The sequence below is a fragment of the Anastrepha obliqua genome, chromosome 3 (assembly GCF_027943255.1).
Source record: "Anastrepha obliqua isolate idAnaObli1 chromosome 3, idAnaObli1_1.0, whole genome shotgun sequence".
NCBI classification, from domain to species: domain Eukaryota; kingdom Metazoa; phylum Arthropoda; class Insecta; order Diptera; family Tephritidae; genus Anastrepha; species Anastrepha obliqua.
This window is the reverse complement of record NC_072894.1, coordinates 119560400-119842914: the sequence shown is the minus strand read 5'-3', so window position 1 is coordinate 119842914 and position 282515 is coordinate 119560400. Positions and strand designations below refer to the sequence as shown.

The 282515-nt window shown below is 35.9% G+C and overlaps 22 protein-coding genes across 39 annotated transcripts; 11 read left to right on the top strand and 11 right to left on the bottom strand.

Annotated features, from left to right (window-relative positions):
* Positions 1-9547: 9547 nt before the first annotated feature.
* Positions 9548-15535, top strand: LOC129240196 (N-acylneuraminate cytidylyltransferase A). Its single transcript, XM_054875824.1, has 5 exons — positions 9548-9810; positions 9882-10072; positions 14296-14500; positions 14580-14753; positions 15051-15535. Exons 1-5 carry the CDS (start codon positions 9746-9748, stop codon positions 15175-15177), a joined length of 762 nt encoding a protein of 253 aa, XP_054731799.1. The 5' UTR covers positions 9548-9745; the 3' UTR covers positions 15178-15535.
* LOC129240194 (disco-interacting protein 2) lies at positions 15203-33538 on the bottom strand. 6 transcript variants are annotated; one of them, XM_054875820.1, is made up of 18 exons: positions 33241-33538; positions 32922-33093; positions 32527-32601; positions 29923-30291; positions 29720-29848; positions 29443-29636; positions 29274-29367; positions 28614-29166; positions 28215-28552; positions 26776-28083; positions 25165-25325; positions 24964-25045; positions 20823-20927; positions 19009-19378; positions 18185-18845; positions 17641-18095; positions 17414-17562; positions 15203-15480 (listed from the first exon to the last, which is right to left on the bottom strand). In XM_054875820.1, the coding sequence occupies exons 2-18, from the start codon at positions 33007-33009 to the stop codon at positions 15377-15379; spliced, it is 5235 nt and encodes a 1744-aa protein (XP_054731795.1). In that variant the 5' UTR covers positions 33010-33093; positions 33241-33538; the 3' UTR covers positions 15203-15376. The 6 variants fall into 6 exon arrangements, with proteins under 6 accessions (XP_054731795.1, XP_054731793.1, XP_054731797.1 ...); XM_054875818.1 differs by having other exon boundaries at positions 33302-33538; XM_054875822.1 differs by having other exon boundaries at positions 25165-25274; positions 33302-33538.
* A 1306-nt stretch (positions 33539-34844) lies between these two features.
* LOC129241637 (uncharacterized) lies at positions 34845-35973 on the bottom strand. Its single transcript, XM_054878076.1, has 2 exons — positions 35727-35973; positions 34845-35671 (listed from the first exon to the last, which is right to left on the bottom strand). The coding sequence occupies exons 1-2, from the start codon at positions 35884-35886 to the stop codon at positions 35280-35282; spliced, it is 552 nt and encodes a 183-aa protein (XP_054734051.1). The 5' UTR covers positions 35887-35973; the 3' UTR covers positions 34845-35279.
* A 3875-nt stretch (positions 35974-39848) lies between these two features.
* Positions 39849-74137, top strand: LOC129240737 (failed axon connections). 2 transcript variants are annotated; one of them, XM_054876707.1, is made up of 5 exons: positions 39849-40646; positions 67937-68275; positions 69034-69377; positions 69500-69596; positions 72806-74137. In XM_054876707.1, exons 1-5 carry the CDS (start codon positions 40245-40247, stop codon positions 72857-72859), a joined length of 1236 nt encoding a protein of 411 aa, XP_054732682.1. In that variant the 5' UTR covers positions 39849-40244; the 3' UTR covers positions 72860-74137. The 2 variants fall into 2 exon arrangements, with proteins under 2 accessions (XP_054732682.1, XP_054732684.1); XM_054876709.1 differs by having other exon boundaries at positions 39850-40646; positions 69043-69377.
* LOC129240738 (long-chain-fatty-acid--CoA ligase 1-like) lies at positions 44237-45761 on the bottom strand. Its single transcript, XM_054876710.1, has 5 exons — positions 45718-45761; positions 45473-45642; positions 45087-45323; positions 44877-45008; positions 44237-44774 (listed from the first exon to the last, which is right to left on the bottom strand). Exons 3-5 carry the CDS (start codon positions 45222-45224, stop codon positions 44667-44669), a joined length of 378 nt encoding a protein of 125 aa, XP_054732685.1. The 5' UTR covers positions 45225-45323; positions 45473-45642; positions 45718-45761; the 3' UTR covers positions 44237-44666.
* A 9450-nt stretch (positions 74138-83587) lies between the features above and the next one.
* On the top strand, positions 83588-113344 carry LOC129241297 (uncharacterized). Its single transcript, XM_054877547.1, has 9 exons — positions 83588-83781; positions 93538-93833; positions 97102-97160; positions 99648-99771; positions 102790-102970; positions 107656-107848; positions 110084-111196; positions 112960-113094; positions 113167-113344. The coding sequence occupies exons 1-9, from the start codon at positions 83588-83590 to the stop codon at positions 113317-113319; spliced, it is 2448 nt and encodes an 815-aa protein (XP_054733522.1). The 3' UTR covers positions 113320-113344.
* Positions 113345-114434: 1090 nt separating this feature from the next.
* LOC129241826 (membrane-bound transcription factor site-1 protease) lies at positions 114435-118936 on the bottom strand. Its single transcript, XM_054878349.1, has 6 exons — positions 118727-118936; positions 118173-118673; positions 117254-118106; positions 115517-116256; positions 114759-115461; positions 114435-114679 (listed from the first exon to the last, which is right to left on the bottom strand). The coding sequence occupies exons 1-6, from the start codon at positions 118934-118936 to the stop codon at positions 114507-114509; spliced, it is 3180 nt and encodes a 1059-aa protein (XP_054734324.1). The 3' UTR covers positions 114435-114506.
* Positions 118937-119955: 1019 nt separating this feature from the next.
* LOC129240226 (huntingtin-interacting protein 1) lies at positions 119956-130672 on the top strand. Of its 2 annotated transcripts, none has more exons than XM_054875888.1 (9): positions 119956-120005; positions 120360-120417; positions 120484-120905; positions 122151-122896; positions 123680-123789; positions 127005-127550; positions 129064-129520; positions 129604-130005; positions 130078-130672. In XM_054875888.1, the coding sequence occupies exons 1-9, from the start codon at positions 119971-119973 to the stop codon at positions 130563-130565; spliced, it is 3264 nt and encodes a 1087-aa protein (XP_054731863.1). In that variant the 5' UTR covers positions 119956-119970; the 3' UTR covers positions 130566-130672. The 2 variants fall into 2 exon arrangements, with proteins under 2 accessions (XP_054731863.1, XP_054731864.1); XM_054875889.1 differs by having other exon boundaries at positions 119961-120244.
* Positions 130673-130877: 205 nt separating this feature from the next.
* LOC129240227 (kinesin light chain) lies at positions 130878-146144 on the bottom strand. 5 transcript variants are annotated; one of them, XM_054875894.1, is made up of 6 exons: positions 145976-146144; positions 141712-142338; positions 140327-140447; positions 139787-140266; positions 139152-139454; positions 130878-131048 (listed from the first exon to the last, which is right to left on the bottom strand). In XM_054875894.1, the coding sequence occupies exons 2-6, from the start codon at positions 142311-142313 to the stop codon at positions 131031-131033; spliced, it is 1524 nt and encodes a 507-aa protein (XP_054731869.1). In that variant the 5' UTR covers positions 142314-142338; positions 145976-146144; the 3' UTR covers positions 130878-131030. The 5 variants fall into 5 exon arrangements, with proteins under 5 accessions (XP_054731869.1, XP_054731866.1, XP_054731867.1 ...); XM_054875891.1 differs by having other exon boundaries at positions 145984-146144; XM_054875892.1 differs by lacking the exon at positions 145976-146144 and adding an exon at positions 145805-145932.
* A 303-nt stretch (positions 146145-146447) lies between these two features.
* Positions 146448-147347, top strand: LOC129240946 (probable small nuclear ribonucleoprotein Sm D1). Its single transcript, XM_054877025.1, has 2 exons — positions 146448-146554; positions 146931-147347. The coding sequence occupies exons 1-2, from the start codon at positions 146541-146543 to the stop codon at positions 147289-147291; spliced, it is 375 nt and encodes a 124-aa protein (XP_054733000.1). The 5' UTR covers positions 146448-146540; the 3' UTR covers positions 147292-147347.
* Positions 147337-148235, bottom strand: LOC129240947 (uncharacterized). Its single transcript, XM_054877026.1, has 3 exons — positions 148108-148235; positions 147968-148031; positions 147337-147718 (listed from the first exon to the last, which is right to left on the bottom strand). Exons 2-3 carry the CDS (start codon positions 148022-148024, stop codon positions 147452-147454), a joined length of 324 nt encoding a protein of 107 aa, XP_054733001.1. The 5' UTR covers positions 148025-148031; positions 148108-148235; the 3' UTR covers positions 147337-147451.
* Positions 148236-148330: 95 nt separating this feature from the next.
* LOC129241061 (uncharacterized) lies at positions 148331-149372 on the bottom strand. Its single transcript, XM_054877207.1, has one exon. It carries the CDS (start codon positions 149276-149278, stop codon positions 148568-148570), a length of 711 nt encoding a protein of 236 aa, XP_054733182.1. The 5' UTR covers positions 149279-149372; the 3' UTR covers positions 148331-148567.
* Positions 149373-151851: 2479 nt separating this feature from the next.
* Positions 151852-153644, top strand: LOC129240379 (uncharacterized). The gene is made up of 4 exons (XM_054876143.1): positions 151852-152531; positions 152599-152738; positions 152827-152932; positions 152990-153644. The coding sequence occupies exons 1-4, from the start codon at positions 151943-151945 to the stop codon at positions 153109-153111; spliced, it is 957 nt and encodes a 318-aa protein (XP_054732118.1). The 5' UTR covers positions 151852-151942; the 3' UTR covers positions 153112-153644.
* A 947-nt stretch (positions 153645-154591) lies between these two features.
* Positions 154592-159105, bottom strand: LOC129240378 (Y-box factor homolog). The gene is made up of 4 exons (XM_054876142.1): positions 158748-159105; positions 157622-158299; positions 156597-156706; positions 154592-155902 (listed from the first exon to the last, which is right to left on the bottom strand). Exons 1-4 carry the CDS (start codon positions 158866-158868, stop codon positions 155855-155857), a joined length of 957 nt encoding a protein of 318 aa, XP_054732117.1. The 5' UTR covers positions 158869-159105; the 3' UTR covers positions 154592-155854.
* A 7417-nt stretch (positions 159106-166522) lies between these two features.
* On the bottom strand, positions 166523-174676 carry LOC129241239 (protein ABHD18). The gene is made up of 7 exons (XM_054877466.1): positions 174455-174676; positions 173736-174003; positions 173155-173267; positions 172823-172961; positions 172669-172758; positions 166953-167659; positions 166523-166882 (listed from the first exon to the last, which is right to left on the bottom strand). The coding sequence occupies exons 1-7, from the start codon at positions 174544-174546 to the stop codon at positions 166753-166755; spliced, it is 1539 nt and encodes a 512-aa protein (XP_054733441.1). The 5' UTR covers positions 174547-174676; the 3' UTR covers positions 166523-166752.
* Positions 174677-176768: 2092 nt separating this feature from the next.
* On the top strand, positions 176769-177658 carry LOC129242987 (trypsin-4). Its single transcript, XM_054879983.1, has 3 exons — positions 176769-176898; positions 176954-177408; positions 177466-177658. The coding sequence occupies exons 1-3, from the start codon at positions 176794-176796 to the stop codon at positions 177656-177658; spliced, it is 753 nt and encodes a 250-aa protein (XP_054735958.1). The 5' UTR covers positions 176769-176793.
* A 1166-nt stretch (positions 177659-178824) lies between these two features.
* LOC129242984 (uncharacterized) lies at positions 178825-183560 on the top strand. The gene is made up of 2 exons (XM_054879980.1): positions 178825-183192; positions 183448-183560. Exons 1-2 carry the CDS (start codon positions 179171-179173, stop codon positions 183509-183511), a joined length of 4086 nt encoding a protein of 1361 aa, XP_054735955.1. The 5' UTR covers positions 178825-179170; the 3' UTR covers positions 183512-183560.
* Positions 183543-184252, top strand: LOC129242180 (anaphase-promoting complex subunit cdh1-like). The gene is made up of 2 exons (XM_054878742.1): positions 183543-183561; positions 183606-184252. The coding sequence occupies exons 1-2, from the start codon at positions 183543-183545 to the stop codon at positions 184250-184252; spliced, it is 666 nt and encodes a 221-aa protein (XP_054734717.1).
* A 4234-nt stretch (positions 184253-188486) lies between these two features.
* Positions 188487-195622, top strand: LOC129242986 (islet cell autoantigen 1). The gene is made up of 4 exons (XM_054879982.1): positions 188487-189146; positions 189223-189408; positions 189473-189718; positions 194701-195622. The coding sequence occupies exons 1-4, from the start codon at positions 188763-188765 to the stop codon at positions 195118-195120; spliced, it is 1236 nt and encodes a 411-aa protein (XP_054735957.1). The 5' UTR covers positions 188487-188762; the 3' UTR covers positions 195121-195622.
* LOC129242985 (dnaJ homolog subfamily C member 2) lies at positions 195415-197730 on the bottom strand. Its single transcript, XM_054879981.1, has 3 exons — positions 197387-197730; positions 197186-197331; positions 195415-197114 (listed from the first exon to the last, which is right to left on the bottom strand). Exons 1-3 carry the CDS (start codon positions 197632-197634, stop codon positions 195646-195648), a joined length of 1863 nt encoding a protein of 620 aa, XP_054735956.1. The 5' UTR covers positions 197635-197730; the 3' UTR covers positions 195415-195645.
* A 429-nt stretch (positions 197731-198159) lies between these two features.
* On the top strand, positions 198160-202982 carry LOC129242284 (sphingosine kinase 1). Of its 4 annotated transcripts, none has more exons than XM_054878853.1 (5): positions 198160-198533; positions 198771-198882; positions 199053-199899; positions 201760-201859; positions 201934-202982. In XM_054878853.1, exons 1-5 carry the CDS (start codon positions 198525-198527, stop codon positions 202822-202824), a joined length of 1959 nt encoding a protein of 652 aa, XP_054734828.1. In that variant the 5' UTR covers positions 198160-198524; the 3' UTR covers positions 202825-202982. The 4 variants fall into 4 exon arrangements, with proteins under 4 accessions (XP_054734828.1, XP_054734825.1, XP_054734826.1 ...); XM_054878850.1 differs by having other exon boundaries at positions 198161-198533; positions 198771-198873; positions 199030-199899; XM_054878851.1 differs by lacking the exon at positions 198771-198882 and having other exon boundaries at positions 198161-198533; positions 199030-199899.
* Positions 202983-207503: 4521 nt separating this feature from the next.
* LOC129242914 (uncharacterized) lies at positions 207504-273544 on the bottom strand. 4 transcript variants are annotated; one of them, XM_054879842.1, is made up of 8 exons: positions 273203-273544; positions 236752-237412; positions 221987-222261; positions 221378-221639; positions 214607-215127; positions 211567-212837; positions 210674-211499; positions 207504-210611 (listed from the first exon to the last, which is right to left on the bottom strand). In XM_054879842.1, the coding sequence occupies exons 2-8, from the start codon at positions 236967-236969 to the stop codon at positions 210163-210165; spliced, it is 3822 nt and encodes a 1273-aa protein (XP_054735817.1). In that variant the 5' UTR covers positions 236970-237412; positions 273203-273544; the 3' UTR covers positions 207504-210162. The 4 variants fall into 4 exon arrangements, with proteins under 4 accessions (XP_054735817.1, XP_054735818.1, XP_054735820.1 ...); XM_054879843.1 differs by having other exon boundaries at positions 273344-273544; XM_054879845.1 differs by having other exon boundaries at positions 273348-273544.
* Between the last annotated feature and the right edge of the window lie 8971 nt (positions 273545-282515).

The following is a 282515-nucleotide window of genomic DNA, read 5'->3' as shown; positions in this document are numbered from 1 at the left end:
TAAGAGTCATAGGGTAGGTAAGTCGAAACTATGATATCTTCGACACTGTTCCTACTCTTCAAGTACTTTATTTTTGCAACAACGATATCTCCGGAGCATAGCTCTTTTAACATCGTGTGTTCGATCAACCTCGGCACGATAATACATGTTCGCAGTCTCACATTCCCTTCACAATGAAGTATTTGTCCCCACGACATAGCACCTAGACCACAGATACGCTTGTGACATACCCATGGTTCTTGTATTAGTATTATGTGTGGGTTTGTTTGCAGTTTTGCATGCGTACGGCACAGGAGAGCCGTAGATGCTTTGCTATGCTGCAGATTTATCTGTGGAAATATTACTTCAGTCATGAGACTGAGTATATTTACGCTTTGTCCTCCCCCTTATCCTGGACACGGAAATGGATTCGCCCCAGATGTAGGTGAGGACGGCACCCGTACTTCGATTTAAGAACCTTGAGGGACCCAAGATCGATACCCAGTACCAGGTGTGAACCCGCCTCCGATGTGGTAGCGGATTTCTGCCTGGCGCACGAGTATACTACCCAGAGAGTCGGGTCAAGGAGTTCTGCTGAACTACAGGAAGGACCCGGAATCCAGACACTCGCTCGTACCAGCCTTTCTTTGCTACTCTCAACAAGAATGAACTTGCTGTTTTCGCAGGCTGGAATTTTTGTTATCTCTTTTTTCAGCCATTCTCGGGAAAAATCATTGGAACAGTGCACCTTTACGATGTCGTCCATCACGCTTTTACCCTCGAAAGTCGGCGCGTCTTTCAACTCACCGATAGCTTTCCAAAGATAGCTGTCAAGTTAGTCTTGTTGCCCTTTGGACAGTAGACCGTCTTGTTTGTCGGTATGTATCTCCACCATCATTGCCTTTGCTGCCATTCTCGCGAATGATTCGCCAGACGTTGACGGAAGAGTGTCATTCGACACTAGTCTTAATTCTCAAAACTTAAGCGGATTAGGGGAAATTCCAATGGCAAAATTGCCGGAAAATGGCAGTTAATATTTGTTGTGAATGAAAAATAATGAAACTTTTAAGGATACGAACAAGAAAGACTGAAAACAATCATTGCAGCGTTAAAATACTTGAACAATATGATGAGCGTAAAAGGAGTAAATATTTTATAGCATGCGTTTATTTCAATTTCAGATGGTGGGAAAGCTGGTAAATAAAATTAAAAAAAGTTGTGTTTATTATAGAGTTTGTTTAAATTTACTCAAGATTAATTTTGTCCACCATTTTTGTTCTGTTTTATCTATTCAGTACGTTTACATATGTAGTGATTAGCAACAAATCTACACAAATTAATCTACCCATTCACATATGGCAGATTAGCTGCAAAATTGAGAATTAACAGTCAAGACTGTTTTGAAAGTAATTTTTTTTGTAGAAATTTTGAATATTTTAGTGTTTTTGGTTTGTTTAATTATTGTTATCGATATGAACGATATTTAATTGCGCAATTTGCTGCTAATAAAAGACAGTTGGAGAAAATCGGTAAACGATGTTTACTCAGGACACGCTTTTTTCTGTAATATGAATGCAGAATTAATAATATCTAACAAACATTTTATTAGAATTATGTCTAAAAACCTCTTTTCTTTTCGTTTTATTTAGTTTTTAATTTTACATTTCTGCTTACCTTTGCAATGATAATAATAATTATTATTTATTATAATTATCGATAACACAGAAAACACAGGGTTGTAAAACAAACAGTATATTTATAATCGGGAGAGAAGTTTTGTGTGGGCAATTCCGCTTCTTAATTACGGATTGGGAGTTAAGCTTGAAAAAGAAGATAATCTAGTTATATGTATGTGAACCTATTAAGATTATAATGACTTTTGTTTCCATGACGTTTCATTTTCTCATTGAACAGCCACTTTGGTTTTATATTTTAAATTAGCACTGAAAAATTGGCCTTAAGTCACTCTGCTGCTTAAAAATAAGTTAAACGAAATCACATCAAATGGAAGTAGGCTTTCCTTTATGTATACTCTCAAATCACCTAACCAATATTTTCTAGTTCAGCTTATCGGGCATTACTTGAACTGTTCATAGATAATTTTAATTTTAAAATAAAGAATAAGAAAGTACGATTGAACGATGAGGCTGATACTTAACATTTGGAGATGCAATGGAGTGGATTAGAAAATCATGAACAGGAAAAAATTTGTTGTAATTACAAAATTGCTTTAATGAAATTTTGTCTCGTTTAACTAATGGACAAGGTCGTAGCATTAGATTAACATTAACAATTATAACGTAAAAAACAAACAAAGTCGCAAAAAAGAAACATTCAAAATACCAAATTACAAAAACAAAAAAAAACAGTTACTCTAGTAGTAGCACCTTGTACACATTTTCTTCTTCTTACGGAATGTTGCTCGCCTTTCATCTTCAATTTGTTATAATGTGAAGTACACACGCTCCAACTATTGGTGCAACACTCTGAACAATGAATCGGATGGCTACTTAGTATACATGTTTCAACCAGAGTCCGAAGAGCGCTCAAAATTCGCTCCTACTCTTTCAAGCTATCACCAAAAGCAATACAACTCATACAAAATATTCTCTGAGTAAATCATTGAGAGGATCTATTTTGCGTAAACTCCTCAAACACTTTTATTACTCATTTGTTTGTATACAAAGAGTGCTCGTCGTTCTGTGAGCATTCGCTTTGTTTTCATCCCCCGAGTTTTGTAAATGATGCGCTCTTTATTTGAGCTCAAGTTTATATGAATTTATCAATGATAAGTAATTTGATATTCAATATTGTCCCTTTTTGCATTGCTCAATTATAAATATGCATTTCGAGCATACCCTAACCAATTTCTGCTTTATTTAATGAAAGTAATACTTTGCGAGAATAGTGAAGTTTATTTCATTTATTTTTTTTAAATATAAATAATAAATAAAACTTATATGAAAATAAACATTTCAAAGAATTTCAAAGAAAGAAAGTAAAAGAAAATTCATTAAAGTTGAGGTTCATTGAATTTAATGAAAGTCGATTAAATATATTATTTAAGACTGATCCACGTTCGGTTCGACAAAATCTGTACTTTTGAATAAACTTTCATTAAATTTTATAAACAGCTAGAAAATCTGCCCATTTGTTATACTTTTTACACACGCGAAACACGTGCAAACGCAAACTAGCCACAAAAATGCTTTAATAAAAACTAACGGCGATAGAAATTCAAGTAGGAAAATGTGTCAATATAAAAGAGTGATAAAAAATTATGCTTTCAAAGAAAACTCACTGAGCATACAAATGATTGCTATTGTTGAAGAGAGTTTATCATTATTAAATAATCTGAGAGGAGAGAATAAGCTAGCGAACACTCAATTCGGTTGATGCTTTCAAAGAGCGCATGTTAAAAGAATGTCGAAAGAGGAATGTTAATAAATGATTTTTTCGCTGTTTCAAAAAAATGACTGATGCTCTCTTGTTTGGTTTTAAGCAGAAATGAAAAACTCAAAACAAAATGCACTGAATCGAGTTTTTATCAGCTGAATGAGGGATATTTTACTCATCAATGACAAGTATTTACGAACTCTGGTTTCAACACGACATACAATACGTTGTGCAACTTTATTAATTTATTTTGTGATATTAGCATACCCGTAAACGATACAGCCATATTCTTTTAAAATATGGATTACTAAAATACCATATTCTATATTTTTTTTTTATTTTGCTTAATTTTTTTATTATAATGTACTTTGAAAAATACAAAATTTTTGGTTTTGTCGTTTAAAGGCATAATAATAATTTTTGCACATCCAGTTCTTGATGTAATTGTCCGGTTGTCCATAAGAAAAGTACTCTGAACGCAAGTCTGTGCCAATATATTTTAAAGTTTCGCCTGCAGCTTTGCTTATTGTAATACCAAAATACATTTTTACTGGAAACTGATACCGTTTGTATTGTATAGGTATGAGTGGAATATACGTTGCTTATCCAACTACTGAACCTGTGAGCTTAAGGCATTCTAAAGCATTGCTAGGCAATTTTTGTACTAACAGTCGATAATACACAACAAAATAATTGGAATGCCATTTTTAAGTTTAAGTTTAAGGGGTGTATGTTTATGCATTACAGGTGCCATGCGTACAACCTCCGGCGATGCTATGCTTGATTTGGATCTTAAAATACAACAGGAAGCAATTAAAGCAATGTGTAGACTCCATAAATATGGTTTCTGGCACGAAGACGGAACTTCGGGACACAGAGAAATTTTTAAGTTGCTATCTGAGCAGGATCCAGTGTTTTTGGCACCTAAAGACTAGTTTCATTTGGAAAGAAATTTTTATATCAGATTTTCATTGCGTGAGCTTGCTCCATTGCTCCAGAATGCATTCAGGGAGGTTTGACGGATATTTTCTTTACCGATGGGTCCCAGAATGAAATAGGAGCCGATTTTAATAAGTATCACTATGCTATGGGGGAAATGGCATCTGTTTTCCAAACGGAAATTTTTGCCATCCTAAAAGTAGCCGAATGGATAATCGAGGGGAGATGGAGCGGCAAACAGATTGGAGTTTCAGTGATAGTCAGGCTGCACTGTACTGAATACCATGGAGAACAAGAAGCAAACCCCAAAGATTGTTCAAAAATGTAAGAAGAAGCTTAATTCTATCGCAACACAGAACAGGCTTGTACTTATATGGGTTCCAAGGCACTCCGGTGTTCAAGGAAACAAAATTGCCGATGAATTTGCCAATCGCGGATCAGCGGTTCTCCCACAAGAGCCAGAGCCAATAAACGGAATCAGTTCCGCAGGAATCGTGAATTTAATCAGCGATTATATATGCAATTTACATAAAGAGCAATGGTCCGGTCTAGAACGCTGCAGAACTGCAAAGTGTTTTGTAACAAGTCCGAACAGAAAACTGTCAAACTTTCTACTAAAACTTAGAAGGAAAGACGTTCGGTTGATGGTCGGTATTATTACAGGACACAACCAATGGGGTCAGCATATGACTACGATTGGAATCATTGAGGACCCCATGTGCCTGTCTTGCTTGAAGGAGACGGATATCACTGAGCAAGGCTACGAGTTTTGGGTTCCGATGTCGTAAGAATGAGTAATATTCGTTCTCTAAAACTGGAGGATATTTACAGATTTGGCAAAGAATCTGGAAAATTCTCACAGGACTCCGTATCTGTCTTTATTCTTTCCTATCTCTTTCTCTGATACTTTTCTCCTTTCCTCTTTGACTATCTATTTAAATTTAAATTTCAAGGGGGGTTTAACGAATTTAAAAATTGAAATTCGAATTCAATGTCGGAATATACATACATATGTTGCTTCAGAAATTAAATCTTTTATGGGGTGCACTACTTATTCAATTCTGGAATCTACGTTAACTTATCCATCTATATTTCGCTCACACTCGCTTCCAATACTAAGCAAATATTAAGGGAACTCAGAATCAACGCCATTTGAGTTCATGCCATAAAACCGATGTTTTAAGGCACGCTGTTATGATGTCGGCTCAAGTACCTTTTGCCACGACCGGTAAAGTCTGACGAACCACAAAGTTACACCATCAAAATCTTATCGCAGTTTCTCAGATCTCTCAAAGTTCAGTCGACAGCTCACATTTGGGCACGGTAACTCATAGTACACTCATCCCATACTATAAATATAGCTTTCACTCTAAACTCTGCCCACTTTTTTCTAATGCAACAAAAATTCTTCTCCTGCAAAATTACATCCAGTGGCAACTTGAATGTGGAATGTGTTGTTCTACCATCTGCTAATAAAACTGCTGCTATTCACGACGATGCTACAGCGATCTCTACACGTCCAATTCATCTAGTGTGAGCTTGAAGTCGTAGAGGCTGGGTGAATTTGATGGCGAGAGCAACATGTGACCTCAAGCCATGTGTATCACCCCCTGTGGGTCTAAAAGCCTAAGCAACCCTTAAAATGACACCACCCGCTACATTGCAGGTGCACACGTAGCAGAAATGAACTTCGGGTCCAGGGATTTCCTTGCAATCTTAAAAAAAAGAGGTTGTCTGTAAAGTCGTTTACTGACGATAGTTTAACGTGATAACGTCATAAGAAAATACTAATTGAATGGTTGCATTTTTCAAAAGAAAATTTTAATTTTATTTGTTTGATAGATATTTTGTATGGATATAGAGAATGAGTTAACATTAACATAACATAACATAACATAACATAACATAACATAACATAACATAACATAACATAACATAACATAACATAACATAATATAACATAACATAACATAACATAACATAACATAACATAACATAACATAACATAACATAACATAACATAGCATAACATAACATAACATAACATAACATAGCATAACATAACATAACATAACATAACATAACATAACATAACATAACATAAAATAACATAAAATAACATAACATAACATAACATAACATAACATAACATAACATAACATAACATAACATAACATAACATAACATAACATAACATGACATGACATAACATAACATAACATAACATAACATATCATAACATAACATAATCACGTCAAAAAATAATAATAACATTAAAACAACAGGTATTATTAACAAACTTGGTTTTATTTTAAATTCTTCAAGTAAATCAAATTAATAATAATCAATAAGAAGGCATATGCAAATACAAATACGTGAATTTATATATGTACATATGCGCATATATATACATATATACGCTCACTTAAGTAGGAGAGAGCAAGATGTCGAACGTTCCCGTTCGTTTGCTTTGTTTGCTTTGTCGTTCGTTCCGCGCTTTCGCTTGCAGTTCATTCAAGGTAACGGCAATGAGCAAGGTAACGGCAATGAGCAAGGTAACACTAATGAGCAAGGTAACACTAATGAGCAAGGTAACGACACATTTTTTCGTGCGTGCAGCCTGTTAAATCGAATTATAAGACGTTATCACGTCAAAATAATTTGGCTCTATCTGCTGCAAAATTGGACATTAGTGGTGATTATTGCCCAAAAAAATCCACCGTAAAAATTACAGAATACAACAACCATTGTGTTAACGTTAAAAAGTACTGCTGCATTCTCTACGAAGTCCAGACCTTAAATCTATTGAGCATCTGCTGGCGTACATGGAGACCAAATTACACGACATAAATAGTAAGAATAGTATTTTATTTTTTATTATTTTTAATTAATAGACACTATACAAATCCTTTTTTGCCCCCGAAAAGGAGCTGTTTTTGTTATTTTGTGTTTGAATGGTTTGCTAGCTTACAGAACTTTTGAAGACCTGAGCTCGAATTCCCATAACAAGAACAACGGCAAGCATTCAGAGAATATTTACATATTTTAGGGGAATACTTCTTCAGCCTGCTGAATGAGACCGATAGGAAAATGACACTGGGGGATTAACGATCCAGCTCGTTAATGACAGAATCAATGACCCTTTTTGATGAATATGACGAAGTTCGAATGCCCAAATGTGGATAAGGATAACAAAAAAGTCCGAGGCACCGGGGACTACTGACTAGCGTTGTTAATTAAGTTAGACGCTTATGAGCCAACATAGTGGTCATCAGTAAATGAGCCGAATATGTTTGGACAAATGCGTATCTGCCAACTGAATTTTAGGTGACATTTACTAATCTACCGGAAAGGGCCAAATACCAAGGAATCTGTCTTTTTCAATATTGCATATAAGGCTATATCGAGTATACTCTATGAATTCCAGAGCAATGTAGTGATTATACCTTATCAGTGGGACCATTCCAGACTCAGGAAAAAATATTATTATATAAAAATTAAAAACTTTTGTTTTCAAAATCTACGGCAAAAGAAAGCTTTAGTTTGACATACACTAGAAATGAATATGAAAGGTAGATATGCAATTTGACCATAAGGTATTTTGGGTCATCTACTCTTCACAATATTCTATCCCGAATCAGTTCTCTTCTGAAATTGATGATGGCATTGGGTAGAGTTGAACGTAAGCACTTTTTTTTGGCCATCACAGACTGAGGTATTTTCTTCTTATTTCTAGATGGCATTGCACTCGAGAAGCAAATGCGTTCAGAAGCGTCCGATAGAAGCCTTAGACCATATACCGAGGTTTAGCGCTAAAAAAAAAACACTTTTTTTTTTGAATTTTTTACAGAAATATGGCTTAAGATACTTTAATAAAATCAGTTGCATGTTATTGTACATCTTTTCTATAAGTTTTTGAAAAATATTAATAATAAAATATTGACAAATAAGCCCATGACAGAGTTTTTTTGAAGATATGTTTTTCGAGAGGTGCTCTGCGGTGCCAATCGGCATTCGTCGTAGAATCATCTGAAACTAAAAAAGTCGAATTTTTCAGTTAAAGTATGACGTAATGCTCCCCCCTACATTAATAAAATTTTTTTTTTTTCATTTTTGTAGTTTTGGTGGCAAAAAAACGTAAAACGAGCAGTTTTGGCGAAAAATTTCGCCATATTTGTAAGTGAAAAACAACCTTAAAAAAAAAAAATGAAAAAAAACAATGTAGGGGGGAGGTATTTTTGATTTAGAAAACGTGTGCCAAATTTGAAAAGAATCGGTTGAATAGTTTCGGAGTTGTGATTGGCACCGACTTTTAAGAAGTCGTTTCGGGAAAAACGCGTTTGAAAAAATGACTCTGAGAAATTATCGATGCTCCGCATTCGAGGTAGAGTGCCTACAAAGGCTATAACTTTGAGAGTTCTGCTCCGATTCACTTAAAATTTTGACACAACATTTTTGAAATGATTTACTAAAAGATGAGTGAAGAAAAAAAATTTCGATTTTGTGACCCTATTTATAAGTTGTTTGAAATTTTAAGATTCGAACCTCTTAGTAAAGACATTGACTTTCACCATGTCTTTTGAGTGCATCTTTCTTAATTTGTTTTCCCACCGCCTGAAAGAGCATATTAGTTTAATAGCCACAGCCTCTCTGACCAATACATCACCTACCTTGCCGGCATATACTTCCGCTTCAAATATGATTGGAAAGCGGCCCATCGGAAATTACAGTTTTGTATTGTGATTAAAGATTCTGGCGCTTATATCTTATGTCGTCCTCGAGCCATTTGTGTACCAGTGCACGGTAACTGTTGGAGTTTCCTCCCAAGGTCAAAGGAGCTACAGTTTGTTTTGTTATCCAGTTAAATTTTGAACCGTTTTTAATAATTCATAACGGCGGCGACCGCAGCCGAATGGGTTGGTACCTGACTACCATTCGGAAGTACGTAGGTTCGAATCTCGGTGCATGAAACACCAAATGATAGAAAATTTTTTCTAATAGCGGTCAACCCTCGGCAGGCAATGGCAAATCTCCGAGTGTATTTCTGTCATGAAAAAGCTCCTGATAAATTGTGGGTCCTTCAATATGTGGAACAACATCAAGACACACACCATAAATAGGAGGAGGAGTTCGGCCAAACACCCAAAAAGTGTGTAATCGCCAATTTTTTTATATACATCAGAACATACACAGATAAAAATTAAATTTCCCAACTCGCCGCAGCCTACGTACGATGCTTTCTCCCTTTGACCACAGGTTTCAAACACAAAAACACCTTCAATTGGCTTCGGACAAAATCTACATAGCGATTCGAGCGAGCAATTGCTGCCTTATTAACTATTGTGTTTAGTGCCTATTTAATTCAATAATCTAATTCAGAAGAGCACTGCACTTCATTGTAACCGCTAAATATTCAACAGGAGAAGTGAAAATGTATCTCCTACAGATTTTTGTATTTACGTATTTACAAGGACTTTCATTAAATTTAAACTGTTGGTAAGTGGAGGAGGAATTATATATTATTGAAAAAAAAAAAATACATAGGTGGTATTTTCTTCTCCTGCTAGCACTGAGAATGAAGTACACGCTTTGGTACTGGCGCGCGGTGGTTCTCAAGGCATACCAAACAAAAATCTGAAAGAACTAAACGGAACTTCCTTACTAGGACGTACAATAACAATATTGAATGGCTCAAATTTATTTGAACATATTTGGGTATCGACGGACAGTGAGCCAATTGCGAGTGAAGCTATTAAATGTGAGTTGCAAAAAAAATTATATATATATCCATGTGTATAGAAAGAAGAAATTGGTCTTGATATATAATTGAATTATAAAATGTTATATTTACAAAGTATATTTACTTATTAAACATAAGGTGACCAGATAAGAACATTAGGAAGAGAAGTTCAAAAAGCATATGTGAGATATCAAATAGATTCTGCCCTTATTTTGAAGCTACATCATGTCATTAGCACATTAGCAAATGCGAGAGAACAATTGTTGTCAGTGCTTCAAACGATTGGTTTAATTATTGATGATTTGGTCCAACATGTGCGGCGTTATTCTCGCAATAGTGTCTCCAATGTTGACCTCGAGCTCATCCAAAGTGACAAGATCACTGAGATTAATTGGTAAACCCTCGCTGTGAAATTACCCATTCGTCAAATTTCTCCTTCACAATTTCAAGCGTTGCGTCGCTTCTAAGGCATGTAGCGCCTTCCTTTTAGGGCCACAGTTCAAATATGTGGATGTTGTCCTAAAGCGTTTTTCAGTAAGAGCGCTTCAACTTTTTTTTTTGAATAAAACACAAACGGTTTGACTTTTTTAAATAATTTTTTTTTTATTATCGAGTTTGAACATATAAAGGGTGTTTTTTTTAGAGGTTAGGTTTTCAAGATGAAATAAAACGTATATAATTTAATGTTATGGCCAAGAATTTAGCTTTATTATAAAGATAAGGGTTTGCCATTATGTTTTAAAAATGATTTCGGGCAAGTGGCCGCCGCGGCTGGCTCGAATAAATTCCAGCCGAGAGGCCCAATTTTCGTCCACTTTTTGCAGCAATTGGGGCCGTATGTCAGCAATAACGCGCCGAATATTCTCTTCCAAGACGTCAATCGTCTCGGGCTTATCTGCGTAGACAAGCGACTTCACATAGCCGCACAAGAAATAGTCCAGCGCTGTTATATCGCACGATCTTGGAGGCCACGCCACAGGTCCACGGCGCGAGATAATGCGCTCACCAAAAGTTTCCTTCAATAAATCGATTGTTGCGTTGGCTGTATGGCATGTAGCGCCGTCTTGTTGGAACCAAAGGTCGTCCACATCAACATCGTCCAATTCAGGCACGAAAAAGTCATTAATCATGGCTCTATAGCACTCTCCATTGATTGATTGACTGTAACATTATGGCCGGCTTCATTTTTAAAGAAATATGGACCAATGATTCCCTCTGCCCATAGAGCACACCAAACAGTGACTTTTTGAGGATGTAACGGCGTCTCAGCAGCCGGCGGCGGCAGCAATGTGGATTATGTTCACTCCAAATGCAACAATTTTGCTTATTGACATACCCATTCAACCAAAAATGAGCTTCATCGCTGAACAAAAACCATTATTTTCTAACCGCGCGAACCGAACCATTATTTTCGTAATAAATTTGCACGATTTGCAAACGTTGTTCATGTGTAAGTCTATTCATTATGAAATGGCAAACCAAACTGAGCATAAATCAAGTGACAGCTGTCAAAAAAACCATCTACGAAAAAAGTAGTGCCAACTTGAAAACCTAACCTCTAAAAAAACACCCTTTACAATTAAGTATGAAATTCGATTTCTTTTGCATGACCACCGAGTGCACGTTTTACGAAGTCCAATCGTTGAACCCAATTTTCGACCACTCTTTTGCATAAATCGGCCGAAATTCCAGCAATTTCGCGTTCAATATTGGCTCTGAGCTCACAAATCGTCGCCGGCTTGTTACTGTAGACCAATGACTTCACATAACCTCAAAGAAAATAGTCTAGAGGCGTCAAATCACACGACCGCGGCGGCCATTCGACCGGTCCATTTCTGGAAATAATGCGCTCATCGAACTTACTCTTCAACAAATCAATTGTAGCGTGTGCTGTGTGGCTTGTGGCCCCGTCCTGTTGAAACCACATGTCGTCTAAGTCCATACCATTCAATTGCGGCCAAAAATAATCGTTTATCATGTCGCGGTATCGATTTCCATTCACAGTAACGTGGCGATCGTTCTCGTCAACGAAAAGATATGGGCCAATTACGCCGCCGGCATGTAAACCGCACCAAACAGTGATTTTTCCGGGATGCAACGGTGCCTCATGAATCACGTGTGGATTGCTTTCTGCCCAGTAACGCAAATTTTGCTTGTTGACAAAGCCATTGAGCCAAAAGTGAGCTTCATCACTGAAGATGATTTTTTGGAAAAAATCTGGATTAAAGTAGCAGCAACGGAACGATTATTTTCATAAAAAATTTGCACGATTTGCAATCGTTGCTCAAGTGTGTAGCGTTCCATGATGAAATGTATACTAATGAAGTTTACAAATGACAAGCGAAAAATAAAAAATATTGCGTCGTTCGCCCTCCCTATCGGAAAAAAGTTGAAAAACGCTTTATTTAAAAAGAAATAAGATGCGATAATAGCACCATGTCATACCACACCAAACAGTCAATCCTTGTGGATGCATTGATGCTTGGTCGAACATTTGTTGATTGTGTTCGCTTCATTAACGGGTATTTTGCTTGTTGACATAGCCGCTGAGGCAAAAGGATCCCTGTCCGAAAAGGTTATATATTTATGCATTTGAATATGTAAAACTGAGTCGGAATTTGGACAATAGTTTCAAATAATTTCGACACAGCGTGAAACGATGCATGATGAAATGACAAACCTTATTGAATGTTTTTACAGCTGAAGGTGAAAGTCGATGACACACCAATACCGGCCGTTAACAGCCCCAACATTTTGGGTGTCACCTTCGACAGTTTGCTTACCTTTTCAGCGCATACATCCGCAATTGCCAATTAGGTCTAAAATCGCAACAAGGTTCTCAAATCGCTAGCCGGCAGCACTTGGGGCAAAGACAAAGAAATGTTGCTGGCGACATTTAAAGCAATTGGCCGGCTGGTACTGAATTATGTATGCTGCGCGTCTGGTCGCCTTGCATTAGTGATTCGGAGTGAACATGCTCCAGACCTGTCAAAATACTGCTATCAGGATATCCACGCGAGGCCTCCTGATGTCCCCCCTACAACACTTTCATGCTCCCGGTCAAGGAGTACAACTCATGAGAACCGCGTAACTTTGGACCAATAGCGATTATAGTAGATTAAACTCCTACTTATCTAGAATCGATCCCGACATACTCAATATTTGTCCGGCATGTGAAGGCACTCCGCACGATTCTAACCATCTATTCACATGCTCTCTCAAACTTATTACCCTAACACGCCTCTCCCTCAAGACCTAACCTGTCGAAATGGCACGTTTTCTGGGCTTACCGTTAAGGGGTTAGGTGGGTTACAGAGGTTCAAAAAAAGGGTATTTTTACTATTTTTTTTTAATATATACAATCATATATTTTATTTAAACAATTCAGCATATCAAAGATACATATTTAAACAGTATTTTGTGAAATTTTTATTTAAAAATTCCGAAAACTCAGCCGTTGGTACCTCATCTCCCTTAACGTCTCACAAAAAAATGCTCTTGCCGTGGACAGCATAACTCATTATTGGTTCATTTAAAATCAAAAAACCAAAAATATTTCGTTAGTACATGGATAAATCTCGTTACTGGACTAAGGGGGAAAAAATAAAATTTAATTTGAATTTTTGACAGACTTTGAACAAAAAAACACATTTTTTGGTCAAATTTTCGTCATGTGTTGGCTCGAAAAAATTAGTTGTAATAAAAATAAAAAAAAAATCCTTCGTTCACTAACTTGATAATGTTATTCCAAAGATGTGTGCAAAATTTGAACAAAATCGCTTCATAACTTTTCGAGAAATCGTGTCCACCGACTTAAAAAATCGAGTTTTGAGATAAACGCGTATACCTGCGAAACGCTGCACTGACATGGCCTGATGGGCGGAACTTCTGAAGGGTCTATCTCGTAGAATTTTACTCGGATCAATTTGAAATTTTAGGAGAATATTTTAAACATATTATACTATTTAATAAGACAAAAAAAATCGATTTTTTGAAATTTTCAAACCCACCTAACCCCTTAAACGAGTTAGACAATGACGATCGGTGACTACCTCACACTGGCAGGGCCTAGTGCACTACTACAACAACAACATTGCTATTGGTTTAGCTTTTATTTTTCAATAAATTTCTATTTGAAACTATTCAATTTGTTCATTTTTAAAGATATCATCTAAATGTTGATGCATTTAAATCTAAAATAATTATATAACCTAACTAATTTACATCCTTTGACATCTTAGTTGGCGCTCTGGTGCACATAAGAGACCCGCTTTACGCTCAGGACAATACTTCTTCCTTGGAATCTGTCAAGCATTTTTTATTTGGTGTCGAAACTATCAAACGATTCGCATTATTTCAATGTACTTCAATATTTTTGAAAGAGCATTACATCAAAGAGGCGCTGAAACTGTTTGAGACAAAGGATTGCGTTTTCGCAGCAACTAAGTATTTTCAACTATGCTAAATATTTATGTATCTAACGAAAAAGAAAACAATATGATTTTTTTTTTTTTCAATTTTACAGATCGCATAAATTACGCTGGAAGCTGCAGGAGAATAAACATGTTGTGCCATTAAATTTTAATCCTGAACGCAGACCACGACGACAAGATTGGTCTGGAGAATTAATCGAAACAGGCATGTTCTACTTTTCGACAAGACATCTGATTGAGGTGGAAAATCGTTTTCAAAATGAGAAGTGAGTAGAATTGTAATACTCATCGCCCTTTAAAATGGCGAATTCCGAATATTTGTATGAATCAAAAAGCTTTGAACATTGGAGGGGCCCGTAATCTTTTTAAAAGAGCTCGTTCTGCGTTGGTTTTTAAATTGCCCCATTTACTGTAGTTCGTTGCATATATTCTTATGCACTTACTACGTATTTTCACAACCAATCGAGTTTTGATTATTTGCATTCCATACTTTGCTTATTCGTTATTGCTGTGTAAGTATTTCAAAACATTCGTTCGACATTTTTTTTTTTATTTATTCGCAGTTGCGGTGTAGTTGAAATCGACGAAGCTGACTCAATGGAGATCGATACCTATACCGATCTGAAATTGGCACAATGTCTTCTTCAATACAGCTCGGGTACCACTGGTTGCACGGACTCAGTTCCATAATTACATCAATGAAAAGACAATTCAATTTGAGTACTATAAAATATTTAAACATATTTTTATTATTAATATTATTATTATTTATAAGCTTAAAGTAATAGTGTATAATAAATAATTTCATTTTCATGTATCGTCATATATATGTACGTATTGTATGTATGTATGTATGCATGTATGTTTTATGTAACTATTGTATATGTATTTACATATTGTATGCGACGTATATAGGATCCAGCTGATCAGCCAAAAATCCATCACGCAAATGCATTCGTTGTTTTTCGCCGCGACTATTGATCGGAACAACGCCTGTGAAATACATAAAAAATATAAATTTTGGTTTGAAATAAAGGTCTTACAAAATCAGTTTTGGCCAAACAATTTATTTCGACTTCGATTTTTCTTTATGTAAAATGATATTATATATTAGTGACTGCTGTGGGTTTCTTATACCGCTCAATAGAGTCAAATAAAATATTAAATATTTATTTTTCTGCTCTAAAAGTAAAAACTATTAAAGCTAAGTAGGTGATTTTGACAAAAGGCTCCAATTAAATGTTTAAATAAATTTATTATTGAAGTGAAAAATCTTTAACGAGGGTTGTGAAAAAGATTGTCATGGAAATCGATTACCTTAGGAAGTAGTGGTTCGAGGTAGAAAGTGGGGAGAGAGTGAGATTGCAATGGGAGTAGACTTGAAAGATCGGGCGACTTGTTAGCGCACATCATCATATGGCGCCTAAATACCCTCATCATCATCCGGCAGCTTTACAGCTCGGGTGGACTTAGCTTTGTTCACAATTCGTTTCCAGTCGTAGCGGATCAAACACCCTTCGCAGCACATTTTGCTCAAATACTCTTTATAAGCCATTGACCAGCATTCACAACTGTGTGCAAGAACTGGCCGTTTTATAGACTGGTATAGAGACGTAGTTTGCAATCTCTCGTAAGAAAGTTAGATTTTAATAGTTTGGTATGAGCGAAATATGCTGTTTCCTGCCGCAATCCTACTTTGTATTGTGTCGTGTGAGCTATTGTCGTTTGGTATTGTGACTCCCAGGTACTTAAACGATAGGACGCCGTCGAAGCGGTAAGTGCCAATTATCATGTCTTCTGATATTTGGTTTTTTCTGCATTTATTGTGAGCCCATCTTTTTTCAGCATCTTTCTCGATGTTGAGAAAAAGTTCAGCTAGGTATTGTTTATTTCACGCGATTAATAGCAATGGCACCGTCACCAAATTGTGAATTCTAATCCAATTATTATACACTTATACACACAATTTTTATTATACTTGTTCATTTTAATAACACAGCCGATCATTTCAAACTGGCTCAAATTACGGCACAACTAATGGAATACCTATTTTGAAATGATATAAAAATAGTGGCCATAAAAGTCTACTATTGGACATCCATTACATCAAAGTTTGCGTATAACTGCAAATATCTTTTAAGTCAACTATGGGATTATAACGATTTAACGTTCTGGTGATTTCTGGAGCACTGTTAATCAAAATAATGATTGTTTCGCGCAAACAATTCTTGGTGTAAGAAGCGTAGTTAACCGCAGTTTGCCATCTGCTAGCGAAACTCAGAGTTAACAAGAGTCATATCTTCTATTTGGGGCTTCTTAAACGATTACTGACTCAATCGGGAACGCTTACTGAACTCTATTGGTGGCGAAGTATACTTTGAACAGCATTTAACCAGCGTGCACAAATACAGAGTGCAGCAAAAATGTGCATTAGATATTAGACTAGACTTTGAAAAGGGTATAGTGGAAGTGCAAAGACGGTTTAGGAGGAAGTTTTAGTGAGATGCATTAGGAAACAATTTGAAAGAGGCGGCACTGGTTATGATATTCACAAATAACGCGTCTTAAGAATTACTACAAATTTACCGTGAAACTTCAAGAAATTTTGTTCGGCATTTCGAAATGGGCATCAATTTAGGTATTTGTTTTCTTTAGTTTACAATTTTAATCTGTAATATAGAATTTTCTGAAGTTTCGCGTTAAATTTCCAGTGGTTCTTGCGACTCTTGTGAATATCCATGGCATCCCTAATCGCTATATATATATATAATATAATGTTTTTATAAACACGTAAAATGTGGATACATTTTTTTGGAGCACCCTGTTAGTAAAGAAAAGTGCACTTGAGAGATTTTTATGACGTTTTTTGTTCTAAAATCTTTTTAATTTTTCAATTAATATGGCCAACAAATCTATATGCAATTACCTGGATCGACAACAACAACAACGCCAACAATCAACTGATGCTCTTCTAAAACTGTGTTAGTTACTAATGGTACCAAGTCCAATGCTTCAGATTCATTCCCGTCAAGCTCAACAACAACAACTAATAAATTAGTCCATGTGAAAACGGCACTGCATTAAAAAATAAAATCACAATTCAATTTTATACATAAATGGTACACAGTAGTTGTTCATGTATGTGTTACATACCATTCAGCGATTTTCTTGTGACACCTTAGCACCGAGTTTTCTATATCGATCGGATGATAATTCATGCCACGTAGCGTAATCACCTCGTCCAAAGCACCCACTACATACACAGCATCGTGAAGTTCTTGATCGTTGATGTTTCCTATTGAGCACGGATCGCCGCTAACGCTGGGCACTTGCGGTCCAGTCGACATCGATGAGAAATTCAAATGCAACTGACTCATCGAGTTCAGAGATTCATTATCGCTGTCACGGCTGGCCACACTGGGCGTGGTCTCATCCAAAATGGAAACAGCTTGCGAACATTCAGTGCGCCGCAAAAAGCCTAAATAGCCAGTGCGTGCGTAGACTTCTGTTGTCGCGCCAGTCACTAGTTTGGCATTGAAATGATCATTATAGTCAGTTTCATCACCATAAATGGTAAAATAGCCATTAGCGTTGTGTGGTGATTGCACCTATAAACAAAACGCAATATATCGGAAATTAAAGATTTAATTTAATTTACTAGTTTTCAATTTTAGTATATTCTACTTTATTTATTTACCCAAATTTCACCCAAGTGTGAGTCGCCACAGTGCCCCTTTGTCTCTGGATTGGCAATTATTACCTTTACGCCCGGCAATAGCTTCCCTGATTCGATCAGACACAGCGAGTTTGGCGCACCACGTTCCACCAGAGCAACTCGATTATTTCGCAACGCGCGCAGATCAACATAGACTTGTGCACTCTCTGCCGAGCTGGCACCCTGCACACAGATGGCTGGATTAACACGACAGCCAAATGAAGTGGACACGCAACGCGTATTCAAGCCAAGCGCTTGGAAGAGCTTACAAAATTGCTGTGTTAATTGTACGCGCGGACGCTCTTCAGCCACCACTACACATGTGCGCACACAACGCAAATCAACGTTACGTTGCTTGAGCATCGGTATGGAATTGCTTAGTGCCTTCGTGCACAGTTCGATGACGCCATACGAACAAAAGGTATCTCGTACCCGATAATGCGACAATGTTGATAGCCACAGGCTGGGATTCGTTTCAACTTCGTATGGTGCAATGAGAATCGAGTGATGACCACTGTAGACACCAATTAAGGTCCACATGGCGAAACCGAGACCACAATATGGATCTAGACAGAGAGCAACGTGACGAGAAGGATATAATTCGCAGGCTAATTTTAGGCTTGCGCACAGACTAGAAAGGGACCTGCAGGAACAAACACATAAAACATTAGTTAAAGCGCCTATAAAAAGTTAAAGCCAAGCAAGTGGTTAGGGCTAAATGGGAGAACGTAAAAAACAGATTCAAAGTAATAGTTTTTCAAAATGTTAATAAATTAGTAAAATATTTTTTGATCCACTTAGCTTACCGATGCGTAATGTTCACACCACTCAAGCGGCCACAAGTGGAGACGCTAAAATCCAAATATGCCGTAGAGTCCAATGGTGCATTCGCAATTGACATTAATTTTCGTTTAGGATTGTCGTCAATGTCCAATATGGGTGGCCAAGTTTTCGGATCGATGGAAGCAGCAGCTTCGCGCGATTTCAATAATTTTATTATCGGTTGTATAGAAAGCACAATAACACTTTTCGAGACATCGACAATCATGCGCACAGTTGGTAGAGTCGTTATAAGATTTTGTGGATGAGGTGGTCGAATAGTGATCGGAATAGCAGCCAAATAAAGACAGCCATAGAAGGCGCATAATAGATCCAAGCCAGGTGGAAATATTAAAGCTTCATTAAAAAAAGATAAAATTTTAGTTAAATTAAAAATTATCATATGGTGGTTCAGAATTCACAAAAAAAAACATAATTTGCTTTGTAATTTAATCCTACTGCGTTCTTTTTTTCACGAATGAGGTGTAATTATAAAAAATAAAGTTTTATTGCCCAGCTTTCTAGTGGCATCTACCGGCTAGAAGGCACGTTAATACATAACTCTCGCCTGGGCCAACATCTCCAGTTAATTCGAATACAAATACAAGGTGGCGCAAAATTAATCATCCAAGTTTGTTTTTTAACAACTTTTCTATTAAATAAAAAAAAAATATTTTGAGGGATGGAAATATTTTTTTTGAACTTTACGCGCTCCATTGCTTGTTTGTTTGTATACTGCAGCTGTCTATTTCACATGTGTCAAATATGATTTACGTACGACTCTATTCGCAAAAATTATAAATCTTCCAATAGGGCGGCCGCCGTAGCCGAATGAGTTGGTGCGTGATTACCATTCGGAATTCACAGAGAGAACGTTGGTTCGAATCTCGGTGAAACACCAAAATTAAGAAAAACATTTTTCTAATAGCGGTCGCCCCTCGGCAGGTAATGGCAAACCTCCGAGTGTATTTCTGCCACGAATAAAGCTCCTCATAAAAATATCTGCCGTTCGGAGTCGGCTTGAAACTGTAGGTCCCTCCATTTGTGGAGCAACATCAAGACGCACACCACAAATAGGAGGAGGAGCTCGGCCAAACACCCAAAAAGGGTGTGCGCGCCAATTATATATATATTATATATATAAAAGGGGGACTAGTTTTGCGCCACTTTGTAGTAGAATATTGTATCAAATTGAAGGTTAAGAACTAAAAAATACATTATTTGACAATATTTAAAAAAATAATAACACGAAATGTGTATAAGTATGTGTGTATATCGGATTTGAAATTGTTTACATTTTTAATTTATAAAAAGTTTCTAATAGCAGTCGCATCCTTCTATGACAGACCACCGAGCTCGTTTAAACGATGAAAATGCTGATTTTTAATTTATTGTACCCTTGTGAGTTACTGAAGATCAAACACCCAAAAAAAAAAATAATTTATAAATAAAAAAAAAAAACAGATTTCTCAGTGAAAAAATTCTGAGGAGAGAGTAGAAAAACTCAAACTGAGTAAATACGCTTTAAATGAGATTTTTTTCATTTCTGAACACTGGTGCTTTTCTTAGCATTGCGCGTCCAAATTTAAAAACTTGAAGGTTTAAATGATACACAATCATTAAAAAATTACTATTATAATATTATATATATATTTGGTAAATATTTTTTTATAAATTTTTCCGCATTTAATTTGTTTAAAAATATACTATAATAAATGAAAATTTAGTAAACTAGCAAAATGCTTTCTAGAATTCGAGAATGTTGGACCCCAGGCCAATAACTAGTTCATATTTAACTTACCAACATGATCCCCAGGTTCAATACGTCCTCGTTCTTGTAAAAGCGCTGCTATTTTTTCGGCTCGTTTATGTAATTCTGAGCATGTCAAAGTTTTTGCGATAGCACCTTTAAGAAAGATATGTTAATTAACATTTTAATACAAAAAGATAGAATACATGTAAAAACTTTAAAAGTACGTACGAGGGGCGTCTGATCAGTTCGCGATTTAATGTACTTAAGGGGGTATTCTGGTCTAGAAATTTGAAAAAAAATCGATTTTTTTGCATATTTTCAAAGTTTAGACCTTCAAAAATATGCCCTTCAACAGATTTTGTGACGTGGCGTCTAAGCCGGCCGAGTGGAGCAAATCGCACAATGAACGCCAGATGTTACCGGAAGACTTGAGGACTCGTTCTTTCCAGATAATCTTTTGTATTCCATACAACCTTTATTTATTCTATACATATATATATATTATATATACTTTATACTTTTATAATACATATATACCTGGAAATATATCGCCGATTAATCCAGAGTGAGTAGTAAATATTATGATCTAAGTTATTATATTGGAATTGTTGCTCAAACTTCAAACGCGATTTTCTCAAAACTACTTTTTTTGAAATGGTCGTCATGATATCTCAACTTCTACTTGACCGATCGCTTTGAAGTTTGATAAGAATTTTTTATTATACATCTGTCCATTGCGCCTGCCTCGCATTTTCAAAAATTTAAGTTTGAAGTATTTTTAAAAAATTTGAAAAGCTAAAAAAAGGGGGTAAAATTTTTTTTGTTTTTTTTTTTCAAGTTGACGCCATTTTGTGAATTTTTTTTCTTTGATTTGACATAATCCGATGGCGACATCCTAACTAATGAAGAATTTTTTTAATTTGTTTATTTTAGATCACTACAAGGGTTGGAATCATGTCGAGCATGGAGCACCGTTTTTTATGTAGCCCCCACTCTGCCGGCTTGTAATTCCACGATTTTTTTTATTTATTTTTTTTATATATTACTTTTCCAATATTAATAAAAACCATAAAAAATGGATAGTAAAAATGATTTTAATTTTTATCTTAGTTTTAAAAATACCTAAAATTTAGGCGTCTAGACCAGAATACCCCCTTAATGTAAGAACAGTACGACAATGATTTTAAAACATTAAATAAATATATGTAAATATTAAAAAAAAAAGTCTTTGTTGTTAAAAAAAAAAAAATAATACAAAAAAAAAATTGCTCGGAATCACGCCTGGCCTTTTAAAAATTCCGTGTCCTTCAACAGTCGCATTATATTGAAAGAACGCCACACTGCATACACACTCGCTACGCTTCCGTACCTGAGCCAATAACCTAGCATAATATTATACTAATAAAAAATTGTAGGCATCTCAGGCAGATGATCGACTATTATATTCCCTCGCTATCCTAGAAAATAGTCGCCATGAGCTTTCGATTTTGAATTCATCCATTTTCCCCGACCGAATGAGGTTTATGTTTTATAAATACAGTTAAATTGAGTTTAAACGCTCAAATTTGCAGAGTTCCCTCGGTAATACTGATATTTTTGAAATCAACTGTTATATAGACTCTGAATATGTTGCAGAAGAGAGGAAGAGAGAGAGAGTTCAGTAACGAGACTAAGTGGACCAGATTTGCGCAAGTGATTCTGAACTTTTCCTCTTTAGCACATACATAAATGCAATTAAAATTACACAAATCAAAAAACAAAAGGTTTCATATTTGAGTTTAAAACACTCCATACCAAAATTTTCAGCATTGAATAAATATCAAAATTACTAAATTTTTTCAGACTACTTTTTATTATACTCAAGCCTAAAAATAAACTAATTTTAGGAAAAAACTGAAAACCATGTGAAACGACCACGTTCCTACGACAGTCGGTTCTAAGTTACCGGAACCACTCGGATTTACATCCAGCCAAGGGCTTTCGCTTGCATGATGCTACAACAACAACAATAATGTAAAAAGTACTTGCATCATTTGACATGGAATCGTTCAAAATCCTCAAGTGACGAAGTTCGAAAAGTCATAAAAAAAACAACTCAAAGAAAACAAAACAACTTTCAAAATTTCTTCACCTCTAAACAAAAACTTTCTACACATATTTTTACGAATCGTAAAACATTGAAATGTGCTGTTCATCTAGTGGTCGGAGAGAGTAAAAAATAACTGGAATCCTTACAGTATACACTTATAACAAAAATTACTTAAATAAAACTATAGCTATCGATCTTTATGTGATGTGGTCAAACTGATAGCTACATTCATCAAACTTTTCTCTATTGGAACAAAGAAATCCATTATTTTCTCGGTAGACGACTGTAGTGATCGATATCTCGTAAAGTATTGATCAGACAATTTAAAGTATATGCTCTCTGTCAAGGTGACATTTCACACGAAACATTTTTTTTGCTGTTTTTTATTTGTTCCGTTCAGTTGTGAGTTACAGAGTGTTGACAATGGAAGCCAACAAAGAGAAAATTCGGTACATTTTACAATTTTTCTTTGATAAAAGCGAAAATGCAATCCAGGCCGCTGAAATCGTGAATGGTGTTTATGGTGCCGATACAATACCAGCTAATTAAGTGCAATTTTGATTTCGCCGACTTCGTTCAGACATTTTTGATGTTAAAGAAAATGTCGAGAAAATTACAGATATAATCTAAGCTGACCGGCATGTTAGTAGTCGTAGCATCGCCCAGGAGCTAAAGATCGATCATAAAACAGTTTTAAAGCATTTGCGCTAAAATTTTAGACAAAAATAATGGATTTCTTTTTCCCCAAACTAATATTTTGATATCTTTCAAACCAACGCAGATTTCTGTGAATTGCTTCACGATATGAATTATTGTAAAATAAGCGTAATATATGTGGTGAATATCCGTTCTAGTGATACGCTACTATTTTCAGATATAATAACTGAAAAACTTGTTCATCATCATCGAAGCCCTTGCGTGGATACGCAAATCGTTTAAGGGGGGCCTCTACTGTAAAACTTAAAAAAAATCGATTTTTTACTTTTTGTTGAAACATACTCAGAAAGAACTCCAGAATGTTCCATGAAAATCTTAAAAAGAAATCTTGAATAGTTTTCAAGTTATAAAAGTTTTAGCAAAGCAGGTATAAACTGAGCGCACGAGCGGTTTACGGTCATATGCGCTTGATCAAGAGATAAGACGTTCCCTACTCCACCCACGAAGCCCGAAAAGCTCGTACAGAGGCTCTTCTTGAAGAGGATAATGAAATATTAAGAGCAGACGAAATGTTATATGGGGCAGGAATAGCTGATTAAGCTGTAAGTATGAAAAATTGTTTAAGCGTGTTTTTCTCGAAACCACGTTTTCAAAATTGCCCACATCACAGCTCCGTGAAAAATTAACATATCAAGCTCAAACTTTGATAGTATATTTTTAACAATATTTACTAGTTTTTAAAGCTATGGTGGGAAAAAATTTATTATTTATAACCCCTTTTTTAATAACAAAATGACAACAAAAAAATGTCGATTTTTTAAAAAACTTCAAAAATTTTACAAAAAAATTTTTTTTTTGCAAGTAATAGGCTTAACAACTAAAAATAATGATATATAATAAAAAAAATTTGGTTTTTTTCATTTCAGATTTTTTTTAAATGCGCGACAGTGTGGGCAGATTTCAAAAGGCGTTTCGGGGGAGCGGCTGTACAGCTGCCATTTTGAAATGAAAATAAATTTAAAAAATTTTTTTGTACACTCAAGACCTGTGTTTATGTAACCCTAAACTTTTTTTTACTAATTAAATTAATACAAGTATGAAAACAAAATCCATGAAAATTAGATTTTTACAGTAGAATCCCCCCTTAATGTAGTACAAAAAGTGGAGGAAAAACCTGCAATTTTATAAACTTTAGCCAAGCAAATCAAAAATCTAAAAATCTGTTTTGGGCGTAAAATGTATGTAGGTTATATGACAATGAATATCTGCATAAACTCGCATGTGAGTTCAGTTTTGGAGACTGTACTAGAAAATAAAAAAGCACATAACGCTTGGAAATTCAAAATTTCCGCTTTAAATTAGTTTACAAGTGAATCTGATTGGTAAGTATTCCGTACTTTACTTTAATAGTACATAAAAAATATTGTTTGTGACTTTTCTCACCTTTCGAGTTCAACAGCGTAAAGATGATATGGTCCGGTGAAGTATTAGCACGCCAACGTAAGACTCCAGTTATTAATTGATGCTGAAAACAAATAACTTATATCAATAACGGGACTTTCAAGTGGTACCATTATTATTATTTGTAATTTATAAATTTTAATATAATTAATTTGCAAATTGTTGACCATTGCGGCCACTTACCTTTCGTTCATTCTCCTCTGACAAGCCGATGTCCCGACCTTGTGCGATGGCTAAACGGTTGCCCTGCACTAAATTTCCAACCATCACTGAGGCTGGCCCAACAGACGTGTCTGTAATACCACATCCAGATGAGCTTATTTTTGGAGTTGTAGTTTGCACACCTTTTTGATGTTAGTACATTTTTGTTTGTTTTTATTGGATTTAAATTGCAACAATTTCATTCATTTCAACCAATTCGTTATATGATAAATAAGTCGAGTGTAGTATTATATAAAATTATTTTTATAAATGTATTGTAGATATTGTTCGTGTTAATTATAGCAATAGTAGTGGTAGTTGTGGTGGTAGTAGTAGAAGTGTAGTTGGTGGTTGGTTATGTTTTCAAGTGTGTACAATGTTGATTATGGTTGCATCAAAGTAATGGTTTCGAAAAGAGGCAGCATAATGAAGAAAAGAAAAATAATTACATTGTTTGTAATAATAAAAGCATTATTAAGAAAATTATTGGTTTTATTTAATATACACAGTAAAATTAACGAGATGACTTTGAATATGACAATGAACCGATGAGAATGCGTATTTATTTTACAACGATCCCTCTGTTAAATGGAGCAACTAAGTCATAAAATGAATGCGAAAAAATTGCAAAAGACACAAATAGGACATGATACATATACATTACATACACGTACATACATACTCAGCAATTTCTTATTTTTGTATGGTTGCAGAAGTTTCAAAAACACCAAAAACATCTAAAGTGGTATTTACATTAGTTTCAATAGCGTAATAGCGTTTACATATGCACACAAATGCGTAAAATATCTTATATATAAAGACCGAAAAATAACGCGGGAGTTGGTTGATGGTTTGAAAGAAATATGCTACAATGAAATTTAGCGAAAGATCACTCAAATCAATTTGAATCAGTACCAATTTGAAAAACAATTTCAATTCGCCATAATTTGGTGTATGCATTATGACAAATGAAAATTCCAATCCCAAACGTTAGAATGATACCAAAACTGTTATAAATTGGCGTAACCGATCAATTTTAGATTTACTGAAATATTTAATTGTATTGTATCGAACACAAAGTAAAGTAAACTTTCACCACAAACGGCATGTCTGTAATTGGCGTTGTTTAGGTGCGAATTACTTGTGCCCAAGTGAACGACGAGAAAAAATTTTTTAAAAACTATTATTATTATTTTAATATAACAACTTACTAGATCTGATACATCAGGGCTAAATAAGTATTTTAATGCCAGCTTTTTAGAGGCTGCAGATTGGATCATCAGAATTTGCATTCGCAAATCTTATTTTATCAATAGCCAATTATCGTAATATAAATTTTCGTCATTACAACGTTGCCTTAGGAGAAATTTAACACGTTAAGAAAGTATGGAGTGTATCTTTTTTTTTTTTTGTTTAAATCAAATATTTTACAGATCAATTTGGCTATAGTTAAACACTTTGGGGTCATACACATAGCAGTTGGCGGTTGTTTTAGTATGTGGTGCGGTTTGTTTGCGTAAGTGTTTTGTATGCAATATATTGTTTGTATAGTAATGTCCTTCTCCACTCCTACCCCTGCACCTAAAAACTCACCTTGATGTATTTCTCGCGGTTTTGGCAGATTAGTGACGCACGTGTGTGGACACATTAGCACATTAGCCGGGTGCAGTGAGCCCTCCAAAAAGCGTCGTCGCGCCTCGCACAGATGTATACCGCCCAATGGAGTTTTCGGCAAATGATTTGGTGGCACGAGCGCTAGACAATATATGCCCACTTGATGTATAGAATCGACGGCTTGTAGAACACGGGACATCCATTGGAAACTTTCTTCTTCGGAGCAATCTGGACGCTGTTCGGCTATTACGCAAACGCGTTCATCTCGTAATACCTTAATACTGAAGACGGCGATCCGGCCGCGATAAATAAAGCGCATGGGTTCCACAGCTAACACTGTAGCAATGATATCGTCAGCATTATGTTTGCGACCCGTTACAGTCATTAAACCATCGCGTGAACCACACACAAATACCAAACCGCCAGGGCCTAGAAAACCTAGCAGGCCCGAACGCACGTAATACTCGTCATTGATTGGTTTAAATGTGGACTCATCTTTTGTGGTATCTGGATCTTCAAGTAACGGCTGTACTTTAAATGTCGCATTGGTAAGACCATCTAAACCAAAGTACGCTGTACCCGTCGAACCACTCGTTACACAAATCTCACCAACTTGATCGGTTTTACACAACACTGGTAAACCCTCAGAACGCACCACAACCATTTGTGCAGCTGGCATAACTTGTCCGCAATCCTGCAGTGTTAGCGATGTGAGTGAATCTTCACTATCCACACGCACAACACCATGCGACAGAGCGGCCATAGATAGCACACCCCGTCCAGTAGCAGACTGACTAAAGCCGGTAGATGAGCGGCCTGGGCGTCGCAGTGACACTGTAAAAACTTCTGAGCTGCTGGCACAGGGACATATCGCGTCCGAACGCAAACCCTTCGATTGAAAAACATTTAAGAATTGATCACATGATGATAGGGACCAAGGATTGGCACCATCAGCAACGAGCAGCATACGCAAAGACGACAGCGAGATATCTTTGTGGTCCTTTGTAGCCAGTAACCCCCAATGCAAGTCACGACTTTTCACCAGACAGCATGAGGCACGATGTTTGGTGATAAGCTGCATCCACGACGAAGGACGCAACTTCATTAGTGCATAGGGAATGAACAGCACATGCATTCCATTCAAGACTGAGGTGAGCACAGCGTGCCATAGGCCGACTTCACGCTTAAAATCCAACACACAAACGATTGTTTCACCTTCAGTATAGTGGCAAGCCATGGTGAGAGCACGACAATGATTCATCATGGCCAAACGAGTGACTGTAACTCCTTAAAAGAAAAAAAGAAAATGTTAGAGAGGACATCATATAAATGGGTATATATTATTTGGATGCATGCAGAGAGTTGTGAAAGTAATATTTTATTACCTTGAAAATAAATAAAAGCTTTTTGATACATACCCATTACACTACCCTCCTTATCGGTTGTATATTCAATGTATGCCGTTGCCGTGTCCTCAATTCGTATATTACCAACATTGAAATCTTTAGGCGGTTTAGGCAGATGTTCAGTTACAAACCATTGGAGGCGTGGCCAGCCCTTCAGCTTAGCAATTTCACCGGTTGCAGACTTTGGCAAACCTTTCAGGCAGGCCTCAGATGTCAACGCGACAGTGATACCACACGAGCTAAGGAGAAAGCCCACCTGTTGTGGCGGTGTATCAGAGCTAGATAGCGGCAGCTCAATTGGTAGCGGTACAAGACCCCGAAACATGCATCCATACCAAGCGGTTATAAAACTAAAATTTGCAAAACTCAAAGTTAGTATAAAAATATTTTAAAATTAAAAAATCTTGGAACCTCAAAGGATCATTGTTGGGATAAACTAAAGCCACACGATCGCCGGGCTTTAGAGTAATCTGCTCGGGACCCTTACTAAAGATTTTAGTTGACAGTGCATACGCTATTTTCTGTGCTCGTGACAACAATTTCCCATACGTTAAAGTTGTGGTGATTTTTCCATTCGGATCGAGTACCGTCGCCATTGGCGATTTGAACGAGTTAGCACCGTAACGTTGTAGTGCCGCTTCCAGTGATCGTGGCAAACCAGCTGGTACCGCCAATTGTTCACCTTGTACTGCCGTCATAATACTGCCTTCGGGTTTTGGCGCATTTGGATCTTTGGGATTTGCTGCAATTTCGAGTTCGATATCGTTGTCTTCATAAAATTCAGGCAATGGTCGTCGTTTGGGACGTTTAAGCGTGTTCAGGAGCTGCTGAATTTTCGCTGAAACTTTCCAGCGACCATTTGTATCCGACTCGCCTAGATCGGTTTGGGAAACATTTACATAGCGCGTCACGCGATCTGCTGCGTGACGGGTATTATTGAATTGAGTGATATCCGGAGCTGCGTCTGACATATTAAACGCAATAATGAATGCCACAATTAAGTATTAATATACATACGTATATAAAATCAAAATACAATTATCATAATTATATTTGGAAGTTTTAGCTTACATGGTTTGTGCTTGTCTTTGCTATCATTAAAATCTGTATTTTCCTTCATGTAAGCTGTTGGTGGCGATTCTGTGCTGGATGTATCTGAAGTTGGCTTTAAATGGTAATTCGAATAGTTCACTATTTTTTATAGTATTAATATAATAATAAACATTTACTAAAGACTTACCAGTGGTGGCAAATTTTGTGGTGGCCGCCGTTCCGGATATTTATGTTTATTTTGTGCACCGCCCATTGATGAGTCTCGTATGGGAGGTTTTATAATTGGCTCCATTATATTGCTAACATGATCACGTGGATAATTGTACTCCTTATCGGGAGAAATTGTTTCCTCAGGAATGGATTCTTCATCAGTCGATGAATCTAAACAAAAGTTATTAAAATAAAAGTAATGCATTTTTTATTTCTATTTATGATGTATTCCCGGGCATTCTACACCCGCTCACCAATATCATCATTATTGCGGTCCGGACTTCGATTGAGCACAGAACTTCTCTTCGATGGCATTGGTAAACTAGGCTTCGGGCGAGTTTTTAGTGCTGCAAGCGCTTGTTGTACAGCTTCTTGTCGCACTTCTAAATACACATTTTCGTAAAGTATATCAGCTTTGATATTGCCTCCATACTGTACTCAATGCAAAATAACTTACCGGAATGATAACGTTTCTCATTGTGTGTAATTTTTCGCTGTGTACGTCGTTGCCTGCTATGTTGATGACTTGATTCGGATCTTTCTACATGACTACTTCCACTGAAGTTGCCACTGCCACCACCACCGCCGCCACCACTACTACCGCCACCACTCATTGAATGATGGCTGCCATCTGACTTTTTAGATGCATTGGAATGTCTTTGATGAGATGATGGAAGTGACGGGACTTCAGTTACGTAACTATATCCCTCACTTGATACTAAGGCTCCGTCTTTCACAGTCTTTAGGTTTGGCGGTTGCGGCGGTTTAATATTATAATAAGGAGGCATCTGCTTGTCGCCCTTGTCCAAATCTTTAGAGTCATTTCCTATTGAGTAAAGAAACAAATTAACAATTTTTATAAGATACATTTTGTACATTCTTTTTGTTTTTAAATCATTTATGCATTGTGTGGATAATAAGTGACCTATGCTGCTTAAATGCTTAAAATTAAATAATCGTTTTTTTAGTTTTAGCGTGACATACCACTAATGAGTTTAATGATTTAATTATTATCAATGATTTACCTCTCTTCTAAATTGGTTTATATAAAAACATTGAACATCTTAATTTATGGAGTAGGGCAAGCGTGAAGGGGTATGGGTGCGCTCGAAAACAAATTAATGTAAATTCTCTGATTGTTGTTTGAACTGATACTATGCATTACGAGCTTTTGATTTGAGCTGCAACTTTAAATATATTGCTTAGAAATGCTTCACTTTCTTCAACGGGGTATGGAGACTATTTTAAACTCTGTTAAATTTATTATATTTTTCTTCAACTGAATATCTGGTGAATCAGTACACCAATCCCATCAGAACATAATAACCGTTACCTAAAGTGGATGTTGGCGGCCGCCGTAGCCGAATGGGTTGGTGCGCGACTACCATTCGGAATTCACAGAGAGAACGTCGGTTCGAATCTCGGAGAAACACCAAAATTAAGAAAAAACATTTTTCTAATAGCGGTCGCCCCTCGGCAGGCAATGGCAAACCTCCGAGTGTATTTTTGTCATGAAAAAGCTCCTCATAAAAATATCTGCCGTTCGGAGTCGGCTTGAAACTGTAGGTTCCTCCAGTTCTGGAATAAAAAAAGGCGCACACCACAAATAGCAGGAGGAGCTCGGCCAAACACCCAAAAAACAGGGTGTACGCGCCAATTATATATCTATATATATAAATGTGAAAATCTGTCCCTATATTCGCTTAAAACTCGCGAACGGGCTCACCTATCCAAACCAAATTTTTAGGCTTTGTTTAGACTATTCAGTAGATGGTTTGTGTTTTAAAATTTTAAGAATCGGATACCAGGGTCTCGAGAAATAGGCCAAAACGTGAACCCGGGTAACCCTAGGATGTGTTTGTACAATATGGGTAGCAAATGGAAGCTGCTGATGATTCTATAGTACAGAGTATTTTTGATGCCGCTCCGTGGCTAGGGTCTCGAGATATCGCCCAAAATGTGGACCCCGATAACTTAAGGATGTGTTCGTACAATATGGGTAGCAAATGGAAGCTGCTGATGATTCTATAGTATAGAGTATTTTTAATGCCCCTCCGTAACTAGGGTCTCGAGATATAGACCAAAACGTGGACCTGGATAACCCTAGGATGTGTTTGAACCGGTACCTTACCTGTATATAGGTGACCACCACAATCAAATTTTAAAAAAGTACAGAAAAGGCTATTGTGACATCTTTAGAAAGTATGTTGAATGAAAAAAATCAACTAATTCAACTGTTTAAACATTTTACGAGTTCTATAAAGAAAACTTAATATGAAAAATTTCTTGCGATATAAAACAAACATTTTATGTATGGTGGTGCGAAGCCCACTGGGTGATGCTAGTATATTATACATATAAAGGTGATGTTATTGTATTTATTACTTTAATTCAACGAGCAATTTCAAAAGTATCAGTTTTAGACTTTATTCCACGATGAATGAATGTGCCTTGCAGGTCGGAAAGGACTTGCAGAAAGAAAAGGGAAAACAATGACATCATCACATATCTATTCCAATGGATAAATCTTATTGAATAGCTTTACTAATATACAATTACGCTGCGAATATGTAATCATCGTTTCTGAAATATCGCTACCACTTAACACAAAAAATTTACTTTCGAAGCTGCCGTGACTTCATACTATAATTTATCGGCGATTTAATATTTCATGCGTTGGTGATGCATTTTAATGTAGGTAAAATAAAACAAACTATTTGGAAACATTATATTCATTTAAGAACTATCGGATTTTGGTTGTGCAATAAAAACACTGAAAATCGTCAATAAAAGTTATAATAGTTTTTTACTTCACTCTAATCTATCAAAAACACTGTTTTTAATGAGTAAACAGTCATCAAAGTTAGATTATATAAAACAGTGTTTATGTATGTAAATAAGTCAACACATACTCGAATAGTAGAAGTGTTCAATTCATTATTAGAAATTAACAAGTGAGTCATGGGGATTAAAAGCGAAAAGAGGGGGGAAATAGTTTAAGTTCCGTTAATTACTTCAAGTCTTTAAGTTATCGTTTTTCATTATTTGGAAATAGTCTCACCTTCGCTTGTCGGTATTAAAAATGGTTGAAGCAGCTTGGCTCGCTTCTTCTCATATCCCTTCTGGGTTATGTCGCCTGAAAAAATAAGCAGCGATAAATTAAAAGCACATACAAATTTACAAAGATATATGTATAAAAATTGCATAGATATAGATGCCGGTTCTAACACCAAAGCATAAAGAATAAATCAATTGCCTTTTTAATCTCGACCATGCATACTCGTATATACATATATACACAAACAATACTTGAGGCAATATATATACAAAGGAGATTTGATTAACATGGTACGCATATCAGAAAAAGTAGACAAAAGAACTATTGACTTCATTCCTAGAGGGGCACATATGTACATAATAGATTTTCCTTCAACTAGATATATCAAGCAAACAAACCTTCAGATAATTCCAAATCCAGCTCAGCCAACTTTTCTCGCACATCAGCAGGAAGCGCTGCGAAATTTTCCATTAAATTCGCAGACATTTCTGCAATATTTTTTGCTTTATTTTACTTTGTACCTTTTTGCAGTATTGTCGTATCCCACCCTTAAAAATACAGGACCTAGTCCTGCCGAAAAAAAAATTTTCTTTTGTATTATTCACTTAAAAGCGATATTTTGAGAAAAACCACTTTGCACATAATCACAAAGGAATGTACATTTACTGACTTCAACACTATTTTTTATTATAAAAAATTAATTATATTTTTGACTACCGTAGACACAATACACAAACTCTGTAGAAATTTTTGTCAGCTTTAAATCCTAGGTACATACAATATCATTCATATCCACATAAATACTCGTAGACGGAGTAGTTGGACAGTGAGCTGCCCAACCCCGATGATTCAACTCCGACACAGAAAGCACATTCAGTAATTTTTCAAAGCAATTATCGTTCTTCGTTTATTCACACAACTCTTTATGGGTAAATGCTCTACTTTCATTTATTACTTTGTAACAGCGAACTATATTAAATTTTATATAAAAGGAATTAATCGAAGTTGCACGAACTTCGCCTTTTTGACACAAAACAAAATACCAATGTTGCCAATAATCATGTTTTGTGAAATTGATCACAGAGCTGTTATCGCTTTTTATATCGTAAAAGAAAATATCGTATACAAATAATAATTTATAATGCCATTGACTTAATGAATTTAGAGAAGTGTTTACATACAATGAAAATAAAATATAGAAACAATGGCTCGCATATGGCGAATGTGCGGTATTATCCACCCTCTACACTCCACAAAAAATCAGGAGCAGCGTTGCTCAGCTGATTTTTGTTTATCTGAAAACAAGCTTAATCTATATCTATACTAATATTATAAAGAGGAAAACTTTGTTTGTTTGTAATGAATAGGCTCAAAAACTACTGGACCGATTTTAAAAATTCTTTCACCATTCGAAAGCTACATCATCCGCGAGTAACATGGATTATATTTTATTTTGGAAATAGGGCTCGAGATATAGGTCAAAACGTGGACCCGGGTAACCTTCGGATGTGTATGTACAATATGGGTATCAAATGGAAGCTGTTGGTGAATGCTTTAGTCCAGAGTATTTTTCATGCCGCTCCGTGACTGGGGTCTCGCGATAGAGACCAAAACGTGGAGCCTAGAATGTGTTTGTACAATATGGATATCAAATCGAAGCTGTTGGGGAATGCTTTAGTTCAGAGTATTTTTCATGCCGCTCCGTGACTGGGGTCTCGAGATATAGGTCAAAACGTGGACCCGGGTAACCTTCGGATGTGTATGTACAATATGGGTATCAAATGGAAGCTGTTGGTGAATGCTTTAGTTCAGAGTATTTTTCATGCCGCTCCGTGACTAGGGTCTCGAGATAGAGATCAAACCGTGGTATTGAATAAAGAAATAAATAATATGAGAATAAAGAAATAAATAATATGAAAACCATATCTTTTCTGTTCTAAACCATATCTATTCTATTTTATTGTACCCAGCGAAGCGGGCCGGGTTTGCTAGTTTAATTTAAATTTAATTCTTAAAACAAACTCCTATATAGATTAATTACTGCTTTTAAAAGAAGTTGACTTTGACGGGAATCATGTAGCTACAAAGTCAACGTTTTTTAAAAACAGTAATTAATCTACATATATGGGAGTTTGTTTTAAGAATGATTCCCGTCTGTTTTCCCGAATCCTATATTATTTCCCGACAACTCCCCACAACTCGTGTCGCGACAACCTGTATCCCGACAGATATTTTTCCCGAATGTAATTTCCCGAAAATGCAAGTTCCGACAGTTAAAAAATAACAATAAATAATAAAAGGAGTTTTATTAATATATGTAAATCGTAGAATCAAAATGGAGTCCATTAAAAGGAAAAGGAAACAGTGCCAGAATTTTTGTATTTTTCATATTGTAAAATAATGGACCGCAAGCGATTTTGGACTTCTATCCATTTTTTTGTTTTTTTTTTGGTGAGGCAAATCGCCTTAAACTAAGTTCAGCTATCATAATTTCAACATCCGCCTATTCTTTTTGGAATTCTTATAAAGCTGAATATAAGTCTGGATGATACTTTCCCACAAGTAGATGAAAACGAGTGAAGGATGACACACTTGCGTTATTTGTCTTGTGGTGCCCATCCCATGCAGACTTATACTGGTTCCATGTCGAAACTGGATATCTGGGAAGTACAGCTCTTCTTCGTCCGCTACCAGGTCGTCCGATGAAGTAAAATTCCTTGATGTAGTCGACTATAGGAAGGAGTTCTTCTGGTATTTCATCCTCCACAAATTCCACAAAAAGTTAATGCGACATCCTCCTCGGGAACAAATGCGAGAGCCATGAGCGTGTGACTCCAAACTTTTATTTCTCCGTTGATAGGATTATTATATAGCTCCTGCAATCCTTCTGCTTGGATTTTCCGATAAAGAGACTGGCAAAAGTGATAGAAGCAACCAGAATAATCAGTTCCAGGATATATGTCTGCACAAGCATTTATGATGGCCTTCTCAAAATCTTCCATAATTTTCTGTGGTTTGCAATTTGATAATTGAGTAAGAACACTTACAGGAACATCTGCAAGCCCTGCTCGAATTATTTGTGCAGGTGGATGCTCAGGGTGAGAAGAAACAACTCGATTTAGTCGGTCAACGATAACCTCTGTTTCTCCTATGACATTATTTTTATTTACATTTAGAAAACTTTACGCAAAATGAAATAGTACCATCTTCACGATTCGGTGGATGTATGTCGTGTTTCGATTGTGCAGGTCCTCTAAGTATGATAACATCCTCACTATTCATGACCGTTACAGCTTTTGCACTGCATCCACCTTTCCGCAATCGATTACAGTCCCAATACGTTTTCCATTTCTCTCTCTCCATTTTAAATATACGAACCGTCAATAATTAATTTGTTACCGACAATTTTATCTAACGACTCTATATTTTAGAATTAAAACAAACATTTTGAAGAAATATTTTGATTCGAAATGTCAAACTACAAGTTTATAAACAAAACTGTTACCATGACAACAATAAATGATATGATATTATATAAAAATGTCGGCAATACTGCTGTTTCCGTGGCGCCGCAATTTAATGGCGGATTCTTATAGAACTCGACAAAAAAACGAAATGAACAAGTAAAATTTTTTGATATCTCGCTTAGTTTTCAGGTAATTTAATGTTAAAGTTCTCTAATTTAGCGAAAGGTTGGTGTTGCCATACACCTGAAATAAAAACGAAGTTCGTATGCAGAGATGTTCAGTAGAAGGTTCATTGTAAAACTGCAGTATTTTTTGCTCTAATTTTAAGTTGAGAAATAATTTTGAAAATAAAAACATACAACTCATTCAAACTTAAAAACAATGATATTAAGCGTATCTCAAAAAATAATAAAGTAATTAAAATTAAATTAATTAGCACAGTATTTTTGCGTAGAACTCCTTTTCACATGGGCGACCTTCGGCCGCGCTTCCATAAAATAACCCTCATCAGTCCAACTCCGGCTACGCAATCCACAGTATTTTTGCGTAGAACTCCTTTCCATATTAAAACCATTGAACCCAAAATTAAAACGTCATATGCGTGTATGTAGTAAAGAGGCACAATAAGCCCCATCCCCAACACTAACACTAAACTTAAATACTTAATTTTTGTTCATATTTTTGTTTCATTTGCAGGTATCCGGCAACACCATACTGTTGTCATTCCAATCTTCTTCTTATTCGCGTTTAAAATTGGAAAGTGACTGTATGGACAAATGCATTTGCATTTTATTTTAATAATAAAAATAATTCGAACATAAGGATAAAAATAAGTAAAAACACGCGTGTGAGTGTATATTTCGTGAATTTTAGTGAAGTGTTAAAAAATATATAGTGTAATGTGGCAAATTATAGTGAAGTTCCAAAGGGCATTTTGAGACCTTTTTTATTCAATATCTCGAAAACTAAGCGAGATATCAAAAAATTTTACTTTATCATTTCGTTTTCTTTTGTCGAGTTATATAAGAATCCGTCATCAGATTGCGGCGCCACGGAAACAGCAGAATCCCCAAAATGTCTAAACAAAGAAAAGAACCTTTGTCGGGAAATTGGATTTGGAAAAAAATTTGTCGGGGAATTAAATTCGGGAAAAAGGGTGGCTACCAGCTACTCCAGATCTGTTGCGGTTTCCGGAAATTTGAAGCCCTTTCTTTGAAGTGCTCACCTCTATAGCTCCCGTGAAAAGTCGTATTTTTGTGTGCTTCCACATTTCTCATAATACAACGTTATTAAAGAGATTGTAGAGGTCTGCAATATCCTTATGAACCCAGCTTCAGTATCTACGAACACGCGAGTTTTATGGGGGCGAGGTTAATAATGCTTTCCATTCTTGCTGTCATTTCAAGTGTGTAGATCTGGGCAAGAAAAAGGCAAAAAAAGCTAATATATAAAACTGAAGCGTCCTGCTGCTGACGAAATATAGAAAAGTTGCAATACGCCTATTATTTTTTACCCGACATTATGCACACCTGACTATGGATATTTTCTTTGCCATAATTCGGGAGTTACATATGGAGTTTGAACAATAATGGAACCATCCATCACAATTATTCTTGCGCCGCCCCAATCAGGTATTGTACAGGCGGCAACGAATGGTTGCGTTGATTCTTTCCTATGTGATCAGTTTTTGAAAAGGCGAATTTATTATAATAAATCCACCTTGGTTTTTGCTTACCTAAACAAACCACTCCCATCTTCTCTATTACGTCAGCAAATCAGCTGATTTCTTCAAATTCGGTGAAAGCCAATTAGCGGTTCGATACTGGTTTCATCTTTGCATTCTGTAAATCGTGAAATTTTAATAAAGGTGCCTGTATCTAGTAAATCATTTTGGTAAAATTGTTTGATAATAATGGTTTAATGCCGTCGCAGGGCTTTTGACTAGTTCGAAAATAATGGCGTATGCTTGTTGGTTTTCTTGGTTTTTATCACACAATACTCATATTTGCATCCAGCTTTCCAGATTTATTTACTACTGTTACACACATACTATTACTTTGTTATTGACTTTACCTAGGGCCATAACCAAGGCGAATTTATTACAGGTGACAGCAAACACATATAATTAAAACCCTACATGTATTTGTTGTTCCGTTTGGTACAAGCATCACGTCAAAATCAGTAATCAAATGTAAACATACCAATACATACAAACAAAGCATATCATTTTGACGTAAGCCATACATACGGCGAAAAATTCAGCTGGGTGAATGCTGTCACCTTAATAAATCCACCTTGGCCATAACTATTACAACAATAGTATTTTCGACTGAAGCGAATCAGTTATTCAGGTCATCTGTTTTGTTATGGGTGGGCTACTTATTTATTTCAGGGAAGTGTCCTGCTAATGTTCAAAAGAGGATATATAAGTGCTAAGGGAAAAATAGGCAAAAAGTAATTAAAAAATGAGCGTGTAGACATTAGGTTAGCTAAAACATACTGAAGTCCAACATTGCTGCTGAACTGCAACACCAGTTTTAAAATGGGGTTGTCGTGCTCTTATAATTAGTAGAAAAGTTTTACGGTACATATTTCTTTTTATTATGGTGAGACAATTTTGTGTTCGATACTTTTTCCGCTTCAAATTTTTGACAGTTGCTTTGATGCAGCGAATTAAGCAATTACATATAAAGAAAGTATTTGCCTTTGCTGATTTCAATATTTCTGGAGTTGAAATCCTCATTTGGTAGATGTTTTAACAATAGTATTAGAACAAAAAACACGTGAACACTTTTTTGCGCATTTGACTAATATCCAAACGCTTTGGTTATCTTTTAATTTATGGGTATACATACGTTTTTTGGTCTTCTTCTTGGCTATGATTGCTGTCAAAATTTTCACTAGCCCTGCCGCTCGAGAACTTTTCACCACATAGCTGTCAAAAATGTATAATCCCAAGCACTTCTCAATAAATTGGAAAAGAACCATATTATTAAATATTAAGGAGCTACATAATCCTATACTAAGAAAAAGATTTTAAAACATTGGTAAAGTTTAATATATATCAAACATTTGAAAATTGTTTTTATATTAATTTATGTTATATATATATATCAAATCCACTTTGGACAAGAAACAGGAAATGATAGAAAAGGTTTTTATTAATAACTCTCGACCCTCGGTATGCAATGACAAGGTTGCGAGTGTATTATTGTAATGAATGCTTCTCATAATAAACATCGGTTATTCGAGGGCAACATAAAATTGTGATGGTTCCATTTGCGGAACAAATCCAAAACGCTTATGGGAGGAGCTCGGCCAAAACCCAACAAAGCATATGCGCGCCATTTATATATCACACACGATGTGTAAGAGCACATAAGGAGCACGACTTCCGAGAACCGCTACTTTAGTTTTGGTGAATTTCATAATTGAGCTACGTCATTACAGAAGATAAACAAATGATTTATTCTATATTTGAGGCTTTCCCCTCACTTTTGCTAATTCTTTCTCTTCTTTTTGTTTTTTTTTTATTTTCTGTACTGACGTCACGACCCTTTGGACGGCTCAATTTTGTGTTCCATCATTTTTGTATATCATAACTTAATTACAATGTAGAAATTTAAATGGCTTATGGATTTTTAAGTTAAGCTCATTTTGTAGTTGTGAGTATTTTGGAAGTATTTTAGGGTTGCCTAAAAGTAATTTTTCTATTGGAAATGAAAAGGCACTCATTGAATTGGGTTGCATTTTATGTATCCATTTTCACTGGAAAGCTTATGGAAAAGTAGGAAAATTTTTAATACGAAGCCGTTAACCCTGTATGTACACATTATACAGTGACATTATACAGTAGACAGCGCAGTGCACAGTGTATTTATACTGGTTTGGTTCGAGTCGATCAGAGTGGTTAATTGAAGTTGTTTCTCTTTTCTCTTTCAGTTTTGTTTGTGATTTCGTCGGGGAAGGTGTGTGTGGTCGTGCCGATTTTGCATTTTGTGGCTTTAAGTGAAGTAGTACATAAGGATTTTTAGCTGTCTATATGTATACATATACTTGTTTATTCCATTGTGTGTACACTTAGTGCTGTAACGTTAGCAGTGGAAAGCCATTCCTTATCCCAGATAAAAATTGGGAATATCAAGAAGTTCTTGTAGTGAAAATTTTTTTTTTTGGAAATTTTTAAAAATTTACAAAAGAAAACTTAGTATAAACTAAAATTAAATAAATAAAAGAAAAGAAAACAAATAAATAATGGCATCCGAGGTAAGTCAAGCACCACTCATCGAAAATAAGGTTGCTGAAGAAGCGGCGGCGGCTGCGACCAAGCCAGAAACGACAGCTACAGAATCCGTAGCTGCTAAGGAGAACAACGCTGAAAGCAATGGTGCCGATGCAGCGAATGCACAGGAGAAAGGCGACGACACAAAGGCGTCGGCCGGTGAAGATACAAAAAAAGATGGAGACAATGCAACTACTGCAGCAGCAGCAAACAGTAAAGCCGAACCAGCACCAAAGTTCAATGTGCATAAAACGAACTTTGAGAAGGATATAATATATCTGTACCAATTTTCCCGCACTCCTTTGCTGCCATCGCTTTCACCATATTGTCTAAAAGTCGAAACCTGGCTACGTCTGGCAGGTCTCAAATACGAGGTAAGAAAAGATACATATATGTGTGAATACACAGAAATTTTCAAATACATACATACATATGCATATATGCACGTAGAAGTAAAAATCCTCATTAAAAAATAGAAAAACCCACATACGGTTAGATAGGCAGATACAGGATTCAGCATTCATACATATATAAATACATATTTGTATGTATGTACATACATATGGACATACATACATACATTTCATAAAGTATCGAAACTACCGCCACCGCATACACTTTGTCATATCATCATATAAAATTCAAAACTCGCTTCGCCATATTGAATTTTGTCTCACACACTGTTTCCGCTGGAAAAAGGGCAGTTGCCTTGCCCTGTTCCTTGTTGTTTCACTCCTTGCACGCTGAGCATTGGCTAGTTGCTATGAGTTGAGTCGGCGTTGAGACTGGAAGCGTACTTCCAATGTTGCTATACCCCGCAATGCATACACACACAAAGTCACTCAATGATACTCTTTTTTCCTGGTGCTGCGCGCAACGTGCGCAACGCACAAAGAGAGCGGGGTGGAACTGCATCGAACATAGTCGTGTACTAGAAAGAATTTTGCCCGTTATATTGCATTAAAGCTGTTTACCAGATACATATGCATATATATACATACATATGTACCTACATTAATATTACAAAGGAATATGAATGTGTGTTATGTTAGAAATATATGGTATGATATGTGTTTGTGTATGTGCTGTTTGCATATTTTTATGAAAATGCAGGTGTTGCAGTGCTAAAAGTTTGCTTGCAAAAAAAAACCAACGAAAAAAGTAAATAAATGTAATGCAGGCTTGAAATCAGGTGCCAACAGTTGCTCAAATTGAAATGCAAGTATATCAACAAACTTGTATGCAATTTGTACAAACATATATACTATATGTATAAATATGTATGCATGTATACTAAATATGTACAATACATACCAATGTAATTAAGGATCAGTCATAGCGCAGCAGGGGGTCACGAAGTAGTTAAATGATAGAAATAGAGTGGTTGTGCAGACACAAATCGCTCGATTGCAACAATAATGTCATAACTAAAAACACTGACTATGTAAAAAAAATTACATATTAACTTGTGTTCTATTTCCTCTTATGAGGCATTATAGTCGCAAATTGTTAAGCGGGCTTTGCGACTTTTTCTGCAGTAATAAAGTTTTTGTATATTAGTAAAAAGTCGATTATTGTGCGTTTGTGCAATAGTCGATACATCACTAGGTATGCATAGTTAAAGAGTATAAAAAGAAAAAAAAAATATACTTTTCATTCGGTGTCTTGTCTCGAAAGTTATGCTATATTTGTGGTAAATGTAGACTTGCAAGCAAATTTCCGGTTGATTTTCACCATGCAACTAGCAGTGATGTGCCAATATTACTTACAATATGTATTTTATGTATGGTATTTTTACTTTTGATAAGACATTTTTATGTATTTTAAAAGCTAAAAAGGTTAACCTTACGAAATGTGATATTGCATGCACACCCGGAAATTTGTGTGTGCCTTTAAATATCATTTTAAACAAGTTCGAGTATCAATTGTAATGAATATTAAAAAAAATATAGTTTTTAAAATACACTCTGTTTATTTTGCTGCTTTAAGGGGTTAGGTGGGTTTCAAAAGCTCAAAATAGGTACATTTTTATGAATTTTTTTTTATTTAATCAACAGAATATTTCATTCCATCAATTTAACACATAAAAGATACATATTTTATAAGTAGTTTGTGAAATTTTCATTGAAAAATTTTGAAAATTAAGGCGTGGACACGTCGTCTCCTATGACCCCTCAAAAAAAAGTTCTCTCGGCGTAGTCAGGATAACTCATGACAGATTCATCTGAAATTAAAAACAAAAAATTTTCTGTTAGTAGATGTTTCAAACTCGTGCTTGGACGGCGTTGGCGGCGTTGAAAACAAAAAACCCTTATTTTGAGTAGAATTTGCACCCTTCATGCCCTTGAAAAATTACTTGGAATAGAAAAAAAAAAATTCCTTCGTTCAAGCACGAGATAATGTTATTCCAAAGACGTGTGCAAAATTTGAACAAAATCGCTTCATAACTTTTCGAGAAATCGTGTCCACCGACTTAAAAAATCGAGTTTTGAGATAAACGTGTTTAAAAACGAAACGCTGCACTGACATGGCCTGATGGGCGGAACTTCTGAAGTGTCTATCTCGTAAAATTTTACTCGGATCAATTTGAAATTTTAGGAGAATATTTTAAACATATTCTACTATTTAATAAGACAAAAAAAATAAATCGATTTTTTGAAATTTTCAAACCCACCTAACCCCTTAAATAATCCCAATGGTATCTAAGATAATAGAGTCCCGCAGAAACGCCAAAAAAAAGTTTACGTGTTTTAAACGATCATATCTAGGCAAGCAATAGAGAACTTTAGATAAATTATCCATCATAAACAACTCCTTCGAAATCGGCTATCAGGAAGAGCGTTTCGAAATACACAAAAAAAAAACCGTTGCCGAGATTTTGTTATAAATCTAGGTTAGCCTTGAAATGTGGCTAGCAACATTGACTGTCAAATGAGAAGTAACGTGAAATTTACCCTGCAAACCAACTACCTGCTATTTACCCTGCTAACTTGTGGGTATCGTTCACCTGTGAAGTTGTGAGCTTTGTAGTAATTTTATATTCTACGCCGTGCACTTTCTACCTACTTCCAGTCTATACGTGTGATGATTTTATTCGCTCGCACTAACAGAAATTTCTCAATACTGCTGTGCTGCTCTAATTGACATTCAAGTTGTGAATGATGTGGGTAACATGTAGTGAACAAAACCTTCTGAACTCATGAATGTTGTTGTTAACATGTAGTGAACAGAATTTCATGAACTAGTGAATTTCGTTGTTAACATGTAGTGAACAGAATCTTTTGGGCCGGTGAATGTTATTGTTAACATGTAGTGAACAGAATCTTTTGGGCTGGTGAATGTTATTGTGAACATGTAGTTAACAGAATTTCATAAACTAGTGAATTTCGTTGTTAACATGTAGCTAACAGAATCTGATGAATAAGTGAATTTCGTTGTTAACATGTAGTTAACAGAATCTCTTCAACTGGGTAATTTTGTAGGTAATACTTACGGATCCTATATACAATAATCCTTCAAAATTACTGAAACAAATGGTTATTTATTGAATATTATTTATTTAATGAATCATTTTAATATTTATTTAGTGAATTTTTAGTTTCTAAATAAAATTAATACAATATATATTATATTATAATAATTTTTTTAGTATGTTCTATTTATGTACAGCTATTTATATTAATTTACTATTTACATTATAAAATTACGTTAAGTTTTAGTTATTTATTTTAATATTTACATTATAAAATTAGGTTTGGTGTTGGACAAATATTAGTTTTAGTTATTTATATACATGAATTAGTTTAGTTTTTAGAAAAGTTTACGTTTTAGTTTTAATGTACATAAATTAGTAAAATATTTACATTCTTAAATTAGGTTTTGGTGTTAGAAAAGAACATCAATTAAAGTAATTTGACATTATAAAATTAGGTTTGGTGTTAGAAATATTTTAGTTTTAGTTATTTATATACATTAATTAGTTTAGTTATAAGAAAAGTTTACGTTTTAGTTGTTATGTACATAAATTAGTAAATATTTACATTTGATTACTCTTTTCTAATAAAATTGTATTTAGTACCTGAAGAATAGTTTTGGCTAAAATGGTAATAGTTTGCTTTTATGCCGGTATTTAAAATATCTATTTTACAGAAATTTAAATTGCTGCCTAATTAAATAAATAGCAATTACATGTTTTTTCTATTTTCGCATAAAGTTTAAAATTGTTCGCATTTTACTTCTTACTCCTCTACGGGGTTTCTCGCACTGTTTTCTTCAATTGTGGCCGCCTCGCTTTGCATGTTGGTGTTGAGGTAAGCAAAAATGTATTGATGCTGCAGGTCACCAATTTGAACAGTATTAACATTTGTTATTTATGTTTCATTTACATTGGACTTTCAGCTTTCTATTTTCCTGAAATTTAACTTTGTAGACCGGTAAAGAAATTTTCTATGGAAGTTCAAAGTGTGTATACATTTTTTTGAAGCACCCGGTATATCCTTGACCTGGTATATTAATACAAAATTTGTAATTATTAACTTTAAATTATGATATTATTACCACGTCATACGTTACTAGTATAAGCAGATATGCACTGGGCTACTTACCTGTTCGAAGGATTTCAGTCCGCTCTGCTTACCCCAATTCAGCATATCGCTCCTGATGCCCTTGACGCGATTGTCGTTCGCCCACTGCTTGAGAACATCCACATCAGGCACGACGACGGCTATGATGCAGCTCTAAATGGGCGTTAAGGGTTGTATGTAAATATGGCGTGAACATGAAAAGCTAGAAATTATGTCAAAAAATGGAATTACCTTAAGGCTCTCTCCGTAAACGTACACCTGATTTACATATTGGCTCAGAGTGTAAATATTCTCAATCTTCTCCGGTACAATATATTCGCCCTGGCTTAGCTTGAAAATGTGTTTGCGACGATCGATTATGCGCATCATGCCATTTGGAAGCCACGTGCCCACATCGCCCGTGTGGTGCTAGCCTTCAGAGTCAACAGCCTCAGCAGTTTTCTCGGGAACTTTGTAATAACTGCGACGCTAAGGTAGAGAAAGAAATTATCATTCAAGTGCCTTTATAACTCGATTTAAGATTGTGAAATTGTTAATTTTCTCCAAGTTAGTTTTAGTCACAGAAATCAAGTTCGCACAGGAAGAAACCATTATTTGCTTAAATGATCAACACCTACCCGTGGAATACGTAAGAACCGCGCACGCACACCTCCCCAGTGTTTTGACTGGCGAAATACTCCATCTCCGGCACATCCACAAGCTGTAAAAGATTTGTTGACATCAACTCTCTGTATGTACAAGTATATGCAATTTGTGAAATTGAATTGCTTTTGATGCACCTCTTTTTCTGAAAATAAAAATACATTTTATTAGTTTAAATATATATAAAATTGGAAAATTTAATAAACATTGTTCAACTTACCTTTTCGCTTGGAGATTTTCACAGAATTAAAGGCGATTCATTTTTGTATTTGACATTTGCAACTTGTGTTTTGCTGTCACTTTCGCACTCACTATAGTTAAGTTTAATAAGTATGCACGAAAATTATGAGATAAATATATGTATAACCCATCGAAAATGACAAAAGAATTAAATGTGATTGTGTGGGTATTATTGGAAAAATTGAGTGAATGTGTTGGTAAAATTGGAAAAACTGGTGAACGTTGGTTTGCAGGGTATGAGCTTCGCACACATATCTATTGACATAAAAAATATAAAGAAGACTTACTTAGACTCTTTGTGAAGACGTTTCGCTTAAAATGCAATGTCTTCGGAGTATTCGAACTGAGGGACTTCACTCGCAAACGAACTGTCAGTTTTCGATCAATTTTAAAGGACACGTGCATTTTAAATTGGTGTGAAAAATTGTTACTGCCATCTTGCGCTGTGTATTCACAGCGTGAATTAAATACTACACTACTTTGCCGTGAGATACATACATACATACGAAAGTTCACACATAGTTCACGGTAATGCAATTTGTATGGATTTTGAAACCCATTTCATGTTAAACGCGAACTTAGTGCTTTGCTTTAGTATGTAGTACAGTAAATTGTTCAAACTTTTCACGGGGAATAATGTTAAAGGAAGCAGGACGTTTATGTAAAACCTACTGGAGTGCCATTGCCCACTATTCAGAGAAAATTTGTTGATAAAATAAATTTCATAGTACTCGTATATCATTTGGTTTCACGGCATCACTAGAACGATTGATTTCCATAAAGCAGTTAGAGTGCCTGTAAGACAGTTAATCACTGTCGGAAGATTTATAAATTGCATGATTAATTTTTGCCACCTTGTTTAGGTACAAGTATAACAATCTATAAGTTAGAAATACATTTTTTCTATTACTTACATATATGTAAATATTTATATGTATACTACTAGCATTTATTTTATCTTATTAACATTTTCCTGAAAACATGTGCCGCCCCAACTTCTACTCTTTGAAACTCGTTAAGTGGCTAATTAGCATATGTTTTTAAAAACCTTTTCTGTCGATCTCTTTCATTTCCTGAAAGGCGAGTATACTAATATATATAAAAATAGAGTACAAATTTTATAATTAACCAATAATGATATAAATTCATTAGCTTTTTAGAAAACATAAATTTGTATTCGTTCTCAAAAACAGCCAATACAAAATGTACCTAGTAAAGAAAAAATATTGCCTTATATAATATTTTTTTAACTCAGTATAAGGTATTTTAAAAAAATAAATAAAGTTACCGATCTAACAAACATTCTTCTTTAGAAAAAAGTTACAGTTGATTCATTGATTAATATTAATGCCAATATCAGTATATTTTTGGTTTGTTTCTTTACGACGAGTAACTTGACATAAATAGTTAAAGGATTTTTATGGTTTTTTTTTATCTCAAAATCTGTATACTATTTCTCACATGTTCTTCAAAAAAGGTTCAACTCAAAAATTTTTACCGGTAAACGTAAAAGAAAAATCTTAATTAGAAAAATCACAAGTATTTTGGCAGAAATTTACAACAATAATCGAGTTGACCACTGCTAAATATGAATAGTATAAATGAAAAAACTGGAACTTCAAAAATTGCGCGGCGGCCGCCGTAGCCGAGAGAGGTCGTTGGTTCGAATCTCGGTGAAAGCAAAATTAATAAAAACATTTTTCTATTAGCGGTCGCCCCTCGGCAGGCAATGGCAAACCTCCGAGTGTATTTCTGCCATGAAAAAGCTCCTCATAAAAATATCTGCCGTTCGGAGTCGGCTTGAAAATGTAGGTCCCTCCATTTGTGGAACAACATCAAGACGCACACCACAAATAGGAGGAGGAGCTCGGCCAAACATCTAACAGAAGTGTACGCGCCAATTATTTATTTATTTTAAACGTAATTTATACAAAATTAAAATACTACTAATAGTAGTAACAATAATAATAACAACAACAATAATTGGGGAGAAAACATAATCTATTATTTTTGCGTAAAATGTTTGCGCAAATGCTTTAAAACTGTTTTATGGACGATCTTTAGCTTCTAGGCGATGTTACGTCTACGCCGGCCAACTTCGATTATATCTGTGATTTCATCGACATTTTCTTTAACATCAAATATGCCTGAACGAAATCGTCGAAACCAAAAAAACGGCACCATAAACACCATTTACAATATCAGCGGCCTAGTTTGCATTTTCGCCTTTATCAAAGAAAACTGTAAAATATATTTAATATATCAAATTTTCTCTTTGTTGAGTTCCATTGTTAACACTCTGTAATACACCACTCATTGGAATAAACCAAAAACAACAAACGAATTTTTTACCGTGGAATGTCACCTTGTTTGATTGATACTTTACGAGACATCGATTACTACAGTCGTCTACCGAGAAAATAATGAATTTCTTTTTCCCCAAACTATTATAATTTAAATGGTACTAATAAGAGATTCAAAACCTCGGGCATGAAACACCAAATGATAGAAAAATATTTTTTTAATAGCGGTTGGTCCTTGGCAGGCAGTGGTAAACCTCCTAGCACATTTTTGCCATAAAAACACATCCGTTCGTAGCCGGAATAAAACTGTAGGCCCATCCATTTGAAAGGATTAATAAGAATAACACATGAAACGAGGGCCTTAAGCAGCCAGGTTCCTCGATGGAAAAGTACTTATTAATTTCTTTTTACACTTAAAGCATAGAACTAAGTGCGCGTTTCACGTGAAATGGCTGACGAAATCCATACAAATTGCATTACCGTGAAATATGCATGCAATTTCGAATGCATTTTACGGCAAAGTACAATAGTACTCAGTTCACATCGTGAAAGCACAGCGCAAGATGCCAGCAACATTTTTTCAGACCTATTTAAAATGCACGTCATTTAAAAGTGCTCGAAAACTAACAGGTTGCGAGTGAACTGTCTGCGTTCGAATACTTCGAAGATATGGCATTTTTAACGTCGATTATAACCGTTTAACACAGCAGGATACTCTTTGCGAATATTTAGAAAAAGTGTCATAATCCAAAAGCATGTTATAGATGTGTACATAAATTGCAGAAATGACAAGCAGTGTTTGTAGTTGTTGTTGTTGTTGTAACAGCATGAACAATCCCCATAAATGTTTCGAGAATGCTGCTGGAGTGACAGGCCTTGGTCGCATATAAATCTAGATCGTTCCGATAACCCGCAGAACAGACTAACGTGCAAACGATGACCATCAGTTCTTCTTTTGTGCTGCTTTTCTCATTAGTTGAAAATGTGTCTACATGTACTTTTATTAAGGGAGACATAGTAAATTAAAAACTTTGAAGCCATTTTTCTCGTAGAGTCATGATGTTCTTCTAGGAAACGAGAAATATCTTGTTAATTTGTTTGTCAAGTTGCATCAAGATATCTGAGAGTCGGACGGGCGGATGGTATGACTGCTTTCTGTTTTAATATATTATATTCATATTCTTAAATTCATGCTTAGCGAGAATAAATGAAATATAAGCATTAACTTTGGTAGAGATTTTATTAATGAGAGATTTTTAGAGAGAGGATGGTGCTACTCCCATTGCAAATCGGGGATCATTACTTATATTCGGCACGTATTGTTGATTATTATTACAGAAAGTAGATATGGCTGTTTGCCGATAGGAGTAAGTTGTGCACCGATTTTTGTTAAAATCTCTAAATTGTTACTCCTATCAACTCCTCATGGCAATCTGAACATTTTATTATATCTACATACATACATACATATATATATATCGGTTAATTCACACAATTCAAAATTGCCGGCGAGTGACTAACAGCATTCCCATAAGGAAAATTCACGTCAATTTTATCACACAGGGCATACATATGTATGTACATATGTTTTCTCAACTTATTTGCCATTGATGACCAATTTTGAATGCATTTAAACTTGACACGTACTACTTTCCCATCGATTCACTGAACGATGGATCTCCCTCATTCCATTCCATTAATTTAATACTTTACAACCCCTAATCTATAGCTTGACGGCGACACTCCTGTAGTGAGTCGATTTACAAAGCTTGGGCTAGGCTCTCAAAAACCAAATACAACAAAAAAAAACCTGGAGCAGCAGATTAGTTTACCATTCATTACTCATAGTTTGCTGTACAGTTGATAAATGCGAGAAAATGGTGTAAATAATACAAAAATAATTCAGTTTCTGTTGTAAGTAAAGTGGATGAATTGCCGCAAACATAAAGACATCCAAGTATATGCAAGCATTATTTATATATGTAGTACATATACATAGTATTTGCCGCAATTATTGTGCAGAGGAGAGGTGGTGCTTCCGTGTGTGTGTGTGTGTGTGAGCTCAGTGCTGCTCTGTTAATCCTTTTAGGCATTTCTTTGACATATCATCACAGTTACCGTTTGTTCTACTCCTCTCACGCATGATATGATTCAGTTGCTTAATAACCCATGCTATACTGTACGAGTTCTTTACTTACGTTGTTTTTGTTATTGTTGGTGTTGCATTGTTTTTAGGCATTTCTCTACCCGTCGCATCGGTGGGGCGTTCCAGTAGAACAGATCTACATACATATACATACACATACATAGCTATATATATATATATATTGTATATATGTATATATATGTAAGCACTTATTCACACATGGTCTGTTCATACAACTGTGTGTACGAGTATGTTTGTACGTGCATTATACACGTCCCGTACAGTGCGCGCAAAGGCGACACTGGCGGATTGGCACAACACGACTGTTTGGAAATGGAAAGTAAACAATTCTGCTTTGACTTCAATGGCAGTGATGATGGGTTTGTTGGTGTTGCCTTCGTAGTCGTTACTGTCACCGAGTGTTAATTATGATTCCCTTCTTTGTGTTGGGTTGGTTTAAGAGATAACGCGTTGTGTGCCATAGGCAGGCAGCCGTCAACAGCAAAATAGCAACATTTGTATAAGAAACACTGCATTTCTTTTTTTATTGTTATTGTATATGTAAATATGATCCATTGCCGCTATTAGTATACCGGCTGCCAATTAAGCGTGACTTCTTGTAGATAGCGTAGATATTTTTTTATAGCAGCATTCGTCGGCCGTCGTTATCAGTGCAACGCCATCCATCAGCTATTTATGTAAACTGAGAAAAGAGAATTAATAAACATCCGTCCCAAGTCATTGTATAGCAATTGCGTCTCATTAAAACGATAGGAACTTAAAAAAAGAAATGCATACGCAACCGTCAATATCTAACGCTTCGATCAAAATAGTATTAAAATTACAATGCTACCCCAAAAAAATTTATAGATAGATATACATATACATATACATATGTATGTGCATTCGATAATAAAATTTGAACGGATGTTGGTAGCTGCGTACTCAAATTTGATACAAATTTCAAATAATGCAAGAAAAGAAAATGAATACAATACACCCCGATAAATGTCACTTCGAAAGAGTGTGACTCATGCAATTTCAATTGGGAATATATGGGAATATTATACTACATGGTATTATTTAATTAAATTTTTTTTTGTGCTAGCCACCAATGGCCGGAAAAATAATAAATGACAATTAAACGATAGTCAATTCAAGCAACTCTAAGCACGTAATTAATTCGTTAACACAATTATGTTACAATACATTTTTTTTTTTCAAAAATACAGAAAGTGTGCATCATCTTTGGAATGCCCTGTTAGATGTTATTCATTATTCGAATTGTATCTACATATGTATGTATGTATGTGTGTATCTATCCATTTTAATTTGATATAATTTATGAAAAACTGAAAGTATAATAAAAAGTCTACTGAAAAAAACTGTGGCACAGGAAGGTTATAAGAAAGGTCTTCGATTCAAACGCAACAGAACATCTTCATTTACATTTGTATGAAAATGACTGGTGCTGCTGGCTGCTTTATAACGTTCGGAGCTCCAAAAAAGTCACCAGGTTAGGTCATGCTAGGTTAGAGGCATAGTTAGACATGTATGTGTGAAGAACCGGTGCTTTTAAGTATTGTGGTTGGTGAACTGCTGCGTGTTAATAATCAAGTCCCTAGGGAGCAAACATTCAAGCCTGATAGCTACTAAGCGTGTGTATAAAGTGAGGGCCATTATGTATGAATTTTAACCGTGGAAGAACAGGTCAGCTAAGGAGTAGATACTGATGTGATTCCATTTTATCATCTTTAAATGCAGCTACCTCGAAGTTACCATATGTTGAGTCTTATAGCATGGACTCCCAATAAAAATTGTCTGTTTAAGACATTCACTGAGCTATCATCCAGCCGAAGCTCTTTCCTTCATTTGGAAATATTGCGGATCAAAAGACCTGCAACTTCTTAAGCTTTTAAACAAGCACATTCATACAACCTTTTATACAACTTTTGGCATTTATATTTCGCTATTTAGAGAGCTGATTCTTTGATGCGTAATATACTTGAACGGAGAGAAGAACACTGAATTAAAGCACCTAAGTGTCGGTCTGCAGAGCACTGCCTAATAATAATAATAATTTTTCATCTGTAGTGTACTCAAAGACCGACCTAAAAGGGCACTGGGATATTCCCGAAAACTTATATACATTTCCGGTTTTCTCTGTAAAGTTTCACAACTGGGTGGTAAGCAGAGAAATCCCTTACAATCTGCCTGGAGTTGCCCTAGAAAAACCTTGAAATTATTTCAGAGTTGCAGCCAAATACTTACTCAATAGGAACTATTGTGGTACACAGACGTGTTGTTGTAACCGCAGTCAGGGGTAAATATTTTATTACCCATTTAAGAGAGATAATATCCAGCGGTTATATATTTACTTTCAATCAATGTTATTAAAAAATTGTTCTCCACTGTATGTAGTACAAATATCTTGTAAATGTTTTTTTTTTATATTTTTGGAATATTGTTGTTGCTTCTGATGATAGGAGTTATTTTAGGCATTCATATCGAAGTGATGTAACAGTGGAACCAGGAAGAGTGTTACCTCGACGAAGTTGTACCGAAGCGAAAAGGGTTTAAACGAGGGAATACATATATTTTTGCTATATCAAGGTTCTTTTTAATTAAATAGGTGTCAAAGTATATCCAAATTCATGTGGAGTATCCAGATCATAATTTTGACAGCTTTCCACGCTGGCCTCCGATTATAGCTTTTACATGGCAATAGCCAGTGATGGTCGCAATTGTCTTCTTAGGTCCAAAGGTTGGTATACGTTTTATTGGGCGCCTCCTTAAACTCGAAGAAATTACTTCCGGTAACTCAAGTTTCACCCGATCGATGACTATTGTCATCGCCTTCAGATAGAGTTGAATATACTTCAGAAAAGTCGATTTTACTGTAGATATATAAGCATGCTTTAGATTGTCAATTGTACGTCGAAATTCGATGGATATGATTTACAGCTGACTATTGTTAAGTTTTTTGTAGACAGCAAACTAATGGTTTCCTACTAAAAGCATGTACATCTCATCTACGAAGTAAATCGTAAAATATGATGGTCTCCTCTTGTAACAATCGTCACCGAGGGATCTAGGAGATTCACGAGCTCGATTATATGAAATGAATGTAGAAGTTATTTGCATCACAGAATTTGAGGGCGAAAACACTAATTGTACAAAGGATATGCCATCTGCATGTCACTTAGTAAAAAAGTACAATTAGTGCATCGACCATGAGTGACGTTAAATTAATTGAAAATTAACTGGCCTCCTCTAAGGCTCGACATCTGTGGTTGCGCTTTTAACTTTACCAAGCTATAAATAGAATTTAACATATTTCTGAAAAATCAACAGTTAAATTAATCAATTAATGTCAATGCAATATAATGAGCCGTAAATGTATGTGCTTACATACATACGTACGAAGTTTAATTTATCCCTCTAAGAGTGAAAAACAGAATTGTAACATATCTTTTCATACCATTGTAAATACATATGTATGTATATTTGTGTATTGCATTCACAGAGATATGCAATTTCGTTGATGTATGCATGCATGCACGTACATAGCTATAGTATGTCGCATTCGCGTTCGCCTTCGCTTTCGCCGGCCGGAAAAATGCAAAAGCAGCAGAGACAACAGCAAAAAGAGAAAACATTACTGGGCCGAGTACTCGTACTCTTTTGGTAAATACATAATATGTATGTACATACAATAGTGTATGCACACATGTACAACACCCCCAATTGAAAGGCGCTGTTGACTACTACTTTGTAATTTAGGGTGTGGGAGCTCATAGCAATTAACTGGATTTACAATGGTTCTCTCTTTCGCCATTTCTATTTCTCAGCAGCGGCGTTGCGGTCGGCGCTATCGCTGCTTTGGTCGCTGATGGGTGTGTGTACACTTAGCATAGTCGAAGTGAAGTTGATGCTGTAGTAAATGAGAACGGGGGGCAATGAGTCACAAACTCTCTTGTGTACGCTTATAGTGTGCAATCACACACATACAGTGAAAGATGAAGTGTAGGGCGTGCGACCGCTAGTGTGTGTGAGTATGTGAACTGTAACTGAGTAAGTACTGCGCTTGTGCAGTTTGCCACAAACTGCGATTGAGTAGCGATGGCGCGCCTCTTGGAAGGGTAGACAATAAACTGGATTGGACTGGACTGGAATGAAATGAAATACATACATACATATATACATTTGTGAATATGTGTGCTTGTGTTGAAGGAGGCACTTTGCAGCAAGTAAACGTTGGTTGGTGCCCTTTCGCCTAGCAGCACTGAAGCCAGCGCTATCTCCGCCACCGCCACTCCTGTCGCGCTACCACCCCCTCAACGTTCGGCAGCAATAAGTACTATTGATGTGTATACAAATTTACGCATAGCACATGAGTGGATGAGTATAATATAATTTATTGTGTGGGCTTGAATGTTTGACTCTGAATTCTTTCTGCAACGAAAAACTAAATGTTCTACACTATAATGCGAATTATTGCAATTTTAAGCCTTGCTGACTGACTGGATTGGCAATGCGAGCGTGCGCGCACATACAGACGTAAGACGCTCCGCTATGTCGAAGAGAAAAAAACTGCAAGAATGCAAATGCTTAATTGGCGCAATGAATTAATAAAGAAAAATTCTTGTCTGTTATGCGCTGCGCCCTCAGCGTCTCAGCCAGCAAGTCCATAAAAAGTACTTACTTCCTTACATACATATGTATGTACATATGTATATTGATGTGAGTACATGTGCGCCTATATTACATACAAATTATTAAAGTGGTGGTGTGTACAAAAAACTTGGATACTTTGAATTGTGTATCATTGGAAATTTATGGCCCCACCCTGTTAGAGCCGCACTGAATTCTGGAAAATGATAAAAACGCCAACCACACCCATACACAATGGCTGAGGGTATGTAGCCAGCAGAAGGCAGCAGGAAATATACTACAGGCAGCGAACACAAAGCAGCGCTCAGTTTACTTTCTCGCACTGTGGCACAGGAGTAGGGAATCGTTTTGCTTATTTAGAATAATCAGATTCCAGTGGCGGTTGCATGACACAGACACAGAGTTTAGTGGAAAATGCAACAGAGAGAATTCGAACTAAGCTTAATTATTGAGCGATAACTGAATTGAAATAGTCGAATTTTATTTCTCTGGTAAAATAAAAATAAAAGAGCCAAGTATCCGTTAAATTGTTAAGACATGCGTACACATTTAAAAATATCTATAAATCTACACACATACATATGTACATATATGTTTGAACATGCCAGAAGAAATAGATATGTATGAGTGTGTATAGGCGTAATGATTAAGCAGGCGGCATATGTTTAAAATCAATCGTGTAGATGCTAAAAGTTTTTGAGTTAATTTTTTTTATCGTAATTTTTGAATGCTAGGATGTACTTATTCGCGTGAATATATTTATAATTCACTTTAAGTTATATGTTTTAAGTAAATACATACATATATTAAATTGGGTTTTCAAGATCAATTTTATTGCCAAGATCGCCCGATTAAACGCCTTTGAAATATTTTTTGTAAGGGTGTCTCAAAGATGGAGTTAATAAGAATAAACTATAATATTTGCTTTCAAATTTAATATTTAGTGTGAAATCACCGAGATAGGGTCCCTGTTGTCTCGAGAGCCATCTTTACTACTATGCCTGTATGAACTCCCATTGAAATTTGAAAACCCAACTCGATATTGAAAGACCCTGTATACTATTTTTATGCCAACATGTTGAACATAACACATACATATCTACATACATACATGAAATTTGCGTACACAGTATACAAAATGCAGGTGCGAATGGCTAAACACTGCATAAAAATGCCAAGAGCAGCATCCTGTTAAGTTTTCAATTTTCTTTAATTATGTGCAAATAAAATAGTATGTACATATATAGAAAATTCGAAAATAAATATAGAAATAATAATATGTAGGTACGAATAAAAAACATTATTTTTTATATCCAGTGCGTGCTTCGGTGTAATTAAATTTAAACAGTAACGAAAAAAATTATTATCTTTTTATATAAAATGAAAACAAAAAAACAATATGTTCTACATGACGCAAAACAAAAGAAGAAGTAATGTACATGCATACATATTTGTAAATTCTGTTGTAATTTGCATTATTTTTATTTTAAGAGCGTTATCGACAACAATGTCCCATTTCTGACTTTCTTTGTTGTTCAATAATTACGTACATACTTTTATTTTAACTTTTCGTTTAAAAAAATTATGAATTTTTAATTCATCATAAATTGCAACGTATGCCTTTTTAAATTATTCATTAAATATATTAATGATTTACTTAATGATTTTACTTATATTAGTTTGAGGGAAAATAAATCCAAAATATATAAATATGAAAAATAAAATAAATATGAAAAGTCTCTTATGAGTTACATGAAAATTACATGAAAAGTCTCTTACGAGTGTAGTAAAAGATTACAGATTACTTGACAATTTCGTTTGAAGAGTTTTTCTAGGCAGTCTAGAAACTCTTCACGCTAATATCTTACAATTCGACGAATCAAACCGCTTATTTCGATACACTGTCGTTGACATCGAAGGAACGAAAGAAACAAACGCACACCGCCACATTAGTTTACTACAGGTCAGGGTACCCAAAGTGAGTAACAGCAGGTCAGCTGCGAAAAAGATTCCTTTGACATTAAAAACCTCTTCAAAGAAATGTACAATACCTATTTAGGTGTGATGGTGCAGCACAATTTCTTGACCTCAGGATTGCTGAGACAGAAAATAAAGCTGACCAACTATACTCATAAATACTTGTTGCTACAATAAGAATAGGAAACATTTGTTTTTGTACTCTAAAGAGAATAAAGAGCGATAAATTCGCAGGCAAAACTGAAAACCAAAAACTAATTTCGTGTTTGTAACTGTAAGTAGTAACTATTATTTAGACACGTACGAATACGAATATGTCTGGCAATCGTTAGTTTTTCAGTTACTTACCGACAAATCGACAAAGAAAAGTCTTTTGATAACATCAATTTAATTATTATTAAATAATTTTGGTTTATACAACAAATATAATTTTTACTATTTTATCAATTTAATTATAACTAAATTATTTTGGTTTATACAAGAATTATAAGTTTTTGATTTATAAATCGCAAAAAGTATAAAAAAGTGAACCGCAAAAATGTTTAGCAAAAACGTAACCGTTCGTGCACGGCCTTGAAAGTGTTGCAAAATCAAATAAAACAACGCGGTTTTATTTTTGACGACAAAAAAAACATTTTGTGTTTCCATAATACCGCGAACTAGGTACGAGCATACTGAACACACCGCAACAGCTGAGGCGACAGCAACAGTTGAATTCAGGTAGAAGTCTAGTATTTTATTGTTCAACTAACATACTCGTTCCTAGCTACATTATTTTCAAATATTTGCTGCATATTGCATTCAAGGAATTTACACGAAAACAAATAAAGGTATTGCCTTTGACCTCTTGTACTCACATTGACCTGCACTTGCATTTGCAGAAGACCTATTCTCGTATTGACATCTTTTGCCGTATGGATAGGAATGGAAAGTACAGCATACATGCGTATGTGCGATAATGCCATGCCAGGCGGCTTAAAGAATACCTTTGTATGTAAAAGTATTTCATATCTACTGGTGCCTACTCTGCTTATATATGTGTTTGTAAGTGTATTTACAGGGTACCTACTCTGCCTTGATATAAAAAACACTGTATTTGCTTTCAAATTTTAACACGCGGTGCTTGAATTTTATTTTTTTTTTATTTAAAAAGCACAAACTTTCAAATCTTAATACTCAACAAGCTATTCACTGAAAATTCACAACCCAGGTCACTTATAAACACAGGTTAGTTTATTTGCTTTACTGACGTCATCGGTCGAAATCGCTAAAATAAAGTAGCTGTTTTGGATGGTGTCATCTTCTGTATTCTGTTCACCGGGAGTACCAAGGCGAATCTATTAAAGGTGGTATCGGTAAACCAGCCGATTTGCTTTTCCAATGCAATAAAGTTGCTCTGTGTGAACACGGACAACACCAAAAGATAATTTTCAAAGTTGAAGCAGCAAAAGTTTCCACGTGTGAACACGGCCATAGAGAAAAATCGTAAATAACTGGAAGGTAACGATAAAGTAATAGGGTTTGAAGCTTATTTTTCCACCTGAATGGAAGATTCAAACATATTTTAGTGAGCGAACGAAGGAAAGGCAAAACAAAGTTTAACTTAAAATTTACAAATTTTTAATCTAATTACGTTTATTCAAAAATAATTGCTTTTTCTGGCATACAAGTTAAGTTAATACTTATTCGTCTGAGCCACTAGTTATTATTCTGTCTTAAAGCCAAGACTATATGATCCATTTTATTTATTTATTAAAAGTAATTTAAGTCAAACTTTTTACTATGAGCAACTTAAGCGGTGTCAGAAATAGAATATCACATTTTTAACATTTTATTTTCAAAATGGCATCCAGCAAATCGGATCGCTGTATTCGCGCATGCAAATGGTGCGGTAAAATGAAAATTGGGTTGTCAAACTACAAAATGACTGCTTATGTTGGAGCAGTGAGGGCGAGAAATTCGTTAAGATGTTTTAACAGTGAAATTTGCGCTTTCCAACTGTCATTTAAGGGGGGAAGCTGGTCTAGAATTTTGAAAAAATCGAAAAATTTTTTTTTGTCTTAAAAGGTGCTTTAGGGTCTTAGAAATAATATACCAAATGAGGGATGCCAGCAAAAATGTCTAAATGCCCAAATTTTTCATTCGACGGCAGTGCCTCGCAGGTATGATTTTACAATATATTACTTACAACTTTAAACGCGTTTTTCTCGAAATCACTTTTTTTAAACTGGCCGAAGACATAACTCGAACAAATCTTTACCGATTCTTACGAAATTTTGACAATACATTCGAAATACCTTTCTCCGGAGACGTACGTAGGATTTTTTATTTATATTACATAGTTTTTTTTTTAATCAACAATTTTATGTCGTTCTTTATAGTGAAAATTGTAATTTTTTGTTCAAACGTGCACCATTTCGCGAAAAAACAAAATATCGAAAAAATCCTACGTACGTCTCTTTCTGTTGTTATATAGAAACTAAAAAAAATTTATTTTTTTATCCAGGACAAAAATTAAGGAGTTTACGTCTTCGGCAATGGACCCACTAGAAAAAAAGGCGCCTTAGGAGAACTGCTGGACAGCGGCCATTTTGAAATTAATTCAGACGAAAAATTTTGTATTTGTACCATGAAAGCTATATTATTAAACCTATTTCACAGATTTTCGATTAATTCCTTTGTTGAGTCAAAATAAATTCATAAAATATGCCTATTTTTTGCGCTCTAGACCAGCTTCCCCCCTTAACTGAGGCTTTTTAACATAGTCTATAGAAGGTGGAGATATAGGGTAAACTCTTACTGCTCTCACTGCCACTAGTAGTAGTCGCAAGAAAAGAGCATTATTGACGTTAGTGTAGGATTTGGGAGATTTAAGGTTTGATTTTGTGGTCAGACAATCATTTTTAGTTTTTAATTACTTTATGCTGACAAGAAAATTAAATGTGATGTAATAAATCACTTGAATCGTATTCAAAAAACTACATAATATTTTATCATGTGTTAGCAGAGTGGTTTTATTGTATACAATTTTCAACTTTGCCTCCGTCACAGTGTCAAAACAGATTTTGTAATATGAGTAGCGAAGTAATTTGCAATTGGCTGCGACACAGAAATTTTCTTTACTAGTTCAAGCTTTCCTTACAGGGTACTTATAATGCATAAACACGCGTACATACATACATACGTACTTATATAGGTACATGTTAACCAAACTTAAGTGCCACATATTTTCCTTGACGTTTGTTGTTTTTCCATACATATTTCGCCAATGATGCCGTTTCCTTTGATTTTTTGTATTTTCATATTTGTGTACATATGTATGTATGGTGTGTCTGGTTTTACTATTTATCGAAAATGAAATTCAATAAAGCAACAGCTAGCGATAGCACATTCCAACGTGTATCGCAACGCGTCAGTAATCCGTAAGTAGGCAGAAGGTACGTCTAGGTGTATCGAATGTTTACCAATTAAGAATAAATAAATGCGGGTATTTTAACGCACGTACTTTACTTATTGGTATGTACATAAATCCATACTTATCTGTGCATATATGTACATAAATATAAACAAAATGTATAAATAACTACAGGGTAGTAGTGAAAAATATTCCATTCAAATAAAAATTGGCGGAACCACAGATTTAGCGTTTGACTGACATATCTCCATACATAAATGCATACTTATAGATATATGTATGTACATACACGTGCGCTCGCAACAAAAGTAACCGTCGCTTACACTACACTTCCCCTCATTCATCTACTCCCAAGCATACATACATATACATGCATTCCTTAACAGTATAAACGTGCCTTAAAAATCATCAACAGCGTTATGCGTACAATATGCTTTGTGTGTATAAGGAAACTGTAAAATTGTCTAGCCGCCAATAGCAAGACTATGTGTATATATACATATATATATATACTATGTACAGATGAGTAGGTGAGCAGGTATGTATGTATGTGTTGAAGTGCGCGCGCTTGAGTTGAATTGAAATTTGAAATCCCTATACGTTTTTATTTATTGCTAATATAAACAAATAAGGCTTTCAAAATGCGCCAATTCATTTATATAAGCCTATCCATATTTTGCATGCTACTGCATAGCTTAATATTTATGCAAATAAATACACTGTTTGCTTGTTTTTTAAGGTGCATCGATTTACAGACGTTTAAGCTCTGAGTGGAATTTAAAACGCATCGCTTGCAATATTTGTGAGCAACAACAACAACAAACAAAAAAGAAAAAAATTATAATCTGGCAAAATTTGAGCAAATGCCTACTGCATAAGTAGATAAGAAATGTTAATTACTTCAACTTTTATTGTAGTATTGCGGATAGGGAAAACTGATGATTTATGTGAAATATTAGTTGTCCTCTAATGATCAAATATCGGGATGTGGATAAACATTTTGCACTCAAATGCAGCACCTATAATGTGATTGTGATAGATATCTGATTCAATATATGGTCCGTTGTGTTCGTTTAATTTTTGGTTAGTAGTTTGGTAGCACAACCTTTTGTAAATGTTAACACTGACAAATGATTGTATGCATTAACATAGGGTAAATTACAAAAACTTTTATTTCAGAGATAAATTTTACGTTGAATGAGGTTTCTTGCAAAAAATTGTAGGGCTATGCCATTAGGCATAAACTATTATTGATAACGTTTGAAGTGATTAGCTGATATTCAGTTGAAATATCGAAATATCAAAATGTGAATTATTTACAGGCTCTTCATATTCTATTATTGTTTCAACTTCAATATGGCGAAAATATGAGGCAATTGGCATAAATAAAGATATGTTGGCAACGCTGGAAAAGGTGTGCCAAAAATGGCGTTTATTAGGAGGCACTTAATTAGTATTAGCAAAATCACATTCATACAGGGCAACATTGTTTCAACTCGTTACTTGTGATGCTCGTGCTTTGTCAAAACCATTTGTGTTCTCGTTCTTCTCAATGCTGTTAACTGTAGACTCAAAACTAGCAATTTTAAGGAACGCAGTTGCCTTGTGTGAACACGACGGAAACATCAAAAGGGAATTCGCAAAGTTGGAACAACAAAAAATTCTCTGTGTGAACGAGGTCTAATGAAACTTGCCTGATATCAGAAAAGAGAGTTGGCGCCATTGAATATATTGAGTGCTTTCACATGCAATTTTTTCGTTCAGCAAGCAGAGCCTACTCATAGCGAGAAGAGAAATGGCGAATCCCTGATGCCTATTGAATATATAAATATATATATTTTATGGGAGCAGACGCCCGTCAGTAGCATGGGATAACAAATTTGAAAAGGCTAACTGCCGGCATACATACATATACATATATATATATATAGTAGTATTAACACTTGCGGTGCCTTTAGTGTTCAGATTGAAAAGAGAGTTTTAGTTTTGAATTCCGGAAATAGAAAACATAACAAAAGAAATGTCAGATTAAAACTAAATTACTGTTAGAGTTGCTGGTCAGAGTGTCGTGCCAAACAGAGCAATTTAGCGCCGACGAATTAGCAAGTGGTTGGCACATAAATATTTGCATACTTGCTCACCAAAATAAAATTTGAACTGCTGAAGGCATACAAAACTGGGTTAACTGAGGTCAATGTTGTTTTATAGCGTTTTCTTTTCTCGTATTGATGTTGCATTTTTTCTATTCGGGCAAAATGTGCAAAATTTTATTTGTGGACTCTACAAAAAGTTAGGGTAAACGTTGTACATCTTATTTTATTTTACCTGCATATCAGTAGTTCGTCAAAATAGTTATGTGGAAACTTTTATTTTTATAAAAAAATACGATTTATGAAGAAAAATACTTATTTATTATTATTATATTCAATATATATACATATACAGAAATTGTGGAAGGATTAAATTTTTCTTGTTTTTACAAATGCGAAATATGCAAAATTTCCGGAGGCAAGATTTATTTCGAGAAAAAAATACTAAACATGACGCTGAATATTATAGGGATAAGCTGCTGCCTATTACTTTACCTTTATGATGTTCGCCTTGCTCTTTCTAACGTACACACACTTGCATACATACATTTTTGAAGAGATTGATAAACGGCTGACAGATGTAGTGTTAAGTGAAATTATCTTTAAAAGGTTATATCCATAAATCTATAGAAAATTAAATTTTAGGAAGCTAGCCGTTAGCTATAATAGAGATATCTTAAATTCACGTCCAAAGTTGAAAAAGGTCGTTCCAGACCTGGGTGTCCCACGGAGGGTTAAAGACTTGGACTGCTGCCTTCTAGCTAATTCTAAACTGGCTTGAAAATGCAAGTCGCGGATTAACTAAGTTTGGGAATATAAATGTCAGCTTACGTCTTCGATTTTCAACATCTGGAACTTAAGTTTAGATCTAATGGCTTCCAAAAATTATTGTAGTTCGTATTATTATTTAAAAATTATTTGTTAACTGAAGAAAATCGATCTACAAAACATCATATCGACAACACTTAAGGGGGTAGTATGGTTTTTTTTTTTTTTTTCATTTTTTTTTTTGTTTTTTTTTTTTAAATTATTCTATAACATCTTAAGATTATTGTGTGAAAGTTTGAAGTGCATTCGAGTAAAATTGACAAAGACACAAAGGATTAAGTATCTACCTCTCCAACCGGATTTCACGCTGCCGAAAATAGCTACCTAATCTTTAAACGCGTTTTTCTCACACTTGCCTTTTTTACGGTCGGTGTCCACTGTAGATTCATATCTACTGCACCGATTCTTTTCAAATTTGGTTTTTTTGTTTCTTTACTTTATTCACGAGGTAATGACGTCGAGTTTTTTTTTTACATTTTGTCATATTTTAAAACAACAAAGTTTTCAAGTTTTTTTTATGAAAAATCGGTGTTTTGACTTCAAAGCGCTTTAAAAAATAAAAAAAAAAAAAAAAAAAAAATTCGACGTTGTTATCTGCGAAACTTTATTAGCTGATGAAATCAATTTGGTTTTTTGATTTTAGTTGATCCAGTAATGAGTTCTGAGGGACACCGCAATAAAACTTTTTTATGAGACGTCCGCGAAGATTCGCTGCCACCAACTCATTTCTTCATAAAAATCAATGAAAATTTCACACAATATTCTTTAAATATGACTTTATAATGAAGTAATTTTAAAATTTTGAATAAATCAACTGTGTCGACAAAAAAAATTTCGAAAAATATGCTTGTTTTACACCGAATTAACCATACTACCCCCTTAACGCCGCTTTTCCAACTCACCATCCCACTTGATTATGTCGATTAAACACATTTTCGTTGTCTCAAAAGTTTGCTGAACTCTGGAACTATTTGTTGTAGCGCACTTGAAAATTTAAAGGAATAAAGTGTAAATAAATTAAAAAAGGTAAAATATAATAAATTAAGGCGACGTAAATAAACCGAAAACAGCTCCTTTTGCTCACCAACATCACCAGCACCCCTAAAAATAGCCTCCAGCCTCCAGCCTTGCAGTATTTTGGAACTAGAAAATTTGTGTTTGTGGGACAGTTAAAAAATAAAAAAATAATATTTAATGAATTTTAATCGGCTCAATTATTATTATATATACATATGTATATATATATTTTTTTTTTCAATTATTATTATATATCTATTTTTTTCAATTATTACTCGCAAGTTTGTTGCTTAGGTCTTTACGTTTGGTGAAAAACAAAAGACTTAAGCAACCAACTGGAATTCAATTTCATCTCTCTGCCAAAGAAAACCAGTTAGTTTTTCGTTCAACTTAAAACAAGAAAGTGGAAAATTGTTTTTCTTTATATTCCATGCAGTTATTTTAGTGGTTATTAAGGAGTATTGTGTGTTTTCCATTGTTGTGACTAACATTTTCCGGATGTCTATGTATGAATGAATTTTACCAAATATTGGAGGCAAGTTGGTGCACATTTTGTGCATTGTTCTCTAATAGCTTCTTCCAGTTACTTAACTGATACTAGCTATCGTGCTAATGCTGTGATCTTGGGTAGACGGAATGGAAGGATGATAGATTACCACGTTTGGCCATTCAAAGCAAAATTGTGAGGGTAGCTTCCGGTGCCACGTTGTCGGGGATTCCGCAGCAGAATTCTGCCCACTCATTTCACGTATATTCAAACAAATCGTCCCATCAGTCGTCGTTTGGAACTTATTTTCCTTTCTAAATTTTACTTGCAATTTTTCTTCATTCTTAAATTTGAATTTTTCAGAGATTTGAATTTCCCCGTGACATTTGTCTGAAATTTCTCCATTTAGTTTTTCCTGTTAGTATAATTTGCATATAATCTTATCATAGATTTTAAAAAGCTGAAAGTCTTTTTAGGTGAATTCCGAAAATATGGGATTACTATTAGTAAATTTTTAACTGTGGTATTGGTATGGATTTGCGAAGCACTGAAATCGTGAGTGGGAATAAGCTGGTGTTTTGATTTCATTTGGCAAAAAATTTCTTGTTAGTCAAGTGTAATTATCTTGAATGGGCTGCTGCGTTATCCAAAAAAAGAGTGGTTTTCATTTTTGGGCTTCATTTTTCTTGCGCTTGCCCGGCATTTTTTTAATTTTGTTCCCTTATGAGAGATTTTTTGATAAAAACGGTTTGAAACTAGTTCCCACACCTATTTAGAATAGAATAGAATAAAATTGAGGTTTGCACTTCGACCTCATGGCGGACTGGATTGGACTGAGATGTGTTAGATTTGGCGGAGATGTCTCAACTTTCTCCGCGCTATAGCGCCACATTCAATGTGAAAGTGTTGGTGTCTCTGGGGACTGGTCGCACAAACGTCAAGAGTCGGTGGTCCATATCCCAATCCTGTGCAGTTGACTGCGTATTCTGCAATGGCCTGTGAAAATTCCCGTCTGCATTCTCAGTTTACGCGGCCGCCGAAGCCGAATGGGTTGGTGCGTGACTACCATTCGTAATTCAGAGAGAACGTAGGTTCGATATCTCGGTGAAACACCAAAATTAAGAAAACGTTTTTTCTAATAGCGGTCGCGCCTCAGCAGGCAATGGCAAACCTCCGAGTGTATTTCTGCCATGAAAACGCTCCTCATAAAAATATCTGCCGTTCGGAGTCGGCTTGAAACTTTAGGCACCTTCATTTGTGGAACAACATCAAGACGCACGCCACAAATAGGAGAAGGAGCTCGGCCAAACACCCAAAAAGGTTGTACGCGCCAATTATATATATATTGTATATTAAAGTGGTGCACAAATGACTTGCTTATTACAAAGCAACAAATCACACATTGCATGTGACACTGTTTGTGATGACAAAAAGCAATGTAGGCACACAACTTGAACAGCAACGAAGAAAAACTGTCTTCAACAAGCAATACTACTTCGGCTCTATCGACAGTACACGAATTGCACGACGCTGCTTATATGCTTGCATGGCAATGGTAGAAAAACATTGTCATACAAGCTTTGCCGAAAGACATCAAGTACAATGTGTGAATTGGTGTCATATGTATGTATGTACGTAGTGTGTATTAGCAGAGAATATTTGCAGGCAAAGTGTAAGTTGTATTCAAATATTAATAAGAATTTAATTTTTATTCTACAAAACCATCATACCAAACATTAACTGCCTATTTGATTTTAAAATATCAGGAATTCATGTAAGTAAATAATCCACATTTGACACAATTCACTTGTTTGAATTGAATTGTTTTTCATTGCCTTTCAGTGTCATTGCTTTTCTTGCTATCTTGCCGAAATATGTGTGTAGTGACAATGCTGAGAGAGAAACAAGTCGTGCAAAAGCATGATTTGGTTTTCTCTCTAGCTGCTATTGCCTGTTACTGTTAGTTGAGAACAAAACACTGCATTGTTGTGTGAATTTAGCAAATGATTTGAAAGCACATATATGTCGACTTGTGCACCACTTTATTGTATATATATGTGGGGCATTCTTCGCCAACCGGACACCCCCATCTGCCCAGAACAGTTTTTATAAAAAAAATGTTTCCCTATGCCGAAATAAAAGCTTATGTCATGTACTTTAATTTGTCATGTGGCACTTTTTAAATACTAAAAAGCCATTCCTTCCAAATCTCAAACAAAAAGGAAGTGATTATTAAAAGATTTTCCAATTCTCCAGAAGAAAAAAAAGTTTTACTGTGAATTCTCCTCAAACATGATGCTCGGGGGTTTCTGGGTTCGCTGCTGAATATAAATATTGAAGGAAATTGCTGAAATTGGAATTTTTTTTTCATAATACAGGATTTTTTTCACAGTAAACCTTTTTTTTTTTCTGGAGAATTGGAAAATCTTTTAATAATCACTTCCTTTTTGTTTGAGATTTGGAAGGAATGGCTTTTTAGTATTTAAAAAGTGCCACATGACAAATTAAAGTACATGACATAAGCTTTTATTTCGGCATAGGGAAAAATTTTTTTTATAAAAACTGTTCTGGGCAGATGGGGGTGTCCGGTTGGCGAAGAATGCCCCATGTATATATATATTCTCAGTTTATTCTTAGGGAGTAACACTCCTTGAGTCTCCTAAACCCCTTTTGGTTTGAGTAAAGACTTCGCCTGGCCTAGCCTCATAATTTGGTGCCAGCTAACATCTCTGCGTCCGGTTATCGTAGTGTCTAGTTATTGGGATGATATTTGCATGGGGAAATTGTTGTGAGATTTGTAAACCGGAAAGTTTTCAGTTATTGAAGCTGTCTGCAGGAATTTTCCTGTATAGCAGAAAAACATATTTTATACAAAAATTACTGTTAAAATATCAAAGCATTTCAAGTTGCAGTCTGCTCAGAATTAAGATTGATCGAAAGAATGAAATATTCGAATAATTTTATGGGTTTTGATTATTGAAAATTTCCATAAAATATTCAACTGAGTGATTGATTAGTTAAAATTTTACATAACACAGGTCTACGTGCTGTCTTTTATTTGAGATTGATTGCCTATGTTTTATTTTCAAACCCCACTCTACTTCTCCAAATTAATTCGTGATGGGCATGTGAATTTTGTAGAACTGTGTAGTCAATTGGTCACACATCCCTATTATTCAATATATTTCAATTGCATTTTTTTATTTTTACACTCAATACTAATAAACAATTTAATTTTCATTTCTTTCATTTTTTTTTACAGAATGTTGACCATAAAATGCGTTTCCGTTCGAAGAAGGGACAATTGCCCTTCGTTGAGTTGAACGGTGAGGAAATCGCTGACTCAGCCATTATCATCAAAGAATTATCAGCTCGATATGAAAAGAATTTGGACGCCGCTCTGACAACAGAGCAACGGAATGTATCATATGCCATGATTGCTATGCTGGAGAACCATTTAATTTGGATTATATTTTACTGGCGTGCCAAGTACCCGGACAATGTATTGAAAGGCTACAAAGTAAACTTACAACACGCACTCGGCCTACGTTGGCCGAACTCTATTTTGAATTTTGTCTTTAAATTCACCTTCGGCCGAAAGGTTCGTACATACTTGCTGGTATTCCGCTTATTTTGCTTTAATATAATAAATGCAGCACCTTACACATGCACATTCAATACAAGCACACATGCATATGTACATACATACATACACCGATAGCTTCTAGAAACATTTTGAGTTGATAAAAAAACACTTTCTTGGTGCAGTTCTCTAACTTTGCATTCAATTTACATTTTATTAGTCACCAAAATTTATTCAAACATACATACATACATACATATGACTACGAGGAAAGTAAACAAAATATTATTAAAGAAATCATTATTTTAAGACTACTCATTTATTTGCCCACACTTGCACCATATTGACATATCACACGCTTCATTGCGACATTAAATCGCTTTTCGCTTTCTCATATCGTAACCACAAACAATAAAAATCAGCAAAAGCTACATATGTATGTAGGTATATGTATGTAGATGATTGTAAGTAATAAATCGTTATTTAAAAGATTTGTAATCATTTTGCAAAAAAACACAACAAAAAAAATACAACAAAAAGTATCAAATTTGCCTTATCCCACATATTTATGTGCACACAAACTTATGTAAGTACTGACTATAGAAATTTGTAGATACATATACGTATGTATGTATGTCGTATTGTAATTGCTTAATCTGTCTACCACTGCCGCCTGTGGCATTTTCTTTCATGCGCTAAAGTGCTGATTTTTATGGTTTAAACATGAAATCCACCCCTCATATATAATTTGCAATATGGTGATTTTTCATAAATAGTGGTTCCAGGGTTCAAAAAAATTGAAGGCTCATGGCATCGGCGTACACAGTCCCGAGGAGATTGAAGAGTTTGGCAAGAACGATTTGAAGGTGTTGAGCGAAATGTTAGACTGCAAGCCGTTCTTCTTCGGCGATGAGCCGACCACTTTGGATGTAGTTGTGTTTGCAATTTTGTCACAGCTGCATTATTTGTCGAAAGACATCTCGTATCCGTTACGAGATTTCATGACCGAAAAGTGTCCCAACTTGGTGGGCCATGTATCACGAATGAAGGAAAGGTGCTTCCCCGATTGGGATGAGATCTGCACAAAGTTGGATTTGAACGCTCATATTCCAAAGCCAGAGTAAGAATTATTTTTAATAATACAAAAGTTCAAGCTTTAAAATTTATATACATACTTAATTATAAAACAGCTTTATATACATTTTTTTAATATTTGACGTTTTATTTTTACTATCTAAATAGGCCTGAAACAAAGGAGGGCAAAGAGGGCGAGCCAGAAAAATCAAACGAACAGGAAAATGATTCTGACAAGAACGAGAAAGAATTGGAAAAAGACAAGGTACGTAAGATAAAAATATAAACGTTTTGTAGCCTTATTTGGAACCTCGCTCTAAAAAAACGCAGCTCTGCTTAAGACCTCTATGGTCAGTAGGTACCCAATGAATGATGATTTAAAAGTAAGAAAATTGAAAGTCATTACTCTGTTTGGCAAGTTGAAGTCACGAAACGGCTTAAGCGAAATAAAGTTTTGCGAGATAGAATGAACCTCGGTAACTAGCAAGACAGTAAACTAGAAGACATACTATGTACATGTATTATGTGATGCTGGCCCGTCCGTTTATTGCTACTGTTGCTTCATTCGTCTAACACATATTTGCAATTGTCAATAAGCTTCAGAAACATATAGCGACTCCTACTTAAATTGCATACACCTCAAACTTACACTGGTCACATTCACAGGCGCAAGTAAACTGTCGCATAACCAAAGGTTTTTAGGGCAGTGTTTTTGACCCAATACGTTTAAGTTCATAAATATATTGCTCTTGAGAGTGATCCGTATCACTAGTTTAGGAATTCATTTTAGAAGCACTTGTCTAAAACTCTCAAAACACTTCTTTTATTCTTTACTCTTTTTAATTACTCTCACAAACTACTACACCATATACTTAGTATAACATAGTTTTAACCAACGGCTTGCAGTAGTTTGTGTGACTTACTAGTATACAGAAGTGATAACCTGTGAAGAAATCATACGTGTATTGGTCGCTTTTACGAATCTCACAGCCAACAATACAGTTGTTCTCCAGAAAATAAATACTTTCATGAGCGTTAGTTCTCAATAAAGATGCATACATATGTAGCTACATTTGAATTGAACCGTTTGCTTAATTTGACTTCGTTTACTCCTCTTCTGTTAATAATGTTCCCATGAAAGTTGTGCCTACATCAAACAAAAAAATTTAGATTTATATCTAGCCAAGAACTTTTTACTCCAACACTGAATTTCCCAAAAATGTGTGAGGTATATTGATACAAAAGCAACAGTGTCACGACATTCCTGAGTACCCCGGCTTTATTTCCGGCGAAGCACTGCTATTTCAGCAGCATTCCTCAATAATTTTTGATTTTAAAATAAAAACAACAACCCCTCAGAATAACCCTGCACTCTCTCTTTTAACTTGTGGAATATAGCAGTAATTAGGTGAGATGGTACTTCAAGTAGAAAACAAAAGCAAAAATTAAATTGAATTTAGTGCCTTCTAAATAGCCAAACTCAGGCGTCATCAACTGCATATTTCATTTAATTAACCATAATTATTAATAATAATATAACTATACAAGCGGCCTCCGATTATATTTCTGCCATGAAAAAGCTCCTCATAAAAATATCTGACGTTTAGAGTCGGCTTGAAACTGTAGGTCTCTCCATTTGTGGAACAACATCAAGACGCACACCACAAATAGGAGAAGAGGAGCTCGGCCAAACACCCAAAAAGGGTGTACGCGCCAATTATATACAGCTGTTGACAGCTAATTAGAAACGACACTTATTTCAAAATAAATTTTCCATTTTCCTTTTAAACACGTATTTTCATAACTTTTTGCCAATTTTATTTAAACATATGATAAACTTAAAAACTAGTGGAAAACAATTTAATCGTAATTCTTTATTAAATATATACATTTTTTTTAAAGCATGTGAAATGCACGATTTGGATAGGGCAACTAATTAGAAACAGTAATGTATTATCAGATCAACATAAAGATTATGTGTTAGTATTTGGTTCCATAACCCTTTTGCTTCAACACTACCTCACATCGATTGCGCATTGATGTAATGAGATTCTGACAGCGCGCCACAGGTATTGCTTGCCATGCCGTTTTTACTTCGGCAAAAAGGACATCCATATTTGGGATATTTTTGGCACTCACGGCTTTTTTAACGTCACCCCAGAGATGCTCTATTGGGTTTAAGTCCGGACTGGATGATGGCCATTCCAAAACATTGATGGAATTTTCGTCGAAAAACTGTTTCGTCAACTTTGACGTGTGCTTTGGATCATTATCCTGTTGAAACTTCCATATAACAGGCAAATTCTCCTCAGCCCACGGCAACATTACATTTTTTAGTATATCGACGTATTTCTCCTTATTTAAAATTCGATAAATTCTATGGATTGGGCCAAGACCATTCCACCAGAAACATCCCCATACCATGATTGATCCTCCACAATGCTTCACTACCCATGAAACGTAGCGGGGATTGAATTCTTGGTTGATTGGCCGTCGAACATACCTTCTACCATCTGGGCCTATGCGATTTATCTTCGTTTCATCGCTCCAAACGATATATTTCCATTGATTTGGAGTCCATGACCAATGGGATCTCGCAAAGACTACTCGCCGTCTCCTTTGTATCTTGGTTAGAAGGGCTTCTTGCGTGCTGCTCTGCCATGCAGTCCAGATTCTACCAGACGCCGAGCAATTGTCCTCTTGTATATTTCGAACTTATATTGATCCTGAATTTCCCGTTGGATATCAGTGGAAGTCGTTTTTGGGTCTCTTTTGGAGATGATTGCTATCTTGCGGTAAATTTCTGCTGAAGTTTTCCGGGGCCTTTTCTTACGTGGAACATTGTGAACAGTCTGAAAAAGTTGGATATGCTTTAAGGCGTTAAAACCCATTTTTTTTTAGCATTTGACTTGCTTAGAAATTTCACTGAACGACTTTCCAGCTTTACGAAGGTCAAAAATGGAGCTGCGCAGTGCAGGTGTACATCTGCTGCTTTTTCCCATTACACATCTTGAAGACAAATATTTTAGTTGCTTTTAAACAACCAATTTAAAATATATACATACATACCAAAAAGTCGATTATATTACTTTTAAAATAACACAACTTGCCGAATATGCTTCCATTGAACAACTGTTTCTAATTACTTGTCTCAGTTTATTTGCCTTGAACTAAGTAACCCATGCACTGCGTTGGATAATATTAACGGTACTTCAATTTCACAACTACAAAACTAGGCGCATTGGGTAGTAAATAGAGTAACAAAAGCAATGCAAATGATTTTAAGAGAAAAAATAACGGTAAATTTAAACAGTTTAATATTATGCTCATCAAGCGTTTATCAAAAGGAAGCGTTTCTAATTAGCTGACAACAGCTGTATATATAATATTATATAACTATAACAAAATTTATATAAATGCACATGAAAATACTAATGCAAATACTAATTTTTACTCATTAATTAATCATTGCAGTCGAATGAGAAGGAAATAACAGAGGAGAATAAGGAGAAGGAAGATACAAAGTAAACGATAAGTTTAGGACAACTGTAAAGGACATGCATTTAAGAACAAAAATAATCACACACACAAAAGTATAATACAATAAAATTTGAAAACCTTTTTTATATATTACGATTAGCATAAAATTATAAAAGAATTATACATAAAGTATAAGAAATTGCAATTAGTTAAAAGCGAAATAACTTCTGATGATGAAGGATGATTCTAACTGCTAATTTTTGTTTATTTTGCATTTTCATTTAGTTTTAATTTTTTTACTGTATAATTATATTATTTACTTCCGAAACAAAAAAAAAAAAACTAAAACATAAAAAGCAAAAAAAAAAAAGTAAATGCAGAAACGCATTAAGCCTAAATGTAATTAAGTTTATTTTTCTATAATATATTAATTTCTGTGCAAATATAAAATATGTAATGAAAAATTATGTCGTATGAAAATTGTGTTTTGAATGTTGACTAAAACAAAAACAAAACAATTTAAAATGCTGCTACATGAGTTATAAGTTCTTATCAGAATCAAACAAATCATTGTGAAAAAGAAAAACTAAAGAATAAAAAACCAAAATACTCAAAATTTGAAATACGTCAAACATTACATGCGTTACATACATCCATAAATACAACACTGCGTATCATACATTCGAGCGAACAAAAATACATACATAAAAAGAAACTTAAAAACCCATTTGCACAACACCGCATACATTATTGCGTACATACAGGTATTCATCAAATGCACCCACATAAACGCGCATATACACATACACATACATATGCATACACGAGAATGCAAATTGTTAGCACTATTGGCTTTATTTTTGTTTTTGCTCATCGTATTTATTTCAATACGCATACATACACAAATAAGTCTAAACCCAAACATACATAATTGCAACTAAATCATTCGCATATACATATATAGACTTATATATATATAAATATATAAATATATGTAACATCAACAAGATCAAGTATAAATTGAAGAGTACACCGATAAACAACAAACAAAAACAAAAACAAAACAAATTTAAATTAAATAATAAAGAAAATGAAATAAATAATAAAAACAAAACAAAAAAAAACAAAAAAAAGAATAAGGACAAGATATTTTTCATCCACATGGCGGTAAAATATGTAATTGTAGAGTATTCAAGTATTTTTATGGATTATGTATTAAAGGTTATGTTATAAGTTTTTACCCCATTATTTCTATTGTAGCTCAGTGTTTTATATAATAAACATATATAACATAAATCTTATTTAATAAATATGCTTCATAATCAATTCCATTGCTTTTTTTCTTTTGCCATAACTTGTAATCCATACAAAGTGTGGCGGTATGGCGTACATATACACACATACATAAATATATCGTAGGTATGTATTAGCGCACATTTTCTAGATACCCAGGAAAAAATTGCTATTAAATTTATAATTCAAAATGTTAAAAAGAAAATCGGTGCTGCGCAGGTGAACAGATCAATTTCGAGTCAACAAATCAAAGTTCGTTTGCGTTTATTTGAAGAACTTTTATAACTGCTTGTCATACGGTAAGTTAGCAAATATGCACATATGTATGTATGTAAGTGCGGTTGAGTAGCAATAAGGTGGTGCGGCGGACGTGACGCGGAAGTGGTAATGTAGCAAGACGTTTGTTGCATATAAATTTTGTAAGCCTGCGTAGAAAGAAATTTGGGCAAGACTTCAATTCACCACTACGATACCTACGCTTGTATAGTAAGTATGTAAATACTTGTATGTACGTATTAGTTAGGTTTACATAGATGCACCGCAAAGGGTGTGCATAGACGATATAAATAGGCAAGAGTGTAACTGTGTAAATAAAAAAGAGGTTGTCTGTAAAGTCGGTTTACTGACGATAGTTTAACGTGACAACGTCATAAGAAAATATTGATGGAATGGTTGCAATTTTCAAAACAAAATTTTAATTTTATTTGTTTGATAGATATTTTGTATGGATATAGAGGAGGAGGTAAATGGAATTGCAATGGAATAGGTCAAGTTACATTTACACAAACGTGAAAAATGACGAAACATTTATCAAATTCATGAAAGATATGTTCAATTTCGATTGTGCATCAGACGTTAATAAGTCAACAACACTAAGAGGCACCATCATCGATTTGCCTTTTTCAAGACACTTTACACTCGAAACACTCCCTTTCATTTCCTATTTTTCCTATCATCGTTTATGCTCAACAGGGGATTGGTTCATTACCATGCACACAGGAAGAAGGCATATGCAAATACAAGTATGTAAATTTATATACCTACATATGCGCATATACATACATATATATGCTCACTCAAGTAGGACAGAGCCAGATGTCGAACGTTGCCGAACGCGGGGGCCGATTGTGCTCTTTGTCGTTCGTTCCGCGTTCTCGCTCGCAGTTCAAGCACATTAGCTTACATTTGCTTGCGTACGGAGTAGATTCGTATATTTGATATGTCCATATGACTTGTATGCATCTTTACATATAGATTTGTTCTTTTTGAAAATTGCGCGAAATTGTATATGTATATGCATGTTTATATACATATATTAGTATACAACATATCTTGTAAGGTATATGGTAAATATTATCATACATTTTTTCCGTCATATATAATACAAAAATTAATAATAATAACATTAAAACAACAGGTATTATTAACAAACTTGGTTTTATTTTAAATTCTTCAAGTAAATCAAATTAATAATAATCAATAAGAAGGCATATGCCAATACAAATACGTGAATTTATATATGTACATATGCGCATATACATACACATATACGCTCACTTAAGTAGGAGAGAGCAAGATGTCGAACGTTGCCGTTCGTTTGCTTTGTTTGCTTTGTCGTTCGTTCCGTGCTTTCGCTTGCAGTTCATTCAAGGTAACGGCAATGAGCAAGGTAACGACAAATGAGCAAGGTAACGTTGAATGAGCAAGGTAACGTTGAATGAGCAAGGTAACGACACATTTTTTCGTGCGTGCAGCCGGCTAAATCGAATTAAAAGACGTTATCACGTCCAAACCTACATATGTTTATATAGAGGGCGACCCAAGTAGTTGTAACTTTTGGCGGGACGTCTCTGAATAGGCAGGGAATAACAGGTTGGTGTACAAACTGGAAATATAATATGTATGTATAAATATATTATTCTGGGGAAAAAGAAATCGCTTATTTTTTCGGCAGATGCCTGTAGTGATCGATATTTCGAAAAGTATTGATCAAATCATTTAATATTTATGCTCTTTGTCAAGGTTCCATTTCGTACTAAAAAAACTTTTGTTGTTTTTGTTAGTTCCATTCGAAGTTGATCGGCATGTTAGTAGTCGTAGCATCGCCCAGGAGCTATATATCGACCGTAAAACAGTTGCAAACCTTTAACATAAAGCTGGATTCAAAAAGAAGGTGTTGTGTTCCATCAGGACAACGCAATGCCACACACGTCTATAGTGACTCGCCAAAAACTCCGAGAGTTGTTGCATCTACCTTATAGTCCGGTCCTGGACCAAGCGATTACCACCATTTTCTCTCATTGCAAGATTTGTTGATTGATAAGAAATTGACAGAGTTTTTCGCCAATAAGAACCAAGACTTCTATGAAAGAGTCATTATGAAGCTACCTTTAAAATGACAACAAATTATACAACAAAAAGGTGCCTATTTGACCCATTATCTGGCAATCCGAAACATCTTAAATAAAGTTTTGAATTTTACGCAAATATCATGCATTTTTTTCCGCAAACTAATATTTTATAAATTTAGAATATTTTCAATCTGTTTCAGTCTTTTTGTCTAAGAAAAACGTATTACAAAGGGAAATTTATTTGAGAAAAATTCTTAAGAACGAAGCAAAATAACAGTCAAAATTAAAAAAGCAAACGAAAGGAAAATCATGCATTAATATAAGGGGGCGTCCATAAATTACGTGAGATTTTTAAGAGGGGAGGGGGTCGAGTCAAATCTCATCTAATCTTACGTTAGAGAGAGGGGGGGTCTCGGCAAATATCACGCAATTTTTTTTCTGATTGAAACAAAAAAAAATTATACTAGTTTCGTCCATTATCCAGATTATACATGCTTAAGATTTAATCTTAAGCATAATCGTAGTATGATTAAGATCATTCACTAATTCATTCGAAAGAAAATAATTTCATTCATACTTTGACGTTATATGTACATTACTAATGTCAAACCACCATATTTGTTTTATCCCAAAAAAGCTCAATTTAATCTGAATTTACGGTACAGTGTAGCCCGTCGTTTGTTTTCGCGCCACTATCAGCCGAACGCGTGACTCGATGAACAAGAGCGTACGAGCTGAGTGGCAGCGACACACGGGCAGGTTCCAACCTTCTCTGTTTATTCTCGACTCAGTTCATGCTCTTACTACTGCCACGACGATGTGATAAAATTGTGGAATACTGCAAAGCAAAAATTCCCGAAGAAAGAAGAGTTAATACATCGCATTAAACATGAGATTGAACGGCTTCTCAGGGAATCCACTGAGAGAAAAGTTCGGTCTACTTTAGTTAGGTTAAATATATATTTTTTTAAGAAAATACTTTTTTTTATATAAAGTTTATTGCTACAATTAACAGCATAAAAAAACTGAAACAGTGAAATTCTTGATAAAATATGCTAAAATCATAACTACAAAATATTAGCGCTGTCATTTCCTTCACTGTTTTCACATAATTCAAAATCAGCTTCTTGTGATCAGCGATGATGAGGATGAAGCTATGTCGAACACTACACCATCTAACGTACGACCCACTCCAGCACAAGATACTATGAAGAAACAGATTGCTAAGCTGCATATGGAGCTTGATCTAAGTGCTGCAGCGCACGCCGGAGTGATCTGCATATGATTCTTCACGACCGTTTTCTGCCACCTCCATACCCCATCACTCAGGTTGATGGACGTTTGACAATTTCGGACTTTAAAGAACATGACGGAAAGTCATTCACTCCATTTCGAATACGCCTACCGATTCAACCGCTGAATGCCTTCATCAGCACGCCTTATGATCTCTATTGCCCAAGTATACGTGATAATTTAGAGAAAAGATGCTTCAGTACATGCGGTATTTACTTCGCATCTATCACAAGAGCTGCAGAGCACAGGCGAGCTGCTCACATTGCACCAGCTAAGCAAGCGCGTATGTTCCGCAAAGTGCGACCCTCACGGATTGTCACAAGACGAGCTAATGAGTTACTGTGCGCAAGCGTCAACGGCTTAGAGTGGCTAGATCAGAACGAAGTTGAAGGAGCAGATGATTTTACTGAAACTCATACGGACATGTTGGTTCTAATAGTCCCTCTTGAAACAGCGCATGATTCTCCATGGACTGAATTAGAGTAGATATTCTTTTTTTAATCGCAGTAGTTACGATTTAAGTCTTCTATTGTTAAATTTTTATTACACTTATATTTTAAATTTTTTTTTCTCTTTTTACAATAACAATCCAACGCGTTTACATAAGAAACCCACATTTTGAAAAATCTCACGTGAGATTGGGGGATGGGGGAGGGGGTTGAATAAAATCTCACGACATCTCACCAGGGGGGGAGGGAGGTATAGAAAATTAAAAAAAAACACCTCACGTAATTTATGGACGCCCCCTAATTGAATATCCTTTTTGCTTTGTTAATCCAGTCTTTTGCAATTCTATGATTGCTTTTCGGGGGTAAATTTTTCCCTTTTGACATTGAATCGTTTCAACCAATGTAAAGTGTTGTGGGAATACTCCAGATACTTTATTTTTTACTTTCTTACCAGTTCCAATATAAAACAGCACACATCAGATAAAATTTTAGAACAAGACCGAATCGTTCTTAAGTATATTTCTCTTAAAAATATCAGTGCTTCTGCTAAAGTGCAAAAAATCAATTCGAATCCTTCAAGAGAAATAGATAAATGAACGCATTTTAATGAATGTATCACAGCAAACATATTCAAGCGCAAAAAGTACCGTTCCGGCACCGTACTCAATGAAAAATGCGCATATAAGATTTCCAACGCATCTTTCTGAAGTATTTCTCAACGGCTGTACGTGTATATATAGGGTGACCCAAGTAGATGTAATTTTGGCGGAACGTCTATGAATAGGCAGAGAATAATAGATTAATGGACAAACTGGAAATATGTATAAAATATATAACTAGCGCTTACACCCTCTTGGGGTGTTTGGTCAAATTCCTCCTCCTTTATTTGGTGTGTGCCTTGATGTTATCCACAAATGGAGGGACCTACAGTTTTAAGCCACCTCCGAACGTCAGATTTTTTTTATGAGAAACTTTTTCATGGCAGAAATAGACTCAAAGTATTGCCGTTGTCTGCCGAGGAGCGACTGCCATTGGAAAAACTTTCTTATCAATTGGTGTTTCGTGTCCTTTCAAATGGCAGTCACGCACCAACCCATGCACATAGGAAAAATACATCGATGCGGTGCTCAAAATATTGCATTGAAATTGAACGCAAAAAATCATTGTTGACGTGATAACGTCTTATAATTCGATTTAACAGGCTGCACGCACGAAAAAATGTGTGGTTTCCTTGCTCATTTGTCGTTACCTTGCTCATGTGTCGTTACCTTGCTCATTGCCGTTACCTTGAATGAACTGCAAGCGAAAGCGCGGAACGAACGACAAAGCAAACGAACGGCAACGTTCGACATCTTGCTCTCTCCTACTTAAGTGAGCGTATATGTGTATGTATATGCGCATATGTACATATATAATATAAATTCACGTATTTGTATTTGCATATGCCTTCTTATTGATTATTATTAATTTGATTTACTTGAAGAATTTAAAATAAAACCAAGTTTGTTATTAATACCTGTTGTTTTATTGTTATTATTATTTTTTGACGTGATAACGTCTTATAATTCTATGTAGCCGGCTGCACGCACCAAAAAATGCGTCGTTACCTTGCTTGAACAGCATGTTATGTTATGTTATGTTATGTTATGTTATGTTATGTTATGTTATGTTATGTTATGTTATGTTATGTTATGTTATGTTATGTTATGTTATGTTATGTTATGTTATGTTATGTTATGTTATGTTATGTTATGTTATGTTATGTTATGTTATGTTATGTTATGTTATGTTATGTTATGTTATGTTATGTTATGTTATGTTATGTTATGTTATGTTATGTTATGTTATGTTATGTTATGTTATGTTATGTTATGTTATGTTATGTTATGTTATGTTATGTTATGTTATGTTATGTTATGTTATGTTATGTTATGTTATGTTATGTTATGTTATGTTATGTTATGTTATGTTATTTTATGTTATGTTATGTTATGTTATGTTATGTTATGTTATGTTATGTTATGTTATGTTATGTTATGTTATGTTATGTTATGTTATGTTATGTTATGTTGTGTTATGTTATGTTATGTTATGTTATGTTATGTTATGTTATGTTATGTTATGTTATGTTATGTTATGTTATGTTATGTTATGTTATGTTATGTTATGTTATGTTATGTTATGTTATGTTATGTTATGTTATGTTATGTTATGTTATGTTATGTTATGTTATGTTATGTTATGTTATGTTATGTTATGCTATGTTATGTTATGTTATGTTATGTTATGTTATGTTATGTTATGTTATGTTATGTTATGTTATGTTATGTTATGTTATGTTATGTTATGTTATGTTATGTTATGTTATGTTATGTTATGTTATGTTATGTTATGTTATGTTATGTTATGTTATGTTATGTTATGTTATGTTATGTTATGTTATGTTATGTTATGTTATGTTATGTTATGTTATGTTATGTTATGTTATGTTATGTTATGTTATGTTATGCTATGTTATGTTATGTTATGTTATGTTATGTTATGTTATGTTATGTTATGTTATGTTATGTTATGTTATGTTATGTTATGTTATGTTATGTTATGTTATGTTATGTTAAAGTATATTATGTTATGTTAATGTTAACTCATTCTCTATATCCATACAAAATATCTATCAAACAAATAAAATTAAAATTTTCTTTTGAAAAATGCAACCAATCAATTAGTATTTTCTTATGACGTTATCACGTTAAACTATCGTCAGTAAACCGACTTTACAGACAACCTCTTTTTTTTAATACATCTAAGCAGTGACCTTTAGCTCGTTTCTGTAACTATTCTCGATCAAGTTGTCGACTGAAATAGTCAATTTGACGCCACATGTCATTCGTGCTTGTGTTTCTGCAAAAGAATGCGTCGAATTGATCGACAACCGTGGCAGGCAACTGGCGTGCTCCATTCCATTTCAGTTCAAATACTTGATTGAAAGCGTTTCTGTTACCAAATGAAATGCAAATGAATTATCTCTTAGTTTAAGACAGAGTTTAGTCAGTTTAGTTTTCCATGTTCCACTACGAACTTCTTCCTCTTGATTGGCGCGATAACCGCTTAAGTCTTTTAATTTTATACTGCTTCTTGATGGGAAAAAATACCGTTCAACCGAAAGAATAGCTTGAAAAGTATTATGGGGACTCCGCTTCATTAGAAACAATAATAAATCGATGATTTGCTGACTTTAAACGTGGTCATAAAGACACCGATGATACACAACGCAGTAGACGTCCAAAGAAGAACAAGAATGAATTGATGATTCTGAGCACGGTTTGGTCATGTTTAAAAGTAATAAACTGGAATTTTTGCGTCGATATGTGACAATGGATGAAACATGGATCCATCACTTCACTCCGGAATCAAAAGGATCGTCATCTGAGTGGACAGCAACTTGTGAACCTCGTCTAAGTCGCCCGAAAGCACAACAATCGGCTGGAAAGCTTATGGCCTCGGTATTTGAGATGTGCGTTGTGTAATATTCGAAGACTATCTTGAGAATGAAAATACCATCCACAGTGAATATTATATAGTGTTATTGGAGCGTTTGAAGGCCGAAATTGCAAAGAAACGTTCGCATATGCCAAATAAAAAAAATTTGTTTCATCAAGGTAACGCACCGTGTCACAAGTCAATCAGAACAATGGCAGAACTACACGAATCGAACTTCGAATTGCGCCAGATTTGGTTTCCAGCGGCTAATGGTTATTCGCAGACTTAAAAAATGAAGAAACTAAGGCCAATTTTGAGGCAAAAGGCAAATCGTCTACAAAAGTGGTATTGAAATGTTAGAGTGGCGCTGGAATAAAGCTAATTTTGAACAAAAAAAAAGTGTTTTCTTTGTTAGCCCCGGGACCTTCCAGCCCATGTCTTAGATGGGGAAGCCGTTTCCTTTCATTGTTTCTGTCATGCGTTAAACGCAGATGCCGGGAAGAATTCAACGAAAAGTGTGTAAAACCGACTGTGAAAGGAAAATGCAGCTTCAAAATGGTTGGGGCCGGTATGACAATCAACGGCCCAGGGCCAATAAGTCGAATAAATATTATTATGTATCAATCAATTGGACAAACTCTTGCCACTTTTTTCAAAAGCAAAATATTGTTGCAGATTAGAATTTTCGATTTGATATTGATCCAAAAGCTACTTCAAAAAGGGCACAGACGTTCCTAGAAAGTGACAATGTTGATATTGTGAAGTGGCCCTCTCATTCAACGAATCTAAATCCGTTTGATCTCATCTATGGAATGACTTGGATAGAATAAAAAGTCCTGAAAGAATATTCCTATTGTGCTGGGCTCTTCACCACTAGAATAAAATTTTATTAACCTATTTCCCTTGTAATCTGCACTTCCTTCTGTTTTCCTCTAATAGCCATTTTGACTTTATAGTCACAAAATCATACGCTATGCTTGATACAGAGTTTTCAAATCTTTATGCCTTACAATTGCTGTACACTTACAAAGCCTCGGGCACCAGCTGCATACATAGTAATTACATATAATAAAAACGGAATTACATATACATATACATATATACAACAGGAGCTAAAATTATGTTTCATACAACTTCGTCGTGCGCTTGCATGAGTGGAGCCATGTCCTTAGCCACTTTTTTACAAATTAGGAATATGACTACATAATTCAACGGTTGTCTATAAGTACTGCCAATAATATGGATATTGATTGACTCCAATTGTTATAGGCAAACACAAATATGCCAGCAACACAAAATTATATGCATGTACCATATGTGTGTATGTAGGTGTCTCTAAACGGCCCGGCATATCTACAAATAGTGTGAAATGGTTTTGTTGACGATTTGACATCCGCTTCACTTTTACCAATCCCACTCGCAATTTGGCAGGCGATATTTCTTCTACATACATAAATGCGAACGAGAAAGTATTTATGTAAACACACACACACACGAATTTACAAATGCATATATATATATATATTATATATAAATACGTGCATAGTTGGATAAATTTGTGGCATTGCATGAGAACTAAATAGATACGAGTAGTAAAGAAAAAAATATTAGCTAGTATTTATAACTTATTGAATTGGCGTTTAACACGAATTCATTTACCGCTAAGTTCGATTTCGATTTGCAATGCTTTTGCGCGACCTCCAACTGGCCTATATTTGCATGCATTGAATTATTTAGTTTAATCTTATTTACTTGCTTCTGTATATACATACTTACTGGTATTTTCATCACTTGCGCTTACCATTTTGCACATGAAAGTCCTACAGAATAATGCAATATTTAGTTGCGATCTGTTGGTGGTGCGGTGCACAGTAACAGTAACGGTCTCGGTTGAAATAAAAAAACAAACAATGTCTAATCAGCTCTTATTTCTGAGTTTAGCTGACATATTCTCGGTTTATCCGAATATTTTTAAAGAATTAATAGCCACGCGGGATAAGCAGTCACTAATATATTTGCCAAGTGATCCCGAGTGGCAGGAGCGCATGTATTACCGCCTATTAGAGGTTCAAAAACGTGTCAACGAGGCCATTGATAGTGAGGTGTAAGTGAAATTGTGTATACCTATGAAAACGGATTTTTTGTTTTGGTTAAGTGCACCCACGCCTCGCTATACGCCTGTTCTTTATATGGCATTTCATACAATATTTTATACTATTTTATTTTTCTTTCTTTTTTTTATTGGTTTATAGCATGTTATTTTTGTTATGTAATTTAATGTAACCTTTGTTTATTATACTAATATTGGGTATGATAATAAGCTTCCGTTCTTTCTTATCCAAAGTTACGAATTATTTAAACATTTAAATAATACATGATATTAGTGAAGTATGTCCCATCTGTCAGGCAGCACACGGATTCCTCTGATGAAAAATTCGAGTTCTTTTGACCCATTCATTGAACCAGTTTGCGATGCTCTCGTAAGAAGTTAATAATGAATAAAAAGTGAATAAAGGCTGACTGCATTGATCGGAACAGATGGAAATCCGAAGTTGCAATGTCTGGGGAACACGGCGGGTGGGGCAAGATTTCCCAATTCAGTCCCTCTAAATATGTATTTCTGGACCAATTTAGCAACGTGTGGCCTGGCGTTGCCATGCACCAAAATCAGTTTGTCATGTCTACCGTCCCATTCCGACCGCTTTTCTTTGAGAGCTCGATTCAATCGCATTAGCTGCAGTCGGTAACGATCGCCAATGATGGCTTCAGATGGTTTAAAGAGTTCATAATAGATGACACCCTTCTAATCCCACCAGCTGCTCAACGTAGCCTTTGAAGCATGCGTATTTCTATCGCTGTCGATGCACCTGGTTCACCTGGCAGGCTCCAACATTTTCAACGCTTAGGGTTATCATAATAGATCCATTATCATCCAACCATTGTTGTAGTTGAGTATCTTCGAATTTTTTCGGTGCCCCTTCGCATCTGCGTGATTACTGTAAATATTCATCAATATACGACATGTTTTAGTTGCACTTTTCTTTAAAAGATAATAATGAAGCATGACTTCCCACAAATGCTTTTTTTCGGGACGAACATCAGATAAAAAAGGATCTTTACGCTTCAAACGAATGTCAACTACTGCGATCGAAACCTACATATACACCTTCAAATTACCAGTATATTACTAGAGCGAACACAAAAATAGTATATCAGAATAGTATATTCCCATACCAAGTACTATTTTATTTTTTACTAGCGTACCCTCGCCCGCTTCGCTAGACGATAAATTCAATGATTTGCTGAAAGAGAATAAAATTAATACGAAACAAAGCAAATTCTTTGATACAATTTCATTCGAACTTTATTGTAACACTTTTTGGTAGACAACGTTTTTGGTTTTTTCATCTTTCGCGTGAATAATGACGATGGTTTGCCAACTCGTGAGCAAGCTACATACAATTGTCCATGAGAAAAAATTGGGTATTCTAAATTAATACCGCACATTTGTAGAGACTGTCCTTGCGCCTTATGAATTGTCATAGCGAAGGCAAGGCGAATAGGGAACTGCAAACGTTTGAAATCGAATGGTAAATCCGTCGGAATCAATGGAATTCTGGGTATCAAAATGTCTTCTCCTTTGTACTTCCCTTTCAAAATAGTTGCTTCGATAACGTTACCCATTAGCTTCTTCACAGCGAGTCTGGTACCGTTGCAAAGTCGGGGCACATTAGTATTGCGCAGCATAATAATCGGTGCTCCAATTTTTAATCGTAAATTATGAGGTGGTAAGCCTGGCAAATCGAGTGAGTTTAAGAATTCAGTTGGATAATTTACGACCTCATCTTGATCAGTAATAGTGTCCATTGACTTATACGCAACTATGTCACCAGGTATTTGATCTAAAATAGCTGAATTTATATCATTGACGTCCTTATTTTTCCCAGCTAAAGTTGCTCTTTCGCTGAGTCAATCATGGTTTTTGTAATGTTGAACTATGTTTGGAAATACACTCTGTATCAATGCCTCTTTAGACTGTGCAAAAGTGCAGAAATTGTTAGGCAATGTTATCATTCCTGTTGTTTTTGAGAAAAGGTTTATTTTTTTTGGTTAAAAAGTGTTTTTTGAAGTTTTGAAAAACACTTCGCTCTAACAATTTCTTCTCAGTTAATTGCTGAAAATTAAATATTTTGAAAAAACTATTTTTTTTTAATTTAACGTTTTTGAGAAAATTTTGTTCTTGAAAAAATTTCATACTTTTGTAAAAGTTTAAATTGATTTGTTAAAAAAGATTTTTTTCCGCTTTGAAAAACACCCCCTCGAAAAAATGTACTCTATTAATAGTGGAATATGAAATGCTTTGAAAACACCATTTTTTTTTTAAATTTTGTTTGGTTTTCAGAAAATTTTGTTTTGACAAAATTTCATACCCTTGAAAAAGTTTTATTTTATTTTATTTGTTTAAAATTTTTGAAATTTTTTTTTTGTAATTTTAGAAAAACACGTCTTGGAAGAAATTTCTTTTATCTTTTTGAGGAAAATTTGGTTTTGAAAAAATTTCATGCTTTCGAAATTTTTTTATTTTACTTTATTTCTTCAAAATTTTTTAAAACAATTTTTTTTATAATTTTCGAAAAACACCCCTTTGAAAAAATGTTTTCTATGTGTCATAGTAGTATTCCATTAACTTTTAGGATTATAGTCAAATACTTCCAAATATCTACGCTTTCACAAATAGCAACAATAAACAAATTTCCTCAAAACCAAAAAATTTACTTTTTTTCTAAAAAAATTCTAAACAAACAACGTAATAAATTTAGAATTTTGTGTTCACGAAAAAACAGTATTGTTTTTATTGTATTAACTGAAAACCAAAATGTTGCAAAAAATCAAAACAAAACTAAATTATTTTTTTGTGTTCATTTGGTCCATATGTTCCATAAAAAGTTGATATGGTAAATAATATGCAGGGTCCGATACACGCAAATTTCCATTGACCATTATAGTGACAAAATTATCGATCACCAATTCCAACAAGATTTCAAAATCAGAGTTGGAATGAGTTGTTGTGTGGTGTACTTCTGAAAAAAATGAGAAATAAACAAAATAAATCTAAAAATTCGAATTCTAACTTTATCTTGTGTATGTTCTTATTACCTTTGAATTTTTCCAATGAAGCACCATTCATTTTAAATTTTCCAAGAATTTTTTTTTATCATTTCGCGTTTCTTTCCTTTTTCATTCGATTCCAACATTTGTTCATAGCCGAAAACATCGTTTGCAAACGCATTCATTTCCATATAGAATTGGTCAAAGAAAGCATTGCTCAATTGAATTGAAACATTATTTTCATAAATACTTAGGACCTTAACTAATGCACCTTGGTACATACCTAACGCAGATATTCATCGCGACCTTGACATCGATACTATTGATGAAACAATACAAAGCGCTATCAGAAGACACATAAATAGACTATTAAGGCATACAAATCCTATGATGAGAAGACTACTAAATAAAGAAAAATCTACCCAAAGTCGGCTTAACCGTCAAACACCAACAGATCTTGCAAAACCCTTGTAATCAATTGTCAACTAATCGTATATGTCATTGTTTGTTAACCACTTGTTTTTAAATAATATGTACAGTAGGTTCTGTTTTTATGCGGTAGATACGTTCCGCAAGAAACAGCATAAAAAAGAAACAGCATAAAAAAAGCTACTAGTTCTATAGTAAAACTATAGATACGTTTCAAATGCTAAAACCGCATAAATCTGAAATAATGTAATAAAATCGCATAAAAAAGGGCACTAGTCCCATATTATTACTATAGATACGTTCCATAGACCGCATGAATCTGAAATAATTAAATAAAATCGCTTAAACAAAATATTGTATCTTTGAAAATTATATCTTTATATATCTTCCATACTTGTAGGGTTAGCATTTCTGATGTAATCTGTGATGAGTTTTTGCTTAGCTGGTTTAGAATCTTGTTTATATGTACAATTCCCGATAGGTCGACATGCATTTTGTAATTTAAAAAAAAACCGCACTATTTCAAAACCGCATAAAAAAAAGCCGCATAAAAACAGAACCTACTGTATATATTTCTTCTAAATGAGCTTGGGGGCACTGGCCCTTCAATATCACTCTCATTCCATCTTTTTGTAAATCAAATTACTTATTGTCTAAGGACAGGTGTAATATTTTATGGAAGAAATAAAAAAAAAAAAATTTTCATTCGAATCATTTGAAATTTCTGTATACAATACATTTCTGTATCACAATACAAATACAAAAAATTCAAAAAAAGTTGTACACATAAAATTACACATAAAATGAATGTCGATTCGAAACTTACTTTAAGGGGGAGGTAGGGTTTAGCGCTAAAAAAAAACACTTTTTTTGTGAATTTTTTACAGAAATATGGCTTAAGATACTTTAATAAAATCAGTTACATGTTATTGTACATCTTTTCAATAAGTTTTTAAAAAATATTAATAATAAAATATTGACAAATAAGCCCATGACAGAGTTTTTTTGGAGATATGTTTTTCGAGAGGTGCTCTGCGGTGCCAATCGGCATTCGTCGTAGAATCATCTGAAACTAAAAAAGTCGAATTTTTCAGTTAAAGTATGACGTAATGCTCCCCCCTACATTAATAAAATTTTTTTTTTTTCATTTTTGTAGTTTTGGTGGCAAAAAAACGTAAAACGAGCATTTTTGGCGAAAAATTTCGCCATATTTGTAAGTGAAAAACAACCTTAAAAAACAAAAAATAAAAAAAAACAGTGTAGGGGGGAGGTATTTTTGATTTAGAAAACGTGTGCCAAATTTGAACAGAATCGGTTGAATAGTTTCGGAGTTGTGATTGGCACCGACTTTTAAGAAGTCGTTTCGGGAAAAACGCGTTTGAAAAAATGACTCTGAGAAATTATCGATGCTCCGCATTCGAGGTAGAGTGCCTACAAAGGCTATAACTTTGAGAGTTCTGCTCCGATCCACTTAAAATTTTGACACAACATTCTTGAAATGATTTACTATAAGATGAGTGAAGAAAAAAAATTTCGATTTTGTGACCCTACCCCCCCCCCCCCCCCCCCTTAATCTAACAATCGAGCAAGTTTTGTTTTGTACAATATTTTGATTTTTTCTTTTTTTTATATGAAGAAAATATTTAAAAGAAATTTTTTTTTGCTAAAAACCTTCCCCTAGTGGATCCCTATAATATGAAAAAAGAACGAATAAAATTGGCCTCGTATCGGCCCAAAAAAATGCGGACAAACGAACATCATTTCATTTTTATATATATGGAATATAATATATTTAATTTAATTCAATTTTGCTTTAAAGTGATTTTTATTGAATTTTCTTGTTTAACACCAAATACCATTTTTAAAAGCTGATTCAAACTAGCTGCGGCAATAATAGTCTAACAAATACATATACTCGTACATATATTGTATATCGGGTGTTTTTTAGCTGCATGGGAACTATCGATGTCGATAACTATTCTTAGGCAGCTGAGATGGCAAACTGTGTAGATATTTCTGTTCAGTAAGGTTTGGCAAGTCATCATGAATCGTTTAACACCAAAACAGCGCTTCCACTTTGTGAAAATTTACTTTGCAAAAATAAATCTGTTCGTGAAGTGTTGAAGAAGATGCCGAAATGTCGATTCGTCGTCGGTCTCGTCGCCTTTCACCTACGACTACGTGAAAAATGTTACGTAAGGATCTTGGCTTATATGCATATAAAACACAGCTCGTTCAAGAATTGAACTCAAATGCTGATTGGGCTCCTTTAGACTTCTTATTCAGTTTCATTGGAAAAAGTAGTCAAAAATTTGACTGATCGAATGGAGCATGTAACTCGTAGCCCCGTCGGACATACACATGCCCCACAAAGTCTGCGTTCACCCGAACAGCCTTCTTAAATTTATTAAAAACAAAATAGAATATTATGATTAAATTGAAATCTTTAAAAATTGGTTTATTCACTCCATTCCCAGCTTTCAAGGGCAAAAAAAAAACAAGATTCCCCACTTCACTTTCTAGATAACGGGAAAATAGTTTCAGCAGCATGTAAATGTGGCACCGAAAAGTCTGCGTTCAGCCTGTTTATTTTAATGATACCGTTAATTTTAAGATATTTTTCCTTGTTTATATTAATTTTTGATTGCGCATTACTTCGGCTGAATGTTAACAAAGCTTAGTTGAACATTTTATTTATAACTGGAGATAATAAAAGAACATGGAAGGAAAGGGAAAAGAAATAAGGGTTTCTGAGAGGAAAATAATTATAAAAATGTGGAAAGGCGGACAAAGTTTCCGAAATACTGCCAAATCTATTGGGAGAACGTATTCCTCTATTCAGCGAATTGTAACAAATTTTCGACAAACTGGAATTTTTACATCTAAGCCCAGGTCAGGGCGTCCGAAAAAATTATCGACCCGGGAAGAGCGTTCCATAATCAACTAGGCAAAGGTTAACCCTCGGATTACATCGTCAAAATTAGTTGAAAACATAAATCAAACATTTAAAAAAAGTATTTGCGCTGAAACTGCCAGAAAAGTTCTACGTCAAGCTGGATACCATGGTAAAGTCGCCCGAAGAAAGCCTTTCATTTCTCTTGTGAACAGACGTAAACGCATTCAGTTTGCTAATGAGTACATAAATAAGCCTCCCGAGTTCTGGAAAAAAGTAATATTTTCAGACGAAAGTAAATTTTATACAATATATTTGGAATAAAAGGCCGTCAAATTGTTTGGCGAAAACCTGGAACTGCTCTTGAAAAGCAAAATCTTGTTGGCACGGTTAAGCACGGAGGTGGCGGGGTTATGGTTTGAGGCTGCATGGCGGCAAATGGGGTGGGTCAGTTAGAATTTATTGATTCGACGATGGATAAATGGGGATACTTGAACATACTAAAACGGAATTTAAAGCAAAGTGCAGAAAATCTCGTCTTATCAAGAACATTTTGGTTTCAACAAGATAACGATCCGAAGCACACAGCCGAGATCGTTAAGCTTTGGCTCTTGTACAACGCCCCAAAACAGATTAAAACACCGCCACAGTCCCCAGATCTTAACCCCATCGAGCATCTGTGGGATCTATTGGAAAAAAGAATTCGTCAGCAAGTGATTACTAGTAAAGACGTTTTGCGGAGTGTCATGCAGGCAGAATGGAGGAAGATAACAGCAGAGGAAACAGAGAAACTAGTAAGTTCAATGCCAAATAGGCTGAGTGAAGTCCTGAAGTAACGTGGATATCCAACTAAATATTAGATTTGATTTTTGCATATAGCATATCATATTTTTGTATTAGACTTTAGGACTGAACGCAGACTTTATGGTCGCTTTATTTACTTTTTACAGGCATTATTCACCGTTATCTAAAAACTTATATGAGGAATCTTGAAATTTATTTTTTTTTTTAAATTTAAACATATAATAAACATATAAATATATACAAATTTATAAAAATTATAAAATCAGGTTGTGTGTTTCATTCACTAAAAAGTTATTGTAGGATGAACGCAGACTTTGTGGGGCATGTGTATGTCGGATAACAAATTCAAAAAAAAATGTCATGAAATTATCTACCAGTTTGTAATAAAAAAAATTCCTTCTAACAATATTTCTGTTTCGTTTTATCATTCTAAGCTTTAAAAAACCCCAATATATACATATACTATATTTGGCGCTCCTCCTATTTTTCCGGTAATGGAGCGGGCCTACCTAAACCTACCGTTTTTCCAACGGCATATGGTTTTTTATGAGGAGCTTTTTTACGGGTGCCAAATCGCAAGATCCAGCGGCCGTTTATCTCCTTGTTAAGTGAGGTAATGCGCGCTATTGGTGCATGCGGTGTGTAGCAAGCCTCACCACTTGTTAATATCACATCATCTAATTCAGACCATAAAAAGTTTGCTATAATGTCACGATAACGTTCACTGTTCACCCTTCGCACACAGCGCGTATTGTCATCGTAGCGCATGCGACAAAATGTACGCGAGAAATACGCTTCGTTGTTGTACACTTGTGTTCAAATGGCGAACCGCATGCGTAAGCTGCCACAGCACTCTTGCCGCATAACGCCTGTCGTATAGCAGTGTCGTCAAATATCATACTACGCTTGCAGTTTATTTTAGATTTAGAGTTCGTTAAAACTGTTTGCTTAAAAATGCCTGATAAAATTGTTAAATTTGTAGAAATTGTAGAAAATCGGCTTCACCATTTCTACAAGCTCCTTAAAAGCATTTTTTGATATCCTGTAAAATGTCATGTAGTACCGATGACCAAGAAGTGCCTCGTGGGTGCTTATTTTTTTCTTAAATGGCATGTCCATTTTTAGTAAGCCCAGTTGCGGCCGCCGTAGCCGAATGGGTTGGTGCGTGATTACCATTCGGAATTCACAGAGAGAACGTTGGTTCGAATCTCGGTGAAACACCAAAATTAAGAAAAACATTTTTCTAATAGCGGTCGTCCCTCGGCAGGCAATGGCAAACCACCATTTCTGCCATGAAAAAGCTCCGCATAAAATATCTGCCGTTCGGAGTCGGCTTGAAACTGTAGGTCCTTCCAGAGGAGATCGGCCAAACACCCAAATTGGGTGTATGCGCCAATTATATATACATATGTATATATAGTTTGGGCAGTATTGTTTGTTAGCATATTCGATTAGTTGGGTGAAATGCATTTCTTGCAGAACGACCATTTTCATAAAACATTTCGATCACTTTTTCCTTTAAATAATTGGAAGATCTCGGCGGCCACCGTAGCCGAATGGATTGGTGCGTGACTACCATTTGCAATTTACAGAGAGAATGTCGGCTCGGAGCTCGGCCAAACACCCAAAAAGGGTGTTCGCACCAATTATATATATATATAATATATAATTGGAAGATCTCAGTTCTGTGGAAATCAGAGATCTTCTAAAATGTTAACTTTTTTTTTTGTCGGGACAGACTAGCAAGTACTGCAGTCAGACACAATTAAGTCCATTGTATTGCAAGTCCCCTCTGATTAATTACAGAAGGAACTGCGACAGTCGATCGGATATGACAGGTAACATCAGTTTTGTCCATCTGCAGCCTCTCTCAGCCTGCCATGCTCGCTTGTGGGTTAGTGTAATCCGTTTGCTAACCGTGGCTTTGATGGCTGCAGAAGGGAGTGGCAGAACGGGCTCTGGGCCAAGGAAGTTGATTTCGTTACCCGCGATACCCACGTGTCCCGGGACCCATGTTAGTATCAGGCTATTATGTCTTTTCGACTACCCTTGAAGTGGTTGGGGGGCTGTCCAAGGCCAAGAGCACAGCTTGGCTGTCGCTGCAGACACATATAGATCTGCCTCTCCATCTGTTTTCCACAAAAAAGTTCATCTATGCGTTGCTCAACTGCATAACGCTCCAGGAATAAGTTTGCCAAAGCCTGTAGAACCAATTGGAAAAATTGGAAAATTAATATAAAAAATTAACTCATCCCTAATAATCGCTGTCAAACATCTACATCACCTTTGAATCACCCGATATCTGTACCGGACTTGTATCTGGCGCGTACGTTTGACAAGACATAACAAAGCTGTTCAAATATTTCTTTTAAATCTTATGCCGAATGTGGAAATACTATTTTCTTTTCTTTGCTTTCTAATTCTCATTTCCATTTTTCCTTTCATCGTGAGTATGGAGTTTGGTCGAGCATTTAAATACAGTCAACAGATGCCATCATTTACATAACTTCAAGCAACTAACTTAACTACAGCAATATAAGACACATACATAGAAATTTCACTGCTACAGATGTGACCTACACAGATGTCTTTAGATATTTTTAAAAAGTCTTTCGTCTATTACAGTGAGGTGGACTATGTTGTGGTGCGGAAGGATACACACACATTTAATCATTTGGCATTTGTACTCAACTTGTCTCCAGTTATTTCACCGAATATTTCGCCGAATGGTATGTATCAAGTGGCGAAGAAGAAATGCTCTCAAATACGTGGGAAATCACTGAAGGATAAAAGTAAATTTTGGAATTTATCAACAATTGCCAACGCAGCGAAATTACTCGCACGGCCACCAAAACCGTTACAGTTTGAAAATGAACATGAAATGCGCAAAGTTTATTCACTAATATACGATGTCTTCAGATGTAAGCAACCCAACTTTCTTAATACATTTTAGTTATTACAAAAGTTTTATAAATAATAGTGTAATACGATAAGGGTAGAAAACGATTATCTTCAACTTCTCCGTACATTTTGTTCCACAGATAGTTGAACTTTGTTTAGCTGTCCTCAAAACCCTGAAATATGTACCTTTTTAAATAATGGCCTTAACAACATTCGGAAATTTTCATAAAATTGGAAAATATCGCTTTGCTTCTTTCTTATCAAAGCACACACCGCCCCAATCTTTGCAAGAGCCTTTTTAAACCAGTTTTTCATTAACACTTCTATGTATGTACGATACGATTTCATACGTAAAGAGTCTTTCAAAAGTAACGCCTAGTTGTCTGTAGTGAATAATTCCTATACGGTACCTTTTTTATGACATCTTTCACATTTGTCAAGTATACAGATTTACAATTGTATATGATAAAACAACGCGTCCGAATTATTGAACCTTATTATGAAAATAATCGATGCAACAATTGCAAAATTCGTGTTTTTTTTGGTGGGAGTAATCGGCCGAATAAGTCGACAATAACAACAGTGATGCACTCGGACAGCACAAAGCCATTACCGAACTTCTTCTTAAATGGCTTTACAACAGCTTATTTACACCTTCCATAGATTACACTGTGCGACAGTGAAATTATACTTTTATAGAGACCTTGTTCAACTTGTAGGTATAGTAAAACTAAGAAACATGGTATAGGGGAAATTTCCAATACACCCCCAAAATCTCATTTTATGGCCATAAAACCGTTTTTCAGTAGGTTGATGTGAACAATCACTCCTAACTTCGCCAATTTCCATCCGATTTCGAATTTGTTTTTTTAGTTTGAAAGAACAAAAACAAGCCTTTTTGACAGTGTGTTGACAATTTTTCTGAAATGACAACTGACGAGACTGTAGACGGAAGTATTCGGATTTTTTTTATTTTTTCTCTATTTTTCCAACTTTGACATCATTTTTGCGATATTATCCGATATTGAGGATGTTTTTTAGTACACTACTGTTATAGTGAATTTAATTCTGCGTCGAATGAGCTATATTTGACTGTAATTGAATTAAAATTCATAAAGTTGTGCGAGTTGTGCGAGTTTTAAGATTTTGTTTTTTTTTACTAATTTTATAGCAAGTGTCAGTATAAACACATCATCAGTACGAAACAGTACAGGTTTAAAATTTTAAAAGATGTCGGGAAAAACTAATCTTCATTTCAAAAATGTTTGCTAGACCTGCTCCGTTTATAAGAGTCATCACTTGTTTTACGTTTCAAGGACCAGCAGTAATCAGCAAGCATGTTGATGGAGTTCTTCCCTTGAAAACGTTTTTCGATTACTCCTATCTCCTGGTGAAATCGTTCACCCTGTTCATCGCTCATCTGGCTCAGGTTTTCCGGGAAAAAATTCAAATGTGAGTGCAGGAAGTGTATCTTGATGGACATATTGCATTCCGTTTTTTCGTACGCACTCAAAAACTCTTTGACGACTTCAACATAATCAGAGCTCTTTTTATTTCCAAGGAACTTCTCACACAATGATTTAAAACTTTCCCATGCCCGTCTTTCCACTGCACTGAGCTTACTCGTAAATTTCTCATCTCGCATGAGTTTTCGAATCTGAGGCCCGACAAGGATCCCTAAAATTGTAATAAACTGTAAACTAATATACTATTAACAAATATGAGAATAATGTGTTACCTCCTTTTAGCTTTGCATCGCTGACTTTAGGGAATGCAACTTCTTTCAGGTGACGGAACGCTTCGCCATCGACTTTTAGTTTTTCCAAAAACGTCTTCGCATACCCAAGTTTCAGGTGCAGTGGTGGCAAGATAACATTTTCTGGTCGGACAAGTGGAGGGTTCAAAACATTTTTTTGACCAATTTTGTAGAGTTGACGTGTTGGTCATTCAGATTTTGCATAGCGATTCGGGGCACGGCTATCCCACTCACAAAGATAGCAAGGGTACTGTTTCGTACTGATGAATTTTAATTCAGTTACAGTCAAATATAGCTCATTCGACGCAGAATTAAATTCACTATAACAGTAGTGTACTAAAAAACATCCTCAATATCGGATAATATGGCAAAAATGATGTCAAAGTTGAAAAAATAGAGAAAAAATAAAAAAAATCCGAATACTTCCATCTACAGTCTCGTCAGTTGTCATTTCAGAAAAATTGTCAACACACTGTCAAAAAGGCTTGTTTTTGTTCTTTCAAACTAAAAAAACAAATTCGAAATCGTATGGAAATTGGCGAAGTTAGGAGTGATTCTTCACATCAACGTACTGAAAAACGGTTTTATGGCCATAAAATGAGATTTTGGGGGTGTATTGGAAATTTCTCCTATACCATTTTTTTTAGTTTTTTTATAGCCACAAATCGTGCTAGGTCTCCATAAAAGTATATTTAATTTTTTTTTTTTTTGCCACACCGTGTTATGTTAGAAGAGCTCTGTTAAAACATATGTGCATGTCAGGTGACGACTACAAATTTCACCGTTTTTTGTTTTGCCAAATTTTCTGCCATCACTGACTGATCATCATCTATCATCTCGTATTTAACAATTCAAAACAGCAAGGTGCCCACATAAGGAAACAGGACAAATTCAAACAGAAATTTGACAGATGTTAAAAAAAAATTGGTAGAAAGTGTATATATGGGAAGTTGTGCCAGTTATTCACACCAACAGCAGGCAGACCATTCTGAATTTGGTCCTTAAATTGCATTCACTGTTTGGTTCCTTTCGTTGTCCGCCCGTATTGCAAGACCAAGCCAACTTAGTTGTATCTGTGAACTCGTATGTGAGTATTTTTATATTCTCGCGAATGCTCAAGCCCTTTCTTACCGTGATTCGACATCTTTTCTACGTTTCTATGCCGTAATAAGAGACTTGTAGAGTGTGGATTCTGTTTATCCTGCTTTTCACCAGATTATACAGATGAAATTTTGGTAGTATTTATGCTGGCTCTAACGACTATTCAGCAGTTGGGTATAGGGCATATCCAATATCCCTAAAATGAGTTTCTTGCATTGTTTGTGTACGTCGTCTGATGCTTTTTGATTTTTTTAATTAATTCTGGGGTCTGGGGGTTTTTGACCCCCACTTAAATTGTTATTTTAAGTCGTTGGAACCGTATGCAAAATATATATTTGAAAATCTTTAGTATTATTGTATTATAATTATTAGTTTAAAATAAATCATTCATTGCTCAGTTGAGAAATTTAAAATTTGGTTTTATTTTTCAGACAAAGTCGTCCTCTCAAATGCACTGAACGACATAGCATTTTACGAACGCTATCCTGAGGTAATTTCAAGATTTAGATCTACATACACAAGATGTATATGGCAAGGGCAAATTGAATCATCCACTTTTGTTTTTGAATAACTTTTTTACTAAATAAAAAAAAATTATTTTGCATGATGAAATCTTTACTTTAACCTTTACGCGCTCCATTGCTTGTCTGTTTGTATACTGGAGCTGTCTAGTTCACAAATGTCAAATACGATTGACGTACGAGGCCATTTGAAAAAATTATAAATATTCCGATAGGGTGATAATTTTTCGCCACCTTGTGTTTACATTGTGAAAAAGCCAATTGCGTCTGCTTGCGTTGCCTGCTTGAGTAATAAAAAAAATTAATTAATGTAGTTCAACACTCTCTATTTGCCAACTAACACAAACACTGAAGCATGAAGCTCGTGAAACCACACCAACACCATTGCAACTAGTGGTAAATGAATTTTGTCGGCACCGGACATCATCAACTTATTTCAGCAAAAGTGTATCTCAGATATATCTGTAGAAGATTAGTTACATTTCAACGCTGCACATGCTGTTAGAGTCAACCGTGGTTTCTTAAGTTATTCACGACCAGATATAGTATCACATCACATTTGAATACTCCTGCAAATTGATGGATCCACGTACTTTTTCTAATAGCGTACAATTCTTACTTACCCTTCTACTTCTTCTGTTTATTTGTATTCTTCTTGATTGGCGCGACAACTGGCTCAGCGATTTTGTTCGGCCAGAACGTCGCTTCTTCCTAGTGCTAACCGTTTTTGCCCGTCGAGAGATCGCTTAACCTTGCAATTGCCTCATTAGTCCAAAGTAGCACTTATTGGCAGGAGAGATTCTTCGTTTTATTTCGAGGTTGACATTATTATTGGGGTTAAGGGTGGCTCCCAAATAATCTAAGTCCCTTACTTGCTCAAAATTACAATTGTCAACAGACGGTTGTTAAGGCCGATTATGTAAATATCAACGGTCGCCAGTTGATCGGGTTTGTGTGTGACTATTCGTTGGGCAATCAAATGATAGGGAACCACTTTTTCAAGCCTCCGCGTGCATTTTTACCACGGAATGGTTAGAAAGTAACTCTGGCCCTTATTATGAGCAACATTCGATCTTCGACTGTAGTCGAAAGTGCTGATCGAACGAATTTTCATTTGGTATTATGGTGCTCATTCGTTGAAGAATAGGAGTATTGTGAATTTCGATCGCTCGACGCATTTACAATAGATAATTTTTTCTCAGCTGATACAGCAAATCAAAATAAAAGAAAAATCGATTGTGTTGAAATTCTTTGCTAACAACATTTTTAAAAGTTAAAAAAAATATTTTTTGTGAAAATGAGTACAACGGAGTTGTGTTTCGACGATTCATCGGACGATGAAAGATTAGTGAACTAGCTAGAGGTAGAAAACAGTTGAGGGGCGCATCCAACTCCCTAGAAATGGCTTTCACTGAGTAAGTTTAGAATTTTCAAAATGTGTTGACGTACTTAATATTACAGAAATTTCCTTACAGGTTTTTAAAGAACTTTAGATTATCTAAAGAGGCGTTTATGAACCTACTGTCCAGTACAGAAAACCAGTTGTAGCAGTGCACCCGAGCCAAATCCATTCCAAATATTTTAAAGCGAGCCACAGTTCTGCGATTTTGCGCTCAGGGATCGTACCAATTGAGTATTGATAATGAAGATATGCTAGGACTTGCTCAACCCACTGTGTACGATGATGCTGAAGATATTGAAGTGGAGTCAAATAACGGAGAAGTAGAAAACATAAGAAATGAAATTTTGAGAATATTATAGAAAAATCTAAAAAGTATTAAATAGAAACCTTTAGGCCACAGTTTCTGTTTCATTTTTGTTATACATTTTCTTTATTCAATTATTCGTCATTCGAAAAAAATATGTATTTCAGTTCCTCTACGTATTTCAGCCCATACCTACCAAGGGAAAACAAAAATGTATTTCTATAAACATCACAAAAACAAAACCATTATTAAGCTTAATCCATTTTGCTGCCGTTCTCACTGGTGGTCCCAAGCAATTCAGCTCCGTTGTAAATTCCTCCCATTTTTTTGCTGCTTGAACTTTGGTGCAAATCCCTTTTGCGAATTGTGGATTCGCCTTTCTAATTGTTGTTTGGTACTCACGACTTTCGACCAGCATAAAATAACAAAATTAGTATATATTTATTATTTGGTTACTATAAAACCATAAATAATCGCAAACAACTTACACTTTAACAAGTTTTCCCACAATACGCTACACGATCGAAAGCAAAATTGCATTCGACTCTAAATTCGGTAAACAACGAAAATTTCAATAGGGTTGCACCGCTCATAATACCAAATTGACATTCGATTTTCGATCTTCGACAACCAGCGAATATCGAAGATCGAATGTAACTCATAATAGGGGCCTCTGACGCACAAACAGATGTGAATTGGCTTTTTGGCTTTCGTTACAATTCTCAAAATTGACCTTCTTAATTTTTCCAGCATCGTGAAGACGAAAATCGAATTTGGCTAATGTTTTTCGAATTGCTTGGACGAAATTTTAGGAAACGTTTCTCTGAAGAAGTAGACCTGCAACAACAATTATTTCACGAATCAGAAGTGGAAGGTAAATATGCTTTAAAAATATACAGCAGTACCATAATATACATATATTTTTAACATTTACACTTACAAATACGTGTATATATAAAGGGTTCTTCAATTGAGACATACAAATTTTGCATTTAAATACAAACGCACATTTACATTTTTCTAAAGTCATTCAAGGTTTATATCACAAGGTGAAGCCCAAAATAAACAAAACTGAGTTAAAATAGAAACGACAGTAGCTTTGTTCTGATAACTTCGAGTTTAATTATTTAAAATAGTCTCCTCTGGCCTCGATACACTGTATTGCGCGATATAAAAGCTTTTCAAAAGAGCGTTTCAGGTCATTGACCGGAATGTCCTTCAGGATGTCGGTACAAGTCTTTTGGATGGCCTCTACGGACGCTAACCGTTTTCCTGTCATGACCAAATGAAATTTTTAGAATAGGTAGGAGTCACAGGGAGCCATATCAGGCAAATATGAGTGATTGATAAAAAAAATACGATTTCTAGCCAAAAAATCAGTCACAAGAGTGGATCGATGAGATGGTGCATTATCATGCAATAAGCGCCAGCTTCCTCCTTTGCGGTATTCAGAGCGAATTTGACGAATGCGATGCAACAAACGCTTCAAAACGCCAAGATAGAAAACTGGAATCGTAAAAACAAATGAGCATCGACTTGATTTTTGGCTTCTGCAAAGCGATTTTTTAGGTGGTAACTCGTCTGAGGCCTTCCATTCGTCACTTTGACGCTTAGTTTCAGGTTTATGTTGACAGCACGTTTCAACACCAGTTACAATGTTGTAAAGTAAGTTCTCGTCTTTTCTCGCCTTTTTAATGAGGTCTTTCGAATGTTCGATTCTGAACAATTTTTGTCCTCAGTTAACTTGTGTGGAATGAAACGTGCACAGTTAAAATGCGATAAATCGATATTTTTGAAATATTTAACTCCGATTTCAGGAACTTCAACGATGATTTCGGTTCATTTTTGATAAATTTACGAGCAATTTCGATTAAGTTTTCGGTGGTTACTGATTTTGGGCGTCCTGTATGTTCATTGTCATTTATATCCTCACAGTCATAAACTTGCCATAAACTCATCGCCATAAACTTTTTTCATCTATTCAACTGATTCACACCGATTTTAAAACAAAATTTGATATTAGCTCTTTGTTCGAAACTCATTTTTGTACCGATGACACAAACATACTGACACTTTAAACGCAATAACTTCGCTTCCACTGAACCGAATGTCACCAAGCTTTCACTGGAAGTCAGCTAAGGATGCAACTTCCAATGCTCTAACTCATTAAAAAGATGGGACCATTAAACACATTTTTATGACGCCAGTCTTGTTTATTTTGGACTTCACCTTGTACTATTATCATGGCGTAGTCGTAATGTTTACGTACGAATAACGTTTTATAATTAGTAAAAGTTAATACCGAATCTCTCAGTCAGTGGTCTCATCTTGGTCCGTTTACAGAATTTGGGAACCTTTTAGTTCACACGGAAACAATTTTGACGTGATAACGTCTTATAATTCGATTTAACAGGCTGCACGCACGAAAAAATGTGTCGTTACCTTGCTCATTAGTGTTACCTTGCTCATTGCCGTTACCTTGCTCATATGTCGTTACCTTGCTCATTGCCGTTACCTTGAATGAACTGCAAGCGAAAGCGCGGAACGAACGACAAAGCAAACAAAGCAAACGAACGGCAACGTTCGACATCTTGCTCTCTCCTACTTAAGTGAGCGTATATGTGTATGTATATGCGCATATGTACATATATAAATTCACGTATTTGTATTTGCATATGCCTTCTTATTGATTATTATTAATTTGATTTACTTGAAGAATTTAAATTTATGTTATGTTATGTTATGTTATGTTATGTTATGTTATGTTATGTTATGTTTTGTTATGTTATGTTATGTTATGTTATGTTATGTTATGTTATGTTATGTTATGTTATGTTATGTTATGTTATGTTATGTTATGTTATGTTATGTTATGTTTTGTTATGTTATGTTATGTTATGTTATGTTATGTTATGTTATGTTATGTTATGTTATGTTATGTTATGTTATGTTATTTTATGTTATGTTATGTTATGTTTTGTTATGTTATGTTATGTTATGTTATGTTATATTATGTTATGTTATGTTATGTTATGTTATGTTATGTTATGTTATGTTATGTTATGTTATGTTATGTTATGTTATGTTATGTTATGTTATGTTATGTTATGTTATGTTATGTTATGTTATGTTATGTTATGTTATGTTATGTTATGTTATGTTATGTTATGTTATGTTATGTTATGTTATGTTATGTTATGTTATGTTATGTTATGTTATGTTATGTTATGTTATGTTATGTTATGTTATGTTATGTTATGTTATGTTTTGTTATGTTATGTTATGTTATGCTATGTTATGTTATGTTATGTTATGTTATGTTATGTTATGTTATGTTATGTTATGTTATGTTATGTTATGTTATGTTATGTTATGTTATGTTATGTTATATTATGTTATGTTATGTTAAAGTATATTATGTTATGTTAATGTTAACTCATTCTCTATATCCATACAAAATATCTATCAAACAAATAAAATTAAAATTTTCTTTTGAAAAATGCAACCATTCAATTAGTATTTTCTTATGACGTTATCACGTTAAACTATCGTCAGTAAACCGACTTTACAGACAACCTCTTTTTTATGTAATCCTTTGGAAGATCAGATTAACTCAAGCAGTATATAACTAACGTATACAAAATAGCATTGGTTATGCAGGGTTAAGAGCCGACACTTCCTTAGAGAAACTCAAGAATAATAGCTATAAAGTGATATTGCCAACTTTCTAGCCAATATAACCATATGTGCTTGTGATGGGCATATGAGAAATATCTTACTCCATACTGTAGCGAATATGTTTCATTCAAATCATTCATTCAATATCATTGTTTCATTCAAACACAAAATGCCTCTATTGAAAACTCTATAAATCTATATTTCGTTTCTTCAGAAATCGCAGAACATCTATGGGAGTTTCGGAAATCTTTGGCAGCATCTATATCCCGAATGCGAATAAAGTTCAATGCGCTCACTCTTTCAAAGTTATTGCCCATTCACCTGCAAAACGAAAAAGTCGCCAATGCAGCTTCGAACACGATGGTAACAGGATGGATAAATCCCTTTTTACTGCGGTAATTACCTACAGTGGCTCAATAAAGAACTCAGACACTCACGTGATATGGTTTTAAATCAAAAAACATGTATTAAAATGCAAATCTACTGCGTTTATGAGTCACATTTACTTTCGTTCTTCAAGCTAATATTTCAATACTACAAAAAACATAAACAAACTTCAACCGTTGCCGACCAGTTTTCCCAATCCATTCTTCCCAAAACTTTTTTCCCAATGCTTACTTTTCCCAAAGGCAAATGTTCCCAAATTTTTTCATCCAAACTGTTTTTCCCAAGACTTTTTTCCCAAATACATTTTTTTCCAAAGAGCAAAAAATTATTTATTAATGATATAAAAATTATAAAATGTGTAAAAATTCTTTAGAGGAGTTCTACGCAAAAATACTGTGGATTCTATCGAAACTGAAGAAAACATTATTATTATTATTATTTTTCATTTAATAAATAATTTTTTGCTCTTTGGAAAAAAATGTATTTGGGAAAAAAGTCTTGGGAAAATAAATTAATTTTCCCAAAACCATTTTCCCAATTCAATTAAAATCCTATTTTTTTTCGTACGTGTTCCATAAAACAGGTTTGGGAAAAATAGGATTTTAATTGAATTGGGAAAATGTTTTTGGGAAAATTGGTTTGGGAGTTATTTTATTGGGAACAAAAGTTTTGGGAAAAATGACTTTTTGGAAAAATGGATTGGGAAAAGTGTACGGTAACCACTTCAACTCATTCGTATATACAAAATAAAGAAAAAAACTTAGCAAAATACATGACAAAAAAGAATTCGGACATTTATATAAAGTAGAGTTAGGCAAATAATATTTAAGAAAAAATAATATAATTAATATTTAGTCGGCAAGCCATGCTTTATTTTTTCTCACAGCATTCAGTCGTCTTGGCATGGATTCGACGAGCTTCTTGCATGTTAAGGATCTATTTTCCTCCACTCTTCTTTAATATCATCTTGTGGGTCTTTATTGTTCCTAATAACATGCTTTTTCAGTTGGTTTTCCGAGTGGGCCCACAGATGTGCAATTACATTGATGTCTCGAGATTGTGGAGGTGTTTCAAGTACCTACTTTAGGACAGTTGTACATAAGCCATAGACGGACATCAGGTGCCTTATGCTTGGGCTCGTTGTCTTGATAGTTCTGGAAATTATCCTTAATTCCCAACTTTTCAGCACTTTGGACCAAATTTTCTTTTATAATTGTTAGGTATTTTTTGTGATCCATATTGCCGTTAATAAAGCACAAATTTCCAGTACCAGCAGCGGACATACAATGTGTCGGCTAATCTCGTTCATGAAATATTTTTTTTCGTGTGCCTCTTCTATTATAATAACTCTTTCGATGCTTTCCATTTCAATTCAACCGGGCTATTCGGGTCATGTTCTTCGATTTCGATGTAACTGAAATATGTTGCTCTCTGGTCAAAATAATGAGACACGTATTTTTTTGTTCGCCCGAAAAATTTTTTTTTCAAGCTTTATCGGCAATTTTGTTTTTCGGATCAAAATCGATTTTTTTTTTTCAATAATATAAGAAAATTTTTTTTTAAATGCTCATAACTTAGTCAAAAATTAACCGATTTTAATAATTTTGGGTTCAAAATGATCGTCATTACTTACACGAGCGATTTCATGTAGAAACAGTTGCAAAAAAGTATTTGAAAATTTTTTATTTTGCAAAAAACAAAAAGTGCGAAACAGGTTTTTTATTCAAAAATTCATTACTCAAAAACAACTCATTTTAGCTACTGGGCATTCAGCTCAATTAAAGTTTGAGATGTCCTTTTGATTTGGAAAAAGTTGTAAAAAAAAAAAAAATATACTTTTTCAAATATTGAATTTCGAAAAAATTTCAATTTTTTTTCTTTTTTGCTAAATAAAAAATTTTCAACTACTTTTTTGCAATTGTTTCTACATGAAGTCGCTCGTGTAAGTAATTACGATCATTTTGAATCCAGAATTATTAAAATCGGTTCATTTTTGACTAAGTTATGGGCATTTAAAAAAATTTTTTTCTTATATAATTAAAAAAAATCGAGTTTGAGCCGAAAAACAAAATTGCCGATAACTCTTGAAAAAACAACATATTTCAGTTACATCGAAATCGAAGAACATGACCCGAATAGCCCGGTTGAATTGAAATGGAAAGCATCTTTCGCAACAGTATACGTATACTTTCGGAGTTGCAGTTAATATCGGAAATTTGGAATTTTCTTAATTTGCCCTTAATGTCCCGATTTCTTCTTTTTTCCACGGATTTTGTTTCTTTGAAACGTTTTATCACGTCGTATACAGTCGAACGGGGTCTGCAATTTCCCGAACGGTTTTACACTTTTCATGATGACAATAATTAAATTTCTGACTTGAATTGAGATGTGTCCACGCTCTTTACCCCTGTTTATAATTTGGACTTTTATTCAACAAAACACGACTGAGATTTTATTTTAATTTATTACGTTAGCTTCTTTCTTTGCACTGTCCTACCGAGAGCAAATTAATTGTGGGATTCCCCGTTTTAAAGTGCCAAACAATCGCAATAATCCCAGATGTCCGACTTCTTTTTGACACCAATTTTGCGAATGCTGCATGATAAATTTTGTATAATGGTAATTAATTAATGGAGGTAATGGCTTCGTAAATTATTATTACTATTTTTAAAATCCTATTTGAATACCCAATAGAAAAATAAAAATATGTAACTTGCATTTCTTACAAAAATGTTGAATTTGAAACTGCCTGCTATGTATGTCCAAGTTTTTTATTGAGCCACTGTATATACTCATACATACATTATGCTTAGCTTTTTCTGGAACCATTTAGCACTTAGATGATTTCTTTTAACATTGGGTACAAAAAAGTTGTAAATAATTTACCATTGACGGAAAAGTTTAATAAATTTTTAGTTTTGAAAAAGTTGGATATAATAATGCCTTCGTCATACCTAGAGCCTCGAAAGTCTCGCGAGGATGGAACCCACTTCCCAAAAATTGAGTTTATGAAAACAATATACCGTTCAGAGTTGGCATAAAACAGCAGAATCGTTCAATAAAAACCACGTAACAAATTGAAAGACTGATTGTTTCAGAGTAGCATCTGGTATAATTCAAAATCTATAGCGCCCGTTTACCAGCAGTTGCGCCAAAAACGGTCATCTGAGTTGAAGAAAGTTGCCTTTAAATGAATTAAGTCTTGTATCGCTTCTTTATCCAGCTCAATTAGAAGCTCAATGTGCGTCTATTTTATGCAAGCGAAGACACATATGCCCATGCTTATACAGGGTGGCTGATGAAAGCCGCTACCAAAAAAAAAATTGAATAACTTTTTTTCTTTTTAAGTTATCTGTTCCATTTTTGTTTTAATTTGCAGATTGATCTTTAAAATTTATTAAAATGGATAACTGGGACAGGCAAACAAGAATTTGGATAGTCCGCCGCTATCACGCACTGGAGTCCGTAGTTTTGGTACAGAGAGAGTACAGGCGGATGTTTGGCGGCGATCCCCCGAGCAGATGGACCATAATGAGACTGGTGAATAATTTTGCTGAGCAAGGAACAGTCGCAAGAAGGCCTTATCATCGAAACCCACCAGTTCGGACGGAGGAAACGATCGCTGCTGTAGCTGCAGCTATACAAAGCAATCCAAAGGTTTCAACAAGAAGCTTATCAGCTCAACTTGGTGTCAGCCGACAGTCTTTGCAAACAATAATGCACAAAGATTTAGACTTATTTCCGTACAAAATTCAAATGGTTAACAAACTGAATGCAGCAGACTTGCCGATTCGCTTGGAATTTTGCCAGAAGATCCTGCAAATGGTGGAAGAAGACCAAAACATGTTAAACTGCCTTTTCATGTCTGATGAGGCCCATTTCGATTTAAACGGCAATGTGAACAAACAAAATTGTCGAATATGGAGTACTTCTAACCCACAGATACTCCACGAGACGGAATTGCATCCTCTTCGCGTGACAGTGTGGTGTGCGGTTTCTTCACGCTGTATTGTCGGGCCTTATTTTTTTGAAGAAAATGGTCACACCGTTACGGTTACTGGAGACCGTTATTTGAAAATGCTGAAAGAATTTTTCTATCCAGAACTACGCCGAAAGAGAATTCCTTTCAACTCTGTGTGGTTTCAACAAGATGGGGCAACGTCTCACATAGCCCAGACTGTTATGACAGAGTTGCGACGAAAATTTCCCAATAAACTGATTTCAAGAAACTCCGAATTTCGTTGGCCCCCAAGGTCGCCTGACCTTACTGCACCTGACTTTTTCTTGAAGGGTTTATGTAAGCAAGAAGTTTATAAAACAAAGCCAACAAATTTGGATAAACTAAAACAATCCATTCGGGCAACAATTGCGGTTATTCCTGTCGCAACTCTCAAAGCAGCAATGAACAACTTTTTACTAAGATGCCGCACTTGTGTCAACGAGCATGGGGGGCATTTAAATTCAATTATTTTTAAAACTAGTTAAGCTACATTTAATAAAATTTAATGACCTTCAACTTGAAAAAAAAATAAATGAATTCCATACACTAAAAAAAAAGTTATTTGAGTTTCTTAATGTAGCAAAATTCATCAGCCACCCTGTATTATATATAAATATTCGTACATAAATTAAACCTATAAGTATGTGTGTCATGTCACATGTAAACCATTTAACTTTTCTTTTCATTATTTAGTGATAAAACTTCAGCTGATAAATTTCTACTTGATTACGGCTATATACTTCAAGAAAATGAAAATGGACAAGTTTTAGAAACCAATCACTACCGTTGGGACAATATTTGCCCACTATTTATATCCTGTGTGCCGCAAGATAAGGGTGAATTCACTAAGTCGAAACTTGTGACGAATCATTATTTTATCATTCAGGTAAGCGTGGGAACTTAATATATAGTATTACACATCTGTTTGTAAGTTAAACAAAAAAATCATATTCCCAGATATGATATTTGCTTGTTGAACTTCTCGTTGAAATTTTACTTACTATAATGCATATGAGTTGAAATATAAGAATATTTATCATTCACATGACGATTTTGCGTTATCAATTGACGCACTGCATTGATTGTTTCTGGCACAACAACCCCTTTTGACCATTGATTGTTTCTGGCACAACAACCCCTTTTGACGGCCTTCAGGCAAAGATCGGCAAGGGTCGACGGCCCCGTTCAAACTCGTTGTGCCTGCATTTCACAATGTGGCTAAGTGTGGTGACTCAACGCCAAATGCGAAGTACTATAAGTTGATCGGAGAGCATTGATCATTGTCTCAATAGTCCAGTTCGAAAATCATAATAAAGCACTGCACGAAAATGTTCACGAGTCAATCCCTTTTGGGTAAGATGAATTTTTCAACGCATTAAAAAAAGAACAAATAAAGCCCGTTGGTGAAAACATTATACGTAAGTTTATGCTAAAAAATAACAAACTTTTCGATAACAATATCGATGAGCTGTAATTCATAGTGTTGCAAAGGTGCAAAATGTAAAAGACAACCCTCGTATTTATTATTTCTGGATTTCCACATTGCCGCATTTGAGCTCCCTGTGTGAAGTTGTGATACCTGATGAGACTCATACTGTTGGATAAAAATCCACTTTCATCGAAAAAATATTTCAAATAGAGAAAATTGGAGCCCACAGTTAGGTTTCACCTAAAATCGATCCATAAATGTTATGCACCTCTTTTTCTTATTGGGCTATTTAATTGGTTTAACGCTGAAGAGAATATGAGAATCAGTTTCATATATATCTATATATATAAAAATGAATTGCTGTTCGTTAGTCTCGCTAAAACTCGAGAACGGCTCTATGCTAGAGCTGTTATTGAATGCTTTAGTACAGAGTATTTTTCATGCCGCTCCGTGACTGGGGTCTCGAGATATAGGTCAAAACGTGGACCAGGGTAACCTTTGGTTGTGTATGTACAATATGGGTATCAAATGAAAGCTGTTGATAAGTGCTTTAATACGGGGTAATTTTCATACCTATTGATGACTAGGGTCTCGAAATATATGCCAAAACGTGGACCCGCCGTGTCTTTAAACCGAATTAAACCAAACTTACACACATTGTTAAGGAGGTATTGAAGATGGTTTCCGTATAGTTTGGATACCTATTGGTAGATAGGGTCTCGAGATATAGGTCAAAACGTGGACCCGGGTAACCTTCGGATGTGTATGTACAATATGGGTATCAAATGGAAGCTGTTGGTGAATGCTTTAGTTCAGAGTATTTCCATCCGCTCCGTAACTAGGGTCTCGAGATAGAGACCAAAACGTGGACCCTAGAATGTGTTTGTACAATATGGATATCAAATAAAAGTTGTGGATAAGTGCTTTAATACGGGGTAATTTTCATACCTATTGATGACTAGGGTCTCGAAATATATGCCAAAACGTGGACCCGCCGTGTCTTTGCACCGAATTACAACCACGGGTACAGCGTTCTTTTGATCCAGCCATAATGTCGCTTACTTTTTTAACGCTTGGGGCGGAACTGAACTGTCAGATTGACAGTGTGAGTTACAATGTGTCAATATTTCTTTCTGATTTGGATGTCATAAGGAAAAAACGTAAGTGCAATATGTAAAAATTGTTTGTGAATTTTTTTGGAGTGGATTTTGGAACAGTGAATAACTTCTTACGAAATTTGAGAATTTAATGTGAAATCCGAATGAAACTATGTGTGAATGAAATTTTTTTCGTTTTTTTTTTTTGAAAAATATAAATGGATAATGGTTAAAAAAGCTCCAATGCTTAATAAAACATATAAATTGAAACGAAGAATTCATGGATGATCAGGAAAAAGACGATTGTTTATTCATATGCGTTGATTTGAAATTTAAAAACAATCTTCTTTTTTCCTGATTTTCAATTTATATTTTATATTTACTCAAAAACAAATAGAAAAACAAAAAATATTGTTTATGCCAAAGCGCTTGAATAAAGATTAAAGAAATAAATAATATGAAAACCATATCGTTTCTGTTCTAAACCATATCTATTATATTTTAGTGTGCCCAGCGAGGTGGGCCGGGCTTGCCAGTTATAATATAAACTTTAATTTTCCACTTCGCCCGTTTAATATTGTGTTTTCCTTGTTAGGACAAAGCTTTCTCCTATGGGCCAGCCGTTATGTCAAGACTGCTAGAATACTTTCAGCTGAGTGGTGACATCCTTCAAACTCATATTTCATCACCTCGTTCCACGGCCTACCTAGCCGCGCTTTTTTATTCCGTAAATCGAGTAAACAATTTTTATGCATACGGAGCAGGTCCGCATCTCAAGGAGTTTCGCAGGTTTATGGAAGCACTAGGCGTAAATAATATACGCCTTTTCGGAGAACTATTCACTTCATTCCCGTTGGAATCGAAACGCTTCGGCTACGTCGTAGGCATTTTTGCCAATCCACCCAATTCTTTTAGTGCAATTTCCGATCCGATAGACTTGATATGCTCACGTGGCGGTGACCTGTCTATGCTAGAGGTACTCACTGAATCTGAAATAAGTGAGGATGGTAAACGTAGAGTGTCGTTAATTCTCGAAGAACAACTACTTACACTACAAATGGCCATGTCCAGGCCACAAATACAATTTTTATTGTACCAAACCCATTCCATTGTATCATCGGAAAATCAAGATATGGTGAAATATGCCGTCAAACTTGTAAATGAAACCTCACTCAGGAAACATCAAAGTGCGTACAGGGAGAAGAAACGTCTGGAAGCATTAGCAGAAGCAGAGGCGGCTAACATACCATCCGCAGCGATGGGCTCGCCAAGAAAACGAGCCACGAACACACAGGCGGAAGAGAAAGTAAAAACTCCGACTGCAACAGAGGTTGGTACATCAAAAACTGAAAATCCCGCTGAAGAACACGTAGAGGCAGATGATACGGTAGGGAACGTTGCACTGCCTGATATCGACGAGTTTACATGTGAAGACATACCAGATATATGTATTAATCAGGACAACTGCATGAAGCAACATTCAACTGGTTGTTATATCTCATTAATAAAAAGAGCGAAGATCACACAATTGAATGCAAAATATCTCATAAAGATGGCAGAAGCGCGAGGACTTTTCTTTACGGCAGAAAAGAGTCCAGCGCCGAGAGTGAAAGGTATTAAAGCGCAAGACACAAATTTGGAGCCTACAGTACAAAACGATTACTTGAACAACCATAGAGAGAAGAAATATATTAATGTAGATAATTTGGTAAGCTAACTGGGATAAATTAATATATTTATATACAATAAAACATAAAAATTTAATAATAATTTTAATACGATAAATTTAGGGTTAAGAGGGCACCCTCTTTGGAAATTTAAAAAGAAAAACGCGGTGTATATTTGAGAATATTTAATGTTTTTACTGGAATATAAAAAGTGTAGATACAAAACATGCACAGAGATTCGAACCTACGCACTCCCGAATGGTAGTCATGCTATGGCGGCCGCCGGAAAATTATAACACATAAATATTTTGAGCACTTTGATTGTTTTTTTTTATTAATATTTTTATGCTTATTATTTTTGACGTGATAACGTCTTATAATTCGATTTAACAGGCTGCACGCACGAAAAAATGTGTCGTTACCTTGCTCATTAGAGTTACCTTGCTCATTGCCGTTACCTTGCTCATTGTCGTTACCTTGAATGAACTGCAAGCGAAAGCGCGGAACGAACGACAAAGCAAACAAAGCAAACGAACGGCAACGTTCGACATCTTGCTCTCTCCTACTTAAGTGAGCGTATATGTGTATGTATATGCGCATATGTACATATATAAATTCACGTATTTGTATTTGCATATGCCTTCTTATTGATTATTATTAATTTGATTTACTTGAAGAATTTAAAATAAAACCAAGTTTGTTATGTTATGTTATGTTATGTTTTGTTATGTTATGTTATGTTATGTTATGTTATGTTATGTTATGTTATGTTATGTTATGTTATGTTATGTTATGTTATGTTATGTTATGTTATGTTATGTTAAAGTATATTATGTTATGTTAATGTTAACTCATTCTCTATATCCATACAAAATATCTATCAAACAAATAAAATTAAAATTTTCTTTTGAAAAATGCAACCATTCAATTAGTATTTTCTTATGACGTTATCACGTTAAACTATCGTCAGTAAACCGACCTTACAGACAACCTCTTTTTTTTATTAATATTTTTATGCTTATTATTTTTTATAAAAGTTTAGCTTATTGTCTAACAAAAACCTTATAAATTATTTTATTAATTTATTAATAATTATTAATTAGCTTATTAAATTTTTGGATCACAAAGTGTAATATTAAAGTTGCTACAAAATTTTGTTTATTTTTTTATTTTCTTTCTATGGTACTGCGCATTTTCTCCATATTCTTTTACTGAAATAAGCTTATAAAACTAAAAAAAATGTTTTCTAGAATTTTTAAATAAAAGCCGCGGTTGGGATGAAAAGTTTGTGGAATTGTGATGAAAATATTGTGGTACTTTTTTAATGTTTGTATAATATAAAATTTTAAAATTATATTTTTATGGTTATTGCTAGCCAAGAGCAAACAAAACTAATAATTATTAAAAAATAATAAGCGTTGAGAAAAAAAAATTAACAAAAAGTACTGAAAAGCTGGTCAAAATTTTAATGTGCTATCGTTTTATTGCGTTTTTATTGGTATTTTGGCATGGTGCCGACGCAATTTCATTAGTGGCCTGTCGAATCTCGCCATTCAGGAATTGTTCTTGCGGTTATAGTAGCCCAAGGAACGTATAAAAACCAGGCCATTATTGCACCCTCAATTCTGTATACGTTCTATACTCAAAATTTGCAAATAGCTGCTGTTGAACAACAACAACAACGCTATACGTGCAATGCAAATAAATTGTATTAAATTCTAAAAGGCAGTTTTTACACCTCATATTTTTCGTAGTGCATTAATCTTCGAACTTTGTAAATTTTTGGTTTTAAATGTATATTCAGATCTCACGTCTGATGAGGGACACAAATTCCAGTTTAAATCGCATTGGAGTATCTAAGGCTTCCAATCAAAATCATCCCCTAAAATTTAACTTTAAGAGAAGGGAATGCGCTCGTTACAAAGCTTCATTGCTTAAGGTAATCAATGACAATTTGAATGGTAGTATTTGTAGTTAAAACTAATTTGTTTAATGTTTTTTGATTGTTTAGGTCTACCAACTGTCGAAACAGCACAGAAATGGAAGCCGACGTTGCTCACTAGAATGTTTGGAAGAAATTTGCTCAACCGCCATTTGTTGCTTACAACGTAAAAGCTTAAAAAAATATCCATATCCATTGCATATACAAAATTTGATAATATAAAATAAAGGAGGAACGAGTATGTAAATGTACTAGTTTTTTCGGTTTGATAAGAGAGGCGTTCCTATTAGCCTACATTTTTTTGTTATGTTGGTACACTCTTCATTTGAAGGTATGTGAAGTTTCATTTCAATCTGTCAATTCATTCTTGGCCATTACAAGCCATTTAGTATCGACGTGTCACAGTATTTTCTACAATGGAAAAATCAAGTAACGTGCAGCAATTAAATTTTTATTTTTGGAAGGTTTAAAAGCATAGGAAATTTATGGAGGAATGTTGACAGTGTATAAGGACTTCTCGCCGCCAATTAGTACAGTTGACAGATGTTTTGTTGAATTTAAACGTGAACGTACAAGCTATGAAAACGAGCCACGTCAAGGACGTCCAAAAACAGCAGCAACACCAGAAATCGTAGAAAAAATACAGGATATCGTATTAGAAAATCGTCGAGTAACTGAAAGAGGTTTAGAAAAAGCCTTAGGCATCCAATTGGGCAGTGGAAGCAATAGTTTGACTGAAGTATTGGGTCTCAGAAAGCTGTGTGCATAAAGGGTGCCGCATTCGCTAACAATGGAACAAAAACATATTCGAATGCGACTCTCTCAACAACATTAAGAGAATTTTTGAAAGGATGACTCACTATGGATGTGACTTGTGTGTGTCACCATGATCCTAAATTAACGCAATAGGAGAAATAGTGGTGTAAGCCAGGTTCTTCGGCTTCGAAACGAGTTCGGGTCTAGAAATCGGTCAAGAAGGTATTAGCATCAGTTTTTGGGGATGCGAAAGGACTTTGTGTGAAGTTTGTGGATTACTTGTGTGTTTTCTTATCGAACCGCAAAACTTATTGAACAACCTAGTACGTAGGTCGGTACGTTAAATTAGTTGTTTTAACAACCCTTTTTATTCTAAATCATTGGGTAACAAAACCTGAGTATGCGTTACCTGAATATTGCACAAACAATGCAGAGTAAGACTGATTTTTCTAATATCTCACCAACATACGAAAGGGGTTCAATATTGCCGCCCACTTCTCAGCATACTTTATATTGTTTACCTATTTGCCATCACTCTTGAAAAAAAAAAATGTTTGTTTTTAGTTTAATTTTGTTTTTAGTTTAATTTATTTTATTGCTTAAATTAGTATCATATAAAAATTTTTTTGATCATGAAAATTTATGCTAACACTCTATGCACCTCTCTTTCTTCTAAAGCATTTTATGAAGAATATAAGCACTATACTTGTTAAGAGCATAATAAAAATTAAAGAAATTTTAATAGTTCTTTCATCGTCGTCGTCCAATGGCAAGGCATTCGATTTGGCTTCAACATGTGAGTTTAATAATTCCGCAACTTTGTGATCTATAAAAATAAAATTTAAGGTTAGTGTCAGTAAATAAATACAAATTATAAGAGTCCTTAAATAAAAAATTATATCTACCTGTATTAGCTTTTAGTAAATTCAAATCGATATGCTTTAATCGATTCGTAGTTAATTTTAGTTCAGCTGAACTAACACCTAGCGGCTTCAGCCAGTGGAGAGTTTCACATTTTTCAGTCTCCTTTTTATGAAATTTGTTATTTGAATCAATCACCTTAGAGTGCAAATGTAAATTGCTGCTATATAATCGAAGAGGTAAACTATTCTCAGAGTTGGGATAAAATTCGGAAAGGCGATTTAATTTTTGTAGTAATTCCGATTTATATGAATTCATGGTGTATTCCAAGATAGCGTCCAATAGCCAAAAACACGCCTTTTCCAGGTGTATAGAGTCTAAACAATTTGAGTCGCTGAAAACTGCAACGCGTCCACTCGTACTTGTGCTTATTATTGGCATCGTTTGCAAAATTTGTTTCAAATTTTTAATATTCTTTTCAGGGATATTATTAAGTGTGTGGTCGTTGTTGTTATTGTTTTCGTCAACGTTTATATCGAGTAATATGCGTTTGTTGATTATTGGATTTCTCTCCGCTGATATTTCCGTTTCGATATTTGGTTGCTCAACATTATTCTCTTCATAGCTGGAAGGTTTTTGGGCATTTTCAGCTAAATATTGTTTACGTAATTCGCTTTTTGTTTGAAACAGTCCAAGAATTGGCTTAAATATTTTTTTAACATCAGCAATGTTGGGATTTTCTAGAATCTATGTAAAGAGTATGAAATGGAGGACCAAATCAACAGAAATACAAAAATCTTACCTCAAATCCATGATCATGTAGCTCTGCACCTATGACGATATCGTCAGTTCCGCGTGGTATTTTCGCTAAAGTTGTACCGCTGGCAATGTACATTGAGTGATCGCCCATTGTAAAAAACCCTTCTGCAATGAAATCACTGAAAGCAATACCATACGGCTGTAAAAACTCATTCAGTGCTGGTATATTGGCGCCACCTGTGTCTGGTATCCACCATTGCCGGGTATTTTCATCGAAAAATTTTATTTTTTTCATTACTGTAGTATTATACCAATCAGCAAACACTACAACGCTAAGACCCTCGTTATACACATCATTCTCGACCTTTTTTATTTCAGCATCAAAAAATTCTTCTTCTGGATCGACGACAAGAAGCGTCCCGTACTCAGAAGCATTGAAACAGGTGTACGGCATACGTAAGATGTCTATGTAGTAGCCAGCATTACGCAAATGCGTATATAAGTCTCGAAAGTTTGTATGGAGATGATCGGCCCGCCAATCGAGAGGATCCGATTTTATTTTCAGGTTGTCCCGCGGTATATAACCCGGAGGATATTTCAAGCTGTGATATTGATCCCAAAGAATTCGTTTGTTCCTGGGAGGTTTTGGTATAACAGTTACTTTCAGAGGAAAATTTATTTTGGTCACAACTATTCCTTCTTGTTGCTCTTGTAAGCATTCGATTTCTAGGCTTATGTGACCTTCAGCGACGCCTTTAAAAGCACGACCATTTTCGTTTACAGCTAAAAAGATCATAGAAAAAGAATGTTTAAAAAAAATTTAACTGTAAAGTATCATTGGATTAAGGGGTAACACCACTGTACACGCGTAAAATAAACACGATTTTTAAAGAATTTTTTTGTATAGAAGGAAAGGAGAAACAATCACTCTGATTCGGGAAGTTATTACTTATATACTAAAATACAAAACTACAAAGTTTGATCGAAAAATTTTACAAAATGGCGGCATTGGAGACATTTTTGTAATGTGGTTTCTCTTGAAGGAGCTCCGCGGCACGCAGCACAGAGGGTGCAAATTTTAATCTGGAACAAAGAAACATTTTTTTTCTTAATCTAGATAAGAATAGCTAGAGAAACACGTAGGGGATTTAAAAAATATTTATTTTTGTGGAATTAGCAAGCATTTGAACGGAAAAACTCTATTTTGGACTAAAAAACGGCACTTAAATAATTATAACAATCGTTTAAATTAATCTATCGAAAATCCCCTACGCTCTTCTCTTAAGAAGGTTATTATACAGACGTAGTGAAAAACCTGACTAAAAATATTTAAAATTGTTTGAGTTATGCTGCGTGCCAATTTCAGAAAACGTGTTTTGAGAAAAACGCGTTTAAAGTTTGGAAATTTGGAGAAATCGTTAGGTAGCAGTCACTAACGCTTGGTTAAAAGCTTAAAATATTTATGAAATAGACTTCGGTAACGTATAAAACTTTTTGTTCTGTATTTTAAAAGGTTCAAAGAATTTTTTAAGCTTATAAAAAAAATCAATTTTTTGAAATTTCTACAGTGGTGTTACCCCTTAAGTAAATAAATTACTTAGTTCTTATAAATGTTTAATCGTTGATTCTACGCTTCCGGAACTACCCGTTTTTATAAACTCCAAAGAGTTTAATTTGGCTTACACATTTCAATGTGTTTATAATACAAAAACTACATAACAATAATATAACATTACGATTACATTTTAAATGAGTTGTATAATTATTATTTGTGCCATACCTATATGAACCGACATCCAGCCTGACCAGGGCCATAAACTCGGCGAATAGGAAACTGCAACATTTAAAACATCTCCGTATCTATCTGTGTGTGGCTGCCATACTGGCTCGTATTTAATCACTCCCGTCACGGCAATGCCGTTCAATATCGTCACATTTACGATGACCGGCATACTGCCATAGAAAATCGGCTGTGAGCTATATGGCCACATGTAGCTCTCTGTGAAATCCAAATATTCAGGACTGAGCGTTATTCTCGGCTTATATGTTAACAGCAATTGCATGCTCTTCAATATATCAAGCTTCCCATGCCCCTGCTCAAACATGTTGTTATCGGGTAGACGTTCAGCTCCTTCGATCAATATCTGTTTCATGGATGAAGGATTAATGAGATTCATTTTTGAGAGTGCGCCACTTGCTATTAAAGCTACAGCGCCGGCCACCACAGGGGACGCCACCGAAGTACCAGAAAGCGATCGACAACCGCCACGAACATTACTACCCTCAACCTGACTACCGAACGTTACTACGTCCGGTTTCAGTCTACCATAACCCCAAGGAAGTTCCCAAGTGGTCATGCCTCTAGAACTAAATTTTGCCACTTTATGTTCGAAATTAATTCCCCCAACACCTATAACATCACTCTGATCGCCCGGGTTGTTAAGAGTACCATAGAGCGGCCCATCGTTTCCAATTGCCGAGATCATGATAACTTTATTTGCGGATAGTTCGAGCACCTTGTCTACAAATGGATGATCCAAGAAATCTGGTCCGCCTATGCTCAAATTTAGAAATTTTATTTTTTTAAAGATAGCATAGTTGAAAGCGTCCAAGAACCAAGATGTATATGAAACCTGCAACGGCAAGTGAAAGTTTTTAATGAATTAAACAGTTTTAAAATCATAGACAGTGTAAATAACCTGTGAATTTGTAAAAACTCTGTATATATGAAGCTCTACATCCGGTGCCAACCCTAAACATTCTTTAGCTGATGCAATAACTCCTGCCACGAATGTGCCGTGACTAACGCCGTCGTCTAAAGACTTCTCATTCGTCCAGTTGGTGCGCTCCTTTACGCGACGAAAGTGAGGGTGGGACTTTGCCAAACCTGTATCGAAAACGGCTATCTTCACGCCTGCACCTGTAATACCCATATCCCACAACACATTAGCCTTTAACATGGTGGTGACTTGGGAAGGCAATGAACGCGAAAGACGTCGGCCCAAGCGCTCATGAGTGCCATTAAAATTTAGAATTCTTTCGACACTACGCTGTGGCGTTATTTGCTTGATAATTGGATGCAATTCGAGTTGTGATAAATCAGTATGCGTATAGTTTGTCTCATCTAATTGGATCAAATCAAAATCACTTGGATAACGGGACGCAGCATTTTGTCGTTCAACTATGTTCCATTTAGAAATCTATAATTTAGATAAATTAATAAGTAAAAAATAATAACGAACACATTACATACATTTGAGCGGTTGAAGGCAGCATACAGGAACTTTCGCCTTGCAGCCGGAAAATAATAGTGTTGGTATTGCACGATATACTCATTTTCTAAAATTTTACTCTCAAATTTCACTTCTTCAGCAAAGGAACAATGGGATCCAAATATTTTGAAACGTATATTAATAGTGAAAAATGAATAAAATATGATTAAACGCGTTAGGGATAGCAACATATTAATCTATATTATCAGTTTTGTTTTGATTACTCTTCCTTAAATTTTAACTAAGACATAGGGCTGCCAATCACTATTTTCGAAAGCTTAAAAGCCAAATAGACAAAACTTACGCATTGCACAACATTAGCACGGCAATAACCCTACTATAATCGTCGATTACTTTCCCTTAGCATAAATTTCATGTATATATATATGTACATATATTTGAAGCGTACATTCTCTTTAGACATTTGCCCAAGCTCCTCCACAAATTTACGTTGGAAGGCTTGATGCTTTCACACATGTAGAACCTACAGATTTCTGCCGACCCCGAACGGCAGACGGTTTTTATAAGAAGTTTTTTCATAGCAAAAACACTCTTGCTGGTTTGCGTTGCCTACCAAGAGGCGAACACTTTAGAAAAAAACTTTTCTAAAATTTGAACCTGGGGTCTACCGAATGGTACTCGCGCACTCATCATTCAGATACGGAATATAATCACATATATTCGCTATGAAACAAAACTAAATATTTATACATATACCTTATTTTCATTTGTTACATAACTTATAGGGACAAATATACTATAATTACTAAAATAAAATTGGTAAACATTCATGTATAAACAAACAAAAAAAAAAATACATTGTGTGTATTTACATACTAAAATATTATATATACGAGTAAGTACATAAAAAATAAAATTTATAAATAAAAAAATAGTAATAATAACGCGACCAATGTGTATGAGAGTTTATATACAATTCCCACAACAGTCGGGTCTACATTATCGGACCGACTCATGGTTATATTCAGCCACAAACTGTCGCTCCAGCAACATTCTCCAGTCATTTATTTTTTTGTTTATTTGCTTATACGTCAATCGGCTGAACACATAATGTGTATGCTTCTACACCAACAACAATTTGAATGTATCTGTAGTATGCCAGCAAACACTGCATAGCCGAAGGTCAGCATTAGTGAAATCATTGCAAAACTTGAAATGCAATCAACCGGCAACATTGGTTTCCAGATGTTTTGTTTGTGCATATATGACTCAAACTTCGATTTCAAATTGTTTATATTGGTAGTCAATCTTATAATAAATATTTTAACCCAAAAAGATATGAGTTGGTGACTACGAAACTGTTGGGGGATTATTTGACCAATATACGTTCGTTGTGTTGAAGAATGGTATTGGAAGATAAGATAAAAAACCTATCAATGCTTTGTATGAACTAGTGTCCGTCGTGTATTTTTCGTTTCGAAAATTTACCTCAGTTCTTGTCCACATTTTCATACGATAATTGCAATAGTGCCCTAAAGGTGTGGCAAGTTTGTATATATATTTAATATATACTGTAAAAAGAAGTCTTTCCAAATACATCTGGTGCATATCCCGCTTCATTGTTCTAAATTATAATACATTTTCGCAAAATAGGGGAAAACTGCAACAACAGAAAATGGCTCCGACCTACGACAAAGAAATGTACAACATGGTAAATAAATAGAAATTTTGATTCACTTCCTGCCTATTAATATGTAAATTTTATATTTGTCTTAAGTCTGTAAGTGTTAACAAAGCATTAAATCCCATGGAGGCTCCGCTCAAAATGAAACATGCGCGTTTTATTATTATAACAACACATCGTGTTAAAGAAGCGAAATCTCTTTGGATGATTTTCACACGTCAACCACTAATGGAGAATCGCTTTACTGCGTGGAAATTTTGTCACTTACTACACAAGGTACTGCGAGAGGGACATGCAAGCACTATCAAAGATTCACAAACCCATAAAAAAATGATCTTAGAAATGGGCAAATTATGGGGGCATTTACAAGACGGAGTGGGTAATTGCATACAAGCCTATAGTAAACTAATTGTGACCAAATTAGAATTCCATGAGAAGAATATATTGTTTCCCGGTTCGCTCTTGATAGATTTTAAGGAAATCGAAAAGGCCGCTAGTGATGACATCAACATTTAGTAAGTATTAAACTAACGAAACTCAAACGAGATTATGCAGGGCTGTAAATACTATGCAAAACTAGACTAAGAGTTGTTTATTATGTACAAACTTATAATCACTCACGTAGACGAATGGCCACTATGGTGAATATTTGCCTGGTGAGTGGTTGGCTACGAAATAGGCCCCTGCTAGTTATTTTAAATTGAATCATTACCTCAAGTAATATTAGTAAGAATAACTAACATAGTCAAAAAGACCTTAAAAATTATTTACTGTTGCTGTAGAAGTTCTATAATAGAAAAAAAGCCAATTCCAATTTGATTACTCAACTTATTAAATTTCTTGTTGTTGTTGTTGTTGTATCAGCATAAACATTACCCATACTTACATACGGGGAACGCTGCTGGAGTGACAGTACTTGGGCGGATATAAATCGGGGTCGTTTCGGTAACGTAGAACCAACTGTCGTGGAAACGTATTAAATTCATCTTTCGGATTGCTATCCGTAAATTCTCTCTCTCAGGTCATTTTTTTTCCTCATAGTTCATCCATCCCAGTAAACAAATCAAATTTTTACGTATGCCAATTAGGCCAAGGAAATTAAACGCTGGCTAACTGGCACTAAGCAATTTGAACATTTACAGCCTCTTAAATCTGTTGATGTTGTTATAACATAATAAAATATTTTCCATACAATTTTGGGAAACGTTGCTGAAGTGATAGTCCTTGGCCGAATATCATTGAGTCATTGCAGTACTTTAGAACCGATTATCGTTAAAACGACCTCTTAAAACTTGCCGGTACTCGTTTAAAATTGACGAGTGGTTGCCTATGGTAATAGGGCAATGCCAGGCCAATGGAAACTAGGGGTTTTATTTTCCAGATACTCTTATAAGGTTTGGATTCCGAAGTAGAAAAACACTATTATTTCTAACTAATGGCTATGGCCATGGTGTAGCTTTGATGCACTCACGAGGCTGACTATTGTTTAAGTGTAGCGTGGCTATTGCCCTGCTTTGTGTTATCCTAGATTTAAGCCGACACTGTCCGCTCCAAATGCAATACAATATTCAGTTGTTCAGTATTGGCCGTTCTATCAACATTAGAGCAATAGAAAAAAATACCTTAGTAAGAATAAGTGCGAGTACACATATACTTATATGTTCACTGAAACTAAGCAAATAGTTTTCTCCAACACATGATTCATAGCATTTCTTAAATCGATTTTAAGCTATATAATTTAAATATCTTTCCTTTTGTAGTTTTCAGCTGTGCGTTGAAATTTTCGACTACTTGGATGATATTCTGGAAGTGCAATCGCGGGTATTTGCATCCATCAATGCATATCGCATGTCTTCCATGACGCCGCAGGGCCAGTGTCGACTAGCCCCGTTAATCACACTTATTCAGGACTCGAATCCCTTATACGATTTATGCGTACGTGTTATGTTCAAGTTGCATGATAAACTGCCAAATGATATTCTAACTGGTCATCGTGATCGTTTTCGCGAGTTGTTTTTTAAAATCAAAACCTTCTACGACAATGTTCGACCACTGCAGTATTTCTCAGATTTAATACAAGTTCCACATCTACCAGAATCTGCACCAAATTTCACATCGAAAGTAGATTTCGGCAGTTACGTGCCACCAGTAATGTACGTGCAGCCTGATCCGGAACCGGCTATGGAAAATTTGGTGGATACAAGCGTCTCACAGGAGTCAGTGAGCACACCAACCGCTACTGCATCTGATATAGTTGATAATGCAGCTCTACAAAATACTATTAGAGATTATGAATATGCATTGCAAGATGTTCAAACTGAGTTGATAACGTGTAAACAGAATTATGAAATGATGGAACGAAATTACGAACGTGAATTAAAGAGGTTGCGTAATGACATTGTGAGTTTGACAAGCGAATTGACCCATTCAAAGGAAATGTGTACAAATATGCAGGCCCTGAAAGACAGTTTGGAACAGAAATTGGTCGAAACACCTATTCTAATGCGTAAGTTGTGCAAATTACAATGTATTAAAGTAAAATTACAACAACTTCAAGGATTTATACAGGGTCTTTCAAGGTCGATTTTAATTTTATTTATTATTTTTTGTTTTTATGGTACTATTTTTTTATTATTTATTATTTTGTTAATTAGACACATATGTTGAATGGAAACTCTTTATCTGTTTTTGACCATTGTAGAGCGCCCAAAATTTATTAATAAAATATCATTACTTTCGAAGAGACCTTTTAGATGGCGATTCGAAAATTTCGATATTATTTAGGAAAGTTTCAATCATTTCACAGAAATCAGTGCAGGCATTAAATGAGACGTCCTTGGAGGTCAAATCGCTGCAAAATATCGTCAAACTATTCTTCAGCATTTTGTTAAATCATATTATATGTCGGAAATCGCTAATATCTAACCATGTAAGCAATTGACACAAAAACGTTCTTAACATATTGCAATTCATTGACGGTAAGCATCTTCAGTTTTGAATTGATTATGCGTTCCATCCTTCTTGACATATGGCCGTGAATTTTTCGTTATTCAGATACTGCACTTTTGCTTGTTTACATACCCGTTTAAATAATTTTAGTAAATTGTAGGTTTTCTAGTTAACATCTGTCAAACGAGATGCCATCCAGCTGTGTTAGCTGCCAACACTGCTAAAAAAGTACTTGAACTTGAACTTGGTGGACCCTGTATTGAGAAAATTTTACAAAAATTCACAAAATCGTTATATTACACTATATATTTCCTTATTATAACGGTCATCTTTATTACAGAGAAAGCGACAGAAGAGGAACAAAAGGCTAAAACATCAGAGGAAAAGTTTAACAAGCTGAAAGCAATGTACACCCAAATAAGAGATGAGCACATTAGTTTATTGAGACAGGTAAGACACAAATATATAGTACATATGCATATGTATTTAAATTTTTCATTTTTTGCTTTAAATCTAATGAGTAATAGGTATTTAGATTATGCACTCGGCAGACAGAAAAAAGTTCAGATACTTACCATTGCCTGAGATTGAGATTGTTACTCAAGCAGCATTCCCAAAAAATATATGGCAAATATTTTATGCTGCCTCAATAATAATTTAGAGAGGTAGGAATCTCTGGCGCCATTAACATTTATTGTATTTCGCCATTAACATTTATTGTATTACATTTATTGTACTATATAAGTAACTTTTCGCTGTCAGTGTAGTGTAAATCACCGGTCGTCTTCGTCTAGCTCATCTAACGATAGGCCCAGGAAACTTGCTGTTTCGACAGGTTGGGTCCAGGCATGTGAAAAGGTGGTTAGTATCGTGCGGAGTGCCTTCACATGCCGGACATATGTTTAGTATGTCGGGGTCGATTCTGGATGAGTAGGTGTTTGACCTGCTATAGTGTCCAGAACGGAATTGTGCCAAGGTTACGCGGGACTCTCGGGTAAGTTGGAGCTCTTCATCTGCTATGGGTGGTGGTTGGACTCCGATGACGGCTTTCGGGGGTCGGGAGCTTATGAAAGTGGTAAAAGTCTCCCGATGAATGTCGTTAATTGTCTGTCTGTACACTGTCCGATTCAGTAATTGTTGGTCTGTTTTGTCCTGGATCTCGTCCGCGTAATTGATGCGGTGCCTCCTGACGTGCCTGGGAGGGGGCTCAGGCTTAAGCAGGTGTCTGCATGGATCGGACCTGCGGTAACACCCTAACAGGAACTGTTTGCTGAGCAGTTTACAGGGAGAATATGGGCCTCGTCGTGTAGATGTTGAAGTGCGGACATTAGAAGGCATCCTGTCGCAGTCTTAATGGCAATGTTTTGATAAGTCTGTAGCTTCGTCCACTGCGATCGACTCATGACTTTCATACGTCAAAGCATTCCATTAGTCACCTTTAAGCCATGGATAAATACACACGATGCTTTCCATTTCAATTCAACCGGGCTGCTCGGGTCATGTTCTTCGATTTCGATGTAACTTAAATATGTTGCTCTCTGGTCAAAATAATGAGACACGTATTTTTTTGTTCGCCCGAAAAAAATTTTTTTTCAAGAGTTATCGGCAATTTTGTTTTTCGGCTCAAACTCGATTTTTTTTAATTATATAAGAAACAATTTTTTTTAAATGCCCATAACTTAGTCAAAAATGAACCGATTTTAATAATTCTGGGTTCAAAATGATCGTAATTACTTACACAAGCGACTTCATGTAGAAACAATTGCAAAAAAGTAGTTGAAAATTTTTTATTTAGTAAAAAAGAAAAAAAATTTAAATTTTTTCAAAATTCAATATTTCAAAAAGGGCATTTTTTTTTTTTATAACTTTTTCCAAATCAAAAAAACATCTCAAACTTTAATTGAGCTGCATGCCTAGTAGCTAAAATGCGTTGTTTTTGAGTAATGAATTTTTAAGTAAACACCCTGTTTCGCACTTTTTGTTTTTTGCAAAATAAAAAATTTTCAACTACTTTTTTGCAATTGTTTCTACATGAAGTCGCTTGTGTAAGTAATTACGATCATTTTGAACCCAAAATTATTAAAATCGGTTCATTTTTGACTAAGTTATGGGCAATTAAAAAAAATTTTCTTATATAGATTATTTCCATTTCAATTCAAAAGGGCTATTCGGGACATGTTCTTCGATTTCGATGTAACTCAAATATGTTGCTCTCTGGTCAAAATAATGAGACACGTACTTTTTTGTTCGCCCGAAAAAAATTTTTTTCAAGAGTTATCGGCAATTTTGTTTTTTGCCTCAAACTCGATTTTTTTTAATTATATAAGAAAAAAATTTTTTGAAATGCCCATAACTTAGTCAAAAATGAACCGATTTTAATAATTTTGGGTTCAAAATGATCGTAATTACTTACACAAGCGACTTCATGTAGAAACAATTGCAAAAAAGTAGTTGAAAATTTTTTATTTTGCAAAAAACAAAAAGTGCGAAACAGGGTGTTTACTTAAAAATTCATTACTCAAAAACAACGCATTTTAGCTACTAGGCATGCAGCTCAATTAAAGTTTGAGATGTTTTTTTGATTTGGAAAAAGTTATAAAAAAAAAAAAATGCCCTTTTTGAAATATTGAATTTTGAAAAAATTTAAATTTTTTTTCTTTTTTACTAAATAAAAAATTTTCAACTACTTTTTTGCAATTGTTTCTACATGAAGTCGCTTGTGTAAGTAATTACGATCATTTTGAACCCAGAATTATTAAAATCGGTTCATTTTTGACTAAGTTATGGGCATTTCAGAAAATTTTTTTCTTATATAATTAAAAAAAATCGAGTTTGAGGCAAAAAACAAAATTGCCGATAACTCTTGAAAAAAATTTTTTTCGGGCGAACAAAAAAATACGTGTCTCATTATTTTGACCAGAGAGCAACATATTTAAGTTACATCGAAATCGAAGAACATGACCCGAGCAGCCCGGTTGAATTGAAATGGAAAGCATCACACACAAAATTACTAGTGGTAGGATCTAGAATCTTATCCACGACAGTCGATTTTAAGCAACCGGAATGACCCAAATTCATAGCCGGTTAAGAACTACCATTTCAGCAACATTCCCCTAACATTTATGGTGAACATTAACGAAAAATATTGAAGCTCCAATTCAGAAAAAATAAAAAATTATATGAGGAAAACTATTATACACTATAAATCAGTATTTAATTCGGCTATGGCAGCCGGCATCCATTTAATGGTGAAAAAAATTGTTAACTTCTATTAAACATCTGTAATAAGATTTTGCAATACCGTATTCTTTAACGACCTGACTCATGAAATTTTGGTCGGCTTGGAAAAAAGAGCCTCTCATTTGTTTGCGCAAACTAATATCAACCTGACTCTAACCGGTTTCTCCAACGCATCCTTCCTCTTTCACCACCAACTGTCAAACCTCAGGATCTTTCTCTTCAGGTCTTGTAATTTTTCAAGCTTCTGCGATATACAATAGGAAGGACAAGATTATATTCTTATTTTATTTCAAGAGATATTTCAAATTTATTCCTTTTCGAGGTATAAACACTTCTTTTATTTTTCGCAGTGCCCATAGTTTTTCAAATGCATTATTTAGTATATATATTATTATTTAAATAAAGTTCTTTTCAATATTCAACAGCATGGCGAATCTACTAAAAATTTAAATCGAGAAAAACAAACGAACGGAGAACTGCAGTTCGAAGTGGAAAGGCTCAAGTCCCAAATTAGCGAAATCAAAGGTGAACTTGCAAGTAATGAAGTAATCAGCGCTGAAAAACTTGCATTAGCTACTCAAATTGAAAACATGTCTCGAGATTATCAGAAGCTGGAGCACGACCATGAAGAGTTGAGAAAAGAATACCAAAGCTTTAGCGCTAAGAAAAATAGCGAAATTTCCGAATTAACTACCAAAGCAATGCAGCTACAATCGGCAGAATCGGCAGCATTGATTGAAAGTGAATCCAAAGTTGTAAAACTTGAAGAGCAGCTCAATACATTGAATACCGCATTAACCAAAAAACAAGAGGAACACTCTGTCAGGGTGGATGAATTGCAAAGAAACTTGGACAGTAAAAATGACAATATAAATGAACTGCGAACTTTTCATGCGGAAGAGATATTGCAGAAAGTGGAAAAAATCAAAGAGCTGGAGTTAAATTTGCATACGATGGAATTAAATTTAAAGGTGCGTATATAATGTTTTGGATTTTTAACACAGAAGCAAGAAATACTAATCATATCGGTAGTCAGAGTGGTAATTTGAAATTCCGTAGCTTTTCTATTTCATTGTTGTTTTCGGTAATTCGAATACTGTACATAATGGAGGTTTTTCAAAGCCCCCACGTGAAAGTTTTTTTACTCGTTTTATAATATTAATGAAGATAATTCTGGAAAATGATTTCGGTCTATATGTCCGCTAAAGGGCCGCATTTAGGTGATTTTTTCCCATATCACCGATTTGTGACAACTTTTTCGAGCATATCACACCTTGCGTCACGAATAGTGTGCTCTATGTCGATCCCCAAACCAATTTTTCATTTTTATATACGAGCTCCTATGTCAAATTGAGCTCCTATTCATGTACATTTCTTTGGGAATATCCTACCCCGCCCCGAGTTTGTATTATTTATAATTTATTCATAATTTGCTTCAATCAAAACTAGAAGGATAACAAAGCAACAAAGAGCCATGCGTCAAGAAATGCATTAAGTGGTTGAGTAGAATGGAATAGTGATCAAATAAAATATCCGTTGAGAGATTTCAGAAAGGATTAAAAAAAAAAACTTGGTCAAGAATAAATTTTATATAAGACTTCATCAAAGCTTCGAAACTTAGCAGAAATTTGTTCAACAAAATTATGCTTTAGTGCAAGGCGAATTCATACAAGGTGATGTCGATTTTACAAAAACAACCATTTAGGTTATTGTAAAATTTCTCTGCTATACATACCTGAACGCAGAAGAGGGAAAAAAATACAAATGCTCTCACTTCGGCAATCAGGCACCAATCAGCTGATGGAACAATGCCTTGTATAGATTCGCCTTGTTTTAGTGTTTTTGAAAATATCATCTTTCTGAATGGGATAAAACTGAATTCCAAGGAGAGTAGCAAAATGCCCGTCAACCAGTTTTTCAATGTGAAAATTTAGGGAATATTGGCTACACTCGAAGATGGTAAAAAAAAATTGTATACAAGGTATGTGAATTTGAAAACAATTTGCACCTACATGCTTTCTTGGATGTTTGGCCGAGTTCTTCCTCCAGTTTGTGGCGAAGTCATAAAAACTGAGAATTTGCGATTATAAGAATTTACCTCAAAATTCAAAGTAGGTTGGGGAATTAAAAGGAATAAAAAATTTTGACCTCAGGAGGTACTATTGAATTAACTCCAAATGACGCTCAAACCAAGGTTTTATTTCTGTTATATATCTATCATGTCAATCTAGCGGATTTTAAAAAGTTTACTTTTTTTCGTAGTATTTAGAATTAAAAATAAATAATGCTTTTACTCATCACTATCGAATCTACCCCAAAGATACCCCAATAAAATCGTTTTTTTTATCCACTTTAGTTTCAATTCAATTTAAAAAAATACCACTTAGTGTGTTTTTATCTTAATATATGTAGAGAATTTTAGTATTCCTTTTTTATACAAATTTCTTATTCTAAATTCATACAAGTGCATTTATGTTGCTTTAGGACAATAAAGTGCTCGTGGCAGATCTGGAAAATGTTCAGCGTACCAACATTGAAAAAATGCAGGAATTCCGTGAGCAAATACAGAATTTAGAGGCGAAACTGAACGAAGCCAACTTAGCGACCAATTTGGAAGTCGAGGCTAAACGTAAAAGCGAAGAAAGTTATGAAAATAAAATAACTTCCTTGTATCAAAGTGTTTTGAAAACCATGGAATTTGTAACCGAAGCAAAAGTAAACGAAGTGAATCAACCGAATTTCGACAAGACAATAAAATTAATAAGTGAAATGGAAGAGTTAATACAACAAACCCATAACGCATATGGACAGTTTGTCTCAGATAAATTATTTATAGACGTTGTCACGCAAAAGACAATACTTCTGGGCTGCGTTTTTACAACACTACATGAACAGTGCCTGTTAATATATAACACAACCACCGATATAGGAAAAGGCGAGGGTGTGTACGGCAAACGGACATTTATTTTCAACAAATGCAGTTAAGTGCACATTTTTTCAATTATTGTTTACTCTCTCTTACAGACATTCATAATCAGATCAATGGCGTAAAAGATCCACTGCTATCTCTATTCCAACTAATTAAAACTAACGAAGATGTTTCCAAAATCCAACATTCCATTTCGGAAATTAAACAAAAATTAAGTGCGCTAAATGAATCTGTGACTGAACTCAACAAGGCGAATAGCAAGAATATCGATTTGGGAGATTTAGTGGAGAACGAGCTGGCCGAAATGGATAAAGCCATCGAAGAGGCTGCGGTGAAATTCGTAGAATTGCTCTCTAGTGCGCGCTCCAAAGATGACGGCATAAAACTGGAAGTGAATGAGAAAATTCTTGATGCTTGCACATCCCTAATGCACTGTATTAAGTTATTGATACGAAAGGCTAAAGCTTTGCAAGCGGAAATCGTGTCGGCCGGACGAGGTGAGTGTGCATGCGCATTTATTAAGAAATAGCTTTTATAAATCATATGCATACATACATACATTCATTTAGGAACTACTTCGATTAAGGAATTCTACAAACGTAATAGTCAATGGACGGAGGGTTTGATATCTGCTGCTAAAAGTGTAGCCAAAGGTGCCAATCTTCTCGTGGAAGCCGCTAACAAAGCTATCATATCTGAATCGGCACAAAACTTTGAAATAATCGTAGCCGCGCAAGAAATTGCCGCCTGTACAGCTCAATTGGTGATCGCGAGTAAAGTGAAGGCGCCGAAAGAGAGCCAAAAGTTGATCGACTTAACGAAAGCATCACGTGATGTGTCACAAGCGACAGGACAGGTGGTTGCCACCGTTAAGGATTGCAATCAATCCTTAGAACAGCTCCAAGAAGTAGATTTCACTAAATTAACATCGTCACAGGCAAAGACTATGGAAATGGAAATACATGTAAAAGTTTTAGAGCTGGAGCAAGCATTGCAAATGCAACGTTTGAAATTAGCGTCATTCCGACGAAAGCATTACCAAAATTCCGATGATTAAGTTTATATTTTATTTGCATAAGTATATATTTTTACATATATACAATTACTTTAAGTTGTACAGAATGTTAATAGTTTATGAGAAAAAATAAACTAAATTGATACTAACACTTGCGAGAAATAAATTAAAACGAAATCGATTGACAGTATTGTGGTATACCTGTTGCTTCATTTCATTCATTCATTCATTTAAATAGAAGACAATCGTTTATTTTCGAAATAACTCCATACATGTATTATAAAATAGAAGACGTGTTTCTCTTATTACTTTTTTATGTTATTTCATATATCTGTATTTATTCAAGCAGAAAACTTAATTTGCGTGAACAAACTTTATTAAGGAATGAGTAAATAAATATTTTTTATGGTTACTTGTGTAGAAAAACTTAATATATCTTTTATTTATTTTATTATATATGGTGAGCTTGTCTAGCGCATTGCTGTCCGGCCATCACCGCTAAACCCCTTAAGGTTTGTATCCTTTCTGAAATGATAAAAAATGCAGAAAAAAACACAAAATAAGTTGCATGTGCCAAATGTAAATGATATATTTTTATTAAATATATAAACGGTATTGGACCAGTATAATCTAAATTAGATGGAATCAGTTCAGTTAAAAACAGTTTCCCGAAAGCATTTTGAAATATTTAACGAAAATGTCGCTCCAAAAAGCATTTAAAAACTATTTAAAAAATACACAACAAATTAAATAATCAACTTAGTTTCAACCTGTCAATGCAAGCGTCACAACTTTTTTATAGTTGTATAGCATAAAACATTTGCCTAAAATTTGTGCGGAACCCTACTCTAGTAACGTAGGCCCCACTATGGAGACGCCACAGTATTATTTTTCTAGCCTACTTTAGGGCTTTTTTTAATTTATAGTTCACATGCCGATCGTAAGCTTTTTAAATTTCTGCCGATCCATTTGGCATTGTGTGAAAACATATGTGTCTTTCGAAACGTCGAGTGTGCATATCGACTAATAAAATAGAAAGGTAAAAAAAAGTGTGACGAGTGTAAGCAGAGTTTTAATGAAAGGGTTTATTTAATTTAAATACTCGCATGTTACGAATTTTCGTTTTATTTTTTCTTTCTCACTTTTCCCTTGCGAAAATTAGCAACGAAAAGAGCGATATCATCATCCGGGTTTTTCGATTTCATGTTAAATACACTACGCTAAAGAAAAGGATAAAGTTGTATCGCTGAGGAATCGCATTATCCATTCTACAGCGCTGACAGCCGAATCCCTCTGTACTGCGCCAGCTGACGTCAGACAGTATTTCGACTATGCGGAGGTAGGTGGAAATGTCATGGTGACAGTTGATAGAGATCACCTTTTTAGTTTATAAAGCGAAAGTAAAAGTTGTAAATACAAAACTTCACACCATTTAATGGTCCCCTCTCGCAAAATAACGATAAACACTTTAATTACGTGTTATTTTTTCAACTCTAATCAATTTTATAAGAATTTTTCGATCAATCAGTCTAGGTAATTTTTAAGTACAACTTTCATATTTCTGACAAAGGAAAGTGATACTAATTTATTTTTTATCCGACAAAGTTATTTATATGAAATAACGGTTCGAAACCCTTTGCTATATGAATTTTAACAGGTATTCTGAAGCAAACAAAATTTCTATTGATTTTTACTTTGTTCAAACTAACTTCTATAGTCGAACTGTTTGTGCGTCGACCCGTAAAAAACGGTAGAACTTCACCCAACCCATAGGTAGGTAGGTAAGATGGCAAGAGTACCCCAGGTACGCTACAAGTAGCACTTACGTGCCGTTTTGATACCATAAAGTGGACCACTACCTGTGAAAGGATTAAGGGAGGAGATAAGACCGTCTACAGCCATCCAGTGCTGTTGATGTAGCGGAGGAGAGAAAAGGGATCTAGGCTGGAGAATTTCATCAAGTCATCCCCAAAGGGAACGCTGAGGAATCTCAAGCGCCTAGCCGCCAAAGCCGGACATCTGCAGAGAAAGTGTTCCACAGTCTCTTTCTCTGTAGGATCCCCACAGCTTCTGCAATGAAGGTTGTACGGAATTCCAAGCTTCTCCGCGTGAGTGCCGATCACCCAGTGGCCAGTAATCACCGCAATGAGTTTGGAAATTGAATGGCGGGGGGTTCCCATCACCTTAAGCGTTCTGTTTATATCGTATTGAGGCCATAGTGCTTTTGAAATGGCACACGATGAGACAGACCTCCATCTGTCTTGCGCTTTTCTTAGAAAGAAGTTGTGTAGTTTCCCTTTAACGACGGCCAAGGGGATACCGATGTCTGAGAAGAGGGCAGCTGGACTCAGTTCTGCCGCCCCCTTCCTGACAAGCTCATCGGCAATTTCATTTCCCTCTATATTCCTGTGCCCAGGAACCCAGATGAGGGAGATGTTTTCTGCCCGTTCGAGGCGTTTGAGTTCCTCCTTACAGGAGTTCACGAGAAGAGAGCTGCAATACGGCGACGACAGTGCCTTGATTGCAGCTTGGCTATCGGAAAAAATATTTATGTCTCCCTCCCAACAGCGATCCCGAAGCATTTTGCATGCCTGCAGGATCGCGAAGACCTCTGCTTGAAAGACGCTGCTTGTCTCCGGCAGTTTATAGGAGACCGAAATGTTGGCTGCTTTGGAGTAGACCCCCGCTCCCACTCCAGACTCCATTTTGGAACCGTCAGTGAAAACAGAGGCATCTATATCCGCAACAACTCTCCCCTCTTTCCAATCTTGCCTGCTCGGAAAGATAGCCCTAGCACAACCCTTAAAACACAGTTTGCGGATGGAGAGGTCGGTGCGAACCCATTCCTGCCACAAAAAAAATACACATATTTGCCGTGAGCACCTAACTTTATGCCAACAATATTTGTGTAAACAGATTTTTTGAAATTCGGTCTCGTTAATAACTGTTGTAGCCCTGTCAAGCGCAATGAAGCTATCGGTTGTCGTCGTCTACCTCATCTAGCGGTAGGCCCACAAAGCAGGCCGTTCCGACAGGGTGGGTTGACAAGGTGCAGGATACCTTGTCATGCCAGACAAAAGTTGAGTATGTCCGGGTCAATTCAGGATAGGTACGATTTTAACCTGGTAGAATATCCAGATCGTTGTTGTGCCAGCGTCTAAAGGATTGAAAAGACATCTCAAAATGAAAATCCTGTATTAATATTCATACCCCGATTAAAATAAATAATCTCCCATATGTGACCTGCGTCTTGATGTTCTTCCACAAATGGAGAGACCTACAGTTTTAAGCCGATTCCGAACGGCAGATATTTTTATGAGGACCTTTTCCGCGACAGAAATACACTTGGAAGTTTGCCATTGCCTGCCGAGGGGCGACCACTATTAGAAAAACCTTTTTATTCATTTTGGTGTTTCACGAAGATTCGAGCCTACGTCTTCCGAATGGTGGTCACACACCAACCCTTTCAGCTACGGCGTGCATACCCCGATTAGCAACTAATTTAAAAATTTTATTCTGGCTGTAGCCATTATTAAAACCCTGAATGAATTTTCCTTATTAGCACATTCTCCACGATCGTCTCAAGCATTGGCCAACTTTTATTGCTCTGTGAAATCAATTTAACTAAATAGTTTCACAGCTATTCGGTTAAGCTTTTCCTGCAATTTGTGGTGGGCGTCCACGAATGGAGAGGCCTAATTAATTTTAATTCTAATTAAAAAGTTTAAAATTTTGGTGAAAATTTTACGAATTTCTATAAATCTATATATTTGTTGTAGAATATAAATTATAGTATCTAATAACGATCTTGAAAGTGAAATTGAAAACTTGTCTGGAATTTTGTGCACGATCCTTGACGTAATTAGTGTAAAAGCCTAGTCGATTCTCATATCTCAATTCAGAATAAGTGGGAGTTTAATCTGCTATAATATTCAGAATGTAATTGTGTCAGTTTGCAATAGGTGGCGGCGAAATTCAGGGAGTTAGAGTTTAAAAAGATGGTAATGGACTATCGATAAATGTCATTTAAAGTGTGTCACTAATTTCGTCGGAGGTTGTTTAATACAAGTCTAGATCGCGTTAGAACATAGGAACAGATAACTTCTGACGTGGCTCGAAATGTCTTCACTAGTGAAGGGCGGCGATAGGGCGACAAAGTCGCGGAAGCCGACGGACTGCAGAATTCAAATATGGCGGTAATCTAGATGCATCAGCTTTTATGCAAAATATGGTTGGATAAATTCATGCCAACTAGGCTTTGATATTCCTGCTGGATAAAGAAGCGAAGCGAATGGGTCTGGTGGTAAACGAGGACAACACGAAGTACCCGCCTGTAATCGCTCATTCGTCTCGACACCCATGTCACTGTTGACTATTGCAGTTATCGCGTCAATCAAGAAGAAGAACATTATGCGCCCCTTACTCTTTTTTGGTAAGCTTGAATGCCAAAGATCATGGAGCGTATTAAAGTCATACTGAGTAGCGCCCATGCCGGACAGCATGGAGTAGATATATACAGGGTTTGATTGAAAAGTAATGAGCCATCCCGCGCGGAGCATCTGCCAAGCGATCTACCGAATCGGCTGATGGGGGAAAATTATCGTTGGACCTTCCCCTTCCACTAGAAACCGGTCCCAGTTCGCTGGCAACAGCGGTGCAGTCAACATCACTCCGCGCGTAAAAGCTGTTTTAAAAGTGTGTTAGGATTTTGCAGTGGCGAAAATGCAGCGATCGTTGGAGCAACGTTACTCGATCAAATTTTGCGTAAAGCTAAACAAAACGAGTACCGAAACCATTGGGCTACTCAAGGAGGCTTACGGGGACCAATCTCTGCCCAGTGCCCAGGTAAAACGGTGGCGCAAGTCGTTCAAGGAAGGCCGGAAGGACAATTGGACCCTTCATCACGACAATGCGCTGGCGCACACCGCCTTCCTCTGCACCTCTGCATTGGCGAAGATGGGGGTTCCAGTGCTTCCCCACCCTCCCTACAGCCCAGACCTGTCCCCTCCGGACTTCTTCTTGTTCCCGCGCCTGAAAAGAAAGCTGAAGGGGAGGCGTTTCGACTCCATCGAGGCGATCCAAAAACCTGTGACAGCCGAATTGAACGCGATTCCGGCTGATGAGTTTAAAAAATGTTTCCTGCAGTGGAAGGAGCACTACCAGCGGCGTATTGAGGCTCAAGGGTCCTATTTTGAAGAATATTAGTTGTATATGCCAAAAGGTTTAATAAAACTGCTTTAAAAAAATAAGGCTCATTACTTTTCAATCAAACCCTGTATATATGTATATATTTTTCCTTGTTCACTCCTCTCGGCAGCATAAGTCCTCGACAAGACTTAGTCTTGCGTTGGTTTCGTTAATCTTTTTTTGATTTCTGACAGAGTAGGCGGTTAGCCTGCCGCCCATCTGTCGTTGCTTAGGAACAACGCCTTCTTACTGATTGGAGCGCCATCTGTGCCTCACATTTTTCAGGCAGAAGGATCGCACAGATGGTTCTCTCTAAATTTGGGAAGTACGAGGACCGTGCTTTACGTGGGATTCGAACCCAACCTCTGGGATGGCAGGCTAGTGCACTTACGCTAGACTACCGAGCCCACATGGAGTATATATACCTTAAATATTTTTAGCTTGACTGGATATGCTATGCCCTGCGGTCGATGACTTAAGGCTCATACACAAAAGTGGCCCATCAAGAAGATCTTCACTTTTATTATGGGGCTCTTAGGACCAAGGATATAGCTTCTCAATGACTCGAAAAGTTTGCTGTCAGGAAAAAAATATACATGCATACATATATGTTTAGTATGTTTAGAAGTGGAACTAGGTAACAAATGTGTGATGAAAAATATATAAGTAAATAATTTTTTTTTTTAATTTTAACAGCGTGAAGTGCCAATTAATTTGAAATGAGTTAATTTAGTTTAACACTTGTTTTCATAACAATTCACGTAGTACAACAAATGTATGTAAAAGAAGTTAAGAAGACAGAAGAGAAACGAGCTCCAGCTTTCTCGTGAGACACGTGTAACACTGGCACAATTTCGTTCTGGATATTGTAGCACGTTAAACTCCTACATATCCAGAATCGACCCGGACATACCAAACATATGTCCGGCATGTGAAGACACCCCGCACGACACTAACAACCTTTTCACATGCCCCCTAAAACCGCATGTTTCCTGGGCCTACCTCTAGATGAGCTAGACGAAGACGATCGGTGATATGCCCGACACTGGCGGGGCTACTTTTACTGTTAACAAACAAACAAGAAATGAGCTCGGATTGTGCATTAGTAACGCAATTAAACATGAAAACAAAGCAATGAATGATAGATACATGGAAAATAAAATAAGCTGATGAGTTAGTAGAAAAGCGTATATAAATATCTATAAAGAGCTAAAGAAACGGATATTTTTAGAGGTGTAGAAAGTCAAAATCATTTGAGTTTGTGGTAACATTTGCCCCATTTTTACTGACTTTTTCTTGATGTTATGGGGTTTCGAAAACTTCGTGAAGATTGTGCCCATTCAAATACAGGGATTTTGCATACCACCATTTGACGGTAAAACCGTGGCTTGAACTTTTTTACTAGAAAGTAAAAGTTCTTCGGGTTTATATCTTTAATTAAAAATTTGCCAAAGCGGCCGCCGTAGCCGAATGCGTTTGTGCGTGACTACCATTGCGTAGATTCGAATCTCCACGTATGAAACACCAAACTGATAGAAAAAGATTTATCTAATAGCGGTTGCCCCTCGACAGGCAATGACAAACCTCCGAGTGTATTTCTGCCAAGAAAAAGCTTCTCCTAAAATATCTGCCGTTCGGAGTCGGCTTAAAAGCTGTAGGTCTCTCCATTTGCGGAATAACATCAAGACGCACGCCACAAATAGGAGGAGCTCGGCTAAATACTTAATAAAGGGTGTAATACAGGAGTAAAATATACAGGATCCGGCACTTCAGACCGCTCGCGCAGCTGCTGCTGTTAATTGGCTAAATGACAGCCCAGAGTATTGTTTATAAGCGCGCGGAAACATTTTGCCGAGAGTAAACGCAAAAAAGAAAATCAGTAATGGATTTCAAACGTAATAGTGTGATTGCATTATATTTGGCTTGAAAATCACAAGCAGCGAATGTTCGTGAGCTCGAGCACCTTAAAATAAATAAAATTTTTATTTATCGCACCATTACTCGTTACAATGATAGTGGTAGCATCGCGAAACATTATGGAGGTGGTCATCAAAAGACTGCAACGTCACGTGAAATGGTTCAAAATGTGAAGAAGGGACTTGAACGAAATCCCCGACGAAGTGCCAATCAAATGGCGAAAGAACTGAAAATATCTGACCGTAACATCCGCCGCATACTGAGAAATGATTTCAAAGTCAAGCCTTACAAGATCCAAAAGGCGCATGATCTTACACCAAAGCAGCAACAAGTCAGACTTGAGAGAGCGAAGGAGTTGCTTTACTTAGCTGAACATTGTGTTTTCTGAGGAGAAAATTTTTCAAATTAAGCGAACCCAAAACGATAGGATTAATTTGACCGACCGTCCATACGAGAATTTGAGTCATCGATTGGCCACCAGGAGGCAGCACCCGCCACAGGTAATGGTTTGGGCCGCTGTAACCGCAGATGGGCGCTCTCCAATCGTTTTCATCGAGCCTGGCGTCAAGGTAAATGCGAAATATTATCGGGAAAGTATTCTGGGTGTGACTTTGAAGTCGTGGGCAGACAATCATTTTGGTGGCGGTCCATGGACGTTTCAACAGGGCTCGGTACCGGCTCACAAAGCTCGAGTGAACCAAGAATGGGTAAAAAACAACGTTCCGAACTTCATAACGTTCACTCAATGGCTCTCAAATTCAGCAGACGCGATTTCGATGGATTATTCTCTTTGGGCCATTTCGGAAAGGAAGGTCCGAACTAGAAGATTCACCAGTCTCGAGGCGCTGAAAAAAGGCCATTGTCTGCGAGTGGGCCATACTACCTGAAAGTTACATTCGGGCAGCTTGCAATTCGTTTCTGGACCGTCTCAAGGCCATAGTTAAGCAAAAAGGTGGTTATATCGAGCAAAAGTAAATTGAGTTTAATTTTGTATTATTTCCACATATTTTTTACTTTGAATTGAATAAAAGTAATTTTCCAAACTAAATGTATGGCCTTTTTAATTGGTTACACTTCGAGTGCCGGACCCTGTATATAGCAGAAATGTCAGAATTGTGGATTTTCAGAGAGTTCTATATGTTTAAAAAACGTCACAGAGAAAAATTAATTAAAAATATCAAAAAAGAGAAATGCAAATTAAGAGGTTAAATGTTTAAAAAAATATGTTAATGAGAATAAGAAGCGTACGAAACAAGATGCCTAAAATGATATGAAATTAAAGAGAACCAATGTAAATAAGAAATAAAAAAGTATTAGAATAATAAAAGAAAATTAGCATGCAAAATGAAAAAATTAAAAATAAATATGAATGGCAACTAAAAAGTTATAAATTTGTACAAAATCGATGAAGTTATTCCGAATGAAGGAAAAAGCCGTGTAAATAATAAAAAAATAATAATTGAATTAAACAAAAAACTGCATCCCACGACATAATTTTCTATTTATCTGCAATTTGAAAATTACCTCATCATTGTCAGCATCTTCTTTGAAATGTCTTGAGCGCCGCTTTTCGCCGCTGGTGAGCAATATTGCAACTTTGGTTTGTTTCGCTAAATCTAGTGCTTCTTTTTTGCTACGCAACGCACAGTCCTCCAGTGTTTCGGCTGCCTCGAACATGCCCTGTCGCCGGTACAGAGCACCGAGATTCTTTAGTGTTGTTGTAACTGTTGGAGAATCGACTTTCGCCGCCTTATGCCAGCCACCATATTCGCCATATGGTGTATTATCACGATTATCATATTTATGTTCTTCACGTTCCTCAGCCACCTAACAAAAATCGATTTCAAAGTAATTCCAATAGCATTTACACAGGCTACACAATGTATATATCAATCTTAGTATGCAATTGAAGAAATATAAACAATTAAAATCAGAACCTCCCGCCACTTAGAAAAAAAGAACAACATTATGCATTCGCACATGTCCATTTAAGTTGAGTAATGGTAAACTCATACATAATTGTATTACTATAAAACACGCTGTTAGGCGCAAACACGACTTTTTCCTTTTTTTTTTGTTTTGTTGATTCGTTTGCAAAGCGTTGCTTAAGCTTTTTTGCTGCCTTTGTGTTTAAACGATTAGCTACAAAATATACTTACCTGCCAGATAGGCTTATTTTTGCTGTCAATGGCACCAAACTCGCGTTCGTGTGCACGGGTTAAGACTTGTTTATAGAGGATTTCAGCTTCTGTATATTTGCCTTGTTTCAGATAGCAGCTGGCCAGATTGTTTTTAGTTTTGGCTACATTCGAATCATCTGGGCCGAGTTTCGATTCGTAAATCTCTAATGCACGTTGGTAATACTTTTCGACTTCGTCGTATTTTCCCTGATTTTGACATAATAATGCCAAATTATTCAGCTGCTTCGCCACATCTGGGTGATCCTTTCCAAGCACTTTTTCTCGAATTTCCAATGCACGTTTACATAGTGGTTCTGCGTCTTTATATTTGCCACGCTTGCCATATAAAACGGCCAAATTATTTAGGGTTGCAGCAACGGCTGGATGATTTTCCCCTAATGTTTTGCCTCGGATAGACAGCGCATCGTTGAGTAGATTTGCTGCTTCTTTGTATTTGTTCTAATACATACATGGAAAAATACATTATAAAATTTCATTTTAACACTCATTTGTGCTCACCTGATCGCGATAGACTAAGGCTAGAATATTCAACATTGTAGCTACGTCAGGGTGGTCGTGACCACTAGTCCTCTCCAAATCCTCAAGTGCTTGTTTGCAAAGCGGTACCGCCACTTCATACCTGAAATTATTAAATATGTTTAAATTTTCATCCATATTTTTATATTACTTGCATACTAGGAGCATATACATAAATATGTACATATGTATGTAATGCATGCATGTATTTTGTTCAGATAATTTCGTTTTTTTTTTCATCCAAGGCGCATTCATTAAAGGTGGCGGCACTAGACCAACAACAAAAAGTTGTGTACGTTTGATTGTCAAACAAAGTGTTGGCAAAGTAGAAAACAAAACTTTAATTTGCTTTGTTTCATTCTGGGCTGAGAGCCACATGGACACGGCGAAAGACAAAAAAAAAAAAAAAACAAATCAGCTGATTTACCGATACCACCATTAATCGATTCGCCTTCGTATTATCTAATATTTTTATGACGGCTAGTCATAGTGGCGAGTGGCTCAATTTAAAAGCCAAATTCAATCAATTACATAGATATTAACAAGCAAATATACCATCAATACAGGTAATGGATCTCGGCGACAATCCCCACCACAAAACATCAACACCTCAGCGGTTAAATTATGCATATATGTGCTTTTCGCTCATGAAAAATTTCTCATAAAAGACCACTTACCTCCGAACGGTCTGCTAAAAAATTTCCCGCTTTCGTTATAACACACTTGGTTCGGGGCCTTTAACAATAGCCACTTTTTCTGTAACTCTAATAATGTCGTTGGCGTTACCGATATTTCAACTTTAATAATTTATAAACCTGATTGGATACGAGCAAACGATTTCAGAAAGATTTAGAATAATTGAATAGCACATATTTCAATTGGATTAAAGTTCAACTATTGGCATACGTACATATGTACATCTTGCTTTTTCTGAGCTAGCTTTCGCCAATTAGAAACACTGCCTATACTATAATACGTAAGTAATCGGGAGGCGTATTTGTCGAAGCAAAACCGGAAATAGCCATACATGCGCTTGTATTATTTGTTGTATTCGTAAATATCTACTAATTACTCTGATTAATATCTCTAGACCTAATATGTGCTCCGAAAGCTACAATACACCTTACAAGCATACATGCCGGGTTGTTTTGCAGCGAAAAGCCGGTTAATATTCCTGCTGTTGAAATTCCCTCAATTATCCCATTTCTCTACGCCACATTTTGCTCTCACCTATGCTCAATTTACTCATTTTACATTTGCTTACAAGAAATTATGTTTTGAACTCAATGAACCCATTGTACACATTAAGGTATGTACGTATGTAGGTACATATACATATATGTAAATACATTCAAAAACATACACACCTGCCTTGTGAGGCATACTGAATCACCAAATTATGCAAAGTACGCAAACGTGCTGGTATCTCATAACCAGCGGTCTGATTGGCAAATTGACTTGGCGGTGTCGGCGACATGTTATTTCGCTCATCAGTCTCCTCATCGGGAAATAGTTCGACGACTGGATCGGTACGTGATTTTTCACATGAATCTTCTTGTTCTTGATTATCATCATACTTCTTTACGGATGCCATGAATTCTAGATGCTTCTTTTCCTCTTCTAATTGTGCAACCAACTGTTCAGATGCTTGGAATTTTTGTTGTGTATTGGCGAGTTCGTCACGCAACCAAGCATTTTCCTGATGCAAACGTCGCACCTGTGTTTTTAACTTTTGTTTTTCGGCCTCGATATTTTGCAAATGCGAGGCTAAGGCCATCATTACCTGCGCCTCAGACAACCCCAATTCAATATGTTCAATATTTTTACGCACAATATCTGACTTTTCATTGTCCCGATGCGCTTCCCCCATTCCAGTCATCAGGGAGACATGTTCCACACGCAAGGCCTCGAGGCCTTGTAGCACTGTTTTGGTGTTGCTAATTATTTCATCTTGTGTCATTTGAGTCATCTTGCCAATGCTTTCGATTTTGCGTCTGAAAAAATGTAGGTATAAAAAATTAAGGATACATTTAAATTGCAGTTGTGCAAAGGAACATACGTGTATATGTATGTGTGTACATTGAAAAATAGTATGATTAATGCTTGCGTATATTTTGCTTACTACCATAATCTATGCACAATCCAAAAACTTATAATTTCAGTAATGCACACATAATCTAATGTATCTGAGAAGCAAGTTCTTAATCATACTTACATTCTATAGGTTCTAATTGCTTTAGATGCTATCATTTTGTAAAAAAAGTATTATTTTCAGCAGCCAATATTTTTCACCGTCCGTAAGCGCGTACATTTCCACTATCTCTGTGTGTACACATGTCCAGAAATCAATAATCTTCTTAGCATATTTACCAATAATCTGCACATGCGCAATATCAACATGACGTCATTTTCAACCCCAAAACATTATATTGGGCAAAGGAAAATTAAGCTAAACTAAATGTATGTAATTCAAAACTCTTGGTCGTATTGTATTAAAAAAAAATTTCAAATTTAGAGCTATTGAATATATGATTTTCAAAGTACCAAAATAAATTGGTGTAAAAAAAAATAAATAAAACTCGCTCAAATAATATCCAATGGAGAAACTGCAGTTTCATGCGCTCAAAGCCGAGAGGCGGCAGTTACCTTACTACAAATGGGAGTGTAAATATACGGCAGTAAAAAAGCAAGGTGGGTATTTCTAGGGCTCGGTGGATCCATATAATTTCGACTCGCCCATAACTCAGTCACAATATATTGTAATATAATCTAATAAGATGATACTAGATGTCTGCCGAATTTTGAACCATTCAAGAAAGGAATTGACATGCCTAGATTTCTTTAGGCGCACTCGGCCAATTATTATCTGATTTTAGCTAAACCAACGACATAAAAAAGGTAGCAGTGGCAGTAGATTTTGCATGTACAAACTTATGTCGTTGGTTTAGCTAAAAGATGTTGCATGTACCAACTACATTTCTATAAGCATTCCGATGGCAGCCGGAATGACTCGGGTTTTTCCCGACCAAGGGCTGCCGCCCCAGTAAACTAGCCCTGTCTAGTGTACCGCATCCCACCACATTTGTATAAGTTTCAGCTGGTTAATGGAACTGTTTCTCATTTGATGGGTAGTTTTAAGCTTTGGAATCCTAGCGTCACTGAGCAACTAGTATTTCAAATTCAATGAAAAATTTTGATTTGTAATAGCCATTTAATTTAATGCCATTATTTTTGTCTTTTTATTATAGTAGGTTAAACGGCCGGAAGGTCACGTCCCACGATGCCATCGGGGTGACCCGGATTTATATTCAGTCAAGGACAGTCACTTCATGAGCATTTGCTTCTAGTCTCTGTTCCATTTGTGGAACAACATCAAGACGCACGCCACAAATAGGAGGAGGAGCTCGGCCAAACATTTACTATGTCACATTGACATATTTATACTGTTACAAGAATGTGAAATCGTCCCCTTTCTGTGTTAACCTCGTATCTACAAAATCATAATTTTCAGTAAATCGATAAAAATGTTTAGAATTACTTAACTTCTATGAAAAGTTATAACTTATTTGATACGATACTTATACTCGTAGTAGATACGAGCTTTTTGAATTCGAACATGTAGATACGAGAAAAATCGAAATGCTCTGAAAAAAATTCTATAATCATTATGAACATTGTATGTTTTGTTTTACGTAACAGGAGTGCTAAGGAGTGTTTTTCACTAAAAATCTCAATTTCGAAAAAAAAGAAGTTACGAGGTTAATACAGAAAGGGGACGAAATACTTCAACTGTATTTGGTCGTTTCCTATGTCGTAAAAATATATGCAATGATTGCGGTTGTTATTGAACAGAGACTAATACATATGCCATTAAATGAACCAGCTAGTATTATATAATATACAGGGTGGCTGATGAAAGCCGCTACCAAAAAAAAATTGAATAACTTTTTTTTCTTTTTAAGTTATATGTTCCATTTTTGTTTTAATTTGCAGATTGATCTTTAAAATTTATTAAAATGGATAACTGGGACACGCAAACAAGCCTTATTTTTTTGAAGAAAATGGTCACACCGTTACGGTTACTGGAGACCGTTATTTGAAAATGCTGAAAGAATTTTTCTATCCAGAACTACGCCGAAAGAGAATTCCTTTCAACTCTATGTGGTTTCAACAAGATGGGGCAACGTCTCATATAGCCCAGACTGTTATGACAGAGTTGCGACGAAAATTTCCCAATAAACTGATTTCAAGAAACTCCGAATTTCGTTGGCCCCCCAGGTCGCCTGACCTTACTGCACCTGACTTTTTCTTGTGGGGTTTATGTAAACAAGAAATTTATAAAACAAAGCCAACAAATTTGGATGAACTAAAACAATCCATTCGGGCAACAATTGCGGCTATTCCTGTCGCAACTCTCAAAGCAGCAATGAACAACTTTTTACTAAGATGCCGCACTTGTGTCAACGAGCATGGGGGGCATTTAAATTCAATTATTTTTAAAACTAGTTAAGCTACATTTAATAAAATTTAATGACCTTCAACTTGAAAAAAAATTAATGAATTCCATACACTAAAAAAAAAGTTATTTGAGTTTCTTAATGTAGCAAAATTCATCAGCCACCCTGTATTTTTTTTCATCCGGTATTCAAAAGTGTATTTGACTCTTCCTTAGACATCCCGATATAAATATGGGATGAAATATGTATACTTTAACATACCTACAACTATTAATATTACTTATCCGTTAGAACTGGTATAAAAAGTATAAATTATAAATAATAAATTATTATATAAATAACTTTCTGACTGTGTGAAGACTCACAACTTTAATTGATCCACTATTTAAGGAGCTAATGAAAGTTTTGTTTTGTCTTCTTGGACTTTGTTGAAGAGTAATTGAGTTTACGGCTTTAACTTTTACGTATGTATAAGTGCGAAGTGTGGTAATTTATTTCTGAGAAGTTAGTTAGCACTCGGGAACGGGTAAGCTGGGCAAAGCTAGAATCGTTGTGCAGATTACTGTTACTCTAGCGAAGGTCTATTTTCACCTAAGATGTGGAAAGGCTGTGCTAATTTGACATCTTATTTACCGTGCATGTTTTTTTAAGCTTCTTTAAGTTGATCAGCAGTGATCATTAGAGTTGAATTTCATTTTGGAACTTACTTTTAAACGTCCGTAAGTATAACCCTGCCTTTATATGTCTTGCGTTGAAGTAAAAGTAATGAAACTAGATAGGCACTTGAGCATAATATCCACTTTTTTGTATGTAATTGTCAATACATATGGGAGGAATGGTTAAAACATCTTGGCCGACACTGGCTGAGCACACTTTCACAGTGACTAAATCCGTAACGAGCTTTAGATTCATTTTGCAATACGTAAGTACATGCATATGTATGTATGATGAACATATTTATATGTACATAAGCATTTATAGCAAACGTATATATCATACATACCCCCAAGTTTCGTCTTTTGCTAAAAAACAATTTGTTCATAATATGTGCATTATTTCACTAATGACTCATTAAATCTTGTTAATTCATTTTCTCTATTCCCAAATGAGCCAATTGCTGTTGTGATGTGACAAAACAGATATGACACTAAATAGTGGAAATAAAGTATCGTACAATTTTACCTGCAGCAAGAGTCGAATGAAATCTCTTTATATAAACCAATGAAAACTCTATTGTTTTATTAGTTTTGTGTAGAATAACTTATTTTCTTCGAAAACACTTAGACGTTCCAAAAAAGTTTCGACCGAAATTTATGGAACGAACTAACTTGACTGCACCTTAGGGTAATCGAATACCTCTGTAACGAGCATATTAAGTCATTTATCATCAAAAAGAGTTGCCAAGAGCTCCGAAGCATAAAAAAAGCTCATTATGGATTAATTCCCATTTATCTTTTATAAAGTGGACGTACAACGTAAGATGCAAGCTTTTAATTTCCCAAAAAAATAAATTAGTAAAAAAATTAATTTTTTTCGTAAAACTAATCTCTTTGTCTAATTTCAATACCTACTTTTCGATATGAATACTTAACATTTACGAAGACAACTTGAGTCGATTTTTAATATATTTAAATATATCGCCCTGTTATGTTTTTCATATTCAAGTCATTACTTCATATTAAGAAAAAGAAAAAAAATAATAATTCGGTGTTGCCGGTTTAAGAAGAGCGTTTACAAAGATGAAGTTGGTTAGGTAAATATAAATATAATAAATTTTGATCTCTGCATTTAATTAATCATTAGCAGAAGCTAAAATAATATCACCAAAGCCCTTGTGCGACCGATATTGCATGCATGGGGATACAATGCCTACGCGTGCTGTGTTTGCAAACGCTGGTATGCTTGCGGGAGTTTTAACACGATGGCTTGCCGCGCATATCATTTTTCGCATGTTCCAAACGTTTACCAATTAATGAAAAAAATTTAAAGAATTCGTATTATAAATAACCTGAATGATACATAAGTAATGAGAAGCACAAAACATTTATATTCCATGTCAAAATTAATATGCAATATTTATATTGCATCTTCTGTCTACCAAACACAAGTAATATTTTGAATCTTTTCAGATTTCTTATGAAATTAAGTCACGAAACGGTGACGATCGAATTAAAAAATGGAACCCAAATTCACGGCACAATTACGGGAGTTGATGTTGCAATGAATACACATTTGAAGTCTGTCAAAATGACTATAAAAAATAGGGACCCAGTACAATTGGAATCACTTAGTATTCGGGGTAACAATATACGGTACTTCATACTTCCCGACAGTCTACCTCTCGAAACATTGCTGATTGATGATACGCCAAAATCTAAAACAAAGAAAAAGGATAGTAGTCGCGGGGGTAATCGCGGCAGAGGACGTGGTGCGCGAGGACGCGGCGGCCCAAGAGGTCGTGGCCGCGGACGAGCATCTGGTAGACGATAAGATTTTACAAAACTTTACTGAAATAAAATAAAAATATGAAGGATGTAATAAGGAAACTTGATATTTTTTATTTAATCACATATACTTTCGATATTATGGGGTTGTGTTATATTAAAAAGTTCAAACAAAAGTGAATTGGCGGTATTTGAAAACTGTCTGTCTAATACCATGAGTAGAACAACCTGTACAAAGTAAATACACTTAAAATAATAAATATTAGTATAGTTATTACAGTCATCTGTTTGGACTTGTCTTTGTGTAAAGCTTTAACATTTTGTTTGTATTTATCGACATCCGCTTTCAATGCCAAAATCTCCTCTTTTATAACGATACGTAAAGTTGGATCAATGTTTGGATTTTCAAGAGCATCTTCAAGCCCGCGAATCCTATTTCCCAAATATAATAGCGTGTGCTCAACACCATCGATCTGAAATCAATCACATTTAAAAATGATTTTTAACATAAAAAAAAGAAAGTTCATATTTAATATAAGGCAAGCTGCTTTGAGAGATACCAGCATCACCGACTTTCTACAAATTACAATCTTTACGTACTTTAAATTGCTACAAGACAATAACAAATATCCAACTATTAGAATGTACATAGATACTCGTATGCACATTTCATTTAATTAAGGAAATTTATTATATTTACATGTGTACATTTCCATACGTACTTGTTCTTTTAAACTACAAGTCCCTGGATACTGAAACGGTTGGTGACGAAATTCCATTTTTCCCCTAATATTTCATTTAAATATGTAAAAGACAAATTAATTTAATATAGCCCGCTAAATTTGATAGTTGATTTTCTTACCAGTTAAATGCGGCCTTAGTTGAGAAGTAAAATCTTAAAGTCTTCTTTTATTTCAGCAATAACATTTTTCCCCCAAATCTTTTCCTCAACTAATAAAACCGGTAATATGCAGTATGCAGCTGGTGAATACAAATTTGCTAGGTAAAATATATCGTGATTTTATTGTGAATATTAAATGCGAATTTCCGTTCGACCTTGCCTCAGACATTTAAAACCAGCAGCGTTTAGAAATGTTTCATATTTATTTTTAATTTTATTAGTACATTGATAAATGTTAAAAATGTTTTAAAGATAATTAAAGATAAAAACATACGAGTGTGTATTTAATACGTTTACGAAACTGGTGAACGGCAATGACTTTGACTAGATTTATATTTTGTATATAATGAAATTGAGGCGTTCGTTACTTAGTTATTGGCAGCTTTTGCATTGTTTCGTGGAAACGAACGATTGGTGTATCTTAGTTTCGCTTTCTGTTCATATAGACCTTGGCTGTAGCATACAAAATTCTTGAGCAAGCGTAAATGTTACCTAAAGCACATCCGAGCAGAGCGCCAACCACATTTGGTATTGGATACGCCTGCCAGTCACGGTCCCAGTCTAAAGGCGCAACTACAGAGCCAGCCCAAGCGCCTAATATGGCACCCAAAGCATTGTATTTAAACAAACCAAGGGCGGTGTCTTCGCTTTTGGTAATAGAATCAGGTTTTTCACAGAAACATACTTGCAATGCACCACCTCCACCTAATAGGAATACTGTGGGAGACGTTGTTTGTAAAGTAAGCAAAAGTGCCAAAACGAAGGTCTGTTCGTAGCTTTGCAGAACTGGTGCTCCTAATATAATACACACAAACGCATAAAGTAATGTGCATAATAATTGAAGAATTAGTCCTCCACATATTTCACGGATTGTAAAGTACGAAGCCCTCTTTTGACGCTGTTTCTGTGTAAGGAAGCTATCATCCCATCGGCTGTAGTATCGTGCAAGTAGAACCTTGAGTAATTCACCAGTAAATACGATAGGCACTATCAAAGAATTCCAAAGGCTGCCCACATTCACCCAATTGCGTTGGAATTGCATATATGTCATGCAGACGAGCACCGTTGCCAAACTTACAGACAAATGAAAAAGCTGATGTTTTGTTTTCTGTTGATCAAATTTCATAGCCATTTCCTTTTATAAAACTTATTACTTTTATTTATTCACGACTTCAATAATGTTTTTAGTTTTGATTTATACAACGTTGCCAGGTTTTTATTTTACTACACGAATTTCCGATCTTCATAGTTAGAACACATAAAGTGGGTATTCATTCAAACGTTTAAACTCCTGGAGCACCACTGAAAACTCGTAATTTTACAAATTCATAAAATAGCTGTTAAAATTTATATAAGAAGTGGCTTACATAAATGATTTCAAATATTTCTCGAGGTGCGTTATGTAATAGTACGTGTAAAAACGTTTCGTGGCTTTAAATATTTAGATGGATGCTTCTAATATTTCACTAACGGATACTGTTCATTGCTCACAAAGTGCAATAGAAACCGATGTATATGATTTGGGAAATATTTTCTGTCATGAACAGCCGGTTTAATATTTTCAATTTCAACTTAATCACTCTATGATTACAATCTTACAGACTAGATTACAAAAGATCAATGATAATTAAAACCAAACAAATAATGAAGTTACAACAAGAGTGAATTAATCGAATTCTAATAAAAAGCTAAATTCGAAATATAAAGCTTGACAACGAAAAATCAACATTTAAACACTTTGTGATGATTAAATTCAGAAAGACCTCGAAAAATAGGATCGAAGTAGGTTGACCGCAAATTTTTCATTTCGATGAAATTTTTACCATCCACTCGAAAATTTTGATTTGCGAATGTTTTTTGCCATTTTACGTACGTTCACATATGCATTAATTACCAATAAATACACAAAATTAATCTACCCGTTCACATATGGTAGATTACCTGCAAAGTTGACAATCAGCTGTCAATACTGCTTTGAGAGGTTTTTCTTCATAGAAATTATTTTGGTGGAATACTTCGATGTTTTTGGTTTCTTTAATTAATAATAATAATTAATAGCTAATTTACTTGCGCAGTTGGCTGTTAATAATAAACAGTTGGAGGAAATCCGCAAGCTACGTTTACTGAGGTTGCAAAAAATTATGGCAACAAAACGCATGCGAAATTCGATATTACATTTTATAATAAGTAATAAGACGACAAAACGTTTATGGACACACGCTTTTTTCTGTAAAATAAATTCATAATTAATAATATTTAACAAAAATTCTATTAGAATTATGTTTACAGACCTGTTTTCTTTGCCAGCATCCATTTCATTTAGTTTTTATTTTGATGCTTCTCCTTACGTTCGTAATAATAATTATCGATAAACCAGAAAACACAGGGTTGTATGTCAAAAAGTATGGTTATTATCAAGGATTATTTTATAATCTCAGATTTTGGTAGAGAAATTTTGTATGGAAAACCGCGCTTTTTAATTACGGACTTTGAGTTAAGCGCGAAAAAATAGATCATTTACTTATATGTGAACGCATTATTAGTTTGTTTCGGCTTATATTTCGCGTGTAGCTCATTAATTATGATATGTATAATCAAATAAATCAATTCAGCTTGCGAAAGTGCTTCTTGGGCTATGTTCCAACGGCATGTAACTAGCGAATTGCCATGTTTCCACGGCGCATGCGTAATTTACTTTGGCAAATCTCTTTCTGTTCTTGTTTTATGCTTTTTATTTAAAAGAAAGTTCATCAGCGCGTTGACAGTCCGTCTCGCAGATGGATTGAGTTCGACGCCAAAATAGTTCAAATAAAATACTTAATGAAAATATTCACAAGTTCATTAAAATTTTCAAAGAACTTACTTTCGTCTAGAGTAGAAATTCAAAGCTTAATGATACCTTCACTATAACGATTTATTAGTAATTCGCAAGGTAAATGAGGCTATAAAACCGTTCATCCAAATTTTTTGTAAAATGCTCGCAATTGGTATTTTCCCATTAACTTAAAAACGAAATGTTTTCTTTATTATTTTAGGCGCCTTATTTCTGGCACCTCACGATTTCTTTTTCAACCGTTTATCTACCCTTGAATTAGCAGCACGATGGAGAGAATAATAAGGTGGCGCCGATCATGGTACCGCTACTTTACTCTCAGCGAATTTGACAATATCAGCTGATTTTCGTGACGACACACTAGGGCAATTGGTGATTAGTGTGACCAGATTACTATTTTTTTAACTTGATTTAACAGTTTTTTGTTCTGTAGCCTCGGAGTTTTAGCTCTTTCTTTTTGACATTTTACTAGCCTCCTTTAATTAAAATCGTGTTTATATTATTCTTGGATTAGCAGTGTTGTCAGTTGCTTAAATGAGTTCCATATTAACTGGGTATGGGTTCAGTTGCTTTGAGCTAATATTCATTTCATTTACTTCTTTGTACTCAAATACGTTAAATTTTAAAACTTAAATATTTAAACTTCAGTTGAGATTTTCAGACGGAGTTCGATAACGTTACAAATTGGTGTTCGGTAGTTCGAATATATTTCTAAGTCCGTATGCAACGTCCACCTTAAATTGGCTACAATTATTTAATATCTGTATTCTTTATATCCATCCATATATCCATTTTATACCTGTGTTGTTAAATTTCATTTCTCTGGCATCACAAATTATTTGCCGGCTCAAAAAAGATACAAAAAAATATTGTTTGGTACTTACCCGTAGTGTATTACTTCGATCGTATATTTATTACTTTTTATCATAAGCTCTATATATATTGATATAAAATATTTTAAAGATGTCGTCTCCATTAAATCTTTCGTACGTTAACAGAAGAAATCCAATTCGCATGGTTGAAGAAACTATGGATGAAGATATGGATATTATTGATGATGAATACGAGGATGATTCAAAGACAGTGTACACCAGCGATGAGTATTCATCGCAATCAATTTATCAACCGGAGAGTTTCAGAGTGTCTCCTCGCAATATAGAGCCCATAAGTTGCAGCCGTCGTATTGTGAACAACAGGTCATCCAGAAACTTGGAGCATACCTTTACTCCGGAAAGCAGAAACAAGTTTAATGCGAAACCACAATCGCAGTTGATAGGCTGTAGTACGTATATAATCGTGGGTGCCTTAATTGCCATTGGATTACTTGCATTTGGCATGACGCAAAATTCCGAAAAGAAATGTTCATACGATAAGTTACGCTTACAGTATCCAGAGCAGGGCGATAAATTATGGCGTACTATTTCCATAAGTATAGAGCATATTATAAACGGACGCTCAAAAAAGCCTGCTGTGTATCTTTTTCTACATCAAGGTGGCAAAGCAACGCAAAATCTCGTAAGAGATATTGCTGCACAGGCGTCTCACTGTTTCGGTATGTTTCTATTGCTATTTAAGTAAATTATTTACAACAAAATAAAACTAATAAAATATTTTTAAAGGTGAAAAGTTTCAATTAGTCGAGATGAGTAAAAATGACTTTACATCGCCGAGTGCTATCGCAGACTACGGGTATGCTATTGAGGAATTCAAAAAAAAAATCAAGCGGGGTCGCGTTGCACTCATTGTTAATTTGAACGAGGTAAGTTACATATACCATATACACGTACATATAAGTATATTAATACTGTTTATAAAATTAAAAATCGTTGTTATTTTATTTGTTATAGATACCCGCGGAGGCAGCGCGTGCTTTACACACCATCTGTGATACATATAGTCCAATCGCTGAGGAGTTAGTTATCTTTCTCACATTAGTTCCACATTCGACAAACGGTAACTATATGGCAATTTATTACCTTTGCATATGCTTGACATTTTTATATTTTTCAGGTAATCCAGTAGCCAACGCCGAGAACACATTAATGAAGCTGTGGGGTTCATTGAAACATAGTGATCTTGATGCTTTAATAACTCGCGTTACGGATGAGGTTATTGCATTGAATAGTATATGATAAACGTAACATACGAAACTTGAGAATGTTGAATTACATAATTAATCGCGGAATTTATTTCCTACGTGAATTTTTATAAAATTATCTAAATATGTTCGATATTAAAAATTATGTGAAAGGCTTATTCCTTCAAGGAAATAATTTCTCTGTTAATATTAAGGTAAATTTGTTGTTATAAAAACATTATTCATAAACTTCAGGAATGCTGCTGGAGTAACAATTCTCGGTCGAATTTATATAAAATGAAGCTTTTGATACTTTATTTGTACCAGAGATATGTAAAGGTAGAGCTAAAATCACATTGATCGAAACTTTTGGGTCAGCCGCTAATGTCGTCAAGCATATCTTATCACTAGATATGTATATATACACTATGATCAGGTTGAAATAACAGTGATATTGTTATTAAAAATATTCGCGCTTGTTTAGCAAGTTTATTCTAAAATTGGTTAACGTACTAACCTGTCGTTAATATATGGATGTTACAAGTGTTGGATGTGAAGAAAATATACTTTTCCGACCATGTCCGTTAATTCGCTGTTTACCATTGGCATGTAGTTTTACTTATTCGGCAATTTTCTTTCATATACACATTTACATTAAATCGGACTTATGTTGTTGCAACAGCTTAAACATTCCCCATACATGTTTTGGGGATGCTGCTGGAGCGACAGTCCTTGGCCGGATATAAATGCGGCTCGTTCCGGTAATATAGAACCGACTGACGGGTTGTTGTTGTCGCAGTATTAAAACATCCCCCATACATATACGGGGAAATCGACTGCCGGGTCATACTATACACTTCAAAAAAGTTCTTTGACAATTTCTTTCTTGATGAAATCACTTCTTAAGAAATTTATATAAAATTCGATATATTCTTTATTACCACTGCGACCAAGCTTTCACCAATCAAAGCACACGGCCAAAAAATGTGTGCTATTTAAAGACCCAATACATTATCGAATGCAACAGCGAAGTGGTGGCTCCTACGAGACAGTTTTGACCATGTAATGTCAAAGGTGATGATGACGATGACATGTCAATTGTCGATAAAATAGTAAAGATGAACTGGTACGCTAGCATCATATTCAGGAACTGAAGTATAGACAAGAAAATATTTATTCTAATTTCAACGTCGAGCTAAAACGAAGACACGTTGAGAACATTTTACTTCACTTTATTTTTACTTATATGTATTTCCCGCTTCCTTGAAGTTTCCATCGAGTTCCATATTTCACCTAAATTGTAACCATCTAAAGTAGGTAAGCGGAAATCTCCACTAAGTCTAACAAAAAGCTTATTGTTTTACCACCCATGTACTCATCCTTGTTGCACGTTTTTAGAGTTTCATTGCTTGAAGCAGCATTTTTCACCAATGTTTATAAATATAAGGAGCAAGCATGGAGGTACAACGAAGCGACGCCAATGTTCTAATATTTTTGTTTCATTAATACAATTTAAGAAATACTCTTTAAAAAGGTAAGTTTCTAATTAGATTTATTCACGGTTTTACAATTTTTTTGTATTTTTTTAAACAAAAGATTTACGTATCCATCGGCTTTTATAATTCTTTTGGACAATTAGTGTGTATAATTATGATTCATGAGTATGTTTTGCAAGAACACTGAAAACACTTAATGCTATGACCGACTGTTCAGAAAAAAAAAACTACTAAATAATGTGATCGTATAATATTGGTATAAAAAAATATTACATTGGCATAGGTCCTGCCTCAATGATTTGTAAGTAAATTTTTGCTGTTTGAATTTTTGGTCCACACGTTTTAAGGCATATTCAATTAAATACATAATAAAAAAATAGACTAAAATGGCAGATCATTAAATAGAAGAAATTAATATCAGTTGTAGATACTATAATTAATCTGATATTATGAAAATATTGCAAAAATAAAGGATACGATGACAAAATATTTTATAAAAGCTTTGCCTAATAAGCTTCGCTACGTTATCGAAATGATTTGGAAGAAAGCATAATTTAATTGGTTACTATTCGCCGAGAGCATAAATTGTATGTGCAGCAAAAATATATGTAATTATATACCTTCCCGTTACAATGTGTGCCGAGAATCAATTTTAGAGAAAATGTATTTCTAATCTCAGTAAATTGGTAAATATTGTATCACGACAAACATTATATAGCAAAAGCATGTAATTTCAATGCAAATTAACTTTCAACTTAGGCACACGTTTTATTAAATAAATATTTTATATATGTATATATAATAATGGACAAACATGACGATCATATGTACATTTTACAGATATTAAAAAAAATTAATAAATAGGACCAGAGAGGTGATTAAATATTTTGACGGACATTTCGTTTCTACCATCAGCCTAATTGCTTCACGCAGGAATAGAAAGCTCAATTTGAAGTGAAGACGTCCGAGGCGCTAAATTTCAACATAAAACGCATATTTGTATACCAGATGACAGTTCAGCTTTTTGTTTTTAATTTTTTAACGCATAGCTAAATATATTTAGCTGAAAACATTTTGTTTCTAGATATTCGTTTTTAGTAGTGTGTAATGCGTTCTCCAAGGATCTTTCAAAACAAAAAGAAAAAAAAAAACAAAAAAAAAAAAAAAAAACTAAATTAATTTGGTTTTCCAACGAGCTTTGCTTTTACTGCTCGACTCCGCTCCAGTAGTAATGGTTGATTGATTGGTTGGTCGGTTCTTCAGTGTAGAATCACATTAGTGGCACCTAACCGTAAAATTGATTTATGCTGTACTTTCAGTTGTAGTATTCTGCACTTCGTGACCAACATCCTACAAGCGTTTAAGATGACGGGCGGAGGTAGGGTTGGTATATCGACGGGATATGGATGTCGGATGTGGATAGTTGAGTTTTTCGAATTGTTGGCATTTTTCATTTCAGGTATTTCAGGTAAAGCAACGAAACGTAATGCAAAATGGAAAACAAAATAAATTAAAAATCAATGTAGAAAATAATAAAACAAACCAAAGTATTTATGAATTATGTATGTTTATGACAGTGTTTTTTTTTCTATATGCATGAGCATGAAAATATTTTTATAAATTAACAAATCATATATGTATGTATATATATATAACAAAGGAAAACAAAACTTATTATGTAGAGTAGTAGCAGCAGTAATGGCGGTAACGAAAGTTCAATAAGTGTAGGTTATGCGTTTTTGTGATAACCGAACTAATATTTATTCAATTAAGTTTTGCTTGTTTTTTTTTTTTTAATTGAAGTTTACAGCTGCTGTCTGGCAGTATTGATTCTCTTATAAACTCTTGCAAATTAAAATATATCAATTGCTGCTTAAAAATTGAACTCAATTCATAAACGTTACGTGAATGTGTTGGTGATATAAATATATATATATATATATGTATGTAGTAGGTTTGTGACAACATGATTTCATCACCGCCGATTCTAATGCTCTGCCATACTCGACAACTGCATCTTGTTCGCTGTATTTATTCAGTTTACCTGCTGAGGCTGTTGGTGTTGACATTCGCCACCAGAGGCACCTCCAGCTCCGCTCTGTTTTCTGTTTCGTCTTGGACGATTGTTGCGCGGAGGACCTTGCCCACCATTGCCTGTAAAACATAACGTAGAAACACATGAAACCAAAGCTTTTCGAATTAAATTTTCAGAAATATGACGATAATATTGATAAGCGCTTAATAGGAAAATACATCTTGCTTCATATATGTATACAGGGTTGGCCATATTAAACTGACCCATGTGATTATTAAAAAAATATGGAAAAAGAAACATTTTTTTGTGTTTCATTGTGAAAAACATTTAATTTAGTTCAAGGAGATTCGTTTACATCACTTTTTGAATATGATATCGCGCAAGTGGTCGCCCTTAGCTCGTATAGCGTAATGTGCCCGTTTTTCGGCGTTTTCCATAGTTTTGGCCAGCGTCTCGGCCGATATGGCGGCTATTTCCCGTCGGATATTGGCCTTAAGTGCGCCTAGTGTCTTTGGCTTGTTGACGTAAACCTTAGATTTCAAATTACAGTAAAAAGTTATAGGGTTACTCAATGGGTCAGTTTAATATGGCCAACCCTGTATATTATGTAATAAATAATTGGCTCGTACACTTCTGTTAGGTGTTTGGTCGAGCTCCTCCCCCAATTTGTGGTGTGCGTTTTGATGTTGTCCCACAAATGGAGGGACCTACAGTTTGAAGCTCCAAACAGCAGCTATTTTATGCGGACCTTTTTCATGGCAGAAATATCTTCGGAGGTTTGCCATTGCCTGCCAAGGGCGACCACTATTATAAAAATCGTTTTCTACATTTTGGCGTTTCATGCACATAGATTCCGAATCTACATACTCCGAACGGTCACGCACCAACGCATTCGGCTATGGCGGCCAAATTTATATTATGTAAATTTTTTATTTACTATAAACAATAGAGGAATTCTCTTTTAAATCATGACATTGTCTGGTGATATGGTTCAAACTTGAATGATTTATTTAACAGCTGATATTTTAACTTACCATCATCTCCACGTGGACCACGTCGACCTCCGCCATTATTGAAGTTGCGACGGAAGAAACGTCTTGGTGTACCGCCACGTCGCGCGGGCAAGCCCTGACCATCACCACCTCTTTGTGTAGAGTCAGCGTTCTGGTCATTGCCACCCTCTATCAGTCCACCTTCGCCACCACCCGAGCGTCTTCCTGGGTTTCGTGTATAAAAGTTGGATATACGACGACGTCCGCGACCGCCACGGCCTCCAGGACCACCAGGGCCACCTCCACGACGGTAATTACGTTGCGGACGTTGTTGCTGCTGCTGCTGCTGATCGTCCGATCTTATTTCCCCTTCACCACCCTGCTGAACATTACCGTCTGGTCCTTGACCACCTCGAGGCTTGTTTCGCATAGTTTTACCAAATTGACGATAATGTCCACGTTTGTCTGCTGCAAATTGACTACCTCGAACAGGTTCACCGGATGGACCAGTCACATTGGCGGCTTCATTGCCCTTTTCGCCAATGACCACATCAAATTCCACAACTTCACCGTCACCAACGGATCGGACGGCCTTCCTCGGATTATTTCTTGCAATGGCGCTCTGGTGTACAAAAACATCTTCCTTGGTGTCATTTCGGTTGATAAAACCATATCCGCTCTTTACATTGAACCATTTCACGGTGCCAGTTACTTTGGTAGCTAAAAAACAAACCCATAGTATGTTTAGTTTAAACAATAGTTCGTAGATACTACTCCTTATTTTGCAAAATATAAAAATAATTTCTTATGTTCAACGCTTCATTAATTTCAATAAACCAAATTTCGTTCAACAAACAATACAGCTGTGACCGTGTTGTAGACGAACAGAACTTTTACGCGCCGGCGACCGCGCACATTGTATCAACAAAATGGCGTCGTGTGTGTATTTAGGTAAAATGTTTCTATTTTCAGCGCGCTGCAACACGATGCTAAAATCTATTCAATTGGGAAAAATATCCCTCGATATTAGTGCCCACTACTCAAATTTTACTAATGATTAAAACAAAGTTAATTTCAAATCTGAATTTTGGATTTGGCTTGAATTGTATTCAAAAACCACGCGCCCCATTTCACTCTTATACATATAACTTGCTATTAGGATAATTACCAATGATTTCTTTTGGTGGTAGCGACTTCAATTGGGCCTGAGCAGCATCACCTTGTTGATCATCCTGCTGGTGTTGTTGCTGCTGCTGCTCAATCGGTAGCTGTTTGTCCGAGTCTGCCATTTCTTAGCTCACAAAATTTTCGTATGTATTTTTTCTGTTCTTTAAATTCCGTAATCGGATTTCAACGAATTTTTGTTAGCTTTTTACAGTATTATTTTTTCTTGATGTTTGGGACTCTTTCAACTACTCTGTTGTTAATTTTGAGTGATGGATGGTAAAAAATCACTCCCAATTCTTTTCTGCTGTATCGCAATGGTGTTCTTTCCAGATCTTATACGATTGACAAAATGGCATCTTCCGCTGGTTACACAAGCCGCCGACAACACAATTCAAATATATCGATAATAGCCTTCCAATCGAGTTTATTGCTCATCGATTAGCTGTGTTCACACTCTATCACGTGAATTACTCCTACACGTGCTAATTTTACGCTCATTTTGTCTTTCAACTTAAAAGCGCCAAATGCACAACGTACGCCCCATTTAAAATCTACCTCAAACCATATTCTATTAAACAAAGTCCTTGATTCGATAATTAAAAGCTTTCCTCACTTTTGACATTCGAGTTTTGACGCCCTCTAACAAAGTGTTGCATTTAAGAAGGGTGGAGAACAAGATACAAGTTTTTTTACTTCTATGAAAATAAACCGCGACCGGTTTAAACATTAAATACAAATTATTATTTGAATGTAAATAACAAATAAATCTACTTCATACTACTATACCTATATGGTACAAATAGAAGTTTTAAGCCCAAAAGATGGTTTAATTTAATCCGAGAATGATATTTTATTAGATTAGATTATATTCTTTATTAGGTTTGCATTCCGGCCTCATGGTCGTTTGTGCCCTTTACTCATCACAGTACCTCATCCAGATCCAGTTCCCTTATTTAACTTAGGATAGAGCTGGGTTGGATTGAGCGTATGTGCCTTTCCTCTGGCTGCAATTGGCCAAGATTCAAAGTTCAAAGCAACCTTATCTAGTAAGTACTAACCTAACCTAAATTTTAAGTGCATTGGGTTTGGATTATCAAAAAGTCCACCTTTACTTTTCCTCCACTTTTATTCAAAATTTATAGATTTAGGTTGCTACAGTGTCTCAGTGTCTTGCTCAGGAAACAGAACGGTCAAGAGGGAAAGAGAAAGTTTTTACTGAGCAAATTACGTTTATTTGACAATTAAAAAGTAAACAATGGCTTTTCTGGGCTTTGTTCATGAATGGTACGATGAACTATTACGCATACGAGAGCGTTATGGTGTTAAAACACAATGACTTTATTTGTTAGGTCAAGCCGTCCGCTTAGCTAGTTAATATTATATGAAAATCATGAGGATAAATTCAATATATGTAAATATGTGTATCCAACTATCCTTGGGCGGATATAAATCCGGAGCGTTTCTACAAATAATAAAAAACACACTGAAAATAAAATGTTGACGGATTCTTCTACATCATCAACACAAATTAAAACCGAAAAACAAAACTCCACCAATCTTGCCGTGTTACCCACCTCTAGTAGCGACTCTAACGCTGCTCCTACTATTTCTTCTGAAAATTATTCCTCCCCACAACAAAGCTCAATTTCAGATACCAATACTTTGCCATTGCAATCACCAATATCCATTTTTACTCAAAACTTACTAAAAAATAACGACTAATATCTTAAAAAAAAACCGTCAGTACTAGAAAAGACCTCTCAACTGATAATTGTTTCGAAGATTTATAAATATTCCAAACACCTTCCTCTTCTATAAAGGCAACTTTATAAAAGACTGAATGATGCCAGTAAAAATTAGGGAATATAAACGGTTACCATAATAATTACAATGAGCTACTACTAATAATCAAAGAAGAAGATCCCGACATAATATGTTTTCGAGAAACCCATTTTTCAAATAATATAGATCCAAATACCATATGCTACCCAAGACAATACATTGACTATTTCTCAAACCTACCAAATATTGTATAAAGGGTGGTTAAATTTCAATGGCCGATGTTGAATGTGAACTACACCTAAATGTCAAGTTTTTTTCTGTATTTCATTTAACATTTTTCAATTTCAGACTAACTCAATTTGAACCATGGAAAGATACACAATCGAGCAACGCGTTAAACTTATTCAGGCCTATTATGAAAACGGGCGTTCAAATCAAAATGCATATCGCGCAATTTTATCACCTCAGTGGATTCGTCAATAAGCAGAATTGCCACATTTGGGCGAATGATAATCCAAGAGTGATTGCCGAAAAACAAATACACCCACAAAGAGTGACTGTTTGGTGCGGTTTATGGGCCGGCGTCATCATTGGGCTGTATTTTTTCCAAAATGAGGCAGGTCAGGCAGTTACTGTGAATAGTGAGATGATAACGAACTTTTTATGGCCCGAATTGGAAGGTATGGGTGTGGACGATATGTGGTTCCAACAGGACGGTGCCACTTGTCACACAACTAACGAAACAATGGCTCTTTTGCGGGAAAAATTTGATGGCCGAATAATCTCACGTCGCGGCGATGTCAATTGGCCGCCGTTGGACTTCTTTCTTTAAGGTTATTTGAAAGAAAAGGTGTCACAAAATCGAAATTTTTTTTCTTCACTCATCTTATAGTAAATCATTTCAAGAATGTTGTGTCAAAATTTTAAGTGGATCGGAGCAGAACTCTCAAAGTTATAGCCTTTGTAGGCACTCTACCTCGAATGCGGAGCATCGATAATTTTTCAGAGTCATTTTTTCAAACGCGTTTTTCCCGAAACGACTTCTTAAAAGTCGGTGCCAATCACAACTCCGAAACTATTCAACCGATTCTTTTCAAATTTGGCACACGTTTTCTAAATCAAAAATACCTCCCCCCCCACTGTTTTTTTTATTTTATTTTTTTTAAGGTTGTTTTTCACTTACAAATATGGCGAAATTTTTCGCCAAAAATGCTCGTTTTACGTTTTTTTGCCACCAAAACTACAAAAATGAAAAAAAAAAAAAAAATTTATTAATGGGGGGTGGGGAGCATTACGTCATACTTTAACTGAAAAATTCGACTTTTTTAGTTTCAGATGATTCTACGACGAATGCCAATTGGCACCGCAGAGCACCTCTCGAAAAACATATCTCCAAAAAAACTCTGTCATGGGCTTATTTGTCAATATTTTATTATTAATATTTTTTAAAAACTTATTGAAAAGATGTACAATAACATGCAACTTATTTTATTAAAGTATCTTAAGCCATATTTCTGTAAAAAATTAAAAAAAAAAGTGTTTTTTTAGCGCTAAACCCTACCACCCCCTTAAAATAAATTTAAATCAACACATTTATTTAGTTAACTCCTACATACCTCCACAACAAAAATTTTCCGAATCCGAATTGAATCATTTATTTTCCCAAATTCCTTCTCCTGTGCTGTGGACTGGTGACTTTAACTCATGGAGTCCTCTGTGGGGTGCAAAGAAGTCCAATGCAAGGGGACTGGTCTTAGAAAATTTTATTTTTCAGCATCAACTCATTTTACTAAATGACTGCTCACCTACTCATTTTTCTACACATTCTTCTTTTACTAAAGATCTTTCTTTCATTCATTTCTCCCCAACTTAAACCTCCAACTCATTGGAAAATTTTTTCCATTTTAAGAGGAAGCGATCATTTCTACATTTCTATCTCTATACAAACAAATTTAACCTTTGAAAAATTCAAGCATATTCCTAGATTTAAGACCGAACTAGCCAACTGGAACTCGTATCAATTAGAAATTCTTGACTTAGTCGCCAATAATGAATTATCTTCACCCGTAAATATTACAATAATAAAGAAACAGCAGTATTGACAAAAATAATACGTTCAGCGGCCAATAAATTTATACCTCAAACCAAAAATAAATTTTCGTGATCCTTTCCCGTTTGGTGGACCAAAATCCTGCAAAATCTGCGTACTCAAAAAATAGAGCACTAGAAAATTTATAAGCGTTGTATGACTGTAACCTAATCAACTTTCTTAATTACAAAAAATCAAATGCTTTATTTAAGAGGGCTGTTAAGGAATCAAAAATAACAAAACTTGGAATCACTTACGTCCAAAATTTTCCCACTTTCAACCCCAAAAAACATTTGGTCTGATATTACAATAGATTGTTAGCCGGAGTCAGACAAAGCCAAATTAAAACTATATATAATATCCAACAAAAATGTTGTAACAGATTTCTTCCCATGGCGCAGCTGTTTGCCCAGTATTGGTCTAATTACGCCAAAGATAGTAATTTTCCACAGCAATATATAAATTAAATTTGGCTTTCCACAGCATACACTCCTCCTAATATATCACTTACCGCCAAATACTTCTTCTTCTTCTTAATTGGCGCTATAACCGCTTACGCGATTTTGGCCGAGTTTAACAAAGCGCGCCAGTCGTTTCTTTCTCGCCAGTTGGACACACCAAGTGAAGCCAAGTCCTTCTCCACCTGATCTTTCCAACGCAGAGGAGGCCGCCCTCTTCTTCTGCTACCACCAGCTGGTACCGCATCGAATACTTTCAAAGCCGGAGCGTTTGTATCCATTCGGACGACATGACCCAGCCAACGTAGCCGCTGGATCTTTATTCGCTGCGCTATGTCTATGTCGTCGTAAAGCTCATACAGCTCATCTTTCCCTCGTCTGCGATATTCGCCGTTGCCAACGTGCAAAGGTCCAAAAATCTTACGCAGAATCTTTCTCTCGAACACTCCAAGCGTCGCTTCATCGGATGTTGTCATCGTCCAAGCTTCTGCGCTATACGTTAGGACGGGCATGATGAGAGTCTTGTAGAGTGTTAGTTTTGTTCGTCGAGAGAGGACTTTACTGCTCAGTTGCCCACTTAGTCCAAAGTAGCACTTGTTGGCAAGAGAGATTCTACGTTGGATTTCAAGGCTGACATTGTTATCGGTGTTAATGCTGGTTCCTAAATACACGAAGTCTTTTACAACCTCAAAATTATAACTGTCAACAGTGACGTGGGTGCCGATACGCGAGTGCGCCAACTGTTTGTTTGAAGACAGGAGGTACTTCGTTTTGTCCTCGTTCACCACCAAACCCATTCGCGTTGCCTCTTTATCCAGTTTGGAGAAGGCAGAACTAACAGCGCGGTTGTTAAGGCCGATGATGTCAATCTCATCGGCATACGCCAACAATTGTACGCTCTTATAAAATATTGTGCCTGAGCGATTAAGTTCTGCGGCTCGTACGATGCTCTCCAACATCAGGTTAAAGAAGTCACACGACAGCGAGTCACCCTGTCTTCACTTTCTCGGTGACATGCGCAGCTGTCATTGTTTAATAGGTTCGAGAAGTGTTCCCTCCATAATTTAAGATTGCTCTGTACGTCAGTCACCAGTTCGCCGTCTTTGTTCTTACAGGAAAACGCCCCGGTCTTGAAACCTTCTGTAAGCTGCCGAACTTTCTGGTAGAATTTTCGGACGTTGTTCCTGTTGGCCAGCATCTCAAGCTCTTCGCATTCACATATTTCGGCCTCTCGTTTCTTCTTTCGGATAATACGTCTCTCTTCCTTTTTCAGCTCTCTGTAGCGATCCCACATGGCTCGCGTTGCGTGCCTGGTCATTCTGGTATAACTGGAAATGAGTTTGCCGATTGCAACTTATTTTGAAGCAGCACCGATCTTCCAGTTTGCGTCTTTAGATAAAAAAGACCTAAAGAGACACATAGAGCTCCATATAAATTCAAAATGGGACATAGAGTGGCGCAGTTTCTTTCACAAATATAAAAGTACCAACCCAGATCGAAGTAAGGTAGTTTACCCTAGTAATACCACTCGTCACCAATCAACAATTCTTACCCGCCTGACGATTGGCCACACCAACGTAACGCATCAGCATTTGCACACTGGAGGTTCTCCTGCTTCCTGTCCTTTCTGCTCCAGATTAGCATCAGCGGAACATTTCCTCAATGAATGCTTAATTTTGGAGAGATTAAGGAAAAAATACTTTGGCTCGGCGAACCCAGCGTCTACTCTAAAATACGTAACATCCCGAAACATTTTAAGCATATATAATTTCATTTAAGAAAGCTATTTAAGTATATGAAATTTTGTAATAATGTATGTAACGTATAATATAATTTTAGTTATATTTGCCTTTATATTTCACGTACTTCATATGTATCTATGTACTACTTAACATTAAACTAAAGAGTCGATGGCCTAAGCTGCTTGTACTCTATTTCTTTAGATATTAAGCACTGTATTTAATACTATGTTTAATAAATAATAATAATAATAAGTGCTTCGTTATTCAATGCAGCTTTACACTACGTACCAATCGCTCCCAACATTCTCCGGCGTGTGGGTTTAATGCACGGTTAAACACTCATTCCATCCGTTGGTTCGCTAGTTGTTCGGCGATTTTGCCTTCTTTCAAACTTTTGAGTTAACGCTGCATTTTCCAATCCGACCTAATCCGCACCCGCGTATTCGTTGGCAGTTGTCTTATTCATGATGCATCCGGTCTCGCTCGTTCTCTTCGGTATGCAAGGCACTCTTTGGCTACTTTTCGTAATTCCTGGCATATATGATGCATCCAATGTTTGCATCGTAACTCCACTACAATGGTGGTCTCGTTCTGGTGCTTCCTTATATAGCGGTAGAAATCTACACGATTTGCTGCGTGTTGAGAATTACTAGTAACTGCGCATCTTTGAGCTCCTCAATGTTGAGGGTTTCTATTGATTATTTTCTAGCGACTCGGAACAGTTATTTCCGAACCTTCCAATGCAGGCTACTACTCGTATCAACCGCAAAAAGTTTGAATACTTGAGCAAAAGGTTATCATTTATTCTAGAAAAAAAATACGCTGAGTAAGTGCAAGTATTTTCTACAGTGCTAGTTCTGAGCCAGAAAAATTCATCATCTTTCATGAAATATGGACTACCAATTAAAGATCGATTGCACGCATTACTTCGAAGTCTAGTGCCGAAGTTCTCAGGACTTTAAGCTCCTGGAATCAATCTCCACTCATTCACCATGTGAGCAACGTAAGGTTTGAATTATGGTCTGAAGCGGCCCAAGGGTTAACAGTCTTCGAATCCGCACAAATGGCTAGTACATCAGCTTGCGAATCGAGCTTCGGAATCGTTGGGCGTTTGAGGGGTAAGCATCTTGTTTTTCCTGTCAAAATAAACTCTGACTACCTAGAGATATTTCGACGTTGGTTACGGCATCTGGTCTCTTTTATGATTACCCTCCTTTTGTTGGAATCGAGGTTCATATAGCAGTTCATGCAATTTTTGTCACACCTATTTGTGGTGTGCGTCTTGATGTTATTCCACAAATGGAGGGACCTACAGTTTCAAGCCGAGTCCGAACGGCAGATATTTTTATAAGGGGCGACCGTTATTAGAAAATGTTTTTCTTAATTTTGGTGTATCACCGAGATTCGAACCAACGTTCTCTCTGTGAATTCCGAATGTTAATCACGCACCAACAAATTCGGTTACGGCGGCCGCCCTATTAATTAATGTGGAAAAGATCTGAAATTTCGAAGTGGCGAAGAAGAATTGATTGATATATGCTTTAACACATATGCCAAATTTTGCAAATACAGCTATACACATCTATACATACACATTTATGAAACATCATTTACTTAAAAGTTCAATTGATACCGCTGAGTGATCCATTTAGTTCCCTCTGTAAAAAGTAAACTTAAGAACTAACCGTCATATTGAAAAATTAGATTTTTACAACAAAATATACGCTGAATGCAAAATAACACAAACAGTTAACTATGTATATATTAAAGTATAAAACTTTTGACAACTTTTTACATACTTCGGCCAAAGCGCTCACACGGCAAAATTTCTTTTACGTATGTAATTCAAAATAACAGGCATAAAAAACTACTTAACATTATATTTGCGCTTTTGTAAATTAGTTAAAAATTTGTATATATATTGTAATAAAAATATTAAATAGAATTTGTATATTTATTAACAAGCTCTTTATATGTTAACGTTGTTTTCAGATCTTCACCTATGTTTTCTTGGTCCATAATGTAAACTTTCTTTGCTCTCTCAAAAGCCTCAATTATACAGCATCTAAATTTGTCATAAGAAAAATTTCAGATGTAGAATTTTAACTTTCTTTTTTAAGATGAGTGCAAGGTACCTAAATAGTTTCTGGTGCAAAACATAGGCACTCACGTGACCAGCATCAAGATATCGCACTTCAACTCCCGGCCAAATTTCCTCAAGACTTGAGCAACCATCGCGTGGCACATAAGCATCGTCCTTAGCACATACTGCTATTATCAACGACGTGTCGAATGGAACCGAGAAATTTCTGAGATGTGTACACTCGTCCATCATGCCACGCATAAATTGCAGCGCCTCGCGTTCCCACCAATTCGTTTTGGTTATATCTATCCGTTTATTATTACTTTGCGTTGCCATTGGTAGAATAAACTTCATCAGTTTCGTTAAAGCTGATTGCTTTTTCTGTTCTTGGATTTCAGTTGTCAGCGCCTTATTTGACTTTTCAATGCTCGTGAATTGAAAGCTACCTTTATTGCTGATAACATCTTTTGTCAAGTTTGAATTTAAAAAAATTGAACTACTGGATTCTAACTTATTTTTATGATTGTTGATTTCTATGTATTTATTGTCAATTTTATCAGAAACTTGAACGTGTCTCGTATCACTTATATCGTTTTTTAGTGCTTCCAAAGACTGGTTAAAGTTTTTTATAAATTTTTGTCCGGCCGAAAAAGCATCATCTACCACAGTTACCATCTTCGACAAGCGTTCACTGTATTCACCATCCGAATGGTATTGAGTTTCAAGCATATCCCAATTAATAGATTGACTCATTACACCCTTGCAAAAGAAAGCAAAGAAATGTTATAAATAATAAAATGTATATTCATGATTATACAATATTGCAATACGGAAGTTAAATAATCAAGTTTATAAATATAAATACCGTTAACCAGTTAATTCCTTAATGAATATAATATATATATACGCATAATTTTTCGATAAATTTTCTTTAGAATGAGTAAACCTTGCCCTTAAACACGAACTGCGAGTATTTTTTAATGGCAGGAGAGTAAACCTTGCAATTAAGCATGGACCATGACTTTATTTAAATGATTTCCACGGCTGGCTTTACAATAGCCAGTCTGTTAACATCATTTTTCAGTATATTTTCGTAAGTTTCAACATAAATACAATTCATACAAGTTGCCGGTTAAAAATGAGCTGATCAGTTTGTCAGAATTTCTATCAGACAGATCACTATGACACACAAACTACCAAAATGAAAGAAAAATTAACAAATCGACTGCTCTAACTAAATTATATATATTCCTATTTTTCCAATGAAAACTACACTGGATGATTGGCAGCAAATTTATCCTTAGCCACACCATAAAAAATATTGGCATCACGGTCTTGACTGATTATTAGATTTTCAAAGAAGACCGAACGTTTTTAATAGGGGTCTTCACACCGACCTTGTCAGTTTGTTACTTCGCGGGGTTACGTTATTTTGTTTTTGTAAATACAACGAAAGCACTACGGTGGTGAGCTTGGCAATTTGATCCGTAGTTGGCAAAAAAATTGATAGAAAATAGATAATTGGCATTTGATGCTCATTCGCGAAATGTAAGTTTAAATTATCAACATTTGAAAAAAAAAAAAAAAACAAATGAAACTAAAAAGGACTCAGTTATTTTTATGGTCAAAAATTTGATATTTCAACGATATTGTGCCAGTGAATGAAACGAAGCTGATACGAGAGTGATTTAGCTAGCGCGAACGACGATTACCAAACTCATTCCCATGGCAGCCGGTTCTACGTTACCGGAATGACTCGGGTTTTTATTCCCGACCAAGGGCTGCCGCCCCAGTACACTAGCCCTGTCTAGTGCACCGTATTTTACCCTAAACCTTTCGTCACAGGAGCAACTCATTGCAGCCAGTTTGCTCCAAATACTTCTCTTCCGGGCTGGCGTCGAACCCAACCCCGGACCTGAAGTATTTTACTGCTGCATTTGCCACAAACGGCTCCACCCGAACTCCACCTCGGTTAGGTGCAACCAGTGCAACGGGTGGTGCCATCTTAAGACCTGTTCAGGCCTTAAGACTCACAGGGAGTGGTCCACAAGGTATGTGGCCACGTGTTGCTCCCGCCCACAGGCGGTCACCGCCTCTACGGCGACACTGCCATCAGTGCCGGCACATCACACTGCCGCCACTAACAACACCTCAACGGCCAGGAGCCCCCAAGAGCAACACGACTCCCTTTCTAACCCACAACCCTCCTGCTCCTACCCCAGTGCGGGGACAAACCAGCAGCTCTTGGTCCCCCGCACAGTCTGCTCCGTGTGCCAGACCGTAGTACCTCGGAACCTGACAACTGTCCAATGCAGTTCCTGCAGTGGCTGGTGTCACTTTCGGAGGTGCTCCGGCCTGCACACCACCCGTGAGTGGACACGCGACTACGTTGCCCCCTGCTGCAGAGCTCTGCTCCCGCAACCGCCCCCCGTGGCGCGGCCACCCGACAACATCAGGCCACTCCCCATTTTGCGGAACGCACAGCAGGACCAACGCAGACTACATCACGCATCCCTCACCCCCCGAATTACGACGACCCTCCCGCGAAGCTTCAAGCTTTTGCAACTGAACTGCAACGGACTAACGAGTAAGATTGACGAAATAGTCGACTTCATGAATCGGTACGGAATTAAGATAGCTGCGGTCCAAGAGACAAAACTGCACGCTAGCTCCCCCCTGATTACCAGGGACGGCTATAACGTGCACCGAAAGGACCGCGAGCGAGACAACGGTGGTGGCCTAGCGTTCATAGTACACCATTCAGTGCAGTATCGTCTTATTGATGAAGGCATCGACCGCAGGGACAGCACCTTAGAACGTCAAGGTATAGCTGTCCGGTCAGGCGATGCCGAGCTCGAAATTTATAATATTTATATACCCCCTGTCACCTGCTGCCCGGCAGGATATCTCCCCGATATTGGTGCGCTCATCAGGGGAGAAAACCGATTGGTAGTAGGCGACTTTAACGCGCATCACGATCTTTGGCATTCAAGCCTGCCAAATGATCGTAGGGGACAGCTTTTGGCAGAGCAGATAGACGATTCGACGTTCAGCACTGTAAACGACGACGCCCCCACTAGGGTAGTGGGCAATTGTAGCAGCTCGCCTGACATAACAATTGCTAGCGCTGGTCTGATAAATAGCATAACCTGGCGACCTATGCTATCGCTTGCATCAGACCACTTGCCCATTATCATCTCGATCGAGAGACCCGCCGATTTTGTTTCCGCGGATCACCGGTCATATATCAACTTCAACAAAGCTGATTGGACCAGATTCGCGGAATTTACTGAGAACATCTTCGCAGCCCTACCCACTCCCACCGATGTGCGCGCAGGCGAACGCGCATTCCGCAAGGCGATTACAGCCGCCGCGGCTCGCTTCATTCCTGCTGGACGGATCCGGGAATTACGTCCCAATTTCCCAGCCGAAGCAGCCGTTATGGCAAACGAGCGTGACCGTCTACGCCAGGCCGATCCCGGGGATCCTCGCATAAAGGATCTCAATTTGGAGATCAGGCAACTGGTCACCCAACATAAGCGGACCAAATGGGTAGAGCATCTGAAGTCCTGTAACTTCACCTCTGGTGTGAGCAAGCTCTGGTCCACCGTAAGGTCCCTGTCGAACCCGACGAAGCACAATGACAAGGTGGATATCACCTTCAACGGTCGTACTTCGTCGGACCCGAAGAGATGCGCGAGCTACTTTAGCCGGCAATTTATATTGCATCCTCCGGTCGACAGATCCAAGCGTTGTGCCACCAGACGGCTGCACAAACTGCCCTACAACAGTGCACCGCTTGCTTTCACCAGCGACGAGGTTCAGGGGGCCATCAAACACATGAAACCATCAAAAGCCATTGGCCCCGACGGACTAAACATGCTGATGCTGAAAAAGCTGGGTCCATTGGGAGTAGAATATCTCACAAAGGTCTTCAACCTGTCTATGGCCACTCTCATCATTCCTGATAAGTGGAAATTAGGGAGAGTGGTCCCACTGCTGAAGCCTGGGAAACCCGCCAACCAAGGGGAGTCTTATCGTCCGATAACTCTCCTTTCCCCAGTAGTGAAGACACTTGAGGCCCTTCTACTCCCACTCCTCACTCAACACCTGACTCCAGCCCCACACCAGCATGGTTTCCGTAGAGTGCACAGTACCACCACGGCACTCACCGTCATAAACACCCAGGTAAACCGCGGCCTTAACCAAAACCGCCCCTGCGAGAGGACTGTCCTAGTAGCGTTGGACCTACAAAAGGCTTTCGACACAGTCAGCCACGCCACGCTACTAGATGACATTTTACAGTCGACACTCCCGCCAGGGCTGAAGAGGTGGACCGCGAACTACCTGAGTGGTCGTCACTCGTCGGTAGTATTTCGAGACCAAACATCAAAACAGAGAAAAATAAAGCAAGGCGTACCGCAGGGTGGTGTCCTTTCACCCTTGCTTTTTAATTTCTATATTTCGAAACTCCCCCAGCCACCAGAGGGAGTCTCACTGGTCTCATATGCCGACGACTGCACGATAATGGCGTCGGGCAATGACATTGATGGCCTATGCTCAAAAGTAAACGACTACCTCGCCAGCCTTTCTCGCTTCTTCACTGCGAGAAACTTAAAACTTTCTCCCACTAAATCCACGGCGACCCTATTTACCACCTGGACAAAGGAGGTCAAGCTGCCACTTCAGGTTCACGTCGATGATACCCCAATTCCGACGATAAACAACCCCAGAATTTTGGGAGTCACCTTTGACAGCTTGCTCTCCTTCTCGGCGCACACAACCGCTATTGCAACGAAAGTACAGAATCGCAACAAGGTCCTCAAGTCGCTTGCCGGCAGCACTTGGGGCAAAGACAAAGAAATGTTGCTGTCGACTTTCAAAGCAATAGGCCGACCGGTTCTGAACTATGCCGCGCCTGTCTGGTCGCCTGGAACCAGTGATACGCAGTGGACGAAGCTTCAGACCTGCCAGAATACTGCCATCAGGACCGCGACAGGATGTCTTCTGATGTCCCCTATCAACCACCTACACGACGAGGCGCACATGCTCCCGGTTAAGGAGCATAACAAAATGCTCGGCAAGCAGTTTCTGCTTGGGTGTCACCGTAGGCCTCACCCATGCAGACACCTGCTCGAGCCCGAGCCACCTCCCAGGCACATCAGGAGACATTTCCTCAATTACGTGGACGAGATCCAGGACAAAACGGACAGACCTCTCCAGGATCAGACGGTATACAGACAGGCTATTAACGACATTCATCGGGAGACACTCACCACCTTCCTAAGCTCCCGACCCCCGAATGCCGTTATCGGAGTCCAACCACCACCTATCGCAGACGAAGAGCTCCAGCTTCCCCGAGAGTCCCGCGTAATTTTGGCACAACTCCGTTCTGGATATTGTAGCAGGTTAAACTCCTACCTATCCAGAATCGACCCCGACATACTAAACATATGTCCTGCATGTGAAGGTACCCCGCACGACACTAACCACCTCTTCACATGCCCCATCAAACCCACTCATCTAACACCTCTCTCCCTCTGGACCCAACCCGTCGAAACTGCCAGTTTCCTGGGCCTACCGTTAGATGAGCTAGACGAAGACGACCGGTAACTTACACTACACTGACAGGGCATAGATACTGCTACAACAACAACAACAACGATTACCAAACTAGCAGAAATAAAGGTTTCTCACAGCAAAAAAAAATTTGCCGAACTGCCAACCAGCAAACCGCCATTACTTCCTATTTTAGAAAATATACATACTGTGGTAAATACGGGGGCAGCAGTAGACCATGAAAGACATGGTACCAGCACAAGAGGTTTTGGCCAATTCGATGCTGCCAAAGACGCCATCTAAAATGAAACAAACCGCGTGAGAATTTAATTCAAAGCTTAGTTTAAAAATCTATCAAATTACATGCCCTCCCATCGACAATCCAGTTATGCCTAATGGTCCAAGTCCATTCCTTTCACACCAATGTAGGAGAACTAAACATTCGAGTATGAGGCAACCACCCATTACAAATATATCAGAGACATTTTGTAAATTGGAGCGCCTAAAAAGATACAATACATGTAGGTACATATCATTATATATACATATGTATATACATATAGTATAACACACATATAAGTAAAAAAAATATATTCTAACTTGGCAACAATGACATTAACATTTACGACTGCTACTCAGAGTAGGATCAAAAACGAGTTGATACGTTAACAACGAATTATGTATATGTTAATTACACTTGGTGATCTGGTTTCCTTAGTCCGTAAAATGGATTTTCTAATATTATAGCTCCAATGTTCGCTTCTTTGAGCAAAGGTTTTGCAATAAAATTTCTTCTTCGCCAAAAAAACTGTAAAAATAGAAGCAAAATATGTGAGTAGTATTTAAAAAAATATATGTTTTAGCATGATTGTAATGTCAACGTTTATTGATAATTATAGGTTAGTACATATGTACATACATATATAAAGATTAATCTAAAACTTTATAAACTGAGACTAGTCAGTTTTTTGGCAAATTTTATTTATTTCACATTTCTCACACATGTATATTTCGCGTCATTCAGACTAGCCAGAAATTCCAAACAGAAAAATACTGCAGCTTTACTTAATGACATTTCTTATCACATGGACGAAACGAAGTAAATCCTATGGATTTATTCATTTACTAAATCATTCCCATTTCATCTACGGGTAGATATAGTTTCCAGTACAGTAGTTACTTAAGACAGGATTAACTATTCTCAAGTAGTGCACGGAAAATGGTAATTAACTTTACTAAAAATAATTGTTTAATTAGTCCCTAATAAGATACATACGTGATCTCCAGTTCCAGCTAAGTGGATACATATTGGTTTGAATCGTTCATCGTTCCATTTTTTTGGCAATATCACTTGGAAATGAGCTTCCTGAGCGGCTTTTGGTACTACACCAGGTAAATGTAGTTCAAAAGGCGTCATAAATTTTCCCTCCAAAATGGAACAATCTGAATATTTTTCATTTTTGACAATTTCTATCGGATAATCTTGAGGTATTAATTTATAGCATGACTCTCGCCGAGATATAATTTTACGGAACTCGAATAACCTAAAATTATAAATGAGAAATTAAAAACCAATACAAATCTTTGATGCATTAGTTATATATAAAATATATTTAAATATATGTAAAACTCTTTCCTGTCCCTTATTTTTATTTGCGAATGCTTTTGACGGTATTGCCGTTAAAAAGGTTACCAAATAAAATCTAGAATACGCATATTTGATGGAATTCATAACCAATTTTCAATAAAACTTATTTTCGGAGAGCGGGCATTAGGTTAAATAAAATGATCTACTTATGTACGGAAATCAAACATAAGATTCTGTCATAGATAACCTTCTGCGCTCGAGTAACTATAAATATCTGCTAATTGCTTTGACTTCTCCAATTTGAATGTTTGAGTTGTATTTTTCATAACATGTGTATATAGTATACACTACTTATACCAGAAGCAGTTGTATTTATGGTTCTTCTTACATAAAGATGCACATCTTACCGCTGTAAATTTTCTGGTGTCCCCCAACCTTTTTCAAAAAACCGCGTAATCAGCAAACGCCGGTAAATGCTGTCTAGTTTGCTCGGTGGCATCGTTATGCCCGTAAAAAAATTTGCAAAAATTTCTGCCAAAGACTTTTTATCACATTATAAAAAATTTTAACCAATTAATTTCCAAATTTACTTGAAAAAAATCAAAGCTCTCTGCTTGAAATAGGAAGAGAGAAAACGTCACAGAGTGACAATCAAATGGTAAACAGAAAGAAGAAAGAATAGCAGCATACAAAGTTGCGCAATTCTATCGTGAGCAAGAGGGGACAAAAACACGTAAACAAATGCTAATCTTAACCTTTGTACATTCGCAAATAAACATACGGATCTTCTAGACAAACATTTTTATTTGAATTTATCCAACAATTTAAAATTATAATTTTAGTTTGAGGGAAAAAAGTTCATTATTTTTGCGTAAAATTTTCACACTAATGGTTTAAAATGTGTTAATGGTCGATCTTTAGCTCCTGGGCGATGCTACGACTACTAGCATACCGGTAAGCTTCGATTATTCTGTGACTTTATCGAAAATTTCTTTAACACCAAAAATGCCTGAACGGAATCGACGAAATCAACACTACACGTAATTAGCTATTAAAGTATCGTATTATTATTAAAGTATTAGCTACTACAGTAGTTTATCAAATAAAAACAGTAAAATGGTGCAAATTTTCTCTTTGTAGAAATGTCACCTTGATAACGAGCATAAACTTTAAATTGTTTGAACCATACTTTACGAAATATCGACCACTACAGCCATCTATCGAGAAAATAATGGCTTTTTCCCCCCAAACTAATATATACTTATACGGCGTTTCCACCAAAAGTAAACACCGTGTTTGCAGGAGTTGTGTTTAGGAGAACTGTCAACTGTTTCCACCGAAATGTGTTTGCAAAGTGTATGGTCTTTGGTATGGTAAGCAGATTTATGATACATTATTTTGCGGCGACAGCACAGCGCGATAGCCCAGCGGCTAGCAATGTGGGCTTCCGATCCGAAATCCTTGGTTCGAATCACAAAAAAATTTTTTTTTTTATACATTTATTTCATTTTGTTTTATGATATGTTTATGAGCAGATTTTTTTCATGGCAGAAATACACTCGGAGGTTTGCCATTGCCTGCCGAGGGGCGACCGCTATTAGAAAAATGTTTTTATTAATTTTGCTTTCACCGAGATTCGAACCAACGACCTCTCTGTGAATTCCGAATGGTTGCCATGTTTCGATAAGAATGCAATAATAAATGAGGAAAATGAGCAACATTGCCACCACTTAATAATTAAATTAGACGCAAACCCAACAAAACACGCTTTAAATTAGACGCAAACCCACAAAACACGCTTTGAAAGTGAGTTTAGGTATGGAGTTGTGTTTTAATTTTGTATGGGATTTGACAGGAGTTTTGTTTCGTGTTTGCGCTAAGAACACGATAGCGGCAGAGAACACGCTAGTGGCTGCGGTGGAAACTTACTATTATATATATACGGAAAAATCAATTATTTCCCATTTGAACCAAATGGTTTTTGTGTGTTGCGATAAGCTCTTAGACTTCTTTATATGATCTTTGATTGCAGCTTCTAGTAAGAATGCATAAAATTGTATTATTAGCGTTTACGAAAAAGTTTTTCTTGTTATGAAGTAGAAAAATATGACATATAAAATATGAAATAGAACAGCTGATTAGTTTTTTCTTCGTGATGTGGTGGTGGGAAAGTCTATGTGATCTGTTTCTTTTAACCATAGATCTATGCTTTTAACATTGTTGTGTTTGTTTGTTTACATGCTGATTGAAATTGTCCGTTTAAACAACTAATTTGCAAGTAAATTTAAAAGGCTATAACTTTGCTTGGATCCCTCTTGATTATGGTTATATAATTGCTTAATGAAATTTGGTTTTCATTTTCCATACATAACATTAAATTTGCTTAAATTATAGTTATTTTCAAATTTCGCATTTTATTATGTCTTTAATTATATGAAAAAACTTAAATTTGATGCAAAACACAAGAAATAATGTTAACCCGTAAATTTGAACAAATGAATAGTTTAAAAGCGCATATTTTCTTTCTCTGCAGATTTTCTTCTTGTCTTATCAGACCCGGAGATGTCTTCATTATGAAAATGATGAATCATATCTTTATAATTATTATTATCAATTCTCACAAACCAATCTAAAGAACATGCAATCATTGATAACTTTGATTTCAAGGTGCGAGCTATTTCCATTGAATACATTACTATACTTTAAAAGAGTTCTCTAAAGTGAGAAGCTTGCTATATTAGAGGAAATGTTGTCTATTCTGGTTTTAATAGGCGTCATATTTACACATTCAGATGCACTAAGACGTATTGTCAATGGTAGAGAAGGACATATTCAAGATTTCCCATATCAAGTAAGAAATAGGAAAAGTATTTAAAAATTGTATTAAAAACATCCTTGGAATCTAGGTTTCAATACGACGATATTCAATTCATGTTTGTGGTGGATCGGTAATAGATGCTCAATGGGTAATTACTGCAGCTCATTGTATTGAAACTTTTGAAAAACAGCCAAGAGTATTTTCTTTGCGCATCGGTAGTTCAAATCGTGGACGAGGAGGTGAAGTTGTTTCGGTGTATAAGATATATAAACATCCCTTATATATTAGTGAAACGATGAATTTTGATGTTGCGCTGCTTCGAACACAGAAAAATAGATTACGTGGAGAGTTTGTGCGTCCAATTAAAATACCCGTAGAAGATACAGCTATCACTGATAATATGGAAGCAATCGTGAGTGGCTGGGGACATATGAGCTCGTCAGAACACGTTTTATCAATACTCTTGAAGTATACGACCGTTAGAATTGTGAATCAACAAAAGTGTATTGAATCGATGAAAGCACAAGGCGCTGTTACCGAAGCGTAGGTTTCATATATTTAAAAACTTTTCCGGTATATATACATGTGAATATTTTTTAGAATGTTCTGTGCTGCTGCACGAAACACGGATGCATGTCAGGGCGATAGCGGTGGTCCAATAATAAGTAGCAATGAGCTAATTGGAATCGTGAGCTGGGGAGTCGGTTGTGCAGATCCTCAATATCCAGGCATTTATACACGTTTATCTTATCCTGTTACACGCTCTTGGATTAAGCTCATGTCAGGACTATGATATATTTAAAGTGGTAACAATGAAACTCCACAATAAAAATTATAAATACATTTTTTCGTACTTTAGTCCAATTATTAATGATGATGTTGGGTAAGTATATGTCCAGAAGGCTCCGTCAATGTGGATCCGACCGGTGGGATATATATTTACGAAACATTTTTTTCAGAACTAAAAATACATGTTTACCAAAGATTCTTCGGAATTATTCATTTAATTTTGTTTCTCATTCCCAAATTATATAAACAGACCAAATATATTTTGGCTTATGACACCAGTGCAAGCGGTCTGTCGGTTCCCACGACTGTCGGTTCTATGTTACCGGAACGAACCGGATTTATATCCGGCCAGGGACTGTCACTTCAGCAATTCCCGTGCATGTATGGGGAATGATTATGCTGCTGTAGCAAAAACAATAAGCAGTTTTAGCGTTTTTTCGCTAGATTATTCAATAAAATAAGCAAGGCATATGTAATTTATACAAATGAAATCAATTTGCCATAGCAATTGGCAAACCTCCTCATAAAAAACCATCTGCTATTCAGAGGCGACCCTCAACAAGCTTGTATATGCTCCTAAATTCCGTCATATGAGTCACGTCGAAGCTTGATTAGTCTATAGACATTAAATAATAGGGCACACGTCTATATATGTATGTCTTGGCCACCGACAGAATTTACTTTCCTTCTTTGCTTGAGAGGTTGTAATTCAATATTCAGAGTAAAAACCTACATAAGTCGGTTAGAGATATTTCAAGTTGGCTTTAACCAAAACTTATTCTACTAATGCTGCTATCAATAAATTCCTTGGCCTAAACTTATCCGACTCTATAGCTGAACTTAATTTACTTTGTGCATACTTACTTAATTTTAAATGTCTATACCTTATTTTAAAATGAACATAAATAAACAAATAAACTAATAAATAGACAACCGAAAAAAACTGATAAGCAGATTTTCTTGAAATAATGTAAATTATTTTTCCACTTGTTATTGGAATCCAATTGGGAAATCTTTGATTAGAGCAAAATCATTTTTTGAGACAATTGGAAATCTTTGATTAGAGTAAGATCAGTTTTTGACAACACTGAGTTCTAAAAAGTGCATTTTCTACTCCGTTTTTCCCTTATATTTCCACAAAGTGTTAACCCTGCAGGTGTGACTATGATATATACAAAATTTTCCATCGATTTTAAAACGAAAGTGTAAAAACAAGCGAAAATGTAAAAAGTTGAACATTTGCAAATATATTTAAACTATCAGAATATGTTTTTATTGGCAATGTATTCTACAGTATGTTAATTGCATATACAAGAAATTAAGGAACAAATGAAATTCCATATTGTAAAAGTTGAAAGTGGTGGAAACAGTGGAATACCGATAAAGGCAACACGAATACAGAAACTTGATTTGGTCCACATCATCTACTGTCGGAATTTATGGAAACTTTTGTTGGTAATCGGAAGATGAAAATCGCCTTTAGTTGGTGTTAGCGAATTTGCTGGTGCCCTAAAAAATGCCGAGGGTAAACAACGCACACGCGAAGGACACCAATGGCTCCAACGTCAACGTAGCACCGAAAGCACGAAAGAATGCCATCAAGACGGAAGTGGAGAGTCTAGGTGAACACAATGTTTTCCATAGAAAATCCGAGCGAAGAAGAGTGGCGCGCGATATCTTTTTAGTATTTGAAGAGCAACCTTGCCGGCGGGTACGAGGAGGTGCTAACAGAAAGAAAACAGCGCAAAAACCGAAATTCGGTCATTTGATGGTTGAGGATCCTAGCCGTTCAACAAAAGGGTTATTACGTGACATCAAAAACGAACCAAAATGTTACCTCGCCGATGAGTGCACAACTATAGCAGCCGAAACAACTCCAACAATAGCAACAAAAGAGAAAAAGCATACACCAAAGGTGACAAGCCGTATTGATAGTAAACCTATAGTAGTGGTTGAGAACCCACCACCTTCCGCTAACGAAACTAAAGGAGATGATCCTGTAGCACGTGTCAATCCGATATTTCTCTGGGTTAAACAAGATGACACACGCATTGTTGAAGTGCGCTGTGAGGACTACGATAAAAGGAACCGTATACGTATAACAAAGACTTCTAATGGTTGGCGGGCCATACCACGTACCGACCCAACCACCTCGAAGATTGTCAAAATCTTACAAACACCACTTTTAAAAGTCAAACGCGAAATTTACGAAAATAATTTATTACAGAAATGCAATGAAAATTTCTGCGCAAATATGGGTAGGGAAATTTTACCAGAAGTCACTGAAAAGCAAAGCTTTATCTCGGAACATACTGAAGAAATTGTGCCGATTAGTACTAAAATTGCAATAACTGAAACCTTGGTTAATAACGAAGCCGAAAAAATTGCGAACAGTCCGAAGGTGAAACATAAGAATAAGAAAACCAAAAGTAAGAAAGAAGGCAAGAGGGGTCGAAAATCTGGTAAATTGAATATTCCAAAAACTGAAGTGCATCAGGAATCAGCTGCAGAAACTACTACAGAGAATAGTCTGGACTTACATAAAGTTAGCCAAATCGGAGAAAGCATAGAGACCGTTCCACATTCGATTCAATCAAATTTTGAGACAATACAAAACTTCAATGAAATATGCGTCAATGGCAACGGTATAATAGAACATGACGCAGTTATTAACAACGCTGATGGAATGACAGATATACATAGTGATTCAAAGGAACAATCAATTGAAGGAACAACAGAAACTGTTGCCCTATCAGATGAAGAAGTTCAAGCTGTAATATATGAAAGGGAATCAGAAACTGAAACATATCAACATCATACACCGCATTTACAGCTTTGTCCAAAAACAGGACTCTTCCTGCCCACCATTACTTGTGAAAGTAACGAAGGGGAGACAACTGCCGTTGTAGCTGCAGATTGTGACGTTAGTACTTTTAATGCGAATTTTTTGCCCAAAGATATATTGGTAGATTTGGCGGATTGCGATGACGAACATAACGAGGACGCGGGGGGTAAGTTGCAAACAGTGCATGCACACTTCGTCACAAATCTCGATGCCGACACCAAAAATCTCAAGGATCTGCTGGATGATGCTGATTTAATGCAACATTGCAGCGAAAATGCGAACAGTGATGCTGACATAATCGATTCAATAGTTAAGCGCAGCTGTGAAAACAATTTGATCCAAGAGACTGAAACACTCAAAGAGGCTGTAGCTCCAACAACATTTAACACTTCACAAGTTGAGGATGTGCCGCAAAAGGATTTGATAGATGTAATACCACAGCATATAATCGACGAGGCAGTGCGAGATTCGCCCAAATGTTTATCCTTCAACGAAGCTGGTGAAATCGAAGGTCTAAACGGGGAACTCTTTCAATCAAATAATTTTATGGACACATATGAAAAGGAGCCCAGTGTTGAGGAAGTGAGTTTAAGTGACGATGGCAAAAAAACTGAGAGCACCGAGGTGACGGCATTGTCATCACCACTTGCACTTAAAGGCAAGCTCAGTGATGATGTTATCCTGGACGAGGTGCCCAAAGACTTAAGCTATAAGAAACGCGAGGAGGTTTGCCCACCATCCGAGTCACGAAGTCAATGTGCAGTGACCTCGAGCTCGGATGTTGTCAAGTCTCCACAGCAAGGCGAACTTCCCGCAATTGAAACGACATCAGAAGCAATCAAGAATCTAATATTGGAGCAGTTTATTAAATTGAACGCATACAATGCGATATCTAATACAGGGGCGAAACAGCAATTAGAGCCGATAAATCTGGGGAAGCAACAACGTGATTTAACTGGCAGTGAGTGCAACAATTATGCTACGTCTACGAATTACATTGAAACAGTTGTTATAGATGACAACAGTTGCGAAGAACCGGTTAAGAAGCGTGTACGTAGTAACGTAAAACTTAACAAAAACAGTATCATTGAAGAAACTACTCAAACGACTGCCCAGACTCCAACATTGATTGACAAGGATCCGGATCCGCTGACACAGCTTCAACTACTTATTAGAAATACACAATGGAAAGTACCGGATCCAATCCTTGTTCCAAAGGATAGGCTGCGCGCAGTATTAGCTTCACCGGCACGTGAAATACCATTATTAATTACCACCAGGCCTGAATTGAGACTTCCAGAGGCATTCGCTTATCCGGAAATCATACAAAATCCCAACATACTCGTCATTTCAATGGCGCAACTGGAGGCAATACTGAAAAACGAAATGGACATGGAAAAGAATAAACAGCAATGTTCTGCACCAGACCCAGTTCACGAGTTGCCAACCGAAACTGTGAAGAAACCTAATATTATGCCGTGTTCTAATACAAATAAACCGCTCATTGAGCCGAAAAGCGTAAAAGTTAAGGAACTTCCACTGAATCCACCACCCCCGCCTTCCAAGTGTTCACATGTTGAGACCAATTTGGCATCCGACATAAATGCAGCCACGTTAGCAGTTCTAAATCAAATGTTGTGGTTGCCATATTTTGGTCAGTTATCACAGGAATTTCTAAAAACGATAAAGAATCCTTTAGGAGTGCAAAATAAGTATGCGAGTTTACTGCCACCACTATACAATCACCATCTAGGGCTGCAACATATGGATGAAATGTACAAGAATTACCTGAAGCAGATGACGGCTTTAAAACACCTAAGTGCAGAGGCATCCGTTAACAATGCGATGCCAAACTTTCCACTGCCACTCGGCGCATTCCAACCTACAATGGAGGCGACGGTCTTTCAGAAAATGCTGCAACATCAGTTGTCTAACTTTCTGAATATCAATCCACTTGCTACAGCTACAGAGGCGCCGATTCAGAGGGGCGTCGTCGGCAAGAGTCCTGCTCATGAAGTTACACCAAATGTTGAGCATATGCTTGTAGAAGAGAAGAAATCTAAAAATACCACCACTACTACTACAACTACAAATATAACACCAGATATTAGCGGCATAATAGCTGATGCTACCGAAAAGTCGCTTAGACACAATAACAACAACAATGTGAATATAAGTTGTGATAATGCGATGACTGAAAATGTAAACTATAACAAATACGCTTATATGCAGAAGCAGGAAATGGATAATAAGCCACGTTTAACGTGCAAGTCACTTTCAAATCTGTTAGAACCCGAAAGTGTGCCGTCATCGCCGGCTGTTCCTTTGGTAAATTTTAGCACAGAACACATTCGCAATGCGACACATGAACTTGCCAATAATACCAATAGCCAAATTACCACTAACGGCGGTAAAGATACAACTGTTTCTGACGTGCCGGCGACAGTGGAAGTTGTGCCTTTTAAAACGGTAAAACTGAATAAGACTACGAATGCCGGTTTGAATGCCTCACATGAACTAGCTAAACAGAGAAAACGGGCTATGAACTATACAGAAACGGCTGTGGCTTCATCGCCATCAGTGGTAGCAGCAACAACGGCGCCACTTGAAAACCAAACTGCTAGCAGAAACGTAATGGCAGACAACATAAATGTCGAGCCAAATCAGGCATTGTGGCACCCACTTTTTGGAAGGTAAGCAAATACCACCAGGTAATGCATACATACCTACATGTATGCTCCTATACATTTTTGTTGTAGCTTAACTGCCCAAGTGGCGTTTGTATTTACTTTTCTTGAATTAGATATGAATTGTTAGATGGCTACAAGTCAGAATTTTGAAGTGTTTCCTAATTGGAAAATTAATAGCTGGAATATTTTCTTAATTTAGCCATTAATTTTGCATGGATAACATTTTTATAAAAAAATTCAATTCTGTAACAATTTCAGCAATGCAAAAACGGGTTACAGCAGTCCCTGGCAATGGACGACGGTAACCGCAACAGGTGAATGACATTCAAGGGGTCTCAAGGGACCCAACAACTATGAAAGCGAACTTACAGAGTTCTTTAATACCTCTAATAATGTGCATTATGCTACCACCAAAGCACAAAACTCCAATATCAATCACAATCACAACAACACCAACAACAACAGCAACAACGGTTGCAATGCGAAAACGGCAGGTGGTAGCAACAACAACAATAACATCAGGAATAATGTTAGAACATGCATGCCAACAAATCAAATTCATAATCCAATAGATGCCAGCAACAGCGGAATTGGTAGTAGCACAGGCGGCAATAACAACTATCAACAAAGTCTACAGCAGCAGACGACGGTTGCTACAGCGCCAGCAGCAGCGGTGACAGCACGCGACAATATGGCCAACGGATATGGAGGATTCAAAGAGCCAGAACGCTTTATAGAGCATAATTTTTGGCAGTCACAAAAAAATGCAGCCGCCGCTGCAGCCGCTGCCGCTACTCACGCGACCAATCAATGGTCACTCAACAATAATCGTAACTATATGAGTAACCTTTCGCAAATCTCATATTCGAATAACAGTCAACCGAACCAAAGTTCATCGCCGTATGTGCAATTTAATCCTTACATGAACATGAATATAAATATGAACATGAATCAGCGTTCGTTTTTAAATTCTGCGCAAGCAACGGAGAAAAATGCAATGCATTTAAGTCATTTCGATAAGCACAATATGCGCTTTGGGGAATACGATTGCACATTGCGCTAAACATTTTTACTACATCGGAAACAGAGCGAACATCTCATAACATTAACAAAAATATATATAATATATCTCATCACAGTGATGCGCAATGTGCAAGTGTGTGGAAGTAACCCATATACAACCATACAAATATACATACATATACACATAACATAATATACATAAATTGCATGCCCTTATTAAATACAAGTATAATATGTGGTAATTAAGTTGCGCGTATTATCGAAATGTTTGCCAGCACATCATTGAGACCAAACGAGTACTGGAACTACAATATACTAGAATATTTTGTTAGGCCTATTAATGTTCTTAAAAAGTAAACAAACATATTTATGTGAACTTGATTAGTGAATTTGTTATCAGTAGTTTGTTACACCATATTGTTAATCGAAATCTATCATGATGCGTTAATATGTAATGTATATAGAGTTTTTTTTTATCTAGATGTATTATCCTTTTTTAATAAAAAGCAACAAATGACTATGGTGACTATGTAAATTATTGTATGAGTACTTCTCTGATTTATCGATATTCTACATACTTATAAAATGCTTATGTGGTCTGTTAAATTTATATAGCCAATAGGGACAGGCAAAATAAGTGAAAAATCAAATAAAAATATGAAATTAAATAACACAATAAAAACCAAAATGGCGAATTTCCAATAAATTGTTGTTCAATATTTCCAACAAAACGATAATTTCTAAATTATGTGTCTGCTGACCTTTCAATTTAGCAGTTTTCACGAACTTCTAATACTTCATAGATTATTCAAACAATTATTGTTTATAGTTTTAATATTGCGTTAAATCAAATCAATTAGAAATGTAGTCATTAAAAAGTGAAGAATCCTACGTTTTTTTATTAAAAACACACATACATACACATATGTAATTAGTAACGAAATTTTCCAAAACCACAATAACTACTACTACACAACATTAACCAATCATGCACATTCCGTTTCCATTCGGGTCCACATAGGAACGATATGGAGGACTGCTGCTTCAGCAACATCTTATAGAAATTTATGGGTGTGTAGGGGTATCCAAAGTCGTGTTTTTCAGAGCAAATTATAATGAAGTGTCACCGTTGATATACAGTTTGTCTACTAATTTAATATTGCAAAACATCATTATTTTCTTAGTAGATTCGATTATGGCATATTACTTTGGATTCCGTTTTTTCCACTTTGCTGTCGCCCTCTCTTTGTTCATGTACACAAAATTAGTTATTTGAATGTGCATTATGGAAAAACAACACAACAAACAAAACCAAAATGCGTCATATTTTGCGTTGTCTCAAACTTATTTTCACAACTCAAAAAAAAAAAACAAACAAACATTGTTTTGTGTATTTTTGGCTGCTGCTGCACGTAGGTTGATGAGAAACGTAGGCCAAGTGATTCGTGCTGTTCATTATATTACATCAATAATAAAATGTCGGGTTGTGCGAGTGAAAATTTTATCCAATTTATTATAATTACCATAAAGGTAAATCAGCAAAACAGATGGCTGAATTGTTTTCTATTAATATAATTATAGCGTACAACATTACAAATTGCGCAGAAATTGAAAATTGGTCAGAATCAAAACACTCCAGTGACATGCCAAACAAGCTCCCGCCAAGGATTGAAAGGTCAATAGTGAAACAAATTGACAAAAAGCCGCAGTGCAGCTTCAGAATGTTAGCCGTCGATTTCGAAGACCGCCAGGGTGTGATAGTAGGTCACGAAATAGACCGAAGAGTTCCCTTTTGCATCATTCGACTGAATAATCCGCAAACAAAAAACTCTCTTATATCACCAAGAACGGAATAAATTATTTTTTTTGTTAAAGTTTGAGGAGAATAAATAATTTTGGTAATCGTGTAACATTATTTTTAAAAACAAACACCCAAGACTTTACCCGACGCAGGGTATTATGGATTATGGTATTTTGAGTACATCGCGCATTTCGTGCGGTGATGAAAAGGATTAAAACCAATTTTCAAAAAAAAAGTCATTATTATAGAAAACTAACGTTGATTACTTTTTTTGCTCTAACTCTTTTTGTGATGAAGCAAAAATAATGCTATATAACCCAACAGCCAACAGAGTTTGAGGAAAGCCGCTATTAGCTGTTAAACAGCCCCACAAAACAGTGAAATTTTGGAAGTTAAAGGGTTATATACAGTTTGAATTAAAAAAAAATCGGTTTTTTTTATTTATTTTTTTCTTAAATTAAGAATACACACAGAAAATTTAATATCGTTCCGATGATGAGGAGGCTTTAAGGAGCGTATCTCTTACTCTATGAATTGGATAGAGGGTTTAGAATTGCTTTCAGGGCGGATTTGCTGTCGGTGCAGGCGGTCACACCAAATATTAACATAAAAATAGTCATTTACCTTTATTGGATATTTTATTTTGATGAAATGTGAAAGAATTTTAAGGCAGTGCCGAATATGTATAACATCCTTTTTATTTTTAAGTAATTTATTTATTTTTAAGTAATCACTCTTTTTCCACAAATGAGGTACAAGTAAAATAATTTTGTTTTGATATAAAAATAAATAAATAAATACGTGCATTATATGGTAACGGCTCTTGCGGGTTTTTCATATAACAAATGCAATATATTATTTATTATTATTTATTGTTCGACTTTCTTAAAATAAACATTACATTTCATTTTTATTCATTAACATTAGAACGTACGACAGTGACACTAGGTCGTTTGTCGGAAGAAAAAAGAAAAAACAAAATCTTACATTTTACATATGTATGTTACTATGGTACTATGTATTGAATTCGCTTAAAATTAATTTTCTATATTCTATAGCACCAGTGATGAACTTAAATAAGTTATTATATCCAGAATGGCCAACACCATTTAAAATGTCTATGATTTCATCTCGGTTTAAACTATATTTTCCAAAAAATCTTTGACGAATTCTTTTAAGTATCGGGCATTTTCCTAAGAAATGTGTGATGTCTTCTAATTCATTTAAGTTACATAAAGTGCAATTTAAATCCCTTTGGCTTCCCAAGTATATTAAATCACATCTGGCTTTCATAATCCACATAATTTTATAGATTCCAGTATTATCGTTTAAATAGCTTCTGGCGTTGTTATGGTCTAATTCCTTATATAATCGGGCGCTTTGGTGTGCCCTTTCCCATAAAGTTCGAATATTCGAATCATGAAGATTTTCTATTATTGAAATTATATTTCTATTCCACTCTCTTTTATTTGAAGTGCCCCAGTTACATGTTATATTTAACTTTTGTGCTAGATTACTAATTTCTTCAACCCAAAATATCTGTTTTTCTAAAATCTTTTTTGATAGTATATGAGGCAATCTATTATCATATTCAAATAACGTTTTGAATATATATTTTAAGCTGCAGTGTATACAAATGAAAACTTGGAACATTTGTCTCCAAGAGAATGCAATAAGATGGCGTATTACTCGGGAGATGAAGTACCCTTTTTAAAAAATAAAGTTGAATTTTGTCTACTTCTTCAAACAACGAGTTTCCCCATACCTGAGCAGCATAACTCTGGATTGCTCTAGTCACCGCTAAAAACAGTTTCCATTTTGCCGACCACTTAATTTTATTTTTACTAAGAAATGCAATATATAAAAAACCGGAGTTGATTCCTTTTTAATATTATTACGTATATTTTTTATTTTTATTTCTTATATGGAATAACTTTTATTTGGAATGAAGTGGAAAAAGCCATCAGAAAAAATAAATATCATATTAAAAATCCAAGCTATTTTACTTGCCGCTTAAAACTTGCCGTTATATATATATATATAATTATTATTTCCTTTTATTAATTATATTTAACCTAAAATTTTTTATTTGTTATTTTTTCATGAGGCCTCAGCAAATAACTGTAGATACTGAGAAGTCGAATGAACTACGGATAGGGTGAATTGCTAAAAGCAGAGCTGAGTGCAGTGAATTCTCACTAAGTATATTGGCACCCCACAATTTTTGCCTTTTCTAGGCAATTGAATAGACTAATTGCCGAAGGCATTTTGTAAAGGACTTAAAAATGTATAATATTATTATTATTATATATAAGAAAAGTAGAGGAGCCACTACTTTACATTGTATATATTTCTATGTTGCTTTGAAAAAGGAAATTTGAAAAAATTGTTCTTTCATAATACGGCAAGTCTGACGCTCTTAACCGGAAATCCATATTTGTTGCATACTTTTGAGGCGCAGTCATCTGAATGAAAGCCAACAACTTCGAAATTCATTTCCGTCAGTTAAATAAAATATAATAATTGCTTATATAATGTAACAAAACAAAAAAAAAAATTCAGAACAAAAGAAAAGTCGTGAATATTAATGCACTCGAATAGTGCTTAAAATATGGTATCACTCCAAATTTTGACTTTAATTTATTTACGCGCAGGCGCCGTGCTAATAATGCCATTTAATGACAGAGCACCAGTATAATTTCACATAGACGGCTAAAGTGCATATATTTTTCCAAGAAGATAAACTGCTATGCTGCATCATCAATTTTGGATAACGAAAAAAACCGTGCAACGTAAACTTGGCACCAAGGAAGATGAATACATTATATCCTCGGATGCAGATCTCGATGCAAAAATCGAGGTGTTCAAGTCAATAGCAAACACCAGCTTTGAATTGGGAAAAATCATTGACCAGCTGCAGGAAAGATTGTGTATTTTGTCGCAGGAGGAATGTGTGTTCGGACGTTTTCTCAAAGAAGTAGGAAAACGGAGCAAGACTACTGGTCAAAGTATTACAAATACGGGAAAGGCTGTTTCGTACAGTGGGCAACAGCGTATGTGTGTGCGTGTACCATTGCTACGACTGCATCACGAAGTTGAGGTTTTTCGAAGCAGAGCGGTACGCGATACACAGGTATTTTTGTTGTGATAATATAATTCAATATATGTATTGGATGTTTATGGGAAATATTTTATTGCTAATTTTTTAGGCCACGTTGCAGACAATGGAAAAAGAACGCACTGAATATCGTGCTGCGCTTTCTTGGATGAAGTCGGCCAGCACGGAGTTAGATCCGGATACGGGAAAAGGGTTGGACAAATTTCGTACAGCACAAACACATGTGCGTGCAGCCAAGCATAATTTCGATAGCCTTTCAATGGATTCCATACAGAAAGTGGGTAGTTTTTTTCTTTTTATTTGCTCACAAATATATTCATTAGATAAAATTTGTTGGCCAGATTGATTTGTTAGCTGCGGCCAGGTGCAATATGTATTCACACGCATTGGTTTCATATATGAGCGAATTAAAGGAGTTCGCACAGAAAACATCAAGTACATTTGAAACAATTTCCAAGTCTTTGCTGCAAAAACCTAAATATGATTTTTGTGTGCTCAAGGAGCTAACTCAAAATGAAGGTCTTGCCGATGATGAAAAAATCGACGACATTGTGGCGTTGGATAAAGATCAGTCGCTGTTCTTTGAGGTAATCGCACTTATTATTAATATTTATTAGTATTTACATTACTCTACATTACATTGCATTATTTCTCTTACGCCTTGAGTTTTGATGTGGTTCCACAAATAGAGCCGTATGCACGCGGCCTTAGTAATACTCATTAAGTGCTTCCAAATAAATGAAATTTTTGGCAGCACTTTTTTTTATACCAGTTGCTCTTTATTTATTCCAGTTGCTTCATTTATTCGCCACTTGCCAGCGCTTGGCGAATCGAATAGACCCAATGTAAATAAAGTAAAGTAAACCCTGATAAGGCTTCTCATAAAAAATATCTGCTGTTCGGAGTCGGCTTGAAACTGTGGGTCCCTCCATTTGTGGAACAACATCAAGACGCACACCACCAATAGGAGGAGGAACTCAGCCAAACACCCAAAGAGGGTGTACGCACCAATTATATATGTATATATAAAAACCTTGGTCTTAATTCTTATTTTTTAAGTTTGAAATGCACACGTCCTCCACTTTTGGTAAAATGTGGACACTAATCAAAACCCTTGATATCGCCAATGGTTGCGGATATGAAAGGATTTGTACGGACGATTAAAGATTTAAAAAAAAAATCAGTCTCAAACAACTGTGGTGACGCTATCTTTAATTGGTTTAAAGGTTTCTCAGTGTGTACGTAGTTTGAACGCCTGGTCATGTCGGTGTCGGTTTTAACCTTCATGTGCCCGGGATATAAAACTTACGTACCTGGTCGGCTTACTACATTTGTAGTAACTACGTAATTGCATGCAAAACCAATGTAATGTTAAGAAAGAAAGACTTGCTTTTTTTTACTTGTACGTGTGTAATAACCTTTTTATTTAAAAATATTGAATTCAGGTGATAATTTTAATACAAAAAATGTTTTAATTTTCAGGAGTTGAACAGCATTTTCCCAAAATATATGTTTCGGCATGTGCATTACACACTGCTTTTTTGCACCAACTATAGATTTTTCGTGTGTTGTTACGACTTCCTATTTCACAGTATTGACAAGGTACAGGATATTTTGGTTGTTTATCGTTGGAAGGTAAAATAGATGAATCAACATTAGATGTAGCAGAAAGGGATCGATCCACTGCCATTTCGATAGTTTTACGTGTTTGATGGAATCCCAGCACCCGGGGAACTTGAGAGCGCTTTTCAATTGCTGGCATAAAAAGCTGCTTAGACAAGCTCCGCAAGAACTTTCGTCGCGCGTCTGTGCGACGGTTATATGGATTGTTTTCCGAGTAAATGATGAATGATGCAAGTATTTCCAGCATGTTATAAAACATGGCCAAGGGCCAACGCAATGTTTTGCGTTTCGTTGAATATGCAGAAAGCATTTTATCCATTACGTCGACGCCTCCTTTGTTTGCATTGTAATCAAGGATGTATTGCGGCTTGTTTTTCTTTTCAGCTAGAATTGAATTTGTCAAAGGTGTGCTGGCAAGTATTATAACTGATCTGCCTCTTTTTGGAACATAAGATACCAAAGAAAACTTTCCATCGAGAAACCCGAAAATGGAAGATTCTTCAGCACGATTGCGGTCAGCCTTCATTTCATATGGTACAAACGTTTTATTTTGACGAACAGTACCAGGAATAGCAAGACCTTTGGACATTAAATACTTGCCTAAGTTTAGCGATGTAAAAAAATTGTCACAAATAATAGTCCTTCCGGTGTTCTCCCAATGGCATACTAACCTTTGCACAACACCTTCACCTACGTTATTTGCTCGACCAGCATTTGAGTTTTTTCCAGTATATATTTCACTTTTGAGTGGATAGAACGACTTAGCATCGCATGCAAACCAAACCTTTATCCCATACTTGGCAGGCTCAGAGGGTATGTACTGAGTAAACCTAGTTCGACCGCGATAAGCAAATAATTGTTCATCCACAGTAATTTCTCCAGATGGTTGGTAATATTTGCGCAGATTTGCGTTCATTGTGACCACAATTTGTCATTTTATTTATTTACACCTGCTAGTAACACAAGACCTATAAATGCTCTTAGTTCAAGCTGAAGTCAACTATAAAATACTATTTTGCATACATTTTATATGGTTACTACAAATGTAGTAAGCCGGCCGCAAGATGATGTTTTTTTCAAGTAGGGTCTAGAGGTCAGGCAAATAATAGTTCGAGTGTTATTATACTCTTAATTGACTTTGATTTGATAATCAGGAAGCTACTAAAAAATTCGGGCATTGTTGTTTCGGAAAATTTTTTTTTATCTCACTTTTTTTCACAATTTACTACGAATGTAGTAAGCCGGGCACATGAAGGTTAATGAACGGGCTGATTTAGCTGCAAAAAAGCATTGTGAGTGAACCATTATGAGTGTAAAGTTAACTGTTGAAGAGGCACTGAAAAGTTTTCGCAATATTATATTTAGAGAATGGTATTCTGGCTTTTTGGAATTCTCTAATTTGCACCCTAGTCTATTTGTTAGACTAAATGGGGCTCTGCCAGCTAACCCATGGTTTTACAAACGTAAATTTAAAGTTAAAGTCATCAAAAGAAATAATTGGATTTTAAATGGAAAGACTTATGAAGTTGTCTATCTTTGTAAAATAAATGCTAGTGATACCGATCTCTGTTCCTATGGCGAAATTAACTCGTATATTCACCATATTTTTAACTGCCGTACTTTTGAGCAGATAAGAAACCAGCACACTTTTTTCAGAACTGTTCGGACCTTGATTATATTTTCAAAAATAATGCACTTGCCAATTTTATTTGGTTTTAAATGAAGCCAATTTTCCTTTTTGAATGTAAGTCATAGTTTTTGATCTTAATATACACCAGAAAACTACTACTTTTACATAGTGGAAGTAGGTATTTTTCAATACTAAACTTGAGCAACCCTGGCGCTTAGTGGATCTACAGTCCTGCCCAACAACATTTAAATTATAAAAAACAAAACAAAACTATGTAGTTCTTCTAATGTAAATTTTTAAATTTAAATACGCTTTTGATGTCTTCAATGTGATTTACATATTGCAAATTCTCAATTGACTTATTCGTTTTTTCTATACATACATAATTGGTGCGTACACCTCTGTTAGATGTTTGGCCAAGCTCCTCCTCCTATTTGCAGCGTGCGTATTGCTGTTGTTTCACAAATGGAGAGACCTACAGTTTTAAGCGGACTCCGAACGGCAAATGGATTTTTTCTTCTATACTCAATATAAAATATTGATTAAATTTGCAATTACATCATCGTTATTATATTCCACCTATTCAATTTCTACACAATCTATTCAGAGATCGTTAATGTACATATATATCGATCGAAGAATTTTTGAAGTGAAAACTTCTTTAGAATCGTTGGGAGTGATTTGAGACTCGATGAAACGAAAAAGCGACACTCTTGGCTACGAATATTACATATAAACGTAGCGACGAACTAAATAACTTTTAGGCCAGCGCCGACAGCATGGCGTGATAGCCGAGCGACTAGCAATGTGAGCTTCCGATCCAAAATCCTTGGTTCGAATCACAAGAAAAAAATTTTTTTTATACAGTTATTTTATGATATGTTTATGAGGAGCTTTTTTTCATGGCAGAAATACACTCGGTGTTTTGCCATTGCCTGCTGAGGGGTGAGCGCTATTAGAAAAATAGTTTTCCTTAATTTTGGTGTTTTCACCGAGATTCGAACTGACGTTCTCTCTGTGAATTCTGAATAGTAGTCACGCACCAACCCATTCGGCTACGGCGTTTGTTTAATTTTACTGATGCAAAAATGAGGGAAAATATTTGAATAAAGTTTGCTTACTGTTTACACATTTTCCAAAGGTGACGGAGAACCAAAAAAAAGTCGATTTTCAAACAAATACGAGTGCATATGTGTAATTGTGTTAGAGTTTTGGTCACGCCCCAGCAAAACCTGCGTGCATATGTGTTTGTTACATTCAAAAAAATGTAATTGTGTTAGAGTTTCGGTCACGCAGGTTTTGCTGGGGACGCTCATAATAGCAACCGCGTGTGTATTTTTATATTCGTAAATATTTTCATTTTTAAATATTTACCGCAATTATGCCGAAAAATAATGCAGAAAAGTGTCGTGAATATCGACAGAAAAAAAATCAATAAATAGCATCACGGAATTCATTCACGAAAATTTAATAAAGTATACACCAAAAGTATCGCGGATACTTAGAAAAGATTACGATGAAGTTCCAATGATTTTAAGTGGCGATTTTAACGTAAATTTTGCATTGGACACAGCGGTTCCTTCAATTGACTTTCTCAATACAACATTCAATTTAAAAATGTGTAACAATCGCACTGAATCGACAACACGATCAAAAACAACATTTGACGCGGTATTTCAAAGATATGTTGACAACATCGAAACCAAAGCATTTGTATCATATTTTAGCTATCATAAGCCACTCGTATCATTTGTTGAAATTGAAAACATTGAGGATGAATAATAATAAAATGAAGAAAATAAAATATGAACTTTATAGCAATATTATAATGAACCTATAATTATCCCGCTCCTAATGCTGCTTTCGTCTTATTCTCTCTCAGTTTGTTTTACGGAAGGTTTCACTTCTATCGCGTCTAACCGTTAGACTGGTATTTTTTTTTTTTTTTTCAAAAATTTCGATTTTTTTTTAACAATTGTCGGTTTTTTCCTCAAAATCTGAAAAATATTTCCTGAGGCCGCCATATTGTTAATTTTGAAAAAAAGACTCGATCAGGCACAAGATTATCTAATAATAAAACTAGTTTCTCTTGTCCGATTGATTTTAGATGAATCTCCAAGGACTTGTAATGATCCCCACAAGGGACTTTTAAGAAACGGACTTTCATGGAAATAAATCTATAAAATATGAATAGCACTAATTATTATATTGAACATTGCAGCAATTTAGTTTTTGGCATGTGGAAAGTGCCAAGTCCATTTAAGATGCTTTATTATTTTCATATTAAAATCAATTATTTTTCTTATTTTGTTACAGAGTGAATATAGCGATGAAAAGCATAAACAAAGCGAAAATAAAGATGCGAAAACTGATATATTGGAGACTGTTGCAGCGAATGATAACACTCTGATTGAATTGACGCCTAATGTTGATGATGAACATATAATACCATCCGAGCCAATTGACCAAAGCAATACAGCTACGAACCAAAGTATTTGGTCTGGCCTATGGCCACTTGGTCAGATCGGTAATAATAATAATAACGTCAAACCAAATACCATGAATTCACCGGCTCAAAATATGAATACAACAGAAAAGACCACCTCTGAAACTCTAGCTAAAACAACGAAGTCTACTAATTGGATGGATCTTTTTGCAGAGTTGGACCCTTTAGCTAATCCCGAGGCATTTGATTTGAAACTCAGTGGGGGCCGTGTAAATGCACAACAAATATAAATTGTTTTGAAACACATATTTTGTATTGCACATAAAACTTCATTTGTGCATTGCCAATAGATAGCAATGATTGAAATTGTTTTTAATGTAATTTGGACACTAATGAAAATATCTTTTTTTACAGAAAAAAATTCATCTTAGATATAAGCTTTCTTCTTGGTATTATTTTATCGCGGAAAAGTGTACTTTTCATTTAATGTTTCGGAACTTCTCCAATTACTTATTTCAATCAAACCCTAACAAATACTTACGCATGAGAAATATACTTTTTCGCTAATAAATTAGTACAATAAGTTAACCACGAAATGTATCGGCTGTCAGTAAGCTGTTTTATTTTATTGTTAGCGACATTAACACTTCACAACTAACTAGTGCTTGATTGTCACCATTAAAGTACAAGTATAATGCGCCATTAATCACAATACTATTTCTCTCTATATGATTTAACGTGTGTTTATTTGAATTATATTACATAAAATCCTTTAAAGGGACAAATAAATAATCATGCTTGTGTGTATTATTTAATCATTTTACCGATTGTTGCGCCTCTTTTTTCGAATTCACCAGCTCTACAAGTTCTTTGACACGACGCAAGCAATCTTTCTTGGTCCTATTCGGTATGCATTCCGCTATTCTATCCCAGCGATCGGGAGTTGAGATTGGATAAGTTTTGATAGCTTGTTCCAACAACGCTTGCTCTTCCTTTGTCCACGTTTTAGGCGTAACCGTTGGCTTGTTTGGAGTTGGCTTAGTAACAGCTTTTGTATCGTTATCACTCTGCTCTTTATTACCATTTGTACTTGCATCGCCATCAGCATGGTTTACATTATTCGTAACTGGTTGATTAACTGTAATATCATTGCAGGTCTGCACTTCCTTTTTGGATTTGTTGAAATTTTCGAAAGCAGTATCGTTAGCCTGTGCTTTAAGTGAACTTTTCGAGAAGTCACTATTTTGCATTGCTTTGGCTTTATTGAGCACATCGCGTGCGCTGACTGGCATACCAGAAGTGGAGTGCTGATTAATGAAAGCAGCAATAACATCCCAACGCTGTGACGTACCAGCTGGGAATAAATTGACAGACTTGATAAGCAATTGCATATTCTCATTGTTCCACACATCATTCTTCTTTACATCTTTATCGTTCTTTGTAGTCTTTTTTTGTTGTGTCTGATTGACCTCCTCCAATTCAGAAGCAATTTTCTTTTCAACCATTTTCAATGTGGAGAAGAATGCATTTTGTCCCTTCTTTTCAATATCTTTATTAAGCTCTTGCAATTCATTTAAATTTAATGCCTCACAGATCTTTTCCAAGCCTTCCATATTTTTAAGGGTTTCTTTATCATTATTCCCATAGTACTTAGACTCCTTTAATTTATCGCGCAAAATTTTTCGCTCTTTCTTGAGTGCCTTCTTCATTTGCTCTTTCTCGATGCGTATTTGTTCAATGCGTTTTTGTTCTGCTTTCTCCGCACGTTCCTTTGCCAACTGAGCCTCTCGTAAGGCTCGTTCCTGTTCAGCTTTTTGTGCCTGAGCAGCGTCCATTTTCGCTCGCTTTGCCGCCAATTTTCTTTCCTTTTCCTCATTTTTAAACTTTTGTATGCGTTTGTCATTATTGTAAGCTAAATCAACCAAAGCACGGATACGCATCATTTCTTCTTTCTTCCTTTTAATACGGAGTGCTTTATTTTCCTTCTCAATCCAACGTCTTTCATCTCGATCTTGCCCCTTTTCTTTGTCCTCTTCGTCCAGATAACTAAATTCACGCCAAGACTTGAACTCATACCAAAAACTATAGAACTCTTCCACCTCTTCGCGTTTCGAATTTTCATCACCAAATTTTGGCACATTTTTCCTTTCGCTCCAGCGTGCATTTAAGTCAAAACATTTGTTAAAGCATCCATAAAAATTGTTATCGATCTCCGCTTGAGATGGGAATGAATCATCAAATTCGGGATCAACAGAGTCATAGCCACGTCTCGTCTTCGGCGTGCCTTTTAGTTATACCACATGAATGGGTATTATTACACACAATACGATATTAAATATTTTCTTTTAAACATACCGAGTATTTCGTAAGCTTTAGTAATGCAAGTAAAATAGTCCTCATCGGTGTTTACTTCTTCACCTTTCGCTTTTCGCTTGTCGGGGTGATGCATCAAAACCATGCGCCTGTAAGCACGCCGTATATCGTCATCTGTGGCTATAAACCTGTAACCGATTTTAAGCTATATAGTGCAAATCATTGAAAAACTGTTCTCATTACCTTAATTTTCCTAAACCAAGTATTGCATAGTGATCATGATCTTTCCATTCTTTGGGATCAAGTGATTTCAGGTAGTCCACATCCACCGCGAATTCTTCAGGTAACTTTTCCGACGCTTCATCGTTGCTTTCCGTTGTCTCATCAGTAGTGGCATTATATCTATTTGAATTGAGGAATGCCAAGCCCACGCGTTCGACGTTTCTATGGCTAATGGAGAAATTGCAGTTCACTTCTACAAATTCCAGCATTTTGCGCCGAGATCAACAATAATTTTGAAAAAATATATAAGCAAGTCGACAGAGCATACAGCTGCCTGGAGGTTTGCAATTGTCAAAAAGAACAACCACGAGATGATATGTCATTGCCAGATTGAAAAAAATTTGCAGGCAGCATAATAATTAATTATGAGTAAATTAAATAACCTTAAAACCCGGTTCTACCTAAGATACTCATTCTATTGTTCGGTTTTTGTAGCTACCCGATGCAAGTTTATTTTGCAATCTATTTCGTACTTAAAGAAACGCAATTCTCTCTAGTGTATGCAATTAAGCATCCAGTACATCACCACGGTCATGCCCTCGAAATTTTCATAAAGTGCTAAATTTTCATAAAGGATATATAAATTAAGTCAAACAGAGTTTAAGGTGCAATGCATACATGCCTTAAGACATACTGTAATTAATTCGGTCAATATGGCAGCGCAGATTTTGACAAAGGCACGATGAGGCAAAAGCGAAATTGATAGGCAATTCTTGGTAATTTCCTTTCTCTTCAATTTTTTAGAGAAAACGAACAGAGAACTTTCATACATACATACACGGATTGTATATCAACTGATTCTACTGGTCCAGCTGCGATTCTATTCTAAATTAGTAAAAATAAATTAGGCAGGTTCAATAGAAAAATGGTGATTGGCAAATAACACAAATATAAAAATTAAACGCTGTGAACCATAAAGCGATGCTTGTGAAATAAATATCAAATATACACTTTTTTTAACGATTTCCGTTTTGGATTGCGTTTTGTCACCTACACTTCCGCTGTGGATATGCAAAGCTAGTGTATAATCTCTTCCAATCTAAAATGAAAGTAACAACGATGCTGCACAACAATTCAATTTTAGAAAAATAAGAAATATATGCTGTTGGTGAGCAAACTTGCAAGAATATATCAATAGATGAAATTGTTAAGCATGTAATAGTGTATTCAAGTTGGTTCTGCCATATTATTTAGCTACATACATATATACCATGCTTTCAGCCACGGATTATTTTAAAGGACATCGAATGAGTTTTCATAAAATATTTTGGAAACTATTTATATTTTAGAGTTGCATAAATCGATTATCCGAAAATAATACAACTATTATGCATTTTATACACAGATACAAGTTGTTAATGAAAATGGTACGCTGCATGGCTGGAATGTCAAAATACATACAAATATACTTGCAACTCAACAAAGGAGTTGCATTTGCATGCAAATAGGTACGAAAATGTTTAAAGAAATCGTTCAATTCTCTACTAGTCTCTTCCGACTAATATTGTTATAACAAATTTAAGCTTTGCCTTGTAAATTTTGTAAGTTTGATATTTAATGTATTTTATTTAATTTATTATATATACTTTCGTTTTCTCCATTAGGTGTTACCTTGCTGCACCTTTCTGAAACATCTACATCAACATGGATGTTGAAGAGTTGACTGACATATTCTATACGAGCGACAAGAAGGGTCAGGTGTGTCGCGTCAAATTGAATGGACAGGGATTTACACTGCAACGCGAATCGAGTAATGGTAGTTCAAGAGAGCAGCTCATCGGTTTGGATGACATTATTGGCAGTCGCTGCATTGTTGTGAAGAAGGATCGGCGCGCTTGCTCCATGCTATGCAGCTACGCGATGCAGACGGACGGCAATCGTAGTGATAGCGGGGACGAGACAAAAAAGAAGTCCACTTCTGTGTCATATGAACATGGCGATGCAAGCGCTTATCTCTATGTCTTTGCGTATATTCTAAATAAAAAACACCTTCGCAATATAATACGTCGTGAGCGCACTGTATTAAAACTGCGTTTTCGTTCCTTTGACACTTTTGGCGATAATATGCGTGAGGCAGAACGTTGGTATCATACTGTGAGAGCATTTAAGGGTCGAAGTTTAGGCAATAATGGAACGGAAGAACGACGCATTTTGGTCTTGTTGAATCCAAAATCGGGTGCGGGTAAGGCGCGTGAAATTTTCAATCGTCAAGTTGTGCCAGTGTTAAATGAAGCAGAGCAACAGTACGATTTGCATGTGACAAAACATGCCAATTATGCACGAGAGTTTGTGCGCGTGAAAATTTTGGACAACTATAGTGGTATTGTAGCGGTGGGCGGCGATGGCCTGTTCTTTGAGATTCTAAATGGTTTATTAATGCGTGCCGATTGGATGGATGCACGCAATATACCTTTGGGTATAGTGCCATGTGGGTCGGGAAATGGATTGGCACGCTCGGTGGCGCATGTGTGTGGGTGAGTAAGGGAAAATTAAATTAATATTTTTAATACAACCTAAAAACCAAAAGGACTTTGATGTTGTTGTTGTAGTTTTTGATTACGAATATTTCTAAAAATTTTGCAATACAAATCTTGAATGCATTTATTATTACCGTTATATGGTAGGTGGTTGTTGTTGTTAACCAATTTCCATTTCTATAATTACTTTAGGCCTCTTCTATTCGCAACTTCTCTGCTCGCTATCTCTCTGCTCGACTAACTTGACGAAACATTTGCTTGTGAAAGCAACAACAAAGTTATCGAGTAAGATTCGCCGCCAGCGAGCATGGATAAAAAACCAATGTAATTTTATGCAGCTCTATTCCACCGCTGCCAATATATGTGTGTTTATATATACCAGCTACTCGGCAGGCAATGGCAAACCTCCGAGTGTATTTCTGCCATGAAAAAACTCTTCACAAAAAAAAAACATTTGTCGTTTGGAGTCGGCTTAAAATTGTAGGTCCCTCCATTTGTGGAGCAACATCAAGACGCACACCACAAATAGGGGGAAGAGCTCGGCCAAACACCCAAAGAGGGTGTACGCGCCAATTATATATATATATATATATATATATATATATATACAGGCCCGACGAGAGGGGGGGGAGGGGGGGAGGGTACTTTTTCCCCCGGGGCCGGAGTTTTCAGAGGGGCCCGGACTCGAGATTATACGTATTTATATGAATTAGACATAATTGGAAAGGGCCCGTATTTGCAATTTTTCCCCGGGGCCCGGATATGCTCTCTACGGCCCTGTATATATATATATACCAGTTGCTTCATCTTTTCGCCACTTTCTAACCTCTGGGAAAAAAAGAGGTTGTCTGTAAAGTCGGTTTACTGACGATAGTTTAACGTGATAACGTCATAAGAAAATACTAATTGAATGGTTGCATTTTTCAAAAGAAAATTTTAATTTTATTTGTTTGATAGATATTTTGTATGGATATAGAGAATGAGTTAACATTAACATAACATAATATACTTTAACATAACATAACATAACATAACATAACATAACATAACATAACATAACATAACATAACATAACATAACATAACATAACATAACATAACATAACATAACATAACATAACATAACATAGCATAACATAACATAACATAACATAACATAACATAACATAACATAACATAATCAAAAAATAATAATAACATTAAAACAACAGGTATTATTAACAAACTTGGTTTTATTTTAAATTCTTCAAGTAAATCAAATTAATAATAATCAATAAGAAGGCATATGCAAATACATATACGTGAATTTATATATGTACATATGCGCATATACATACACATATACGCTCACTTAAGTAGGAGAGAGCAAGATGTCGAACGTTGCCGTTCGTTTGCTTTGTCGTTCGTTCCGCGCTTTCGCTTGCAGTTCATTCAAGGTAACAGCAATGAGCAAGGTAACGACATATGAGCAAAGTAACGGCAATGAGCAAGGTAACGACATATGAACAAGGTAACGGCAATGAGCAAGGTAACACTAATGAGCAAGGTAACGACACATTTTTTCGTGCGTGCAGCCTGTTAAATCGAATTATAAGACGTTATCACGTCAAAAAGAAGAGGTCTTTTATGATATGTGGATATTATATATACTTATGGTATAGTACGTACATATATTATATGTCGATATATTATATATATCGTCATCTTCATTTTGTTACAAATGCGCGTTACCGAAACTAGTTGCGCAGTGGTTGTACAAACGGCATATGATATTTTATTCAACCTTTTAAATACTTACAAATGCACATTTATTTTATTTTCGAAAGTCAAACAGGATACATAAATTTTTTTCTTTTAGAGAGCCCTACGAACCAAAGCCAATTTTGGGCGCCACGTTAACAGTGCTGAGCGGGAAGTCTATCGCCATGGATGTCGTGAGAATACAACAACACAATCAAGTAATTTCTTATATACCTGTTTATATAATTGCTTTGTAGTTGTTAAAAATTAACTTTTGTTTTTAATATTTCAGATACTCTACTCCTTCCTCTCCATTGGTTGGGGCCTTATCTCAGATATTGACATCGAAAGCGAACGTTTGCGATCGCTTGGCTATCAAAGATTTACAATTTGGACCTTACATCGCCTAATTAGTTTACGTACATATCGCGGCAAAGTATCATATCTTCCAAAGATTAATCCTTACATAGAAAGCGATACAATATCGCTGGCAGACCCACTGCCATTGAAGCATAGTAGAAGTTGTAATACATGTTTGGATAAACTGAACAACGGTTGTTTTCAATCCACCGAATGCATCGATGCTAGTAAATATTACGATGTTATTTCGCTGCAAAATTCCTTGAATCAATCGGTTAATTCGCGTTGCGACAGTTGGTTCTCACCTGGTTCGTGTCGTAGTACTTACCATTCCGTTTCGGAGAGTATTTATCATAGTGTGGAAGGTGATAGCGACGGTGAATCGCGTTTACAGCTTAGTAATTTGAGTGTTCATTTGTGTGGCCCAACGGGCAGTGCGCCTACACTTGACGAACCGGTACCTTCATCGTGGGTAGTCGAAGAAGGCGAATTCGTAATGGTACATGCAGCTTATCAAACGCATTTGGGTAGTGATTGTTTTTTTGTGCCACCAGCAAAATTCAACGATGGCACCATTTATGTAGTTATCATACGCAGTGGCATAAGTCGTTCGCAACTATTGAACTTCATGATGGGTATGAGTTCGGGCACACACGTGCCGGTAATGAACAATGAATATATAAAAATGGTGCCAGTGACGGCTTTTCGCATAGAACCATATGACAATGAGGGTATCCTTACAGTCGATGGTGAGCGCATCGAATTTGGACCACTACAGGCGGAAATGCTATCGAGTATGGTGCGGGTAATGACACCAAAATGAGCTAAGCCAACGCATGGCGGAAATAAAATTCAAAGTGTTGTGCACCATTTTATTCCTTTACGATGGCTTTTATTGTTAAACATTTTTATATTTTGTTATATGTACATAAGCATATATATGTACTTTATCAATATTACAATTAAATGTCCAAAATCTAAGTTTTGTGTTTAATGCGGCTTTTTATAATAAAATTAAAATTTCAGCATTAAGCATGTGGGGAAGATCCCTACATTCTCACTATAGTTGGTTCTCCATCACTGCAAAGACTCGTATTTATATCCGGCCAAGCATTGTCTCACCTGATTGATGCCGCCTAGCTCTTCCAGATGTGTTTTCAGTGAAGTTGTATATCATCGTCCAGTTAACTGAGATGGTTTGCACGGCGTGCCGTCGATATTCCGCTATTAATAAGTTTAGAGTTTTTTCGTATCTGGTTGGGAGTTGACAACTGCAATGGCACCCAGTTGGAAGCCGATGAACAGCAACGTGTTGCTTCGCGTTTATATTAACACTTTAAACGTCTGCGCAGCTAAACTTCGCAATGGAGCCGGCAATATTTTTAAAGAATTAATTGAAAAAGAGTTATACAAATTCAGGAAATAATTCATTTATAATAATAAAACAATAAGAATAAATACAATAAAAAATAAAAGTGATAAAACAAAATTTAGGAGATTTTTCTTTTTGTGATAATTACTGAAATTCATCTCGATGTAATGGCACTTAGCAAGTCTAAACACGACAATTTCTTCCTACACTTTTTTTTACCAATGATTTTTCAACTGACTGATGCTTTATTCCTCCGGCTAATCTTTCAGCATTATTAAATCATGTTTCGACTTGACTTTAGCTAAATTTCAAAAAAAAAAAAAAAAAATTAATAATTGTAAAAATTATCGCTGTTTGTGTGGAGCCCGTTTCTCTATAAGTCCCTTTCGTTGATCATCACAAGTCCTTGAAGATTCATCTAAAATCAATCGGACAATAGCAACTAGTTTTATTAGTAGATAATCTTGTGCCCGATCAAAATTAACATTATGGCGGCCTCAGGAAATATTTTTCAGATTTTCGAGAAAAAAAACCGAAAATTTATTGTTTAGAAAAAATCTAAAAATTTTGAAAAAAAATTTTTTTTATGTTTTTCAAAAGCAGTATAACTTTTATGGAAATCTACCAAGCGGTTTTTAAGTTACAGGGATTACCAGTTCAAAAAACATAGTTTTGAGAAAAACACATTTAAAGTTTTGCTGTTTGGGTTGGTGCGTGACTACCATTCGGAATTCAGGTTCGAAGTGGGTTCGAATCTCGGTGAAAAACCAAAAAGAAGAAAAAGTTTTTTCTAATAGCGGTTGCCTCTCGGCAGGCAATGGCAAACCTCCGAGTGTATTTCTGCCAAAAAAAAAACATTTGTCGTTTGGAGTCGGCTTAAGGGGTAACACCACTGTACACGCGTAAAATAAACACGATTTTTAAAGAATTTTTTTGTATAGAAGGGAAGGTAAAACAATCAGTCTGATTTGGGAAGTTATTACTTATATACTAAAATACAAAACTACAAAGTTTGATCGAAAAATTTTACAAAATGGCGGCATAGGAGACATTTTTGTAATGTGGTTTCCCTTGAAAGAGCTCCGCGGCACGCAGCACAGAGGGTGCAAATTTTAATCTGGAACAAAGAAACATTTTTTTTCTTAATCTAGATAAGAATAGCTAGAGAAACACGTAGGGGATTTAAAAAATATTTATTTTTGTGGAATTAGCAAGCATTTGAAGGAAAAAACTCTATTTTGGACTAAAAAAACGGCACTTAAATAATTATAACAATCGTTTAAATTAATCTATCAAAAATCCCCTACGCTCTTCTCTTAAGAAGGTTATTATACAGACGTAGTGAAAAACCTGATTAAAAATATTTAAAATTGTTTGAGTTATGCTGCGTGCCAATTTCAGAAAACGTGTTTTGAGAAAAACGCGTTTAAAGTTTGGAAATTTCGAGAAGTCGTTAGGTAGCAGTCACTAACGCTTGGTTAAAAGCTTAAAATATTTATGAAATAGACTTCGGTAACGTATAAAACTTTTTGTTCTGTATTTTAAAAGGTTCAAAGAATTTTTTAAGCTTATAAAAAAAAAATCAATTTTTTGAAATTTCTACAGTGGTGCTACCCCTTAAAATTGTAGGTTCCTCCATTAGTGGAACAACATCAAGACGCACACCACAAATAGGAGGAGGAGCTCGACCCATCGGCTAAACACCTAACAGAAGTGTACGCGCCAATTATTATTTATTTTTTATTTCTTATACTCTAAGCTCCCGATTGGGTTATCTGCAATCTTACCTGCATCTGAGATTGCAGGTAATTCTATTAAATTAGTGGAGGAATTTACTTACTTCGGCAGCAAAGTTGCGCCGGGTGGGAGCACGGATGCAGACATACGCTCCCGGATCGAAAAAACCAGAGAGGCATTCGGGATGTTGTACTCTGTATGGCGAAACAACAACCTGAGGTTAGGCTCTTCAACTCGAATGTGCTGTCGGTACTGCTGTACTGCTCTACCTGACAAATCACCACGCTATAACCAGTGGCTTACAAGTTTTTGTTAATCGCTCCGAATTTTCTGGTCAAAAATAAAAGGAAACATGAAGCCGCTATACATTTGGATTAGAAGACAGAAACGGAAGTGGATTGGTCACACTTTACGCAAGGAAGACGGTAACAAAGCGAAGAAGGCGAAAGGAAGAGCTCCTTGCAGGCCGAGCGCAACTTGGAAAAGAACTGTGGATCAACTCGAGTTAAGCTAGAAGCTGGTGAAAGCGTTATCCAGTAATCGGACGAGATGGCGCCTAGGTGTTGTTGGTGCCCTATGCCCGCTAACGATTCAAGGAAACAATGATGATGACGAATGAAGCTCTCAAAATAATAGCAAACAACCAGCTTTGGGTTCTGGCCAGCGGCAACAATTATAATAATATAAACCCAATAATAAGCGCAAACATTTGTAATACTTTATTGTATTTTATTCAGAGCATTAATTTAGTATTAAAATCCCAAGTCTTTGTTTATTATTATTTGTTTTGTTAAATTATTATCTATTAATTTGCAGCTGCTGCCACAATTAAAATTAAGTTTTATTGATTTTCGAAAAAAATTGAATAACCACAACTTTTTCACATACATATGTACATGAGTCGATATAATCATATACACACATATGTATGTGCATGCATCATATATGCTATACATATATGTATATATATGTATTTTCTTTTTTTGTTTGAATAAACGCGTTAAAAGTTTCTTTAAGTTGTTAGTCAAACTATTTTTATTTTCTGTTTCTTAAATTTGTTTATTGTGAATATTTTTCAAGTTTATTGATTACTAATAATATTAAATAAGTGTTCATATTTACATACGGGTATAATGGTAAGTGGTAGATAGAAGAGAATACAGTACGATGAGTTTAGTTACAACAATATTTCAATCCATCAAACGAACGCACAGTCGTATGTGTGACGCTGAAGAATGTATGTATGTCTGTATGCATACGTTTGGGCGTTTGTTATGTACGTTTAGCTATGTACAGAAGAAGAATCGAAAAGTGATACACATTCATATGTTTAAATTTAAATTATTTACTGTGTATGTGTACATGGAGAAACATATGTATGCACTTGTACATATATTAATACATATATTGGAAAGGAACATTAATCGAAGTTGAGGTGAGTCTTAATAAAATGCAATTCTTAGCTTCAAATCATTTCTATCATATAATTTATTTACTGTTATTTGTTTTATTTATTTTCTTTAAGCTTTTCACACGCGCTTCATTCCTTGCTATACCTTTTTTTTTTTGTTTTTTTTTTCGCTAGAATAATTATATGTATATGTACTCGTATATGAGGAAATCTTTATTAGTATTATACATATAGTAAATGTAGATAGTGCTTTAAGATGTTTTGCTATATTTTATTATTTAATTAATCTTTTAAATTATTGCTTAACTCAAACGCGACGCTTTATACAAAAGTATTACTTTCAAAGACAGATTTATAAACAAATTATGATTAGATTAAATTTTTTTAATTTGTTGATAATATTTGCGATTGGCGCATATGTAAATATATTTTTATGTTAACGTTACATATTTTTTATATACCTACATACATATAAAGAGGTCGGGTTTACTTTTCTCTATAACATATTTTCGACTTGTTTTGTTTTTTCTCTTTCAAATTTTATATCGCACGACTACAAATAAATAATAATATGCATTAGATACAATAATAAAGTAACTCAAAAACAAAAAAATATTTATGTATTGATACGCACATAAAATAACGATAAAACGAATATACAAAACAATACATATAATTTTTTTTCATTCACGCTTAACATCAATGCAACACACGAGCGCATTATTATTACAAGTATATGTATGTATACATGTATAATATTTCCAAGTGGCACCACACGCAACAACAAAACATATTTGTTTTACATTTTTGGCAAATATTCAAACACAAATCAGTTTCTAGCAGCTTGCCGCAGCCTTTGCTTATATTCGGTAAACTAAGAAAAAAAACTGTGCATACAACTTTTCCGCTAAAATGGAACACAAAACTTTCATTGCTTGCTGAAGTGGAAGAGAAAACTTAAATTGTTTTGTGCTTAACGCAATTATTTTTTTTTTTTCAGTTATTGTGTACTTTCAGGTATTCAGCGTGAGCTGAAAAATGACGCTTTTGGAAAACCTTCCTTTACTCTAGAACACTAAAAGTAACAAGAATAAGATACTTGTACATATATGTAATAAGTTTCATTGACTGCATAATTGCATAGATAGTCCAATGGATCCTTAGTCGCAACCACTTTTCGGCAACTATTTGATTGACACATTTGGCACTACTACTGACTGTAATAAAACTATTTCAGGTATTCAAATTGACCAGAGCTCACAAAATCAAATAAATTCATGAAATTATAACAATTGCTCTTCTTTAATGCTCGCGAATTAATTTTTTCTTTTTCGCTACCAAGATTGATTTTTGGTTTTCATTTACTTTCTGCACGAAATACACACGCACATATACATACATATGTATAGCTGAGTAAAAGGGAATATTCATATTTGATTTTTTTTTGAACATTATAACAATCGTTCACTCAATTAATCAGATTCACAGAATTTATTTAGTAGTTGGAAGAACAGAGCAACACCGCTTCTGAATCTGTTGTAAATAGCCACGCAATCTGTAATTAGTCACGAGTGGAGAGTTTGTATGTAAAGGTATCTAGAACATAACCGCCGAACTTTTGCGCTTACTTACGCCCGCAGTCAGCGACAACGCAGACATCAGCTGCTCTTCCTCGTTGTCATATGCATACGGAAAATAGTTCAATTCTTAATCACAAATTAGTTATGGTTTAGTTTTTGTGTAGTCAAAAAACAAGTAGATGGAGGAGAAAATTGAGAGAGCAAAGAGAAATTTCATATAGAGGCGAAGCTGCAAATTCTTGCTGGAAGTATTTTGTAATCGCAATTGCCAACAGGGAAAACAGTGAGCTGTTTTGGATTTAGCTTATTTGGATTTATATAAAACAGAAAATTGTGTTTAAGAATTTGACAAGTTACAGGATTTTGTGCGAAGTGTTTTTTTTGCCATCAATAATTTCGCATCGGAGTTCACCCCAGTTGGTTGCAGTAAGTATAGTGAACTTTAGTGCTTGCACATTATTAAAAACAAAAAAATGAACTTTCATATATAGAAAAAATAAACAGAACGTTTATATTAATATATATATATAATTTTAATACAAAAAAAATATTCAACGGTCTTAGCGAGATTTACATGGTATGAATAAGTTTATAAGTTCGTGTACCATAAATTATGCTATAAAAGAAATACGCCAAAAGAAAAAAAAGAAAAACAAAAAACCTTTTCGGAGTTACCAAAATTTAACCAGCTATAAATTCATTTGCTGTATAGTATCACAACAGTATCTTCCTATAAATTTTCATTTCATAAAATATATTACATATAAACCTCTTGCTCAATGTCATCATCAACTTGCTCATTATTCATCAATAATATGTTTCAATCAAGAATTCGTACCATGTAATGCTGTATTATACGTTAAAAGAAATTTATTTTGTGCTTATACTTAAGAAAAACAAAATGTATCATTATTGTAGAGTGAAAATTTCGATTATCTTTAAATTATTAACTTTTCCCATACAATAATTATTTCCTGCCACATTCATTATTCAAAAAATATATACAAAATAAACAAAAAACAAAACATAAGAAAACCTACCGTCACCCTTTTCAAAGCATGTTTTTCTTTTTAATTTTGCGTCTTCAATTTTTTTAAGCCGGATAATTTTAGCTGAACGAAAAGCAGAAAACACGTTTCGTGCTTTATTTACCTGTGCTTCTTTAGTAACATAATATTTAAATAATTATTTATACATATATTTTTAAAATGATGAATTAGAAAAAAAAGAATTTATATACATATGTATATTTACTTATATTTCCTTTATTACTGATTTTTTATTTAATTTTTCTAGTTAATACATTCAAAAGCATTTCAAACGCGTGTAGTTTATCAACTATCCAAAATTAAAGGTTTTAAACCAAAAAAATAAGATCTGTTACTCTGTTTTGTGACAGGATTTGGTCAGAAGTTACGATAGCTTAAAGAGTAATGCAAACTAAACTGCCATTGGAAAAATAAACGTTCAATCGAAATCCACTTGTAAGACTCCTAGAATAGAGAAAAGTTTTGCTAAGCCATCGCTTCAGTTGTAGTACCAGTATACAACATTAGACATACATTTTTGTGGCATGCTGCTAGAGTCAAAGTTCTTGGCCGGGTGTTAACCCTGACTGTTCCACTAGCGTAGGCATAATTGTCACAGAAATGCAATAACAATTAAGACTTTTTAACCTATAATATTTTGTTGCTGTTTCTTTGGAAGAGCGAAATCGTTATGATTCCATGCTTACTTGTGATCAAAAGTAATTGTAAATTTGATTTTTTTTTGCTTTACATGTGAAACATTAAACATTTTTATTTTCACGCATTCGCACTTTAGAAATTAGTCAAACGAATAAGCAGTTCGACAAAAGAAATAACGTAACAAAAGCTTATTTTCTTCTCTCGAAACGTAACGCTAAGCGAAACAAATAAAAAACTGAACTTTTACTTTACGCAACTTTTCTGCATCCGCTCAAATGCGCACACTAAAATAAAATTTTTCTCTTCCCCTAACGCACACGTACGTATGCGTGCATTTATTTTGGTCCGTCGCGTTTCTCTACTCTTTCACTTTTTACACTTCGGTGGAACGTCCACTTTCATCGGAACGGGATAATTTACGCTCGCGCCCGCTACCCGGCACTCGTCCTGTCATTGAGCCCTGCATAGCGGCATGCACCTGCTGTTGTTGCATGCTTTGTAGGTGCTGTTGCTGTTGCTGAGCTGCCAATTGTTGTTGCATGAGTATAGCATGCGGTTGGCTGACAAAGCCTGCTGCAGCATGCGAATACGAGCTGGAAGCATTGGGATAAACGATAGCAGCGCTCATATTGCCGCCCATTGCTACTGCGGTGCCGGTAGGCAAATTGAAGCGCATTTTGGCCGCTGCTGCATTGGCGGCCGCTGCAATGACGGCAGCATTTTCGCGCGATGCGCTGCTAGTGGTGGTCGATTGAAAGGAGATAGACATGCCGCTGTCCAAAGAACCGACACTACCACGCCGTTGTGGCTTCTCGTTGCCAACTGTTGAAAAATTGAATTGCATTAGTTGGCGTGTATTTATATTTGTAAAGCAAAAAACTTACATTGCTCGTGCATATCGAGTAGACTGTTGCTGAGCGCACTCCGTTTCAATTGTTGCGCTGCGTCGTTCGCGTTTGGTGCTAATTCGCCTGCAGGTGTTGCCTGATAGGCGCCCACCTCTACGTCAGCTACGCCACTGTCACGATTCTCAGAACTCCCGGCTGTGCGATTGCGCGCCGATTTCTGTCGTTCCAGCTCGGCTTCGATACGCAACGCTTCCATCTCGTCCATTTCGCTTATGGACTCCTTTAGATCCTCGGCAAACTTGCAACGATCGTGCTCGTTACGCGCATTGAATGTGATCAATATTTTGCCGTCAACCTTTTGCGAAAGTTGTATGCAAAATGGATAGTTGGCCACGTCAAGCAGTGAGACAACCATGCCACATAGCGGGAAACTGTTGCGGAACGTGTAGGTCACGGATGACTTTTTCTTGCTAAATATCTTTGTAATCACCAGCAGATCGTTGAAGAGGAAAACTTCGCGCTGATGTACGCCAGGGCGTTCTTTCTTATTTACATCGGGTATTTCATAGAGGCGACAATAGCAGACGAGGCGACGATGTGGCAACGCCAAATTGGGCTTCTTGCCCACAATGGTGGCCTGCACCTTCATCACTTGTGTCACATGATCACTTCCCGGTTTGAATTCATTAGCCTTCACGCGCTCATAAATGCCAGCAAGCATATCCTTTTCGATGTCATGACAATCGTCAATTCCACGCAAATTCTTAATGAAATCCTCCACACGCATGCGGCGCTCTGGCTTCAGATTTGGTGTGTGTAAGTCGGTGTTTAGCATAATGATGGCGAAGGCCAGTACAAAGATCTGCAATGTAAAGAGATTGTAATGAAGAAGTTCATATTCAATTTCAGCAAAATTAATTTTCACTCACCGTATCTGATGATCTCAGTCGTCCAACTATGTCCTGGTTACACTGGCAGAAACGCTGCGAGAACACCTCCATCAAACGCTCAATTTTCTGTGCTTCACCCGGCATGCGGAAATAAGCCTGGAATTTGCGCAATGCCACATCTACTTGCATGCCGGAAAGGTCCAACTCCATCGCGAAACAATTCAACACCGCCATATTGAATTGGTTCTGCAGGTTCCCCAAATACTCGCCGATCATCTGTCGCGATAAACCCTTCCGCGAGATGAGAAAACGCGCTACACCCTGTGGTGTGTTCTCAAGAAATCCACGTCGTATCAAATATGTGATGCCCTTCTCCGGCTTCTTATTAAATAAATTCAAGCCGACGCGATACTGTCGTTTCCGTATCGTTTCTGAAACCTTATAATTCTGCAATGGAGCCGTTGCATTCAAGTTATGATCCTGCTGCTGGTCGTGCTGTTCGTACTGTGCTGCAGTTGTGTGCGATGACACGGCATGATCATCCGCTGTATTGGGCGCACCAACAACTCCAGCAGAAACTACACTACCTGCCACAATGGCAGCTGTTGGCTGGGCGAGACTAAATGTGACTGCTGACGTATCAACATTGTGTACGAACTGTTGTGAACTCGACAGCGCTGTATTGCGTTTCCAAGTTTGTGGTGAATTCGAACGATCTGAACCAATATCACTATTCACTGCAATGCGATCAGCTGATGTGACGCTGGAATCACTACCTGAACTCTGCACAGATGTGAGACTGCCATTCTCGGCGCTCTTACACAGCCCATTCGAGCGCAATAACGAGGGGGGTGGCGGTGTTTGGCGCATCATTAGCATGTGTTGGTGTTGCTGTTGTGCGGCAAGATGTTGCGCATGCTGCTGTGCTGCGATGGAGGAGGTGCGCTTAGGCACTTCGGGTGGTACCTTTTTCCGTTCGGCAGAAGTGCTGCCGGGCGCACCTTTTGGTCGCATGTAAATCTGTGCCGCAGAATAGTAAGGGGTATGTGGCGATGTGCCACTGGCAACGCTCGCCCACGAGGTATTCAACGAGCTATCCAACTGAGAATTGCTCGCCGAGCTGGCGTAACTGGCTTCGTGTGGTGGCACATGATAGTAATGGGTGGCCAGATGTTGGCTGCCATAGAAATGCGGTTCGGTGGCATGTAGTAGATTTACATGTGGATGCGTGGAACCGGCCGAGCCGAGTGTGCCCGAAGATGTTGAAGAGGCGGAGGAGCCGCCACCGCCAATGGGAACCGAGGAGGCACCTAAAAGTGGTCAAAAAGGATATGTCAGAAAGCTTGTACGCAAATACAAATACCAATACATACGAGAGAATAGTTAAAAAATTAAAATAAAATAAATAAATAATAAAAATAAATTAAGGGAATAAAGTAAATCCCACATTTTTTATATGTATAATAAATAAAAAAAAAAATAAATAAATAATTGGCGCGTACACTTCTGTTAGGTGTTTGGCCGAGCTCCTCCTCCTATTTGTGGTGTGCGTCTTGATGTTGTTCCACAAATAGAGGGACCTACAGTTTCAAGCCGACTCCGAACGGCAGATATTTTTATGAGGAGCTTTTTCATGGCAGAAATACACTCGGAGGTTTGCCATTGCCTGCCGAGGGGCGACCGCTATTAGAAAAATATTTTTATTAATTTTGCTTTCACCGAGATTCGAACCAACGACCTCTCTGTGAGTTCCGAATGGTAATCACGCACCAACCCATTCGGCTACGGCGGCCGCCGTATAATAGTTCAAAATAAAATTGAATCCCGATTGACTCAGATGCCAAATTTCCATGTGGGAGCCTATACTTTTGAAGCAGTGCAGCATTTTAAGTGCCTAGGAGCTATGTTCGCATGTAGCAGTGATTCAACTTCCGCTGTCAGGGATCGCATCAACGCCGCCAACAAAGCATATTACGCCCACCTTAACTTGTTCAAGTCCCGACTTTTGTCTAAAGCTATAAAGTTTACTATGTACAAGACTCTTATTGGACCAACCCTAACATATGGTTGTGAGGTATGGACTCTTAAGGTTGATGATTGTGCTCAGATTGCTCGCATGGAAAGAAAAGTTTTAAGAAAGATCTTTGGCCCAATAAGAATGGATGATGGTACCTATAGAATCCGATTGAACTCTGAACTGAACGATCTAACTCAGAACGAGACAGCTGAGCGTTTTGCTTAAGCGCAGCGCATAAGATGGCTAGGTCATGTGATCCGTATGCCTGTTGACTGTACCGTGAAGAAAGCCTTGATAGGAAAGCTAATGAGCGTGAAGGCCAAAGGCAGACCGAGGAACCGTTGGATAGACTCAGTGTAACACGATCTTAAGAAGCTGGGAATACGTAACTACGAAGCAACAGCTCAAGATAGACCGCTTTGGAGGAGCATTTTGAAGGAAGCTTTGACGCACCCCGCGTTGTAACGCTATGAAAGAAGAGAAAGACTCAGTACCAAAGCCATTTTTACCATTTTTTAAAACTAATATGTGGGCCAGTAAGCATATTTTGTATTGCAAACCAGATTGGATATCTTAAAAACCCGAAAAATGCTTCAAACACGAAAACTGATAATACCGAAGTGCGTGGCGTCTAACCAAAAATTCCGCGAGATTAAGAAGTGTTTCCGATATAGTTCGCGGCAATCCTTAATAAATTATGTATATATATATATATACAATTGGCGCGTGCACTTCAGTTCGGTGTTTGGCAGAGCACCTCCTCCTGGAAGGTTCTACAGTTTTAAGCCTATGAAGAGCACTTTCATGACAGAAATACACTTGGAGCTTTGCCATTGCCTGCCGAGGGGTGACCGCTGTTACAAAAAACTTTGTATTTAATTTTTGGTGTTTCATGCTCGGATATTCGAGCCTACGCACTTCCGAATGGTGTGATTACCGTCAACCCATTCGGCCGTATAGTTACTTTATATTTCATAATAAGGTCAAATGAAATTAATTAAGGATATTTAAATTTAAAAATTTTCCTTATTGCTCTTTAACTATTTTTTAATAGCTCCTCACCTGACTGACTGCGTGGAATGGGGCTCCCATCCTGCTGACGACGCTCGCGCATCGATAGTGACCGCGTGGGTGGTGTGCGCGACGACATGGCATTTGACGAGACAATGGGCATAGATGCAGCACCTACACTACCCGGTGGACCAGCCAAGATGGTAACGCGCGGCTGTTGTTGTGTTTGTGACTGTTGTGCTTGTATTTGCTGTTGCTGCTGTTGTTGCTGTATCATATCCAGCTGAGATTCAGTTGCACTGCCATATGCCGAGGACAGTGATGAGTTGGAAGCAGGTCCATCGTCGGCGCCAATACCACCACCACCGCCGCCACCAGACACTATAAGTACACGGCGACTAAGACGCTTCTCAGCTTTGGCCATTGCGGTAATTGAGGCGAATTTTTTCACCATCATATAATGACGGAAGGCGCGCTGTATTGTTACGGCAGCATTACGTGCCCGCACGCCACCGTACTTACGCTCCAATAGTTCAATTTGTTTCTCCAACAAATCTTGTGAGAGCTCGTATCTGTAATGGCAGATGAAAAGATAATAGACGAAAAATAAGTATGTATGTATGTGTGTGTGTACACCAATAGGTGCGACATGAAAACAAAATGTCTGAATTGGAATTGCATAACATGCAATCACGTAAATATTACATTACAAGTAGCAAATACACCTACCTACATACATATGCACGTATATTGGTAAATATGTATGTAAATTTGAAAAAAAAAGCGTTTAGAAAATTGGAAATCGTTTACAAGCAACTATAATATGCCAAATAACACGTAGTTTATGGCATGTTTGCCGATTGTGGGGCTTTTAAGAGCTGCTGTCTGTGTTAGCCACTACGTACACTTTTGCTAGAACTGACAAGCCAACAACAGGGCTCTAGAAACTTTCGGAACTGAGCACAAGTTAAAAATGAAAATTTGCAATTTAACTTTCGTGCGCGTCACAAAACATCTGACGTACGCACACCCACAGCGAGACTGGAATACAATACAGGCAAAACAAGTGATTGTGAGAGAATACCCTGTAGAGAAGTTCTAAAAACGCGTAAGAATTTTGTGGCTGAATAATAGTAAAGAGGGTTTCATTCATAAAAAAAAAAACAGTACTAACAAGCAACATTTGAAAACTATTATTAAAAATTACCACCGAAATTCTGAATTGCTGGTATATCAACTCGTGCGAGCCTCACTACGTTCCCCATATAAATTGGGATTCTTTCAGTCTGCATTTAGGCAAATTTTGCACAAAGTTGTTTGCATACATCCTTATAAGAACAACTTATTCTATGCATTGATTAATTGAAAGTGTCGAGACTTTTCTATAGCCTACACAGACGGTGGCATTAATCGGGGTTAACGACTTAATTCTAAATTATCCCAGGAACTCAGTGTAACTAATGCGGATTGACAACTATACTTAATTCTCATAGTTTAAGCGGATTTGAAGAGTTTTCGATGGTCACACTGCCGAAAAATGACAGTTAATATATATTGAGAATGAAAAATAATGAAGCTTTCAAAGAGAAGAAAAAGAAAGACTGGAGTCAATGCTAGTTTGCTTTAACACGTTTGAAATTCCATTAGTTGTTTTGATATTTTAAATAATTATTTTTAGTATGAGGGCAGCTAATATCCGCATTTGTTGCCTGCGGTCCATCTTTTACTGACAAAACCATACAATAAGCATATCAGCTGTTCACTAATCCGCGTAACAACCGTCTGTCACACTACAATTTTCATCAAACTAACGCCGCCGTCTATTTAGGCTATTAGACGAGCTCATGAACGAGAAAGTGTCAACGCTTCGGCAGAGTTGCTAATTTCTTGTGTTACTATGGAAAAACCCAATAACATTTATTTTTGATGGCGAAGCACTCGGCTGTTCATATTGGGTGTAGCGAAAATTGTCTTTGGAATGTAACAGCTTCAAACAAAGCCAATAAATACAAGTAAAGACAAAAAATGCGGCTTCTCCGTATTTTATGACTGCAGATTCTTGAGTTGACTACTGTTTCTGAGGAAATAAGTTGCTGGTTTCAAGATTTACCAGTTGTCCATTTGGCAAAGAGAAGGCGTATGAACTGGTCATAAGTTCACACTTCAATTCCAATAGATTTCTCTGAGGGTCATCAACACATGCACAACTACATATACATGTTTGTGTGCGAGTATGCTTTCGCTCATCTGTGTGAAATTTTTTGCTTGTTTATGGTTGTACTTTGGTTGGGTGAGATAAGATAAATGCTTTTGTTGAAAATGGTATCTTATCAAACTGCTGTATCAGAGCAATGTCATTCTTACGGAAACCTTCACATACATTTACGGTTGTTGTATGAACTTTAAATTCTAGGCATATTTGTGAAAATCTTAAAGGATGCAAATAAAGGTATGAAGCATATTATTAAAATACAAAAATTATAAAACAATATATAAAAGTAGGTATTAAAAATATTCCAATTAAGTTCTTAGAAATGGCAAATCTTATCGTAACATAGCAAATCAATTGTAAAATTGTAAAAATAAAAGTAGGTATTCAAAATATTTTACTTGAATACTTTTTCCCCCCTTGAGTTCCTATTGTATTAATAAGCCATAACGAGACATAGAAATTACTTGAGTATTTGGAGCCGTAAATAACAATCGTATCAGTATAAAGTATTTTAGGCTGATAAGCTTAAGCTTAGGGCTAAGATATCTTTGTTTTTTCTTTGCTAAAATATAAAACAGGTGTGAAATACAGGGTAGACCAAAACTAGGTGTTTTCGGTTTATTTATGTTTTTTTCTTTTAAATCAGATAGAAACTGTGGGTTTTCGCTCCATAATAAACTCACAAGGTTACTCTCCATGTCTGATTTGAGTTCTGTTCCTTTTGCTAGGTTGCCACATCTGTGATTAACATTCCTGCCAAAATTTTATCGCCATTGCTTGACATTTCCAAAAGTTACACCATCTTGAGTACATCTACCTCTGTGCGTGTTTTTTATTTTTTTTTACAGTTTTAAAAATGAATTTAAATTTGTAACAACGAATTTGTATTAAGTTTTGCGATAAAAATGATGGGCTCAATGGTGCGAAAACCTTAGAAATGTTGGGAAACCATTTCGGTAATGATACTCTAAAGAAAGCAGCCGTTTACAAGTGGCATGAAGGCTTATAAGAAGAGAAATGAAGGAAAAGTTGATCAATAACTGCAAATTAACTATCAGAAAGGCTGCAGAAGACTTAATTTCTAAATTTTGACTTCATACATGCTTACTCATTACAATTTTCATACAGCCACGAAGTTCAGCAAGAACGTGAAGACAGTAATGTTGACTAATAGCTTGACCTTCAGGGACCCAGTGAATGTGGTAGATCGAACCAGATTACCAATTTTTTGATTTACACTACACTGACAGGGCAAAGTTACGGCTACAATAACAACAACAACAACAAAAATTTTTTTTCTATTGGAATCCGTTGCTTCAGTTGCTGGGTTTTCACAAAATATTTTTCGGAAAAAAATAATATTGGCTATACTCGTAATGATTTGTTTATAGAAGCGGAAGATACCGCGTTCGGAGGAGAAGGCTTCAAACTAAATCGTTGACTATCGACGCTTGCGTCATTCTTCTTTAGCAGCGTTATTCTCCTAAGTGAATAGCCACACCTAGTATACTTGTTTTTAATTAATATGATATTGATTATTTATTATCTTGTTTTTTTTTGGACTTGATTGCGACGCAAATAATACTCACAAAAGTTCTGCAATGTGTGCTATATTTTCAAATTACCCCAAATATAACTTTATTTAAAAATATTATTATCAATATGATTGAAGCGACAAAACAAATTATTAATAAATTTGGCTTAGTACAAAAATAATATGTCTGGATATATATTTATGTATGCATGTACGTACAATAGCATGGCCCAAAAAACATGTTTTTTCTTGATGTTACCCCCGAAATTTATTCTATGCGCAAAAAAATGAAGCACCTATTTAACAGTTTTTTAATATTTACCCTTACCGCCATCCAACGCTTTGAAAATTACTAGTGAATTACCATGGGAAAAATTCACATTTCCGAAAATTTGTTATACAATATTTACAGGTCGATATTATTCAATCCTCTCTTTTAATTACTCTTCACAAATGTGCAACTATAATCAACTAGGCTTTATTAATTTGATTTTTTACTCAAACATGAAAAACGATCTGATCGTACAGTTGAAGTTGATGACGCCCTAATCAAAGTAATAATCGATTCGGATCGTTACAGTACAACTCGTGAGATTGCAGAGAAGCTTCATGTATTACATACACGCATTGAAAATAACTTAAAATAACTTGGCTATGTTCAAAAACTAAATACATGGGTTCCTCACGAACTGAAAGAAACGCATTTATCGCAACGCATTAACAGCTGCGATTTGCTAAAGAAACGTAATGAAAATTATCCATTTTTAAAACGACTTATAACTGCCGATGAAAAATGGGTTGTTTACAACAATATCAAGCGGAAAAGATCGTGGAACAGGCTAGGTGAACCAACTCAAACAACATCAAAAGCTGATATCAGTTTGGTGGGATTACAAAGAAATTGTCTACTTTGAACTCTCATCACCCAACCGAACGATCAATTCTGATGACTACATTGAACAACTAACGAAATTAAACAATGCAGTTGCAGAAAAACGGCCCGAATTGACAAATCGAAAAAGTATCAAAATTATTGGAGCTTGGTTGGGACGTTTTGCCACATCCACCATATAGTCCTGACCTTGCACCATCTGATTACGTTTTGTTTCGATCGTTGAATAGTAAAATATTTCAATAATGATGGTGATGTCAAATCGTACCTGATTCAGTTTTTTGCTAATAAAAACCAGAAGTTTTATGAACGTGGGATTATGATGCTGCTTGAAAGATGGCAAAAGGTCATTGATCAAAATGGGTAATACATTACAGAATAAAGTTATTTAGTTAAATTGTCTTTGATTTTCTAAAAAAAAAATCGCAATTACTTGGTTGCCAACCCAACCCAGACCTCCAAAATGAATATTTTTAAATACTTGGTTTTTGGCCAAGGAAAAAATTCAGGGGGCATTTACTAGGTTGTTCAATAAGTCTTGCGGTTTGATAAAAGAGGGCATTGCTACTAGGCTAAATTTTTTTTTGTTATATTGGTATACTCTTCATTTAAACGTATATGTAGTTCCATTTGAATCTGTCAATCCATTCTTTGTTTACAAGCCATTTAGTATCGACGTGTCACAGTATTTTCTACAATGGAAAAAATCAAGTATCGTGCAGTGATTGAATTTTTATTATATTTTTGGGAGGTTTAAAAGCGTAGGAAATGTATAAACGAATGTTGAAAGTGTATAAGGACTTTTCGACATCAATAAGAACAGTTGGCAGATGTTTTGTTGAATTTAAACGTGAACGTACAAGCTATGAAAACGAGCCACGTCGAGGACGTCCAAAAGCAACAACATCAGAAATCATAGAAAAAATACAGGATATCTATCAGAAAATCATCGAGTGACTGAAAGAGATTTAGTAGAAGCCCCAAGCATCTCATTGGGCAGTGTAAGCAATATTTTGACTGAAGTATTGAGTTTCAGAAAGCTTTGTGCACAAAGGGTGCCACATTCGTTAACAAGGGAACAAAAATACATTTGAATGTGACTTTCTCCGTATTCGAAAGGACAAAGTGGATTTTTTGCATAGATGCACCGCCATGGATGAGACTTGTGTTTATCATCATGATCCTAAATCAAAACAAGAGGTCAAAGAGTTGTGTGAACCTGGTTCTTCGGCAAGTTAGTGTCCAGAAATCGGCCACGAAGTTCTTTGCATCACTTTTTTCGAATGTGAAAGGAATTTTGTTTGTGAATTACTTGGAAACTAGTAAAACAATAAGTCCTGAATATTATTGTAACCTTTTAGACCAGCTGAAGGAAAAAAATCATGACCAAAATCAAATACCCAGTTGGCAAAAGAAACAAATTATTTTTCAACAGGACAATGCACCGTGTCACAAGAGCATTTTCACAATGGTAAAAGTCCAGTAAAGTCTAGTATTGTTGGATCATCCACCGTATACAGCAGATTTTGTCCCTAGCGACTTCCATTTACTTACACACCTAAAAAATTCATGCGTGGAAAGCGTTTTTCATCAAATGATGAGGTCACAACAGCTATGGAAGCGTATTTTGCAGCTCTTCAGGGATCGAACTCATAAACTGGAATCTCGTTGGAACAAGTTATTGATGTTCAGGGAGACTATACTGAATAATAAAATGCATTGTGTTTTTCTTATCAACCTCGTACTAAATTATTATTTTTCCTTTAACTCCTATTGGAGCATATGGCGTCGTATTTAGGGGATAACATCAATGCAATATTCAAACTATTCACTATTCTTAGCTATATTTTTACAAAACTGAATAAAATATGAAATTATTCTCTGATTATTTGAAAGAGTAGAATTTATTGGTCTAAAAAGTCAAATTATTTTTATAATAAGCTTATATGGATACCATTGTTGTTGTTCATGCAGTGCATAAACATTCGGCATAAATGTTTGGGGAATGCTGTTGCAGTCCTTGACCGGATATACATCCGGGTCGTGGCGCTAATGAAGAACCAACCAACTTGGCAACAGAGATGGAGGCCATACCAGCTATTACTTTTAATTCTATTAGTTTACCGTTTTAATCATAAATATGTAAATAAATAAATACACAAGGAAAAAGACAATAAAACTTACGCTGTCTGTGCACGTGCACGTTTTAGCACATCGCTGCCATTTCGTATGGAATTCTTCTTGTGCATATTCTGCTGCATTGCCGATGGTGAAGTGCTACCTGGACCACCGCCACCAATACCCCCTGCACTCCCGCCCATGCCAGTGCCAACACCACTGCCTGCAATCACAACGGCACCACCGTGGTGATGATGATGGCCATGCAGTAGATGATGATGATGATGCTGGTGATGTAAGCTCACATGCTGGCCATGATGCATACCACCTGTGAGAAAATCAAAACAAAAACACAATTGCAGGAAAACGAAAAGATAATTAAGCTGTAATATCAGTAGTCGCATAGAAGGCTAAATGAACGAATATTCAAATAAGTGTACACATATACACACACATATGTATACCTGCACATATATTTGCGTTTTTGAGTGTGATACTCGTACGCAAAGGCTATTGTACTCTTATGTACTTCGCAAGATAGACTCGTATATTAAACTCATACAATAGATAATGTTTTGTTTTATTGTAGTTGCGTTTGTTTTTGCCAATTTCATTATACGCATGTATGTGTGTGTGTGTGTGCATACAGTTATTGCTAAGTTTTGCCTAACTCACCAGCTCCCGCTGTTGCTGGTTGATGTGCGATTTGCTGTTGATGGCACGAGGTTGCATACTGTTGTGGATGCTGTTGCTGGTAAATCATGTGAGATTGTGGCATGACGGGATAATTTATAGCAGCACTGGAAGAGCTCGAGGGTATATAGTGTTGCTGCAGGTAAACGTAGCCACCACAATCCGTTGACATTGTGGAGCCGGATGTTGTGGAGCCCGGCGGTGCGGCAATGTCATATTGGGTCGAACCGCTTCGTTCAATGGATTTTTGTGGGAAACTACAAGTAAACAATTAAATTGAAGTTTATTAAAATATTATTTCCAAACATTAATCAATACAATATAGTGATATGATGAATAAATTGTAATTAAGAGAGAGAAATGAAAAATACTTGTTGAAAATCGGTTTAAAAGCAAACTTTTAATAGCCGTAAGGAAGGCAAAAGTAGATAATTTTTGTATGACCAGAGGCAGTGTGTGTCCAAGATGATGATACATTTTTTTTATAATAAATATTAAATTAATTAATAATAAAATAAATTTATGTTGAGGTTTTTCACCGGAGTTATAGAATAAAATTTATTGTGTGTAAAGACATCCGTCAAAATATTTCCGAAAAAAATGCAGATTTACATGAACAAGAGCGGTTTGATAATACCTCCAAAAATCGAGGATTTTATAAAAAAAAATGTTTTTTTGTTTTTAATATTTACTCCAAAAAATCTTCTCAATCAAAAATAGTAAGGTTCAGCTCGCATATCAATATTTTGACCAGTTTTGGCTATTTTTTTTTCTTTGAAATTATCATTATTTTTTTATAAAAGTAAAACTCATTACCTAACCACTGGACCAGTTTAGCTATTTTTCTTTTCTTTTTTGGATTTTCATTTTATTATAAAAGCGTAGCTTGTTGGCTAACAGAAGCCGTAAAACCCAATTTTCATATTTTATACATTTTAAATTCCACAATTTTTTCATTCAAATTCCATGGTATTTAATTAGAATTTCCAGAAAAATATATAATAAATAGTGATCAGATTGTACGCACTTTTTCCCAATAGGGTTTTTTCGACCAATCACGCGAGACTACTTTCAAACTAAATAAATTTTTTTTTCCACAATTCATTGGCATTTCTTCATGGAAAGACTGACGCCTCAACAACGTTTTCAAATCGTATTTTATTGCATTACGAAAATTGACACTCTGTGAAAAGTGTTCATCGCGTGCGCAGACCAACTTATCGTGTACACAATCGTCCTATGGAACGCACTATTCGGCAAATCATCGGCATAATTGAGAATAATTTTACATTATTAGATGATATGCCACAGATCACACCACGCACAGTCCGAAGTGAAGAGAATATTGTGAGAAGCTGTAAATGAGAGTTTTGGCGAAGACCCGGAAGAATCACTTCGGCGCCGATCTCAACAATTTGACCTATCTTATGGCACTACTGGGATAATTTTATATCCGTATAAAATAAATCGTAGTCCAAGATTTGAAGCCGGCCGATCTTCCAAAGTGTTCCAATTTCAGTCGTTGGCCTCTTGAAAAACTCGCCAAGACTCGATTGGACCCGATTAGTTGCATTGGCACTTGTAAGCATTTTTAAAGCGGCGATTGTGTGCATATAGTTTTTGCAAGAAATCAGTGCTTTTGCAAATTTACAACACTTCGCTAATTTTTTATTTTTTTTTTTTTTTTACCGTTGCTTTTTATTATTTATTGCGCACTTCCCAGGTGACTTTTCACTTCATTTATTGTCACAGTCAACAATTGTTGTTGGAGTTGGCACAGCTAATGCAGTAGGTTGCACCTGTTTTTTTCAGTAAATTTTAATTGTTTATATTAAGTACATACAGCTGTTTTGCAAAACACCCAAGACAAGCAAAACAAGTAAAAACACACACACAGCCACAAAAAACATGCAGGCTTTATAAAATTCAAAATTTCAAATTAAATACATTTTTTGTTCTATTTCTGTATTTCATACCTTTCGCCAATTATAAAACCCGAAATGCAAATGATCATTTTGGAGTTTTCGTAAATATAAAAAAATACTGGAGGTATTTAATAAAGTTCATCACATAAGCAACTAAGTACAAATTAATTTTATTTCGTTCTATTTATTTATTTTTTCTTAATTGAAATTTAGCAGCACACGCAAAGAGTTAAAATCCATTTCCTGGTGCGTACGCTTTGAAGGATACGTATGAACTAAATGTGGCGGCAATGGTGGTGGTGGTGCCTTCTCCTGCTGCTGCGTATGCGCAGTGATGTTGAAGGCAATCGTACACGGCATAATTTCGTCAGCAGTCGTGTGAGCGTTGGCTTACTCAGCCAAAAGGTGGCCAGCAAAAAGGAAATGGGGAGAGTGAAGCGGTCACGAATCAATAAACTAGGCTGCATATGGAAGAATATGAAATAAAAAAAAATTGGGAGTTCACAAGTTGCGTTGTCTTGTCTCATAAGTAAGATTTTAACACTGAAAGGTAGGTTTGCAGGAATTCTGCTTGCTTTAGTACCTGAGAGCATACTTTGTTGGGTGTTGGGCCAGGCACCTGCTCCAATTGTGTGAATGTAGGTGTGTGTGAATGTTCCACAGGAGGAAGGACCTACAGCACCTGCTCCAAATGTGTGAATGTAGGTGTGTGTGAATGTTCCACAGGAGGAAGGACCTACAGCACCTGCTCCAATTGTGTGAATGTAGGTGTGTGTGAATGTTCCACAGGAGGAAGGACCTACAGTTTCATGCCGCGTCCGGACGGCAGATAGTTTTCTATGAGATTTGGGATTTTCCACTTTCGAAGGTTGCCACTGCCTGCCAAGGGAGTCGTCGACTGCTATTAGACACGTAGTAAACTGTCACAACAACAACCGCTTTAGAAAAAAAACCGTCCTATCCTTTGGTGTTTCATGACTATAGAGGGTTTCGAACTCGAAATCTATCAACTGGTAGTCACGCGCAAATCCAATCGGCTACGACGGCTAATGATCTTCTTCTTCTTCTTGATTGGCGCGTTACCCGCTTACGCGATTTTGGCCGAGCTTAACAAAGCGCGCCTGTCGGTTCTTTCTCGTGCTAACTGGTGCCAGTTGTACATACTAAGTGAAGCCAAGTCCTTCTCAACGCAGAGGAGGTCTTTTTCCTCCTCTGTTACCATCAGCTAGTACCGCATCGAATACTCTCAAGGCCGCAGCGTTTGCATCCATTCGGACGATATAGCCCAGCCAACGAAGCGGCTGGATCTTTATTCCCTATTGTTGACGTAAAGCTCATACAGTTAATTGTTCCAACACCTACAATACCATCCCTCGCCAAAGTGCAAAGGTCCAAAAATATTTTGTAGAATCTTTCTCTCAAACACTTCAAGGAACACCTCATTGGATATTGTCATTGTCCAACCTTCTGTGCCTTAGCACAGTAGTAAGATATACGACAAATAGCACGACTTGTGAACCACTTGTGTAAGTATTAATTAGAAATAAATTTCAGTAAAAAAAATCAGAATTAAAAACTTGGAATTACATAATTCCAATCAATTAGGCTAAATAATGTCTCTCACATAAGAGTTCTGCATGGCTCTTCTGTTAACGGTTTAACGCTGGTCTTTGTTTTCTTCATATGGTCACCTTAAACAACCCTCTGAGTGTGTAATGAGCTAGCACATCCGTTGTGGATTTACAAAAAAAAAAAAACGTATAAAAACAGAGATCTTCGCAGCCGACATATAATTATGAACCGTCATTAAGGCGAGAAATGGGCATCCTTATGTACTGAAATATTGACAGAGTAAAGCTATTGGAAAAGGAGATTTGTCTATTTGTTTGTCGAAGTAAAGTGAAGTGAAGAAAACTAGTGCAAGGCTAAGGCTAGTAAAATAACAGTGCGTCGTGAAATACGCGTTTTTTTCATAATAGATTCAGAATAAATTAATAATTTAATGCAACAGGAAATAAATAATTACGTTTGAGGTGCATATACGAGTACAAACATATCCACTTAAAAATTTATAAATAAATAGTTTTTGTACAGGTATTTAAATAAGTTTATTTATATAATATTAGTATGCATTAATGCATAATATAAACAATAAAAAATAAAAATCGAAGCGAAGCGAAATGAGAACAGTCTTGCCAGCTGATTGTCAATTTTGTAGCTAATCTGCCATATGTGAACGGGTAGATTATTTTATGTGGATTTACTGCTAATCACTGCATATGCGAACGTACTTTCAGATTCGAAGAGTTAATTGCCAAAAGTTCTACGAAGGATAATAAATTTTACTACAAGCAACAGATTAGATTTACACATTAAAACAATAGCTACTTGCAGCGCGGTGAGACTCAGAGACATAGGAAGCTGGACAACAAGGTCGTACGGTCACAGTAAGATCCTCCTACAGGGACCCCCGCTGCTCAAAAACGGATCAGACTACACAATCCCCGACCTAAACTTCAAGAGCAAAGGAGAGGTGATTGGAAGATACGACATCGAAATTTATACCGATGGTTCTAAGATGAACTGTGGTGTGGGAGCTGGCTTCCATTCGGAGCCACTCAACCTATCTCAATCAATTCGTCTTCCTGATTATGCCACCGTGTTCCAGGCAGAACTTTTAGCGATCAGAGAAGCATGCAAATCCTTAAAACTCTACAAGGAAGTTGGTGCAAGAATAGCTATCTTCTCAGACAGTCAAGCAGCTAGGCCTTAGACTCCAACTAATATACATTTCATCCAAACTGGTCCTACAGTGTAGAGAGGAGCTGAAACTGCTCAGCCATTGGCTTGAAATTACCCTGATATGGGTTCCCGGTCACAGGAACATACGGGGCAATGAGATAGCGGATGAGCTAGCAAGAAAGGGCTCGACACTAGACATAGCAGAGGCGGTGGCAGTCTCCACCCCACTGAACACACTAAAAGCATCCATTGCTTCACACTATCATGCTTTAGCCGAAAGAAGATGGAAGCAAATACCTACATGTATTACAACAAAAAACACATGGCCGTCATACAAAATCCAAAGGACAAATGACCTGCTAGGATGTTCTCGGCCAAACATTTCACGCATCACTGCAACCCTTACAGGACATTGGAAAGTAGGGGATCATGCAGCTAGACTCAATCTACCCTTCAATCCTATCTGTAGAAGCTGTCAAGCGGAAGGGGCGAAGGAAAGTCTTTTCCACTATTTATGTGAATGTCCGGGACTAGCCAGGGCACGACTCCGATCCTTCGGTAATCCTTTCCTACAGCAAATTAAGGAGATCTCAGACATCGAGATAAAGGATTTGCTGCTATACTTGGACCTCACTAAATGGATCTGACTTGGGGGGGGGGGGGGGGAAAACATCATCATCACACGAGATAGTGGTAGTAAAACGGTGCTGGTCACTAATTGGGAGCATATTCAGCTCAGAAATGCTCAACCACCTCAACAACAACAACAACAACAAGCAACAGAAATTCATAAAAATTAGATTTTGATCTTCTTTCAAATCCAACTTGAGCACTCTTTAATATACAGAGAATTTGCTTGTCCCAGAGCTGTTATTGCAGCATAAAATTAAAAATTATTTTTAGGAATTTCATTTGGCAAAACCAATGAAAAATAGGATGTACTTCTAAAAACAAAATTACAAATAAAAATTAAAATGCAAGTTTTTTCCGTTTACAAATACACTTCCAGATAATACCATCACAACGAGAGTATCCTTAAAAGCAAATCAGCATTCATTCAATTAGGATTGACGTATGGATATAAAGTAAACGAAATAATAAAAATATGCACATTTCAGACAATAAAAGCATTACTCTGGCACAGAAGCACGATCACAAGCAGCAATAATACAAAATTGCAGCAACAAGAACAAAAAGAGTACAAGAAAAAAATGTGGCAAAAGGTGCATCAGTTTTGGCCAAACAAAGCCATATAAAACAGAAAGCATCTGCACCTGGCGTTGCGCGCACACATATGTATGTTTCTTTGTACGTCAGTATGGCTGTAGGCAGACGAAACACACCCATAGCAGGTACCAGCGAAAAACCAAAACAAAAAAAGATGAAGATGAAAAGACCAATTGGAACAACTACAAGCTGATCCTGCGCCACAAATGCTTGCACAACATAACAAGCAGGACGCGCACACACACACACACAAGCAAAAGCATTTTTGTTTATTTTTGATTTTTATAAATCAACGTGGCAGCATAGCGAGAAAAGGATATTTTGTGTTGGTGTAGCTGGTGTGTGATGTGTGGTGTATAGCGATTTTTTCTACTTTTTTGTGAAAGGTATCAGATGAAAGCAAAACATCTGCTGGTGCACCTACAATTATACAAATATACATACATGAATATGTAGGTACATTTAGTACAGACACGCAATTAAGCGAGCGAATGGATGGGCAGAGCAAAAAGGGCATTCACAGATGAGATTAATAAATGCGTGCCTTCGTACACGAACGCTACATGTATATCCATTTATAAAATATATACAAGGTGGCGCAAAATTAATAAATAAATAACAAAATTAATAAAATTAAGAATAACTAACTTTTTTACTAAATACAAAAAAAAAAATGATTTTGAGTGATGAAAATCCTTATTTTGAGTTTTCCACGCTCCATTGTCTGCCTGTATACTACAGCTGTCTAGTTCCCACGTGTCAAATGTCGACGCAATTTCCAAAAATTATAATCTTCCCAAAGGATGATTAATTTTGCGCCACCTTGTATAGGGCGGGCCAAATATGACCAACCAATTGTAGGCCATTTGTGGAACAATATTAGGACGTACACCACAAATAGGAGAAGGAGCTCGGTCAAACACTTAACAGAAGTGTACGCCTGTAATTAGTTTTTTTATTTTAGTGGTAGATACGAATAGCTTTTTTATTTTCTAATAATTATTTTTTTGCAGATTATAATTGAATTCTTGGATGCTTCTTTTAGACACATAAAGTCCACAACAACGTATTAAAATGATCGAGTTTTTACATTCTTATCAACGATCAATTGTTAGCTCAGAACGGCAAAATTGTGGTCGGTATTTTAATTCAAGAATAGCGTTTACAACCTTCATGAATAGGAATTTAGTCGGCCGTTTTTGAGGGACGGAGTTCAGTGGCCGATCAACATTAGTTATACTAATCCAGATGCACTATTTGGAGCGATTTTATGGACGAAAAAGTTATCAGCCAACCGATTTCCGACGCTTATTACAGAACAATGGCTGCGTACAAGGCAAGGCAAAATACAAAATAAAAAAAAAAAATAAATCAGATTTCCGTTGGCCACCTCTTTCACCAGATTCAATTGCACCCGACACTTTTTTTAGGGGATATTTAAAATATTCGTAACGGTAGTACGGGTTAGGCTAAGGCCTTTATGCACTGCTACCAAATTGATTGTGTTAATTTAATTATTTTGTATTGCGAGGAATCGAACCAGCTCTTTAGGAGGGAGCATTTATAAGTCTTAATCCTCCAGAAGGTACGAGCCCTGGTTCTGTGTCTCCTGTGACCTGTGAGATCATTTCATTGCATTTACTTTTTGAATATTTCACATCTTCCATTCGAGCAGTGCAATTTTTGACTATTTTTCGCAATAAATCTAAATGAGCCCAGTCAGCAAAAATACCATGCAAAATATGGTCATTTGGCTTCAATTTTTTCACGAGCAGTATTTTATAGGCACGTAAGCCAAGATCATTACGTAAACTTTTGCACGTAGGAGAAGGGCAAATGCCAACAAGTTGAGAACAAGAACGAATCGACATTTCGGCGTCTTCTTCAATACTTCGCTCTATGAACTTCGCGAACATAGGGTTTTTAGGGTAAAAAAAATCGATTTTGGTTTATTTGAGAAAATGAATGTACATAATCTCAAGAATGTTGTGTCCAAATTTTAAGTCAATCGGTGCAAAACTCACAAAGTTAGAGCACTATAACCGTTGGCCGCTCCGACTCGGCTACCTGCTATGGTCGAACTTTAAATCGATTTTCTGGAAAACGACGTTAATTTAATCCTTAATTTCCTTGAAATGTATTTAATATGTAAAAAAATGAGTTAACATTGCTCTTAGCTCACCCTGTTTATATGTACATATGTATGCACGCCTATATAAACAGATGTAAATAGACACAAGGCCTTCTGAAAGGCACTAGAGCCCCTCCAATGCAGGGCGACACCATATGGCCTTTTTGGTGGATACCCATCTGTATGTATGTATGTATGCATTACTTATGAGCTACAGAGTGATTGCATTTCAATGCGTATATTGCATGCACAAATCTACAAACATCCTCGTATTTATGTATGTATTTGTGATCCGGTATAGGATCTCTAGCCCATCACGTGGCGCATGCACTCGTGAACGTGCACTTATTGTTAATTATAGAGAAATTCATATAGCAGAATGTACCGCAGCATACATACATATGTACGTATGTATTTATATGAGCACATTGAAATAAAAAATTATCTCTTAGAATACATACACATATGTTTGTGCGCATTGTATAAGTATCGCCGTGGAGGTAAACAAATATAATTAGAGAAAGGAAAATTCTATTGACACACACATGTGCACTCACACTCTCATACGTTCACCTATTAATATGCAACAAGTTGTAGTGGCCACCAGTTGCTAAACTTTGAAGCAAGCCGAAAGTCGCGAGCCGTCGACGTACGACTACATTTAATCCACTGTGCATGCATATAAATAGGAATAAAATTACTTACATCCATAAGTGCATGAAGCAAAAACGGGGGCAGTGTCCTAAGAGCTACTTTCGTACTGTACAATTCGTGACTGTCAGCGAACTAGTGTAGAACGGGTGTAAAGTGGAACAGTTGGTGCTCAATTTGGCTCTAGCAACAGTTAAAACAATCGTCGGAATTACGCTACCGGGACGGTCAACAACTGTCACTCTAACGGAAGAAATGTTTGGAGAGTGTTTCAACAAAAAAAATAACGTAATGTTCGTTTTCCCGACATGTATGGGAAATGTTTTTGCTGCTACAACAACAATAACGTAATACAACTCATATTTTGATTGTCTGAGTAGTTTATCAGTTGTTGTGACTTTTGAGTGGATACAGGCTCGTTGAAGTTAGGCTAATATAATATACTATTAAAAATAAATAAGCCATTAAGAAAACGTTTATACTTAAACCCTTTTGCTTCATCGCTCGAAATGCGTGATGTACTCAAAATACCTTTGGCAAGGCTTTTACTGTTTGTTCTAATGAAAAAGAATGTTACAGGATTACTAAAATTCTTTATTTTTCTCAAAATTTAACAAAAAAATAATTTATAGCAGATTATTCCGTTCTTGGTGAAAGGAGAGATATTTTGTTCGCGGATTATTCTGTCGAATGATGCAAACGGGTTAATAATAGAAAGAATTTGGTTACCAAAAACAGGAATAAAAAAACGATTTTGCTTGGTTATTGTTGTTTTTATTTATTGTGGAATGGGAAATGAAATATCGAACTTGCCACAAAAAGAGGCATGCAACAACGTAACAACAAAATACCACAATATATAAAATGAAAGCAAATATGAAAACAGTTAAAAAATTTACACTTTTTGATGTTTGGACGTGAATTTATGTCTGACACATCTACCTTTTTTATAAATTTTTTTTTGTCTTTGATTTAGGTGCAATAAAAAAAAACAAATAAAATAAGTAAAATAAAAATTGTCTGCGTTTCCTAGGAGTCAAACTTATGTAGGTTAAAATTGGTTGAATGTCAAGCCAATATTCTACCCTCTCGGCTATTGCGTACGCGGCATTAACCCAATCTGTTATGCTAAATTTTATTTTTTTATTTTATTTTTATTTTTATAAAATGCAATACAAATAGGGACCAGTTCAAAACAGAACCAGAACCAGTTCGGAATGCGCTCGAAAGTGCTGCAGAGTTCGCTAATTACCACTTCGTACGCCATCGCCATGTAAAAATATGTATCGAGAACTAGCACCTTTCCTTAATTGACTAGTTCTGAACCAGTTAAATTTACAACAGAGTCAGTGTACTGCTCATAAGTTTTTTAATCAAAAAGGTATGTATGTACATCGGAAATTGGTTTATGCAAATATATGTATGTATGAACCTGTGTACATGTATGAGTAGTAAATTGTATAATTGTTAAGTGTGTGTATTTACCAAGCAGCAGCGAATGAGGTGAGTAATGCATGTCGGAACTAATTTGCTTTGAACTTTTAACTTTGATTATCGTCACGATTAACTCGATGAACTATTTTATATCAGTGCAAAGTATAAATATTCACACACAGGAATGAATATTAATCGGAAATCTTAATATGTTGTATGGTGTAATTAGTTTTTATGGCGCATGCACTTTTCCTGTTATTATAAATTAAAATTTATGAACTGCGGAAAATAAGAAAAATGTTTAAAACGGAAATAAAAATGTAAATTTAATAATGAAAATATGGAGCCAGTTAGCCTTTGCCTTTAAATTGATAGTAAAACTAATTAGTAGTTGGTACGGCCGCTGAACATATCTTGTGAATGTTATAACGATCACTGAGCATGTGACGAGACAATCAAGTTGGATCAGCGACTTTTTGTCATTGACTTTTGATCAGTTTTGTATAGGGTGACAAATGTAGGTAGGCTCCATTTGCCTTTCCAACGCAAGTCGGTTTTTAAACAAAATTGTGAAATCTTCGCAATTCATGCAATATTACCAAAAAATTTTAGCAACTGAATCGTTGCGAGAATGTTTTTGAGCAACAATTGAGTTAGATGTACCTACTTCAGCTTGAGAGGCGATGCTCATCGAAGGTGAGGTAGAAATTCTATCATGTAGCTTTAAGGCATCAGTAAAAAAAAATTTCGAAAAAACCGGGGTAGTATAATCCTATTCAAGGGATGGTATCAAACATTTTTTAAGTTGCATGAAGTTTGGCGTTTACCGTGCAGGTTTACTGGAAGAAGGCTTAAAATACGTCAAAAAGCTTTATTGGAGGACTTGATGAAATGCTGCAAATACAACAATATTTATTTTTATCATGTCCCCACGATAATCGGTTCTAGTACGTTATGGAAACGACCTAGATTTATACCCGGCAAAGGACGGTCACTTCAGCGACACATGGGGGGAATATTTATGCTACTACAACAACAACAATTTGCATCAGATCTTATCAAGGGTGATAGATTACCACGTTTGCTATTTAGCTATAGTGAAAAACAACATTGTAAGGGGAACTTTGCTGGCACGTCACTTGTGAGATTCGGCAGCCGAACTCTGCACGATCATTTCACATGTATTCAGACATACGTCCAATCAGTTGTTGTTCAGACCGCAACGCAGTGTCATTGGTAGATTTTTTTCGTATATCACCAACACAATACTAGTTTTTTTGTAAACAAACCGCTTCGCGACCAGAAGTTACTTCAGCCCATCAGTCGATTCTTTCAAATTCGCTCAGAGACGAATAACGCTCTGTTCAAGAGCTCAACTGTGAAATCTTTTCACCATGATTTTCATAAGTTCTCATAATCATTAGCGTAACGAGTGATGTGTGAATATACAACTATCTCAGCTCGTGTGAAGAATTTTCAATCTCAGGCATTAAAATTTCATATTTTTGTTTATTCTGCAAAAAAATTTCATTTTACCTTTTACATGGAGTGAAAATCAAAATTAATTGCGTTGAGCGTAGAAGGAAGAGAGCTCGGCCAAATACCCAATAAAGGGCGTAAGAGAGCCAATTATCTATAATATTTATATATCTACCATATAATATGGATAACACATATACGCATATATAAGTATTGGAATAAGCTTCCGGGGTGCCGCTGCTGATACTATTTTTGTGTTCGCTTTAGTAATATACCGGATATTTGAGGTCGATCGCAGTAGTTGACATTCGTTTGAAGCGTAAATATCCCTTTTTATCTGACGTCAAAAATGTCTCCGTTCGTCCCGAAAATACAGCATTTGCGGGAAGTGATGCTTCATTATTACCTTTTAAAGAAAAGTGCAGCTGAAACGTTATCGGTAATCACGCTTCATCAAATACAACTTGTAAAAAGTGGTTTCGGCGCTTTTAAAGTGGCAATTTCGACGTGAGTGATGAAGATCACGAAGGGGCAACGAAGAAATTCGAAGATACTCAACCACAACAATTATTGGATGAAGAAGCTTGTCGAACCCTTGATGATATGTCTGAAGAGTTCGATGTTGACAGATCAACCGTCGGCAAACGTTATTGGTAACAGGTAACTGCGTGCCACATCAGTTGAAAGAGATACAGATCTCGAGAGACGTTTGGTGACGTGTGAGATGCCTCCTGAACGGCAGAAAAGAAGAGATTTTCTGCATCACATCATCACTGGCGATGAAAAATTAATCTATTATGATAACCCTAAGCGTTGAAAATGTTGGAGCCTGCCAGGTGAACCAGGTCCATCGACAGCGAAAAAAATATGCATGCTTCAAAGGTTACGTTGGTCATCTGGTGGGATTAGAAGGGTGTCATCTATTATGAACTCCTTAAACCATCTGAAGCCATCACTGGCGATCGTTACCGACTGCAGCTAATCCGATTGAATCGAGTTCTCAAAGAAAAGCGGTCGGAATAGCACGGTAGACATGACAAACTGATTTTGCTGCATGACAAAGCCAGGCCACATGTTGCTAAATCGATCCAGAAATATTTAGAGGGACTGAATTGCGAAATCTCGCCCCACCCGCCGTATTCTCCAGACATTACACCTTCGGATTACCATCTGTTCCGATCAATGCAGTCAGCCCTTATTCACTTTTTATTCATTATTCACTTCTTATGAGAGCATCGCAAATTGGCTCAATGAACTCGAATTTTTCGCCAGAGAAATCCGTATGCTACCTGAAAGATGGCATATATAATTCATAACTTTGGGTAAGAAAGGACGGAAACTTATTCCCATACCCAATACATACATACATCTAACTCTAGCTTGAATTTTGCGACATTCGGTTAGAATTTTTGTTTTTTATCTTAGCTCATTATTAACAAAAGAAAAAGGTATGTTCATCAAGTGACACCAACAAGTTTTTAAGCCTTCTAGATTCCGTCAAAATTTAACGGTAATTGACCACTATACAAGTGTCCGGATTTCAGTGTCCACTCAGCAAATGTTGTTGTCAACTTCTGACAAAAAAATCATTAAACAGATTCACATGCAATCGTTTGGGATTGAAGATTGAATTAAAACTTGACGGAATATTCAGTATAATGCCGCACGCGTTCGTGCTTGTATTTTCATTTGCAGGCATCCGGCAAGACAATATTGTTGACAATTTCAAATAAGTGCATATTTACACAGGGCAACATTTGCAAGGGAAACATGTTGTTCATGGGAGAAGGAGGGACGGGGTATTTTTCTTCTGTACTGGCAGGCAATACGCTTTGTGCTTCTTAGTCGTATTTTCAATCTTAAAGTTGGATAGCAAAACAATTTTTGATAGTTGCTTCATTCGTTTTCTTCTTTTGGGTGAGAAAGTTTTGTATTGGTTTCTAATCAAATGGAAGAAATCAACGATGACAAACATCAGAACGCTGCTTAGAAAATACAGGATGATTTTTGCTAGTAATGTAGGTATGATTTAAAAAACTTATGGAACATATTTGTGTTGAATTCTAAATTTTTTTCTAGAAGATGCTAAAGAAGTAAACGTCGAAAGCAACAAAAGTTGCCGAAAACAATTTTGTTCATGTGACCGCGAATGAAACATCAAAGGACAATTTCCTGTGTCTCCTTTCCATATGTCGCTGTGCGTAAATGTGCTCTAAGTGTTCGTTTAAATTTGGAAAGTGAAGCTATATTTTTAAATGCATTTACATTTAATTTTAATTTTGAAATATTTTGAATTCAAGGAAAAACACGTGTGTGGCTGTATATTTTATAAATTGAAGTGAAATTTAGAAGAAAATATACTAAAATGAGCCAAATTATAGTAAAGCTGCTGAAAGCATTTTGAAGGCAAATAATTGAAAAAAAATTATTTCCGGAACATTAGGTTTTATAAAGATTTTTCAGAAACCACTTTCTGACATCTCCATCAAGTTCATTTAAATAAATCAATATACTTTACCTAAAATTCCTCATCAATTAAATCATAGAATGAAATAACTGAAAATCGGTAATAATAAGTTATTGGTTGCGTAGATATCCCAAAAAAACAATATTTTATATATTTTTTATATTTATATGCACTTCCAGTATTTATTTCCAGTGTAGTATAGCACCTAAAAGTAGGCAACGAATGAAATGCACAATCAAAAAGGCCAAAGGATGCATGAAAATCATGACAGGCGGGCAGGTTAGCGAACATTTAGTTCTTTATTTTGTTATTTTCTTCAATACATAAAACGGAAATGTGCTTGCAAATGTAATTGCTTGCTTGCCAGTGAGTAGGTAAATGTGTATAATAGCACTCAAACTTCTTCAGTGTACGTTTTGATAGAAGGACAACGCCCTGAGTAGTTGACGCTGAAACAAAAAATAGCAAACTGTAAGTAAACAAATTCAGTAAAACACCTTCAGTTTCACACTAAAGTTGAAGCAGACGCTTCTCAAAAGGCAGCTGTTGGGCACTTCATGACATTTTGGCTGCCCAAAAGACACAAGTCAGTCATTGGTCACTGACGATTTATTATCATATTTTTTTTGTGGCTCTCAGACTTGCACACACATATTAACACAATGTGGTTTTTTTTATTCTTTTGTCTTACCTCACAGTCGTCACATGATGTGATGTATGGGTGCGGGTCTCTTTGTGTCGTGTCGAGTAACTGACAACAGTCACGTGACGTGTCGCTGTGCGCACCACACGTCGCACTCGACTGCGGCCGTCACCGACAACAACAACGATCGGTGGTGGTTTCTCGTTGCCATATTGCAGGAAGGATTCGGAATTGCCTTTGCTGTCATACAGCTCAGTTTCGGACATAGTCACCACAGCTGGATTGTAGCAAGGTTTGTGTTTTTGTATTGTTGTTGGTTCTTTAATTCCTTTAAGCAGTTGCTTTAATTTGGATACAATTTTTTTTGGCGTTTTTGTAATTTTTATTTTATTTTTTAAATTATTTACACTGATCGTTTAATTATGACTTTGTAATTTTTTTTTATACACTTCGTTATTCTTTGGTTTTGGTGTTTTTTTTTTTTTGATTTTTGTATTTATGTTTGCTTTTCTTGCCCTCTATTTAGTATCGCTCGATTTCAGTTCGTTGATGTTCGTAAATTTTGTGCAATTTCTCAAGTTGCTGACTTTTAATTCTCACATGTATGTTCGTTGCGCTCTTTGTTGTTGTTTTGGTCTTTTTAGTTGTTGGATTTTCGCACATTTTATTAGATTCCATTATCTATTTGTGCAAATCTAGCGCACATGCACTGCGATTTTTCATAGGGTGAAAGTGAGACAAAATTATAAATTTGCTTTGCTCGCGCGTTGTTAAGAGTGTCAAATTGGTAAATCAGACAGATATTGTCGTGTTTTTCAAATTTTCATAGATATACTCCCATATACTAATATTTTGAGTGGAAATTTATTTCGTAATGCACACGTCTTTTATACATTAAGACTGGCATGTGGACCAATATATGATATGGACAGTGATGTGCGAATTTTCACAAATTAGTTATAGAAAATTTTTTAACATTTTTTTAAATATTTAACTAAATTGCATAAGCGCGAATTAAAATATTGCTTTTTTCACATATTTACATTAGCTTTTAGCTATACTTTCCATTACTAACCCAAAGTACTTGAATGATTGGCGGAGGGGGAGAGGGCGTGGCACTGCACGAAAGAGCAAGGATCCATCATTTTAACTATGTAAGTTCCATGGTCAGAAAAAGCGTACAAATTATGTTCTTTCCCGACCGTGTTTGCTTATTGTACTGAAATGTCATTGAAGAGAAATGTATACGCTATTGTTAACCCAGCAAGCACTTAAAAAAGGTTTTGTAATTCATAATATTTATGTATATGCTGTTTTATCGTAAAATTATTAAGTGTATATTAAAAAAAAAAATAAGCGCGCGACTTTTTATTTAAATTTTCGCACTTTATAAAAATAAAAAACTTTTACAATAGGCCAAAGTTCAATTTTACCTATTTTAAAAACCATAAAAATCCTATCGAATCTCAATTTTTGTGTTTTCAAGCGAAACGGTGACTGTTCTTTACTTATGTATATCTTAAAATATTAACACTTAGGCAAGGTTTTATATTTCATAATATGCAACAACAAAAAAGTATATTTTGAACTTTTTGAAAAAATAGTGACTCGTCATCTCTGAAAAAAATAAAAAGTTGGCGTGCCGCGTCCGTGTGGATGCGTTGACGTCCGTCGGCCTTCGGCTCACGTGCACGCACGAACACTGTTACTGCAGTATAATGGAACACAATTATTTCTCTTACCGCAGTATAATGGATCGATATGCCCTGCCGATTACATAACATAATATTTTCTAAAATAAATACTATACAAAAATTCTTCCCTTTTAGCTGACTGGGATTTTCTTGTTTCGTTTTATTATTTTTTCGTTAATATTTTGCACGGTATTACAAACGTTCAGGAACTTTTTTTAATAATAGAATTTAAATAAAACTTAAAAATACTATAAAAACCTATTAATCAGTAAAAAAGCTTTAAATCAAATATTTCAATCAATAAAGAGTGTTTATGAGTGAACATTGTTCTGTTTTGGTGTTTGAATTTAAATAAAAATTGCGTGCATAAGAGGAAATTTTTTTAAACTTATGCAAAAATAAGCATTTTCAAGAAGAAATATTTCTATTAATTCTTAATGATAATTTATAGAAAGTACGACAAATTAAAACGCTGGCATATTGACTACATTTGCGTGTAATAATTTTTAAATTAGGTCCACGCACTTAGTCATTATAAGTAAAACTTTCGTGGTAGTAATAGAAAGCTATCCCTAGCCCTTTAAATTCATTAAATCGTCACAATTAGAGCGTAAACATACATGTCAATCACAAACTTGTATGTGGTTCCAGATGCTTCGACAGCTGATACTTTTACAAGCTTAAACAAAAAGGCATACAAAAAGAAATAGACCTTTCAAAAAGAACAGAAAATGTTGGAAAATAACTTTTAATAGGACTGAAATTTTTCAAATAACAAAGGCAACAAAAAAAAATTATTTTCCTACTTCGAATTGAAAACCTGACGTCCGTTTTCGCCAATCAATTTTATATTTATCAGACAGCAAATTTTTTGAGTTGTAATAAAAAATTCAATTACATATTTGTTCTTATAAGGATGGATTTAGTTTAATTCGAAAACATGACATGAAAGCTCGCATAAAAACGGAAATGATTTTACTTTCAATCAGCATTCTAAAATATGATATTTATAAAAATATGTAATTATTTTATGACAGGGCGATAGTTGCATATGATTTCGCCCCCACTGTGGGTATGTATCATTGACTGGTAATGCACCAATAAGATAATTTTTAAGGTTAGAAAGCGAAATTTGCATGGGCATCTCCAATGTTTGTTGCACTTTCAGAGGTTCGGGTGGAGTCCAGAACTCCGAGTTGCGAGAGAAAATATAATCGAACCGCTCAACGCTATTTCTAAGGCTAAAATTATTTGCTAAGGCATTGAAAAGAACAAGTTTTGAGTGATTTGAAACTGTGAAAGAGAAAGCTGCTTGCGTCCTAAAAGTGCTGACAGAATAATGTAACATTGGAAGATTTGCATAGAATTGTGGTGTTTACTGAAGATGATAAGAAGTAAATATATATATAATTAGCAGGTACATCTCAGTCCCATATGCATTTATTAATTCAGACAAATCTTAAAGTAAATTAATCTAGAAAAACATTAAACAAAAATATTAAAAAACTAACTTACGAATTACTTGGAAACAAAAGACTTATTAACTACGCCGACAAAATACCAGAATATCAATGCAGTTTCAGAGAAGGAAGATCGCAGCATGCCAAATATTCTCCCTAAAGCAGTCAATGGGAAAGTTATATGAATACAATATCTAATTTCACAGGCTGATTATTGACTTTAAACAAGCATTTCACAGCATAAACAGAATGATTATACCCGTAATATTTGAGCGATGTGGAGTCCCACAAAAATTAACGCTCATGGCAAAGATTACTCAACTCAATACAGAATCAAAGTATGGATACAAAGCAAATAATCTGAGACTTTAACAATACAGACCGTGGTTAGAAACAATTTCCTTTACTGTCTTTAATATTTTGCTGAGCTACTCAATATATGCAGTAACTGATGCAAAAAGAACAGGGCATATACCAAACAGAACCACACAAATACACGCGTATGCGGAAGATGTTGAGATAATCAGTAGAAACAAAAGCACTCTACCAAATAATTTTGGTGATATAGATAAGGCTACCGATAAAATGGGATTGAAAATTAATGAGAACAAAACGAAATTTATGTTGTTGTCCAGAAAATATCAGATAGTACCCGGCACAATCAAAATCGGAACATATGAATTTGAGGCGGTGAAAACTTTTACATATTTGGGATTTAAACTAAGTTATGACAAATCAATGGGTCTCACAATTGATGAAAGAATAAAAGCAGTAAATAGAGCATACTTTCCACTTTCAAAACTCTTCAAATAAAAGCAGCTTGACAGACCGTGCAAAATTACGATGCTTAAATTTGTAGTCCGACCAGTTTTGGACTACGGATGCAAGTCGTGGACATTAAGTGTAAAGGACAATACCAAACTCCATATTTTTGAAAGATAAATTTCGAGCAAAATCTTTAGAACAGTCAAAGACAACAACTGTGACTGGCGCATAAGATGACACCATGAATTGGTTCAACTAATAAAAGGAGAGAATGTTGTGCGCTTCATCGAAACCTTAAGAATCAGATGGCTAGGCCATGTCACGAGATTGGACGCTGCAAGAGCTCAATGAAAAATAATTCACGCTAAAACTCTTACGATGAAATAAAAATATACCAAGATCAAGATGGATTGAGGAACTGGAGGACGATATGAGGAAACTCAAAGTAAACAATTGGAAGGAATCAACCAAAGTTCGCATCAAATGAAAACATTTTGTTCAGCAAGTCAAAGCTCGCACAGAGCTGTAGCGCCAAATAATGATGATGATGATACGAAAACAAAACCACTCAACGTATTTATTCTACACTATAAAACAACAAAAACTTATTCAGTTTGAATGAGTTGATTTATTTGTAAATATTAATGAAGTAGTTTTGGGTTGGGCATTTTGTTGGTTGGTTGGTTGGTTGGTTAGAGTGGTGATTCATCCAGAATCCAACTAGCGCTTCCGCACCATTTTGTTGCCACATCCTCGTTACCAACTTGTTTAACAGTTACTTACAGCAAGACTATATCCAATCTGTGCGGTTTAGGAACCTTATTAGGCTGTTGACGTCTATGCTAGACAGTTGCTCGAGACTCTCGAACAGCGGTTTGCTCAGGGTTAACATTTTGTCCTTCCATAGGGCAGGACATTCTTAGAGGAAATGGAAGATTGTTTCCTTTTTCTGCGGTTGTATACAACTATGACAGTATGTGTTGTGAGGGATGCCCATTTTGGCGGCTTGTTCTCCGATAGACGATAGATAGATAGAAGCCAGTTATGACTGCCGTTAGTCTACAGGCGTCCCGTCGTTTCATGTTTATCAATGTCGACGATTGCTTGAGGTTGTAGGTGGACCATAATGTCCTGCTGATTTTGCATTTCATCTGTTCTCTCCATCTACAATCTGCGATTTGCGATCTGCGACTAATTTTTTAGTGGTAGTTAAAATTGGGGTTTCATTATAATTAAATCTTCAGTTTCTCACTGTTTTAACCATCACGCTTGTTGCATTCATTATTTAATGCACTGAGACCAACCTTGAAATTAATGTACACCGTATTGTATTAGTAAATTAAAACAAGTTTCGTGAAAGTTGAAAAGCTTTTATTGTAATTAAATTTTGAAATAAACTCCCTTTTACTTCTTTCAATTCGATATTTAAAACTTTTCGAGATCTCGAGATTAATACAAGCTAATGGTTAATGGTAGTACAGGGTTAAGGTATGGGCCTTTAGCACTTCGACCATATTGTTCTATTGTGCACCCTATGCTGTCTATTGACTATTAAGTATGCTTATGAGTTGTACCAACTCCTTCTGAGGGAGTGATTGAAGGTCTTCATCTATAAGCATGAACTTGTTTAAAAACTTTTTCCTTCTATGCGTCAACCCCGGACATTCGATGATGAGATGTTCTATAGACTCCTCATCTTTGCATCAAAATCTGCAGGTTAACCATTAATACAAGCTAAACTGTGATTTAAAATATACCGGCATCCCGGGATTGGCATCCCTAATGTACGAGTATACCACCTCCAAATAAATATAGCACATCTTAAAAAAATATTTGAAATATTTCACAATTTAGGTAGCAATTTACCCGCACTCGCACACACCCTTAGAATACAAATTGACCTACAATTAACATTGACACCTCTAAATTTTGTGCTTCATCAGCAAACATGAAGATCGCCAGGCAACAACAAGTCCAACACTTGAAAGTCAATTATGTAATTGAGTTCATTAAAGCTATGAGGAAACAAGCTTTTCTCTCTCTCCATTAAATAATTGCATCATTTATGACATTTCATTATTAGTTGCTTTAAAGGCTAGCAAATATGTTCCACGGGGTCATACCGTTACAAATAACAGAAATAAATGGATTTTAAATGTAGCTAACAGAAAATAAAAAACAAAGTGCGGTTTGGCTTGACTACCCACGCACGTCTTTACGTCACACAAGAGTGCGTTTTGGCGATTTTTTTGTTATATTGTTTTCCATTAAATATGTATTTCTAATCACAAAAGAAATGAAAGCAAGCATTTATTCTACACATATGGGCAAACTTTTCTACAAAAAAAAAAAATAAAAAAAATAAAAAATGGAAACAATGAAACTTTCCAACTTCTCGCAAGATATCAAGCATGTAAGTCGGTTGATTGTGGGGTTTTAACTGCTTATTCGCTTTTAAAAACAAACAAACTTTCCAAACTAATACCACTTCAAGTGTATGGCTACTCAGACTGATGAACTCGCCCCCACACAAAGCCACCACAGCAACATGTCATGCCTTGCAACCAATAACATACATACATACATATATATACTTACTTATATATACACATGGCTACATATCTATCTGCAAATGCGCCATTTTAAATGTCAAAAGCATCTAATGGCTCTCGATAAACTTTATGGTTCTAAAAATGCAAAACACTTTAATTTGTAATTCTTAACTGGAATTCCTACACAAATTATGCGCAACTGGTTGGCTTGAAAAGTATGAGAAACAAGTTTTTTCCTAATTTCATTTCGTATTCATTAAACTTACTATGGCTCTGATGACCTACTGGTTGAGAAGCGAATTTACCGCACACGAGTCGCCTTAAGTCAGCTGTAAATGTGCGAGTAGAATATAATGAACAAAGTATATAGTGCTGAAGAAAGTAATAGGAACACACTCTTAATTCACTTATCAATTGGCATTTTTGAAAAGTGTGCGCTAATATACAAGAGATTTGTTGCATGTGCTAGCAGATGCCGACATCACATGGGACGGCTCAAAAACAATAGCCCATAACCGTGTAAGATGGAAGAGTCTTGTTGAGGCCGTATGCTCCCGAGTAGAGTGAACAAGAAAAAATTATAGAGGATGGTTTGAATACTTGTTCCTTTTTGAATCTTCTCGTATTATTTACTTTTAAGTTTGAATTCATTGTGTAATTGAAACGACCATTCGCTTTTTATAGTTTTCTTTTTATAGGTGACCGCGTTAGACTCTTTCTTGGGTGGTTATGCGGTCAAATTCCTAAGATGAATATCGTTTGAATTATTTCTGAGTCAGGAAAAGAAATTTTATATACTGTTTTGAAAAATAGGGTCAACAGATACTACGAAGTCTTAATAAGAAGAAAGAACTTCTAGAAGTGTGTGTCTCGAACAAAACTAAAGCCAAGGAAAATTTATTACTTTTGAACAACAAAATAGCCGCACAGTTTTTTTTTTTTTGGATAAGGGGCATGGCGCATGGGGCATTGATGTAACAGATCTTTGAATTCGCAATATGGAATAGGCCGAAAAAGCACTAATAATATCAAACAAATCATAAAAATGTTGCTTTTACGTGTATTATTGATTTAAGAAATACCTCTTTATGCTCATTCAAAAGAAAAATTAATACATAATCGGCACCTACTAAAATTTTATTAATATATTTATTAATCAACAAACAGGATGCTTAAAGACTATCAGATCGATAGATACAAACAAAGACCTTATGACGAATAGCTTATTAAAAGTAAACTTAAAGTAAGAAAAATCAAAGTCGATGGAAGAAAAATAAGCATTAAATTGAGTTAGCGTTCTTTTTAATGGAGCACTCATTCCACGAACAGTTTTAGAGATACGCATAAAAAATTATTATTACAACGAAAAATGCGTGAGAGAACATTAAAATTAATTTTATTGAGCAGATACTGACAATCTATGAGCCCTCACAAATATCAAAGAAAAAAACATATCGACAACAGAACACGCTTAGACTCTAAGGACATTAGATTTATTAATAAGCAACGAGAGCTATAGGACGGAAACGGATCAACGAATTTCATCGAGCGCAAAGCAAACAAAAGCTCTCTGAACAGACTCTAATGTGTTAATATAGACCGCATGAAACGGTCTCCAAACAAATAACGCGTATTCTAACCGGACCTTGATTGGGGCATAAGAAATGTTTAACGGCAAAGTATATTTTGTTTTGAGTTAATTGTAATTAGCTTGGAAGTAGGCCTATAATTTTCAATATTATTTTTATTGCCGCTTTTAAGGATAGGCGTAATAAAAGTTAATTTCCAGTCATCAAGGAAGACTCCGGCAGAAAGTGACATGTCAAAAATGAGATTAAAAGTCGTAATCAGCATCGGTATTATTGCACGGCTTAAGGGGGAGCCTCATGTAGAGGCCTCAAAAAAAAACGATTTTATTTTCGATAATCTGAAAATATAGTACCTTAAATATACTGTGAAATTTTCATCCCGAAACTCTCAATGTTATAGCTTCTACAGCCAACTAACTAGGTAGAGAGCGGGCCGCGCGCTCCTGTACCTAAAACTTTAAACTTAATTATCTCGAAACGACTTATTTAAAAACTGGTCGTATTGTAACTCAAAAAGTTATCTATGGTTTGAAGTTTGGTGAGGCCTTTCTGTACATTACTATCGAACCTAACCCCAAATTTCAGATATTTCGCGTTGATAAATTACTTTTTGGTGGTTAAAAATGTCAAAAAAATAGCCGTACATTCTAATTTATAGGTTCATCCTTTCCGTTAATATCTCATAAAACCAATTTCAATGTTTTTGTTTCAGATCGATAGATTAAGGGTAATAAATAGAGCAGTTTGGGACCTCGCGCCGTAGGCAGCCGACAAGAAATAATCCTGAGCCGCCATTTTGAAAAAAAAAATGAAAAACATTTTTTTTGTACTCTCGCAAGGTTAAATAAAGTTGTGTTAAAGCTTTAAAATAATATAATTATTTTATCACCTTTGAAAATATGTTTAAAAAATGACCGATTTTGAGGCTTCTACATGAGGCTCCCCCCTTAAGCAGATTGATGCCAATAATGACATCCTCTCAAATTTAATTTCTCGAAGTTTATGGAAGTATCTAAATTAAACAGATCAAAATTAGTATTGCCTGAAAAAAAATTGGAGGAAAAAATTTAGCAAAAAGATTGACAGCATCAGAGATGGAATTAGCTGAGACCCCTTTAAGATAAATGGACACAGGTATATTTGAGCAGTATTTTCTTTTATTATTTTAATATAATGCTTACTATTAAAAACATTTTATTGGGGTGGCCGAAAAAAATAAATCTATTCTTGATGTTGCCCTCTTAATTTGACCTATGGCCAAATCACTGAGACACTTATTTTTTTCTTTTTATTTAATAATAACCGGGGTTTGAAATTTACCATTGAATTCCGATAAGAAAAATGCATTTTTTCGTAAATTTGGTTTAAGTATTGGGAGGTTGAATTAGTTTTAAAGGTTTTTTTCGAAGATTTGGGGCTTTATTCTGAAAAAATGGTACAAAATATTTTATTCGAAGTATTGGCCATCGCTAGCTACAACTTTCGCCCATCTTTCGGGCAATTTCCGGATGCCGTTTCTCCAAAATTCTGGCCGCTGCTTGGCTATCCATGACTCAACCCATATTTTGGTAGCCCCGTACGAGGAGAACCGCTGGTCCGCCAAATCGAGACTCATATGCCGGAACAAATGATAATCGGAGGGAGCTATGTCTGGACTACACGGCGGGTGGGGTAACACTTCCCAGCCAAGCGTTCCAAGGTATTTTTTGACAGGTTGAGCAACATGCGGCCGAGCGTTGTCATGTTGCAAAATAACCTTGTCGTGCCTTTTTACCGTTTCCGGCCGTTTTTCTTTCAATGCCCGGCTTAAACGCATCAATTGCAGTCGGTAACGATCCCCCGTGATTGTTTCGTCCGGTTGGAGCAGCTCAAAATATACGACGCCGACCTGATCCCACCAAATGCAAAGCATGATTTTCTTGCCGTGAATATTCTGCTTGGCAGTCGACGTTGATGCGTGGCCGGGCAAACCCCATGATTTTTTGCGTTTTGGGTTATCGTAGTGGATCCATTTTTTGTCGCCAGTCACCACCCGATGCAAAAAACCCTTCCGATTTTGTCGCTCGATCAGCAATTCGCACGTAAAAAATCGCCGTTCGACGTCGCGCAGCTTCAACTCGTACGGGACCCAATGTCCTTGCTTTTGGATCATTCCCATCGCTTGCTTTTGGATCATTCCCATCCCCAGGCCTCCTGCAGCAATTCACGGGCTTGGGCTGTATTTTTTTTCAAATTGAAGCAGAAAAGCAAAGCTTCCCGCAAATTGCGTTTCGACGGCACGAAAGTTGACATACTCGGAGCACGAAAACACTGCGTTGTTTATACTTCAGCGAAATGACAGATACTGATAAACAAAGCCTAGGGATGAGGCTTTGTCATGAATATATATTCAGTATTGCCAACGCGATAAAGTGATAAATAGCGCCATCCGTGTGTCACCTTTAAAACTAATTCAACCTCCCAATAGTTTACAGAAAGATAATATTTAATTTCCGCCATTAATTTCCCTGCACAAATGTCAAAAAAAAAAAATTTTTTTTCAGTTTTTCATATGGACACTGAAAATATTTCTTTTTAATTTTGGAAGGACTTGCAGGTTTTAATTGGGGTCATCCCAATGTACACCATTTGCTCCGTTGCTACACTATTTGCTTCGACTCCGTTTAAAATAAAATTATATAATATTTGAATATCTAAGGGATATCCATGTGCACTTATTACTTTTTCTGTTGCTGCACATTTAAATTCTTTGTAATTAAGAATGATTTCTATACACAATTGATCTCTAATTTAAATTTATACAAAATTTAATTCAATAATAAACTCGATTGCTTTATTACTCATACTCAAATAATGAAAGAGCGCATCTAGTCGTAAGTTAGTTTTAGTACTCATTCACTTATGTAAACAAAACCAGTCACCAGTCATTTGCTTTGACATTTACGACAATTTTGTACATGCCATTGTACTGGTACGAGTAATTATTACTTATTATTATTTTTTTTTTTTGTTTCCTCTGTTAGGAAACAACTTTCAAGCCATTTAATTTACACGCGTTTACATATATATGCACATTTGCATGTAGTAGACATATGGAGCCGAGTTATTCCATTTACTTTTCCAAGCATTTCAAGTTTTCAAACGGCGATTTTGTAATTAACACCTCTTGACTTAATTTACATTAACACATTAACACATTTATGCATATATACATATCTACATACATACATACATACATATCTTGCACTTACTATGCACAGAATTTTCAGCTTTATTGCTTGACTTAGTTTTAGTCGGTTGCGCAATGAAGCACATCGCTTATTTTTTATCTCTTTCTTTCTTCTTCTTATCTTCTTAAAACGTGTAAATTTTAAGATTTTTTACTAAAGTAAATATTGCTGAGTCATAAAATTTGCAGGTGGAAAATTTTGCTGAAAATTGGCAACAATTCATTCAACCTCAGGGTAGTTTTGGCACCAAACTTGCACAAATATATACAGCACTTGCAAAACAAAAAGCAATAGGCTGCCTTAATTAATAAATTAAGCCTCATGAAAAAAAAAAATGTTTTATTATTGCGAATTATATACATATGTATATATATATATAATTGGCGTGTATACCCTTTTTGGGTATTTGGCCGAGCTCCTCCTCCTATTTGTGGCGTGCGTCTTGATGTTGTTCCACAAATGGAGGGACCTACAGTTTTAAGGCGAGTCCGAAAGGCAGATATTTTTTATGAGGAGCTTCTTCATGGCAGAAATACACTCGGAGGTTCGCCATTGCCTGCCGAGGGGCGACCGCTATTAGAAAACACTTTTTCTTCTTTTTGGTGTTTCACCGGGACTCGAACCTACGGTCTCTCCCAATCCCGAATGGTACTCACGCACCAACCCATTCGTTTACGGCGGGTCGCTTCCACGACAGCCGGTTCTACCTTACCAAAACGACCCGGATTTATATCCGGCCAAGGACTGTCACTCCAGCAGCATTCCCCGTATGTAAGTATGGGGAATGTTAATGCTGCTACAACAATAACAACAACGACGGGATGCGACTTACGTCAAAGCAAATTTTGGGTAATGAGTTCCCACCCGATTGAAAACAAGTTGACATTCCGAGCGCTAATACTTATTGGTGTTCAAAAAGATCGAAGTGTTCCAAAATGAAGGGGAAGAAGAAAAACTGCGATACATTTTTCAATACCACTAAGCCCAAGGTGGAAAGTCGGAGGAGGTGGCCAAAAATTGTGTACTGTTTATGAAGCTAATCTATGTCGCTGTAAAGCTTTACATAAAGTACAAAAGTAACAGAAAAAAGGGTTGCAACGATTTTATTTTGATAAAATGGTCAACAAAGATGGGATACTCTCTGGGAGCCCGATAGTCGAAAATGTCGGTAAAATCATGAGGACGGACATGTGAGCAATTCTTCGGAAGAAAAAGCTCGAAGAATAGATAAGACACGAATTGAAAAAATAACTTTTTAAATTGACGTCTGCAATTCTAAACGGAGTCCATCAAATTTTGAAGCCGATGGTTGTTGTTGTAGCAGGAAAATTATTCCTCAAACATGCACGGGGAATGTTGCTGGAGGGACAGTCATCGGCCGGATATCAATCCGGTTTTCAAGTGTAGATTACAGGCTAATAATTGCAGTGATGGCATATAACTTGAAGCCCCTTCTGTATTACTGCCCAGCATTTTGGTTCTGCGTGTCACTTAGCAACACTGAGGTTTATCAGTGGTCCAAGTGAGATCAATGTCAGCCAACTTAACTTAACCTAACCTAAGTTATTTGACCATTCAACTAATATGGAAAGAAATAATGAAATGAGTGGCCAGGCAACTGAAATGTGCTATGGGAATAGATATTAAACTATTTTTTACATACTCGTATGTATGTCTGTGTTTATAGGTACAAGTGTTAATCTCTCTCTTTAAGGGGGGAAGCTGGTCTAGAATTTTGAAAAAATCGAAAAATTTTTTTTTGTCTTAAAAGGTGCTTTAGGGTCTTAGAAATAATATACCAAATGAGGGATGCCAGCAAAAATGTCTAAATGCCCAAATTTTTCATTCGACGGCAGTGCCTCGCAGGTATGCCCCGAACGCTATTTACAACTTTAAACGCGTTTTTCTCGAAATCACTTTTTTTAAACTGGCCGAAGACATAACTCGAACAAATCTTAACCGATTCTTACGAAATTTTGACAATACATTCGAAATACCTTTCTCCGGAGACGTACGTAGGATTTTTTATTTATATTACATAGTTTTTTTTTAATCAACAATTTTATGTCGTTCTTTATAGTGAAAATTGTAACTTTTTGTTCAAACGTGCACCATTTCGCGAAAAAACAAAATATCGAAAAAATCCTACGTACGTCTCTTTCTGTTGTTATATAGAAACTAAAAAAATTTTATTTTTTGATCCAGGACAAAAATTAAGGAGTTTACGTCTTCGGCAATGGACCCACTAGAAAAAAAGGCGCCTTAGGAGAACTGCTGGGCAGCGGCCATTTTGAAATTAATTCAGACGAAAAATTTTGTATTTGTACCATGAAAGCTATATTATTAAACCTATTTCACAGATTTTCGATTGATTCCTTTGTTGAGTCAAAATAAATTCATAAAATATGCCCATTTTTTGCGCTCTAGACCAGCTTCCCCCCTTAACCTGTTCGACACTTTCTGAATGGCGGTACATGGATTTTGTTTTAAAGACATTTGGGAGTTTTATTTGTCGAAAATTTACGTTAAATGCCTTGAAACAAAGAAAAAAAGTATTCCCAAAGTCTGTTGCACTGAATTTACATGCTTTTATTTAGTCGCTTAATTTAGGCAGCGGTTTGAACTTTAAAAAATTAACCAATTTCACCTGCGATGTATTGTAAAAAGTAAAAGTAAAAAGGCAATTAATAATTTCTGCTGCCCAACAAAAAAAGTGTAAGTAAAAATATAAAAAATTGATTTTTCAAGCACTAGTTGATTTCCATGCGACGTGAAAATGAACGCACCTATAAAAAAATAAAAAAGTAGGTAAATAAGACACTTTTCTCATTCCGCGCACACTGGAAGAACCATATAGCACATGTCTGCTGAATTTATATACAATACCTATTAGATATATTTGGCACACGTCTCTGTCTATCTGTATGTGTGTCGCCGCTCTAAGCTAATGCGATAAAAATGACATTTTTAAAGAGCTTACATTTGCTTCGAGTCACCAAAGCCAAAAGTCTCGGGCAGGCAACTCAAACTCAAATGCAAAAGCAGAAGATTTGAAATAGTAGAAGTGAAGCTACCATTGTGTCAGTCAGTCGCCCGTAAGTCAATACGGCAGTCGACAAGTAACTTATGTACATAGTTGATAGAAAAATAAAAAAATTGAAAAGTTGCCTAGTTTGTGCGTCAGTCGGATTGCTGGTTGTTTGCATGCCGCACGTCTCATTGCTTCATCGAAATTCATATTAGATATTCAACAATACATTCCTTTTGTTGTCACTGCATTTGGTAATACACAAACACACACATTCATACATATGAATGTGCAAAGCAGCAAACTTTGCATAGTAGGAGCCAAATAATTTCTGGGTCAACATGACAGTGCGATACGAAAGAAACATAGACATACACACAAATGCATACATATGTACATATTCGTGCTCATTTAGAAACATAAAAGTGAATATTAGTGTCAGTTGCGAATATTAGCTGCCGAGCTTGACGAGCAGAACCAAACAGCCGACTAAGTAACACCACCACTTGGCTGTTGCAAAGTCAATAACTTTGTCAAAGTAGTTTGCAGATAAATTTTAAAAGTAGTTGGCTAAGTTGATGCATATTTCAATTTACCCCAATAGGACTCTCAACGAAGTTGTTTCCTGCATACTCGTACGCTGCTTTATTTCATGGTTGAGGTTAAGACGGATGATCTTCGGTTTGTTGATAAGCAGCAGCAGCAGGTGAGCTAGCACGTGTTTAATGAATTGCTAGCCAACGACTATTTTGAAAAAGTATATCTACCTATCAAGTCATATGGGACACATATGTATGTGCGTATGTAGATGTGTGTTTAATTTGCAATTTATATCGCTATGAAGCGTTCAAATCGGCAACCGTGCGTAATACGATTAAGCAGATTATAAGAAAGAGGTCGTATATACATAAGTATGTATATATGTATGTGTGCGAGATCAGAATAGTGAGAGTGTTATAAACTTTCTACGTTAATAAGTCGATATGTGGCACAAAGAGGCTGTGCCCATTTTATGATTGCTTTCGTTCTCTATTCTCTGACTAGGGATTAGGCTACAGCAGAAAGTGGGTTTGGAAAATGTGTGTTTGTAGCCGTTGCATGTACACACATACGAGTATTTTAGTGAAAGGGAAGTTTCTAAAGATAACTAATGCTTAATTTGGTATTCCTGCCGAATGTGTATGTGTATGTGCATGTTGTTAGTTTCGGCTCGAGCGTCTGGCTTTTGTTTATTAGGCGTGCTATTCTTAATTAAGAAATAAAGGGTGGTTAAATTTCAAGGGCCGATGTTGAATGTGAACCACACCTAAACGTCAACGACACCGTTGGACTTCTTTCTTTGGGGTTATTTGAAAGGAAAGCTGTACATCGATAAGCCAGCAATAATTCAAGAGCTAAAGGATGAGATAATTCGGCACATTAACGGCATAGAACCTCAATTATGCCTCAGCATCATCGAAAATTTGGACCATCGGATAGAGGTGTGCCGCCGAGGCCGCGGCGCTATTTGGCCGATATTTTGTTCCATACGTAATTGAGCCATACCAATATTATCATAATAAAGAGAAATGACAATAATTTCCTAAAAAATTGAATTTTATTCAAAATCAATACTGGCCCTTGAAACTTAACCACCCTTTATAAGCGTTGAAAGTTCCTAGACCACTCATAATCAAATTGATTTTCAACCTGTTGGCTACAATTTATATTTGCTGACTCATACTGCAATTTGATTTGGTATAACGATTTAAAAACTAATTTTTTTCTAATTAATTATTCTTTCTTTTTTTGTATGTTTTTCTATGTATGCAAGTGCTTAATGATTTTTGAAATGCTTCCATTGCTTCTAATGCTTTTGAAAATTTTCATTCCGTTAGTCATTTGCAAAATAGCGAAATTAATTGAAGAAATAGGAATACAATTTTTAGACAATATTCAGTGTTGTGGTTATTGTAGCATTATAAACATTATCAATGCATGACGGGGAATGCTGCTAGAAGGACAGTTCGAGTCGTACCGGTAGCGTCCCTGTCGTGGTAGGGATATTCAGTGTCTGTCGGGTATATGAAATTTTCTTTGAGAAATAATCAGAATTCAGTACATTTTTCCCCTATTGATAGAAATTCGATAAGCAATAAGGATGTCTTAACAAAATTATTCTTGACTGGAGCGTTTTTTAAATGTATTCGACAGCAGTGGGAGTTCCACTTAACACATGGGATGAACAGTCCCGGGCCTAACATCAGTTTTTTTGCATTCACCTCTTTTTTTACTTAGTACTAAACTAAAAAAAAGCTGTTAAAATTTATTGTGTTTCTTTTGTTATTTTCAAAACAATGGATCGAAAAGAATTCCGTGTTTTAATTTTGCTTCTTGATGAGAAAAGGTACTGTTCAAGCAAAGCAATTATCTTGAAAAGTGTTATAGGGGTTCCGCTGCATCTGAAACAACAATAAAACGATGGTGTGCTGACTTCAAACGTGGTCGTAGAGACACCTACATATGATGCAAAACGGAGCGGATGTCTAAATGAGGTGGTAACACCAGAAAACAACAAATATATCCACAGAATCGTTTTGAATGATCAAAAAGTGAAGTTGCGTGAGTTAACTGACATCGTAAAGATATCAAAAGAACGTCTTGGCTTTATATTGCACAAGCATTTGACTATGAGAAAGCTCTGTTCAAAGTGGATGCCGCGTTTGCTTTCAAGATAATGCACCGTGTCACAAGTCGATCAAAACAATGGCAAAACTACATGAATTGAACTTCAAATTGCTCCCACATCCATTGTATGGTATTCACCAGATTTGGCTCCCAGCGACTATGGCTGTTCCCAGATCTAAAAAAATGCTCGCCGGTAAGAAATTTCGTTCGAATGAAGAGGTTATCGTTGAAATAAAGTTGATGAGCTAATTTTGAACAAAAAAATCGTATTTTCTTTGTTAGGCCCGGGACTTTTCAGCCCATGCGTTATCTAGTGGTGGCAGCCCATATGAGCTACCGCTTTGCTTTGGAAAAACAATTGCAGATATATTTGGCCTCATTTGATATTTTGATACCTCTAAATGGCGGCAGAGTGTTCGTAAAAAATTATAGACATTTTAGGTATTGATAAAAATTTGAAGACACTGCCGGAATTATTCAATGAAGATCCATGTCAAGCGTAAAAAAAAATTGCATTTCGAAACGATTGAAATTATTAGGGATGATTAATAGCAAAGAAATCGGGTACGAATTAATACCAAGATATGTTAAAACCCTTTCACAGCATGGTGAAAATATTTTTATAGGTTTATCCATTATCAGACCGTTAATTGGCTCTCAGCGCATTTAACAGAATCAGCTGATAGGCTCACGTAAAAGGGGATGTGTTTACAAAAAAACCGAGATTGTGTTGGTGATATACGAAAAAAAGCAATACAGTCTCTGCTTAAGTTACTTCGTTGCCCTCTAAACAACAACTGATTGGAAGAGTGCGTTAATACGTGTAAAACGAGCAGCCAAAAATGGGTTGCAGAGGGCCCTGTGACGTGGCAACCGAAGTTACTCGCACAATTTGTTTCTTCACCATGGATAATGGCCAAACCTGGTAAATCTATCATTCTTGGCTTCTCAGCAAGTGAAGTTTTTGTGTTTTAGCATCGGAATGTTTCAGTAATCAGTGGTTATTACTATAATCCCAAAGGAAAAAAGTATTATACGCTAAACCTGATCAATCGGTATCATCGCCCTTTTACACTTATGCCAAAGCCAAATATCTACGTTTCAAATGTTTAGGCTTCTACTTGGTTCTGGCTTCTAGGTGGTGTCATCTATTATGAGCTGCTGAAATTAAGCACAATCATAACTGGGGATATGTACCGAATAAAGCTTATGCACTTGTACCAGCAACCAAAGCAAAACATAAGGAAACCGATACTAGACAGGATCACAACATTCCCACAACAGTCGGTTCTAAGTTACCGGAACGACTCGGATTTATATCCGACAAATGATTCGCCTTAGAGAGATACCACCCGTCGCACTAATTGCATCTAACCGATGTGGACTTTGAGTGGAATCGTCTTTGGCAAACGCAGAACAAATAGATTTCGAATCCAGAGTTCGTCTCAATGTCAGCTCTAAGTAGATCTATTGGAAGCAGTCTTGCTGCATGCAGCTGCATCAGTGACGATAAACGAGGTGTGGGGTTCAGCGCACTAAACAGGGCTGGCAGTGCTGCAAGCTAGTCAGTCTAATTGTTCATCACTCAGTTCAATATGTTCGATGTTATTTGGGCAATGGCGTCTCGAATGTTGCACTCGAGCTCGCTTAAAATGATTGGCTTGCTAGCGCAGAGAAAGGACTTCACGCAGTACCGAAGAAGTAATCAAATCAAGTGATGTGAGCCAGTCATCAAATTTCTCCTTCACAATCTCGAGCGTTGCGTTGCTTGCGCTATAACACCACAAGTCGGATATATCTATTGGTAACATCTTGGGACCATTTTTTTATTCACTTCATAAACTACATTTCCTCGTGATTATTTTCAACGAAATTTCTTCTTTATACTGATAACTTGAAAGTTTACTCAGAGGTTAGTTGGCTTACTGCCTCAGTTGTTTTACAGTCAGAACTCGATAAGCTTTATAACTGGTGGGTAATGAATTGTTTTTTCCTTAACATAGAACAATGCCATAAGCAACGTTTTCTAAGCTGCCCAAGCCACTTATTACACCCTGTCGTTTATCTAATAGCACTCTGCAATCGGCCGACGAGATCAAGCACTCCTTGAATCAAAGTTCAATTTTACTCCAATAACGGTAATTTTGCTTCTTAACATATACGAGATGACCGACCTTACGACGAAATTCATACCATGCATGTACAATCGAGTGAGAAATTCGATAATATAATATTTTTTAATAATTTCCACACGTTCGCTAAGCGTGAAGCGATGCAACATGAAACGGAAGATCTTCCAGCATATTTTGACAGCTTGATGTCATTGGTAACTTTGACAGTTGCAGAAACATAAAAATTTGCAAAACTATCGTTAATATCTGCCCACCCATTATTAAGCTTTTTGAGACGGAATAAATTGCAAATGCACGCGATTATGCAAAACGTGCAATTGAATGACTCAGTTCAATAATACAATTAATACGAGAGCCTTTCGCACCTATCCCATTCATGATACTTACAAAAGTTTTAATATTTTATTATGAGTGGGAATTTTCATGAAATCAAGGTCATTAGGCTGGATCACAGATATGCCAATTTTATAAAAAATTCTATACACTTAACTAGTTTTGTATGCCTCGCTTGTTTGTATGCTTAAAAGTGCAATCGAGTTTGCCAAATTCATTGTTAATGTGTGACAAGTAGCAGCATTTTACTTCAAAGTGTTTTTTGTTTATTTTTCTTGCGTTACAACTGATTCAGCTAAAAGGTGCTTGTGTAATTATTTCACAATTACACAGCTAAATATTCAGCACACTGCAATGCATTTAATGTCATGAGAAAATCGCAAGAAACAAAAATCACAGTCATTCATTGCTTGGCTGCTAACGAATTGTGCTATTGGTCCACTGGTCTAGTGGCTGCTGGTTGTTTGTTTGGTTTGGTTTGGCTGGTCGTTCCGCTGCTTTGACCGCTTTTTCAGACAACATGTTTGGAACGCTGATTGTTTCTTTATTATTATTTTTAGCCATTTCTATTACGATGTACCTTGCTAAAACATGTTTCGAACATGCAATCACACTAACATATATCACATATATTCAGACACATTCTACGAAATAAGTCCAGGTACCTAAAGATTTTTCAAATGTTAATTTTGATATGGCGGCAAAGGATGGCGGAAGTGATGGACCTCACTACCTTACAACTAGCCTTTGTGTATATTGACTAACATAAAGAGCTTCCAATAATGGTGAATACCACTACAAACAGCTTCTGTCTGGAATGGGCGCCGCTTTAAAGTGATGCTTCGAGGAATGAATAAGCAGACGAGTGCGCAAGGAAAGGTAGTTGAGCACGAGAGTACAAACCTCACTGGATTTTCAATAGTTACAAGTCCAGAAGATGGCCAACGTAGCCGAGTGGTGAAAATGTGACTCCCATACGGTAGTGAGCAGGTTCGAATCTCTGTGCTTGAAACACCAAATAATAGAAAAATTTGCGGCAGGCAATGACAAACCGCCGAGTGTATTTCTGCCACGAAAAAGCTCCTCATAGAAAACCATCTGCCGTTCGGAGTCAACTTAAAAGTGGGGGTCTCTGCACAAATAGAAGGAGCTCGGCCAAATACATCAAGTCGAGGAGAAGGCCACAGCCGCTCTTACTAGGTCTGGACACCAGTAACTCTGAAAAGCGAATGTACGCTTTCATATGGATATACTAACGTGGCAATGAACTATTGGTTATATGACCACCAGATTTCTTCTCTATGGAGGAAGAAGTAGTGTCAATTTCTATAAAATTGTTCAAGCATTTGGACAATTTAGGCACATAATCGAGAACTGGCCTAATTATATTCGATAAAAGATTTGTCGACATATCACAACATTGCCATGAAGAGCAATCAGTTCAACATAACTTAGCTTTAGGTAAGATTAGGTTTTCGTGGCTGTCGGTTTAGAATAGCCAACTCACTTAGACCATGTAAGTCCCTTGTGAAACCATTGTTTAACACGGGAACCTTAGTATTTATTTACCATGGAATCATTTAGACGCTCTTATGAAGCGTAAGATAGGTTTTATCCCAACACCGGATAGTTCTGTAAGAGAATCAAAAGAGTGTTCTCTTAACAACCTTGCTCTACTCCTAGCTTTCGCTGGGAAGGAAGAGGAAGTGTTCTACTGTTTCTTCCTCTTCCTCGGCTCTACAACTTTTGAAGTATTCATGAGAAAATACTAAAAGAGTGACTACCTAACAACCAATGACTGGTGACACAAGCATCGACCTACTAGATGATTTTCTTATCTATTTGCGGCCAACTTAACTTGGTTGTAACTCAAGTATTTTCTTCTCTCCATGAACTACTGGCCTCTTTGGGAAATATTATTTCTTATCCTTAATTTTAAGTTGCCATAGGAATTCCAATATTGCCTCTGTTTAAGCAGTGGAAGGTTAGCTAGCTCATCGGCTTTGAAATGATCCTTCAATATCTTTATGTCCCGGAAGCCATATAAGGCTGACTTTGCAGACGGTGCTAATATCATTTAGAGCTGCCAGGCATTCCTGAGCAATCTTACAAAGTAATGAATAACTGAATTTAATATGGTAAAGGTTGATCCCAACTACGGATACTACGGTAGAAGGCGTAAACATCTTTCAAGGGTTTAAAGTAGATTGAAAGTTTGGATTAGAAAGAATTCTATTTCAGAAAACCTGTGCCAGTAACTTTGGTTGGGCTACGTGAGCCACTGTATGCGGTTCGTTCCGATTCGAGACTGAGCAGATTACAGTTTACAGCGCTGCTATTTTACTGAACTTAACTTTTGCATCAGAACTTCTGTTCTATGCAACCACTCATGGGTTTCTAGTAGCTTAGTGAGTTCAGCCACACTGTTAGAACCCATTTATAACCCATTTCCTGCTATAACAGCAGTTGGATTTCGCGATGATTGTGGTGTTCCGAGTAGTTGCCCGTAAATATCAGTTTGCGTGGGTACAAATGGGATAAGTATAATTACTTTGATTTCCCATCACTTTCCTTTGCACCTCTTTCTTACTTCTAACTTAGTTGTAAAGATTTCTTCTCCGAGACGCTTCAAATGGTTATACGGAAAAGCGACAAATACCAATTTTTATTTTGATGGCAACGGCATTGACCGAGAGCCACACAAAATTTAATTTAAAATATTTATGCATATTTAATCTTTTTTTGTTTTTTTATTATCAGCTCCGAAACTTTTTCGACAGAGTGTGTGATATTAACGTATGGAGCGTACAAAGAACGCGATTTAGGTTTTGCCCGTTTCTGTTGCTTGCCTCCAACAGCAATAGCAACAGTAATTGCAGCAGTTGTAGCGGTTACAGCAGCATTACCAAGTAAATTTGCAAGTTAACCTTGATACGACCATTTGCCTACAATTCATCTATCCAGCAGAAATTGGCGTCGAAACAAAACTGCAAGTTGGTAAATGTTCTGACCAAATTTATACACACACATATACATGTGAACAATCTACTATATATACAGGGTACTCCATATACATAATAATTTCGTCGAAATCCCGCACGAGATCGTCGAGAAGCCAGTCTTTTCTCTGAGAGTGACTGTGTGGTGCGAATTCGATCTTCGGTCCAGTTTTCTTTGAAAAGCTGCTGGAAACATTATTTCGGTCAACGTTGCGCACTACAGAGGAAATGGAACATGTGAAATTGGACGACTTTTGGTTGCAGCAGAATGGCGCGCCATGCCACAATCGATCTTTTGCGCCACAATTTCGGTAATCGTGATGACAGCTGGCAGTCTAGGTGCCGTCAATTGACCGTCTCGGAGCTTCGATTTGACGCCGTTAGACTTTTTTGTGTTGGTTGTTCGATATTATGCGAACAATTCATTACCAATTCAGGCCCATAAGGCGAAGATTAAACAAGTTATTTGTGAGAAAGAGCCAGACACCGCCACCAAGGTATTAGAAAATTAGAAAAACACAACGAGGCTGCCATGTTCCCGGTCAGAAAGCACAGTAATATGCTCGGCAAGCAAATTTTGTTTGGGTGGTAACGCAAGGAGCAGGACTGTCATGCTAAGAAAGAAGAAGAAGATACCGCAAGAATCATCCCCCCAGACATTTGCTGACGCCCAGGTGGGTTAGTAGACATCTCTTCGACTACACTGACGAGATACGGGACCAAACATGATTGCAACTACTGAATCGGACAGACATTAAACGACATTCATCGGGAGACTCCCACCATCTTCTTACACTCCCGACCACCGAATGCCGTTATCGGAGTCCAACCACCTCTGACAGCTTCAGCTGTCTCTGAGAGCCGTGTAACTTTGGCTCAAATATATATATATATAATTGGCGCGTACACCCTTTTTTGGGTGTTTAGCCAAGCTCCTTCTCGTGTTTGTGGTGTGCGCCTTCATGTTGTTCCACAAATGGCGGAACGGCCGCCGTAGCCGAATTGGTTGGTGCGCGACTACCATTCGGAATTCACAGAGAGAACGTCGGTTCGAATCTCGGTGAAAACACCAAAATTAAGAAAAACAATTTTCTAATAGCGGTCGCCCCTCGGCAGGCAATGGCAAACCTGCGAGTGTATTTCTGCCATGAAAAAGCTCCTCATAAAAATATCTGCCGTTCGGAGTCGGCTTGAAACTGTAGGTCCCTCCATTTGTGGAACTTTAGCTCAAATACGGTCGGGATATTGTAGCAGGTTAAACTCCTACTCATACAGAATTGACCCCGACATATTCAATATATGTCTGGCACTGGCAGGGCCTAGTAAACTGCTACAACAACAACAAAACTGGATTAACAGAGCGCGCTATTGCGAAGTCCGTCGAGGCAGCTCCTTGAATGAAATCGTGTTCCATAAATAATGGTACTTTTTGCTCTCTCGAATAAACCAAATACATATCGAAAAAAAGTTATTTTTGTTCATTTTCCTCGATTGTTAAAAACAAATCATTATATGGACCACCCTTTATAAATACATAAAATTACCGCAAGAAAAAAAGCAAATCGATTTCGAAAAGCTGAAATTAAGCAAAGTTCTTAGGTGAGCTGTGAAAATTGGTGGCGAAACAGCTGGCAGCTGCTGGAAAAAAAGCTGAGGGCAGCTATTTTCGACGGCTTTGGCTCGAGCAGTGCTTGATTTTCGGGCTGTGGCGCACTGACGCCACTGCAACGTTACGAGTAATTGTTGCGGCGGCAGTTGGGCGCTGTGCGCTTGAATGGTAACACAGGTGTCTAGCGGCACGAACAACAAGTATCCACAAGCAAGCGCCCATTTATTGTACATCCCAAAGCTTTCGGTGTTGGTGCTGCTGAACATTCTCGTTTGTTGTACATTAGAGCAGTAATTGCGAGCTAAATACAAAAGCAGCAGCTAGCAACCAATATCTTATTATTTGTACTTTCATAAATGCAAAAGAAAAGACACGGCCATGCATACACACATACATACATACGTACAATTTCAATCGCATGTAGTTTGTCTTAGACAATTAATGCACTTGCGCATTGCTTTGTCTGTTGTTATTTATGTGCATAAGAAGTTGGCTGTATTCAACTAAGTATATGCACTATATGCAGCAAAATGGATTACTATACATATACACATACATACATACATATATTTGCATCTACTAGCGTTTTTTTATAACTCCAATTCTCACATTTCTCTACAACACTTTTTGCTTCTGCACGGTACTTTTCAATTTCGCACTGTTATTGCTGTTGGTAGTGGCAATAGAAAATGAATAAATAAAAAATGGAAGTAGAGAAAAAATGAGGAAAAGGCGAAAAATTGTAATATACAGCAAGTAATACTTAATTTCGTATTCACGTCCAATAGCCGCAAATGCGGAACGACACATAACAGGTAATCGACGTGCATACATATTTACATGTATATAAGAAGCGCACAGTGGTGAGAAAAATAATAATAACAACGGGGATGCTCACCTCGTCAGAGCTTGTGAGAGGGACTTGCTACTGCATTTTAAGGCCAAAAATCAATGTGAAAACAATTCAGAAGGTGTGGCCAATATCAGACCGTTAACCGGCTCTCAGCGAATTTGAAAAAATTAGTTGATTGGGTGATGTAACCGGGTAATGACTGCGGTTTGTCTACGAAAAAACTTAAATTGTGTTGGTGATATACGAAAAAAAATGAACACAATGCCACTTTCTCACCATCTGAACAACGACTGAATGGACGAGTAGTGAACATGGTGAAAAGTTCAATAAAATACCGTTATCCGGCTCTCAGTCAATTTGACAGAATCAATTGAGGGGCCGACGTAACTGAGGATGTATTTACAAAAAAAAAACTGAGATTGCTTTGGCGATATACGAAAAAACTCAACACAATGTCACTTTTTTGCAGTCTGAAAACGACTGAATGGGCGAGTGTGTGAATACATGTGAAATGATTGCGTAGATGGCCCCTGTGACGTGGCATCCGAAGTACCCCTCACAATTTTCTTTTTCACCATAGTTAATGAACAAACCTTGTAAATCTATTATCCGTGTGAAATGAGAAGGCGAAATTCGGCTGACGAGTATCCGCAGTCGTTGCAACCGAAGGCGCTCGTACAAGTTTGCTTTTCACCATAGCAGATTGACCTAACCTGGTAATATATCATCATTGGCTCGGTTTGATTTGATTTTTTATTTTTGATTTTGCTGTTTTATTTTTCGCTCTGCTTATAAATCGTTTACAAATAAAAATAAATAAAGAAATTAGGAAAAGCAAGTACATACGTAATTAAGTTCGGGCGAAACCGCACCGTTTCAACTTCAAATGAACTGGTAATTTTTTTTTAGTTAAAAGCGGACCGTGCCTCCTTCTCTAATTACCGTTTTCCTAAAATTTGTTGCACTTTTTTCGATAGTTACAGGAATTTCACATTCTTGGCAAATCTGAAGGAGGTCGTGGTTGTTTGTCGAGTGACCTATCAAGTCGACTTAAAGGGAAAAAAGTGAATTTTTAAATGAAATTAATTTTTTATTCAGTGAAACCACCTCAAATGCAATACGTTTATTTCAATGATTCGCTAATACGTTCCACCAATTTTGTATTGATTTTGTGGAAGCTCTGCAAAAAAAACGTAAAACAGGTTTTTGTTGAATTGTTAACGAATGCTTGACTAATTTCCCAACTTTTGCAAATGTAATTCTTGAAGTAAACTGTGGAGTAGTGTTGCATTTCTGATTGCTATGATAACTTTGGATGTTCAGAAAGCTTATTAAACACTTTTTCAATGATTTTTGGTGCTTTTGCACTTGCTACTTTTGTTGTAGTAGCGATTATTTAAGCCATGTTAATGCGGTGTAGTCACCGATCGTCATCGTCTAACTCATCTAACGGTAGGCCCATCTAATGGGTCCAGAGGGAGAGGGGTGTTAGGTAAGTGGGTTCGAGAGCGCATGTAAATAGATGGTTAGTATCATGCGGGGTATCTTCACATTGAGTATGTCGAGATCGAATCTGGATAAGTAGGAGTTTAATATACTAACCAGACTGTAATTGAGCCAAAATTAAGCGAGTCTATCGAGACAGCGTTTCCACGACAGTCGGTTCTATGTTACCGAAACGACGCGGATTTATATCCGGCCAAGGACTGTCACTCCAGCAGCATTCCCCGTATGTAAGTATGGGGAATGTTTATGCTGCTACAGCAACAACAACAACAACAAGACAGCTGAAGCTCTTTGTCTGCAATGGGTGGCGGTTGGATTCTCATAACGGCATTAAGGGGTCGAGAGTTTCAGAAGATGGTGAGAGTCTTCCGAGGAATGTCGTTTAATGTCTGTCTACATACTGACCGATCCAGCAGTTGCAGTCGTGTTGGATATCGTCGGTTTAGTCGAAAGATGCCTTCTAACTCACTTGGGTCAGTCTCTAGCAAATGCCTGCAAGAGTGATTGCTGCTCCGTCAACTACCAAAATAAAGCAGGTACCCGCCATTCATATGCGCAAATATGTACATATACATATGGTTCTTTCTATTTAATTGGAACGAGCTGGTATTGGTAAGACATGTTGTTTCGATGGCGTCTATCAAATCATTTTTCATTATTTATACACTGACGTCAAATCATCACGGCAAGTTCCATGATTAAGCAGTGCGTGCAAATGATAAAACTCAATTACGAACGATTTGAGGGGATGTTATCTCTCGCGACAATGGCGTGATAAAATATATCTATAGTTCTATTTTTCTCAAAGAATTTCATAAAATATCTTCTACTCAAATATGAACGAGACGTTATCAATAAAACGGTCCGCGGATGACATATGGCAAAAATAAATTTTTTGTTTTTTGATAGGACTGTTATAAGCTTACATGGCAAATTTCAGCGTGCTATGTCACATAGTTTGTTTTCTGTGCTACTGTAAACAAGTCAAGCTCGAGTGTGTTCTTCGAATTTAACGATGGAAATTCAAGTTGAACAAAGAATTTGTTTGAAATTTTGTTATTCCAACAAAATTTTGGCTTCAGACGCCTTAAAAATGTTGCAGACAACCTATGGGGACTCTGCTCTATCGCGTGCACGTGTTTTCCAGTGGTACAAATCGTTCAAAGAGGGCCGTACATCAACCCAAAAAACCACGCCAAAGTCGTTCAAAAATTAAGGTTATGCTGACTGTTTTTTTCGATTACGAAGGTGTGGTGCCCTCGGAGTTCCTTTCGCAAGGCCGATCGGTTAACGCTGAATATTATTTAGACGTTTTAAAACGTTTGCGCGAGAACATTCGTCTTAAAAGGTGGTTCTTGCATCACGATAATGCACCAGCTCACACATCACGTCTTGTTCGCGATTATTTGAACAAAAATAATGTTAATATCGTTCCGCAAGCACCGTATTCGCCTGATATGGCTCCATGTGACTTTTTCCTGTTTCCCAAGCTCAAGTTGCCGCTCCGTGGAAAACATTTTGAGACAATTGAAGTCATAAAATAGAATTCGAAGAACACACTCGAGCTTGACTTGTTTACAGTAGCACAGAAAACAAACTATGTGACATATCACGCTGAAATTTGCCATGTAAGCTTATAACAGTCCTACCAAAAAACAAAAAATTTATTTTTGCCATATGTCATCCGCGGACCGTTTTATTGATAACGTCTCGTTCATATTTGAGTAGAAGTTACAATCATAATATTTTTATGGCTAGATATCGAAATTTTTTTATTCGTCTAATTTTTTTTGTTCCCATCCCTCATCCAATTGAGGTGTCTGAGAATCAAAGTGAAGACTTTGTTTGAATTTCACTATTTCGATATCAAGTGAGATATCGAAAAATTTAAGTTTTTTCTTGTCGAGTTTTCTAACATGGCGGAATCTAGTTTTATTCTAGAAACATTAAAAAAAAATAAAAAATAAATTGAAAAAAGTAAGTAATACATACTAAAATTTGGTGAACTAAAATTAATTTTAAGGAATATTAAAAAAAAAAAAATTCTTTAAATATCTCCAAAATCAAAGCTGGTAAACATTTATAAATCCGAACAAATTAGATCGTAAAGCATTTATTTTCCTATCTGAGTAAACAAAACTAATTTTGACATCACAGCTCAAGAGGCCATTTGAGATGGTTTATTATTACTTTATGTAGGTAATACAAATGTATGTATCCACATATATATACATACAGCCCGCGAAAAATCTATAGTACCACACAAGTTTTACCAGTTTGGACTACTTTTCTGTTGCTTTTTTAATTTCCATTATTTTTTTTTTATAAAAATATATACAGTGCACTCGCGGTAACTCGAATAGCCGCTAAGTCGAACGACGTGCTAACTCGAACACATTTTTTTCCCTATTGACTAGTTTGTAACTCGAACAATATTAAAGCGCTATAACTCGAACAAAAAAACAAATTTATTTGTACACACATTCTTTTCAAACATGTACATTTTGTACATACATACATATGTAATAGTATATGTATATAAATTATATGTATACTAGTGTATTGTCCATATGAATATTTCGACGTTAATATCCCGTTAGTTTTCTGGGAACAACATCTTGCATTGACCAAATTGCTTTAAATTTGTCATTTGTAGTGTATCAGTGCATGTGAGTAATGGATCGTAAAAGGTTGAAGTGTTTAACATTAAAAGAGAGGGCTGAAGTCCTTAACAAAATTAAACGTGGATGTAGTGTTACTTCTCTAGCGAAGGAATATGGGATAGCCAAGTCCACCATAAGTCTTATAAAAAAGAAAGACAAGGCAATTTTAAAAGCAGTAAACAACACGTTTTTGGGTCCTGGGAAGAGGAGAACTTTAAAAGCTTCTGAGTTTCCTAAAATGAAAGCCGCTTTATACAAATGGTTTCTGTCCCAAAGAAAAAAGAATTACCCAATAAGTGGACTCATCTTGAAAGAACATAACATGAAAAACATAATTTACAGGTCGAATTTACGCTTTATGATGTTAACAAATGGAATGATGGTGCCGAATTTACCGACACAGAAGTAATAATTGAAACTAGTGATTCTGAGTCTGAGTTTAACAACACAACTGAGACATGTGAGTGGATATCATCTGAGGAGGCAGTTAGCTCTATCAATAAGGTAATTCAGTGGGCCACAACTGAACAAGTAAGCCCCGCAAAGGTTAACACTCTTCAACATTGCTGCAGGCAAGAAAAGACAAACACACATTACAACTTTCTTTTCGGCCTAACTTTTCTGTTAAAGCTGACTTTTTTTGTGTAACTGACACAAAGACTGCCAAATATTTGATGAAAAATATTGAAACGAATTAATTATTTTAAACATATTCATGTTCATATCCATATGTGAATAAATAAATAAATTTAATTGAAAAAAATCGATATCGATGACTGTTTTTTTTAACATAGCACACTCAATTGATAAGTCGAACAAATTCGATAAATCGAACAGCGCCTGTTTTAATTAGTTCGAGTTATCGCGAGTGCACTGTATAAGTATATTATATTACAACAAATTTCATCTAAATCAAAGTTTCAAACCTTGTACAAAATGTATAAAAAATTCACAAATTTTCATCAAAAAGTATTTTATTACAATTATACTAATTATTTTATTTTATTAATTTATTGTTTAATTAGAATTACCAAAAAAAGTTGGATACGCAGTTTTATTGGCCACTAAATTTGGCACACTATTCTCACAACTGTAAATAACCCGGATTTATATATTGGGCCAAGGACGGTCACTCCAACAGTATTCCCTGTACATTTATGTTGCTACAACAATAACAACGAGCATAATAAAGTGCTAATTTGGCTCTAAATTTTGGTGGATTTTTGATAAGGTGAAGGTGCAGGCGCATTTTCTCCATACCAAAAACTATTCGCTATATTTTTATAATCAATAAAAAAAAAATTAAAAAAAAGTAGTCAAAACTGATGTTGTGGTCCCATAGTTTTTTCGCGTGCTGTACGTACATACATGAATATAGTAATATTGTGGATATATGGGAAGTAATCAACAAGATTTATGGTGTGAGATCGCTGCCGTTGGATGTCTCCACGCTTGCGGCCTAAACAAGCTGACTAACCGAATTGAATGGAACGGAACTAAAATGCACTGACAAACTAACTCGTTGACTGGCTGTCTCATTGGTCTGCAAGCGACTTTTCATTCACACATTCATTCAGTCGTCTGACTAGCCGCTTGGCCCCTCTGTCCTTCCGTCCAAATAGACGTTCGTCCGTCTGTCCGTCCATCTACCATACTATTTGTTCATGGCATTATTAGCTGTTATTGCTGTTGCTGTACGGTGTACGGCAACGTCTATTAGCTGAATTGGATAGGAAGAGGAAATTGAAAATTTTCAACGTCATTAAATTATTTGCTTGCCACGGTTATCGTTTTTCATTTCTTTCTTTTTATTTTATTTGCTTTTGGTTTTACTGGTTGCTCGCTTTATTGCTGCTGTTATCCGTTAGCCTTAGCTTTATTGTTGTTGTTCTAGCTGACATTACTATTATTATTATTATATTATTGTGTGTTGTTTTCTTCTTCATAGTAGTTGTTTTTGCATGGATGCATTTGTATGCACTGCACGTTCATGCTTATAATGCTTTTTCTCCAATTGCAGGTAACCAGGTATACAAAGGTATATGTAATTGTTTGTGTACATCTGTAAATAAAATTGTGCATTTATATAAGCACAGAGAGTACTTATACATGTGCATGTGGGTATGTATGTATTTTTAAGCTCTGTGACTAAGCAACAAAGAGTGCACTTCCAGCAGTAGCAGCTTCGCCAGCAAGTACATATCCGAAGGTTTTTTCCCCGAAGGTAAGTTTATTTATACGACAATACATATACACGTACATTTACCAAACTGAGTGTATGGGATATACTAACAATATCTTCATACATGCAGTTGTTGCATACAGTTGCAGATATCTATAATTGCGCACGAGTGACTTTTGATTTTCGAAAATTTCCCTTCATTGTTGTTATAATTTAGCTTTCTTATTTTTTTGTTTTTGTTTTTCGTTTAATTTGCCTGTTGCAGTTACTTTCCAGTCCGCTATTGTATGCAAATATTTATTTATACTATATTTTTATCCATTTGCGCAAATCTTTAATTTTTCTTTATTTATTTTTTTGTCTTTCTCACTTGATTTTTGGCTTAAACACAAATACTTGTTAACAAACACAGGTTTTCTTGATTTTATTAAAATGCACAGTTCACTACAGAGCGTTTGAATAAAACAGCACAAAGCTTAATGAAGAAACGGGTTTGCGGATGCGTCAAAACAAACACAAAAAAAAAAAAAAAAAATATGATGCACACATACCTACTACATATTAATGAACTGATGTACACATACATATATAAATTATGTACATGGTCATATATAAGGGTTTATGGCAGCACCATAAACAGCTGATGAATTACGAGTATTGTGATTACACAGAAAAAAATTACTCTTACGATTTAATATTTCCGGAAAAAGAAAAATTTTTTTTATTAATATTGAATAGTTAAGTTAATATTTAATCGTTCCGTTAATAGTTTTAGAAAACAACATTTTCGAAATTCAAAAACTCTCATATTTTTCGGAGAACTCGTTTAACTAACAAACTAATTATAATTGTTCAAGACCTTGCTGACGGTTTTGGCTCTATCTGATGAATAACTCGAACGATATTCGTCTGAAGCCGTTTTTGGACTATCCACATAACATCGAACACAAAGAAAGTCAGCAGGGGGAAATTCAATTTTGGTATCTATAAATAGAACTCACGGAAACGACTATTTTTAAGCATTTAGTGCATTATACTGTTTTTATTTTACCTTTTTGTTTTATTATAAATTCTTTTTGAACGATTAAAAGTGGTATTTTGGTAGAGAAAGAGGGCAAATGCTGCAAATCGTTGACTTTTCGACAATCATGAGACCATTTGTCAAGATGCGGTTTTTTAAAATAACAATAAAAATTTCAAAGTTTTACAAATTTTTATTCTTACAAAGCAAAAGTTTGAAAAAGTCAGCACTCCTCGTACTTTTTACAGTAATTTGTTTAACACTTTCTCCGGAGAGATCTAAGCGCGTGGGAGGTGTTTTTTGCTCTGAGAGAATTATATAAGGTGGTGCAAAATTAATCATCCAATCTCGTTTTTGATTAATTGTTTTATTAATTAAAAAAAATATTTTGAGTGATGATAATTTTTATTTTGAGCTTTACGCGCTCCATTGCTTGACTGTTTATATACTGTCTAGTTCAAAGCTGGATTTGTCAGTGTCAAATATGATCGGCGCACGACGCCATATGCAAAAATTATAAGGCTTCCAATAGGGCGATTAATTTTGCGCCATCATGTACTTAGACAGATCTTGTTAGGCTTGAGGTTTTAGGCAGTATTCGAATTTTCGAAGAAACAGAACTGAACAGAAAATTTCACATCACTTTCGTGCGAAACTGTTTACCTTTACATTTTGTTTTAAGTGCAAATGCATTGATCTGGCTGACATTTACATATATCCCTAAGCTCATCAGTATCAATCAAGAACGATGAGCCAAAGTATCTAAAACCTAGTGGCATGCCACGCGGGACGGTAACAGAGAAGAAGTCTGACAAACTGAACAAATGGAGATTAGTGTTATTATTATAGATTAAAAGTGTTTTAACATCGTAGAGGAATATACACCACAAATGACATCACAACAACTCTAACCCAATCTATGTAAGTGAAGCATAGAGATATTCGCTTTTTAGCACTAATATTTTAATAAAATTCATAAAACAAACTTTTAGTCGCTGATTTATTTCCTTTCGCTTAGGCAGAACGTATGTATGGAAAAAAATTAACAATGATTTTTTTAATTATAATTTAAATAAAGTAAAGTTAATGAAGAAAAAACGGGTTGTATTTATATTCGAACGTACAAAAGGAAAAAAAAAATGCAAAAAAAAAATTTTAATTCTCTGACAACTTTAGCAAAAGCAGCTTAACCACTTAACCTTTCAAGCTGCTAATTATGCGGGATTTCTTGTTTTCGAACACCATATTTGATATCTTTTATTTTGTTAAATCACAGCTTTAGCCTTTGCATTTAATTATATTTAATATTTTTTCCACTGTGCAATATTACACAGCTGTCACCGTTTTTATTTATGTATGTATGTACATATAATATGTACGAGTATGTGTTATATGGGCATGTTTGTGCTGTTGCGTTTTTAGGGCATACTCATATAAAACTACAGTCGCTTCCTACTTCACTGGCCCTGGCGATCCGAAAAAAAACACGCACTCATACTAGCGCGAAAACACACACACACACACGATTTATTACTATGAATTTTTTACTATGAATGCACAAAATACACGAACGCATTTTCCTAAGGTATTGATCGGTAAATACCCGATATGTATAGAAATTATTATAAATATAGGCATTTGCATAGTTACACATATGTAAATATTTAACTGCACGTCGATGTTTCTGATTTACGAAATCCCATACGGCAAATTTGTATAGATTCGTATTGTGCGAAGTTTTGTTGCAAAATTATTTGATTGTAATCACAGTTGTGAGGCCACTGTTGTTGAATTGATGATACAATCAGGCGCAAACAAAAAAGGCGTTGGTGACGCGCAGACCGCGCAAACACTAACATGCAAAAGACTTAACAACTATTGCACAATTTTAAACCTTTAGGCCACTAATAATTGAAAGTCTATGATTTTTTCGGCATAATTTTGGCACGAGACACACGAATCTAAAGACGGATGCGATAATTGTTAGAGCTTAGATGGCAGGTGAGATAATCTGAAAGTCATAATTTAACCCTCTACTGCAAATTGAAAGCCCATAGTGTTTTTATATATTTAAGAAACGAGTCGTTTCAATATTTTATAAAACATCGCTGCTGGAAGTTACAAAATTCGAAATCAATTATTTTTGGTATTTTTAGTAGAAGAAGCGCGTGAATGAAGCCGCATTTCTGACGCTTGAAAGTGAGATAATTTGAAAGTAATACTCGTAAGTTTGACCCTCTATTACACAAGACGACCGAGTGGCTTGGGTGTGACTACCTACCACTCGGTTGGTCTGCGTTTTAAGATTTTGAGCATAAAATATCAAATTATAGAAGACGTTTTTTCCAAAGTAAATTCATATAATATACATATAAGTATGTACAGTACGTACAGTTAACGTCACAAGAAAGTGTACCCCATATATTGACAGGTTTTGACTATTTATTTGTTTACTTTTTGATTTCAATTATTCGTTTCAACTTTTTTAACTAATTTTTAGTTATTTTTTTATAAAAACATAAAAATTCTTACTACAACTAAAACTATATACAGCAAAGTCTCAAACTTTGTAAAATTTGAAACTTTGTAAAATTTTAAACTTTTTACTCAGAATTTCTGAAAAAATTTGAAGCATACAATTTTATAACTCATTAAATTTTGATATAGTAAAGGGCAAGTTTGAAGTAGTTAAAAATCACACTGATTGGGATTGTTTTTCGGTCGTGGTCTTGTTCATTTTCTCCATTTATCACATATTCCATATTTTTTTTTTGTTTTTTTATATGAAAGAGAACACTCAAACACCGTCAGCAGAAAAAATTGCCAAAAATCAGGGCAATTTTGAACCACTTAAAACTTGCACTTTATTATAACAAAATTCAATGATCTATAAAATTGCATACTAGAAATTTCTTCAGAAATTCATTGATCTATAAAACTGCATTCTCAAAATTTCTCTAAAAATTCCGAGTAAAAAATTGAAATTTTTAGGAAAATTTTCCTCATATTTACAAATTTTATATCAAGTGCGCAACTTTATTTTATATCGTTCTTGTTGTAATACGAACTATATTTTTATAAAAAAAAAAATGATTAAAAAAATAAATAAACCAATACTCAAAAACTTGTCAATATGTGGTGGTGTACACTTTCTTTTGACGCTGACTGTATATCAAAAGTTTAAAATTGAGCGTCCATAGTCTCTTTTTTTTGAAATTTTACAATGATAAAAACGAGTCTGAAGTGGCATCTGTGATATTTGTTATAGGCGCTTGGTGAGATACTCCGAAAGTTCGAAAGAAGCCTACGGTACTTACACGCCTAATTTTATTTTAGTCTATTATTTGAGATTAAATGATCAAAATTTGTGCTTTTCTTAAAGCTATAAAAGAATTATCTACTCCATACGACCATTAGAAATATTTTTTTTCACTTCCGCAAAAGACAAAAAAAAATAAACAAAAAACTATTTCATTCAGCAATTCTTGTTGTGTAAACGGCTTATGCTTGTAATTTTCCAGCGTTATTAGTTCAAGTTCTCGCGTTTTGCTTCTAAAAATGCACTTGAGGACTACCAACTTCTCGACAACTGGAAAAAATTAGTAATTAAAATAATTCACTTTGATGCGCTTGGGTATACTCATGCATTAAAGGGTTAAATACATAATAATATATGTTCTTATTAACCCATTAAGGAGCAAAGGGCCGAAGAAGGGCTAAATGCTGCATCGAATATTTTTATATGTATATGCACAAGTACATACATAAGCATGTACATATGGATGCATACTTCAATTTGCACTTTCACAGTATTAGTTTTTATTTTTCATTTAATTTTTTATTTTTAATTCTTCTCATTAAAATTTATTATTTATTATAAATTTGCACAAGTAACATATTTTAAGCAATTGTCACTGTATGCTTGACTGTAGTCACATCCTTCACCCCGGCCTTGTGCGCCACCTTAGTGGCTAACTTCGAAGCTTTATTTTCACACAGGTATTATTGATGTACTTGCGCACACACACGCACGCACACACACAGACTCACGTTCAGGGTAAACGAATAAATGCTGAATGTCGTATAACGCGAAAAGTGAACTGGAATTCATATTTTTAACTTTTTTATATGTTTTATTTTATTTTTATTTCTGTTTTTTTCACTTATGTATTTATATCTTCTCGGTTTTATTCTCCTACATATTTTTAAGTATTACTTTGGTGACGTTGTTGTTGTATTGCTAATGCTCGTTGCACAGCTCGCATAACATCACAATGAATGCAAAACAAAAAAAAAGTTTCGGCGAAAACTTTTTCCCAAGCGCCGTCCGTCGTCGACACATATCAAAACAACCAACCAACTTCTACTAGTATGAGCGAGTACCACACTGATCGGTAAACGCCAGCGAATTCGACATACGAACGAGTGAGCCGCGCACGATACACGAATAGACTAAGTTTGCCCACTTGGTGTAGATTTGCGACTACCCACCAAAAGTGCGCCCGATCGCAGCATACCTGTCCGCTTGCCGCCTGCGCGCTTAATCACACCGCACAGAGCGGACACAAATTCAATTCATATTTAACCGAATATTGGAGTCGAGTGTTAAGAAAAAGCGGAGCGCGGTAGCGTAGTGTGCGAGCGAGCGAGCTAAAACCAACCAAGCACCAAGCAGCCAGTCAGTGAGCTGGCAAAGTAAGCAGCAAACAACAATCACTCAACAACTCGTAAGCAACAGCTAAGGAAAAAAAGAAAATGAGCTCAGCGCCAACAAACGGAAAACATACTCGCGCGCGCGGCAAGTCAAACCGCCAACACTACGTTACAAACGCGCGCCGCTGGTAGAGTAGCAGCGCGTTGCAAGCCCAACCGCCCAACCACAGCCAGTATAAAATTCATAAATATGTTGTTTTGATGAACACTTTTAATCTATGACGTTGAATACCAGCTGCGCTACTACACATTTGTTTTTTTTATTCCGCACTCATAACGCTGCGCTGTCGCTGTCTTCCTTTGCCTTCCATTTAAGCGTCCCGCCTTGCAGCAAAGTGAAAAATATGAATAAATGTAAACTCGACTTGGTGTCTCAGCGCTCGTTTTCCGCTCTTACATCGAGGTATAGTAAGGAATTAAATGCGATTCGAAATAGCAAATAACAAACAAACAAATATTTACGCATACATAGATAGTTATGTACTTATTCTAATAATCGTGCTTGCGTGACACGACACGGCGCGACGTTTGCGCGGTTGAGGCTCGCGCTGGCGGCTGTGTGTTAATTTTCATCTTGCACATTTACGAGCGCGTAGCAGTCGCGCTCTCAAATCAGGTGTTGGCTGCGTGTTTTTTCACGTCCGTAAGCTACTTGCTTCATTTGCTTATTTATTAGACTTTGGCTTCCCAAAATGTAATGAATTATTTTCTTTTTGTTGGAAGTTTAGAACGTCTTCGGTGTTAATTGAATGATAATAATGCCGATTCGTGCAGGAAGCAGTAAATATTTACTCTGAAACGCTTTCCGCCAAAGTCACTAGACGTAAAATGTGTGTGCGCACGAGTTTTTATTTTACAACATTTTTCACGTATTTTCACATTCAATTGCCTCATCATTTTCGCTTACGGTCCTTCACATTTCTAATGCTGCAATTGCGGGACACTTTTAATATAATTAGCATATTTCCGGCTTTTCTCGGGTTCAAACTCTTTGAATTGTCTTTATCTGTGAAACACAGAAATGTTTAGTTTCAATATTTTTGAAACTTATTGGTCCAGGAATCCCCCGGTTGGCATCCCTAGCTAACGCAAAGCAAAATTTTGGGTTCGTACGTGACTGCCATTTGGTAGCGGCAATTAGGCGGCTAAAGCTAAGGGAGGTTAGAGGGCACCAAATTATGGAGCTATGCCAGGCGAAATCTTCATTGGGGCGGTACAATCAAAAGAGGTTTTGAAAACTCATAATTCTCTCTTAAGGGGTAACACCACTGTACACGCGTAAAATAAACACGATTTTTAAAGAATTTTTTTGTATAGAAGGAAAGGGGAAACAATCACTAAAATACAAAACTACAAAGTTTGATCGAAAAATTTTACAAAATGGCGGCATTGGAGACATTTTTGTAATGTGTTTTCTCTTGAAGGAGCTCCGCGGCACGCAGCACAGAGGGTGCAAATTTTAATCTGGAACAAAGAAACATTTTTTTTCTTAATCTAGATAAGAATAGCTAGAGAAACACGTAGGGGATTTAAAAAATATTTATTTTTGTGGAATTAGCAAGCATTTGAAGGAAAAAACTCTATTTTGGACTAAAAAAACGGTACTTAAATAATTATAACAATCGTTTAAATTAATCTATCGAAAATCCCCTACGCTCTTCTCTTAAGAAGGTTATTATACAGACGTAGTGAAAAACCTGATTAAAAATATTTAAAATTGTTTGAGTTAGCTGCGTGCCAATTTCAGAAAACGTGTTTTGAGAAAAACGCGTTTAAAGTTTGGAAATTTGGAGAAGTCGTTAGGTAGCAGTCACTAACGCTTGGTTAAAAGCTTAAAATATTTATGAAATATACTTCGGTAACGTATAAAACTTTTTGTTCTGTATTTTAAAAGGTTCAAAGAATTTTTTAAGCTTATAAAAAAAAAATCAATTTTTTGATAAACTGGGAATGTCCATGGAACATTGCAGATTATGCAGTCATCTGCACAGGATTGCGATATGGACAGCTGACTTTTGTCGTTTTTGCGATCAATCCCCAGAGACTCGAATACACTTTCTCCTTGAGTGCGGCGCTATAGCACGGCGAAGGTTAAGACATTTCGAAGAAAGCATATACCAAGCAGCCCAACACAGTTTTATCTTAAGTTTAATAAGGGAAATTTCAAAGTCTAATTTTTGTATTTGGAATATCCATGTTCATCAGTTATATTAAAGGTACCCCTATCACAATCGAGGGATTCGTTTAAGATCGTCCAAATTAATGTTTTCGCCCAACGCTTGTTCAGCTATCTTGAAGCGCACCTATCCACAATCAGCCGACTTTAGCTTCGTAGTTTCCTGCCGTGCTCCTGTGATCTGCCCCTCAAATGAGCTTGATCAGCGAAGCTAGAGCCCTGAACTCCAACCGGCAATCAGGACAGATGCTTATTTTTTTAAATAATGTTATACCAGTGAGCAACCTACGCTTGGAAACCACTTCAGGGAACCGAAACTCTAAACTTAAGTTTAAACTTTCAAACACTTAATGTCATCCATGAACAGGTTCACTGAATATTGCTTCCAGCTCTTCCTTAAGGGGATCCAATGTGGGCGAACACTGGAATGAAATTCGAAACATTGTGAACCCGTAATTTAAGTAAATCGATAGCACCACAGTTTTGCCTGCAATGCAAATGAGCTCTTCATGTTGTACGATAGTATCACCATCATCACTCAGCACTACAACACGGATGTGTATTTTGTAGCTCGTTTTCGCAATATGTGCTAGCCTCTTTCATTTTGCTTCGGGCCGAAGATTGCGCAGTATTTTCCTTTCGTATACTTTTAATAACTCAACTACTAAATTCCGCATGCACTATACTTCACTCAGTCACAGTATCATAAAGCCAATAAATTGGCGTATATGAAGTTTCCACCTTTTACTAATAATACTCCTGCTATAAGGAGTCCAGAGCACATACCACCAGGTTATGAAGATCAAGTAAAAATATTTTTAGACAAACAGCCTCGAGTAGGAAGCTGCTGTTGAGCATGCAGCTAAAATAGGATTCCCGCATAACAGTCAGTACCACTGCTGCCAACTAGTAAGAAAATGGGTTCTCACTATGTGTACGAGTGGTCTTAGGCACTAGGAAGCCTCTCAAAGCACAATCTAATGGCGATTGCCAACTACTCATTGAGTAGAGAATATTGAGAATATGATCAGTTTCGTTAGGAGCGATGTCATATGCAGCGAGTATCAAAATAAATCCTCACGCGCTAATTGGGTTCTGAACTAATTACTTAGACGAATTCTGAACTAACTACTAACTAGCCGACTTAACTTACTTAAACGACACTTTTTTTTGGTAAGGATGTTGAGATCAAAATGTCAGAAACATTATCCAAGATGCCGTCAACTCAATGGTATGTGGGGCATGCTCCCACTAGGCAGATTTCCACCCTGCAACCGCGTTAGCATTTCTTCAAGGTGGAGCTGCGTTTATGTCTACTGACACAACAGTTCCCTGCGTCTAGGTTCTGCTCTTGGCAACGTTACTTAAGCGACACTACTACTAACCAACCCATAGCTTGTGCAGTTCCTACAACAGTTGGGTCTACGTTATCGGAATGACAAGGACTGTCACTAATGCAGCAATCACCGTACATGTATGGGAAATGTTTATGGTGATACAACAACAAAAAGAACAACAACGGAGGCATGGACTTCAGCTTCGAAATAACGCCAAGCCGAGTTTAAGAACAAACGAACAAAAAATCTGTAGAAAGACCAAATGAGTTTATATATATGTATATATTTAATTGGCGCGTACACCCTTATTGGGTGTTAAGCCGAGCTCCTCCTCCTATTTGTGGCGTACGTCGTGATGTTGCTCCACAAATGGAGGGACCTACAGTTTTAAACTCCGAACGGCAGCTGTTTTTTATGAGGAGCTTTTTCATGGCAGAAATACACTCGGAGGTTTGCCAATTCCTGCGGAGGGGGGCCGCTAGTAGAAAAAAACTTTTTCTAGACTTTGGTCTTCCACCGAGATTCAAGCCTCTGTTCTTTCTGAATTCCGAATGGTAGTTACGCACCAACCTATTTGGCTATGTTCATAAGTCTCCTAGTTCATAAGTCTCCACAAAAAGTTTGGGAATAGCTTTCGTTGACTTATTAACAATTGCGAAAACAAGTACAGAAAAAATTAAAAATACATTTGAGTATGCAAAAGTAAAAAAATAAATTAAAAAAAAACCCAGGCGACCAACCTACATACTATACTTACTACCTAACATATTGACGTATATTCGGGTTTGAATAAAAAGTAGAAAAAGTAGAAAAGGAAAAATACAATAAACACAACTGCTGATTGCTTGACGACTCTTATTGTTTGCTATAGCTGGCAGTTGTTATCGTTGCTTTTGCTGGGTATGTACAATATTTGCAGACCACTGCACGCTCGCACGAGTACGTCTCCCGGCACACAAAATGCCAGTGGTACAACAACACAATGAAAAGCTAACTAACTAACTTTACTCGCAGCAAAACAAGTCAGCTCAATAGCTCACCAGGCAGCCAGTCCAGCTCGGGTTAGCGCAGCTAGGCCAGTCACAGCCCAGTCAGCGGAACCAAACAAAAGCGGATGAGAGTTTTATTTGTCCGTACGCACACATATAAGTACACACTATATTATACTTGCTCTCAAAGCGGGCATATGGGAGTTCCTAGTGTGTACCATATGTAAGCGGTAACAAACGAATAAGCGCGCTTTGAGCGGGGCTGCGCTTACGTTACGCTCAAGTGACTCACACCGAACTAACGAATGAACGATTGTTCGTATTGTAAAATACAAGTAAGTAGTCATGTGCTGCGGGCTATGGAACATAGAGGGATGTGTATGAGTAGGTAGTTATACAGACGCTATGGACAATATGTCGCTCGCGTTGTGGAATAGCGCTTGGGATGTGGCGGGAAGCGTAGAGTGTATGAGTTCAACAATGTTCAGCGGATGAATGGACGGCGAAGCGGACGGGTAACACAGCAGAAATTTCAACGAAAAGCAATAAAATAATTTTTGTTCACGAATAGAAAAAGTGAATGTTGACTATGCATGCAAATGCACGAAATGTTTTTATTGTTTGAAACTACCTTAGTACTAATTTTTATTTTTTGCTTAGTACACACATATGTACATAAGCCTAAGGTAATATATATGTATATATACTATAAGTAATATAATATATTGTTAAAAATATCACAGTTCGTACGTCAAGTAAAAAAAAAAATAAGTACTGAAACGGGATAAACCCAAGCACAAACCAGCCACCGATTTATATTAAAATGATACAAATGAGGCAGCCAACACTTTGAAGCGCGAGCGAATTTTAATATGGAGCATATTCGCACAGTTACCGAATAGGATTTAGGAATTATCTGGTAGGCACTGTGACAAAAGACTTTAGGAGCGCTTACTCGTTTCCACAACAATTGGCTTAAATCCGGCCAAGAATTGTCACTTCAGCAGCATTCCCCAAAAATGTATGGAGAGAAAGCTTTACGCTGCTACAAAAAGAACAACAGCGAACGCATTCCGTTCGGAAACGCATTGAGCTGAGTTTAAATGGCATATATCTGCACTGGCTACGACTCTGGTAGTGAAGTTTTTAAGGTTTTATAAAATGAGATCAATAAAAAAAGCAATAGCTAACATCACTTCAAACTAAGTCAGAGGAAATTGATGAGTCAATCAATGAGTCTTTTCTGGTCTACAAACAATGATGATACTCATTCACTATATAGGAGAATACCAGAATATACCAACTATGATAGATGACCAGGTTTGACCAATCTGCTATGATGAAAAATAAAATTATGCGAGCAACTTCGGCTGCCACGTCTCTGGGCACTCGGCACTCACTCGTATTCGCACACTCGTCCAATCAGTCGTTGGTCAGGTGGCAACGCAGCAATATGGATAGAGACTGCGTTGATTTTTGTTCGTATATCACCAACAAAATCTAAGTATTCTCGTAAACAAACCGTTATCATGACTCCGGGGACGTCAGCCAATCATATGATTATTTCAAACTCACTGAGAGCCGGTTGACGGTCTGATCTTGGCCACACCTTCTGAATTGTTTTCACCATGCAGGGCGAATGCAACGAAAATTGGGGTGTTTTATGGACCGATGACAAAAACAAAAAGGTATTTAAGAAAATAAATTGATCTCTTATTGAGCTCTGTAATCTTAAAGTGAAATTCCAGAAATGATTTGACTTGAATAGAAATTACCGCTATTTTGGGTCTCCACTAACCCTTCTGCCAATTGATGTAGTAGGGAGGATCTTGAGTTGATAGAGGACTAAAGTATGGGTCTGTCTTGGGCTCATGTTAGATTTTTTTGTGTTTTTTTCTTCTTTCTGCATAAACAGTTACCACAGAGTATACTTCTAACGGGTTTTAATATGGCTTTTTACTGAAAAAACGCCATTCATGGTTTACATTTTTGTAATGATGGAGTTAAAGCGAGCAACATTTGATATTATGAAAAAATACTGCCGATATTCTGAGTTGGTGGTTAAAACTTTATAAGTACTTAATTCCATTTTCGGTTGTAATTATAATTCCACCAGATAAGCTAAATTCGATACAACATATTCTCAATTGAATGTTCCTGTGCCAGTGAGGCAACTCACCGGCCGAAAATGAGCGAAATTAGTGAGTCCACGCCATTCTCAGGAACTAGCTATCTCCCAGTCCACATTGTGGCGAATCGTGCAACAAGATATTGTGCAATCTAGCAGAATCACATTAACCCGATCAGTAAATCTTCTTGATCATTTAAAGCGTCGAAACATTCCGAATCGGACTCTACAAAAGTTTAAAGGAAATTCTGACTTTCAGTGAAAATTTATGCGTTATTGAACAGAAGTAAACCCACATCTGCTTCAAGAATATGACTGTGGGGTGTGAATTTCATGAGGGGAAAGACTATTATCGGAAAGAAGTGGACGGATTTCACAACAGTGATCATACAAGATGGTGTCACATACAAAACGGCTAGTCAAACAAGTGAGCTGTTGCAAAAGAAATTCGAGTATCATATAATCTCGAGAAATGCTACCCTAGATTTCTCTTCATGAGGTTAGATTAAATCGTCAGATATATCCAACCATGTTTAAGGAACTCAATTACCATATTAAATGCGAATGAAGAATAGTTAAAAATTAGTTATAAAGCATCGATCGCTGCAGACGTACTCGCGGTGGCCATATAAGCCGTATCGAAGTTCAGAGTTAAGAGGCACCGAGCGATTGGGTATTCCCAAAACACTCAGGCTAAAAAGTCCATTGTATTCAAAGCTCTGGAAAGTAAAGGGATAGAATGTCAAGGAGGAAAGGAGAGATTTAACAGAGAGAAAGAGATAGAATAGAATAGAGACAGAGATAGCTAGTTCTGCGAGAATTTCCAGAGAAAATGCTCAACAAAAGTTTCCGTTTGGAAAACAGTTTAAGTACCATCCGGCTCCAGAACCTATTTCATTCTTGGACCCATCGGTAAAGAAAATATCGGTCAAATTTCTTCGAATGCACTCTGGATTACTCCACTGCGTGTAATTTGACTTCAAAACGATTTAGTAGGGCGTACACCTCTCTAAATTTCTACGTCTGACCTGTATGTGAATGAATACAACACAAAAGCACCTAATATTTTATGACCATAAATATGTAACTTTATAGTTTTAATTAACTTGTAAGCGTACACCTTTTTGTAGGTTTGTTAACAAAGACAACAAAAGCAATAAAATTAATAAAACAAGAAAATTATAGCAGTCAATGGAATAAAAGCGACGTTGACATACCCGAAATGTAAGTAGAGAAAAAAATAAATAAATAAAAAAATAAAACAAAAAAATATGTACATGTATGTATGTATGTACCAAATGTATGCATCTATGGTTGTAGCAAAATGGAAAATAAATGTGAGAATGAAATTAGAGCGCGGAAAGAAGTTATATTTAGATGAATATTCATATGAATAGTATTAATGTGCGAGTTGTTGCAGGAAATGGTAATAAAAATGATACGCAAATCATCTTTTCCCTCTCCTTTTTTTCATTTAGTTTTTTTTTTTATAAAATATATGTGCATATGTATGTACATAGCGTGGAAACTTACACAATCGTTTCGCTATCGTTTCGTCTTACAAATTTTATTTTTGAGAATTTTTACAAGGTGGCGCATAATTAATCACCCAATTGGAAGATTTATAATTTTGGCAAGAGGAGTCATACGCCAAACATATTTGCGATTTGTGAACTAAACTACCGCAATGGAGAATGAAGTAAGGGTTGAAATAAAGATTTCCATTACACAAAATATTTTAGTAAAAAAATATTTAAAAACAAAATTGATGACTAACTTTGCGCCACCTTGTATTTCTCTAGAACTTTTTTCCAGTGTCATTTATAAGCGTTATATTCCATTTTCTGCCCGCAAATGCTGATACATCTGTTTGGGATCTTAAACAAGTGGGTGGCGGATGGGAGCGACAGTTCGCTAAAAAACTCTCAGCGCACCAAAGCGGCTACTAAATACATAATCGCACATGCACACATACATATATATATATGTTTTTTTGAGACAACGTCAACGAGTTCATTATCACTCTTCGACGCACATAATTAAGTTTTTGCCCATTTTTGTTTTGACAAAAAAAAAAAAAATTGAACTCTTTGTTTAAATATACAAACATACATATGTACATATTTGCGTATTCTGAAATTATGTAAAACACATTTGTTTTTATGGCATGGAAGCATTGTTTGTCA

Excerpts from the sequence above, each read along its gene's own strand:
- LOC129240196 (XM_054875824.1), top strand. The coding sequence starts at position 9,746 with ATGTATCTCCTACAGATTTTTGTATTTACGTATTTACAAGGACTTTCA. Across the intron at positions 10,073-14,295 it reads TGCGAGTGAAGCTATTAAAT|TTGGCGCTCTGGTGCACATA; the intron begins GTGAGTTGCAAA and ends TTGACATCTTAG. Across the intron at positions 14,754-15,050 it reads AATCGTTTTCAAAATGAGAA|TTGCGGTGTAGTTGAAATCG; the intron begins GTGAGTAGAATT and ends ATTTATTCGCAG.
- LOC129240194 (XM_054875820.1), bottom strand. The coding sequence starts at position 33,009 with ATGTCTGCGAATTTAATGGAAAATTTCGCAGCGCTTCCTGCTGATGTG. Across the intron at positions 30,292-32,526 it reads TTTAATACCGACAAGCGAAG|GAAATGACTCTAAAGATTTG; the intron begins GTGAGACTATTT and ends TTTACTCAATAG. Across the intron at positions 19,379-20,822 it reads TGAACCTGGGGATCATGTTG|CTTTAATATTTCCACCTGGC; the intron begins GTAAGTTAAATA and ends TTTTTAATGAAG.
- LOC129241637 (XM_054878076.1), bottom strand. The coding sequence starts at position 35,886 with ATGGAGAGAGAGAAATGGAAAACGTATTGGGACTGTAATCGATTGCGG. Across the intron at positions 35,672-35,726 it reads TCCACCGAATCGTGAAGATG|GAGAAACAGAGGTTATCGTT; the intron begins GTACTATTTCAT and ends ATAATGTCATAG.
- LOC129240737 (XM_054876707.1), top strand. The coding sequence starts at position 40,245 with ATGGCATCCGAGGTAAGTCAAGCACCACTCATCGAAAATAAGGTTGCT. Across the intron at positions 68,276-69,033 it reads AATTCACCTTCGGCCGAAAG|TGGTTCCAGGGTTCAAAAAA; the intron begins GTTCGTACATAC and ends TTTCATAAATAG. Across the intron at positions 69,378-69,499 it reads GCTCATATTCCAAAGCCAGA|GCCTGAAACAAAGGAGGGCA; the intron begins GTAAGAATTATT and ends CTATCTAAATAG.
- LOC129240738 (XM_054876710.1), bottom strand. The coding sequence starts at position 45,224 with ATGATGCGCATAATCGATCGTCGCAAACACATTTTCAAGCTAAGCCAG. Across the intron at positions 45,009-45,086 it reads TTTACGGAGAGAGCCTTAAG|AGCTGCATCATAGCCGTCGT; the intron begins GTAATTCCATTT and ends ACGCCCATTTAG. Across the intron at positions 44,775-44,876 it reads GACTGAAATCCTTCGAACAG|GTCAAGGATATACCGGGTGC; the intron begins GTAAGTAGCCCA and ends TTAATATACCAG.
- LOC129241297 (XM_054877547.1), top strand. The coding sequence starts at position 83,588 with ATGTCTAATCAGCTCTTATTTCTGAGTTTAGCTGACATATTCTCGGTT. Across the intron at positions 102,971-107,655 it reads ATAAATCCCTTTTTACTGCG|TGATAAAACTTCAGCTGATA; the intron begins GTAATTACCTAC and ends TTCATTATTTAG. Across the intron at positions 111,197-112,959 it reads ATATTAATGTAGATAATTTG|ATCTCACGTCTGATGAGGGA; the intron begins GTAAGCTAACTG and ends ATGTATATTCAG.
- LOC129241826 (XM_054878349.1), bottom strand. The coding sequence starts at position 118,936 with ATGTTGCTATCCCTAACGCGTTTAATCATATTTTATTCATTTTTCACT. Across the intron at positions 116,257-117,253 it reads CTGGATGTCGGTTCATATAG|CTGTAAACGAAAATGGTCGT; the intron begins GTATGGCACAAA and ends TGATCTTTTTAG. Across the intron at positions 114,680-114,758 it reads TTTACTAAAAGCTAATACAG|ATCACAAAGTTGCGGAATTA; the intron begins GTAGATATAATT and ends TTATTTTTATAG.
- LOC129240226 (XM_054875888.1), top strand. The coding sequence starts at position 119,971 with ATGACTCAAACTTCGATTTCAAATTGTTTATATTG. Across the intron at positions 120,906-122,150 it reads AGTGATGACATCAACATTTA|TTTTCAGCTGTGCGTTGAAA; the intron begins GTAAGTATTAAA and ends TTCCTTTTGTAG. Across the intron at positions 127,551-129,063 it reads CGATGGAATTAAATTTAAAG|GACAATAAAGTGCTCGTGGC; the intron begins GTGCGTATATAA and ends ATGTTGCTTTAG.
- LOC129240227 (XM_054875890.1), bottom strand. The coding sequence starts at position 142,594 with ATGATAGCATCTAAAGCAATTAGAACCTATAGAAT. Across the intron at positions 142,339-142,559 it reads GCAATTAGAACCTATAGAAT|ACGCAAAATCGAAAGCATTG; the intron begins GTAAGTATGATT and ends ACATTTTTTCAG. Across the intron at positions 140,448-141,711 it reads CAGTATGCCTCACAAGGCAG|GTATGAAGTGGCGGTACCGC; the intron begins GTGTGTATGTTT and ends TAATAATTTCAG.
- LOC129240947 (XM_054877026.1), bottom strand. The coding sequence starts at position 148,024 with ATGGAATTTCGTCACCAACCGTTTCAGTATCCAGGGACTTGTAGTTTA. Across the intron at positions 147,719-147,967 it reads CTTGTAGTTTAAAAGAACAA|ATCGATGGTGTTGAGCACAC; the intron begins GTACGTATGGAA and ends GATTGATTTCAG.
- LOC129241061 (XM_054877207.1), bottom strand. The coding sequence starts at position 149,278 with ATGGCTATGAAATTTGATCAACAGAAAACAAAACATCAGCTTTTTCAT.
- LOC129240379 (XM_054876143.1), top strand. The coding sequence starts at position 151,943 with ATGTCGTCTCCATTAAATCTTTCGTACGTTAACAGAAGAAATCCAATT. Across the intron at positions 152,532-152,598 it reads ACAGGCGTCTCACTGTTTCG|GTGAAAAGTTTCAATTAGTC; the intron begins GTATGTTTCTAT and ends ATATTTTTAAAG. Across the intron at positions 152,933-152,989 it reads AGTTCCACATTCGACAAACG|GTAATCCAGTAGCCAACGCC; the intron begins GTAACTATATGG and ends TATATTTTTCAG.
- LOC129240378 (XM_054876142.1), bottom strand. The coding sequence starts at position 158,868 with ATGGCAGACTCGGACAAACAGCTACCGATTGAGCAGCAGCAGCAACAA. Across the intron at positions 158,300-158,747 it reads ACCACCAAAAGAAATCATTG|CTACCAAAGTAACTGGCACC; the intron begins GTAATTATCCTA and ends TTTGTTTTTTAG. Across the intron at positions 156,707-157,621 it reads TGGTCCACGTGGAGATGATG|GCAATGGTGGGCAAGGTCCT; the intron begins GTAAGTTAAAAT and ends TATGTTTTACAG.
- LOC129241239 (XM_054877466.1), bottom strand. The coding sequence starts at position 174,546 with ATGCCACCGAGCAAACTAGACAGCATTTACCGGCGTTTGCTGATTACG. Across the intron at positions 173,268-173,735 it reads TAGCTGGAACTGGAGATCAC|TTTTTTTGGCGAAGAAGAAA; the intron begins GTATGTATCTTA and ends CTATTTTTACAG. Across the intron at positions 172,962-173,154 it reads AGGAAACCAGATCACCAAGT|GCGCTCCAATTTACAAAATG; the intron begins GTAATTAACATA and ends GTATCTTTTTAG.
- LOC129242987 (XM_054879983.1), top strand. The coding sequence starts at position 176,794 with ATGTTGTCTATTCTGGTTTTAATAGGCGTCATATTTACACATTCAGAT. Across the intron at positions 176,899-176,953 it reads TTCAAGATTTCCCATATCAA|GTTTCAATACGACGATATTC; the intron begins GTAAGAAATAGG and ends CTTGGAATCTAG. Across the intron at positions 177,409-177,465 it reads CAAGGCGCTGTTACCGAAGC|AATGTTCTGTGCTGCTGCAC; the intron begins GTAGGTTTCATA and ends AATATTTTTTAG.
- LOC129242984 (XM_054879980.1), top strand. The coding sequence starts at position 179,171 with ATGCCGAGGGTAAACAACGCACACGCGAAGGACACCAATGGCTCCAAC. Across the intron at positions 183,193-183,447 it reads TGGCACCCACTTTTTGGAAG|CAATGCAAAAACGGGTTACA; the intron begins GTAAGCAAATAC and ends TAACAATTTCAG.
- LOC129242986 (XM_054879982.1), top strand. The coding sequence starts at position 188,763 with ATGCTGCATCATCAATTTTGGATAACGAAAAAAACCGTGCAACGTAAA. Across the intron at positions 189,147-189,222 it reads GAGCGGTACGCGATACACAG|GCCACGTTGCAGACAATGGA; the intron begins GTATTTTTGTTG and ends CTAATTTTTTAG. Across the intron at positions 189,409-189,472 it reads CAATGGATTCCATACAGAAA|ATTGATTTGTTAGCTGCGGC; the intron begins GTGGGTAGTTTT and ends TTTGTTGGCCAG.
- LOC129242985 (XM_054879981.1), bottom strand. The coding sequence starts at position 197,634 with ATGCTGGAATTTGTAGAAGTGAACTGCAATTTCTCCATTAGCCATAGA. Across the intron at positions 197,332-197,386 it reads CTTGGTTTAGGAAAATTAAG|GTTTATAGCCACAGATGACG; the intron begins GTAATGAGAACA and ends AATCGGTTACAG. Across the intron at positions 197,115-197,185 it reads TAAAGCTTACGAAATACTCG|GCACGCCGAAGACGAGACGT; the intron begins GTATGTTTAAAA and ends TATAACTAAAAG.
- LOC129242284 (XM_054878853.1), top strand. Across the intron at positions 199,900-201,759 it reads TCGGTGGCGCATGTGTGTGG|AGAGCCCTACGAACCAAAGC; the intron begins GTGAGTAAGGGA and ends TTTTTCTTTTAG. Across the intron at positions 201,860-201,933 it reads GAATACAACAACACAATCAA|ATACTCTACTCCTTCCTCTC; the intron begins GTAATTTCTTAT and ends TTAATATTTCAG.
- LOC129242914 (XM_054879842.1), bottom strand. The coding sequence starts at position 236,969 with ATGTCCGAAACTGAGCTGTATGACAGCAAAGGCAATTCCGAATCCTTC. Across the intron at positions 222,262-236,751 it reads CATCATGTGACGACTGTGAG|TTTCCCACAAAAATCCATTG; the intron begins GTAAGACAAAAG and ends GTTTACTTGTAG. Across the intron at positions 211,500-211,566 it reads GACTGAGATCATCAGATACG|ATCTTTGTACTGGCCTTCGC; the intron begins GTGAGTGAAAAT and ends TTTACATTGCAG.